This window comes from Capra hircus, chromosome 3 (assembly GCF_001704415.2).
Source record: "Capra hircus breed San Clemente chromosome 3, ASM170441v1, whole genome shotgun sequence".
Taxonomy (NCBI): domain Eukaryota; kingdom Metazoa; phylum Chordata; class Mammalia; order Artiodactyla; family Bovidae; genus Capra; species Capra hircus.
In genome coordinates, this window is record NC_030810.1 from 22,844,939 (window position 1) to 23,101,768 (window position 256,830).

General features: G+C 38.7%; 1 protein-coding gene across 2 annotated transcripts; it reads right to left on the reverse strand.

Annotated features, from left to right (window-relative positions):
* SPATA6 (spermatogenesis associated 6) lies at positions 35,745 to 203,460 on the reverse strand. Of its 2 annotated transcripts, none has more exons than XM_018043965.1 (13): positions 203,179 to 203,460; positions 177,536 to 177,673; positions 176,002 to 176,050; positions 134,625 to 134,666; positions 133,452 to 133,576; positions 116,634 to 116,714; positions 109,798 to 110,091; positions 104,653 to 104,740; positions 95,654 to 95,694; positions 79,251 to 79,435; positions 75,390 to 75,441; positions 50,557 to 50,648; positions 35,745 to 37,253 (listed from the first exon to the last, which is right to left on the reverse strand). In XM_018043965.1, the coding sequence occupies exons 1-13, from the start codon at positions 203,227 to 203,229 to the stop codon at positions 37,073 to 37,075; spliced, it is 1,419 nt and encodes a 472-aa protein (XP_017899454.1). In that variant the 5' UTR covers positions 203,230 to 203,460; the 3' UTR covers positions 35,745 to 37,072. The 2 variants fall into 2 exon arrangements, with proteins under 2 accessions (XP_017899454.1, XP_005678505.1); XM_005678448.3 differs by having other exon boundaries at positions 37,005 to 37,253; positions 75,342 to 75,441.

A 256,830-nucleotide genomic window follows, 5' to 3' on the forward strand; every position in this document is an offset into this window, starting at 1 on the left:
CTGTACCTGAGTATTTTCTAGTTTTCCAAGACAGAATAGTGACAGCATTCAAAAACATCTAATGAATGCACTTCTAGTACTTATAGCAGTTGTCTTATTCCTTGAGACACAGAAGGAGCATTTTCTCTTGCGCTTCTGCCCACCTGCCATCCCTCATCTCTAATTTTTTTTTTACTCTTTTTTTAGACTCTACAGTTCATACCTGGACTTACTATAGTATCTTCTGTAATGAAGGGTAACCACCTGTTTTTCCCTTTCTCCTTAGGACTCTAAATTTCTCAAGAGCAATGATGAAGTTTCATTCACTTCTGTATCCTCTTTCCTTGGCACCTGACACTTTCCCCAACTGACTTCTCAACAAAATTCAAAGAAATCTCTCTCTGGCCAACTAAGTTTGTCTACTGGATGTGGAATTCCATGTCTTAGTTCAAGGAGAGAAAAGCTCTTATCAACTGTATCAACCTACAGGATGTAATTCAAAATGTATTTATTGAAATTAAGGTCAAATGTTATTGCAGGAATAAAACATTTATTAGCCCATTTCAAAATAGCTGCACAGAATATACAAAGCCCTGCATTTCAGCGCTTTCATTTGTATTGGAATTGAAGAAAGGTTTCCATTTCAGAAAGGAAACACCATGAGTGTAAATAAAATGTACCATCATGTCTGTATTGGGTTAATGATAATTCTTGCATCATAGGCTGCATGATATGATAGTTTAAAACATACATTCGAATCTATCTAAGGGTGGAAGGTGTATGATACAGCGAATCATCATACAAAGGACCCTCGATGTAGCCCAAATGCACTTATGCTTCTCTCATATTAAAATTTATGTGAAAATTTATTAGAATATTAGGCCAAGGTAATTTTATCCTTAGATGTCCGGCTGGATTTGGAGAGACTATTAACATTTACACTAACACCTATGCTACGGACACAGCAAGTTCATCCACTTAGATGGAGCAAGAAGAAAAAAGAACTCTTCATGATATCAACACTGATGACACAAGATCAGTACCTCAGAGCTCCCCAACAGGACATTTTCATTCTTGTTTTATACAATCATATCAAACTAGTAACCGCGTCCCCAAGCCCACTCTACATCATAAACATTAAAGGAGGAGGAAAAGAAATTCTGCAATAATGAGATGAGTGGTGAGCGAGGGGAGGACTAACACCAAGGCAGCATAAATGCTAAAGACTAAACAAAGGTCATATTAGGGTGGAGGCAGTGCTTGCTGGCACAGATGGGTCTCCTCCACCTTCACAGCCCTGCATTTATGTTGGCCGACATAACTACTGATGTTCAGACTGGGAAGCCAAAATCATCAAGAATGCATTGAAATATATCCAGGATCCTTTTTTTTTCCTTCCCCTTAAAAGAAAGGAGGTTAGGAAATATGTGAAAAATTTAGATGTTCCTGTCAATTAGAAGAATATTACAAAGTACAACAGAACTACTTGAAAAATTCAGATATTCAGAACCCATTCATTAGGGTTCAAGGAACAGAGGTTTCTACTTCAAGGACTTAACATAGTGGAGAATGTAAAGCCTGTCCTGACTAGTAGTTTTCTTTAAAGGCAAAGCAAACTTTTAAATACTATCAGGTCCAATCCCTTTCTCAGTTCAGACTCAACTTGATATGTCACTGCTTTTTAAATTAGTTCATCTCTGACTACACCTAACTTGAAGTGTAACACCAGTCATCTCAAAACCACCTACATGGTGTGGACAATCCTGCAAACAGACATCTTTCAGATGGGCACAGGATGGTGTGTGGCTGAGAAGTAATCTGATTTTTATGCTTCCTTTCCCCTTCCCTCCCTCTTCACATTTGGTTTAAAAATCAATACTAAAGAACTGCAGTTTATATAACATGTGCTATGGCCACATAGCACCAATAGAATCTTTTTTCTTTTTTTATTGGAGTATAATTGCTTCACAATGTTGTGTTAGTTTCTTCTGTACAACAAAGTGAATCAGTTATATGTATACCCATATACATATATCCCCTCCCTCTTGGGCCTCCCTCCAACCCCCACCCCCATCCTACACAGGGAGGTCATTATAGAGCACCGAGCTGAGCTCCCCATGCGATACAGCAGCTTCTCGCTGGCGAACTATTTTACACATGGCAGTGTATATACGTCAATCCTAATCTCCCAGTTTGCCCCGCTCCCCACTCCCCACATCCATATGCCCATTCTGTCTGTCTGTATGTCTATTCCTGCCCTGCAAATAGGTTCACATATACCATTTTTCTAGTTTCCCCATATATATGTTAATTTACAATATTGATTTTTCCCTTTCTGACATTTCACTCTGTATGACAGACTCTAGGTCCATCTACATTTCTACAAATGACCCGCAGAAAACATAATTTTCAATGGCAAAAAGCACCAATAGTTTCTTAATTATAATTACTCACATCTGGCCAGACTTCAGATCTCACTGGACACATTTTCAGTCTTACAAACATTAGGAACTCAAGGCTATATCCTTTATCATCATGTAATAACCTAACACCTCAAAGAATCATTCCGTGTTTCTAGTTTGCTAGTTTACCTTCTGACAAGTTTTCTGAGAGAGATGGGAATGAAATTAACTTGCATTACATGCAAGATGCTGCCCACACAAATGCCAGAAAGGGAAGCAAAATGAACAGCCAGACCATATGGCGTGAGCTGACAGCATAAAGAAACTAGTTCTGCATGAGCAACAAGGAACATCTTGAAATGTACAAGACATATGTGTTTTAGGAAGAAGGCTGAAGTGTTTCATAATAAAAACAGGACAAAGTGAACCACGAGTGCTGAAAAAAGTTTTAATTAAAAATGGGTTTTTAGCCTTCAATGTGAATATACAATATGCTTCACAGATGGATTTTTATATTTAAATTCTATCCAAACCAAAAAGTAAGTGAGAAAAATAAAGCTTCTGAAAATGACACAAGAGGCTAAAATGTATGTAAACAATAGAGGATTCTGGTACAAACAAACAAGAAAGGCAGAACAATCCTTCTGTCACCCATTTTCTGCTTGCACACGGCATAAGCAGATCACATAACCCACCTTTGGTGCAGACACGTTTCTCCTTGGTTTAAATACATAATAGAAACACAGATTTGGGAAACAACCTAAGTGTGCAGCCACAGAGCAATGACCAAATCAACTCAGAGTATATCAGTGCATTATTAGATAGCCATTAAAATACATTTATGCACCGCTTTAGAAAGATGAAGAAATGCGCACATGTTACCATTAAAATAGTAAGGTACAAAATCTGTTTGTAAAAACAAATGACTGTAGAAATGCAGAGGCTATTGCCAGTAAAATATACAAAATATTACAAGTTATCTCATTTTTACTTTCACATGAGTACTTTGTAAGTCTTCCAATATTTATGTATCTTTTTAAAATCAGAAAAAACTAACATTTGACAAATCCAATAGAAAAACTGACGTAAAAACAATGACTCTAAGTTTATCAGAAAACATTCTTATATTAATCTTTGATGTCTGACTTGTGGACCTTATCTATATGGTTCTGCTCTGGGTCCAAGACAGGAAGGAATTATCCCTAAGGTTCACTGGCTATGGGCAAACAATGAATGAAACACAGACATTTAGCAGATGAAGACATGAAAATTATGCTCTCTGTGTACACAGGGCCAATGGCTATACTTTTCTACCTTTTCCTTGAAAGAAAACTCTAAGCCAAACAAAAAGCTATCTAAAGCTCTTCCCAATGCATTTAAACAGTTTGACTTTAAGCTAGAAAATCTCTGGCAATGATTTTAGTGTTTGAAAGTATCTTAACGCCAGGAATTACTCTTCTATACAAAATATTTATTTTTCAAAGTTCAGCTGGGGTTTGAGCTTTATGTGAGATCTTTAAGATGGATCAAAAGTAAATTCAGGAATAGCATTTCTTATGAGGTTCTCTGAAGGTTTCATTTCAAAGCCATATCTATTTATTGTCAATGCTCCTTCCCTATGTGAAACTCTAGCTCCAGGCAACCAATCAACTTGTGATCCATGAACACACTTCACAAACACTTACTTCCACACTTCTATGCATTGTTCAATTTTTTTCCACTCAACAGTACTTTTCTCTTTTACCACCTATTCTAATCGACTCATGCTGCAGACTGGACTCATGTCCCTCCTCTCTATTCACAGAGCCTTTTCAGTCAAGTGACTAGTTCTCTCCATGTTTTGAACCTTTACTACTCACTGACTCTTCAGCAATTATAGATTCTTATCTTACTAGATATTTAATACTTACTACAAGAATAAATTAAAAAGCAAAGATATCACTTTGCTGACAAAAGTCCATATAGTCAAAGCTATGGTTTTTCCAGTAGTCATATATGTATGTGAGAGTTGGACCATAAAGAAGGCTGAGCACTGAAGAACTAATGCCTTGGATTTATGGTGCTGGAGGAGACTCTTGAGAGTCCCTTGGACAGCAAGGAGATCAAACCAGTCAATTGTAAAGGAAATCAACCCTGAATATTCATTGGAAGAACTGATGCTGAAGCTGAAGTTCTAATCTTTTGGGCCACCTGATGTGAAGAGTCAACTCACTGGAGAAGACCTTGATGCTAGGAAAGACTGAAGGCAAAAGGAGAAGAGGGCAGAAGAGGATGAGATGGTTAGATAGCATCACCAACTCAATGGACATAAATCTGAGCAAACTTGGGAAGATAGTGAAGGACAGGGAAGCCTTGTGTGCTTCAGTCCATGGGATCAGACATGACTTAGCAACCGAATGAAGTTCGTCACTTGTGAAGTATTTATGTCATCTGCTAAATTAGACTGAAAATTCAATGAGAACATTTAAGAAGTACTCTTTATATTATCCAAAGTGTTTCAACATGCAAATGTTCAATAAATATGCAGAAGGATGAACAAATGGCTGGAGAAACAAGACTACACAACTCTAGCCTTAGATCATAATATGACTCTGGGATGTCAAGTATATCCGTAAACGATACTATCAGAATCAAATGGTATTACATGAGTCCTTAAAACTTTCAGGGGTCTGAGGACAGAATTCAAATTCTCTAGTAAGGCATATGAAGAAGGACCTTGATATAATTTCAACATACTCCCATTTCACCATACACCCTTGTACTCTAGCCACACGGAACTCCTGCCTGCAGTTCCCTGAAGATGCTGTGCCTATTTCATGTCCACACAACCTCTGATGCCTAGCCTCTCCTCTTCTGAGAAAATCATCCACTAAGACCAATATGAAAGACTGATTCCTTTGTGATGTCTTCCTTCACTCATTAAGGAAGTGGTTGCTTCCTCTTCCATATGCCTTCCTCTTCCAAACACCGACCCAAATATCACTCGCATATGTTTACAACATTTTACAACTCACTGTATGTATGTTTGAGAGGTCAGGATTCAGTTTAGTTCAGTTCAGTCACCCAGTCATGTCTGACTCTTTGCAACCCCATGGACTGCAGCACACCAGCCCTCTCTGTCCATCACTAACTCACGGAGCTTACTCAAACTCATGTCCATTGAGTCGCTGAGGCCATCCAACCATCTCATCCTGTCATCCCCTTCTCCTCCCACCTTCAACCTTTCCCAGCATCAGGGTTTTTTCAAATGAGTCAGTTCTTTGCATCAGGTGGCCAAAGTATTGGAGTTTCAGCTTCATCATCAGTCCTTCCAATGAACATTCAGGACTGATTTGCTTTAGGATGGACTGGTTGGATCTCCTTGCCATCCAAGGGACTCTGAAGAGTCTTCTCCAACACCACAGTTCAAAAGCATCAATTCTTCGGTGCTCAGCTTTCTTTATAGTCCAACTCTCATATCCATGCATGACTACTGGAAAAACCATAGCCTTGGCTAGATGGACCTTTGTTGGCAAAGTAATGGCTCTGCTTTTGAATATGCTGTCTAGGTTGGTCATAACTTTCCTTTCAAAGAGTAAGCGTCTTTTTATTTCACGGCTACAGTCACCATCTGCAGTGATTTTGGAGGCCCCCAAAATAAAGTCTGTCACTGTTTCCATTGTTTCCCCATCTATTTGCCATGAAGTGATGGGACCAGATACCATAATCTTAGTTTTCTGAATGTTGAGCTTTAAGCCAACACTTTTTCACTCTCCTCTTTCACTTCTATCAAGAGGCTCATTAGTTCTTCACTTTCTGCCATAAGGGGGTGTCATCTGCATATCTGAGCTTATTGATATTTCTCCCAGCAATCTTGATTCCAGCTTGTGCTTCATTCAGCCCAGTGTTTCTCATGATGTACTCTGCATAGAAGTTAAATAAGCAGGGTGACAATATACAGCCTTGACGTACTCCTTTCCCAATTTGGAACCAGTCTGTTGTTCCATGTCCAGTTCTAACTGTTGTTTTCTGACCTGCATTTAGATTTCTCAAGAGGCAGGTCAGGTGGTCTGGGATTCCCATCTCTTTCAGAATTTTCCACAGTTTGTTGTGATCCACACAGTCAAAGGCTTTGGCATAGTCAATAAAGCAGAAATAGATGTTTTTCTGGAACTCTCTTGCTTTTCGATGATTCAGCGGATGTTGGCAATTTGATCTCTGGTTCCTCTGCCTTTTCTAAAACCAGCTTGAACATCTGAAGTTCACGATTCATGTATCGTTGAAGCCTGGCTTGGAGAATTTTGAGCATTACTTTACTAGCATGTGAGATGAGTGCAATTGTGTGGTAGTTTGAGCATTCTTTGGCATTGCCTTTCTTTGGGATTGGAATGAAAACTGACCTTTCCCAGTCCTGTGGCCACTGTTGAGTTTTCCAAATTTGTTGGCATATGTTTCACAGCATCATCTTCTAAGATTTGAAATAGCTCAACTGGAATTCCATCACTTCCACTAGCTTTGTCCATAGTGATGCTTCCTAAGGCCCACTTGACTTCACATTCCAGGATGTCTGGCTCTAGGTGAGTGATCACACCATCGTGATTATCTGGGTCATGAAGATCTTTTGTAGATTTCTTCTGTGTATTCTTGCCACTTCTTCTTAGTATCTTCTGCCTCTGTTAGGTCTATACCATTTCTGTCCTTTATTGTGCCCATCTTTGCATGAAATGTTCCCTTGGTATCTCTAATTTTCTTGGAGAGATCTCTAGACTTTCCCATTCTATTGTTTTCCTGTTTCTTTGCACTGATCACTAAGGGAGGCTTTCTTATCTCTCCTTGCTATTCTTTGGAACACTGCATTCAAATGGGTATATCTTTCCTTTTCTCCTTTGCTTCTCTTCTTTTCAGGGCTATTTGTAAGGCCTTCTCAGACAGCCATTTTGCTTTTTTTGCATTTCTTTTTCTTGGGGATGGTCTTGCTCTCTGTCTCTTGTACAATGTTCCGAACCTCCGTCCATAGTTGTTCAGGAACTTTATCAGATTTAGTCCCTTAAATCTATTTCTCACTTCCACTGTACAATTATTAGGGATTTGATTTAGATCATACCTGAATGGTCTAGTGGTTTCCCTACTTTCTTCAATTTAAGTCTGAATTTGGCAATAAGGAGTTCATGATCTGAAACCTGTGACCCCACAGGAGACTTGCCTATGGGTGTCCAGGATTCTCCACTGAAGGCATGGGTCAGTGGTGGCTTGTTGCAAGGTTGGGGGCATGGATTGCAGCAGTACCTGCCTGGGATCTTTTGAGGGAGGTCACCATTATCTTCATTACCTCCACCATAGTTTGGCCCCAGATAAGTAGCAGGGAGGGAACACAGCTCCACTCATCAAAAGAAAACTGGCTTAAAGATTTACTGAGTATGGCCCAGCCCATGAGAACAAGACCCAGCATCCCCCTCAGTCAGTCTATCCCATCAGAAGCTTTCATAAGCCTCTGTGAAGGCTTATGAAGCAGGGCAAAGGCTAACAGAGCGCAGCCAAGAGAACCGGTCATAGCAAACACCCTCTGCCAACAACACGAGAAGACTCTACCCATGGGCATCACCAGATGGTCAACACCGAAATCAGATTGATTATAGTCTTTGCAGCCAAAGATGGAGAAGCTCTATACAGTCAGCAAAAACAAGACTGGGAGCTGACTCTCTCTCAGAGTCAGGATATATCTTCTTATTCATTTTATATTTGTCCAATGCCACTCACAATATTCAGTCCATAATAGGTAGGGCCTAAACACCAACTAAACATCAAGCTTAGTTTGCTTGCCTAAATGTCTGCGTGCATGCATGTGTGCTCAGCTGCTTCAGTTGTGCCTGACTCTTTGCGATCCCACAGACTATAGGCTCTTCTGTTCACGGGATTCTCTGGCAAAGCTACTGGTTGTCATTTCCTCCTCCAAGAGATGTTCCCCAGCTAGGGTTTGAACCTGCATTTCTTATGTCTCCTACATTGGGAAGTGGATTCTTTACCATTAGTGCCACCTATGAAGCCCCAACTAAATGTTTGTTTGCTTAATGAATGCATAAATAAATGGATGAGCTTGCTAACTATTTAGATGATGGGAGGAAAAAGACCCGATATTTAAAAGTCAGCCATGGAAAACCCCAAAGGTATATCATTCACATGGAAGTCAAGAGCCAGCCATTATCCTTCTTGGAGCTCAAGGTATTTTGTGCCTACAATACAAAAACATTCAGATAATGAAGAGGTTAACAAAATGACACATTTTTTAAAAAGGAGAAATTTAAATCAACTGGAAAAAGGCCTTCCTTCTTTTTAATAGAGAGGAATCCATGAAGAGGTGATAGCCTTATGGTTCAGCAATACCTAGGTAAATATCACAATCACCTAGAGAGACTCTTAAAATCTCTTAAAAACTCTTTAATAAGTTAAATTTATTGTATCAGGATCTCCAGAGATTGAGAGGAGGAAACTTTCTAACTGCTTCCTGAGTGACTCTCATCAGTCAGGCTTTGGAAATACTGAACTGGAACAGAATCCAACTTTACCAGCTTTAGTTCTGGATGCTACATAATCACACGTTCAACTAATGAGTGGAATGTTAGGTATGTCTCAGATACTCTTTGCATCCTATACAAGTTACTTTCAAATTATGACAATGTCCAATTATTTGGGGTAACTAGATCACTGAATTCTTTAAATGTTATGGAACTCTTTACTACTAACCGTTTCTAGTACAAGCTGGCTAGCTTAACTTCCATTGCTCTTCAATGGACTGGTGGTGTGTTCATAAGTGGGAGAATTAGCCAACATGTAGGGCCTGGGTAGACAGAAGGAAAAACAAATGGCTGGAGATTGTCACAAACCTATTGAAGAGTCTGAATGATGAAAAACTAAGCCTTCTCCAAATATAGATGTGATCAAATAATGAGAACCAAGTATCACCTCTTAAAATCCAATATTAAAACCAATATTTAAGAGGAATATCAAGCAATAGCAGGAAAAGTTCAATAGAATATTTATGAGAAAATACTAATATTTGGCTTTATTTAAGTCCTTACTGAACCACATATACACCCACTTATATCCTTACTGTGTGACCTACAAGAGACACCTAACCCAAATTTGAGTTTTCTCATTTGTAAAACTGTAGATTATAACCCTGTCCTACCTAATTTATGAACATGTTATGCAGAAATACAACAAAGATAACTTATGTTAAAGTGCTTGAAAATGGTAATAGGCATACAAAACACAAGTTATTATTTATCACAGAAGTCTAGTGGAAATACTTTTTCTAAGGTTTTAAATGTTTGGTGGATTAAATTCACTGAAGTAAAATGTTCTTTTTCTTCCATTTTCCCCACATAAACACTTGGAAATACTTACTAACACAAAAGCTGGCATCTTCTCTCTCATTTGGAGAAAACAATTACCCCCCTGGGTTTCCAGTGGAACTGAAATTAGTTTGACTGTTTTAGTTTAAGATTATCAACAAAAATATCTCCAAATTATGCAGTTTCTATGCCAAAACACATTCTTTATTCCATATAGCTGTAGGAATGTATAATAAGTGAACAACTGCTGGGCCACAAAGGAGAGTCAGGATAATGCGAAACATTTTTAACTTATTCCTGTTGAGTGGTAGATTCAAGTATATTCTTTTATTTAGCAACAGAATATTACTATAAACAGGATAAATTGGGGGCTATACTAAATAATTGTTTCAGAAAACATACATGTTATAGGTAAGTCCAGTAGATAATGTCAGCTGTGTAACAATAACAACAATAACTGTAGTAATCATATATTTATGCAGTCCTTACCACGTGCAAAGCATTGCTTTAAGCACTTTCTATATGTTAACTACTTTAATATTGATAATGATCCCATGGGATTGGTAATAGTATCTTCATTGTACAGATGAGAAAACTAGGCACAAAGAAATCAGATAACCTGTCAAAGCTCAGATAGTTATTAAGTGGCTGAAGTGGAATTGGAATCTAGAAGAGTGACTCCAGAGGCTGTGTATTTAATCACTAGGCTATTTTTCTGAACAATGAATAATTCATATACAGTAAGATGCAACAGCTAAAATATAATCATTTGTCAGCAATTTCAAAAAACAAACATATTTTTAAATTTATTTTATTTCTATCTTAAGTTATAAAGGAATTTTTTGAAATGACTATTTTTAAAATTTAAGACTTCTAAAGAATTACATAGCAAATCTGAGATGGGTCTACAGTTTTATGTGCATGTGTGTGTGTATGTAAGTGCACATACACACGTACACACACCTCCGTGACTAGTGTCAAGCAGCACAGTCTTTGGAAAAGGTGACTACTCAATCACATTCATAACAAATTCTTAAGACTTATAGGGATGTTCATCTGACTGAGATGATCCAGGGTTACTTCTGTTGAATGATGGAGATTTAACTCTAACTTCCAAATGGGGGTTTCCCTCATAGCTCAGTTGGTAAAGAATCTGGGTTCAGGAGTCCTGGGTTCAATCCCTGAGTTGGGAAGATCCCCTGTAGAAGGAAATGGCAACCCACTCCAGTATTCGTGCCTGGAGAATCCCATGGGCAGAGGAGCCTGGCAGGCTACTGTCCACGGGATCGCAAGAGTCAGACACCATAGCAACTAAACCACCACCACCAGATGGGTAGATAGGGTCACTGACTCAATGGACATGAATTTGAGCAAACTCTGGGAGGCAGTGGAGGACAGAGGCGCCTGGCATGCTGCAGTCCATGGGGTCACAGAGTCAGACGTGACTTAGTGACTGAACAACAATTTTAACTTCTACCTCTAACATCCCCCAGATCAAAGGAATAGGGTTAATTTGCAAAACATAACTGTGCTAAATCCAAAATAAACAGAGGACAAAATAAACTTCCTAGTATCAAAACTGGTTAATAGGACAGGTGGAAAAGGCAATGGAACCCCACTCTAGTACTGTTGCCTGGAAAATCCAATGGACGGAGGAGCCTGGTGGCCTGCAGTCCATAGGGTCGCTAAGAGTAGGACACGACTAAGCGACTTCACTTTCACTTTTCACTTTCATGCATTGGAGAAGGAAATGGCAACCCACTCCAGTATTCTTGCCTGGAGAATCCCAGGGATGGGGGAGCCCGGTGGGCTGCCGTCTCTGGAGTCGCACAGAGTTGGACACGACTTAGCAGCAGCAGCAGCAATAGGACAGGCCCTCAAACAAGTGAGAGAAGCCACATATAAAGTTCAAGTGGACAATATTCTCAAGGACTAGTCATGTGTTTAGTTTTACTTGTAAAATCTACGTAAAAGCTCTACCAAAGTGCACAACATATACAAGGTTAATAGGATTCTAAAAAAAATAAATGATGCTAAGGTCTATGCCTGGGTGGATTTATATACAAAATAATGAAAGGGAAAGGGAAAGATGTCTACTTTAAGCATCTACTATCTTTTAGGTATAATAGTAATCACTTTGCAACATTTACCTAATATATTCTTCATAGTAACCATTTTAGGTAGGTATCATTCCCATTTTGTAAAAAATAAAATTAAGGTCTAATGTCTCCAGATGGCACTACAGAATAGAATACAAGGCTAAGAGAGGCTCCGTGGCTTAGCTGGTTGAAGAGCCTGTCTAGTAAATAGGAGATCTTGGGTTCAAACCCCAGTGGGGCCTGCCGGTGTTCTATTTAGGCTCTGGGAGTTGGTGAAGGACAGGGAAGACTGGCGTGCTGAGATCCATGGGGTCACAGAGTCGGACACGACTAAGTGAATGAACTGAACTGAATATTGTACAACCTACATAAACTAAATAACTAGTAAACTTAAGAGCCATACTGAAAGAAACCTGATTTGGTCTTGTGTCCTGAAATAATTTTGAAAATTTTTTACATTTATTCCACTTTCTGTCCAATCAGATCCTCAAGGTCTATCAGAATACTATCTCTATACTGACTTGGAAGTATAGCTACTACAGTTACCCTTTATTGAACACCATGCTTTGTATGAGGTGTTCCACATGCATTAACCAGTTAAATGAACTCTACGAAAACAGCTTCCACTTCACAAATGAGAAAATAAGTTCAGAAAAGTTAAGCAGCACAGAGGTTACAAGAAAACACAGAGAACAAAATCTGAAATTTATTCAACTCTGCAACCAAACAGTATTGTTATTATGCCAGATGGATTATTTTTAAAATTGTGAATTTCTTTTCCCAGATCACTTCCAAAAAGTTATTAGGATAGTGCCTACCATGTGTCAAAGAATGTCCACATTATGTTCCTACTTAATCCTAATACTTTTATGAGGAATGGAGGGTAATGTTTATTAATATCTTAATTCACAGGCTAAAAAAAAGAGGTTCAGAAAGTTGTGAAGAAAGCACTTTTTCTATTATTCAGTGTTGTTGTCAATCTCCTAGAAATAGAAATGTATGTACATAAATCCTTCAACATTTTGTTTGCATATATCACTAATTTTACTGAAAAACAAACACAACTATAAACTCCAGTGAAGAATGTGTTTCACTGATGAAAATAAGTCTCTAAGAGGATACACCTATTCTCAAATCTATTACATGTGTTCAAAGGCATTAACGGTTTCCTCTCATTTCTGAAACTGTATCATAAACTCAAAAGATTAAACTTCTAAAAACTTAAACTGCAACAGAAATGTAGTGATGCTTGTGACAGACTTAAAGTCTATTTTTTTCCTGATAATACTATAGGCACCTATGCTCTCTTGTTTAATATTTGCATGGAATACTATTTTTCCATTCCTCCACTTTTAGCCTATGTGTGTCCTTTAATATAAAGTGAGTCTCTTGTAGGGGTCTTGCTTTATTATCCATTCAGCCACGCTATGTCTTTTGGAGAGTTTAATTCATTTACATTTAAGGCAATCATTGATAGGAAAGGATTTACTTTTGTCATTTTGCTGTTTCTGTTTTGTATTTTGTCCCTCTATTCCTCTCTTGTGATCTTCCTTGGTGCCTTGTTGATTTTTTGTAGTAAGATTCTTTAATTCTTTTCTTTTTTTTAATTTTGTGTGTCTTCTTTACATGTTTGTATGTGTGTGCGATTATCATGTGGCTGGTTAAAATGTCCACTACCCAAAGTGATATACAGATTCCCTATTATGCCCTTAGGAAAAAAAAATCATAAAATTGTATAGAATCACCAAAGACTCAGGATAAACAAAGTGATCTTAAAAAAAGAGCCAAAAAAGCTAGAGACATCATACTCCTGATTTTCAAACTAAATTATAAACCCACGGCAATTAAAACAGTATGGTACTGGGATAAAGACAAGAAAAAGAGCAGTGGAATAGAATAGACAGCCAGAAATAAAGTAACACACACAGAGTCAACTGATCTTTGAAAGGGAGTCAAGAATATACAAAGGGGAAAAACCAGTCTCTTCAACAAATGATTAGGAAAATTATATACCCACATGCAAAAAAAAACAAAAAAAGAAAGAAGAAATCAAACCCTTAACCTACATTACACATAAAAATCAAGTCAAAGTGGATTAAAGATTTAAACATAAGACCTGAAATTGTAAAACTCCTAATAGAAAATATAGGGGGAAATCTTGACATTGGTCTTGGCAATGAGTTCTTAGATACGCCACCCAAAGCAAAAGCAATGAAAGTAAAAATAGACAAATTGGAACCACTTCACATAAAACCACATAGAAAGGTTCTTCAGAGCAAAGGAAACAATCAACAACAAAAAGACAATCAATGGGATGGGAGAAAATACTTGCAAACCTTATCATCTATTATAGTACTTCTTTCACTATAATAAGTAAATGTCAGTTTTCCCCCCTATGAACTTGGGTCAGGACCTAGGTTTTTGTTTATCTCCGGACATTAGACCTTCAATAACATTTGTTAAATGGATGAATACTCACAAGTTCTGGTTATCTAAGGATCTTCACATAATTAAACTCAAAGTGTATCATTCAGAGATAAATAGTGGCTTCCCTGGTGGCTCAGACGGTAAAGCGTCTGCCTGCAATGCGGCAGACCTGGGTTTGATTCCTGGGTCGGGAAGATCCCCTGGAGAAGAAATGGCAATCCACTTCAGCACTCTTGCCTGGAAAGTCCCATGGATGGAGGAGCCTGATAGGCTACAGTCTATGGGGTCGCAAAGAGTCGGACACGACTGAGCGATTTCATTTCCTTCACATAATTAAACTCAAAGTATATCATTCAGAGATAAATAATACCCTCATATCCCCAACAACAAAAAATTGAGTTTCTCTCCTACTTTTTCATTTCTGTAAATAAACTTCTAGCTAGTTAGATCATCTGGGATTGGGAGGACAATATCTTTCTTAATTTCTAAAAGGGTGTTCCTCTCCCACCAGGGCCTCAATAATAAGTAAAAAGCACAATTGCTTGGGGTCCACTACTCTCAAGGTGCTTGTTATGGTCACATACAAATTAGGACAAGAGCAACATAAGTTTTTTGTTTATCTTGATCTGACTTCAAAAATCCATTTTCAATTCTTGAGCTCTCCCAAGTTTTATATCTTTAACTGATTTCTGGACATTTTCCTCAATCCCGCTGCCACCCTCGTAAAAACTGATCAATATTGAGTATATCCCATCTTGGTTTCCTGTTTGCAAAAGTCCTTCCCATCTTTCAGTGTCCAGCTAAAATGTTGCCTCATTTAATGCTGCTCCAAGCCTGTGGTTCTCTTTGTGGTCCATTTTAGCATTCATTATATCCCATCAAAGTTTTTGCAACCATGTACACAATCTCTAGTTACAGCATTTGGAGTTTTCTGAACAATCATTTTCTCTCCCATTTTCATGCTTTTACAAGTTCTGTTGCATCAAGCTAGCATGCTCTATGCTCATTCTTGCGTTATTTTATCATAGAAGTTACCAAACCACTATAAATGTTGAAATATATTATTTTCTTGTCTCTCTCAATAGATTCTTTGTTGCTTATGGGAAGACACATTTAAAATTTTTATACTCTATATCTAACACAGTGCTCAATAAATATGTGATAAATGGGTGAATGAGTAAGTTCCTAAGATAAGATAAAAATAAACATAATAGTTGGAAAATGGTTGAGTCACTTTGGAAAGCAATTCTTTAAAATGTTAAACAAAGAGTTTCCATATGACCCAACAATTATACTCTTAGGTGTATATTCAAGGAAAATAAAAACATATATCCATCCCAAATTTCACAAATGTTCATAGCACCAGCATTTTACATAATATCCCCAAAGTGAAAGCAATGAAAATGCCCACCAACTGAATGGATAAACAAAATATGATATATCCATACAATAGATTTTTTTTAGCAATAAAAAGAAATAAAGTACTGACACATGTTACAACAGGTATGAGTCCTGAAAACATTATGCTAGATGAAAGAAACCAGACCAAAAATTCACATATTATATAATCTCATGTATATGAAATGTCTAAATGTCCAGAATAGGCATAGAAACAGAAAGCAGATTAGTAGTTGTGACAAGGGAAAAAAGGAATGAGGAGCAATTGCTAATGGATACAGGATTCTTTCTGGAGTGAAGAAATATTTTATAATTAGCTAGGGGTTACATACACAACTCTGTGACAATACTGAAAACCACTCAACTGTATACTTTTAAAGGGTGAATTTTATAGCATATGAACTATCTCAAAAAAGCCATTATTAAGAAATGAGCACAATAATGAGTATTCTCTCTTTTTGGTCCAGATTTTTTAATCAAGCGCTTAATCTTTGAAATCAGAATACAACTGTGTTGCCAAAAACTTCCTAATCTTCTACATTGATCAACTACACAATTATAAAAATGTTGGAACATTAAAAGAGCATTATAAATTAACCCCTTCCTCACCTTATAGGAAAGAAAACTGAGGTCTAAGAAGGATAGATGACTTAAACAAGGTTATATAACTAGTAGTGAAACCAGGGGAGACACACTCTCAGTCCAACAATTCAACATTTTTCTTAGCTGAATTAACATTTTCCTTCCTGAAATTCCCAGGATATTTTTAATTAAAGAGAAAAATTACATTAAAAAGGAGACAGACCTATTTATCTTTCATATTGTCTAATAACTATTACTAGATTGTAGGAAATATTAAAAAAGGGGTTAAGAAAATAAACTATGGCAACTTTTTGCTTCTTTCAGTGAGAAAAGGCAACTATTAGTACTTAGAGGTTTTACTCTTGAAAGATAATACAACATAAGAATTCATCATAATAGTTAAGGAAAACAACAAAGACTACTCTTTCCTCTAGGGAATGGAAATAGACACTTAGCAGAGATGTTAACTATGTGGAAATTTATATCTGATCCTTCAGGGAGATGTCAAATTTAATTCAGAGGAAAATGTCTCTCAAGTATTTTCGAAAATTCCCTTTTGAGACCCATTTTTGGTGGCCTTTGTATGATAATGGCAAATATAGGTGCAAACTAATTTTTTTTTTTTTTGGTACTTACTTGGGAGATTTTCTATGATAGCAAATATTTTCTTTGAAGTTCATATTTGCTCTTTTTACCAAGAAGCCTAGGCTTCCCTTGTGGCTCAGCTGGTAAAGAATCTGCCCACAGTGTGGAAGACCTGGGTTCAATCCCTGGGTTAGGAAGATCCCCCTGGAGAAGGGAAAGGCTACCCACACTCCAGTATTCTGGCCTGGAGAATTCCAGGGACTATTTTGTCCATGGGGTCACAAAGAGTCGGACATGACTGAGTGACTTTCACCTCACTTCACTGATCTTCCCAGGTGGCGCTAGTGGTAAAGAACCTGCCTGCCAATGCAGTCTACAGGAGACTCAGGTTCACTCCCTGGGTCAGGAAGATCCCCTGGAGGAGGGCATGGCAACCCACTCCAGTATTCTTGCCTGGAGAATCCTATGGACAGAGAAGCCTGGTGGGCTGTAGTCCACAGGGTCTCAAGGAGTCAGACATGACTGAAGCTATGTAGCACACCAAGAAGCAACTTTTAAATGGGAGAATTTTTCATTTGTTTCCATCAAGGAGGAAAAGATATATCATTGATATATGATTTTTAGAAAAACCATCATTCAATGCTGACCTTCAAAAGCTTATACAAAAAATCATCAGACAACTTACAACCAGAGGGTAGCTCAGTGATTGTGGAGTCCAGTATTTTCCTGACTGTCCACATGTGTCTGCAGATGGCATTTCAGAGGAAGTATCGGGAGTTGGGGGAGAGGAATGGGAGGGGAAAGATAACCATAAGAACAAACACTGTTATATGCTCAATTTAGTTTAGGAAAGTCTGGGTTAATCAATAAATATTTAATGAGCACCAAGTACGTATCAGACTTTCTACTAGATGCTAGAGCAAAGCATGTTTATGCCAGGATTTCTTAGAGCCTCAAATATGCTAATGTTTTTACTAAGATGACTATATGTAGTTTGTCTGGACAATTTACCCCTGTTTTTCCAGCATCACTAGCACCCCTTTTTCATTCCTGTCATCTTACCCATGACTCTCTAAGTTTGAGTGGTACACAGATTTTTCCTAAACTTACATGACCAATGAAACACTTGTATATACATTCCTAAAGCCATCTCTTAGAACAGCAGTCTACAAACATGGTTCAGGAAATGCTGACCTACTCCGTTCTCTCCACTGATTAACTGAGGAAACTAGGACCAGAGATCTGAAGCCTAGGATACCTGGCTCCTATCTCTGATGTGCTTTCCAATACACTGCAAATTGCCACAGATTTCAACATGAAGCTGAAAAGTCTTATTATTAGATAACAGGTATTATGTACTTTCTCCAATTAAAAAAACAAATCGCCCAATTTACATTTACAGAGAGAGTTCAACTCAAGTATTTTCTTTTAAGATCATAACTATAAAATTAACCAAAGATAGAATCAGTAAGAAAACATTATCTTGTAGTCAACTCTTAAAGTTTATAAGTCGAGTTTATCATTTCCTATTCTCTGCATTTCTTCTCCTCTCTCTAATAAATATAAGGTAACCGATTTCTTTGTATCTTCGAAGCCTAACTGTCCTCGGATGTTGTTTGGAGCCAGGGTAGGGGGAGAGGGGGAAGAAACTAATTTCATCAACCAACAACTTTTGAGTACAAAGAGAGTTATGCTCTAATATTTCCTCCCCTTTATGGTTCCCAGGTTTGTTGTTGTTGTTTTTTTTTTTAAAGTAAGGTTGCTACTTTCATGGGCTATTTGATACCTATGACTACTCTAAAGAGATTAAATTACAATATAAATCCCTTATTCTTTCTGAGTTTCTACAAGCTTTTAACAAAGGCCATTTTCTGATTCTGGTTCCACCAAAAGTTTTGACTCTAGAAAAAAACAATGCAAAAAAAAAAATCTATCTTTAAAAATCAGTTTTTCACATCTGGGGTCACATTTGGCCATTCCTATTTCTCACTAACTGTTAGGCATTTTAGGTAACTTAGCTAGCTCTTTTAGAGAAGAGGGAGTAAAGGATTATAGAAACTTTAAAAAGAAAGCTATATCTTAGGAGCTAAGACATATTAATAGCCTTTTCTTAGGGAGCAAACAGTAGAAAATACTAGTTAAAATAGAGTTTAAACTTCTGGGAAATTCATCTCTGTATATTGTTTTTGCCCATGACCAAGAAACGAGAGTTAATAATGAAAATAATCTTGGTCAGACAAGATAACCAGTCAAGCAAATGGAAAGAAAATTACAAGGTGATGAAGGCAGAAGAGCATTTTTAGAGAGAATAAGTTCTTGGATTTGTCGCTGGTGACATGAGAGAGATGTGACAGGACAGCCTTCTCATAATCAGAATGGAGGTTTTGACTGTGTTGCAGAACTGTGGGAATACAGCACTCTCTACTGTGATTAGAAAAAGAAGGCTTGCCCAGGATCCTTTATCATTTGAAATAAACTTATTCAAGTCTAACTACTGTGCTCAGTTACCACCTGATTAAAAAAAATAAAAGAATACAGGTATTGATCACATCAAACGTTTTCATTGAGAAGTTGACAAGGACACTCATACAGTTTTATCGCGGCTGATCTCAGAAGCTTTCCTGTGTATGAGAAACAGAACTACAGGCCTTTTTGTATAAGTTCCTGTATATCTTGTCCATGCTGTTCTCAAAGATGGGTCGGTGGGATTTTCCTTTATAAGAGGCTGCCCTGTTGGACCAGTATTCACCATCATCCAAATGGAGAGTGCCACGTGGCCGTTGAAATGAGCTATAGAAAAGGATATAAAAGATTAAAACAACAATGAAGCAAAATGAGAGGTGGGATATGTAAATTAAATATTTACTAAGTACTTTATAGGCTTGATAACACTTTTTTATTTGTTAGAAATGAAATACTGACTTTTTAAAAGGCTACGTTTATTTTTTAAACAAATAATGAACCCACTTCAATAAATCAAGTACTTATTATAGATAAGACCTCTCAGGCATGTTAGATGTGCCATGTAAAACTCTATGTCCTTGCTATTAAATGTTACAAACATTTAATTCATCTATTTGGAATCTCAATCCACAGAAAACAAACAATTTCTTCCCTGACTTATCAGTCTCATGATTTTACAGTACTTGTGAATTGTGAAACAGGAACTCTTGAAGCTGGCTATCTGTGAAAAGAATTTGCTATTTCACCTGGAGTCAATCTGCCACATGAACACAATAAAAGTGGTCATGAAAAAAGGCACAAAGTGCCTGTGTTATCATCCTCAGAGCCTGACACAGTGTTGATGAGGATGTAAAATAATGAGAACACTTATACACTTTGCAAAACCATTTGGCATGACTCAGTAAGGTTACATACACAACTCTAGCCAACCCTCTGGCTCCTAAGGATCCCGGAAAAATTCCTGCATGTGTATACCAGAAGATATGTGCCAACATGTTCATAATCACACACTTCATAACAGAACTAAAAACAGCAAGCAATCTAAATATCCATTTATATTAGAACAAAAAATTGAGCTGTGGTGAGTGCATACAGTGGTATAATATGCAGCAGGGAAAATTAAAGATCTACGGCTACAAGCATCAACATAAATGAAGCTGAAAAATCAATTCAGTGGAAAAAAGAAAACTTCAAACAATAAACAGTTAAATTACATTTATGTAGAATAGTTTAAAACAAGGAAAATTAAATAATTCATTGCTTAAGGGTAGATACATGTGTGGTGTGTAACTATAAAGAAAAAAGAGAAGGGTTATCAGAAAAATATCAGTAGCAGTTATTTCTATGGAAAGAGGTGCAACTTGTTAGGGGCATGAGGTTATGTTCTACTTCTTAAGTTGGATGATAAGTAAATGGGCACTCCTTTTATTGCTGTTGCTATTTAGGACATACAAGTCTTAAGTATATACTTCTGTTACAGTTGACATATTTTATAATAGCATTAAAAAAATTCACTTCTGTAAATTGTGTTAAGAGGTGTCTCTATCTCCTGATGGCTTTGCTAAAATGGGATTCTACCTCATATATTCCAGCAATCTTACTAGATTCTATCAAACTTTCTTTACACCTGGTACCACCTCTTTCACATTGGAAAATTTTTGAAAATGATAACATGATTAACCTTACTTTTACTCTGTCCATTCAGTTTCAGAGAGGTAATTAATACAATTTCTAATAATGTTAGTATAATCTTTAAAATATTTCAAAAGGCCTTAGCCAAGTCTCAGATGCTATTGCTTTTATATAGTTTCCACCTTCTTTCATTAGATTTGCTTCAGAAATGGTCTAACCAAATGAATACAAGTTCTTTCATACAGTTTCTCACAATCCAAACTCTTGCCTGAAAACAGTCACTCAAAACAGTTTTTTGGACATTTTGAGTCAAATGATAAAGGAATCACATACATTTCTGCATATGCTCTGTACCTCTGCAAATATTCTACAAGTCTAAGCCCCCACATTTGCCTCTGTTCCCTCATACTACTTTCAGTTCAGTTCAGTTGCTCAGTTGTGTCTGACTCTTTGCAACCTCATGGACTACAGCATGCCAGGCTTCCCTGTCCATCACCAACTCCCGGAGCTTGCTCAAACTCATGTCCATCAAGTTGGTGATGCCCTCTAACCATCTCATCCTCTGTCGTCGTCCCTTCTGCTCCTGCCTTCAATCTTTTCCAAGGAGTCAGTTCTTAGCATCAGGGGCCCCAAAGTATTGGTTTCAGCTTTAGCATCTGTCCTTCCAATGAATATTCAGGACAGATTTCCTTTAGGATTGACTGGTTTGATCTTCTTGCAGTCCAAGGGACTCTTAAGACTCTTCTTCAACACCACAGTTCAAAAGCATCAATTCTTCAGCACTCAGCCTTCTTAATGGTCCAACTCTCACATCCTTACATGACTACTGAAACAACACAGCTTTGACTAGCTGGACCTTTGTCGGCAAAGTAATGTCTCTGCTTTTCAATACGTTGTCTAGGTTTGTCATAGCTTTTCTTCCAAGGAGCAAGCAAGCGTCTTTAATTTCATGGCAGTGGTCACCATCTGCAGTGATTTTGGAGTCCAAGAAAATAAAGTCTCTCACTGTTTCCACTGTTTCCCCATCTATTTGCTGTGAAGTGATGGGACCAGATGCCATGATCTTAGTTTTCTGAATGTTGAGTTTTCAGCCAGCTTTTTCACTCTCCTCTTTCACTTTCATCAAGAGGCTCTTTAGTTTGTCTTCACTGTCTGCCATAAGGTGGGGTCATCTGCATATCTGAGGTTACTGATATTTCTCAGGCAATCTTGATCCAGCTTGTGCTTCATCCAGCCTGGCATTTCACATGATGTATTCCACACAAGACGCACAAAAGAGAAAGCTAGCAGACATCATACTCCTGAGTTTTCAAACTAAAGTTAATAAACCCATCGGCAATTAAAACAGTATGGTTACTGGGATATAGACAAGAAAAAGAGCAGTGAAAGAATAGAACAGCCAAATAAAGTTAACACACACTAGAGCCAACTGATCTTTGGAAAGGAGTCTAAGAATATACCAAAGGGGAGAAAAAACCAGTGCTCTTCAACAAATGCGATTAAGGAAAATTTATATACCAATCCAATGCAAAAAAAAACAAAAAAGAGAAGAAGAAATCAAACCTTAACCTACATTACACAATAAAATCAAGTCAAAGTGGTTCATTAAAGATTTAAACATAAGACCTGCAAATGCTAAAACTCCTAATAGAAAATATACCCGGGGAAATCTTGACATTGGTCCTTGGCACATCGAGCTTCTTAGGATACGCCACCCAAAGCAAAACGCAATGAACAGTAAAAATATAGACAAATTGAACACTCACATAAAACCACATAGAAAAGGTCTTCAGAGCAAAGGGAAACAAGTCAACAGACAAAAGACAATCAATGCGGCATGGGAGGAAAATACTTGCAAACCTTATCATCGTATTTATGTAGTACTTGCTTTCACTATAATTAAGTAGAATGTCCAGTTTTCCCCCTATGAACTTGCGCGCAGGAACCTAGGCTTTTTGTCTTATCTCCGGGACAGTAGCACCTTCAATAACATTTAGCGCTTAATGGTATGAATACTCACAAGTTGCTGGTTATCTTAAGGGATCTTCACATAATTAAACCAAAGTGCTATTCACTTTCAGAGAGTAAATAAGTGGCTTCCCTGCGTGGCCTCAGCACGTTAAAGCGCCTGCTGCCAATGCGGGCAGACCTCGGTTTGATTCCTGGGTCGCGGAAAGATCCCCTGGAGAAGAAATGGCAATTCCACTTCAGCACTCTTGCCTGCGAAAGTCCCATTGGATGAGCGAGCTGATAGGCTAACGCAGTCTATGGGGTCGCCAAAGAGTTCGCGACACGATCTGAGCGAATTTCATTTACCTTCACCATAATTAACTCAATAGTTATATCATTTAGAGATAAATAATACCCTCATATCCCCCAACAAAAAAATGGAGTCTTCTCTCCTATCTTTTCATTTCTGTAAAATAACAACTTTCTAGCCTAGGTTAGATCATCTGGGATTGGGAACGGACAATATCTTTCTTAATTTCTAAAACGAAGCGGTGTCCTCTACCCACAGGCGCCTCACATAAATAAGTAAAAGCCACAATTTGTCTTGGGCGTCACTAACTCTCAAGGTGGCTTTGTTATTAGCGTCACATAACAAATCTAGCGCACAAGAGCAACATAAGTTTTTTGCTTTATCTTGCCATCTGACTTTCAAAAATCCATTTTCAATTCTTTGCACCTTCCCAAGTCTTTATATCTTTAACTCATTTCGGACATTTTCCTCAATCCCCGCTGCCCACCTCGTAAAAACGATCAATATTGAGATATTACCCATCTGAGTTTCCTGGTTTGCAAAAGTCCTTCCCATCTTTCAGTGTCCAGCTAAAATGTGCCTCATCTTAATGCTGCTCCAAGGCCTGTGCGTTCTCTTTTGTGTCCATTTTTAGCATTCATTATATCCATCAAAAAGTTTTTGCAACCATGGTACACAATCTCGTAGTTACAGCATTTTGAGTTTTCATGACAAACAATCAAATTTTTATTTCTCTCCCATTTTTCATGCTTTTACAAGTTCTGTTGCCCATCAGCTATGCATGCCTCTATGCTCATTCTTGCGTATCTTTATTCTAGAAGTACCAAACCACTATAAATGTTGCAAAATATATATTTTCTTGTCTCTCTCTAATTAGATTTTTGTTGCCTTTATGCGGAAAGACACATTTAAAAATTTTATATCTATATCTAAACACCAGTGCCCCAATAAAATATTGATAAATGGGTGACATGAGTAAGTCCTAAGTAAGCATAAAAATAACACATAATAGTTGAAAATGGTTGATCACTTTGGAACGCAATTCTTTTAAAATGTTAAACCAAAGAGTTTCCCATATATGACCCAACAATTATACTCTTTAGGTGATATTCAAGCCGCAAAATAAAAAACATAATCCATGCCCAGCAATTTCACAAATGTTCATGAGCACCAGCATTTTTACGATAATATACCCCAAATGAAAAGCACATGAAAATGCCACCAACTGAAGCGATCATAAACAAAATATGATATATCCATGATAATAGATTTTTTTATAGCCAATAAAAAGAATAAAGCTATGACACATGTTCACAACAGCCGTAATGAGTCCTGAAAACATTATCGCTAGATGCAAAAGAAACCAGACACAAAAATCACACATATAATAACATCCTTTCATGCTATATGAAATGTCCTAAATGTCCAGATTAGGGCGCATAGAACAGAAAGCTCAGATTCAGTAGCTTGTGACAATGGGAAAAAGAGATGAGATGTCGAGCAATTTGCCTAATGGGATACAGGATCTTTCTGGAGTATCAAGACAATATTTTATAAAATTAGCTAGCGAGAGTTTACATACACAACAAAAAATCTGTGACAATACTGAACAACCACTCAAACTTATTACTGTTTAAAGGTGTGAATTTTATAGCATACTGAAACTATCTTCAAAAAAAGCCATTATTAAGAAATGAAAGCCACAATAATGCAGTATTCTCTCTTTTTGGTTCCAATTTTAATCAAGCAACTTAATCTCTTGAAATTCAGAATACCACAATGTGTTGCCCCAAAAACTTCCTAAATCTTCTACAGTTGATTCAACTACACAATTATAAAATGTGGATTACATTAAAGAGCATTTCTAAATTAACCGCCTTCCTCACCCTTATTAGCGAAAGAAAAACTTGAGGTCTAAGCAAGGCATAGCATGACTTAAACAAGGTTAATAAGCTTAGTTAGTGACAACCAGCGGGCAGACACACTCTCAGTCCAACAATTTCAACATTTTTCCTATAGCTGACATTAAACATTTTCCTTCCTTGAAATTCCCAGGCATATTTTTTAACTTATAAAGCAGAAAAATTACATTAAAAAGGGAGACAGACCTCATTTTATTCTGATTCATATTGTCTAATGAAACCTAATTACTAGATGTAGGAAACTATTAAAAAAGGGTGTTAAGCAAAATAAACTATTCGGCAACATTTTTGCTTCCTTCAGTGAGAAAAGGCAACTATTTAGCTACTTAGAGGTTTTACTCGTCTGAAAGATAATACAACGATAAGCAATTCATCATAATTCAGTTAAGGAAAACAACAAAGACTATCTTTCCTCTAAGGGACATGGAAATAGACATCTTAGCCAGAGATCGTGAACTATGTGGAAATCTTATATCTGCATTCTTTCAGCGGAGATGCTCAAATTTAATTCAGAGGAAAATGTTCTCTCAAGTAATTTCGCCAAAATTCCCTTTTGAGACCCAATTTTGGTGGCCTTTGTATGATAAATGGCACAATATAGGCTGCACGAAACTAATTTTTTTTCTTTTTGGCGTACTACTTCGAGGAGATTTTCTTATGATAGCAAATATTTTCTTTAAGTTCATAATTTGCTCTTTTTACCAAGAAGCTCAGGGCTCTCCCTTGTGCCTCAGCTAGGAAAATCTCCCACAGTGTGAACCTGCGGTTCAATCCCTGAACCGCGTGAGGAACGCACTCCGCACGTCGAGCTAACAGGGCTCCACATGTCTGGCCTGGAGAATTCTTAGGTCGATCTATTTTTCCAGTGGGCTCATTCTAATAGTCTTGGACATGACCTAGTACTTCTCACCTCACTTCACTTGATCTGCGCGATTGGGGTGGGGCCGCTGCAAGTGGTTAAAGAACCCTAGCCTGCCAATGCAGCTCTACAGGAGACTCAGTCTCACTCCCTGGCTCAGGAAGTCATCCCGCGTGGTGTTGAGTGTGGTGGCATGGCCAACCCACTCACAGTATCTCTTGCCTGTGAGAATCCTATGCCCGACAGAGAAGCCTGGATGCGCTGTAGTTCCACAGAGGTCTCAATATCGATGATCTATGACCTTGGAAGCTATGTAGCACACCAAGCAGGCAACCTTTTAAATAGGGAAGAATTTTTCATTTGTTTCCATCAAGCGAGGAAAAGATATATCATTGATATATGATTTTAGAAAAACCATCATTCAATTGCTGACCTTCAAAAGCTCTATAATAAAACAAAAAAATCATCAGACACTACAACCAGCAGGGTAGCTCAGTGGCATTGTGGAGTCCAGTATTTTCCTGACTGTCCACATCGTGTCTGAGATGCGCATTTCAGAGGAAGTATCGGGAGTTGGGGCGAGAGGAATGGGAGGGGGAAAAGATAACCTAAGAACAAACTACTGCTTATATGACTCAATTTAGTTTAAGGAAAGCTCTGGGAGTTAATCAATAAATATCTTAATGCTAGCCACCAAGCTACGTATCAGACTTTCTACTAGATGCTAGAGCAAAGCATGTTTATGCAGGATTTCTTAGAGCCTCAAATAATGTAATTGTTTTTACTAAGATGCACTTTATGTTTAGTTTGTGTCTGGACAATTTACCCCTGTTTCCAGCATTCACTAGCACCCTCTTTTTCATTCCTGTCATCTACCCATGACTCTCTAAGTGGTTGATGGTACACAGATTTCTTCTAACCTTACTATTGACCAATGAAACACTTGTATATACATTCCCTAAAGCCAATTCCTTAGAACAGCCTAGTTCTACAAACGATGGTCTTCAGGAAATGCTGCACCTACTCCGTTCTCTCGCACTGATAACTGAGGCAAACGTAGGACCAGCAGATCTGAAGCCTAGGCGAACCTAGGCTCCCTATCTCTGAAGTTGCTGTCTCCAATACACTGCAAATTGCCACAGCACTTTCAACATGAAGCTGAAAAGTTCTTATTATTAGATAACATATTATGTACTTACTCCAATTAAAAAAACAAATCGCCCAATTTACATACCAATTCCAAACTTAAATAGAGTTCAACTCAAGTAGTTTTCTTTTAACGATCATAAACTATAAAATTAACCAAAGGATAGAATCAGTTAAGAAAACATTATCTTTGTATCAACTCTTACAAGTTTATAAGTCCGAGTATATTCATTTCCTATTTCTCTGGCATTTCTTCTCCTCTCATCTAATAAATATAGGTAACGCCATTCTTTTGTATCTTCGAAGCCCTAACTGTCCTCGGAATAGTTGTTTTGGAGCCAGGGTAGGGGTGGAGAGGGGGCGAAGAAACTAATTCATCAACCAACAACTTTTGAGCTACAACAAGAGAGTTAATGCTCTAATATTTGCCCCCCTTTTATGGTTCCCAGGTTTGTTGTTGTTGTTTTTTTTTAAACAGTAAGGTGCTACTATCATGGGCTATTTGATACCTATGACTTACTCTAAAGAGAAAATTACAATATTAAATCGCTTCTCTAATCTTTCTTGAGTTTTCGTACAAGCTTTAACAAAGGCCAATTTTCTGATTTCTGGTTCCAACCAAAAGTTTTTGACTCTAGAAAAAAACAATGCAAAAAAAAAAATTCTATCCTTTAAAAATCAGTTTTTCAACATCTGGGGTCACATGTTGCCATTCCTATTTCTGACTAAGCTGTTAGGCATTTTAGGTAACTAGCCTAGCTCTTTTAGAGAAGAGACTAAAGGTTATAGAAACTTAAAAAGCAAAGACTATATCTGGGAGCAGCTAAGACATATTAATAGCCTTTTTCTTTAGCGGAGCAAACACAGTGTAGAAGAATACTAGTAAAATAGCAGTTAAACTTCTGGCAAATTCATCCTCTGTATATTTGGTTTTGCCATGACCACAAGAAACGAGCACCTTAATAATGAAAAATAATCTGGTCAGACAAATAACCAGGTCAAGCAAATGGAAAGAAAATTACAAGGTGATGAAGCAGAAGAAGCATTTTTAGAGAGAATAAGTTCTTGATTATGTCGCTGGTGACATGAGAGAGACTGTGAAGACAGGAACAGCCTTCTCATAATCAGAATGGCAGTTTTGGACTGTGCTTGCAGAACTGCTGGAATACAGCACTCTCTACTGCTGATTAGAAAAAGAAGGCTTTGCCGCAGGATCCTTATCATTTGAAATAAAAACTTATTCAAGTCTAACTACTGTGCTCAGTTAGAACCACCTGGATAAAAAAATAAAAAGAATAACAGTATTGCATCACATCAAACGTATTTCATTAAGAAGTTGACAAGACACTCATTACAGTTTTATCGCGGCTGATCTCAGCAAGCTTTCCTGGTATGGAGAAACAGAACTTACAGGCCTTTTGTATAAATTCCTGTATATCTTGTCCATGCTGTTCTCAAAGATGCGGGGCGCCTGGTCTGGTGGGATTTTTCCTTATAAAAGAGGCTCCCTTTGGACCAGTTATTACACCACCTCATCCAAATGGAGAGTGCACGTTGGCCGCTTGAAAGGAGCTAGTAGAAAAGGCATTATAAATAGATTAAAACAACAATTGAAGCAAAATGAGAGTGCGGATATGTAAGATTTAAATACTTTATGCAGTGGAGGACAGAGGCGCCTGGCATGCTGCAGTCCATGGGGTCACAGAGTCCAGACGGTGACTTAGTGACTGAACAACAATTTTAACTTCTACCTCTAACATCCCCCAGATCAAAGGAATAGGGGTTAATTTGCAAAACATAACTGTGCTAAATCCAAAATAAACAGAGGACAAAATAAACTTCCTAGTATCAAAACTGGTTAATAGGACAGGTGGAAAAGGCAATGGAACCCCACTCCAGTACTGTTGCCTGGAAAATCCAATGGACGGAGGAGCCTGGTGGCCTGCAGTCCATAGGGTCGCTAAAGAGTAGGACACGACTAAGCGACTTCACTTTCACTTTTCACTTTCATGCATTGGAGAAGGAAATGGCAACCCACTCCAGTATTCTTGCCTGGAGAATCCCAGGGATGGGGAGCCGGTGGGCTGCCGTCTCTGGAGTCGCACAGAGTTGGACACGACTTAGCAGCAGCAGCAGCAATAGGACAGGCCTCAAACAAGTGAGAGAAGCCACATATAAAGTTCAAGTGGACAATATTCTCAAGGACTAGTCATGTGTTTAGTTTCACTTGTAAAATCTACGTAAAAGCTCTACCAAAGTGCACAACATATACAAGGTTAATAGGATTCTAAAAAAAATAAATGATGCTAAGGTCTATGCCTGGGTGGATTTATATACAAAATAATGAAAGGGAAAGGGAAAGATGTCTACTTTAAGCATCTACTATTTTTTAGGTATAATAGTAATCACTTTGCAACATTTACCTAATATATTCTTCATAGTAACCATTTTTAGGTAGTATCATTCCCATTTTGTAAAAAATAAAATTAAGGTCTAATGTCTCCAGATGGCCACTACAGAATAGAATACAAGGCTAAGAGAGGCTCCGTGGCTTAGCTGGTTGAAGAGCCTGTCTAGTAAATAGGAGATCTTGGGTTCAAACCCAGTGGGGCCTGCCGGTGTTCTATTTAGGCTCTGGGAGTTGGTGAAGGACAGGGAAGACTGGCGGCGTGCTGAGATCCATGGGGTCACAGAGTCAGACACAACTAAGTGAATGAACTGAACTGAATATTTACAACCTACATAAACTAAATAACTAGTAAACTTAAGAGCCATACTGAAAGAAACCTGATTTGGTCTTGTGTCCTGAAATAATTTTGAAAATTTTTTACATTTATTCCACTTTCTGTCCAATCAGATCCTCAAGGTCTATCAGAATACTATCTCTACACTGACTTGGAAGTATAGCTACTACAGTTACCCTTTATTGAACACCATGCTTTGTATGAGGTGTTCCACATGCATTAACCAGTTAAATGAACTCTACGAAAACAGCTTCCACTTCACAAATGAGAAAATAAGTTCAGAAAAGTTAAGCAGCACAGAGGTTACAAGAAAACACAGAGAACAAAATCTGAAATTTATTCAACTCTGCAACCAACAGTATTGTTATTATGCCAGATGGATTATTTTTAAAATTGTGAATTTCTTTTCCAGATCACTTCCAAAAAGTTATTAGGATAGTGCCTACCATGTGTCAAAGAATGTCCACATTATGTTCCTACTTAATCCTAATACTTTTATGAGGAATGGAGGGTAATGTTTATTAATATCTTAATTCACAGGCTAAAAAAGAGGTTCAGAAAGTTGTGAAGAAAAGCACTTTTTCTATTATTCAGTGTTGTTGTCAATCTCCTAGAAATAGAAATGTATGTACATAAATCCTTCAACATTTTGTTTGCATATATCACTAATTTTACTGAAAAACAAACACACTATAAACTCCAGTGAAGAATGTGTTTCACTGATGAAAATAAGTCTCTAAGAGGATACACCTATTCTCAAATCTATTACATGTGTTCAAAGGCATTAACGGTTTCCTCTCATTTCTGAACTGTATCATAAACTCAAAAGATTAAACTTCTAAAAACTTAAACTGCAACAGAAATGTAGTGATGCTTGTGACAGACTTAAAGTCTATTTTTTTCCTGATAATACTATAGGCACCTATGCTCTCTTGTTTAATATTTGCATGGAATACTATTTTTCCATTCCTCCACTTTTAGCCTATGTGTGTCCTTTAATATAAAGTGAGTCTCTTGTAGGGGTCTTGCTTTATTATCCATTCAGCCACGCTATGTCTTTTGGAGAGTTTAATTCATTTACATTTAAGGCAATCATTGATAGGAAAGGATTTACTTTTGTCATTTTGCTGTTTTCTGTTTTGTATTTTGTCCCTCTATTCCTCTCTTGTGATCTTCCTTGGTGCCTTGTTGATTTTTTGTAGTAAGATTCTTTAATTCTTTCTTTTTTAATTTTGTGTGTCTTCTTTACATGTTTGTATGTGTGTGCGATTATCATGTGGCTGGTTAAAATGTCCACTACCCAAAGTGATATACAGATTCCCTATTATGCCCTTAGGAAAAAAAAATCATAAAATTGTATAGAATCACCAAAGACTCAGGATAAACAAAGTGATCTTAAAAAAGAGCAAAAAAGCTAGAGACATCATACTCCTGATTTCAAACTAAATTATAATAAACCCACGGCAATTAAACAGTATGGTACTGGGATAAAGACAAGAAAAAGAGCAGTGGAATAAATAGACAGCCAGAAATAAAGTAACACACACAGAGTCAACTGATCTTTGAAAGGGAGTCAAGAATATACAAAGGGGAAAAACCAGTCTCTTCAACAAATGATTAGGAAAATTATATACCCACATGCAAAAAAAAAACAAAAAAAGAAAGAAGAAATCAAACCCTTAACCTACATTACACATAAAATCAAGTCAAAGTGGATTAAAGATTTAAACATAAGACCTGAAATTGTAAAACTCCTAATAGAAAATATAGGGGGAAAATCTTGACATTGGTCTTGGCAATGAGTTCTTAGATACGCCACCCAAAGCAAAAGCAATGAAAGTAAAAATAGACAAATTGGAACCACTTCACATAAAACCACATAGAAAGGTTCTTCAGAGCAAAGGAAACAATCAACAACAAAAAGACAATCAATGGGATGGGAGAAAATACTTGCAAACCTTATCATCTATTATAGTACTTCTTTCACTATAATAAGTAAATGTCAGTTTTCCCCCCTATGAACTTGGGTCAGGACCTAGGTTTTTGTTTATCTCCGGACATTAGACCTTCAATAACATTTGTTAAATGGATGAATACTCACAAGTTCTGGTTATCTAAGGATCTTCACATAATTAAACTCAAAGTGTATCATTCAGAGATAAATAGTGGCTTCCCTGGTGGCTCAGACGGTAAAGCGTCTGCCTGCAATGCGGCAGACCTGGGTTTGATTCCTGGGTCGGGAAGATCCCCTGGAGAAGAAATGGCAATCCACTTCAGCACTCTTGCCTGGAAAGTCCCATGGATGGAGGAGCCTGATAGGCTACAGTCTATGGGGTCGCAAAGAGTCGGACACGACTGAGCGATTTCATTTCCTTCACATAATTAAACTCAAAGTATATCATTCAGAGATAAATAATACCCTCATATCCCCAACAACAAAAAATTGAGTTTCTCTCCTACTTTTTCATTTCTGTAAATAAACTTCTAGCTAGTTAGATCATCTGGGATTGGGAGGACAATATCTTTCTTAATTTTCTAAAAGGGTGTTCCTCTCCCACCAGGGCCTCAATAATAAGTAAAAAGCACAATTGCTTGGGGTCCACTACTCTCAAGGTGCTTGTTATGGTCACATACAAATTAGGACAAGAGCAACATAAGTTTTTTGTTTATCTTGATCTGACTTCAAAAATCCATTTCAATTCTTGAGCTCTCCCAAGTTTTATATCTTTAACTGATTTCTGGACATTTTCCTCAATCCCGCTTGCCCACCCTCGTAAAAACTGATCAATATTGAGTATATCCCATCTTGGTTTCCTGTTTGCAAAAGTCCTTCCCATCTTTCAGTGTCCAGCTAAAATGTTGCCTCATTTAATGCTGCTCCAAGCCTGTGGTTCTCTTTGTGGTCCATTTTAGCATTCATTATATCCCATCAAAGTTTTTGCAACCATGTACACAATCTCTAGTTACAGCATTTGGAGTTTTCTGAACAAATCATTTTCTCTCCCATTTTCATGCTTTTACAAGTTCTGTTGCATCAAGCTAGCATGCTCTATGCTCATTCTTGCGTTATTTTATCATAGAAGTTACCAAACCACTATAAATGTTGAAATATATTATTTTCTTGTCTCTCTCAATAGATTCTTTGTTGCTTATGGGAAGACACATTTAAAAATTTTTATACTCTATATCTAACACAGTGCTCAATAAATATGTGATAAATGGGTGAATGAGTAAGTTCCTAAGATAAGATAAAAATAAACATAATAGTTGGAAAATGGTTGAGTCACTTTGGAAAGCAATTCTTTAAAATGTTAAACAAAGAGTTTCCATATGACCCAACAATTATACTCTTAGGTGTATATTCAAGGAAAATAAAAACATATATCCATCCCAAATTTCACAAATGTTCATAGCACCAGCATTTTACATAATATCCCCAAAGTGAAAGCAATGAAAATGCCCACCAACTGAATGGATAAACAAAATATGATATATCCATATAATAGATTATTTTTTAGCAATAAAAAGAAATAAAGTACTGACACATGTTACAACAGGTATGAGTCCTGAAAACATTATGCTAGATGAAAGAAACCAGACCAAAAATTCACATATTATATAATCTCATGTATATGAAATGTCTAAATGTCCAGAATAGGCATAGAAACAGAAAGCAGATTAGTAGTTGTGACAAGGGAAAAAAGGAATGAGGAGCAATTGCTAATGGATACAGGATTCTTTCTGGAGTGAAGAAATATTTTATAATTAGCTAGGGGTTACATACACAACTCTGTGACAATACTGAAAACCACTCAACTGTATACTTTTAAAGGTGTGAATTTTATAGCATATGAACTATCTCAAAAAAGCCATTATTAAGAAATGAGCACAATAATGAGTATTCTCTCTTTTTGGTCCAGATTTTTAATCAAGCACTTAATCTTTGAAATCAGAATACAAATGTGTTGCCAAAAACTTCCTAATCTTCTACATTGATCAACTACACAATTATAAAAATGTTGGAACATTAAAAGAGCATTCTAAATTAACCCCTTCCTCACCTTATAGGAAAGAAAACTGAGGTCTAAGAAGGATAGATGACTTAAACAAGGTTATATAACTAGTAGTGAAACCAGGGGAGACACACTCTCAGTCCAACAATTCAACATTTTTCTTAGCTGAATTAACATTTTCCTTCCTGAAATTCCCAGGATATTTTTAATTAAAGAGAAAAATTACATTAAAAAGGAGACAGACCTATTTATCTTTCATATTGTCTAATAACTATTACTAGATTGTAGGAAATATTAAAAAAGGGGTTAAGAAAATAAAACTATGGCAACTTTTTGCTTCTTTCAGTGAGAAAAGGCAACTATTAGTACTTAGAGGTTTTACTCTTGAAAGATAATACAACATAAGAATTCATCATAATAGTTAAGGAAAACAACAAAGACTACTCTTTCCTCTAGGGAATGGAAATAGACACTTAGCAGAGATGTTAACTATGTGGAAATTTATATCTGATCCTTCAGGGAGATGTCAAATTTAATTCAGAGGAAAATGTCTCTCAAGTATTTTCGAAAATTCCCTTTTGAGACCCATTTTTTGGTGGCCTTTGTATGATAATGGCAAATATAGGTGCAAACTAATTTTTTTTTTTTTGGTACTTACTTGGGAGATTTTCTATGATAGCAAATATTTTCTTTGAAGTTCATATTTGCTCTTTTTACCAAGAAGCCTAGGCTTCCCTTGTGGCTCAGCTGGTAAAGAATCTGCCCACAGTGTGGAAGACCTGGGTTCAATCCCTGGGTTAGGAAGATCCCCTGGAGAAGGGAAAGGCTACCCACACTCCAGTATTCTGGCCTGGAGAATTCCAGGGACTATTTTGTCCATGGGGTCACAAAGAGTCGGACATGACTGAGTGACTTTCACCTCACTTCACTGATCTTCCCAGGTGGCGCTAGTGGTAAAGAACCTGCCTGCCAATGCAGTCTACAGGAGACTCAGGTTCACTCCCTGGGTCAGGAAGATCCCCTGGAGGAGGGCATGGCAACCCACTCCAGTATTCTTGCCTGGAGAATCCTATGGACAGAGAAGCCTGGTGGGCTGTAGTCCACAGGGTCTCAAGGAGTCAGACATGACTGAAGCTATGTAGCACACCAAGAAGCAACTTTTAAATGGGAGAATTTTTCATTTGTTTCCATCAAGGAGGAAAAGATATATCATTGATATATGATTTTTAGAAAAACCATCATTCAATGCTGACCTTCAAAAGCTTATACAAAAAATCATCAGACAACTTACAACCAGAGGGTAGCTCAGTGATTGTGGAGTCCAGTATTTTCCTGACTGTCCACATGTGTCTGCAGATGGCATTTCAGAGGAAGTATCGGGAGTTGGGGGAGAGGAATGGGAGGGGAAAGATAACCATAAGAACAAACACTGTTATATGCTCAATTTAGTTTAGGAAAGTCTGGGTTAATCAATAAATATTTAATGAGCACCAAGTACGTATCAGACTTTCTACTAGATGCTAGAGCAAAGCATGTTTATGCCAGGATTTCTTAGAGCCTCAAATATGCTAATGTTTTTACTAAGATGACTATATGTAGTTTGTCTGGACAATTTACCCCTGTTTTTCCAGCATCACTAGCACCCCCTTTTTCATTCCTGTCATCTTACCCATGACTCTCTAAGTTTGAGTGGTACACAGATTTTTCCTAAACTTACATGACCAATGAAACACTTGTATATACATTCCTAAAGCCATCTCTTAGAACAGCAGTCTACAAACATGGTTCAGGAAATGCTGACCTACTCCGTTCTCTCCACTGATAACTGAGGAAACTAGGACCAGAGATCTGAAGCCTAGGATACCTGGCTCCTATCTCTGATGTGCTTTTCCAATACACTGCAAATTGCCACAGATTTCAACATGAAGCTGAAAAGTCTTATTATTAGATAACAGGTATTATGTACTTTCTCCAATTAAAAAAACAAATCGCCCAATTTACATACCAATTCCAACTTAAATAGAGTTCAACTCAAGTATTTTCTTTTAAGATCATAACTATAAAATTAACCAAAGATAGAATCAGTAAGAAAACATTATCTTGTAGTCAACTCTTAAAGTTTATAAGTCGAGTTTATCATTTCCTATTCTCTGCATTTCTTCTCCTCTCTCTAATAAATATAAGGTAACCGATTTCTTTGTATCTTCGAAGCCTAACTGTCCTCGGATGTTGTTTGGAGCCAGGGTAGGGGGGAGAGGGGGAAGAAACTAATTTCATCAACCAACAACTTTTGAGTACAAAGAGAGTTATGCTCTAATATTTCCTCCCCTTTATGGTTCCCAGGTTTGTTGTTGTTGTTTTTTTTTTTAAAGTAAGGTTGCTACTTTCATGGGCTATTTGATACCTATGACTACTCTAAAGAGATTAAATTACAATATAAATCCCTTATTCTTTCTGAGTTTCTACAAGCTTTTAACAAAGGCCATTTTCTGATTCTGGTTCCACCAAAAGTTTTGACTCTAGAAAAAAACAATGCAAAAAAAAAAATCTATCTTTAAAAATCAGTTTTTCACATCTGGGGTCACATTTGGCCATTCCTATTTCTCACTAACTGTTAGGCATTTTAGGTAACTTAGCTAGCTCTTTTAGAGAAGAGGGAGTAAAGGATTATAGAAACTTTAAAAAGAAAGCTATATCTTAGGAGCTAAGACATATTAATAGCCTTTTCTTAGGGAGCAAACAGTAGAAAATACTAGTTAAAATAGAGTTTAAACTTCTGGGAAATTCATCTCTGTATATTGTTTTTGCCCATGACCAAGAAACGAGAGTTAATAATGAAAATAATCTTGGTCAGACAAGATAACCAGTCAAGCAAATGGAAAGAAAATTACAAGGTGATGAAGGCAGAAGAGCATTTTTAGAGAGAATAAGTTCTTGGATTTGTCGCTGGTGACATGAGAGAGATGTGACAGGACAGCCTTCTCATAATCAGAATGGAGGTTTTGACTGTGTTGCAGAACTGTGGGAATACAGCACTCTCTACTGTGATTAGAAAAAGAAGGCTTGCCCAGGATCCTTTATCATTTGAAATAAACTTATTCAAGTCTAACTACTGTGCTCAGTTAGAACCACCTGATTAAAAAAAATAAAAGAATACAGGTATTGATCACATCAAACGTTTTCATTGAGAAGTTGACAAGGACACTCATACAGTTTTATCGCGGCTGATCTCAGAAGCTTTCCTGTGTATGAGAAACAGAACTACAGGCCTTTTTGTATAAGTTCCTGTATATCTTGTCCATGCTGTTCTCAAAGATGGGTCGGTGGGATTTTCCTTTATAAGAGGCTGCCCTGTTGGACCAGTATTCACCATCATCCAAATGGAGAGTGCCACGTGGCCGTTGAAATGAGCTATAGAAAAGGATATAAAAGATTAAAACAACAATGAAGCAAAATGAGAGGTGGGATATGTAAATTAAATATTTACTAAGTACTTTATAGGCTTGATAACACTTTTTTATTTGTTAGAAATGAAATACTGACTTTTTAAAAGGCTACGTTTATTTTTTAAACAAATAATGAACCCACTTCAATAAATCAAGTACTTATTATAGATAAGACCTCTCAGGCATGTTAGATGTGCCATGTAAAACTCTATGTCCTTGCTATTAAATGTTACAAACATTTAATTCATCTATTTGGAATCTCAATCCACAGAAAACAAACAATTTCTTCCCTGACTTATCAGTCTCATGATTTTACAGTACTTGTGAATTGTGAAACAGGAACTCTTGAAGCTGGCTATCTGTGAAAAGAATTTGCTATTTCACCTGGAGTCAATCTGCCACATGAACACAATAAAAGTGGTCATGAAAAAAGGCACAAAGTGCCTGTGTTATCATCCTCAGAGCCTGACACAGTGTTGATGAGGATGTAAAATAATGAGAACACTTATACACTTTGCAAAACCATTTGGCATGACTCAGTAAGGTTACATACACAACTCTAGCCAACCCTCTGGCTCCTAAGGATCCCGGAAAAAATTCCTGCATGTGTATACCAGAAGATATGTGCCAACATGTTCATAATCACACACTTCATAACAGAACTAAAAACAGCAAGCAATCTAAATATCCATTTATATTAGAACAAAAAATTGAGCTGTGGTGAGTGCATACAGTGGTATAATATGCAGCAGGGAAAATTAAAGATCTACGGCTACAAGCATCAACATAAATGAAGCTGAAAAATCAATTCAGTGGAAAAAAGAAAACTTCAAACAATAAACAGTTAAATTACATTTATGTAGAATAGTTTAAAACAAGGAAAATTAAATAATTCATTGCTTAAGGGTAGATACATGTGTGGTGTAACTATAAAGAAAAAAGAGAAGGGTTATCAGAAAAATATCAGTAGCAGTTATTTCTATGGAAAGAGGTGCAACTTGTTAGGGGCATGAGGTTATGTTCTACTTCTTAAGTTGGATGATAAGTAAATGGGCACTCCTTTTATTGCTGTTGCTATTTAGGACATACAAGTCTTAAGTATATACTTCTGTTACAGTTGACATATTTTATAATAGCATTAAAAAAATTCACTTCTGTAAATTGTGTTAAGAGGTGTCTCTATCTCCTGATGGCTTTGCTAAAATGGGATTCTACCTCATATATTCCAGCAATCTTACTAGATTCTATCAAACTTTCTTTACACCTGGTACCACCTCTTTCACATTGGAAAATTTTGAAAATGATAACATGATTAACCTTACTTTTACTCTGTCCATTCAGTTTCAGAGAGGTAATTAATACAATTTCTAATAATGTTAGTATAATCTTTAAAATATTTCAAAAGGCCTTAGCCAAGTCTCAGATGCTATTGCTTTTATATAGTTTCCACCTTTCTTTCATTAGATTTGCTTCAGAAATGGTCTAACCAAATGAATACAAGTTCTTTCATACAGTTTCTCACAATCCAAACTCTTGCCTGAAAACAGTCACTCAAAACAGTTTTTTGGACATTTTGAGTCAAATGATAAAGGAATCACATACATTTCTGCATATGCTCTGTACCTCTGCAAATATTCTACAAGTCTAAGCCCCCACATTTGCCTCTGTTCCCTCATACTACTTTCAGTTCAGTTCAGTTGCTCAGTTGTGTCTGACTCTTTGCAACCTCATGGACTACAGCATGCCAGGCTTCCCTGTCCATCACCAACTCCCGGAGCTTGCTCAAACTCATGTCCATCAAGTTGGTGATGCCCTCTAACCATCTCATCCTCTGTCGGTCCCTTCTGCTCCTGCCTTCAATCTTTTCCAAGGAGTCAGTTCTTAGCATCAGGGGCCCAAAGTATTGGTTTCAGCTTTAGCATCTGTCCTTCCAATGAATATTCAGGACAGATTTCCTTTAGGATTGACTGGTTTGATCTTCTTGCAGTCCAAGGGACTCTTAAGACTCTTCTTCAACACCACAGTTCAAAAGCATCAATTCTTCAGCACTCAGCCTTCTTAATGGTCCAACTCTCACATCCTTACATGACTACTGAAACAACCACAGCTTTGACTAGCTGGACCTTTGTCGGCAAAGTAATGTCTCTGCTTTTCAATACGTTGTCTAGGTTTGTCATAGCTTTTCTTCCAAGGAGCAAGCGTCTTTTAATTTCATGGCAGTGGTCACCATCTGCAGTGATTTTGGAGTCCAAGAAAATAAAGTCTCTCACTGTTTCCACTGTTTCCCCATCTATTTGCTGTGAAGTGATGGGACCAGATGCCATGATCTTAGTTTTCTGAATGTTGAGTTTTCAGCCAGCTTTTTCACTCTCCTCTTTCACTTTCATCAAGAGGCTCTTTAGTTTGTCTTCACTGTCTGCCATAAGGGTGGGGTCATCTGCATATCTGAGGTTACTGATATTTCTCCAGGCAATCTTGATTCCAGCTTGTGCTTCATCCAGCCTGGCATTTCACATGATGTATTCCACACAGAAGTTAAACAAGCAGAGTAACAATATACAGCCTTGACGTACTCTTTTCCCAATTTGGAACCATTGTTCCTTGTCCAGTTCTAAATGCTGCTTTTCTTGACCTGCATACAGATTCCTCAGGAGGCAGGGAAGGTGGTCTGGTATTCCCATCTCTTTAAGGATTGTCCACTTTGGAAAGCCCTCATAATACTTTAGGAGTCCTTGTATGTTGTCTTTTGTTCATTTGATTGTATTTGCTTTATTTGTTGCTGTGTTTTGTTTTACATCAAGTCATGCACTAATTAATATTCACAAAGCACAGATCTGTACTTTATCTCCCTGTTGTCCATAGTCATCAACTTTACTACATAATAATGTCCTTTTCTGAACTCTGTATTTTGCCAGGCTAGTTCTACCACAATAAACCTACTCAACATAAATTTGAATTTCTATTAAGCCACAACCCAAATCTCAGAAAAGTAAGCAATAGTAGGGATGTTAACTTTGAAAATCATTGTGTAGGTTTTTCTGATATTGTAAATCAAATTCCTAATCTCTATCATAAATTATTACATTTAATGCCATCAGGCATAGATTTGCTACTGCTTTGGTATTATTAGACAATACTTCTTTTTTCATATCACAAAGCTGCTTTAAAATATCAATGCCATCTCAATGGCTTGCAATGAATAAATAAAGTCCAGTAACCTTTTTAGAAGCAACTGTGAACCTGGAAAGTTTCTGTAAAAAAAGAGCTGAAGTGGTCAAAATAGACATCCTAATGCTTTAAAAATCTTGCAGGTTCAATGCATGATACTGGATGCTTGGGGCTGGTGCACTGAGATGATCCAGAGGGATGGTACAGGGAGGGAGGAGGGAGGGGGGTTCAGGATGGGGAACACGTGTATACCTGTGGTGGATTCATGCTGATGTATGGCAAAACTAATACAATATTGTAAAGTAATTAATCTCTAATTAAAATAAGTAAATTTATATTTTTTTAAAAAAAGAAAAGAAAAAAAAATCTTGCAGATTTTGACAGGGAGATTTTTTTTTTTTAATTGTAAAACTCTCACTTTAGTAGACAGTATTGTGGTTGTCTGGAAAGAATTGGGAATTGGCTCATCCTGTAAGTCTGAATTGCAAAACAGAGAAGTTTGCAAAACAGGTCCTAATACAGTCCATGGATAGGTGCAAACAAAGAACAGCAGAATCCTAAAAGCAACATTTACTTCTAGACATAGAAGCGCTGACTATCTAACTAATAGATTGTGAACATATTGAGTCAATTCTAATTTTCCATTACTGAGAACATTAATAAGCTTAAATGGGTAAGCGACAGTAAAACATCTTATTATAGTAATAGGCTTTTAAAGACCATACTTCTGTATTTTACCTTAGAGTATCTCCAGCATTCATTCATTCAAAGCACTCAAAGTTCCTACTCTACAAAACCTGGCATCAGTGCTATGTAACATAAAATGGTTATCTTCAAAGCAGGATAAAATTGCTATTTTATTATATGCAGCATAGATATATATTTTTATATATTTTTCTCTTGCTACTTCAATAGGGAGCTCTCTATTTAATTATGACAATGCTATAAAGAAAAAAAACACACACAAAAAAGAAAAGAGACTAGGATAATATCTGCAAACTAAGCACTTTCAAAATTTAAATATTGTTAAGATATAAATTATACATTTTTAAAGCCTTGCCTATATTTAGAGAAGAGAAAGGTCTTAGGCAGCTTAACATGTCCTAGGACACAAAGGACATGACTAGGTTTTATACTCAGAAAAGGAGGAACTCACTTGAAACCCTGACAGTGTTTTCTAAAGACCAAGTACATACTACTTTACACACAGTATTCAGATAACATGTCTATAAAGTGACATACATGAAAAAAAGGTCAGAGGGTAAGATATATGGCACACAAATGACATATATTAAGAAGAGGTGGCAAGAATACACAAAAGAACTATAAAAAAAGATCTTCATGACCCAGACAATCACTATGGTATGATCATTCACCTAGAGCCAGACATCCTGGAATACTAAGTCAAGTGGGCCTTAGGAAGCATCACTATGAACAAAGCTCATGGAAGTGATGGAAATCCAGTTGAACTATTTCAAAATGCTGTTAAAGTGTTGCACTCAATAGGTCAGCAATTTTGGAAAACTCAGCAGTGGCCACAGGACTGGAAAAGGTAGGTTTTCATTCCAATCCCAAAGAAAGGCAATGCCAGAGAATGTTCCAGTTGTTCTATGGCACAACTGCACTCATCTCACATGCTAGCAAAATAATGCTCAAAATTCTCCAAGCCAGGCTTCAGCAGTATGTGAATCAAGAACTTCCAGATGTTCAAGCTAGATTTAGGAAAGGCAGAGGAACCAGAGATCAAATCGCCAATATCTGCTGGGTCATCGAAAAAACAAGAGAGATTCCAGAAAAATATCCATTTCTGCTTTATTGACTAAGCCAAAGCCTTTGACTGTGTGGATTACAACAAACTGTGGAAAATTCTTCAAGAGATGGGAATACCAGACCATCTTACCTGCCTCCTGAGAAATCTGTATGCAGGTCAAGAAGCAACAGTTAGAACTGGACATGGAGCAGTGGACTGGTTACAAATTGCGAAAGGAGTATATCAAGGCTGTATATTGCCACCCTGATTATTTAATTTATATGCAGAGTACATCATGTGAAACACTGGGCTAGATGAAGCACAAGCTGGAATCAAGATTGCCTAGAGAAATAGCAATAACCTCAGATATGCAGATGACACCACCCTTATGGCAGAAAGCGAACAGCAACTAAAGAGCCTCTTGATGAAAGTGAAAGAGGAGAGTGAAAAAGCTGACTGAAAACTCAATATTCAGAAAACTAAGCTCATGACATCTGATTCCATTATTTCATGACAAATAGATGAGGAAATGATGTAAACAGTGAGAGACTTTATTTTCTTGGACTCCAAAGTCACTGCAGATGGTGACTGCTGCCATGAAATTAAAAGATGCTTGCTCCTTGGAAGAAAAGCTATAACCAACCTAAATAGCATATTAAAAAGCAGAGACATTACTTTATTGACAAAGATCCATGTAGTCAAAGTTATGGTTTTTTCCAATAGTCATGTATGGAGGTGAGAGTTGGACCATAAAGAAAGCTGAGAGCCAAAGTTTTGGTGCTTTTAAACTGTGGTGTTGAAGAAGAGTCTTGAGAGTCCCTTGGACTGCAAGGAGATCAAACCAGTCGATTCTAAAGGAAATCTGTCCTGAATATTCATTGGAAGGACTGATGTTGAAGCTGAAACCTGTTGTGAAGAACAGACTCATTGGAAAAGAACCTGATGCTGGGCAAGACTGAAGACAGGAGAAGGGGATGACAGAGGATGAGATGGTTGGATGGCATCACCGACTCAATGGACATGAGTTTGAGCAAGCTCCAGCAATTGGTGATGGACAGGGAAGCCTGGCATGCTGCAGTCCAGGGGGTCTCAAAGAGTCAGACACAAATGAGTAACTGAACTAAATATACTGGATGGATGGATGATGGATGTATGGATAGATGTAAATAAGGAATGTAGGAAGGAAAGATTCAAAATCCTGGAGATTAGGATAGACGATAGGGAGAGGCTTTAATATGAGGTAGTAAAATCGTGAAAGCTTTTGCATCTTTAAAGATACAACAGAAAATAAAATGACATACAATATCATTAAACCCATCAAGAGACTTCTGGTTCAAGATGCCAGAATAGAAAGACATGTGCTCATCTCCTCCTGCAAGAGCACCAAAATCACAACTATATTGAACAACCATCCACAGGAGGGCCCTGGAACCTACCAAAACAGATACCCCATGTCCAAAGGCAAAGAAGAAGCTGCACTGAGATGGACAGGCACAATTACAATAAAATCAAGTTCCATACCCACTGGGTGGGGGACTCACAAACTGGAGACCAACAGTACCAAAGAAGTTCTCCCACTGCTGTGAATGTTTGGAATCCCACATCAGGCTTCCCAGTCTGGGCACTTGACAAAGGGACTGGGAATCCCCAGGGAATCCGACCTTGAAGGCCAGAGGGATCTGATTATAAGACTTCTACAGGGCTGGGGGAAACAGAGACTCCAGTCTTGGAGGGCACAAACAAAACCTTGTGTGCACCAAGACTCAGAGGAAAGGAGCAGTGATTCTGTAGGAAACTGAACCAAAACTACCTGCTAGTGTTGGAGGGTCTCCTGTGGGGGTGTGGGTCAGCAGGGGCCCACCACAGGGATGGGGGGACTGGTAGCAGCTGTCTGGGAAAGCCCCATTTTGGAAGTCACCCTTAACTCCCAGGGATGGGTCACCTCAGGCCAAAAAGCTGCCAGGGAGGGAGCAAACCCTTCCCATCAGCAGATAATCAGATCAAAGATTTACTGAGCAAGGCCCTGCCCACCAGGGCAAGACCCAGTTTTTCCCACTACAGTCCTTCTCATCAAGAAGCTTACACAAGCCTCTTAGCCTCTGTCATCAGAGAGCAGACAGAAGAAGCAAGAACCACAATCCCACAGGGAGTAAAACAAAACAATGTTACAGAAAGTTAATCAGTATGAAAAAGCAGAAAGTTACATCCCAGATGAAGCGACAAGATAAAATCCCAGAAAAACAAATGAAGTGGAGATAGGCAACCTTTCAGATAAAGAATTCAGGATAATGATAGTGAATATGATTCAGGGTCTTGGAAAAAGAATGGAGGTAAAGACAGAGATGATGCAAGAAATGTCTACCATAGACCTACAAGAACCAAAGAACAAACAAACCAGAGATGAACAGTACACTAGAAGGAATCCATAGCAGAATAACTGAAGCATGGATAAATGACCTGACGGACAGAATGGTGGAAACCACTGCCACGAACAGAATATAGTAAAAAGGATGAAAATAAAAGAAGACAGCCTAAAAGACCTCTAGAACAACACTATCACATGAACATTCACATTATAGGGATCCCAAGAGGACAAGAGAGAGAAAGGACCTGAGAAAATATTTGAAGACATAATAGCTGAAAACTTCCCTAACATGGAAAAGGAAATAATCAACCAAGTCTTAGAAGCACACAGAGTTCCAGGCAGGATAAACCCAAGGAGGAATACACGGAGACACATAACAATCAAACTGACAAAAATTAAAGACAGAGATAAAATATTAAAGCAACAGGGGAAAAACAACAAAAAAACATACAAGGGAACTCCAATCAGGTTGATTTCTCAACAGAAACTTTACAAGACAGAAGGGAACAGCATGACATATTTAAAGTGGTGAAAGGGAAGACTGTACAACCAAGAATACTCTACTCAGCAAGACTCTCCTTCAGATTTGATGGAGAAATCAAAAGTTTTACAGACAAGCAAAAGTTAAGAGAATTGCACCACCAAACCAGCTTTACAACAAATGCTAAAGGAACTCTCAGCAGAAAACAAGAGGAGGAAAAGCCCTACCTAAAGAAAATAAGCCCCAAACAATTAAGAAAACGGTAATAGGATTACCTTAAGGTAAGATGTAATTACTTTAAATGTAAATGGATTAAATGCACCCAAAAGACACAGATTGGCTGAGCAGACGAAAACATGTGCATGTATGCACTTCCACTTACATTACTCTACTTGACCCCCTAAATTGTATACAGTTATTTTATATTGTTAGGTTAATCATGTTCCCATTATGACTTGCAATTGTAAGTATCTTTTATTTTGTGTCTGGCTATTGATTGTGAAAACTGATAAACATCTTTCACTATTGTGATTATGTAACTATTACATACTTAATACTACTGTATCATGATTGGTCAACAGAAAAATTATAGAATTCTATATCACCAAAACTACCATTTAATAGAAAAACCTGTAATCACTTTCTAAAATCCATATACATATCAGAATTGCCTTGGAATCTTTTGGAAAAAAAAAAGACATCAAGATTTCTTGATAAATTATAGCAGTAGTTCTCAAACTTTAACACACATCAGAGTCATCTGAAGGGCTTATTACAACTCAGATTATTGAGCTTCACACCCAGAATAACTAACTGAATATATCTGACGTGGGGTCCAAGAATTTGGATTTCTAACAATTTATGATTGTTAGATCATAAATTGGGTATTTATGATACTACTCATCTAGGAACTAGAGTAAATTATAGGCTTTTCTACAGAAATGTGAAACTTTAGGGAAAAAATTAGATGTTGTTTAACTTCTTTTACTATTCACATAAACTATATAGTAAACATTAATAGAAGTTTATTCAAATGAATTTACTCAAGACTGGTTACTTACAGGTCACTTACTTTCCTTTCTTGGATGTATAGAAATGAGCCACTGACAAGAAATAAGATCTGATAGCTTTCATCATCATTAATTCCACTGTTGATTCCTTATCTAGAGACGTTATTAAATATCACAACCATAAAATGTGTTTTCTTAAGTAATGCCTTAAAGCTTCAACAAATGCAATTGATCATTATTAATAAAGGGCTTAATTTTAATATCTGAACTTAAAGAAAAAAAACTGAGCTCCTAGTACACATCAGAGTCCTTGATACACAGACAAAAACAAAGGTAGGCAAAACATCGGTGCCTATGCTTAACACGAGGAGGCAAGACAGACACAGAACAAAACAATCATGAGATAAATACTGCCAATTGAAAATATATATGTGAGAGGAAATGGTAGGATAAAGGAAAAAACGACAGTCTAAGGAGATAAAACCAGTCCATCCTAAAGGAACTCAGTCCTGGGTGCTCACTGGAAGGACTGATGTTGAAGCTGAAACTCCAATACTTTGGCCACCTGATGTGAAGAGCTGACTCATTTGAAAAGACCCTGATGTTGGGAAAGATTGAAGGCAGGAGGAGAAGGGGACGACAGAGGATGAGATGGTTAGATGGCATCACTGACTCAATGGATATGGGTTTGGGTAAACTCTGGGAGTTGGTGATGGACAGGGATGCCTGGCATGCTGCGGTTCATGGAGTCGCAAAGAGTCAGACACGACTGAGCAACTGAACTGAACTGAACTGCTGAGGTCATAAAAGGTATCTCAGAAGATGGAATAACTTGAGCTTAGTCTTAAAGAATGGATAGACATTCACTAGATAAACAAGATGGCATTGGTTATTCTCTGTATCATAGTATAACAGAACCAAGGCACAAATTATCTGAAACATCATAATATACCAGGTCACACAAAATCCAAAGAATTCAAATCAGAATTAAGCAACATTTTTCTTACTTAAAACGGAAAGTTTATTCTTGTTCAAGGGACTTTAAGTCTATATATTATTTTGATTATTTTCCCATTTACTAGGACCAAAGACAGCTTTTTGGCTATGTGTTACACCTTGGTAAATTCATCACGTTAACTGGATAGTGAGCAATGGTAGGAGATTAAAACTACATTCAATCTGTGTTATTCAAAAACATATAGTCAAAGTTTAAACTAGTCACTTTGAGATTATGTTATAAATAATTTAATAATTATAACATTTATGTTGAGCATATTCCTACTGTTAGTAACCTGAGAAATATGCACAAGTAAATAGAAAACAGTTTATATAAATAGCCAGTTCCATAAAAGGACAACCTAGCTAAAAATTCAGGGCAATAGCTATAAATGGCCATCTCATGTTCTAAACATGAAATTAAAATTATTTTTATACTCTTCTCTATTTCTGCAGCCAACTCCCATCATAAAGTATCACCCCTTGCCTGATCTTTAGTTAGGACTAATTCACAAACTCGATAGTGATGCTAGAATTATACAACAATGTAGAGAACTTTCAACATCCTGAAAACTGAAGAAATTTGAAATATATACAGAAGGTATTAAAAAGAGAAAGAGCATCTCAGGACCCTGGTAATTGGTAATGGTACAATAGCAAATGTCTAAAATTTCCTGAAAGACAGGCAGTACAAAAGTTGAGAAGGACTATCTTCATGGTAGTAAATTCTTTCCCCAATCCAGCTCTCAAATCCCAAATTATTAGAAGTAAAAGGTCGCTTAATAATTTCTTAATAAGAGATTTCTTTCAAGTGAATTTCATATTCAAAGGTGATAGAAGAGACAGGACAGTTAGCATGGGAAATGCAGTAACAAGTACTCTGATAACCACAATGAATATCTAGATCATAAGATAAAGGATTGAGTCCTGGGCATAGATTTTTCTGGAAAAACAATATGAAAGAAAATAATTTCTCATTATGAATATTCTTTATTTGATTGTCATTATATTTCCCTTCAGTTCTTTAAGCATAGCTGCTACATCCTCGGGGCCAGCTCAAGCTGTTTCTAACAATTCATTTTCCACGTGTATGGGTCACACTTGACTGTTTCTTTGCATATCCCATAATCTTTTGTCAAAAACAACACTTTAGATAAAAATTGCAGCAACTCTGGATTCTGCCTCCTTACCTAGAGTTGTTGTTATTTGTTTAGTGACTTGTCTGTACCTATGCGGTGGAGCCTGTTTCCCTTGCATGCTGTAGTTGCTGGTGTCTCTTGTTCCTTTCTTTTTTTTTTAAATTATTGTTTCAATTTTTAAGCCTGGCCTTCTAGAGGTTGCCCCAGGTAAGCATAGCTTAGTGACCAGCAAATGATTGGTCAGAGTCAATAACCCTATAAAGTTTCCATTTTTTGCCAATATATCTATGTGTGGCTTAGGGAATATATTTAACGTTTATCTGGTTGACAAAACTGCCCTGGAGTTTGCTTTCTGCCTTCACAAGGTCTGACATTCATCCATGGACTAGTGGCTCCCTAATATACTCTCTAGTCTCTCCTAAACATATTTACAGCCTATGCATACACATAATATTCTAGACGACCAGGGATAGATAGAACTTTATCAAGGACAACTGTGGCTATCTTGTCCCTGGAATTTTATTGTCTGTCCATTAAGCAGGAAGTAAGATCTCAAGTACTCTTACTGTTTGCCGGTAGGATCATTACTGTTTCCATTAATCCCTCTACACATGTCATTTCCTATACTATGTTCCATATAAAGTCAGTGCCCTCTGGAAGAGGAATTGCCTGTCTTTTGGCATAACTGCCCCAGAACTATTGTGCCAAGGATCTGGAGGTCCAGGTGGGCCTTGGAGCTCCAAGGAAAATGACATAGACTCCTAACGCTCTTATAGAACTTCAGTAGATTTTATTGATAAATGCTTCTCAATTTTCAGAGTCCTTAAGTCTTTTTTTTGGATAATTCCATTCAGTTTTGTTGCTTTTGGAGGAGAGGATTTGCTGTAATCCTCACTCAGGCATTCCAGAGGTCCATGTGGACTTCCCCTTGACCCCTGTCAGAGGATGTCTGCAGAGGGGTAATTTCGGCCAAGATCTCAAGCTCCCTTTTGACTTCTGCTGAGAGAAGCCTTAAGGCAAGCAAGTGGGTAATTACTTTGAGTGTGATTCCCTCATCTTTGAGATGGAAAGCAGAATGGGAGTGACTTCTTGGCCTATTATATAACTTGGGGATAAAACAAATAATATCATGATCAGTTTAGTACCTTCTGGAGCTAATAACAAAGGTACTCTTATAAAATGTCTTGAAGCATTAACCACTCTGTCCTGTCGTTTCAATTATGTCCTAAGGGTCCAAGAGAAGAGGCAAGGAGTATAATGTAATTTTAAAAATGTGTCAGCAGAACTTTCCCGATGCTCTGCTTAACTCTCACTGGAGAGGTGCTAAAACAGTCTCAGGTGACCTAAATTAACATTGCCTGTGAACTGGATAAAGAACCAATACTAAGGTTTATGGCAAACTTTAAATAGAAACAAGTGCTTTTCTAAATATGGTCCTTATATTACTTGCATTAGAATCATGTACAATATTTTTAAAAGTGCTGATTTCTAGGTCTCTCTCCTATATATAAGGAACCAGAATCTATGGAAGTAGAAAGTAGAAATCTATATTTTTAGAAGCAATATCATGCATATAAAATTTTGAAAATCAGACCCTTTATCAACCCTTTATCAACCCTACTCACTTCTTACCCAAATTAGAATTATGTGGATATAGAACACAAAATTGGAATGCTAACCCATATGACAATAATTTAGGGAACAGAAGTCTAAGTAACAATAATAAATGGTAAAAGTTCTTCCCAAGGTATGTACTTTCTTGAACCTTCCTTTTCCTTTTGGATTGCTTTTCTTCAAACTCACTTAAAATACAAGGAAGTAGAGTATTCCTTTAAGATTGGGAAGCAGTAACTTTGGACGGGAGTTTACATTTATACTCTGTGTAATAAACACAAGGAAAAGTCCTCACATGTTTATGAAATGCTTACACGAGCCTACCACGGTAAAGATCAGAGATTTCAGTACATATCCCTGGTTAGCAATAAAACATATTCCATTATCTGGAACTTTTTTCCTCATACTTGTTCAGAAAACTCAGGAAGGTGGAAGACATAGGAATCAGTGGTACAGCATCAATCAGTCATACAGACTCAGAAATTTTAGTTATATAAACTCAAAATTTACACATTCAGTTTTTAACACCACACTTAATGGCAATTAACACAGAGTTTTCAAGTGTCTTCATGAGATTTGTTAGTATAATTTTGCAAAAGTTTTATTATTACTACAATATTTCTGGAATTTTAGGCTAGAAGACCTGAATTTCTCCTATACTACTGAAAAATATTAGATTAAAAACAAGATTATTTGATATTAACTATGAGCAGATCTCTGTACACTGCATTAGTCAAGCTCATACCTATACTCTGGGTCACTGTCATAGGCAGAGTCTCTATATAAAAGACCTCTTTTCAGTTCCAGTTCATCTTCTTTCTCTGGATCTCGCTCATCCTGAAAAATTTAAAGATTACCATTAATTTATTTTATAATTAAAATGATACCCATGTTTCTTCGGTAATTGTGACCCCCCCTCCCCCAAGGCAAGAGATTGAATTAAATGCTGAATTTCTTAGGGAAAGAAATAAAAAGGTAAATGAGAATTTATTATTCTGTTAAATAAAACTAATATAGCTTTTCTTCTGTTATAGTATCACTTATACTGCTTATCAAAGACTAGCACACAGATGTTTCTTGCATCAGTGAATGATTAGGAATGGATACTGTGTCAAGATACATAATAAAATGTGCAGCAAGTGATAGTTCACATATTTTTATGTGGACTCCAAAAAGATTATACCTACACTCTGAAAAATAAGTATTTGGGAAAACTGTGCAGATGTAAGCATTTAGATATACCTATGATCCCCCAAAGAAGTGACTTAGCTTTATTACTCATATGCCTAAATGCAGCAACAAGCCATGAGAAGTGAAAACAAAAGCAAAGCAGTTGCAATCAAGACAAGTTACTCCTGACAGACCCACTCAAAGGCAGAAGGAAAAGAATTCTAAAGAGATAGCTTTTTGGGTAAACTATGTTATTCACAGTAGTGATGCTCTTACATATATTAATTTTATATAATTCAGTATCAAATATCTTTCTAAACTATTGAATAATACCCTTATTCTGTAGTCAAATAGGAACAGAAATAGAACTGATGGTAAAGGAACTAGTAAGCACAAATAGACTGTTATAAGGATTAGTATTAATATGGTATTCATTCATTTTATGCAAGAAATTTTTGAATAAAGATTATGAAGAAAAACGATTTTTAAAATTTGGTAATGGCATGAAATTAATTGGGAAGGGAGCATTCAGTTAAAAAAAAGTAGGGACTTCACTGATGGTCCAGTGATTAAGAATCCACTTTGCAGTGCAGGGGATGCAGGTTCGATCCCTGGTCAGGGAACTAAGATCCCACATGCTATGGAGCAACTAAGCCCACATGCCACAACTGCTGAAGCAGCGTGCTCCAGAGCTCATGCCCCACAGCTTGAAAGTCCGCTTTCTGCAGCAACTGACGCCCACGTGCTCTGGAGCCTGCGTGTCACAACTGGAGAGCCTACGGGCCACAACTACTGAAGCCCTGGGCACTCTGGAGTCCACACATCACAACCAGAGAGTCTGTGTGAGGCAAGATCCAGCATGATGCAACAAAGACTTTGTGTGCCACAACTTAGACCCAATACAGCCAGATAAGTAAGTAAATAATGTAAGCAGTAAGTACTACAACAAGTTTGAGAATCACAGAAAATGTGAACCTATATTTAGAATCATTATTACTTCCAGGTGAATTGAGCACTTTACCATTAGGAATTAACTCCATTTATTTCTATTAATGCTTTTTCCCCTGACATTTTTTGGTTTACTTTTAATATAGCTATAATAGCTAGTGTTTGGATGATAAGTATTTGTACTTTTATTTTCAACTTTCCCTTGTTATCATATATATATATATATATATCTTTTTCTTAAATACTATATAGATGGATGTTGCTTACTTTTGTCCAGTCTGATATGAAGAAGAATATGTACTATATTAATATCATAGAAAATGTTATTGCCAGTAGTGATTACAAAAAACACTACAAGAGAAAGTGCAAGAAATAAAAGAAAAAATGTTTACTCATTTCTAGATTATATAATAAATGATACCAGAAATAAACATAAATTAATATTCCTTAATTTTGTCAATACAGTTAAAATTTTTGACCGGAAGGAATAAAAATGTAGACTGAATTTTAAAGGTTTTTGTTTGAAAAAATACAGAACTGTCTTCAAGATCTGAATCTCAAATATTCATTAAATAATACCCCTGTTTTGAGCTGAGGAGACATGGGTTCAATCTCAGGGTCAGGAAGATCCCCTGGAGAAGGGCATGGTAACCCACTCCAGTGTTCTTGCCTGGAGAATCCCATGGACAGAGGAGCCTGGCGGGCTACAGTCTATGGGGTCGCAAAGAGTCGGACACGACTGAGAGCGACTAAGCATACACAGCACACTTACTATCCTAGACTCGGACAGAAAGATGATTAAGACATGATTCCTGCATATACATGAGATAAGATTAGTTTATTCTGTGACTATACATGAGTAGAATGGATCGACAGGTAGAATTATCATGAGATGCAATAAAGGACAAAATGAAGAAGACCTTTCTAATAAACAGAACATTCTAAAGCCAGAACGGTGTCTTAAGAGGGAGTAAGATCACAGTCACTAAAGCTATTTCTATAGAGCACTGATGCCTATCTAGAACCAAGGAGTTCAGGGAGGGAAATTCTGCCCCAAGAAACAAAAACTATATAGCCTTCATGGCTATTCTTTTCAAATTTTAAGACTGTATTTTGGGACATTTATTATACATATTCAAACACAAACATATCTCTTACAAGCATCCTTATAGGCTTTTTTTTTAAAGATTAAATTGTGAAAAAGCAAAGAGGCAACAAACAACACGCTCTATCCAAAGCTATTAACTATGAGAAAAGCAAGCATTTGAAGAGATATATTGGTCTCATTAATGCCAGAAAAATTCAGTTCTGGGGCATGGAGGAGGGATTCCCTTCTTCTTCCTCATCAACATTCCCATTTGCCCACATGTAAACACAGATAAATGACACCAATATTTGCTGAGTTCCTTCAAGGTATCTAGGACTGAATTAGGTACTTCTCACATGAATATCTTGTAAGCCTTCAATAACCTTATAAAAAAGGCACTGAAACTTGGAAAAATTAATAACTTACCCAAAGATTCAAGTTATTAAGTGGCAGAGCTGGAATTTAAACCCAGATAATTTACATTATCTTGTCTGCTACAATGCAAATAAGTTGGGCTATAAAATAAAAATCTCCATTCTAAGCCATTAGATTATTCCCCTATATGAAAATTAAGCTCAAAGTCTTTCAGCTAGTATCTGTTCAGTTAGTTTTTTAAGAGGGTATTCTGTAATAATTTAACCCAGAAGAAACTTTTTCAGGAATTCCATGAAGAAAAATTTTTCTTTCAGCAAAAGTCATTAATAAAATGACACTTTATTAAAAGAAGCTGTGGGCTCTCCTTCCCTGAAACTGGCAGTAAGTTAAAGATTTTCTTAAGGTTCCCATCATTGATGACCACTATCTTACACATGCAACTGACGTCATACTTAGAACACCCCTGGAACAAGGGGATAAAAGGTATCTAACTCATGCCTGCAAACTGAGCAACTTAGGACAAAAGAAGTTCAACACTTTGAGATAAAGCCACAACTAAAAAGGTAGTTATCTCACTCACTAAATAGTATTTAATAAAATATACACCGTCATTCTCAAATGAAATTCTCACATATAGTTAAAATACCTACAAGATATTTTATTGCTATCAAATTAAAAACATTATTTATAACGAATTGTGTACAAGGACAAGAATTCAAATAGAATTTAACTGTTGGTTCTAATTTGCATTCTCACCCTGGACAATTAATGGATTTAAATTTCTAAATCATAATATAGAGAAAATTTAGTTAGAGTTGTTCCAAGTCACAAGGATAAGAAGTTGCAGAGCTGGCCTTGAACCAGGTTTTTCTAATTCTATAAACAGCTTTATATTGTAAGTATAACAGAGGATAACAAATTCTAAAGGGAAGACCACTTAAAAGAACACTTAAATGCTAACTTTGACATATTTCTGGAGGCAGAGTGTGGAAAAGCATGGGTAATGGTTAATTTTATGTCAAACTAGATCAGCCATGGTGCCCAGATATTTGGTTAAACATTATTATTGATATATCTGTGGGCCTTTTATGGCTGAGAGTAACATTTATTTTTTTCTTTAATATATAATTTTACTTCTGGTTATAGAAACAAATGCTAAGAGGAGAAACAAAATATCCCAGTCCACATACAACAATAGATAAAAGAACAGTTAAAATAATGAAACACAAAAAAGTAGAAATTTTAAACATTGTTATAGCTTTAAAACATTAACATCTGGTACAATTAGAAATCACATTCAGATCTCAAGCTTTTTTAAAAAAAGTATGACTCCCTATTAAAAAAAAAAAAACAACTGGATCCCATTTGAAATGAAAACACAGGCTGGCCCAGCTGCAGTGGGTTTTTCCCCCTGCCCAGGTTGCCAGGGTGTGTGAATCCCTCCTGGGTGCCCCAGAGGCCAGAGCCCACGTGCAAATGGTGAAACACTCCCACCCAATGTGCCAGGGAACCTAATTCCCAGGACTCTACAAGACTCCGCTTTTTAAAGCACTGATGATTAAACATAATGTGAAAAATAGTCACCATAAAAAAAAACAAACAAAAAAAGAACCTCAGCCCCCTATTAACATCCCTCCCCAACAAATGATCTTTACAGGAAAATTCTCAGTCAGATAAGAAATCGCAATTCGTGCTGGGTTTATCCCTCGCCCATGTGCGCCCAGCTGCCTGGGGTCAGAGTCAGACTGCAAGCAATAATCAGGGATGCATTTCCCTCTCTCCCCAGCCCGGTCCTGAAGCAGAAACTGGGTCAGTAGCCCTTGACTAGGTACCCAGAAAGCCCATCTTGGAAGGAAGCTGGAAAAGGAGGAGAGGGCCAGACTTAAAAGTGTTTAATTTTTAAATCCTATTTTTACTTATAAAAAATTTTTTTTTGCACAAGTTAACCCAGAAATTGAGAGGCTATGGTCTTAAGAGGCCATAGGCCTGGTTGAATATCCTTTAGGCCAGTTAATTTCATACACAAAAATTCCCTTTTGGAGTCACAGGCCTCGTTGAAATTAACATTTAAATCATTGGATTCTTAATAAAGCAAACTGATCTCCATAAAATGGATGGGCCTCAATCTAGTTAGCTAAAGGCCTCAATAGAACAAAGACTGACCTCCCCTCAAGAAGGAATTCCACCAGCAGACTGTCTTTGGATTTGAACTATAAACTCTCTGCTGAGTATCCACCTGACTGACCATCAGGCTAAACCTCTGCAATCACATGAGCCAATTCTTTAAAATTTCTTTCTCTCGCTGTTATACACACACACAGACCCCTCCTGTTTCTTCTGTTTCTCTGGAGAATACAGATGAGAATGAGAAACTCCTGATGCATATTACTTGGAGCCTTTAGCACCTCATTTTCAACAATGTACAGTACAATCAGACAGAAGATTAACAAGTAAACAGAAGACCTGAGCAACACTATAAACCAGCGAGACCTAACAGACATCTACTGAACACTCTATCAGACAACAGAAGAACATACATTCTTCTCAAACACAGGAAATTCTCCAAAGAGACCGTATTACGTTAAACCCTAAAGTGAGGCTCAAAAAATTTAAAAGGACAAAAATCATACAAATATTTTTCTGGCCATAATAATTAGCTAATTAAATCCATTATTAAGAACTGTCAAAGATGGGCTTATTTAAAACATTTAAGAAATAAATAATCTTACAAAGACTCTTTCAGAGAATGGTTGGTAAAATTTTTCAACTCATTTTTATGAGGCAAGTGAAACCCTGAGGAGGACACCACAAGACAGGAAACTTACATACCAAGTACTATCATTAATTTAGATGCAAAAATCCTAGGAAAAATATCAGCAAATTGAAGCTGCTGCTGCTGCTGCTGCTAAGTCGCTTCAGTCGTGTCCGACTCTGTGTGACCCCGTAGACGGTAGCCCACCGGACTCCCCCATCCCTGGGATTCTCCAGGCAAGATATGTTTTTTAAAAATTATGACAAGAATTCTGTTCCAAGTATCCAAGTATGGTTTAACACTTGAAAATCAAGTAATTTACCACATCAAAGTAAGGAAAAAAGCATATAATTACCTCAATAGATACAATGTAGTAAAATTCATACATTTATAATTTAAATCTCTTAGAAGATAAGGAATATAAGAAACTTCTGTAACCTGACAAAACATGTTCACAAAAAGTCTACATAAATCATCACACTCAATGTTCAATAATGATAGAAAGCTTTCTTTGGATGGCAAATAAGCCAAGCCTTTTCTATCACCACTTCTATTGGATACTGGAAACCCTAGAAGTGTAATAAGACAAAGATAAACAAAAGAAGTAGAGATTAAAGAGGAATAAATAAAATGCCATTATCTTCAGATTTTATAATTACATATAAAAATATCCAAAATCTACCATCTATTAACATTAATATGTAAATGTAAGGTCATCACTGGATACAAGATAACTATACAAAAATCTATTCTAAGAAATCATCATACCAAGAATTAATAGACAATAGAATTTTAAAAGATACAATTTATAATAACATAAATATCAGACATCCAGGAAGGCTATGGTTTTTCCAGTAGTCATGTATGGATGTGAGAATTGGACTGTGAAGAAGGCTGAGCACTGAAGAATTAATGCTTTTGAACTGTGGTGTTGGAGAAGACTCTTGAGAGTCCCTTGGACTGCAAGGAGATCCAACCAGTCCATTCTGAAGGAGATCAACCCTGGGATTTCTTTGGAAGGAATGATGCTAAAGCTGAAACTCCAGTACTTTGGCCACCTCATGCGAAGAGTTGACTCATTGGAAAAGACTTTGATGCTGGGAGGGATTGGGGGCAGGAGGAGAAAGGGACGACCGAGGATGAGATGCTAGATGGCATCACCGACTCGATGGACGTGAGTCTGAGTGAACTCCGGGATTTGGTGATGGACAGGGAGGCCTGGTGTGCTGCGATTCATGGGGTCGCAAAGAGTCGGACACGACTGAGTGACTGAACTGAACTGAGGAATAAATCTCTTGAAATACATGCAAGTCTTCTAAAATAAAAACTATGACAAAATTGGAACAAATTAAAGATCTAAATTTATTTTTAAAGTCACCATTTTTATGAATTAGAAGATTCAATACTGGTAAGATATCAGTTCTCCTCTAATCAAAGCACAGATTTAATGTAATCCCAATCAAAATCCTAGCAGGTTTTTAAAACTGACAAGTTGACACTGGAATGCAGATAAAAATACAAAGAACCAAGAATAATCATAGCAATCTGCAAGAAAGAATAAAGTTAATGGACTTATGCCATAGGATATCAAGTTATTATAAACTTATAGAAATTGAGAAAGTATGGTAATAATACAAAATTAGACAATTAAATCAATTAAATAGAAGAAAATTCAGAAACAGACTCATGTATCTAAACTCCCAATGGAACAAACAGAATCCAGGACTATCTCTCCAAGAACTTACAGTGAGGAAAAGAAAGACTGTTTAGAGAAAGATGCTGGATCATAATCATATGAGGATAAAATGAATCTTGATCCAAATCTCACATTATATATACAAATCAAATCCACATGCATTGTTGATCTAACGTGAAAGGCAACATGATTAAAGATTTTATAAATAGGAGAATATTTTTAGAACCATGGTTAGCCAAAGTTTTCTTACATGGGGTAAAGCAAGTGCTAACCAAAGCATTAACCAATGTACCAATGCAACTGAGCTACATTAAATTAAGAAGTTGTATTCCCAAAAGGACTCTCATTCAGAAAACAAATATCCAAGTTACAGATTGAAATATATTCATAATATAAAACATGTCCATCAGAAAATGTCCAGGAATGAAAATAAAAGACCTTAAGAGACACATGGCAAACAGAGAGCAAGTCTAACGTGTCGAACGTGTGCTCTTTGAGAAGCTCTACAAATGTCAAACAATAAATACAGAGAAAACCACACACAAGTGTATATTTAACTACTAAAAATAAATTACAAAGAAAAAATATTTTAAGAATTGCCAGAGAAGGGAATTCCAGGAAGATGTTACTGGCACTGTGGTGGGTAGAATAATAGTTCCCAGTGATATCCAAGCCTTACTTCCCAGAGCCAGGGATTATGTTACTGCAGATTGTACAGATCTGATTAAGGTTAAGGATCTTGATAAGAGATTACCTTGCATTATTTGGGTGGGCCCAATCTAATCAATCATATGTGACAGTTGGACCCTATAGAAGGCTGAGAGTCCCTTGGACTGCAAGGAGATCAAACCAGTCAATCCAAAAGGAAATCAACTCTGAATATTCACTGGAAGGAGTGATGCTGAAGCTGAAGCTCCAATATTTTGGCCACCTGAGGTGAGGAGCGGACAGTCTTTTCTCATTTGGAAAAGACTCTGGTACTGGGAAAGATTAGGGAAGGAGAAGAGGAGGACAACAGGAGATGAGATGGTTGGATGGCATCGCCGACTCAGTGGATATGAGTGGAAATCAACTCTGAATATTCACTGGAAGGAGTGATGCTGAAGCTGAAGCTCCAATATTTTGGCCGCCTGAGGCGAGGAGCTGACAGTCTTTTCTTAATTGGAAAAGACTCTGGTACTGAGAAAGATTAAGGGCAGGAGAAGAAGAGGATGACAGAAGATGAGATGGTTGGATGGCATCGCTGACTCAGTGGATATGAGTTTGAGCAAACTCTGGGAGATAGTGAAGGACAGGGAAAGCCTGGTATGCTGCAGTCTGTGGGGGTCACAAAGAGTGGACACGACTTAGCAACTGAACATCAACAATGTAATCAAATGATTTGTTAAAAGCAGAGAAACCTTTTGTGGCTATGGTTAGACAGAGGGAAATGTGACTAAGAATAAGGGTCAGGGAGATGGAATTGTTGAAGGCTTTGCAAATGGAGGAAAAGTGGCCACAAGCCAAGAAATGTGGGTGGTTGCCAGAAGCTAGAAATAGTAAGGAAATGGGTCCTCCCTGGAAACTCTAGAAAGAAAACAGACACCTTGATTTTGGCCCCATAAGACCCGTTTTAAAACTCAGGTCTATAGAAATGTAGGATAATTAATTTTAGTCACCAAATTTATTATGGCAGCAAGAAAAAACAAATATACACAGGTATAAATCACCTCATAAGAACATACAGAAGTTGTTTTGATGTTAGATGGAATAATTCATGGCAGACCATGCTATTGCTAAAAACTAGAAAAGCCAGAAAAAAATAAAAATTTACATTTTTTAAACATATTAGAAAGGTACAGAAACAATGAAGACTAGAGATAACTAAAATTTCAGAGGAGAGAATCTTTCAAAAGTAGAATAATGATCTATAGCTCTATTTCTCCTCAAAGCATTTACACATTCTGAGTATGGACAAGAGGTGAAGAACCAGGGCTTATATTACGACAAGGGTCATTGCTGTGACACAGAGAAATTAACAAAGCTTTTGATGGCTATAGGGAAATGGAGTGATGAAACTAGTGATGAAAATGACATACAGCCAGTTTCTCAATCATGACATCTATTGATTTATAAAGCTGTACAGGACTGCTAGGTAGATAACTCAAAAGTATCTGAAAAGTACAGCAGATATTAGTGCAGTCTTATGGTGCTTAAGAAATAAAGATATACCAGGGCAAGAAGCCTTGAAAATACAAGAAGCAAAATCCACAGAAGTAATATTGACACTTGAGGAACTGTATTCTTAACCTGAAGACTCAACAATCTGGACTAGTGAGGATAAAACAACTTGGTCCTGCCTCAAGCAAAGGTTATTTCTGGGGGACAGAGCACCCAGCCTAATTGTTTCATGAAACACTAGGCTAGAGAGGTAGAACTGAAGACTTGAAGAGCCTCAAACACAGAAAAGGTCCTTATCAAGGTATTTACTAAATTTTTAAGGTGTGCTAGGTGTAAATCAGGTAACTTCAAAATAACAAAAAGTTTCACTCAAAAGCTCAGTTGGGGGAAAGAAAAACCACAGTGGGAAAATTTGAGAACAGTAACCGAAACTGGAAAAAGTTTTCCTACTTCCATAGTGATGAGTACAAATGGTTTACAGTAAATTCTGAAGAGGCTGGAGCAGTCTGGGATCCATTAACTCTCAAAACTAACATCCCAAAGTCACCTGTCAAGATAAAACTTTACATTGAATAAAAACATCTGGGGAAAGAATCTAAATTGATCAGGGAAATAAAATTAAAATAAGAAAAATTCTATATAAAAGTTGGAAAGAGAAAGTCAGGAAATCTAAATTGCCATATTTTCAAACAAATGACCAAAACAGAAAAAGAAGAGCGCTCAAGCTACAAAGTTAGAAAAGCAAACATAAATCATATGTCCTTTCTAAAATTTAGGGAAAAAATAAATTTGTACACACACAAATCATCAAAGTGGGTTAAGCTTCATAAAAAGTTTTTTAAGAGGGGGAAAAAAGACCAAATAAGAGCCCTCAGCAAAAGCATGCCAGAAAAGATATGTTCGCAAAACAGATCAAAAATGTATTAAATTATCTATGCCCTCATGACAGACAGTTGACTTACCAAGAGTAAGTGGTCTTACAGGAGAACAACACAGAAACTTCTACATCTTTTATGATCTAGCCTTGGAAGTCATACATTATAATTTCTGAAACAGCCTGTTGTTTACACAGATCAGCCGTATTCATGCACAGTGGGAGGAAATTACACATTAATCACTTATACACAGAACTAACACTAACTGAAGGATAGAAGGGACAGAGTATAGTATATAATATGTTCTATGAAAAGGTAGGTAAGTACAATTGTTAAAAAGTAGATAAGATAAAAATGTGGACGGTGTATGTTTTACAAAAAATTAACTGTTTTGGAGTCATCTTTGGTGGTAGTTTGTTATTTTTGTCCTGAGACTATTTTGCTGACAAAGCAAACGAGGACTTGGGTTATATTCTTTTCATATTGTATATTTTATGTTATATATACGTATATTCTTATATTCTCTGGTATCTTTGAGAAATGAGACTTGATGTGGGAAAAAAGAAGACACATATAAGATATATTACATTGGCCATAATGCGCGTTTGTTACAGAAAAAATCCTGAACAAACTTAATAAGTTAAGGGGAGGAATCTGTGATCCTAATTTAGAATCTGAATATATGAGGTATCATTTGTTTAAAAATACGTCTTTCCTAGTTCTGCCCATTGAAAAGACCTAAAAAACAATGACCAATGCTGTAGCATGAACACCACTGGTACACAAGTTTTGTTCTGAAATATAACTGCCCATCAAAACAAACCAGAATTTCTTAGAGAAATGGATGGCTACCATCAGATCTAGGTGAGGAAATGTGCAACATGAGCCTGGAACTATTACAGCCTACCAAGTTCACATCCAAAAGACTTCAGAGCCAACACGAAGAGCTTCCCATTGCTCAAAGTTACACTCATTAAATAAATACTGTAACTCCATTTATATGCATTAATCACATACAATGTATATATGTGTGTATATACATACACACACACACACACACACACACATATATATATGTATATATAATCCAAAATATACAAAGCTCAAATTGTTAGAACAGGGAAATTAAAATAGGCAAATTACAATGGGAGATTTTTAAAAACTGTTCTCTCAGTAGCTGATAGAATTAACAGACAAGAAAAAATCAGTGAGGATAAAGAAAAACTGAACCATATTAACAAACTTGACCTAGCTGTCAAGCACACTAAGCTCAACAAAGACAGATATTATGTGTTTTTTTCTAAAATGCACTTGGAAGGAAAATGGACCACGTATTAAGCATAAAAGAGATCTCAAAAGTTTCAGAAGACTGAAAACTCACGTGTACTCAAGCTACAGTAGAATGAAGCAAAAATTAAAAAAAAAAAAAATAGATTCCTCCCACACCAAAAATGTTTGAGAATCTAGCAATATACTTTTAAATATCCCAAGGATAAAACAAAAATTACAATTGAAATGGTAGCAAAAATATGACATTGATTAGATGGGTATGACATCTATAGTTTTAATTAAATATATGTATACAATAGGAAAAAGACTAAATTTCATGATGTGAATAGTCACTGAAAGTTTCTAACAGAAAGAACAGCAAATTAACTCCAAAGAAAGAAACAGGAAGTGATATAGACCAAAAATTAATAATGTAGGAAAAATATATACAACACAGCCAATAAAACCAACAGTGGATTTTTCAGGGGAAAAAAGTAACAATCTCATTATTCCTTTGTGAAACTGACTTCTCAGTTGCTTATAATAATCTCCAATTTATTATCATCATAGAAAAGTGATTTTAAAAAAAATAGCAAACATTATTAAATACTTTCTATATGCCTGTGCCATTCTAAATATGTTATATATACCAATTCTACTAATACAAGAAACCTATCAGGAAACTGGAATAGAACAGTACTTGCTGAACAGACTGGTTCCAGACACAGCCTCCATAAAACAGCACACAGTCCTAGTTGCAGGCATACAGAGCAATATATTTATTAAATTTGTTAAACTTACTAATCAACTTCAGAATTTTAATATTTAAACCATACTATTCCCTGGCAAATCATATACCCTTCTTGATTTATTCTTTCATTATATTATTTTCACAAATCTCACTCTAAATTGTCATTCTTTCCACAAGCCAACTGACTACTTAATGCTATCAAATTCATTTCCTAAGAAAAACACTATACACTGATCACACAAGAAGAGGCTGCCAGATAGCAGTGGGTATATGTGCTTTGTTTGGACCACAGAACGTTTTGTTTTAATGTGAATTAAAGACAATAAATTTATATTAAAATGAATACTTTAAAAAAATAATTGGAAGATCTGGCAACCTTGTGCCTGAATTCCTATACAGCAACACTTTTATCTAGAGCTGAGTAGTGGTTTGTTTTCTCATCCACAGAGGTTACAGACTGTCTCTATGGGTCACAGTACTCAACACCTATCCTAACTCCTGAATGCATCTGACTTCATGACTCCTGGATTTCAGGATAAAGTCTATGCTTCCTATTTGGTTTTCCCCACAATTTGGCCCAACAAGAACCTTCTAGTTTAACTGGATTATACCTCACAATTTTCAGAATGAGTTTTATGTAAAAACGTGAATTTCTAGACAGTATAGGCTGATAGGATTACATCACACTCTCTTATTTGTGCCAAAAGGCACCGGAAACTGGGGTTTCAGACGCTGTAACAGAAGGACTGGGGCTTTGTTGAAATGATTTTAGATTTTCTTGAAAACATGTTTAAGATAAAATGTCGAGAGTCTTCTCCTTACTCAACTGGGTTTTATTTCCAAAGGGGTCTTTCATGATCATTAACTTCCATTAGCTTGTTTGAGATGGGTTCTCTTCATTTATAAATGATTGTCAAATTTCTGATATAATATGTTTTACTCTCCTCTGTACTAATAAAACATTTAAGGATTTATGAAGGACCTTTTTACTGCCCCAGAAGAGGTTGATATTTAAATTCTTTGTGAAATAAAAACTTTTCTTTACTTTTAAAAATTGTGATGCAATTTTTAAAAAATCCCCAAAACCTAACATTTGTATTCAAGATGGTATAGCTTTGTCTGTGAGTATCTTTCAGACAGGACCAACATGGACTTTGGCCTGATCTGTATTTAGGGAGTGTGTTTTAGTGTCCAATTTGCAATGTGTGTCTCTGGTATGTTGCTGTTTGTTTCTGAACATGGATCTTGTGTTTGCATGTTTTCACATGTTTATGCTTAGGCATATTGTTAGATATATGTATAAGACTGTATGTATTCTTAGAGCTTAGTGTTCAAGATCAAAGAGTATTAATATAAATTTAAATCTTGGCTCCAACCATCCTAAGTAGCTATGTGACCTTATATAGAAGTCATAACTTTTCTGAGGCTCAGTTTCTTATCTATGAAATAGTACTTCTTAATAGTACTCACTTTGTAAAATTATTATGAGGATAAAATGGAATAATAAATACATGCATGGTGCCTGGCCTATAGTAAATGTTTAATAAAGTTATTATTCCTATGTAACCAATTTCAGTTTTTCTCTGGAAAAACAATAACATTTCCTACTTATGCTTTTTATTCTTATCCTTCATCATATACTGTGCCACACTACTTTTTTAATCTTTCATATTTCTTTTTTGGTTTAAAAATCATAACTGAATTACATAAGTTCCTTATGGAAAATCTGATTTCACGAGAATATCCCCAGTGCTTTGCATAGTCCAAGCAACAGAGGATACAGACACTTGATGAAAATGTTCAATATATACTGCAAGAAAGAACTGAAGCAAAAAAAAAAAGAAGAATAATTTGAAGAGCTTGTGTTCAGATTGCTCTTAATGTAAAACAATTCAAGATACTGAGATTTAGTATACCATGTAAGTCAACGTGAGCAACCTTACTGCCTTCCACTTAAGAAAGGCAGGTCAGGGACAAGACTAATTAAAGTGTTTAAAAGAAGTGATGCTGAGGTCTTTTACTTTCGAGCAGGAAGGGGTTGTTTGTGTGTGTCTGTGTATGTGCATGTATATGTATACTTATATTGCTTTTGTTTAAAGGCATTAGAAAGCTGCTTAAACAACACTGAGTAGTGCCAAGATTCCTGAGGGGAGGAGTGAGTTAACAGCCTACAGCTGTTATTTTCCTAGGGACATTTGTGAATTCTGAGAACAGAACAAAAAGTTGAGAAAAGTATGCTTTGTGACAGGCCCACTGTTGGAGGACAAACAAATCAGCAGTGTTTTGGCAGTCTTACTATGTTAGATGGACAAAACTGAAAATCTGAGAGGCCAAAAGTCAATGAGACTCACTGGGTGCAAAACTGAGTTGACTGTTCGTCAATACACTTGTAGAATACCTGAAACTATACAGGGTGAAGGGACAAAAACTCAGCAGAAAGTCTCTGAAAAGCAGAAAGAATTTTCTATCTTGCCTGAGAAGATGAGCGTTGCAAATAGTACCTACGAGAATGAAGGGAGTTCTCAGGTAGCGCAGTGGTAAAGAATCTGCCTGCCAATGCAGGAAACACAAAAGACGTGAGTTTGCGCCCTGGGTCAGGAAGAGCCCTTGGAGTAGGAAATGGCAGCCCACTCCAGTATTCTTGCCTGGAAAATTTTATGAGGAGCCTGGTGGGCTACAGTCCATGGGGTTGCAAAGAGTTGAACATGATTGGGTGGCTGCACATATATTCACATGAGCAGGAAGGGGTCTGTAATCACACCAACTCTCAGGTAAAAGTCAAAAGCACTGAAAATGAAGAACTCAATAGGTTTTTAAAAAAATATTTAGAGAAAAATTACAAAGATGAAGAGTTCTTGTACACAGAAATGTCACCCTTCATCCAAGTTCTCTTAATGTTAACATTTCATACAAGCAGAGTAAATTTTGCAAAACTAAGAAATTAACATTGTATACTATTATCTAAACTACAGACTTTATTTGGATTTCACCAATTTTTTCAATAATGTACTATTTCTGTTCCAGGATCCAAAACAGGATGCCGTGCTGCATTTAGTCATCGTTTCTCCTTTGTTTCCTCCAATCTGTGATCAGTTTCTGTGCTGCCGTCTCCTGATTTTGACATACCAGTCAGCTATTTTGTACAAAGTTTCTCCATTTGGTTTTGTCTGATGTATTCTCACATTTAGGCCAAGGTTATGGGTTTGGCAGAACAATATGACACAGACATGTCCTTCACATCCCCTGATATAAAGGGATGCCTGCTATCAACATCGGTTATCACTAGCGATGTGAATCTTGATCACTTTGATAATAAAGTGGTGCCATCTGCCAGATTTCTCCACCAAAACTGTGTGCACTCAGTCAGTCACTTGTGTCCAACTTTTTGTGACCCCATGGACTGTAATCTGCCAGGCTCCTCTTTCCATGGGATTTTTCTCGGCAAGGATACTGGAGTGGGTTGCCATTTCCTCTTCCAACCCAGGGATCAAATCTCTGTCTCCCACACTGGCAGGTGATTCTTTACCACTGTGCCACCTAAATTATTATTTCGTTTTTTCCATGTTCTATTCTTAGACGTAAATCAAGCCCAGCCCAAGAGCAAGAGAAGAATTAAGCTCTATTTTTAGAGTGGGCAATATCAACAATTATTATTTAGGATTCTTCGGTAAGGAAGATTGGTTCATTCTCACCATTATTTATTCATTGTTTTATTTACATCAGTGTGGATTCATGGATATTTATTTCATATAATTCAATACTAATGCTATTTATTTTGTTGCTCAAATTATTCAAGAAATGGCCAGTTGGGGGGCTCATTCAGGTTGCTCCTGTGTCCTTTAGACAGATATACCCCTATTCCTCTTACATTTTGAACAATTCATCACTTTCCATAATGTAAGATGTTCTAGGCTCTACCCTGAGAATTAACTATTGCTCCAAGAAAAAAGACCTGTTGATTTTCATAGAAAATAAATATTCAGAAATAATAGGTGTTAGATCTGGGAGCTGGGTATGCTTATTGTTATTGGGTTGTCACTCCCTCTAGGCCCTTTCAAAGGGTAAAGACAGGAGTAACTCTGAATTAATCTATTTGTATATATTAAAAAAAAACATGAATTAAAATTGTCATCTCAGACTCTAATCCAGCTTCACAGAGTTCATTCTAGCTTTATCCATCTTGTTTCTTTGTAACTTCTTTTTCTGACAGTGAGAAACCTGGTTATTTTATCCACAATTTACTTATTTGTCCAACTCTCATATAAATGTAAAGCATTTTCAGAATTGTTAATCCATATCACTGTGTAAAGCACATTTATCTACTAGAGCAAGGGTTGGCAAACAGCTCCCAGGGCAATTCTGGCCCTTTGCCTGTTTTGGTATGACTGATAGCTGAGAGTAATTTTTATGCTCTTAAATGACTAGGTGGGGAAAGACAGAGCATTTCATGAAAATTTCAAGGAATTCACATTTTAGTGCACATGGATAAAGTTTTACTGGAACACAGTCATGATCATTTGTTTATGTGTTCTCTATGACTGCTTTTGTGCTCTATTAGTAGAGTTGAGTAGTTATAACAGAGACCCCACAGCATACACACAGAAAATAATTACTATCTGGCTCTTTCCAGAAAAAGTTTGGTTAATTTCCAAATAAGAATATAGAGATCATGTAGTTCTTCTTGGCTTTAGCTTTACAGTATCCAGCCAAAACACCATATTCCGAAGTTATTTAGATAAGCTAATTTAAAGACAAGTCTTGTAATTTTAATACTGCTAGTTCATTATAATCTACATTAAATCTTCAAAAGAGTCAACATGACACATTAAATTTTTATATAATAAATTTAACTCTTTCTAATGTATATTAGAAGAGTAAAATATTCTGTCTCCCCCCACCAAGTCATTTAGAAATATAAAAACTACTCTCAGCTATCAGCCATTTTCCTAGGAGTTTTGACAAATATATTAAGTCATATATCAGTCATACCAGTATATTAATGAGTGCCTGTACCCTAAAAATTCCCGTGAGGTGAGTTTCTTTGCAGTTAACAGCTTCTGTGTCTCCTAACCTTTGCTATTTTAACAATGTCGTATAAATAAAATCATGCAATGTATAGCTTTGGGGTTCTGGCTTTTTTTATTTAGCAAAACTAAATTTAAGATTCATCATGTAACATTCATTAATAGCTTACTCTTTTTTGTTGCTGAATTATATTTCATTGAATGGCTATACCATGGTTTGTTCACCGTTCATAATTAAAGAACATGTTGTTTTTGGAAATGATGAATAAAGTTTCTATAAACATTCAGCTTCCCTGGTGGCTCAGAGGTTAAAGCGTCTGCCTCCAATGCAGGAGACCCGGGTTCGATCCCTGGGTCAGGAAGATCCCCTGGAGAAGGAAATGGTAATCCACTCCAGTATTCTTGCTTGGAGAATCCCATGGACGGAGAAGCCTAGTAGGTTACACTCCACAGGGTCGCAAAGAGTCGGACACGACTGAGTGACTTCACCTTACCTTACCTTACCTTACCTTAAACATTCACGTACAGGTTTCTGTGTGAAGATATGCTTTCAGTTCACTTGGGTAAATAGCTAAGAAAAGGACTGCTGGGTCATAGGGCAAGTGTATGTTTAAACTTACACAAAACTACCTTCAAACTGTCCTCTAGAGTGGCTGTAAGATTGAGCATTCCCACCGGCATTAAATGATAATACCTGTTGTTCCATATCCTTGACAGTATTTTTAGGGTTTCTTTTTAGGGAGGCACTGGGGGGTAGTTTTGTTTAACAAATTCTAATAGGTGTGTAATAGTATCTTAGGTTGTATTAATTTGCATTTCTATATTGACTACTGAGCATCTTTTCATATGCTAACTGGATAAAATGTCTGTTCAGATCATACACCCAGTTTTAATTTTATTTATTTATTTATCGTTGAGCCTGAAGAGTTGTTTTATATATTTCAGTTTTGGATATAAGTTCTTAACTATATATGTGATTTACAAATATTTTTATTTAGACAAGGGTTAATCTTTCTATTCTCTTAACAGTGTCTTCATAGAGCAAAAAAATTTAATTTTAATAACATTTACCAATAACTTGCCTTTTCCTTTATAGGGCTTCCCTGGTGGCTCATATGGCAAAGAATATGCCTGCAATGCTGGAGACCTGGGTTTGATCCCTGGATCAGGAAGATTGTCTGCAGAAGGGACTGGCAACCCACTCTAATATTCTTGCCTGGAGAATCCCAAGGGCAGAGAAGCCTGGCAGGCAACAGTCTACAGGGTCACAAAGAGTCAGACATGACTGAGCGACTAACACTTTCACTTTCCTTTTCCTTTATAGATCATGTGTTTGATGTCATATCTAAAGTCATTTAAAAATACAAATTAAATGGATTTTCTACTATGTTTTGTGCTGGGCTTAGTTGCTCAGTCATGTCCAGCTCTTTTGCAACTCCATAGACTGCAGCCTGCCAGGCTCCTCTTCCATGGGGATTCTCCAGGCAAGAATACTAGGGTGGGTTGTCATGCTCTCTTCTAGGGGATCTTCCCAACCCAGAGATCGAACCCAGGTCTCCTGCATTGCAGGCAGATTCCTTACTGTCTGAGGCACCAGGTAAATCCCAATATACTGGAGTGGGTAGCCAATCCCGTCTCCAGGGGATCTTCCTGACCCAGGAATCAAACCTGGGTCTCCTGCATTGCAGGCATATTCTTTACCAGCTAAGCTACCAGGGAAGCCCCTACTATGTTTTAGGTCTATGATATATTTTTGATATATTTTTAATTATGTGTCAGCAGTTTGTTTTTGGTTGTCCACAACCATGTGTTAAAAAGAGAATAAATGCAAAGACTCTATTTAATTGGGTTTATACTTTTGTTAAAAATCAGTACTTGTGTGGGTCTATTTCCAGAGGATTTCTTCTATTCCTTGATATCTGTGTCTATAAGTTAATCAATACCACAGTCTTCATTGGTGGCACAGTGATAAAGAGTCCATTTGCCAATGCAGGAGCCACAAAAGACTCGGGTTCAATCCTTGGGTTGGGAAGATCTCGTGGAGTAGGAAATGGCAACCGGCTCTAGGATTCTTGCCTGGAAAATTCCAGGGACAGAAGAGCCTTGCAGGCTACAGTCCATGGGGTCACAAAGAGTTGGACACAACTAAGTGCCTGAGCGCGCGCGCACACACACACACATACACACACACACACACACCCCTTGCAGGCTACAGCCCATGGGGTCTCAAAGAGTTGGACACAACTAAGTGCCTGAGCGCGTGCGCACACACACACACATACACACACACACACACACCCCTTGCAGGCTACAGCCCATGGGGTCTCAAAGAGTTGGACACAACTAAGTGCCTGAGCGCGTGCGCGCGCACACACACACACACACACACACACACACACACACACACACACAGAGTCTTCATTGCTGTGCTTTACAGTTAAATCTTAAAATTAGGTGGTGGATCCTCCAATTTTGTTCTTTCAGAACTTCTTTGGTATCTCAAGTACTCTTCCATTCACATTTTAGAATCAGCTTATCAATATCCATTTGAAAGCTTGATGGGGTTTTATGATTTCATTGAATCTAGAGTTCAAACTGGGAAAAACTTACATCTTAACATTAAGTCTTCCAACCAATGAATATGGTGTAACTCTGTTTTAGTTGTCTCTTCTTTGATTTCTTTCGACAGTGCTTTGTAGTTCTCAGAACGCAGATCCTGCATTCTGTATAATCCTGTTAGAATTATATGTAAGCACTTCAGTTTCTGGTGCTATTGTAAACTATATGGATTTTCTTTTTTTAAATTCCAATTGTTCATTGCTAGTATATAGGAAAAAATTACTTTCTTTTTATCCTGTGACATTGATAAACTTACTTCTTAGGAGTTTTTCTGTAGATCATTTGGAATTTTCTACATAAATAACCATATCCTTTGCAAATAGTTTTGTTTCTTCCCTTCTAACCTTTATGCCTTTTATCTATGTTCTTATCTATCTGTATAATCTAAGACTCTCAGTATGATGTTAAAGAAATGGTGAGAGAGGGCTTGCTTGCCTTGCTTCTGAGCTTAGGGGGAAAAAGCATTTAGTCTTTCACCATTAAGTATAACATCAGCAGTAGGTTTTAAATAAATTTATATTAAAAAAAAATGCTTCTTAATTAGGTTAAGGAATGCTTCTACCTCAACTTTACCAAGAGTGTTTAACATGAATAGAGTTAAACTTTGCTGTATACTTTTTCCGTCTATTGAAATGACACAGAACAAAATGTAATTAATCTGTTAATAGGATGAATTTACATTGTGTTTCTGGAATAAGTCTACTTGATTACAATACATTTTCCTTTTTATATATTGCTGATTCTAATTTGCTAACATGTTGTTAAGGATTTTTATGTATATATTATATGGGATTTTGGTCTATTTTTCTTTTCTTGTAACGTAATTATCTACTTGACATTAGAAGAAATGTTGATATCATGAGATGACCCAGGATGTATTTTTTCTCTATTTTCAGGAATGTGTAAAACTAGCATTATGTTTTCCTTAAAGGTTTGGTTGAATTCACTAGAGAAAGCCTCTGGGCTTAGGGTTTTCTTATATGGGAGATTCCTAACTTTAAATTAAATTTCTTTAATGAGATAAAAAAACAACATCAAAACAAGCATAAGATACATATGATATACAGTCTAAAGACCCTTTAGAAGTGTAATTTGAGATTCCAGAGGGACAGTATTGGAACAGAACCAATGTTTAAAGAAAGAATGAATGATACCAACTTAAAAATTTAAGAAGCTCTGTAAATAATGTAGAATTAATCCAAGAAAACTACATTTAGGCATATCATAGATTACTAAACACAAAGTTGAAGAGCAAATCTTAAATGCAACAGCGTGGGGAAACCCTACAGTACTTCAGAGGAATGACAGGTGACATTCAAGTGACACAAAAGAAGCCAGAAGACAGTGAATGGCTTCCTTGAAGTGTCACAGGAGGAAACGCCCTAGTGGTCCAGTGGTTAGGACTCCATGCTTTCCCTGCTGAGAGCAGAGGTTCAATCCCTGATTGGGGAACTAAGATCCCTGTGGTATGGCCAAAAATTAGGAAGATAAAGCGCCAAAAGGAAACAGCCACCAACCTGGATATAATACAGAATTTTATAATCCTACATAAAAGTAGAACCATCATGTTTTTAAACAAACAAAATTGGAATTCAAAGCCAGGATAGTAACATTAAAGAAAGTACTACAGGGGGGAGGAAAATGACTCAAAAACTGAAATTGGAACATGGAACCTCAGGAAAGGATGAGTAATAACAGAAAAGGTAAATATGTGATTAAAATGAATAAACATTACTACACAAGCAAAATGAATTTGTTGTATGTTTTACATATGTAGAATCAAAATGCAAGATAATAGATATCCAGAAAATGAGGCAGGTTAAAAAAACAGTTAAATGTTTTTAGGTCCCAACATTATTGGCGAGGTCAACAAAGAAATAATTTGTTATGTATGCAAGTTGCAATCTCTAGGGCAACCAATAACATAGTTTTAAAAAGTGAATAACAAGTTAATAAAAAGGAAAAGGATTATAAAAAAGTTATTAACTCAAGTGAAAGCTGCATCAGTCACATAAGAATTCTAGATTTTCAACCTGGAAAAAATCTCATGTGCTATTCACAAGATACACACTTTAAATATAATGATTAAAAAAAGGATGGAAAATATACACCATGTATATATGGCCAAAATAAAGTTGCTCTAACTATATGCCTAGCAGTGTAGGTGTTGCTACATAGTACTATGAAACAAGAAATAATACTAGAAATAAAAAAGGACACTTTACAATAAAAGGTTTGTATCATAGTCTGAAATCTGTATCCAACCAACAAGGCTTCAAAATATATAAAACAAAGTTAACAGAACTAGAAAGAAAAAGAGACATCCACAGTCATAGAACTTGAAACTTTCTTGAAATTTGCCACCTTCCTACCACTATGCAGAAAAAATAATTCCAACTAGATCATATGCTTAAATGTGAAAGCAAACAAAAAGTCTTTAGAAGAAAACATAGGATGGAGTCTTGAAGTAAACTAAGAGAAGAAATTTTCACATACTGAGGGATGGAGAAGTCATTCTGTCCTCTCCGTCATGTGGCTTGAACTTTACGCTAATTACAGCCAGCAGTTCTTATGGCCAGTTTTTCTGAACTTTATCGAACTCCAGGGTACTAGCAGTTCTCAAGACATCTGCAGCAGCAGTCAACTGCAATCTTAAGGTCACAAGGTCTCCACTTGTGACTACACAGCCGTTTCGGACCATAACCAATCTTTACTTAACTCATCTATCTATAACTCCGTGGGTTTTGCTGATATAAGCCTCTTCCATTTTGTAGTCTGGAGGAACACAATTCAAGTGCTGCTGCTGCTGCTAAGTCCCGTCAGTCGTGTCCGACTCTGTGCAACCCCATAGACGGCAGCCCACCAGGCTCCCCCATCCCTGGGATTCTCCAGGCAAGAATACTGGAGTGGGTTGCCATTTCCTTCTCCAAAGCATGAAAGTGAAAAGTCAAAGTGAAGTCGCTCAGTCGCGTCCAACTCTCCGTGACCCCATGGACTGCAGCCTACCAGGCTCCTATTTTCCAGGCAAGAGTGCTGGAGTCGGGTGCCATTGCCTTTTCCCAATTCAAGTGCTACTCCTTCACAATTCAAACTTCTTGGGCTATAGTTCTCAGTCTGGCTCTAATAAAATATTTCTATTCTTATTTTAGATTGTTTATTGATTATTTCCACTGATAAGACAAACATTCTAAAAATGCTAATAAAAAAGGTAAATTGGATTCATTGGACTTAAGAACTTCTTTTCATCAAAAGATATCATTAAAAGAAAGAAAAGGCAAGGTACAGAGTGGGAAAAGAAAATTATAAAACATATATCTGACATGTCAAGAATCTATATGGAAATTTTAACAAATTAAAAGAGACAATACAGTATAAAAATGGGCAAGTAACTTGAACAAATACTCATGAAAGAGAATACCCAAATAGCCAATGAACTAGTCACCAGGAAACAGCAAACTGAAACCATTATGTGATAAAACTACTGACAATCGAAATGTCAAAATTAAAATGCATGTATGCACACACACATATACATGTACACAACCTATCAAGTAGAAGTGAGCAATGAAACAAACTGAACTCATTCACACTGGTAGTGGGAGTGTAAATTGTTAAAATCACTTGGAAAAGCTTAATGTTTATACAGTTTATGACCAAGCAATATAGTGGTGGCAACATACCCAAATAAAATGTATACAATGTTATCTGAGGATACATACTGTTCATAACATTTCTAAAATAGCTCAAACCAGAAACAACCCAAAGGTCCATCAATAGATGAATGCATTAACCAATGGTAGTATTTTCACACAATGAAATACCATGCAGCAGCAAGAGTGAAGAACTAGGTAACAAGATGTCTGCATTGCAAAAATATCCGAACTAGAAAAACAAAATGAAAAAAAGAAAAAAAAGAGAAAAGACATGGTAGGATGTCACTGCTATAAACATAAAAATATGCAATACTTTTACTTCTAATCTTCTAACACTTCTAATCTTGTTATTAGAAGTTAGGATAATGTTAATCTTGGGAAAGGCAGTCACTGGGACTATCTGTAATTATATTATACTTTGAAAACAAGTTTAATTTAAAATCAGTATGCATAATAGAAGCTTTCAACTATATAAAATGATGCCAATGTCATATAATCCAGTTATATTCCCAGGACCAAGCTTGGTGTCCAACATGACTCCTGATAATTGTTTTTAAATAAATGACTGAAACAAGATACCAAACACGAAAAGAATAATATACTGTAATTATTTCCCACCTGTCATTTATTTTTATGTTCATTTGCCTTATGTCAGATTCTCATACTGATGTTATTTAGTACTAAACTGATAAACCTGACCTCCTCTTTTCCTCTTTTAAGTATTTAATTAGCATAAAAATCAGCTGGGAAACTTCTCCAAAACACATGTCTCATCCCTTCTCTCATTCTACCATTCAATCAAATCTATTTGCAGGAAATGGAATTTATTCTGGGTCATAAAACAAGAGTTCCCATATTTTGAAGGCTGTGAAAAATCATGAAGTCACTACTTACCGACTCTTTATGAGATAAGTATCACTAATATTTTTTTACAGTTAACATGATCTGTGTCAAACATTTTGCATAATGACTCAGGTCAGGCAAGAAGTTAGATATGTTCCCTTTAGCTAAACCACTGACTTCCATTAAATGGAGGTTGTATCTTTTCTTTTCCTTCCCAGGGATTAAATATCATGAGCGTTAAACATCTTGGGTGGTTTTCATGCCTAATTAAAAAAAAGAGCCTTTAAGAGAAAAATTTAGAAACTAACATATAAATGTCTTTGATGAGCCTGATGTGATTTCAAGACATTCTTTACCCGGTCATGGATCTCATCACAGTTGGAAGGTGAACACCAATCAGAATGGAACCTGTAGACATAAAAAACAAAGATGACTTGCAGCTAGAGGGAGAGAAAAATAAATAACCAAATGCCAGACACATAGTTACTTTTTCTTATCCCTTTGTGATAACATATAAGGATTAGAATAACAATTTTCTTTCTTTGACTGAGGATGAAAGACAGATATAAAATCAAATACTCAACCTCAACTGTAGTATTAGGTCCTTACAATATGTTCAATTAATAGTCGAACAAAGTTGGACATGCTTTGGGGACAGCAAATCTATATACCTAACCATTTTAACAATGTTCATATATAATTCTTTAGAGCTTTATCTCTAAACAAAGATACAAATTTTTATGTTAGAGCAATAATTCCACATATAGTACCTTTAAAATTATTTTCCATTCTTGGAATTAAACATGCCAAAGAAGAAGTAAAGCAGCCCATCATTTCTCTTTCTCATGCATTTCCCAAACTCAAAACTGGCACTAGTATAATTAAGATATCTTGCTTTATTAAGTGACAATGAAAATTTCTACATCCATCTGATTATAAGGTATCTACATGACATATTCTTGATAATCCCTTTATAAAGGAAATGAGTGAAAGTCATTAAGTCGGGTCCGACTCTTTGTGACCCCATGGACTATACAGTCCATGGAGTTCTCCAGGCCAGAATACTGGAGTGGGTAGCTGTTCCCTTCTCCAGGGGATCTTCCCAACCCAGGGATTGAACCCAGGTCTCCCGCACCTCAGGCAGATTCTTTACCAGCTGAACCACAAGGGAAGCCCAAGAATACTGGAGTGGGTAGACTATCCCTTCTCCAGCAGATCTTCCTGACCCAGGAATCTAACTGGCATCTCCTGCATTGCAGATGGATTCATTATAAAGGAATGAGTTACTAAAATGCTAATTGTTTGCTTAAAACCTTCTAGCTTCTAAGTTTGTCCTTACAAAGTTATAATTTTATGTGTTTACACAAAGTATAAACTAATAAGCAGGATAAATGATTTACATAATCTGTTTTAAAGAATTCAATCAATAATGGATGATCCAACCATATCTAAATCTTAATCTCCTGCATTTGTAACAGGAAGTGATGCCTGCACTTATGGAAATATATTGGCAGGCCTTATTATTGGCTACGTATGTAACACATCTTGAAAATCAGAGACTCAAATGTGCAGCTCCATTGATGATACTGTGAGAGGATCCACTAGTCTGTGCTGTGGTATAAGGAATGACTGCCTAACAGTCTTACTCCATTTAGAAAGCAAAACCTTTAGCATGAGAATATCAGCTCCTATTAAATTAGATTTGCTATTATTTCTTAGTCTGATTTTATTAATAACTCTATAAGCTAATATAATTATTATGCCATAATATTAATATTTATACTTTGAAGAGAAAACTGGTTTTGAAACATAACACTTATAATCAACAGTGAAACCCGTTTATGGTGTACTAACTCTACTGGAGTTATTCTTTTAAAAGGCTTAAAGCAAAAAGGACCTTCACGATAAATAAATCAAGCCATTTGCTTAGAGTCGCTGATAAAGCTTTCAAAAGTGTATTTATTCCTATACATGATAAAGAGTCAGCATTTTACAGCAATTTTAGAGGAAAACTTATTTAATTTTAATGAATATGTACCCAGAAAAAATAGAGCTGTATGTTCTGTCATACTCCCAATTTTGCCAAGGACATATAATCTACGTTTACATCAGTTTAAATTGTTTATTGATTCCAATGGATTGTATAAACACTCTAGTATATTTCTCAGTCACCTAAAAGCCAGATCATAGAAAGTCTTATATTTAAACATGTGGTACTAAGCATGCTAAAAAGAACAAAATGTTTTTTCTCTTGGTAATTTGTCTTAAAGACTTATTATCTGATATATTTTACTTTCCTTTACAGACTAGATCTAGATTTTTTTAGAAAATACACTCGAAGTAGAGGTGTTCTGTCTTAGTGAAAATAAAAAAGTTTATTTATACTAGAAAGTACCCAAATAAAATTTTATCAACTTATTTAGATGTGTTCAAACTAAATAACTATTACATTCTTTAATTTTAAAAGTACCTCAAATTTCTTCCAGTCATAGGTAAAATATGTAATGTTTAATATCTGAATCCTTCTAGCAAAGAACTTATTTTTCTGTATCTACTATCCAACGTCAAAACAAATGCTGTCACCTACTCTAAACCATCCCCTGCACTGAAATATGAAAAAGGGACAGCTGATATTAGCTAGCCTCAATAAAGAATTTTTGAAAACAGCCTCAGTGAAGAATTTATCAACCTGACTTCAAAATACTGAGACAAAAGTATATACAAGAGAAAAAACAACACAAGATTAAATTTGATATTTTACTATAGCAGTAGATAATTGGAGACTTCTTCAAAATATGCAAAAAAAACAGAAAAATAAATCAGTGTTTATAGTAAGATATCCAAGGAGTTATAGGTTTAAAAAATGCTTGAAAACCTACAGATATAGCAAAGAACCTAATCAAGAAAACCACAAGTGCTTAATTCTAAAAGTAGGGAAAAGTAGAGTAGCACCAATTGAATGTTTGAATATCTGAGCAGTTGTGGAATGCAAAGAAGTCCCCTGATAACAGAGACACAAGTTATCAGACTTCAGTAGAAAAACCTCTCTTTGAGAGCTTCTTTTGAACTTTTAAAACCTACCGCTATACAGACATATCTCCCTATATAGATGTATGTAGGTATGTATGTATGTACTTACCTACCTATCTGAACTTGATTTCCAGAGGCATGATTGACTTGAAGTAACATTAGTCAAAATTACCTGATTTAGGATGAGCATCTCTAGCATTCTTTCATATACCTATTTCAAATGGTTACAGGACTAATGATGAAACAAATTTATGTGTTCATAACAGGGGTGCTTTAGTACAGTTCCCAAACTGGCACACACTTGTTTGAATCATTGGCTTTGAGATAAACTGATAGATTCTGTAAGCTACTTTAAACTTTCTTATTTATGCCTGATGACCCTAGCATGCTGTAGAGACTTAGTGTGCCTTTTTAGCTTTTTGATACCATGTGTGATGATAGATTATATTTCTATGTGTTGACAGTATATCTCTTAGGTTTTCAAATTTCTACAAAATTTCTTAAATACCGAGGGTTGGGTTTGTTTGCTTTTTTTTTTTTAATTTATGACAATTCTTGTTTTCTATGTTACTAACTGTGAGGGAGGCAAGGGATTTTCAATTTGGATTCAACAACAACAAAAACAGATGAAGAGGAATTATTTCTTTCACATTCAAATTATAACAAGTGTCTTAACTTTGCCAAAACATTTTTAGAGGGAGAACTAGATCATTAACATTAAGATTATCTTAAAAAAAAAAACAAACACATTAAGATTCTCTTGGCAGTTGGGGATAGGTAATTTGATGAAAGCAGGTGATAATAAGTATCATTATTATCAGTAAAAAAAAAATATAACCTATGCTATTTTCATACATAAGCCATGACTATAATGTTAAATTCCTATGAATCTCTTAAAAACAATTATCATATACTCTATTTTTCACTTTGGGAACTACAATATTTAATTAGGGTTAAAGTGACTCTAATTAATAAACTCACTATAGTTAATAAACTCACTTTGAGAGAACTGGGCTGGGGAGGAGTATCTGACACTGTGCAATACGTTCTAAGCAAAAAAAAATTACAGTGACTCTCTTAAAATCAAATTACCCTTTTACAAATAATCACATGACATACATAATTACTGCCTGCTCTTTTCTAATGATTATTCAAAAATTAATACAGAAATAGAAACTAAGCATTACCTTTCCCTGAGAGAAGCTCGATTTAACACAGGGCTTGGAGAATGCTTCGGCATGGTAGAGGGTGCTGAATGAACAAGTAAGGTCCTGGCTGAATGCTGGGGCTTGCTGCACGACCTTGAACTCAGATAGTCTTCACACCTTTCCAAAGAGTCATCGAAGTCTCTCCCATGAGGTGTTCTGATGACCTGTTTAAAAATTACATACATATACACAGGATATATATATATAGTGACATATACATATATATATATAGTGCTATTATACACATACACACACAACATTTGTAAAAGTAAAAAAAAAAATCAAATATAATGTCACAGCTATATTTGAAGGTAAATTTCATTAGGGGGCTCCCTGGTGATCTAATGGTTAAGATTCCATGCTTTTACTACCATGGCCTGGGTTCATTCCCTAGTTGGGGAACTGAGATCCCACAAACTGCATGGCAAAATAGATTAAAAAGAAAGATAATGTATGTAAAACACATGAAAATTCTCGACACAGAACACGTCCTCTGTAAGTGGATTCAAACGTTAAAAGCTATTTTGGGCTTCCCCGGTGGCTCAGCAATAAACAATCAGCCTGCTAATGCAGGAGACGTGGGTTTGATCCTTGCGTTGGGAAGCTCCCCTGGAGAAGGAAACGGCAACCCAGTCCAGTATTCTTGCCTGGAAAATCCCCTGGATAGAGGAGCCTGGCAGGCTACAGTCCACAGGGTTGCAGAGTCAGATGAAACTTAGCTACTGAGCATAGCAATCGTTACTACCACTGTATGACTAAACATTGAATAATCTGATTATTCAATCCACATGTCCGAAATCACTGCAGATGGTGACTGCAGCCATGAAATAAAGACATTTGCTCCTTGGAAGAAAAGTTATGATCAACCAGACAGCATATTAAAAAGCAGAGACATTATTTGCCAACAAAGGCCCATCTAGTCAAAGCTATGGTTTTTCTAGTAGTCATATGGGGATGAGAGTTGGACTATAAAGAAAGCTGAGCTCCAAAGAATTGATGCTTTTGAACTGTGGTGTTGGAGAAGACTCTCGAGAGTCCCTTGGACTGCAAGGAGATCAAACCAGTCAGTCAATCCTAAAAGAAATCAGTCCTGAATATTCATTGGAAGGACTGATGCTGAAGCTGAAACTCCAATACTTTAGCCACCTGATGCTGGGAAAGACTGAAGGCAGGAGGAGAAGGGGATGACAAAGGATGAGATGGTTGGATGGCATCACCGACTCAATGGACATGAATCTGAGCAAGCTCCGGGAGTTGGTGATGAACAGGGAAGTCTGGCATGCTGCAGTCCATGCGGTCACAAAGAGTCAGATACAACTGAGTGACTGAACTGAAAATCTATAGAACGTTACCAATTCCAAGGCCTTTTGAGTAGGAATGGGGTAAAGGTAGGGATGGATATATAAAGCAAACGACAAATACACATGAACTAATGATAGTCTAGCTATGAGGCCAAACAGAACAGAATGCTAGTCCTCATTCTCATCCATTAAAGTGAAGTTGATTAGTCGTGTCTGACTCTTTGCGACCCCATGGACTGTAGCCTACCAGGCTCCTCCATCCATGGGATTTTCCAGGCAAGAATACTGGAGTGGGTTGCCATTTCCTTCTCCAGGGGATCTTTCCAACCTAGGGATTGAACCCAAGTCTCCCGGATTGTAGGCAGACGCTTTACCGTCTGAGCCACCAGGGAAGCCCATACTCATCCATTGATTCATAATAAATCAAGGTAGATAAATGAATACAGTCCTGCCCTTGGAGAGCTTACATTCTAGTAAAATTTACATTCTAGTAAGGAGAAACAGATTTAAAAACACACAACCCCCTCTAAAATAAATAGGTAAAACATACAGTATATTGAAGGATGGTAAATACCATGGGAGGAAAATAAAGGAAATAAGAAGTGCTGCTGGGAGGGGTGGGAGGGATATGTTGGGAAGCAGCTGTAATTTTACATAGGGTGGTCAATGGGGACCTCATAGAGAGAACTACCGTAGCAAAACTCTAGGGAGTATAGGCCTGAAAGTGAAAGTGAAGTTGCTTAGTCGTGTCTGACTCTTTGTGACCCCATGGACTGTAGCCTATCAGGCTTCTCTGTCCATGGGCTTTTCCAGGCAAGAATACTGGAGTGGGTTGCCATTTCCTTCTCCAGGGGATCTTCCCGACCCAGGGATCGAACCCGGGTCTCCCACATTGCAGGCAGACGCTTTACCCTCTGAGCCACCAGGGAAGCCCTGTTGACTCTATTAAATATCACAAGACCTAAAACATGGGGACATTCCAGAAAGAGAGAAACAAACAAATAAACAACACACACACACACACACAAAGATCCTGTGGGTGGGGTGGGGTGTATGCCTGATAATTAGAAATACCAAGAAAGCCAATAGGGCTAGACTGAACAGTAGGAAATAAAGTAAAAAAGGCAAATTTTAAGGATTTAGACTTCTATTTTGAATAGACAAGCTCTTTTATTTTTTTTGAAAAGTAATATCTTCTTGGCTACTGTGTCAAGAACAGTCTATACTGTGTCCACAGGCAGAGTCAAGGAAATCAATTAAGAAATTATTAACAACAAAGCATGGGAAAGAATGCTGGCTTGCCTCTGAGTGATAGCAGTAGAGGCAAAAAGTGATCAGATTCAGAAGCCATCTGGAAGATACAGTCCACAGGAACTGCTGGTACACTGTCAACGATAACATCAAAGTTTTTTGGTGAAATCACTGGAAGAATTGAGTTTGTGTAAATTAGTTATACCCTTCCAATGGGACAGATGAAGAATAAGATATTAGGAGTCTGGTTTTCGATATGTTGAACTTCACATATCTATCAATCATCCAAACTATCAGAGTAGAGGTTCAGGGGAAGACTCAAGGTTAAACATATAAACTGGCAATATTTAGAGCCTAAATGGTATTTAAAAATATGGCACTAAGTGATGTAACCAAGGAAGTGAGCATAAATAGGAAACCTCTGAAAACTGAGCCCTGGGAATACTCCACTGTTTAGAATCTGGGAGGATGAGAAGCACACTGAGAAATGGCCAGGAAGTAAGGGGAAGAAAATGGAGAATGTATTATTCTGGGAGTCGGTTACATAATGTATTTCAAGGAAGGGGAGTAACTAGTGCAGTCAAATGTTGCTGATAAGACAAGGTAGAAAAGGCCTGGAATAGTATCAACAATTTTAATAAGAGTAGCTTTGATGGAGTGATGGGAGTGTTAATCAGGAGTTAAATAAATTCAATTCCTCTTTCTTGTTCCTTAACACATATTTAACTTCCCATCACCATATTACTGGAGAAGGCAATGGCTACACACTCCATTATTCTTGCCTGGAGAGTTCCCTGGACAGAGGAGCCTGGCGGGCTATAGTCCATGGGGTCGCAAAGAGTCAGACATGACTGAAGCGACTTGGCATGCAAGCACCATGTTAAGTGCTGAGACTACAATAGTGAACACAACAAAGTCCCTGCCTTTATGAAATTTTGTCCTAGTCGTTATTATCAACTAAATATTTGACCTTTAAGAAGGTCACTATGACTTTTAATCTTTCTCAGACTCATTTCCCCAGGGTTAATAATGGCTACCTTATATCTAAAAATCTTCCATAATTTAAGTTTCCTGCAGAATATCTAGATGTGTGAATTAGTTATAAAACAAATGTAAGCAGTTTATTATTAAAACACCACTCCTCCTTCAATACTACCACGATTTTCACCGCTCTCTAGAATTACAGCAACATATGGTGAGCCAGCAGTCAACAGAAAGAATCAAACTTTCATTCCAGAATCAAATAGCATGTAATTCAAATGACTCAGTTACAGTCCCAAATAACTGACCAAGAATATGTGATCCAGACTGAATGAGAGAAAAAAACTGAAAAATGCTCTAAAGACTGATAGGAAAGGGGGGAAAAAGTGCTATAATGCTATTTCTCGAATTATATCCAAATCTGAGCCACTTGGCTTATAGAGATTATTTCTCTTCATTAATTTCAATGCCAGTTGAGTCATGTTGGCTGCAGACCATTTCACTTTTTGTTTACTAAAATTTCTCCACAGACTAGTCAGCAATGCTCTACATAAAGCCTCTTCTAGGCGACTACAACTGTTTCTCTCTTTATCAGACTAGGAATCTAAGACTCTCTTGGACAACACATTAGCTAACACAGAGATCTAGAGAGGTACAGGGATCTGAGCTCACAAACCAGACGAGAGAGGGTGTTAACACAAAGAAAACTGACAGATCTGCTAGGGGGCAAACCTATCCTAATGGCAATACCTGCAGAAGGACATTCATAAACTTCTAGTGGTGGAGGTCTCATGGAGGAGGTAGGTTGGAATCAAGGTGCTAAGCAGAGAAAAGGGGGAGATAGGGCATTCCAAGTGGAAAAAAAGGCACAAGGAATAAACAATGCAGATACAATCACATGGCTAGTTGTGTAGGAAAGTAATTGGAGAGAATATCACAGAGGCGGAGAGGGGCACACTGTAGAGAACCTTGAATACTGTGTGTAACTCAATACTATCCAATATTTATTAAGCATCTTCTATGTATCAAGTACTGAACAAGGTAGGAGACAGTAATCACAGATAAATATAACAGGAGGCTTCAAAGATATTACCATCCAGAATGAGAGACATGGAAAAACAAATAATGATAAAACAGTGAGGAAGAAGATTAGAACTAAATAGATACACAATGAGTAACTGTGCAGTGGGGATACAGCTGGGATATATTCCTTCCATGGAATTAGAATAAATATTTTAGAAAATTATATTTCTAAATGAGGGAATGGAAGGTATAATAAGGGGATGAGATAAGAATTCACTTCAAATTTTCAACCTAGACTTAGCTTAAGAAGCATTTTCATAGCTCTTGGGAGTTTTCCATAGGTTGCTCTTTCACCTCCAGAAATCAAATGGAATGTCCTTACTTTGGCTCATAATGGAAGAGTCATATTTCTTGGATGATTCCTCAAGAACCCTAGCTTAGAGTGTTCAAAGAACTGGGTTCAAATCCCTGCTTGTTATGCGACCCTGAGCAAATCATTTATTCTAAGTTTTCACTTCCTTATCTATAAACTGGGGAAATAATTTTAAGGGTTTGCTACAGAAAATAAATACGACAAAATTAGTACAAACACAAAGCAGAGAACTTGATTCATGAAAGACAATAGTATTCATTTCCTCTGTTTACATAAACCTTCATATTTCAGCATAAAGAGTTTTTTTCTTTTTACATTTATGGAAATAGTTCTTTAAATCCTTTTTATAAGATATCAGAAATGTAACAATTCCAATATTACAGATGTTGAAGTGCATCAAGATAAAATCTAATAGTTTTAAACCAATCTGAAATTGTTACAGGTTAAAAAAGAAAATTTCATTTCACCAAGTTCACTGTAACTACATAAATGTAATTATGTAGATAACATACTTTTCAAACGTGTGATATATAATGGTTGAGTTATGCCATACTGCAGAAATAAGGTTCCTGAAAAGCTGCTTATACAATAAGTTAAATCATATTTGTGCCCATAAAATTTATAATTTATTGGACCTTCAAAGTTAAATTAATGGAAGAAAGAACCACTAAGTATAAATAGGAACCAGGAAACTCACTTATCCAAAAAATATTTGTTGAAGACTGGTACTACACACCATACTTGACAATTTCTCTTTCATCATGGGAAATAAAAAAAATTAAAACAAATAATTCTAATGGTATTTGCTGGGAAGTAGTTGAGGATGATGATAGGAAAGAAGTGTGGTGAAAGCACTACTTTCAGGATAGTGAAGATAAAGCAGGTGGGGGCTGCAAGTGCCAAGTTGCTTCAGTTGGGTTCGACTCTTTGCAACCCTATGGACCATAACCTGCCAGGCTCCTCTGTCCATGAGATTCTCCAGGCAAGAATACTGGAGTGCGCTGCCGTGCAGTCCTCCAGGGGATCTTTCCAACCCAGGGACTGAACACACATTTCTTACACGTCTCCTGTATTAGCAGGCAGGTTCTTTACCACTAGTGTCATAGTTCTGAGTGAAAAGGAAGAGAAGCAGATATTGGCAACTGAGATGAGTTTCTCAATTTTGCTGAAAACATTCCTTTTGAATCCTACTCAAGTAAATCATCAATTCCTACCTCACCCAATTTAAAAATCCATATGCTCAACTATCTGGTTTAGTTTAAGGAAAATGTACTTTCTTTATACTAGAGAAAAATTTAGAAGAAATTCCAAAATAATGCAATGAAAATGATATGTAATTCTTAGATTTGCCAATCTTTAGGGGGTAGGGGGAAATTCCTTCTTTCTTAGATCATTCTTCTATGCACTTACATAAATAATTTGTTTAATCCTCACAACAACCTTTGTGGTATTTTTACGGTCTACACTTTATAAGAGAGGAAACTGAAGGAAAGTCAAATAGCTACTGTTTGGTGGTAGTAGTCCCAGGTCAGTGAACTATGAGAGATCCATGGCAGAGAAAAAAAAAAACAAAAAAAACAGAAAACTCCTACAGCCCAAGCCTCAAAGGATGCCCATGAGGAAAGTTCCATAGAAGATGCACTAACAGTCGGATTTACTCACAGCCCAATAAAGAGTCAAGGGACAAATTGGCAAACTGCTTCCAAGAAAGAGAATATCCCCGAATTAATTTTATGATGTGATCATAACACTGCTACCAAACCACTGAAGAAAAGGAGGGAGGAATCTAATTATACATCACTCTTACTAGTGACCATGGGCTTCCCAGGTGGCACTAGTGGTAAATAACCTGCCTGCCAGTGCAGGAGACATAACAGATGAGGGTTTGACTCCTCAGTAGGAAGGATCCCCTGGAGAAGGGCGTGGCAGGCTACAGTCAACAGGGTCGCGAAGAGTAGGGCGCGACTGAAGCGACTTAGCGCACAGACACGCACACGTGCGTGACAGTAGGTGGGAGGTTATCTTAAATAAAATATTAACAAAGTAAATTTAGTGATGACCAAAAAAGAATACGACATGATTATGCTGGGTACGTTCAAAGAATACAAGAATGGGTTATCAATAGAAAATCTATTAATTCACCATAGGAAAAACATTATCAACTCAATACATGCTGAAAAAAGTATTCAGTAACATCCAACATCCACTCATAATTCAAAAATGTAAAATCTCTGAAAACAAGGAATTTCAAAGGGAACTTCCTTAACTTGCTAAAGGATAGCCAACAAAAATCTACTGCAAACAACATTCACAGGCGTGAAACCTTCGACATGATCCTATCTAAGACACGATCAAGACAAGAAGGCACATAGTATTAGTTTTGTGCTGCAACCTTTCAGGTTGCACTGCAAGAGCAAATTAGTGGCTTAACATAATAAAGGTTTATTTTTCCCTGTACTTTATGGTAATACAGGTTAGCAAGAGAATCACACTTCACAAAATTGCCCAAGGACCTGTGCTGATGAGACAGGCTGAACAACTTGCAGCTGAACAACTGTCACTTTAACAACAGAGAGTTCTTATCAATTCTTCTGTGCTGCACCCTGGAAGGGATCCACATAATTTCCATTTATAGTCTACTGGCTGGAACTACGCCCTATATACCTGCAAGAGGGCTTGAAAATATAGCAGAGGAAATGAATTGCCAGTAGGCAATAAATATCTCTGCCACATGCCCAATCACCACTTTTATTTCAGTACATTGAAAATTCTAGTAAGTCAAGACAAGCTAATCTGTAAGGCAGAATTAAAATTCATTGTTTGTATAAGATATGGTTTCCTTTACTAAAAAATTCAACAATATCTAAGATAAGAATGTTACACAAAAATCTACTTCAAAACCACAGATCAGCAAAACACATACAAATGTAGTTTTACATAAAAAACTGTTTGCAATGGGGACCAAAACTGTAAGGTTTCTGAGACTAAATCTAACAATGTGTAACACATTAATGGAAAAGTGTATATAACTTTCGTAAGACATGTGAGAACTGAGACGATCTGCATTCACCAGGCTTGGCTAACAGAACTAAAGTCTGAGGCTCACCTACCTCAGTATGACTTTACCATGAGTTTTAATGCTATAAACCAGTAAATAGCTTCATTATTTGCTTTAGGACCTTCCCATAAAACATTTGCCTGAACAACAGTCTGCTCAAGCATCATTCAGCTCCCTTCTCAAAATGATAGATTCTTAGTCTGAGCAAACAGTTCCCTTCTCAGCCCAAGAGATAAGTCAGGAAGAAAAATTTCTTCCCTATTAAATACCGGCTTACTTATCAAGACTTGCTTTAGGACTCTAATCTTCATGTCCAACGTTGTTGTTTAGTCACTAAGTTGCATCTAACTCTTTGCAACCCCATGAACTGCAGTCTGCTAGGCTCTTCTGTTCATGGGATTTCCCAGGCAAGAATATTGGAGTGACTTGTCATTTCCTTCTGCAGGGGATCTTCTCGAAACAGAGATCGAACCTACATCTCCTGTTTGGCAGGTGGATTCGTTACCACTGGGTCAACAGGGAACCTCTAATCTTTTATATGACAAACATTGCTAATGAGATTCCCTCCTTTAAAGTTCAGTTCAGTTCATTTGCTCAGTCATGTCCAACTCTTTGTACGCCATGGACTGCAGCATGCCAGGCCTCACTGTCCATCACCAACTCCGAGAGTTTACTCAAACTCATGTCCATTGAATTGTTGATTCCATCCAACCGTCTCATCCTCTGTCATCCCCTTCTCCTCCTGCCCTCAACCTTTCCCAGCATCAGGATCTTTTCAAATGAGTCAGCTCTTCGCATCAGGTGGCCAAAGTACTGGAGTTTCAGCTTCAACATCAGTCCTTCCAATGAACACCCAGGACTGATCTCCTTTAGGATGGACTGGTTGGATCTCCTTGAAGTCCAAGGGACTCTCAAGAGTCTTCTCCAACACCATAGTTCAAAAGCATCAATTCTTCAGCGCTCAGCTTTCTTCACAGTCCAACTCTCACATCCATACATGACTACCTGAAAATTCCAAGGAGTAAGCTTTTTATTTCATGGCTGCAGTCACCATCTGCAGTGATTTTGGAGGCACTCAAAAAATAGTCAGCCACTGTTTCCACTGTTTCCCCATCTATCTGCCATGAAGTGATGGGACCGGATACCATGATCTTAATTTTCTGAATGTTGAGCTTTAAGCCAACTTTTTCACTCTCCTCTTTCACTTTCATTAAGAGGCTCTTTAGTTCTTCACTTTCTGCCATAAGGGTGGTATCATCTGCATACCTGAGGTTATTGATATTTCTCCCGGCAATCTTGATTCCAGCTTGTGCTTTCTCCAGCCCAGCATTTCTCATGATGTACTCTGCATGTAAGTTAAATAAGCAGGGTGACAATATACAGCCTTGATGGACTCCTTTCCCAATCTGGAACCAGTCTGTTATTCCATGCCCAGTTCTAACTGTTGCTTCCTGACATGCATACAGATTTCTCAAGAGGCAGGTCAGGTGGTCTGGGATTCCCATATCTTTCAAAATTTTCCACAGTTTATTGTGAGCCACACAGTTAAAGGCTTTGGCATAGTCAATAAAGCAGAAATAGATGTTTTTCTGGAACTCTCTTGCTTTTTCCATGATCCAGCAGATGTTTGCAATTTGATCTCTGGTTCCTCTGCCTTTTCTAAAACCAGCTTGAACATCTGAAAGTTCACGGTTCATGTATTGCTGAAGCCTAGCTTGGAGAATTTTGAGCATTACTTTACTAGCATGTGAGATGAGTGCAATTGTGCGGTAGTTTGAGCATTCTTTGGCATTGCCTTTCTTTGGGATTGGAATGAACACTGACCTTTTCCAGTCCTGTGGCCACTGCTGAGTTTTCCAAATGTGCTGGCATATTGAGTGCAGCACTTTCACAGCATCATCTTTTAGGATTTGAAACAGCTCAACTGGAATTCCATCATCTCCACTAGCTTTGTTGGTGGTGATGCTTCCTAAGGCTCACTTGACTTCACATTCTAGGATGTCTGGCTCTAGGTGAGTGATCACACCATCGTGATTATCTGGGTCATGAAGATCTTTTTTGCACAGTTCTTCTGTGTATTCTTGCCACCTCTTCTTAATATCTTCTGCTTCTGTTAGGTCCATACCATTTCTGTCCTTTATTGAGCCCATCTTTGCATGAAATGTTCCCTTGGTATCTCTAATTTTCTTGAAGAGATCTCTTGTCTTTCCCTTTCTATTATTTTCTTCTATTTCTTTGCACTGATCACTGAGGAAGGCTTTCTTATCTCTCCTTGCCATTCTTTGGAACTCTGCATTCAAATGGATATACATTTCCTTTTCTCCTTTGCTTTTTGGTTCTCTTTTCACAGCTATTTGTAAGGCCTCCTCAGACAGTCATTTTGCTTTTTTGCATTTCTTTTTCTTGGGGATGGTCTTGATCCCTGTCTCCTATGCAATGTTATGAACCCCTGTCCTAAGTTCATCAGGCACTCTATCAGATCTAGTCCCTTAGATCTATTTCTCACTTCCACTGTATAGTCATAAGGGATTTGATTAAGGTCATACCTGAATGGTCTAGTGGTTTTCCCCACTTTCTTCAATTTAAGTGTGAATTTGGCAATAAGGAGAGTTCATGATCTGAGCCACAATCAGCTAAAGCTTTAAAGCCCTTCCTTAAAACTCTGGAGCCAAGACTCCCAAACACTTAACCTTTAAATATTTACCTATAAACATCCACCCTTAACTTTTCAGAGATATTACTCTTAACCTTTTAGAGATACTACTAAGTCTGCAAAGGTGATGCTCTCCCTTACTGCATAATCAAAGCTCTGCTTTGCTTGATATCAACAGATTCTCCAGTTATTGTGGTGATCTTTTGGTGAGCTGGCAGTTGACAACCCTGAAATCCAACAAGATCCAAAGAGACCCTCCTAGTTGCCAAATCTAAGACATTCAACTCAGAAATAGTTTTTTTCCTCTGGGACTCTTGGGCCTCCCTCCTTGGGGTGGGGTGGGGGGATCTCTCTAACTATCAATACAATGGTGTGTTAACTGAATCTTCTGTTAGGTCTGGAGTCTGCTCTCCTTTTGTTAAAGCTCCCAAATACTGAGTTACTCTGTCTTGTAGGAATGGAGAACCCTTGTCATTATCTGTTCAAATCTGAAAACTTGTATCCTAGGTGGAAACCTGTCTTATTACATATGTTACTAATATGTCTCTCTGTCACTTTTTTCTCTGAGTCTATAAGAGGAAGCCAGAGCAAAATGACCAGGCATGAACTTCTAAAGCTATCCTGTAGCCAAATCTAAGAACTGACAGGTTCAGATGTCCTCATTCTACCAGAATCCTTAGTAAAAACTTTGCCCTGGGCCACCTGTCAGAATATCATGACAACTTTCCTCAGTTTCTTCTTTTTATTTTCCTCTATGGGAGAAAATGCTTCTGGAAGAAACCACTACCAGACCTTCCATCTTCTTAGAAGTACAGATTTGTCAGGTCTCCAATCTAAGATACCAACCACTAGGTTGGCGCCCAAGACATAAGCAACATACAACATATGTTGTACTAGCAACATAATGACCAACACTGTCAGATTCTTATGCCTGTGTTTCAGTTTAGGCCAATGCCCCTTCCAAGTTTCAATCTTTTGATCATCTTATGTATATTTATACTATGATTTTAAATTGCACACTTACTGTTCCAAATAGCATAATTTCACTAAGTATACTTTAGAATTACAGTGGCTACCTTGGAGGGTGTTTTATATGATCATAACTGTTCATGTAAAAGATGCCTTAGAATGAAAAAGAACAAAATCCTACATATCCAATAGTCTGCACTTCTCAACTGGTCCAATAAAAATTCAAAAAAAAAATTTCAGAGTCTACAAATTGCTTCCTTAAAAGATCTGTTGGCCAAGGCCAATTTTTAAGAATGTGAAAATGTAAAATTATGTCTTGTTAGGATACCCTCACGTCCCACTGAAAGAAATGGCCTTTACCCCCACTATTTCTTATCTCCTGTCCTATCCTTCTCCATTACCTGAGAACCCTATCCTTCTTTCGTGTGCTTTCATTCCCATCGAAGTGCCAGAAACAAAAGCTCAATGACTTCTTAAAATTAAATCCCCTTCAGAATACATCAAGTGCCATATGGTTTATTTTTAAGCTCTGATCTTTTTCTGACCTGAATAGTCAAGACATTCTCCAAAGTCTAATAAACAAGATAAACAAGAAATTGCAGCAGAATTTAGAATTCTGTATACTTTAATTTGGCTTTTCCACATTTCCTATCTCAATAAAAGGTATCAAGAAAACACTGAGTTGTAAAAATCAGAAATACAAAAGTCATTCATAATACTGCACGGCTAAGACCCTTTCAATACTCTCTGATTTCAAACTTTTCTTGACTATTTTTGCTTAGTTCCTAGAATAAAAAAAAAAGGGGGGGGGCCTGGAGATATTTCTATTGAGATTTTACTAATTTTTGAATTACCCTACATAGAAGTATATCTTTATGACACTGACCTTTTCTCTAGGAAAACATAGTGCATCTTTTCCATCTGTCAAGTGTACTTTTCTGTCAACATTAGCCCTAAATATCTGTCTAATATCTCCACTGCAACTGACCTCCATTACTATCATCTTAATCCAAGCCATCATTTCTCACATTGACTACTCAATAATCCACTAACTTGTCTACTGTCTCCATTCTTTTCCCAGTCCACACTACTATCAAGAGTAATATTTTCAAAGTACAAAGCCAACTGTATCATCTTATTGTTTAAAATAACTTCATTTGCTTCCCATTGTACCTAGGATAATAATCAAAATTCTTAACATGGCAAAAAAGATTTGATCCCTATCTACTACTCCAGCCTAAGCTTACACCGTGTGCTTACCCATGTCTGTCACTCCTAGCAACACTGGTCTTTTAGCTGCCTACCCACTGAACCTTTATAAATGCTACTTCCCCCTTTTCCCTTGGACATGTGCTTCCCTCCTTTTTACACAGTAAATTACTATCCACCTTCAGAGCTCCAGAGCAGTCACCAATCCTCAAAATCCTTTTTCTGTTCTCCTTCACCGGATCAAATCCTCCTAATATATAACTAGTCGAAGTCAGCATGCATATCCCTCATGATATTTGTCACAGTTCCAATATATATTGATTTTTGTGATTTTATTATCTCTTTCATTATCATAATATATCCATGAAGGCAGAGACAGTTACTAGTTTTGCTAATTTTTTGCTTATTTCTATTAATAACATAATAGCATTTTAGTCATATCATCTTTCCTAATAGTATGAGAGAAGCTGGGAGCAGAGAGAAACAAGGCATTCTAGATGTGACAGAACAAAGGACTAGCTTTCCATCACAATTCATCTTTCCTTTCTTCAGAGCAGAATTACTGCCGAGAAGCAATCCCTGCATGTAGGTGTGGCCATCTGGTTAGTTCTTGGCAAACAGAGTGTAGGTAAAAATGTCATGTGTCAATTCAAGGCCAAGGCTTTTAAGAAACCAACATGCCTCTTCAGGTTCTCCTTCGTTTTCCACTATGTGAAGAGGACAGCAATGCTCTAGAATAAGGTGAAGACACAAAATGGGGTCACTTCATGGACCTCTCTTCTCTTGCCTCTGCAGAATATATTTCTCAACAGAGCTTAGGCAAAGTCTTACTTTTCTAAAAATTTCTTGCAAGCACTCATAGTTTCATAACTCTTTTCCTTATAGATACCGTACAGTGTTCCACCAGCTATTATATGCCTATATGAAAACAATCCTTTATTTTTCCATAGAAAGAACAGCCCTGTTCAATGCTGAATATATATTTCTATGGAAATCTACCTTTTCAATACAAAAAATAATCCTGTAAGCTGACTTACTACCCACAGCCTTACAAAGGTGGTATGAATGATTAACTTCTACTCTAACTCTGAAAATGAAAAATATAGAGTTGAGGGTGGGCAGATAGTTAAGGGATAGAAGTGAAGGTCTTTAAAATAATTCATTTAGAAGAGGGGATTCTGAAGATATACACCTACCTTTAAATAGACCAGTCAATACAGAACTGGATTATAGTTACCTTAGGATAACGATTAGTGTCTGATAAACTTTCCCACCTTTCTATACTTTTATATATTTGGTTTACTTGTTTTTTCTTTATAATCCACTCACACAACAAACATATTTTAGGAATCCACACTATGTATCAGGCAATATGCTAAGTACTAGTGATTATCAATAAGTAAGACCAATAAGATCCTTGCCATTTTAGAACTGACAGATTATTTTATTTTATTTTACTTTACAGTACTGTATTGGTTTTGCCATATATCAACTGAATCTGCCACGGGTGTACAAGGGTGCCCACTTTCACCACTACTATTCAACATGTTCTGGAAGTTTTGGCCACAGCAATCAGAGCAGAAAAAGAAATAAAAGGAATACACATTGGAAAAGAAGAAGTAAAACTCTCACTGTTTGCAGATGACATGATCCTCTACATAGAAAACCCTAAAAACTCCACCAGAAAATTACTAGAGCTAATCAATGAATACAGTAAAGTTGCAGGATATAAAATCAACACATAGAAATCCCTTGCATTCCTATACACTAATAAGGAGAAAGTAGAAATAGTTTGGCTTTTTTTAAAGGCAGACTATAAACAAAGATGCAAATAAAGAAGAAAATAAATACATAAAAATTGTGAAACATGACTTGAAGAAAATGTACAAAGACAGGCTTATCCCTTGGTGTTACAAATAAGGTGGCTTCCCCAGGTCCCATGCAAGACAAAGAACATTATGCTTTTTGATGTATGTGTGTGTGCACATGTGTGTGTGTTTACAGGCACGCTCATAAGCACATATATTACACAGATCAGTATACATGCATGTGTTTGAGTATATTCCACATAATAGAGTGGGTCTGCACCAGGTGAATTATGCCAGGCCCACACTCCTCTCGGGACAGCCTTAAAAAGGGCACAGCCCTATACAAACACTATATGAGGGATGGTTCCATTTAAGTGATATGTTCATGTCTATACTCATAGATCTCAAATGCCAATGCTTGCATAGACAGCAAAAGAATGCATAAGAATCACCTGGAAACTTGTAATAAAAATTTCCAGCCTCCATTCTCAGCAATTTTCATTTAGTAGGCCTGGAATGGATTTTCATATAGTTCCACCTCTATGATTCTGACACTCTGGTAGATTTGGACCCTTAGTCACAACTCTGCCTTGGCTCTTCCGTATTTCTTTCATCACAATCAAAGCCTGGCAAAGAACTATGCTATTCAGTGCCATAAAGTACAGAATAAATCGTCTTCAAGTAAATAAACAAAGGTATTATAAAGAAAGGTGTGATTTTTGTTTTGTTTTCCTAAATATAATACCTCCTCTTATTAAGAAGTTTTCACTTAGAGGCAGAAAAGATAAATCCTGGGGAAATACTTCTCAAAACGCAGAACATGAACTACTAGTGATATAGCAGGTTTTTAATATGCTGTCCAAAATAAATTTAGATAATACACAAGATTATTTTACATGGTACATGGACATACACTAAAAGACAGTGAATCACAAAGAAAAAAATGTACTTTCTATTCAATTCTCTTTCAATCAGAAATCTTCAGTTAGCTATTGGTAATGTCTGCTACACCTGTATGTCATTGCTTATCTCATTTTAAGAAATAGAGAACATGTCTCAGAGTCTTGTTATCTAGCTAGAATTTAGTACCATTGTTTTGTTTTCACTGTATTTTTAAGGCTATCATCCATTTAAAGCATATGATACCGATTTTCAACTATTTTAATTTTCATTTATACTTATAAATGAAAAGAAGATGAACTTTCAGTTTTTGAATTTTTAAAATTAATTTCTATTGAAGTACATTTACAATATTGTTAGTTTCTGCTGTACAACAAAATGAATCAGTTTTTATATATATATATATGCACTTATTTTTAGATTCTGTGGATTTTTTAAAGATAGCATAAATTATATGCAGATACTACAAAAATTATGATGCTGCTGTATGAATGAATGAATAAATGAAATTTAGAATTACTACTGTGAGGTATCACTAAAAGTAACAGCCAATTTTTCTGTCTCTATCTCTCTCTCTCTCTCTCTCACACACACACACACACACACACACACACACACACACAAAGACAAATAACTGATTCAAAAGAACAATCAAAAGTCACAAAATAGTTATAGGAAGACACTCAATGAAAAGTCTATTCCAGACAAAATAATGACATTCCATAATATGACAATTATTGTTTGTAGATTTCTTGACTAAATGAATATGATAATATCTGACCATACATATCAGAAATTTATGTATGCTCTAACCAGAAAGCCAGGATAACTATCACATGTAGTTTTTATTACATACCTTATAATCCTTGGGTCGACAGCAGCCAAGATGAGAATGATCTAAAAAAGGACGTATACAAGAAACTATAAATATTTCCACCAAAAATAAATTTGGTTTAATCTTTGCTTTTTCGTACGATCACTGTTTCTATGATCATAATTCACACAGCAGTTTTCAGAAATACCTTCAAAATCCTTCAACAATGTTACAAAGATAAGTTCAAATCTATAAGTTCTTTAGCAAATAAATGATTCACAAATATTATTTTCATTACAGTAGGAGATATTTGATATAGACCATGTTAATTTTTATTTGATAAGCCAATCTGTGTGCATGAAACGGACACTTTTTACTTGACAAACCAGTTTATGATGATACGTATTTTGAACATGTAGACTTGATAGATATTGCCAAACTACAAGTGTTCCTAATCTTGGAGTCCATGCCTGAGTCAAGCGAGTGTAGTGGAAACAGGACCAGCTTTAGCAAGTGGGAGCTACTGTCCTGTAGTGTATAGATCTTGCTGACAAATAGATGTGCATTACCGTTTAGGCACCAGCACTTCTAATTTGGCGATGGGCATATTCTTTGACTTTTCCAAGTCTCAGATCCTTCAACTGTCCCATGTACCTCTTTCATAATATTGTTTTAAAGATTACATTATATATTACATGTAAGGCAGTAAAATAAATGCTAACTATTATTACTAACAGCTTTTCTGGTGGCTCAGACAGTAAAGCATCTGCCTGCAATGCAGGAGACCTGGGTTCTATCCCTGGGTCGGGAAGATCCCCTGGAGAAGGAAATGGCAATCCACTCCAGTACTCTTGCCTGGAAAATCTCATGGATGGAGGAAGCTGGTAGGCTACAGTCCATGGGGTCACAAAGAGTTGGACATGACTGAGCGACTTCACTTTCTTTCTATTATTACTAACACAACATCAACATCATTACTATTGAATTCTAACTCAAACAAGGCCAGGTTCAATTTACCCTAGATGGTAATCTGGTCAAGTTACACAATTAATTTCATGCCTCATTTTAAAAGTATAAAGACAATGCTTACCTTACCTCAAAAGAGAGTTATAGTTATGATTAAATTATACAATTCATAAAAGTACCTATTCTCGGTATTTACAACAGTGGATTATAAAATTATTTCAAATCTCTCTCTAAAACAAACCACTACATTATAAAAGTACATTTGGTGTTCTATTTACTACTTAAAGGAGTCAACTTTTTAGAATTACAATCTCTATTATATTGATAGATGAGAAAATCAGAACCATACTTTGAAACTCTACTTCTTTGCTAATACATTTCAATAAAAAACACTCTTAACAGTCTATATTTTACCTTCCCCAACCACTTTGTACAGAAAAACAGGCTATACAGATACAAACCCAGGATAATCTGTGCCGTGCTGTGCTTAGTTGCTCAGTTCTGTCTGACACTTTGCGACCCCATGGACTGTAGCCCACCAGGCTCATCTGTTCATGGAATTCTCCAGGCAAAAACCATTTATAAAGTTACCCTAATTCAGACAAACTTCTACAGTTTTCTTTCATTTTTATAAATTAAGCTAATACTTTGACCTGAGGTTTCCTAACGTTCATATTTAATCACCCTTACTAACAATTAGGCACTAACTATATCCTAAATGTAGGAGATAAAGGAGATAAAAATCATGGCCCATGGTTGTACAGTGCTTATAATTTATTTAAGTTATTACCAAGTCAAATAACAGCAGCATAAAAGGACAAGCTACATCAGAATGGTACTGGCAATTAATGCTATCAAAAAGTCATAGTAGAGCCCAGTCTCTCAAAATTGAAGACAATCAGGCAAAACTTCCTATAGGCGGAAAAAGTTGAGCTGGGCCTTAATGAATGGGTCACACTAAAGAAAAGTATAAAGAAAACAAAAGAGCTAATTTAGATTGTGTGTGTGTATATGTGTGATCTTGAACAACTTACATCTCCTTAAATCTCAGATTTCTTCATCTGTAAAGTGAGGATAACTAATAGTACCTAAAATTTTTGAGGTTACTGTGAGTAATGAATCAATGAAATGTAAGTACTTAGAATAGTGGCTAGCAGAAAACACAATAAATATTAGCTATTATTTGATTCTCGTATAATCTCATTAAATCAGTGTTACAAACCAAATATTTGTGTCCTCCCAAAATGTGTATGTTGAAGCCCTACTCCTCAAAGTGATGGCATTTGGAAATGAGAGGTATTTGCTAAATTCTAAGCAAATTAAAAAAGGACAACTTTAAAATGCTCAAATGACCAGATGAACTTCCAAATATTCTTAAGGTACAAGAGATACTAAGTTTCTTCATAAGGACTGCATAGATTAGAATTATATTTCATGGAAATTCCAGCCAGAGAAAACGTGGAAATTTTAGCTAAAAAAAAAAAAAAAAATTACATCTAGTCCTCAGAGGCGCAGACTCCTGCATTTTGTGCCCTTCCCAGGTCCGAGGAGCTCAGGTGATAAGGTATTTGGCACGAGCGGTCACTGCGACTTATCACCTCCCCCGTCCCCGCCACTCAGTTTTCTGGGTGAACAACAGGCGCACCTTCTCAGGTGGATGTTGACTGTCCAAAACCGCAAGAACTCTTAGGAAAGAAGCCTGCTTGCAGTTTGGTAGATACTGTCTCTCGAAGGGGGCTGCAATTGCCCCCTTCCAGCTCTGGCTGCCTGTCACTGGAGGGGGATGGTCTTCAGCCGACTAGCTCTGTACAGTCCTTTGTTCTGTGAGCGGGCCTGACAGTGTCTTAGGTTAGGGCTTTTCGTGTAGCTCTAGTCAGTCCTTTGTTCTGTGTACGGGCCTGGCGGTGTCTTAGGTTAGGGCTTTTCCTATGGCAGCTATCCCACAGTCTGGTTTGCTAGCCCAAGTTAGTTCCCTCAGATTGCCCTCAGGCCCGGTCCTTACTAAGCAATGCAGCCCGCGCCTCCCTGTCCAGCCCCTGCTTGCTAGTGGCGGATGCAGGCGTCTGTGCTACTTCTCCGCTAGGGGAGTTATCGTTGGGCAGGTAAACTGTGGGTTTTAATTATTTATTTATTTTCCCTCCCAGTTAGGTTGCCCTCTGTGGTTCCAAGGCTCGCCACAGACTCGGCAGTGACAGTGTTTCCTGGTATTTGGAAACTTCTCTCTTTTAAGACTCCCTTCCTGGGACGGAGCTCCCTCCCTACCTCTTTTGTCTCTTTTTTTGTCTTTTATATTTTTTCCTACCTCCTTTCCAAGACAATGGGCTGCTTTTCTGGGTGCCTGATGTCCTCTGCCAGCATTCAGAAGTCGTTTTGTGGAATTTACTCAGCATTTAAATCTTCTTTTGATGAATTTGTAGGGGAGGAAAGTGGTCTCCCTGTCTTATTCCTCTGCCATCTTAGGACCCTCCATACCGACACTGAAACCAAGCACCACCCAAGGGCCAACAAGTTCCAGAGCAAGACATACCATGCAAATTCTCCAGCAACATAGGAACACAGCCCTGAGCTTCAATATACAGGCTGCCTAAAATTACTCCAAACCTACTGACATCTCTTAACTCATTCCTGGACACTTCACTGCACTCCAGAGAGAAGAAATCAAGCTACAAGCTTCCCTAACCAGGACACCTTCAAAAGCCACCCGTACAACCCCACCCACAGTGAGGGAACTCCATAATAAAGAGAATTCCACAAACTGCCAGAAAACAGAAAGGCCACCCCAAACTCAGAAATATAAACAAGATAAAGAGACAGAGGAATACCCAGCAGGTAAAGGAACAGGATAAATGTCCACCAATCCAAACAAAAGAGGAAGAGATAGGGAATCTACCTGATAAAGAATTCCAAATAATGATAGTGAAAATGATCCAAAATCTTGAAATCAAAATGGAATCACAGATAAATAGCCTGGAGACAAGGATTGAGAAGATGCAAGAAAGGTTTAACAAAGACCTAGAAGAAATAAAAAAGAGTCAATATATAATGAATAAGGCAATAAATGAGATCAAAAACACTATGGAGGCAACAAATAGTAGAATAATGGAGGCAGAAGATAGGATTAGTGAAGTAGAATGGTAGAAATAAATGAAGCAGAGAAGAAAAAAGAAAAACGAATTAAAAGAAGACAATCTCAGAGACCTCCAGGACAATATGAAACGTTCCAACATTCGAATTATAGAAATCCCAGAAGAAGAAGACAAAAAGAAAGACCATGAGAAAATACTTGAGGAGATAATAGTTGAAAACTTCCCTAAAATGGAGAAGGAAATAATCACCCAAGTCCAAGAAACCCAGAGAGTCCCAAACAGGATAAACCCAAGGCAAAACACCCCAAGACACATATTAATCAAATTAGCAAAGATCAAACACAAAGAACAAATATTAAAAGCAGCAAGGGAAAAACAACAAATAACACATAAGGGGATTCCCATAAGGATAACAGCTGATCTTTCAATAGAAACTCTTCAGGCCAGGAGGGAATGGCAAGACATACTTGAAGTTATGAAAGAAAATAGCCTACAGCCCAGATTACTGTACCCAGCAAGGATCTCATTCAAATATGAAGAGAAATCAAAAGCTTTAAAGACAAGTAAAAGCTGAGAGAATTCAGCACCACCAAACCAGCTCTCCAACAAATGCTAAAGGATATTCTCTAGACAGGAAACACAAAAAGAGTGTATAAACCCGAACCCAAAACAATAAAGTAAATGGCAACGAGATCATACTTATCAATAATTACCTTAAACGTAAATGGATTGAAAACCCTAACCAAAAGACAAAGATTGGCTGAATGGATACAAAAACAAGACTCCTACATATGTTGTCTACAAGAGACTCTCCTCAAAACAGAGGACACATACAGACTGAAAGGGAAGGGCTGGAAAAAGATATTCCATGCAAATAGAAACCAAAAGAAAGCAGGAGCAGCAATACTCATATCAGATAAAATAGACTTTAAAACAAAGGCTGTGAAAAGAGACAAAGAAGGACACCACATAATGATCAAAGGATCTCTCCAAGAGGAAGATATAACAATTATAAATATATATGCACCCAACATAGGAGCATCACAATATGTAAGACAAATGCTAACAAGTATGAAAGGGGAAATTAACAATAACACAATAATAGCGGGAGACTTTAATACCCCACTCACACCTATGGACAGATCAACTAAACAAAAAATTAACACGGAAACACAAACTTTAAACGATACAATAGAGCAGTTAGACCTAATTGATATCTATAGCACATTTCACTGCAAAACAATGAATTTCACCTTTTTCTCAAGCACACATGGAACCTTCTCCAGGATAGATCACATCCTGGGCCATAAATCTAGCCTCGGTAAATTCAAAAAAATTGAAATTATTCCAAGTATCTTTTCTGACCACAGTGCAGTAAGATTAGATCTCAATTACAGGAGAAAAACTTTTAAAAATTCCAACATATGGAGGCTGAACAACACGCTGCTGAATAACTAACAAATCACAGAAGAAATAAAAAAAAGAAATCAAAATATGCATAGAAATGAGTGAAAATGAAAACACAACAACCCCAAACCTGTGGGACACTGTAAAAGCGGTGCTAAGGGGAAGGTTCATAGCAATACAGGCATACCTCAAGAAACAAGAAAAAAGTCAAATAAATAACCTAACTCTACACCTAAAGCAACTAGAAAAGGAAGAAATGAGGAACCCCAGGGTTAGTAGAAGGAAAGAAATCTTAAAAATTAGGGCAGAAATAAATGCAAAAGAAACAAAAGAGACCGTAGCAAAAATCAACAAAGCTAAAAGCTGGTTCTTTGAAAGGATAAATAAAACTGACAAACTATTAGCCAGACTCAGCAAGAAACAAAGGGAGAAAAATCAAATCAATAAAATTATAAATGAAAATGGAGAGATCACAACAGACAACAGAGAAATACAAAGGATCATAAGAGACTACTATCAGCAATTATATGCCAAAAAAATGGACAACTTGGAAGAAATGGACAAATTCTTAGAAAAGTACAACTTTCCAAAACTGAATCGGAAGAAATAGAAAATCTTAACAGACCCATCACAAGCACGGAAATTGAAACTGCAATCATAAACCTTCAGCAAACAAAAGCCCAGGTCCAGACTGCTTCACAGCTGAATTCTACCAAAAATTTAGAGAAGAGCTAACACCTATCCTACTCAAACTCTTCCAGAAAATTGCAGAGGAAGGTAAACTTCCAAACTCATTCTATGAGGCCACCATCACCCTAATACCAAAACCTGACAAAGACACCACAAAAAAAGAAAACTACAGGCCAATATCACAGATGAACATAGATGCAAAAATCCTTAACAAAATTCTAGCAATCAGAATCCAACAACACATTAAAAAGATCATACACCATGACCAAGTGGGCTTTATCGCAGGGATGCAAGGATTCTTCAATATCTGCAAATCAATCAATGTAATACACATTAACAAATTGAAAAATAAAAGCCATATGATTATCTCAATAGATGCAGGGAAAGCCTTTGACAAAATTCAACATCCGTTTATGATAAAAACTCTCCAGAAAGCAGGAATAGAAGGAACATACCTCAGCATAATAAAAGCTATATATGACAAACCCACGGCAAACATTATCCTCAACGGTGAAAAATTGAAAGCACTTCCCCTAAAGTCAGGAACAAGACAAGGGTGCCCACTTTCACCACTACTATTCAACATAGTTTTGGAAGTTTTGGCCACAGCAGTCAGAGCAGAAAAAGAAATAAAAGGAATACAAATTGGAAAAGAAGAAGTAAAACTCACTGTTTGCAGATGACATGATCCTCTACATAGAAAACCCTACAGACTTCACCAGAAAATTACTAGAGCTTATTATATTGTTAGTTCCTTGTTTTGATAATTACATCACCGTAAGAGAAAAACTGTTAGTTTTCTCGGCCTGTCTTCTATCATAGATTAGGTGAATTAAACAATAAACATTTATTTCTCATACTTCTAGAAGCTGGAAGTCTGAGATGTGGGTGCCAACACAGCCAGGTTTCGGTGAAAGCTCTCATTCTGGCTTGAGGATGGCTGCCTTTTGGTTGTGTCCTTACATGACAGAGAGAAAGGAACATCACTGATATGGGATCTCTGACATTAATCCTATCATGAAAACCCTACCCCATAAACTCATCTAAACCTAATTACCTCCCAAAGGTAATGACCCATCTCCAAATACCACCGCTGGGGGTTAGAACTTCAACATATGAATTTTGAGGGACACAATTCAGTCCACAGCAATGATGGGAAAAATTTATACGCAGACACACATACAGAGATGGAGGCAAGGAGGAGAAAGAAAGAGAAAGATGGAGGGAGAAGGAAAAGCAAATATTAACATTTGTAGATTCTGAGTAAAAGGCATAGGGGAATTCTTTGTACTATTTCAACTTTCTATAAGTCTAAAATTATATAAAAATAAAAAGTTAAAAGAAAAAAGCACCTCATTATTGGCTTAATTGTACCTCTATATAGGCAGCTGATGAAGTTACTAGAAACTATAACAGTTCTGCTGGGAAATATATAATAACTGTTAGGGGAAATCAGATATTTAAGTGCATTCCAAAAACATCTTCCCAAGAAAAGTCTATATTGAAATCATTTTCAATTTTTCTGGTCCTTAAAGCGTATTTACTCAATGTCTATAAATTTAGTCCAAGAGGTGAAACAGTATAACATCTCTACCTAATTTCACATAATCTATTATTCAGAGTACAAAAGGCTTATCGATTACCCTATTTATCTTCCAATTAATGCTAAAAAAGGAAAATAGGTGAGTACAAACTCTTCATGTTCTTAGATAAGAACGTTTCATATCCTAATTTTAAAAGAGAGATTATGTAACTAGAGTTTAGAATCAGAAAGAGACAAAGCTCACAATATGTTGATTATATTTTTTTACTCTCACTTTTCTATGCCTTTTTCTTAGTGCGCAATAAATTAACTTAAATGCTTCTGGTGAATTGACTAGCCAGCGTCTACAGATATTAACACTTAGATGTCCCTAATTGGGCTTCCCAGGTAGCTCAGAGGTAAAGAATCCTTCTGCCAACGCAGAAGACATGGAGATGCTGGGTCGGGAAGACCCCTTGGGGAAGGAAATGACAACCCACTCCATTTTTGTGACTGCCTGAAGAATCTCATGGACAGTGTAGCCTGGTGAGTTACAGTCTGTAAGGTCACAGAATCAGACACAACTGAGAGCGCGTGCACACACACACACACACACACACACACACACACACACTTCCCCAACTATTTAATCTTCTTTATTAAAATCATCTTCATATTGAACTTAGAAATAACCTATATAACTATTAGGATCAGGCCTAAAAATGAAAAAAAATTATTATAAACTAAATCTAAAGAATGTTATCTTGCCTGAAATATAAACATGATTGTGACAGCTGATATTAAGTGTCCCGTGTGCTAGGGCATTTGCATAGTAATATTTATCATGTTATCTTCATTCTTCAATAAACTGATAATCAGAGTAGTTAAGACAATTTGTTCAAGAATGCTCCGTTTATAAATAAGTGGCTGAGCAAGCATTCAAATATACGTGTAAATGTATGTCCAAAAGTATCAGCTTGAATTCTTTTTACAACTGTATTTCCCAAAGCCTGTTCCACAAACAGTAATGCTTGTTAAAGTAGGAAAAAGGTTTCATGGCCAAATAAATTTAAAAATTGTTGAGCAAAACAAAATCAAAGTTTTTTGTTGTTGTTTTGTTTTACTAAAAGATATCACAGTCTTTAATATGCTAATATGTGTTTTGAATCACAAAGATGATGATTTATAGCAGCACTTAAATTTTATAATTTTTAGAGAGTCTCTACCTGGGTGTCCCATAGGTTTTAAAAAGTGTTATTGTAACATATTTTCCATTATAGCCAAGATTCTTTTTTTTTTTAATTGATGCCAAGATAAACACTTGAATGCAGGAAAGATTACTAAAACAATAGATATAACTTGTATATTACCGTTGTGCAGCCTGGACCATCCATCTCTTTCACAGTCTCTGCCAGGAGATCCAAATAAAGCATCGGCCCTGGGACTTGGGGGATCGACCTAGAATAAGGAAAACTTCAATGTAACAAAAAGCTTAATTTCTTTTCAGTTCTAATGGTACCAGAAAATCAAGTAAGGTACATAGATCATATATCATCAGGTTAACATGATACTGTTAACAGTTCATGGCACGTTCCAAAATCAGAGCTTAGTCAAGTATTTTGCTGTTTGTTTTTAAGTAAAATTTAAATCCCAGAAATTTTAAATTATATTCTGAATCCACTCGAAAATCAACAGATTTACGGTTGAAATGTCCATTATTCTATTGCTTAGTTTGCTTTCCACTACAAAGTTAAAAGGAGAAATCTTACTTTGCTACATTTCAAAAACAAGTTTAGCCATTTATTACTTATCTCCTTAGCATACAGATTTTGAATTTAGTGTCTTTACCTGGCTGCATTTAGGAGCCAGCATTCTGAGTATAGGAATAACATATTAACAGTCATCCATGTTTTCTAACAAAAAGAGTCAGACTGATTTAAATCTGAGCAAAAGAGACAGCTTTATCTACCAAAATTAAAAGCTTTTTACAAAAAAGGGCAATATCAAGAGAGTGAAAAGGTAACCCACGTAGTAGAGCAAAATATTTGCAAATTATTATCTGAAAAGGCATTAATATCCAGATATATAAACAAACCTCAAAAACTCAATAAAAAAAATTGAGCAAAGGACTTCAAAAAGACACTTCTCCAAAAAAAAATATACAAATGACCAAAATGACCAATAAGCACATGAGAAACCATTCAGCATCACTAATCATTAGTAAAATGCAAGTCAAAAGTCTATTTTACCCCCATCATGAGATACCACTCTACACCCTCAGGATAGCTACAATAAAAATAAAACAGAAAATAACGGACATTAGTGAAAATGTGGATAAATTGGAAACATCACACATTGCTGGTGAAAACACAACAGAGCAAACTCTGGAAAACAGTTTGGCAATTCTTCAACAAGTGAAACACAGAATTACCATGTAGCAACCCACTCCAGTATTCTTGCCTAGAGAATCCCAGGGATGGGGGAGCCTGGTGGGCTGCCGTCTATGGGGTTGCACAGAGTCAGACACAACTGAAGTGACTTAGCAGCAGCAGCAGTCACTCAGTTCTGTCCGACTCATTATGAACCCAGGTACTGTAGCCCACCAGGCTCCTCTGTCCATGGGATTTCCCAGGCAAGAATACTGGAGTGGGCTGCCATTCCCTTCTCCAGGAGATCTTCCTGACCCAGGGATTGAACTCAGGTCTCCCGCACTGCTGGCAGATTCTTTACTGTCTGAGCCACCAGGGAAGCCCATTCAGTTCAGTTCAGTTCAGTTCAGCCGCTCAGTCATGTCCGACTCTTTGCAACCCCATGAATTGCAGCACGCCAGGCCTCCCTATTCATCACCAACTCCCGGAGTTCACTTAAACTCACATCCATTGAGTCAGTGATGCCATCCAGCTATCTCATTCTCTGTCGTCCCCTTCTCCTCCTGCCCTCAATCCCTCCCAGCATCAGAGTCTTTTCCAATGAGTCAACTCTTCTCATGAGGTGGCCAAAGTACTGGACTTTCAGCTTTAGCATCATTCCTTCCAAAGAAATCCCAGGGCTGATCTCCTTCAGAATGGACTGGTTGGATCTCCTTGCAGTCCAAGGGACTCTCAAGAGTCTTCTCCAACACCACAGTTCAAAAGCATCAATTCTTCGGCGCTCAGCCTTCTTCACAGTCCAACTCTCACATCTATACATGACTAATGGAAAAACCATAGCGTTGACTAGACGGAGCTTAGTCAGCAAAGTAATGTCTCTGCTTTTGAATATGCTTTCTAAGTTGGTCATAACTTTTCTTCCAAGGAGTAAGTGTCTTTTAATTTCATGGCTGCAGTCACCATCTGCAGTGATTTTGGAGCCCCCCCAAATAAAGCCTGACACTGTTTCCACTGTTTCCCCATCTACTTCCCATGAAGTGATGGGACTGGACGCCATGATCTTTGTTTTCTGAATGTTGAGCTTTAAGCCAACCTTTTCACTCTCCTCTTTCACTTTCATCAAGAGGCTTTTCAGTTCCTCTTCATTTTCTGCCATAAGGGTGGTGTCATCTGCATATCTGAGGTTATAGATATTTCTCCCGGCAATCTTGATTCCACTTTGTTTTTCTTCCAGTCTTGCGTTTCTCATGATGTACTCGGCATGGAAGTTAAATAAGCAGGGTGACAATATACAGCCTTGATACACTCCTTTTCCTCTTTGGAACCAGTCTGTTGTTCCATGTCCAGTTCTAACTGTTGCTTCCTGACCTGCAATACAGTTTTCTCAAGAGGCAGGTCAGGGAAGCCCATAGGCCCCACAATCCCACTCCTAGGTATTAAAGCAGTTGGGAGTTAAAACAGATATTCAAACAAAACTTGTACACGAATGTTCACAGAAGTACTATTCACATAACTAAAAGGTGAAAACTCAAATGTCCATCAGCAGATTAATGGATACACAAAATGTACACTGAATTATTCAGTCATAAAAAGAATCAAGTACTGATACATGCTGCAACACAAATGAAACTCGAAAGCACTGTATAAATGTACTAAATGAAAAAAGACAAAAAGGCAAAAAGCATATGTTTCTATTTATATGAAATGGCAGAATAAAAATATTATATTATGAATATTTTACCATAATAGAAAAAATACTAACTTCTATATAAATGAAAAAAAAAGTGAAGAATGTAGCTTAACTCTTATAGAATGGTTGTGCTAGTTTGTTTGGGAGCATACTAGTTTCTGGAAACTTCTTTATTCTTTAAGATTACTTTTTATATAGTACCTATAAAACTAGAATGTCTAAGAGTATTACATTTTGTATATTCATATATCAAATTAAAATTTTGCTTGGTTACCAATTTTGTTAAGTGCTTTGAAAATCATGAATGGACTCTTGCCTGGAAAATCCCATGGGTGGAAGAGCCTGGTAGGCTGTAGTCCATGGGGTTGCTAAGAGTCGGACACGACTGAGCGACTTCACTTTCACTTCTCACTTTCATGCACTGGACAGGGAAATGGCAACCCACTCCAGTGTTCTTGCCTGGAGAATCCCAGGGATCGGGGAGCCTGGTGGGCTACCGTCTATGGGGTCGCACAGAGTTGGACATGACTGAAGCGACTTAGCAGCAGCAGCAGCATGGAGGTGGGAGGCATATGTTTATAAACACAGTTGGAAAAATCTAGTCCTTTACAGTCACTGTAAGTAATTTTGTAGCTATAAACTTAGAAGCATATATTTCTTCCCATTCATTGGAAAGTTGAAAGGGAAATTATTTAAATAAAAATGTCAGAATTTATCCCAAGAATTAATAAAATTATTCTATTTTAAGTGGTGACATGAAAATAATACTAAACATTTAAAGAGTAGTTATTTCCCTAAGCAATTTTTATGTGGCTAATGCTCAAAATATTCCTAGTTGTCTTTGTACATAGGTATTTTAATTAAAGTGCTAATACTCCTTCAGGTTAGAATTTAGCATGTCCTTTCTTTTCAATTTAATTTGCAATTGTGGGCAAACAAAATTAAAGGCATTCTGAAACTGCCATCAAACAAGCAAGTAAACATATCTGGATATTGTTCAAACAATAGAAAACAGTGACCAGAACCTATAAACAAGTGCTATAAATAACACAAGTGCAATTACAATGATCTAAATAAAATGTAACCATTTAAAAGTTACCATAACTATTAAAAATTTTCTTTTTTACAATAAAAATCTATTAATTTAGGCTAAAATAATAAAAGATTCATAGTCAAAATAAGAAAATGGAATGAAATACTGCTTAAAGTACATCTAAATTTTTTTTTAATGGTATCACCAATGTTAAAAAAGCTATTAGACCATCAAAGGAACATGTTTACTTGTTTGGATTTACATTCACATTTTAAAATTTGGGAAAATGCACTGGAAACATTAAAGTCAGAAAGTATTTTATAGATACCTCAAAAAGTTGTTTTGCTTCTACAGGCACTTAAATCTTCACGTTTATTATTATATAAAGCAATTTTTTGTTACTGAAATGCCTTTAAGGTAAAATATTTCTATAAAAATTAAAGAAATTATGAAGATTCTGAGAAAGATTTTTATTAAGTATTATTTAGTTCAGTTCAGTTCAATCACTCAGCCGTGTCCGACTCTTTGCGACCCGATGAATCGCAGCACGCCAGGCCTCCCTGTCCATCACCAACTCCCGGAGTTCACTCAAACTCATGTGCATGAGTCGGTGATGCCATCCAGCCATCTCATCCTCGGTCGTCCCCTTCTCCTCCTGCCCCCAATCCCTCCCGGCATCAAGGTCTTTTCCAATGAGTCAACTCTTAGCATTAGGTGGTCAAAGTATTGGAATTTCAGCCTCAGCATCAGTCCTTCCAGTGAACACCCAGGACTGGTCTCCTTTAGGATGGACTATAGACCCTTAAAAACTAGCCAAAATCTTTTTGACTATCATATGGATACAAGCTTTAAACACAAAACACATCAAAACAGGCTTCTATACAGAAAGATTATAAACTCTATTACCTGTAAAGTTAAGTCTTCTCTCTCAAAGGCCTTTCCATTACCATCAAATGATGATTTGCTTCAAAGTCCATTATATAAGGTTTACCCAAGGGACATAATTACAAGGGAAACTTTTCCATTACAATTTTTTAAAGGGCTGGGGGTGGGTGTCCCCCTTTGCACAAAGAAAACTAGTTCCTTTTTTAAAATCTTACTCTGCCATTTTAGTACTAATGTCAATTATATATCAGTTCAATTTGTAAAGTTATTACACTGTCCCCTTATAAGAGGAAAGGAAATGGCTACTTAGACGACTTATGGGATTCATAACGGAGCTTGATCTCTGTCAGGTTTAAAGGCTACAAAAGAATGTTCTTTTATTAAGTTAATTTTCCATTTTAGATTGCTAGGCTAACATACAGTTCAGGAAGAAAAATCATTCATATAAGCTAGAAGTTGAAAGAAGTTTGAGAGTAATATTTTAGTGTAATTACAGATTAGATCAGTTTCAAATGGAAATGTTTCAAAGAGCACATACATGTCTAATCACAAATGGAGGTTTATCTGTTTCTTTTTTGAATTCATAAGGGCCGAGATTTAAATGGGCCAGCCGCCGCCTGGTGTCTTCCGATAGCTCACACATGCGTCTTTTTGTGTAAGGAGATGGAGAGTGTGATTTTGAAGAAATTGTAGGCTGTTCGTAGTTTTTTGCATTTATGCAATACTTATTTCTCTCAGGTGACTTGGATTTTTTCTTTTGTGACCTCGATGTTCTGTTTTGCAGTCTGCCGTGTGGTTTTTCAACTGGAGCCGTATGGTAAGCAAATTTATCCTAAAGATAAAAAATAAAAATTAGTTTGGCCAGGAGAATATACTTAATACATATTATGACCCCTGGGTAAACCATATATATATATATAAATAACCACAGGTAGAAAAAACTTTAAAAAGTAATTTAAGGTGCATATAATCTATCAAAACCAACTAGATCAGTCTCTCTTATTTGTGCAGATGCTGGGGGAAGTCAAATCCACATCCTCCCAAATAACTCTGTCTAGTAATAAGTAAAATATACTATACCACACTTCTTCTTAAGTATAATAAGTACTTTACAAAAGTTAAAGCCCAATATTTAATCATTTGAAAAATCTAAGAAAAAATTAAAAAGTTATTTTTCAATATACTAAAGATTAATGTAAATGTTGGTTTATCATTTGTAACTATATATTCAAATAATTAGCTATATAATTTAAGAGAGTAAGTTTAATAATTTTACAAATACACATCTAATTAGTTGATTATAAAATCTTAACGGAGAAAACTATATATGTTTCATTCGTACTATTATAATTACATACACTTGTACAATATGGAAATCTGAAGTAAAGCTTTTACATATTTTCACTGAACATATTTGAATTACACAAAGTGATTAGAATTTTAATATCTCTTCCAAACTTTAAAATTCAATGGCAGATAACCATACATCTTAATTCTGAACTTTCATAAAAGTAAAAATGTCCAAAAGACATATTACAAATTTGAATAACTAGTACTCTATCTTCTAATAATATTGGCTAATAGTGTAAAATTTTAAAAACAAACATATTTCTAAAATTTTTGAGTTATTAGGATATTTTATTCAAATAAAAATTATTCTGCCTTACAAAAGCTGGATCACAAATAAACAACGTTAAGACCACTGCAAGCATTATCTAGATTTATAAGCTTTCCAATATTAGAGAAAACAGATGGTTAAGAATCCGTGAATGTCCTCCTAACTTTATAACTTTAAAAAACCATCTAATCTACCTCTCCCCTTTTCTACCTTCTCAGTCTCCCTCTCTACCTGCTAAGGGTATCTATTTCAGAGTAAATAAAATACAAACATAAAATAGAAGTCATGCATTTTTTAAAGCAGATAAACAGAAAATAGGAAAACAAGAAAACATTTCCTGATTAGGAAAAAAGTTAAGTCCACAAGTTTCATACAGACCAGCAGCATCAGATTATTTCATCATCTTTCTTTCTTCTCTAGCTCTTGATAATGCTCCTGGACCTTCTCCCACCTTGTTCAATGACTTCAACAAGTAATTCAGAATTTTCATCCCAATTCATGCATCTTTATGACATCACACTGACTCAAAGCAGCAGCAATGTTAGCACATGAACCTTTGAGGTTTAATAACATGTTCAAGCAATGAATCTTTCTAAGACCTTGGACTTAGACTTTCTACTGCTGAGCTTTAACTATTTCTTTCTACTTCATCTTAGATTTCATCATTATTCAGATCCACTGCACCCTAAACTCTGAAAGTCTCTTGTTGACCAAACCTCCTTTTCCTCAACCTACTCCTTTTATTTTCACTGAATCTGTTACTTGCCCTCCTCTCCTCCTCAGCCCCTAGATCTCTTTCCCTTAGATCTTCATACATTTTTTAGTATCTCTTACTTTCAGATCCAGATGAATCCATCATTACCTATTTCAGGAATGCTGTAAAGTTCCTTCTCACCCACTTCTGTTTATACCAAATCGAAACTAACTCGAACTTTCTTCATTACACTTTTTGAATGCTGAATATCATACAGAAAGTGAAGTATATCTGTGCTGTATCTACCACGGATTCATGCTTTCTAACCTAATCAATCCTTAATGTATCCTACTAATGTCCAACAAAACTTAAAACACTGGCTGTTTTTATACTGTTTTATACAAAACAGCTCCCTCCATCAGCCACCAGGCAACAGCAATTGTAACAAAAGGAGACCTGAAAAGTGCTTGTCTTCTCTTACTCCAGAAAAACTTTCCTGCCACATGTGAAGGAGCTGAAATTTGCCTGCTAAATGAGGCCAGTCTATGGCCATCACCCCAGCTGACATAAAGCCAAATACCAGGAATGTAAAGTCCCTCTCAGCCCAAGAAGTCATCCAGGTGCCAAGGTGAAGCCATCCTAGACCACTCAGCCCTAGCCTAGCCAGCCCAAACCAAAAGAATTACCCAGCCAAGCCACATAACAGTGAGAAACATCTTATTTTAAGTTATTAACTTAGTTACACAGGAAACCTGATACAGATTATCAAACATACTAATAAAGTTACTTTATTAATGTGTAATATTTACTTACTACTAATGATAAATTCTAATCTGTGGTAGGTAAAAAAAATAAGTAGAAAATGATTTATTCCAGAAAATCCCAATAATATACCTTATTATTATCAGTGCATTCAATTGGTGACATCAATTGTGATTTACAAAACTTGAAAAAAAGTGTTCCCAAAGGAATAAAGATCATTATAAATATTTATAAACCTAAACTATCATATGAAGTTTATTTTACTCACTCTTAAAAATTAAAATGGTTTATCTTATTTTAAACTGTATTTAAAGCTGAAAATGCTGTTTTATAGCCATTAAAAATTTAATTGTAACTAACACTCGGGAAAAAAGTGGATTTAGCATGTTCTCAAACAATATCACATAAAATTAAAATTCTGCCTGTTACCATCCACAATTTTAATGTAAAAATGTACACTCTTTTGCACCTGTCAGACAATATATTCTAATATCTCATCTATGTCTTCTACATCTCAATTATCTTAATTAAAACCATAACCTCAGTAACAGTCACAAAATTTATTAATTATATGTTACATGCCAGGTACATATATTCTCAAATCTTTAAATCAGTCTTATGAGGAACTTGAAACCAAATCTGTCTGATTTTCAAGAATATTTTCTTAAACACTAACATCAACAACCAGTTTCTCACATTTCCGTTCCACAAAGAACAAATGACAAACACTGAAATAGCAAGTGAGCCAAAAGCTTATAGAGGAAAATGCCAGTCCAATGAAACCACTGGTGGGATGACAGTTCTGCATTTAGTAAGGAGTCTTCCACCAAGCTGTGCATTTGGAATGTACACACTCTTCTGTGTGTATGCTACACTCCTGACCAAAAAAGAGAACTTTCTACCCATCCAGCAGAAGTGAATACCCCAGCGTGGAAAGGAAACTTGTTATGATCAGGGACAGAATTTACAACAATTTATCACAAAGCATATCACCAAACAAGTCAGTAAGCCAGCTCTACATTTGGCAAGCAAGTCATCAGACCTCTAACAGCAGTATTTCGTCTTGCATTAAAAAGACAAATAATTAGGCTAAACTCTGAGACAGTAAATGTCTTGCTAAACAAAGTAAAAAAGGTCCCCTTCATGATCTTAAAACTATATTTTACCTTTCTTAGCTTGTTGTCACCCTGAGAAAATTTACTCTTAAACTGTTAATGTAGGAAATTAACATTCTACTTTTCCCACCATAGGTCCAGTCCTGCCCTGTTTGGGCCCACGAGGCTTTATATAGTCCTGGCTCATCGTCACAGGCTGCCCATTGTTACCTGGTCATAAGGCAGCCACATATGTATGGGTAATGCCTGGACATTGTTAGATCATCTGCAGACAGGGTAGCAAGATGAGCCTGGTGACTCAGCAGAAAGTTGGACCAAAATGGAGTATCAGATCCAGATATCTGAGTTTGCTGAAGACAGTTTTCAAAAACATAGAAGGTACTTAAACTGAAACAGCCAAGCTTCTTTTGATCTGATAGCATTAGAACAGCCACCAAACTAGAGCAATGGTCCCTTAAGGAATCAGAAACACTCAAGAAGCTATACCTACTAAATACCTATAACCCAGTCTGAGCACCTTGGTCCCATTTGTTAAAAAGGGAACTTTTTAGCAAATCTTTTGAACTTTAAGGACTTCCCTGGTGGCTCAGATGGCAAATTGTCTGTCTACAATGCGAGAGACCTGGGTTCGATCCCTGGGTTGGGAAGATTCCCTGGAGAGGGAAATGGCAACCCACTCCAGTACTCTTCCCTTGAAAATCCCATGGATGGAGGAGCTTGGTGCAGGCTACTGTCCATGGGGTCGCAAAGAGTCAGGCACGACTGAGCGACTTCACTTTCACTTTCTTTGAACTTTAAGTTCTTTAAGATTTATAGAGGCCTCCAAACTGATTCTCTGTGGGACTTCTTGATCCCAACATCTTTCTGACAGTTTAATTCTTTCCATTAAAAAAAAAACAACATGAAGTAAGTAAGTATATGTACCATCTACCAACCGTAACAAGCTTTTCACATTCACACTTATTAACATGTAACCAAAATGCTAAATACCTATGATAACTGCCTTAACGATCCAAATATAATTCCTTACGATTATACAGTGGAAGTGAGAAATAGATTTTTAAGGGACTAGATCTGATAGAGTACCTGATGAACTATGGATGGAGGTTCACGACATTGTACAGGAGACAGGGATCAAGACCATTCCCAAGAAAAAGAAATGCAAAAACGCAAAAGCAAAATGGCTATCTGAGGAGGCCTTACACATAGCTGTGAAAAGAAGAGAAGTGAAAAGCAAAGGAGAAAAGGAAAGATATACCCATTTGAATGCAGAGTTTCAAAGAATAGCAAGGAGAGATAAGAAAGCCTTCCTCAGTGATCAATGCAAAGAAACAGAGGAAAACAACAGAATGGGAAAGACTAGAGAGCTCTTCAAGAAAATTAGAGATACCAAGGGAACATTTCATGCAAAGATGGGCTCAATAAAGGACAAAAATGGTATGGACCTAACAGAAGCAGAAGATATTAAGAAGAGGTGGCAAGAATACATGGAAGAACTGTACAAAAAAGATCTTCAAGAGCCAGATACACGATGGTGTGATCACTCACCTAGAGCCAGACATCCTGAATGTGAAGTCAAGAGGGCCTTAGGAAGCATCATTATAAACAAAGCTAGTAGAGCTGATGGAATTCCAGTTGAGCTATTTCAAATCCTAAAAATGATGCTATGAAAGTGCTGCACTCAATGCCAGCAAATTTGGAAAACTCAGCAGTGGCCACAGGACTGGAAAAGGTCAGTGTTCATTCCAATCCCAAAGAAAGGCAATGCCAAAGAATGCTCAAACTACCGCACAATTGCACTCATCTCACACACTAGCAAAGTAATGCTCAAAATTCTCCAAGACAGGCTTCAGCAATACGTGAACCATAAACTTCCAGATGTTCAAGCTGGTTTTAGAAAAGGCAGAGAAACCAGAGGTCAAATTGCCAACATCCACTGGATCACTGAAAAAGTAAGAGAGTTCCAGAAAAACATCTATTGACTATGCCAAAGACTTTGACTGTGTGGATCATAATACACTGTGGAAAATTCTGAAAGAGATGGGAATCCCAGACCACCTGACCTGCCTCTTGAAAAATCTGTATGCAGGACAAAAAGCAACAGTTAGAACTGAACATGGAACAACAGATCGGTTCCAAATAGGAAAAGGAGTATGTCAAGGCTGTATATTGTCACCATGTTTATTTAGCTTATATGCAGAGTACATCATGAGAAATGCTGGGCTGGATGAAGCACAAGCTAGAATTAAGATTGCCGGGAGAAACAGCAATAACCTCAGTTATGCAGATGACACCATCCTTATGGCAAAAAGCGAAGAACTAAAGAGCCTCTTGATGAATGAGAAAAAGGAGAGTGAAAAAGTTGGCTTAAAGCTCATAATTCAGAAAACTAAGATCATGGCATCTAGTCCCATCACTTCATGCCAAATAGATGGGGAAACAGTGGAAACGGTGACAGATTTTGTTTTGGGGGGCTCCAAAAATCACTGCAGATGGTGACTGCAGCTATGAAATGCAAAGACGCTTACTCCTTGGAAAGAAAGTTATGACCAACCTGGACAGCATATTAAAAAGCAGAGATACTACCTTAGCAACATAGGTCGTCAAGGCTATGGTTTTTCCAGTAGTCATGTATGGATGTGAGAGCTGGACTATAAAGAAAGCTGAACACTGAAAAATTGATGCTTTTGAACTGTGGTGTTGGAGAAGATTCTTGAGAGTCCCTTCGACTGCAAGGAGATCCAACCAATCCATCCTAAAGGAAATCAGTCCTGAATATTCATTGGAAGGACTGATGTTGAAGCTGAAACTCCAATACTTTAGCCACCTGAGATGAAGAGCTGACGCATTTGAAAAGACCCTGATGCTGGGGAAGAGTGAAGGCAGGAGAAGGGGACGACAGAGGATGAGATGGTTGGATGGCCTCAGCGACTCAATGGAGATGAGTTTGAGTAGACTCCGGGAGTTGGTGATGGACAGGGAGGCCTGGCGTGCTGTGGTCCATGGGGTCGCGAAGAGTTGGACACGACTGAGAGACTGAACTGAACTAACTGAACTGAAAGATCCAAAAAAAATGTGGAATCAACTGCAGCCAAAATTAAAAAAAAAAATAGCACTTGCCACATGCCCAATAAATATGAACTAATACATTAAATCATTAAATACTGTAATTAAATTATTTTAACCTGAGTGCGGCACTTCCTTGAACTTATCAGACATTCAGTAATCACTGAGGTTGTAGAAAATTCCAGCTTTGGAGCAATTCCCTGAAGAGGAAAGACAGGGTATTATTAGACATTTTAACTTTTAAAAAGATAATTATTACTGATGAAAATACAACCTACAGTAACAAACATTTATCAAGGTTCAGCTACTTTATTTGTTAGTTTCGACTTCTTATTAAGGATAAAGACAACAAACTAATGTTAAATGTTATCAAGAAACAGTTTCACTGCTGATGATTCACTTACAAGTGATTATATTGCTTTTACGGAGAAATTAAGAAATTTTTCATTTTCAAGTATTTCCTTATAAAAAATTTTAAAGATTGTTTATAATAATATTAAAGTTCAAAATATGTGAAAATACTTAATGGATTCCAACTCTTTTTACTCTTACAAATTGAGACATACATAACTACACAATCAAGAAACACTTTCATACTCTCTAGATGTTAAAAAATATTCATAGCTCCTGGGTATATGGTTCTTGAATACAGAAGATAGATAAGTCTCTTCCAATTCTTCCAACAGTTTTTCCCATAATGAAGCCTAAATCCAGATTTATGAATGAAATGAATCTGGTTTGTATTTCTTGCAACATTTCAATCATCAGCTTAAACACTGTTTTGAGATAATGCAGAGAAAAATAGTAAAATTCAAAGCAACAGTCACAAAGTACCTGAGAAAATATCTGGAAGCAGACAAATGACAGCCACACAAATTACAGTTCATCAAAACATCAAAGATACAGTGTTGTCTGTGCCCAGGGCTGCTTCATTCTAATATAATTGAAGTCAAACATTTCACCCTGTCTTTGACTTACTAATTTTTAAGTTTCAAACATTATACACTAGAAAAAAGTTAAATATGAGCTACCTGTGAATTAAGTAGATGACTTTTTCAGCAAACATACTTTTATTGATGATACGCACTATGCTTATTTATTAGTTATCTATTGTTGCAAAGCATGTAACTTAGCAATTTAAAACATCATTACACATTTATTGTCTCACATAGTTTCTAAGGGTCAGGAATCTGGAAGAGGCTGAACTAGGTGATTCTGGCTTGAAATCTCTCCTGAGACTTCAGTCAAGATGTTGTTTGGGCTGTAGTTATCTGAAGGCTTGTCTGAGGCAAGAGGATTTGCTCCCTAAGATTCACACAGCTGCTGACTGGAGGACTTACTTCTTTTCCATCTTTTGAAAAAGAGGACGCGGCGGCTCCTTATCATACAAACCTCTCCACAGGACTTCTTGAATGTCCTCATGATTTGGAAACTAGTTCTCTCAAAGAAAAGCAAGGAAGAAGACACAATTCTATTCATGGTTTAGTCTTATAAGTCTAACACTGTCACTTCTGTCACTTTCTATTCATTAGCACTCCTAAGTACAATCCACATTCTAGAACAAAAGAAACAGACTACATTTTTAGCAGAAGGGCATCAAAAATTGGGGGGGGGGCATGTTTTTAGACAATCACAATTCACTCTTTGATCATAAATTACTTAGATTTCTCTCATGGGCAAAATAAACGCATGCCCTACTGAGGGAAAGAGAAAGAAAGGGAAAGGAAAAAGTTTCACCCTTTAAAACACCAGCTTGAAATCCAGGATGTTGACATCTAAATCAAACCATTATTTAGCTGTCTCTGGTATGGTTCTTTAAGTACAGTTCCAAGAATATAGTTCCTCACAATTAGAATATGTATAAACTAATAAAGAAACAAGTTATGTGCCCCACATATAGCCAACAGAGGATAATCACTATAGAATACAAGAGGCAAACAGGAATCACTTTGTTATTATTCTTGTTCAGTGGCTAAGACATATCTGACTCCTTACGACCCCATGGACTGCAGCACACCAGGCTTCCCTGTCCTTTACCATCTCCTGGAGTTTGCTCACACTCATGCCCATTCAGTGAGTGATGTCATCCAACCATCTCATCCTCTGTCACCCCCTTCTCCTACTGCCTTCAATTCTTCCCAGCATCAGGGTCTTTTCCAATGAGTAGGTGCTTTGCATTAGGTGGCCAAATGATTGGAGCTTCAGCTTCAGCCATCAGTCCTTCCAAAGAATATTCAGGGTTGATTTCCTTTAGGATTGACTGGTTTGATCTCCTTGCAGTCCAAGGGACTCTCAAGAGTCTTCTGCAGTACCACAGTTCGAAAGCATTGATTCTTTGACACTCAGCCTTCTTTATGGTCCAACTCTCACATCCATACATGACTACTGGAAAAACCATACCTTTGACTATACAGACCTATATGCAAAGTAATGTCTCTGCTTTTTAATATGCTGTCTAGGTTTGTCATAGCTTTCTTTCCAAGAAGAAAGTATTTTTAAATTTCATGGATACAGTTACCAACCCAGTGATTTTGGAGCCCAAGAAAAGAAAATCTGTTACTGTTTCTACTTTTTCCCCTTCAATTTGCCATGAAGTGACTGGTCCAGATGCCATGATGTTTTGTTTTTTGAGTGCTGAATTTCAAGGCAGCTTTTTCACTCTCCTCTTTCATCCTCATCAAGTGGTTCTTTAGTTCCTCCTCACATTCTGCCATTTGTGTGGTATCATCTGCATATCTGAAACTGCTGATATTTCTCCTGACAATCTTGATTCCAGTTTGTAATTCATCCAGACTGGCATTTCACATGATGTACTCTGTATATAAGTTAAATAAGGAGGGTGACAATACACTGCCTTATCATACTCCTTTCCCAATTTTGAACCAGTCCGTTGTTCCACGTCTGATTCTAACTGTGGCTTCTTGACTCACATACAGGTTTCTCAGGAGATAGGTAAGGTAGTCTGGTACTCACATCTCTTGAAGAATTTTCCAGTTCGTTATGATCCACACAGGCAAAGGCTTTAGTGTAGTCAAGGAAGGAGAAGTAGTTGTTTTTATGGAACTCCCTTGCTTTTTGCATAATCCAACAAATGTTGTCAATTTGGTCTCTGGTTCCTCTGCCTCTTCCAAAACCAACTTGTACATCTGAAAGTTCTCAGTTAATGTACTGCTGAAGCCTAGCTTGAAGGATTTTGAGCATAACCTTGTTAGCAAGTGAAGTGAGCCCAACTGTATAGTAGTTTGAACATTCTTTGGCATTTCCCTTCTTTGGGATTGAAATGAAAATTGACCCTTTCTAGTCCAGTGGCCACTGCTGAGGTGGCTATATTGAGTGTAGCTGACATATTGAGTACTGACATATTGTGTGCAGCACTTTAACAGCATCACATTGTCTTTTAGGATTTGAGATAGCTCAGCTGGAATTCCATCACCTCTATTAGCTTTGTTTATAATAATTCTTCCTAAGGCCCACCTGACCTTGCATTCTATGACATCTGGCTCTAGGTGAGTGACCACAACATCATGGGTTTTTCGGTCATTAAGATTTTTTTGTGTAGTTCTTCTGTGTATTCTTGCTACTTCTTTTAATCTCTTCTGCTTCTGATAGATTGTTATCGTTTGTGTCCTTTATCATGCCCATTTTTGCATGGAATTTTCCCTTGGTGTCTCCAGTTTTCTTGAAGAGATCCTTAGTCTTTCCCATTCTATTGTTTCCCTCTATTTCTTTGCTTTGTTCATTTAAGAAGGCGTTCTTATCTCTTCCTGCTAGTCTCTGGGACTTTGCATTCAGTTGAGAATACCTTTCCCTTTGTTTGCTTCTCTTCTTTCCTCAGTTATTTATAAAGCCTCCTCAGACAACCACTTTGCCTTCTTGCATTCCTTTCTCTTTGGGATGGTTTTGGTCACTGCCTCCTGTATAATGTTACAAACCTCTGTCCATAGTTCTCCAGACACTCTGTCTATCAGATCTAGTCCCTTGAATCTATTCATCACCTCACAGTATAATCATAAACGATTTGATTTAGGTCCTACCTTAATGGCCTACTGGTTTCCCCTACTTTCTTCACATTACCAGTAGGGAGAAGGAAGGGGGAATATAGAGACAGGGGACAGAGAAGTAAAACTACTAGGCATAAGCCAGCTTTAAGTATGTATTGCACAACACAGGTAAAATACCCAATATTTTATAATAACTGTAAGTGGAAAGCAACCTTTAAAAATGTGATAAAATTCAACATCCTTTTATAATATATACACTCTAGAAAGTGGGCACAGAGGAAACATACTTCAACATAATAAAGGCCATATATGAGAAAGCCACAGCTAACACCATTTAATGGTGAAAAGATGAAAGGGAACAAGGACAGCCACTCTCACCACTTTCCTTCAATGTAGTTTTGGAAGTGCTAGCCACAGCAATTAAGAGAAGAAAAACAAATAAAATGAATCCACGTTGGAAGGAAGAAGTAAAACTAACTATTTGTATATAACATGATATTATACATAGAAAATCCTAAAGATACCACCAGAAATCTACTAGTGCTCATCAATGAATTCAGTAAAGTTGCAAGATACTAAATTAACATATAAAAATCAGTTGCATTTCTATACACTAACACTGATCTATTAGAAAGAGAAATTAAGGGACCAATCTCATTTATCATGACATCAAAACGAATAAAACACTTAGGAATAAAACCTACCTAAGGTGGCAAAAGATCTGTACTCCAAAAATTATAAGACACACATTGGAAACAACACAAACAAATGGAAATGCATGCCATGTTCTTGGATTGGAAGAATCAATATTGTTAAAATGACCATACTACCAAGGCAATCTACAGATTCAATGCAATCCCTATCAAATCACCAATAGTATTTTTCACAGAACTAGAACGAATAATTTTAAAATTTGTATTTAAATACAAAAGACCCCAAATAGCAAAAACAATATTGATAAAGAAGAATGAAGTTGGAGGAATCATGCTCTCTAACTTGAGACTACACTACAAAGCTACAGTCATCAATATAGTATGAAACTGGTATAAAAACAGACACACAGATCAAGGGATCAGGTTGGAAAGCCCAGAAATAAACCCAGACACTCAGATCAATTAATCTACAACAAAGGAGGCAAGGATATATAGTGGGGAAAAGATAGTCTCTTTAATAAGTGGTGCTGGGAAAACTGGATGGCTACGTGTAAAGGAATATAATCAGAACACTCTAACACCATATACAAAAATAAACTCAAAATGTATTAAAAACCTAAATTTAAGACCAAATACCATAAAACTCCTAGAAGAAAACATAGGCAGAACACTCTGACGAAAACTGCAGTAATACTTTTTTTGGAATCAATCTTCTCTAATAATGGAAATAAAGGCAAAAATAAACAAATGGGACCCAATTAAACTCAAAAGCTTTTTCACAGTAACAGAAATCATAAACAAAATGAAAAGACAATGTACAGAAGGGGAGAAAGTATTTGTAACGGGATCAACAAGGGCTCATACAGTTCAATACAAAAAAAAAAAAAAAAGCAGAAGACCTAAAAAGACCTTAGTGGCCATCTGTATGTTCATTTTTAGATTTATTTATAACAAGCTCATGAAAAGATGCTCAACATGACTAATTATTAGAGAAATACAAACCAAAACTACAGTGAGGCAATACTTCACACCAGTCAGAATGGCCATTACCAAAAATTCTACAAATAATAAATGCTGGAGAGGGTGTGGAGAAAAAAATAATCTTCCTACACTGTTGTGGCACCACTCTGGAGAATAGTATAGAGGTTCCTTAAAAAACAAAATTGGAGTTACCATATGATCCAGCATTCCTACTCCTGGGCATGTATCTGGAAAAGATGAAAATTCTAATTCAAAAAGATACATGCACACCAATGTTCACGGCAGCAGTATTTACAACAGAAAAAGCATGGAAGCAACCTAAATGTCCATCAACAGATTAATCAATAAAGAAGATGTGGCATATACACAATGGAATACTACTCAGCCACTAAAAACTAAAGACCTATATATAGAAAACTATAAAACACTGATGAAAGAAATCAAAGAGGACACTAATAGATGGAGAAATATACCATGTTCATGGATCGGAAGAATCAATATAGTGAACATGCGTATACTACCCAAAGCAATTTACAAATTCAATGCAATCCCTATCAAGCTACCAGCCACATTTTTCACAGAACTAGAACAAATAATTTCAAGATTTGTATGGAAATACAAAAAACCTCGAATAGCCAAACCAATCTTGAGAAAGAAGAATGGAATTGGAGGAATCAACTTGCCTGACTTCAGGCTCTACTACAAAGCCACAGTCATCAAGACAGTATGGTACTGGCACAAAGACAGACATATAGATCAATGGAACAAAATAGAAAGCCCAGAGATAAATCCATGCACATATGGACACCTTATCTTTGACAAAGGAGGCAAGAATATACAATGGAGTAAAGACAATCTCTTTAACAAGTGGTGCTGGGAAAACTGGTCAACCACTTGTAAAAGAATGAAACTAGATCACTTTCTAACACTGCACACAAAAATAAACTCAAAATGGATTAAAGATCTAAATGTAAGATCAGAAACTATAAAACTCCTAGAGGAGAACATAGGCAAAACACTCTCAGACATAAATCACAGCAGGATCCTCTATGATCCACCTCCCAGAATTCTGGAAATAAAAGCAAAAATAAACAAATGGGATCTAATTAAAATTAAAAGCTTCTGCACAACAAAGGAAAATATAAGCAAGGTGAAAAGACAGCCTTCGGAATGGGAGAAAATAATAGCAAGTGAAGCAACTGACAAACAACTAATCTCTAAAATATACAAGCAACTTATGCAGCTCAATTCCAGAAAAATAAACGACCCAATCAAAAAATGGGCCAAAGAACTAAATAGACATTTCTCCAAAGAAGACATACGGATGGCTAACAAACACATGAAAAGATGCTCAACATCACTCATTATTAGAGAAATGAAAATCAAAACCACAATGAGGTACCACTTCACACCAGTCAGAATGGCTGCGATCCAAAAATCTGCAAGCAATAAATGCTGGAGAGGGTGTGGAGAAAAGGGAACCCTCCTACACTGTTGGTGGGAATGCAAACTAGTACAGCCACTATGGAGAACAGTCTGGAGATTCCTTAAAAAATTGCAAATAGAACTACCTTATGACCCAGCAATCCCACTGCTGGGCATACACACCAAGGAAACCAGAATTGAAAGAGACACATGTACCCCAATGTTCATCGCAGCACTGTTTATAATAGCCAGGACATGGAAACAACCTAGATGTCCATCAGCAGACAAATGGATAAGAAAGCTGTGGTACATATACACAATGGAATATTACTCAGCCGTTAAAAAGAATTTATTTGAATCAGTTCTAATGAGATGGATGAAACTGGAGCCGATTATACAGAGTGAAGTAAGCCAGAAAGAAAAACAACAATACAGTATACTAACACATATATGTGGAATTTAGGAAGATCGCAATGACGACCCTGTATGCAAGACAGCAAAAAAGACACAGATGTGTACAATGGACTTTCGGACTCAGAGGGAGAGGGAGAGGGTGGGATGATTTGGGAGAATGGCATTCTATCATGTATATTATCATGTAAGAATTGAATCGCCAGTCTATGTCTGACGCAGGATACAGCATGCTTGGGGCTGGTGCATGGGGATGACCCAGAGAGATGTTATGGGGAGGGAGGTGGGAGTGGGGTTCATGTTTGGGAACGCATGTAAGAATTAAAGATTTTAAAATTTAAAAAATAAAAAACTAAAAAAAATTAAAAAATAAAAAGAATGAGATAATAGCACTTGCAGCAAAATGGATGGGCCTAGAGATTTTCATACTAAGTGACATAAGTCAGAGAAAGACAAGCATTATAGATTACGTATACGTAGAATGATGCAAGTGAACTTGTTTAAAAAACAGAAATAGACTCAGAGATACAGAGAATGAACATGGTCACCAAAGAGGAAATGGGGAGACTAAAAAATTAGGAGTATGGGATTATTTATACGGTGGCTTCCCTGGTGGCTCAGAGGTTAAACCATCTGCCTGCAATGCGGGAGACCACATATTACTATGCGTATAATTAACAACAAGGGAATTATATTCAATATCTAGTAATAACCTATAATGGCAAAGAACTTGAAACGTGTGTGTGTGTGTATATATATATGTATACATATACATACACACACACACACACACACACACACACACACATACATGTACATGGGCTCTTCAGGTGGTTCAGTGGTACAGAATCTGCCTGTAATACAAAGACTAGAGTTACATCCTTAGGTTGGGAAGATCCCCTGGAGCAGGGCATAGCAACCCACTCCAGTATTTTTGGCTGGAAAACCCCATGGAAGGAGGAGCCTGGCAAGATATAGTTCATAGGTTTGCAAAGAGTCAGACACTACTGAAGCAACTAAGCACGCATGCACACACATATATACATATACAGAGAAATAGATAACTAAATCACTTTGCTGTATACCTGAAACTAACAGAACACTGCAAATCATCTTTACTTCAATTTTTTAATTATATAAAAATTTTAATTAAAAAATTTAAAAATAAAATAAAAAAATAAAGTAGAATAAAACCTGCCTCATTAACTTATTTTCTGAGGCAACAGCTTGGATATTTGGAGATTTTAATAAAGGATTTTATAGTTATAACCTTGGTTTTACCATCAGACCATAATTTCCTGAAAGTGCCCTAGAATGAGTTTTGCTTATAATTCATTCCTTAATTTCAGCATTACTTGCCATGGGGGAAGGCTGAGAACCCTCAAAAACAGTAAGTGCTACCTCCTTTTTGTATTATTAACAGCATTTCCTTTTGCTTTTCTCTCTCCTCCCACATTTTCTATAAGCAGCAGTAAGAAAACAGACAGCCCCTCTAACACTCTGTCAGAAAGTCTCCTTAAAAAGACCACCCGTTTCATCAGTTATTTTTAATATCCTACATGGTTGCTAAACTTTACACCATTATACAACAAGGGTTCATTTTCCTGCAAACATTCATTTGATAGTTTCTTCAAGGCTCTTCAAGCTCTCATCTACACTCTAAGAAAGCTGTTCCAGCTTCTGCTCTCTTCAGAGAGGTGCCTGAATGTCCTCAAACATGGCAACTGGCTTCCCCAGGAGTGAGTGATACAAGAGTAAGAGCAAAGAGGAAGCCACAGCGCATTTAATGACCTGGTCTCAAAAGTCTAACACTGTCACTTCACCGCACTGTATCTGTTAGAATCGCTAAGTAGAGTCCATACTTCAGAGCAGCAGAGTTGGCTCTGCGTTTGGAAGAGAGGCGTGTCAAACCGTTTGAGCACATGTTTTATAACTACCACAGCCTGGACTGTTACTTATCACTTTACCCCTCCCCATATATCGCTGGTCATACAGTAAATACTTGGTGTTTTAGCCATTAATTAGATCTTTCAAGACCCATATGTATCAGTTCAGATTTCAGGGAAACAAAATTACTAGGATATACACAGAGATGGTGGAGAAGGCAATGGCACCCAACTCCAGTATTCTTGCCTGGAAAATCCCATGAACGGGGAAGCCTGGTAGGCTGCAGTCCATGGGGTCGCGAAGAGCCGGACATGACTGAGCGATCTTCCTTTCACTTTTCACTTTCATGCATTGGAGAAGGAAATGGCAACCCACTCCAGTGTTCTAGCCTGGAGAATCCCAGGGATGGGGGAGCCTGGAGGGCTGCCATCTATGGGGTCGCACAGAGTTGGACACAACTGAAGTGACTTAGCAGCACACAGAGATGGATATTTATTTTAAGGAACTGGTACACGCAATTGTGAGAATGACAAGTCCAAAATCCATAGGGAAAGCTAGCAGCCTGGAAACTCAGGCAAAGTTGATACTGTAGTCTTGAGTGTGAAATCTCTAAGCAAACCAGAAGGCTGGAAACTCAGGATTTCTATATTCCAGTCTTGAGGCAGAATTTCTTACTCTTTGGGAAACTTCAGTCTTTGCGCTTCAGGTCTTCAGTTAATTGGATGATGTCTACCTACATTATCAAGGGTAATCTCCTATACTTAAAAGTCAAGTGACTATAAATAGTAGTCACATCTATAAAATACCTTTACAGTAACATCGAGACTGGTGTTTGACTGAACAACTGGGCACTACAGCCTAACCAAAATAAATATAATCATCACACACCTGAAATGTCAGTTTCCTCTATGAAGTCTACAGTAAGATATAATTCATTTATTCAATTCAATCAAGAGGCATATAAGTACTTTATGCAAAGGACAGTGCTAAGAGTTAAGATCAAAGACAAAGTCACAGATTCTGTTTTTATGGGGTTCACACTGTAGAGAAGATATTAACATCACCACCACCATCCATAACAAATAGCACCTTGCTATGATCTCCCGAGCCATTACCATATCACTAATATTTATTGATCATTCTCTATGTGCCACGTTACTATAGTAACCATTTACAAGCATTCATTAATCCACCAAAAAGCATGCTATCTCCAAGGCATAGTAGTCTCAAGTTTACTCAGGCAGTCTGTGATAGTGCCAAGATTTAAGCCCAAATGTGACTTGAATTCTTGCTATAGTGACGGGTTCAGAAAGATGCCCTAAAACCCAGACAGTTTTCTATGCTAAGAATTCTGAGGAGGACTGCACTGTATCCTGCCAGGACAAAAAACTACTGCTTACAGTGTGTTGTTCACTTACATTTAAATACAATAACTGATGTGACTGAATTTACATCTGCTATTCTGTTGTTCAATTTATAAAGGTGCCATATCTTTTTATTCTATTCTTTCTAGTGGTCTCATCAGAGTATGCATAACTTAGTGGTCATCCAACAAACCTGTAAGGGTTCTACTCTACTGATTATGTGTGTGTGGGCTGGGGAAAGGCACTCAAAGATACAGCAGGCCTCTAGTTCCCTCAGCTTTCCCTGCTTGTTGGACTCCCACTGTCTCCCGCGAGCATGCATAGTTTCAGTCAGCAAGGAATGAGTGGAAAGCTCGCTTCTGCCTTTTGATTGCACCCTCACTTCCAGGGCATTTCGGTCAACTTTCTGGCAGATGTGCAGCTCGCTAATTGGAACTGCAATCAGCTTAGCAAAGCTGTAGGTTTCCTCATGTGCTTCCAACTGAATAGTCCGCATTAAGCTGGTAAAGCCACAATATGTGCCCCTATGATTGTGACACCAATTCCAATGTGTGGATTTTCTAACACCGTCAAGATGTCACTGTCACAAGTCTCTGTGACACCATATGGGTGTCCTGCAATTTAACCCAGTTCTGACTATCTGGAGACAGCATCAGATCCCATGGGTTAAGGACTCAGTCCCACAAGACTGCTCCCATCTGACTTCGGTTGCTAATCACAAGTCTTAGGTTGCCACCCACAGGCTACAAGTAACAGGCTTCCACAACCCCTTCCAAGGGTTCCATCAATTTGCTACAGCAGCTCATAGAACTCAAGAAATATTTTACTTCCTGTTTCCCAGTTTATATAAAAGGATATAATGACATACAGATGGAAGAGATGTATAGAGCAAAATACACAGAAGTCTCTGTGTCCTCACCCTCTGCGCCACTTTCCCAGTACCTCCAAGTGTTCACAATATGGAAGCTCTCCAAACCCCATCATTTTGGGTATTATAATCACTTCATTACACAGGCATAGTTGATAAAATCACTGGCCGTTGGTGACTGAACTCAGTCTCTAGCCCCTCTCTTCTTCAGGGATGTGGCTGAAAGTTCCAAAGGGGTTGGTTTCCCTGGCATCTAGTTCCCATCCTTAGGTTCCCAACGAGCTCTCCAAAAGTCTCCCCATCAACCTAACTCTTAAACACAGGAAATTCCAAGGGTTTTATGAGTTCTGTGCTAGGAATGGGGTAAGAAAACCAAATACATGTTTCTTACTACAAATTACAATATCACTGCCCCAAAGTCATTCTGACCTCTCTGCTTGCACAGCTGCTGACTTTTGCACCCTGCCACATGCTTGGTGAAGCCACAATTCTCACTGGCCATGCAGGGTATGAGAGCACCCTATGTAAGATGACCACATACTTCTGCCATTTTTACCAAAACTCTTAGTAGAGTAGAGTAGAGTTATTCAAGCAAAGATACTTCTTAATTTGTCCTAATTGCTGATCACTTTCCAGTGCCCTGAAACTGTTGTTTGCAATAATTTTGTCCAGTTTTATACTTGTGTGGTGAGAGTAACTGATAAACTCTTTGCACCACCATCACCAGAAGTCTCAGTTTTTATATTGTTAAAAACAAGACAAGAGGCCCAAAATGGACTTGCTTACACTAAGCCCCATGTCATCAAACAGATTAAAATTAATTACAGAAATAGAATTTTAAAGCAATTCATCAGGAATAACCTGATTAGCTAAAGGAAACAAATCTTATAACAACCAACAAACTTTTTAGCCTAGTATGATTTCCTTGTTCCTATATCCTTCTGAATATAAAAGTATTTCATTTTGTGTAGCTCCTTGGAGCTTTTATCTGCTAGATGAGATGCTGCCTAAATCAAATCAATTTTTGCTCAAATAAACTAAAAATGTTTAATATGCTCCAATTTATCTTTTAATAATATATATAGTTTTTTTGCCTTAGTAGTCAAACCTTTTCTGATATATGAAAAGCTAACTCAAATTCAATAAAGTAAATACCTGTTAATGGTCCATATTATGTTTATATTGTCAAATTTAGTATAAAACAGCATTTTAAATTACTTTTTAAAAAGCTAATTTTAAAATTGGATTTTTTTTTCCTTGCAAGTTTCTAGAAAGATCCTGCAACATTCTTTGAAGTATTTTTTGGCTAAAGGACACTGAAAATGTCTCAAAGGAGGTATATTTTAATAAATGTGCTAGGGAACTGTTAAAATTTCAACAAGCTGATATATGCTATTTTCTAGGATAGAATATCAGAGAAGGCAATGGCACCCCACTTCAGTACTCTTGCCTGGATAATCTCATGGATGGAGGAGCCCGGTGCGCTGCTGTCTATGGGGTTGCACAGAGTCAGATGACGGAAGTGACACAGCAGCAGCAACAGCACGATAGAATATATCAAAACCTAGACCTACAGGAAAAATTACTTAATTTGCCTTATCGACTCATCAGTCAGTTCAGGTCAGTCGCTCAGTTGTGTCCGACTCTTTGCGACCCCATGAATCGCAGCACGCCAAGCCTCCCTGTCCATCACCAACTCCTGGAGTTCACTCAGACTCACGTCCATCGAGTCAGTGATGCCATCCAGCCATCTCATCCTCTGTCGTCCCCTTCTCCTCTCGCCCCCAATCCCTCCCAGCATCAGAGTCTTTTCCAATGAGTCAACTCTTCTCATGAGGGGGCCAAAGTATTGGAGTTTCAGCTTTAGCATCATTCCTTCCAAAGAAATCCCAGGGCTGATCTCCTTCAGAATGGATTGGTTGGATCTCCTTGCAGTCCAAGGGACTCTCAAGAGTCTTCTTCAACACCACAGTTCAAAAGCATCCATTCTTCAGTGCTCAGCCTTCTTCACAGTCCAACTCTCACATCCATACATGACCACTGGAAAACAATAGCCTCGACTAGACGGACCTTAGTCGGCAAAGTAATGTCTCTGCTTTTGAATATACTATCTAGGTTGGTCATAACTTTTCTTCCAAGGAGTAAGTGTCTTTTAATTTCATGGCTGCAGTCACCAACTGCAGTGATTCTGGAGCTCCCCAAAATAAAGTCGGACACTGTTTCCACTGTTTCCCCATCTATTTCCCATGAAGTGATGGGACCGGATGCCATGATCTTCGTTTTCTGAATGTTGATCTTTAGGCCAACTTTTTCACTCTCCACTTTCACTTTCATCAAGAGGCTTCTTAGTTCCTCTTCACTTTCTGCCATAAGGGTGGTGTCATCTGCATATCTGAGGTTATTGTATTTCTCCTGGCAATCTTGATTCCAGCTTGTGTTTCTTCCAGTCCAGTGTTTCTCATGATGTACTCTGCATAGAAGTTAAATAAGCAGGGTGACAATATACAGCCTTGATGTACTCCTTTTCCTATTTGGAACCAGTCTGTTGTTCCATGTCCAGTTCTAACTGTTGCTTCCTGACCTGCATACAGATTTCTCAAGAGGCAGGTCAGGTGGTCTGGGATTCCCATCTCTTTCAGAATTTTCCATAGTTTATTGTGAGCCACACAGTCAAAGGCTTTGGCATAGACAATAAAGCAGAAATAGATGTTTTTCTGGAACTCTCTTGCTTTTTCCATGATCCAGTGGATGTTGGCAATTTTATCACTGGTTCCTCTGCCTTTTCTAAAACCAGCTTGAACATCTGGAAGTTCACGGTTCACATATTGCTGAAGCCTGGCTTGGAGAATTTTGAGCATTACTTTACTAGCATGTGAGATGAGTGCAATCGTGCAGTAGTCTGAGCATTCTTTGGCATTGCCTTTCTTTGGAATTGGAACAAAAACTGACCTTTTCCAGTCCTGTGGCCACTGCTGAGTTTTCCAAATTTGCTGGCATATTGAGTGCAGCACTTTCACAGCATCATCTTTCAGGATTTGAAACAGCTCAACTGGAACTCCATCACCTCCACTAGCTTTGTTTGTAGTGATGCTTTCCAAGGCCCACCTGACTTCACATTCCAGGATGTCTGGCTCTAGATTAGTGATCACATCATCATGATTATCTGGGTCATGAAGATCTTTTTTGTACAGTTCTTCTGTGTATTCTTGCCACTTCTTCTTAATATCTTCTGCTTCTGTTAGGTCCAGACCATTTCTTCCCTTTTTTGAGCCCATCTTTGCATGAAATATTCCTTTGGTATCTCTAATTTTCTTGAAGAGATCTCTAGTCTTTCCCATTCTGTTCTTTTCCTCTATTTCTTTGCATTGATTGCTGAAGAAGGCTTTCTTATCTCTTCTTGCTATTCTCTGGAACTCTGCATTCAAATGGGTATATCTTTCCTTTTCTCCTTTGCTTTTCGCTTCTCTTCTTTTCACAGCTATTTGTAAGGCCTCTCCAGACAGCCATGTTGCTTTTTTGCATTTCTTTTCCATGGGGATGGTCTTGATCCCTGTCTCCTGTACAATGTCACAAACCTCATTCCATAGTTCATCAGGCACTCTATCTATCAGATTTAGGCCCTTAAATCTATTTCTCACTTCCACTGTATAATCATAATGGATTTGATTTAGGTCATACCTGAATGGTCTGGTGGTTTTCCCTACTTTCTTCAATTGAGTCTTAATTTGGTAATAAGGAGTTCATGATCTCAGCCACAGTCAGCTCCTGGTCTTGCGTTTGTTGACTGTATAGAGCTTCTCCATCTTTGGCTGCAAAGAATATAATCAATCTGATTTCGGTGTTGACCATCTGGTGATGCCCATGGGTAGAGTCTTCTCTTGTGTTGTTGGAAGAGGATGTTTGCTATGACCAGTGCATTTTCTTGGCAAAACTCTATTAGTCTTTGCCCTGTTTCATTCAGCATTCCACGGCCAAATTTGCCTGTTACTCCAGGTGTTTCTTGACTTCCTACTTTTGCATTCCATACATCATGCTAATTTCCTTACTTTATAAAGTTAGCAAAAAAAAGTATAGAAAAACTTCACTTAGACAACTTTTACTTTTTTCTTCTTTGAAACAGCAGGGGCCTCACTCAGTCTCTCTTAACAGAAAGTATTTTCAGGAATAAAAATATGATTAAATCATCCAGTGAATATTGAAAAGGTTGTTAGGAAAAGATGAGAGTCGGCTATCACCTAATGCAGTTTCACTTTTAGGTGTATGAATACATATTTCCATTACATGAACATATAATAATTATTCTATCTAAACTCCTCCAACTCAACAGACATGAATTTGAACAAACTCTGGGAGTTGGTGAAAGACAGGGAAGCCTGGTCCATGGGGTCTCAAACAGCTGGACACGGCTGAGCGACTGAACAACAAAAAACTCCTACTAATGGACATTTAAATTATTTCCATTTTCCATTATCATGAATAATGCTACAAATGAACATTCCTAAGAAGGTTCTTTTAGTATGTCAGACAGAATATATCTCAAAGATATATACCTAGAAGATCAGTGCTATGAGAATCTTTGCCTTTACTAGATAATCCTGAATTATGGTTGTTCCACTTTACATGATGTACAAACATATACATTTCCACTTTTCCACACTTTTGGTATTTTTCAGATTTATTAAATTTTACCAGTCTTATAGCTAAAATGAAAATATAAAAATGAAATTGTCTGTTTAAATTTGAACTTTCCTAAATGCTAATGGGATTATGTACCTTTTCAAATGTTTATTGGTCATTTTTTTTTGAGAGAAAAATAAAGAGAAGAGAGACAAGGAGACAGGCCAGTGGGGAGGGGAGATAAGGAGGAGAGGAGAGACATCTGAAGAATATAAGGTAAAATAATACTTGTTAATTTTGGAAAGTAGATGCATGCAGTCTGGTAAATTATTTTCATTTAGGTTTCAATACGTTTACAATAACATCATAAATTCATAGGGCTCCCCCAGTGGCTCAGAGGGAGAGAATCTGTCTACAATGCAGGAGTCTCAGGAGAAGCTGGTTCAATCCCTAGGATGGGAAGATCCCCTGGAGGAGCACATGGCAGTCCACTCTGGTGGTCTTATCTGAAGAATCCCATGGACAGAGGAGCCTGGTAGGCTATAGTTCATAGCATCACAGAGTTGGACATGACTGAAGTGAAAATTAGCATAATTTCATAACACAATTATGTTTTAAACAGAATTAAACTTTGAATTAGTTCTTCACATTTCAGGTACTAAGGGCTATGTGGTAGTTTTTGGCAATGATCCTGCATCACAATTTGATTCAGAAAATAGTAAGCACTTACTCGAAGGCCAGAAATCCTCCTCATGGTAACCTGGCGGTTTGAATCATGGTGTCCAGAAAGTTGATTTGGACCCGGGAACATGAAATCTCGTGTATTCTCGTCATATGTAGACAATGTTTCACCCACTACAAGAAAGATATCCTATGATTCAAATTATAACAAAATATGCTATTTAGAAACAATATCATCAAGTACAAATATATAATGCCTGATGCCTTAATGAAATACCTGCTTCAGGGTCATGCTTTTAATTTTTTTCTATAAAAGGAAAAAAATTAAAATAAAGTTATGTTAAATGAATTAACATATTTCCTCATAAGAAATGTCATACATACTACTGATTCTCTCTCCCCTTTTGTAGAAAGGGGATATTCATGAAAATTTTTTATGTACCTATGAATTCCTAGGGAAAAAAATACCACTTTAAACATATAAAACTGGCATAATATTTACACATCTAAAACTTAATTACCATCTCCATAATTTATTTTTCTATCTTCCAATCTTTTCTACCTGCCATTATAAGACATTAGATTGCACACTGAAAAAAATATAGACATTTTTTAGAATTTGTGGTTACCAGAATTAGGTATATATGTGACACTCAAAAATTTTACATTACTAGCTTTCAACAAAATATAGCCTCCTGTGACTCACATAAAATAAAGACTTAAGATAGATTCTTCTATAATCATAGAAATCAATAACATAAATATAACTATCCTTCAGGTTTTAACTGTACCTACCACAGGGATCTATCCTGCTTAGGTACAGTTTTAATTCCCCTACATTTCTAATAACAGCCAATACACAAAAACAAAGATAAGGAACTACTTTATCAGTAAAAGCATACTGTTTTAGAAAAATCACAAGAACTTTTAAGATGTTAATTCTTATGAATGTCACAAAATATGCTAGGATGATACCGGGTTATTTTTCACTTTCGATTATGATTATTTATTCAATTTTAGAACAACGTGTTCACATATAATTTATGTCCATCTTTCTGTATATATTATTTTGGCCTACTGACATTTTACACACAGTGGACCAATGCTAGAAACTCAACATTGCTCCTAACATGGCAAAAAGTGGAAAAGATGACATTTTTGAAAAGTATTTCATTAAAATGGGTTCACATGCCAATTACCTTATCAAAACACAATACAGTACCTGGTGGAACTAGCTGAATCAACTCAAACAATGCTGTATCATCTGAAAGATTAAAGAAAAGTTTCCTTAAATAAATTTATAATAAATAATAACTACCCTACCACAGAAGTACATAAAAGCCAAAGTACTTGTTCAGTAGACTACATCTATGTTTATACTTTAGTATACTGTGTGTATTTTTGGTTGCTCTTTATCATATAGATTTATTAATCTGTAGTAGAAATTGATCTTTTCTAGGCTTTTTCCTGATATTAAGGCCTTAATTTTTTAGAGTACTTTTGTTTAGGTTTACAACAAAATTGAGAGAGAGGGACACGGATTGCCTCTATATATCCCCTGCCCCTAAGCATGCATAGCCTCCCCGTCTATCATTCACAGGAATGGCACATTTTTTAAAACAAGCATGAACCTACACCAATACATCATGATCGCCCAAAGGCTGTAGTTTATCTTAGGGTTCACTCTTAGTAATGTACACTCAGTGCGTTTAGACAAATGTTTGATGCTTTTGAACTGTGGTGTTGGAGAAGACTCTTGAGAGTCCCTTGGACTGCAAGGACATCCAACCAGTCCATTCTGAAGGAGATCAGCCCTGGGATTTCTTTGGAAGGAATGATGCTGAAGCTGAAACTCTAGTACTTTGGCCACCTCATGCGAAGAGTTGACTCATTGGAAAAGACTCTGATGCTGGGAGGGATCGGGGGCAGGAGGAGAAGGGGACGACAGAGGATGAGATGGCTGGATGGCATCACTGACTCGACGGACGTGAGTCTGAGTGAACTCTGGGAGATGGTGATGGACAGGGAGGCCTGGCGTGCTGCGATTCATGGGGTCACAAAGAGTCGGACACGACTGAGCGACTAAACAACTGAACTGAATAATGACATTGTGTGTTAGCTGTTCAGTCATGTCCGACTCTGTGACCCCATGGACTGTAGCCTACCAGGCTTCTGTGTCCACGGAATTCTCCAAGCAAGAATATTGGAGTGGAATGCCATTCCTTTTTCCAGAGGAACTTCCCAACCCAGTGATCGAACCCTGGTCTCCTGCAGTGCAGGCAGATTCTTTACCGTTTGAGCTACAGGGAAGTCCTATATGACATTATCCATCGTTACAAAACCATACAGAGTATTTTTCACTGCCCTGTCCCTTTGTTCTCTGGTTATTTACCTCTCCCCTCCCCACAATCCACCACCACCACAATCACTTTTTGCCTTTTCCAGAATGTCATGTACTTGAAATCACACAATATGTAGCCTTTCAGATTGGCTTCTTTTGCTTACTAATATGCATTTAAGGTTCCCCTATGTGTTTTTATGGCTTGATAGCTCATTTCTATTGCTGAGTAATATCCCATTGTCTGGATATTCCACAGTTTACTCCTTCACCTACTGAAAGACATAACTGCTTTCAAGTTTTGGCAATTATGAATAGAGCTGCTATAAATATCCATATGCAGAATTTTGTGTAGACATAAATTTCCAATTCTTTGCATAAAAAGCAAGGAGCAGTATTGTCCAATCATATGGAAAGGATGCACTAGCTTTTGGAAAAAACCCACCAAACTGTCTTCCAAAGTGTCTGCACCATTCTGCATTCTCACCAGCAACAAGTGAGAGTTCCTGTTGCTCTGTATCCTCACTAGCATTTCATGTTGTCACTGTTCCAGATTTTGGCAATTCTAAGGAATGTACAGCAATCTCATTGTTTCAATTTTCATTTCTCTAGTGATAATACAATGTGAAGTATCTTTTCACGTGCTTATTTGCCACCTGTATATCTTTGGTGAGGTGTCTATTAAGGCTTTTGACCCATTTTTTAACTAGGTTGTTTGTTTTCTTATCATTGAATTTTAAGCATTATTGGCATATTTTAGATAATAGTCCTTTATCATGTGTGTCTTTTGCAAATATCTTCATCTGGTCTGTGGCTGGTCTTCTAATTCTCTTGATTTTTCCTTTCACAGAGCAGAAGTTTTTAACCTATCAGCTTCAGCTTATCAATTATTTCTTCCATAGTTTCTTTCAAAAACAACTATGGTGTTTTCTTGTTGTCTCTAAAAACATATCACCATGCCCAAGATCATCTAGATTTTTCTCCTGTGCTAACGTCTAGGAGTTTTATAGTTTTGCATTTTCCAGTTATATCTATGATCCATCGGTGGTGGTGGTTTACTTGCTAAATTGTGTCCGACTCTTGTGACCCTATGGACTGTACCCCACCAGGTTCCTCTATCCATGGAATTTTCCAGGCAAGAATATTGGAGTGGGTTCCCATTTCATCCTCCAGGGGATCTTCCCAACCCAAGGATCAAACTTGTATCTACTATATTGCAGGCAGTCTCCTGCATTGCAAATGGATTCTTAACCAATTGAGTCATGAGGGAAGCTGATAGAATATACATTTAAGAGTATATATTTCCCTCTAAGTACTACTACAGCTGCATCCCACAACTTTTGTTCTATAATAGTTTTATAATTCAATAGAAAACATTTTCTAATTTCTGATATGCTTTCCTCTTTACCCAGGTGTTCCTGAGAAATAAATTTAATTTCCAAACACAAGGCAATATTCTAGTTGTCTTTCTGTTAACTGCTTTCTAGCTAAAATTTAACTGTAGAGTGATCAGAAAACATAATGATTATGGTTCAATGCTTTGAAATTTGGGACTGAATTTGTGGCTTAAAATATGATCAAATGAAATAATTTTGTAGTTGGAAGGTGTTGATTAAGCATTTTATATATGTCCATGTAAAAATGTGATAATCCTTTTGTCCTAAACTTCTATATCCTTATTGATTTTATGGTTGTTCTATAACTACTGAGAAAGGGGTGTTAAATCTCCCACTGCAGTTGGTTACAGTTGGTCTTTATTTACTTTGAGGCTATACTATTAGATCTGTTCAAACTGGAAACTCGGAGAAGGCAGTGGCACCCCACTCCAGTACTCTTGCCTGGAAAATACTATGGACGGAGGAGCCTGGTAGGCTGCAGTCCACGGGGTCGCTAAGAGTCAGATAAGACTGAGCAACTTCACTTTCACTTTTCACTTTCATGCAATGGAGAAGGAAATGGCAACCCACTCCAGTGTTCTTGCCTGGAGAATCCCAGTGATGGGGGAGTCTGGTGGGCTGCCGTCTGTGGGGTCGCACAGAGTCGGACATGACTGAAGCGACTTAGCAGCAAACTGGAAACTACTGTCTTCCTAGTTAAGTTTTATCAATATGACAGGAGCATTTTGTCATGTCATGACATGAGCATGATGTGAACATTTTTTCCCAACACTTATATCTAAGTCTTAAAACTACTTGATTAGGGTTTATAAATCCAGTCTGACAATGTTTATCTTTTAATTGGAAGTTAATCCACTTATATTTAATGAGAATTACTTCTGAATCTACATCTACCTCTATCTACTTTGTCCTGCTTTGAATTTATTAAAAAGAATTATTCCAAATGTTTTCCCTGTACTGGTTTGGAGTTTTTATGCTCAAATTGTATTTTTTTTAGCAGTTACCCTTGAAAATATTACATGTATCCTTTTAACTTATCAAAGTTTAATGTTAACACCTTATAAAAATCCCTTTTTCATTACTCCTGCTATGTTGCTGTTAGTCTAACTCTGTGTATTTTTTAACTTTCATAATTACCTTTTTAAGCAATCAATGCTCATTTATATTTATTCATACAAAATGACTTTCATTTTTCTACTATCACTTTTGCATCTATGATCTTCATTCTCCTTCTGCCTGAAATATATTCTTTAGAATTTCCTTTGGTAAGCTGACTGGTGGCACACACTTTCAACTGTGTGTTTAAAGGTCTATTGTACAATCATTCTTACAAAATATTTTTTGCTTAGTGTAGAATTTGTGGTTAGAAGTTGTTTTCTTTCAGGCTATTACAGATATCCCACTATCATTTAGCTTCCACTATTGCTGCTGAAAAGTCATCTATCAAACTAACTAACATGACTTTGAGGGACTTCTGAGATGTTTCATATTTGGTTTTCTGTAGTCACCATAACTTTCTACATTGTATTTCTTTTAATATAGACATCAAATCACAGGATAATTAAGTCTAACACATTCCAAAAAAATATATGATCCATTAGGAGTTTTAATTTTTGTGAAAGGTATATGGTCTGTATCTAGATTCATTCTTTTTTGAATGTGTATGTCCAGTTGCTCTAGTACCATTTACTGAAGAATCTATAATATCTTTGTTCTACAGTATTGTCTTTGCTCCTTTGTTAAAGATCAGTTGACTATATTTACAGAGGCATATTTCTGTTCTTCTCATATATTTTTATAAATATAAATTAAGTTTTCTTCTTAAACAGAGCGATGGGCACAGCTGGGTATATTATACAACTCTTTAGACTTTTAATATGTCTGAAATACTTTATAATAAATTTATAGAAATAAGAATAAAATATAAATTACATCCTTTCTCCCTTCTAAGAACCCATGAATGAGACAAATCTTTTTCTTCCTTTAAATTCTGTTACTTTCAACCGAGGGAAATCTCAGTCATTTAACTCAATAACTATATGCCCAATTTATGAAGAAATAGTAAATATTCCTTATGACTCATAAATTGGGGCTGTAATAAGGAAAAAAATAACTGATACAGAGATTTTCCTCAATGATCTGACATTGTGTTGAAAAGGCAAACATTAAATAAAATAAAGAAACAAACATTTACAAACTACAACTACAACAGAGGCATTCAGGTTGTGCTGTAAGAGTATTATAACAAGATAATCCAGTCAGGGAGTCAGCAAAGTCTGAAGAAGAGATCTCTTTAGGACTTAACCCATAGCATGAATAACTGTAAACCAGGAGTTAGGAAAGAGAAAGAAAAGACAGAAGTTGCTCAGTCATGTCTGACTCTGAGACCCCATGGACTGCAGCCTACCAGGCTCCTCCATCCATAGGATTTTCCAGGCAAGAGTACTGGAGTGGGTTGCCATTTCCTTCTCCAGGGGATCTTCCCAACCCAGGGATTGAACCTGGATCTCCTGCACTGCACACAGATGCTTTAGTGTCTGAACCACCAGGGAAGCCCATGAGAGTCAGGGGGAGTGAGAAACTAGAGATTTAAGCAGGACAAACAGGATGTACAAAGGCTCTTAACAGAACATAGCAGGGTAATATGAGAGATTAATGGTTCAAAAGCAAACTTCTTATTCAAATCAACTTGAAAAGGTAGACACCTAAAAAATCTGCTTAAGGCAGTAGAGACCTAAGAAGACAGTATACAAATTACAAATCTGAAACGCAGTATAAGAAATAAATACAGAGAAGTAATCCACTGGATCATGGAAAAAGCAAGAGAGTTCCAGAAAAACATCTATTTCTGCTTTATTGACTATGTCAAAGCCTTTGACTGTGTGGATCACAATAAACTGTGGAAAATTCCGAAAGAGATGGGAATATCAGACCACCTGACCTGCCTCTTGAGAAATCTGTATGCAGGTCAGGAAGCAACAGTTAGAACTGGACATGGAACAACAGATTGGTTCCAAATTGGAAAAGGAGTATCAAGGCTGTATATTGTCACCCTGCTTATTTAACTTATATGCAGAGTACATCATGAGAAACGCTGGACTGGAAGAAACACAAGCTGGAATCAAGATTGCCGGGAGAAATATCAATAACCTCAGATATGCAGATGACACCACCTTTATGGCAGAAAAGTGAAGAGGAGCTAAAAAGCCTCTTGATGAAAGTGAAAGAGGAGAGTGAAAAAGTTGGCTTAAAGCTCAACATTCAGAAAACAAAGATTATGGAAGATCCGGTCCCATCACTTCATGGGAAATAGATGGGGAAACAGGGGAAACAGTGTCAGACTTTATTTTTGGGGGCTCCAAAATCACTGCAGATGGTGATTGCAGCCATGAGATTAAAAGACACTTACTTCTTGGAAGAAAAGTTATGACCAACCTAGACAGTATATTCAAAAGCAGAGACCTTACTTTGCCGACTAAGGTCCATCTAGTCAGGGCTATGGCTTTTCCAGTGGTCATGTATGGATGTGAGAGTTGGACTGTGAAGAAGGCTGAGCACCGAAGAATCGATGCTTTTGAACTGTGGTGTTGGAGAAGACTCTTGAGAGTCCCTTGGACTGCAAGGAGATCCAACCAGTCCATTCTGAAGGAGAGCAGCCCTGGGATTTCTTTGGAAGGAATGATGCTGAAGCTGAGACTCCAGTACTTTGGCCACCTCATGAGAAGAGTTGACTCATTGGAAAAGACTCTGATGCTGAGAGGGATTGGGGGCAGGAGGAGAAGGGGACAAACGAGGATGAGATGGCTGGATGGCATCACAGACTCGATGGACTTGAGTCTGAGTGACCTCCAAGAGATGGTGATGGACAGGGAGGCCTGGCGTGCTGCGATTCATGGGGTCGCAAAGAGTCAGACACGACTGAGCGACTGAACTGGAGCCTGGTATTTGAGGCTCCTTCTCTTTTTGGGTATCTGAAAGTTCTGACAGAGGTAGCTAAGAGGGTAAGAAGCAGAGTATAACTTTTTGTAAGCTCATGAAGTAGAGTTACAAAAATTGGAGTATCATGACCTTGGGAAGAGATGAGAAGGGAGGTCTGCAGGTAAGAGACAATGGCCTGTAAAGTAGCTAGGCCTTAGGCTGAATCTTGAGAGGATAAACCATAAGAGCAAACTAAAAATAGATAACCCATGCTATGTACTGAATGTCTGCATCCCCTCAAAATGAATAAGTTGAAATTCTACCCCCCCAAGTGTGATATTTAGAGTTAGGGCCTTTATGAGGTTATTAGGACTAAGGCTTAATTAATGGGATTAGTGCCCATTAGTGCCACTGGTGACCAAAAGACCCCAGAGAATGTCCTTACCCTTTCTGCCACAGGGGGAAACAGAGAAGACAGTCATCTATGAACTGAAAGGGGACCCTCACCAAATCTGCTGACTCCTTGATCTGGGATTTTCCAGCTTCCAGAACTATGAAAAATTAACTTCTATTATTTATAAGCCACCCAGTCTAGGGTATTTTGCTGTACCAGCCCAAAAGGACTAAGACAGTCAACTAAGAATTTAGGCTTAAATCTGAATCATCCCAAATCTTGTCTGAATTAAGTTGGTCTAGAATTCCAAGTGCCCTTTAGAAATCTTCTAAAACAAACATAAACCTTGTCTAAAGGAAAATATCTTCATAAAAGGTTTTTAATCATTTCTAAAATTTTTATATACAAAATCTGACATTTAATGAAAATCAACCAGGGATATAGGGAAAAAAATCACTGGGATCAAAACACAAGAGAAATAACAGGAAATAAAAACAAATCAACAAGAAATCCAGAAAAAATAGCTATCAGACTGCAACTTAAAATATGCTTACTAGGCTCAAGAAAATAAAATACAAGATTGAAAATGTCAGCAGACAACTAGAAAGCATTACAAGAACCAAGTGGAAGATTTTTAACTAAAAAGTAAAATAACCAAAAATTAACCATAACAAAGTATTTACTAAGATTATAAATTATTCCAGAGAGAATTATGGAATTGGAAGACAAAAGCATCTTGAGAGAAGCACAGAAAACCAAAAAGATGGAGCAACATAAAAAAGAAAAAAAAAAAAAAAGAACAGAGTAAGAACAATGTATAATTGGATCTGTAAAAAGAGAGAAGAAAAAAGGAGAAAAATATTTAAAAAGTTAATGTCTGAGAATTTATCTTAAGAAAGACATCAAGATACAAATCCCAAGAGAACAAATTTTAAAACACACACACACATACACACACAAAGCTGAGTACACTGAAGTAAAGCTACAGGAAAACAGATGTAAGAGAATATATTAAAAGAAGCCAGCAGAAAAAGTAAAAAATACCTTCAAAGAAGTAACAATAAAATTAACAGATGATTTCTCATCAGAAAGTAAGGGAGCAAAAAGATAATGAAATAGTGTTAATATTTTCTAAGTGCTGGATGACACTAATACCAACATTCAGTACATGTGTAACTGAATCACTTTGCTGTACACCTGAAACTAATACAACAGTGTTAATCAACTATACTCCAATATAAAATTTAAAAAAATATCCTTCAGTAAAGGTGAAATAAAGACATTTTCAGAGAAATAAAAATCAAGATAATCTATCAACAAAAGACTATAAGAAAGGAATCGTGAAAGGATATTCCTTAGAAAGAAGCAATAAATCTAGAAGATTTTCAAAAAATGAAAGGAAATAAAGAACAACCAAAAAGGCTAAATATAGATATAAAGTGAACTAAATGAAGCCTATATAATCATAGCAATACTATTTTGTGTGGTTTAATTGCAAACTAAATTAAAATGCACAAGTAAAAATAATACATTGTCTAGAAGGGTTACAAATAAAGTGAACCATGAACTTCCAGATGTTCAAGCTGGATTTCGAAAAGGCAGAGGAACCAGAGATCAAATTGCCAATATCTGTTGGATCACAGAAAAAGCAAGTGAATTCCAGAAAAACATCCACTTCTGCTTCATTGTCTACGCCAAAACCTTGGACTGTGTGGATCACAACAAACTGGAAAATTCTTCAAGAGATGGGAATACCAGACTGCCTTCCCTGCCTCCTGAGAAATCTATATGCAGGTCTAGAAGCAACAGTTAGAACTGGACATGGAACAAAAGACTGGTTCCAATTTGAGAAAGGAATACATCAAGGCTGTGTATTGTCACCTTGCTTATTTAACTTATATGCAGAATACATCATGCAAAATGCTAGACTGGATGAAGCACAAGGTGAGATCAAGATTGCAGGGAGCCATCTGTAGTCTTTAGAGAACTGTCTGTTTAGGTCTTTTCCCTACTTTTTGATTGGGTTGTTTGATTTTCTGGTATTGAGTTGTATGAGATGCTTGTATATTTTGGAAATTAATCCTTTGTCAGTTCTTGTAAAGATGCTCATTATTAGAGAAATGCAAATTAAAATTACAATGAGATATCACCTCACACTGGTCAGAATGGCCAGCATCAAAAAGTCTACAAACAATAAATGCTGGAGAGGGAATGGAGAAAAGGGAACACTCTTGCACTGTTGGTGGGAATGTAAATTGATACGGCCACTATGGAAGACAGTATGGAGATTCCTAAAACTCTAGGAATAAACCCACCATATGATCCAGCAATCCCACTCCTAGGCATATACCCTGAGGAAACCAAAATTGAAAAATACACATGTACTCCAATGTTCATTGCAGCACTATTTACAATAGAACATATTTACAATATGTTTACAATAGAATATATTTACAATAGCTAGTAAGCAACTTAGGTGTCCACCAAAAGATGAATGGATAAAGAAGTTGTGGTATATATACACAATGGAATATTACTTAGCCATAAAAAGGAATGTATCTGAGTCAGTTCTAGTGAGGTGGATGGACCTAGAGCTTATTATACAGAGTGAAGTGAGTCAGAAAGAGAAAGATAAATATTGTATACCAACACACATATATGGAATCTAGAAAGATGGTACTGATGAACTTATTTTCAAGGCAGCAATGGAGAAACAGACACAGAGAACAGACTTATGGACATAGGGAGAGGGGAAGAGAAGCTGAGATGGATGGAGAGAGCAACATGGAAACTTACATTATCATATGTGAAATAGATAGCCAATGGGAATTTTCTGTATGTCTCAGGGAATTCAAATGGGGCTTTTATCAACCTAGCAGGATGGGATTGGGGGAGAGGTGCAAGGAAGGTTCAAGAGAGGGGACATATGTACGCCTACGGCTGATTCATGCTGATGTTTCACAGAAAACAATGAAATTCTGTAAAGCAATGATCCTTCAATTAAAAAATAAATAATTATTTTAAAATGTGCAAAAAAAAAGTTTGCAAAGAAAAATATCAATAACCTCATATATGCAGATGACACCAACCTTATGGCAGAAAGCAAAGAGAAACTAAAGAGCCTCCTGATGACAGTGAAAGAGACTGAAAAAGCTGGCTTAAAATTCAACATTCAAAAAATCAAGATCATGGCATCCTGTCCCATCACTTCATGGCAAATAAATGGGGAAACAATGGAAACTGACAGACTTTATTTTCTATGGGCTCCAAAATCTCTGCTAATGGTGACTGTAGCCAGAAATTAAAAGACACTTGCTCCTTGGAAGAAAAGCTATAACCCACCTAGACAGCATATTAGAAAGTAGAGACATTACTTTGCTGACAAAGGTCTGTCTAGTTAAAGCTATGGTTTTTCCAGTAGTCATCGATGGATGTGAGAGTTGAACCATAAAGAAAGTTGAGCACAGAAGAACTGATGCTTTTGAACCATGGTGCTGGAGAAGACTCTCGAGAGTCCCTTGCACTGCAAGGAGATCAAACCAGTCCATCCTAAACGAAATAAGTCCTGAATATTCATTGGATGAACTGATGCTGAAGCTGAAGCTCCAATACTTTGATAGACTGATGTGCTCTGACTTATTGGAAAAGACCCTGATGCTGGGAAAGGTTGAAGACAGGAGGAGAAGGGGACGACAGAGGATGACATCATTGGGTGGCATCAATGACTTGATGGACATGAGTTTGAAAAGCTCTGGGAGTTGGTGATGGACAGGGAAGCCTGGCGTACTGAAGTCCATGGGGTCACAGAGAGTTGAACATGACTGAGCGACTGAACAACAACAATCTTATTGTATATACTTAGTAACTTTATCTCCTCTTTTTCAGTTTTTATGCTTCTAATTTCTTTTTTTGTCTAACTGCATTGGCTAGTACCTCCACAACAATTTTAAAGGATCATCTATTTTCTCTAATTTTTTAGGCCATGCTGCATGGCTTGTAGGATCTTAGTTCCCTGACTAGGATTGACCTCAGGCCACCACACTGAACATACTAAGTCCTTACAACTGGAGCATCCGGGAATACCCAGAGATTATCTAGTTTCTAAGATCTCTTCCCACTCTGAGAGTCTAGATTTTACCTGGAGTAGAAAAGGGTCTAGGAAATTAACCTGCATGGGGTCTGAGCTTGAAGTTCTAGTTCTTTTTCTTCTTCATTGCACATATTCAGCACTTTTCTGGCAATACCAAAGACCACAGATACTAATTTCATCACCATCCTACTATGTTTTGTGCCTAAACTGGCACTATGGGCTCCTTTTGGTCCATAACAACAGAGGAAGGAAGGCAAGCAGAGTTCCTAACTCCGGTTCTAATGTTCACATAATCTATAACCATGAACAGTAGCAGCTGTTCACTGTACCTCAATTTCTGCATCTTTATAAGTGGCTGTTGGATGAGAGAAAACAGACATAGCTTTCTTAAGTTTCCCATGACTTTGTCTCTTATTCTGTTAAAATAAATCCCTTCATCTTCTGCAAACAGCTTCTTGCTTGGGCCTTGATGTCAGTACTTGTTATTGTATAGGTATCCTCATGTACTGTATAGATATACTTGTTACTGTATAGGTATACTTGTTACTATAATCTGGCTAGAAAGTATGTCTGTCTGCCTATGACTACATTGAGGACATGGACTGAGTCTGACCCCATTCCATCATCTCTTTCTTGTTTTACTACAATAGCTTCTAACCTGGTTTCCTTTCTGCTTCAGAGCAATCTTGCAAAATGTAAACAGATAATGGCGCTTCTTTAACTGAAACTGCTCTATCCTTCCCTATCGCTCACAGGACAGACTCCAAACCCCTTCATATATTATAAAAGGCCCTGTATGATCTGGCCTTTGCTTGCTCCCTGCCTACTCTCAGCTCTCACAACTTCTGGTCTGACACTCTATGCTTCAGTCCTATGGAGCTGCCTGGAGTACTTCAAATCTCTAGGCTTGTGACTTTCATCTCCATATTTACATATAATGAATATTTCCTCTGCCTGAAATACAAGTTCTCTTTATCTGGGTAACCCTAACAACCTTAAGACTTAAGGCAAACTAAGGAGATGCTCACCATTTCCATATCCTTTTCCTGGACCCTGGACAACATCTCTGTTTCCCTTGGTATTTGGTTGGGATCAAAAGGGATGTGGGCAGTGGTAATAAGTGCCACTTCCAGGCCTGGTCATCAAACACATACGCAATTGCCCAATTCTCGCTCTTGGGCATGGAAGCTACATGTAAAATCAATGGTATTTTAATAGGAAAAAGGCTAGTTCACCAAGTCAACACTGGGAGGAAAACTGCCAGACAAGTCACTTGACCTGCATCAGACTGTAATGAACCTTTACTGTATTAAGCCACTGAGGTTTGGGGACTGCTTATTATAGCATCTAAAACTGTTCACCTGACACATACAAACAGATAAATTCAAATAACCATTTTTATCCCTCAGGGATGAGTGAACAGCTTCCTGTGTGCTCTCACAATTCTCTTTCCTGGCAGTGACCACATGGCATAATCATGCTTTGCTTGTTTTCATCTCCCATTAAAATGTGAACTCTTTCAGGGAAGGGACCATACATTCTTGGTTTTTTAAATTCACAAGCCCTGGTACACAGTAGGTTATCACTGGAAGTTTGGTGGGAGAATGAATAGAAAATGAGTCAAGTAACTGATGGTAGAATGAGTGAAATAAATGAATGAACAGCTGCATCTGAACTTTTTCACAGCAGTCAAATGAGGTACTTTTTTTGTGGCTATGTTAGAGCAGAGGGTGTGCTGCTAATGCAGGGACCTTAATCATGTGAGGATGTGAGAGTTGGACTATAAAGAAAGCTGAGCACCGAAAAACTGATGCTTTTGAACTGTGGCACTGGAGAAGACTCTTGCAAGTCTCGTGGACTGCAAATGATCGAAACAGTCAATCCTAGAGGAAATCAGTCCTCAATGTTCATTGGAGGGACTAATGCTAAAGCTGAAGCTCCAATACCTTAGCCACTTGATGCGAAGAACTGACTCATTGGAAAAGACCCCAATGCTGGGAAAGATTGAAAACAAGAGAAGGGGACAACAGAGGATGAGATGGTTGGATGGCATCACCAACTTGGTGGACATGAGTTCGAGCAAACTCCAGGAGCTGGTGATGGACAGGGAAGCCTGGCATGCTACGGTCCATGGGGTTGCAAAGAATTGGACAGGAATGAGCGACTGACCTGAACTGAAAAAGTCAAGAAGGCAAGTTGTAGCATTGACTCATGAATGGACATTAATAAGGGTCTCCTGTATGTTAGCTTTGATGTAATACCTGACATAATGCCATCAGTAAGCTAAAGTAAGATATAGAAAGAATGCTTCAATGTTGTTACCAACACAAAGGGAACACACCTTTTTAAGCAAACAAGTCATGTTTATCTTTGATTCCTAGCCCAGATGCTCAGGGAAATCACCATTAAATTCCAAGAAGTAGTACTATTATAGGTCACATGCTCTGACTGAAATGCAAACTAACAAATTTTTAATACTTAGACTAATCATGAATAAATATCTGAAACAGACTGAAAAAAACAATAGCACCAATATGAAGGTTCAGTGAAATGACTGGATTCCCAACAAATATTTTTTCACTTTCTTGCATATTAACTACAAAAAAAGAGAAGAAAGGAAACTTATGCAAAGAATCTTACTCTCAAAAGTCACAAAATATGCAACAGTTAAAAATAAATATGAAAATAAACATGAAATACATGGCAACTATACACACAAACACACACTCACACACATACCCCAAAACCTTGGTAACAGGGTGAAAGAAAACATAAGTTTAATAAATCAATATATATCACTTATCTACATGGGAAAAATGAATAATATAAAAATGCTGATTCTTTCAAAATAATTAAAATTCAAAGAGGTTTATCTTAGACCTTAAAAATGAGTTTAAGTTCATCTAGAAAAATAAACAAGTAGGAATATAAATGTGTGCTTTTTAAATGAAAGAACATGGATTACAGAAAGATGTAATAATTAACTATGCAATATTGACCCACATATAGATACTTAGAATAAGTAAATAGATATAATGAGGTGGGGACAAATGGGAGAGTACACAGAGACACAGGATGAGGGTAGAAAGGATATTAATGAGGAACAGATTTCTGCTTCAGATCATGGCAATTTACATAAAGCAGACCAATCATCTTACTAAGAAGACTAAGAAAATCTGGTCAAGTTATTTTTTAAAATCTGCTTGAAGGCACAGAGAAGCTAATAAGGCAGTGAAGAATTACAGGGCCAAGTTCTGGGAAAACAAAGAAGAGTCAGGGAGATGAGCCAAACATTGGAACTGCTTTCTCCCCAAGGGCATCTGCTAATTCCAGAAATGGCAAACTAAGGATTAATAAACTTAGCTGAGATTTTGATGGTCTCATAGACCTAGAAGAAAAGTATCACTACAGGAGACCTCCCTGGTGGTTCAGTGGTTAAGAATTTGCCAGCCAAAGCAGGGGACACAGGTTTGGTCCTTCGTCTGGGAAGATTCTACACGCTGCAGGGCAACTTAGCTCACATGCCACAGAGCACGTGCTCTAGAGCCCGTGAGCCACAACTACAGAGCCCAAATGCCACAGCTGCTGAAGTCTGTGTACCTAGAACCTGTGCTCTGCAACAAGAGAAGCCATCACAATGAGAAGCACACACACCGCAACTAGAGAGCAGCCCCCACTTGCAACAGCTAGAGAAAGTTCACTCTCAGCAACAGAGGCCCAGGGCACCAAAAATTAATTAGTTAAGAAAAATCACTATAGGGCCTACACCAAGAAGGAGGGGTCCTCATAAATTCTCCACAGTTTAGAGAAGCCTATCTAAAAGACAACACCACAGGAGTAAGGATAAACTGGAAATACCCTCCCCTGGTCCTTTCACTCAGAAAGAAACCCAGCTTCCAATCACCATAATCTCTGACATCAGACTGACATGATAGAGGTTTGCTGGTACCACTGACACCCTACAGAAGGAAAATAAAAGGCAAACATATAGCCTATCTGGAGAACAATACTATGATGTTATGTTCCCAATTATTTCTATAATTTTTCACATACAAAGTTCAATACTCAAAAGGAACTGTACAATTATTTTTAGGAAAGTGTTCAGCAGTATCAAATAAAGCTAAATATACATCTATTCTATGACACAGAAATTCCACTCCAAGAGAACTGAGTATAAACGTTTATCAAAAGATATTTATAAGAATATTCATAATAAGCCTAAAAACAATCCTCATTTACAAGAAATGAATAAATTACTTTCATATAATGGAATAATAAAGAGCAATAAAAAAAGAATGGACTAATGAAATACAACATCATAGGTGATTCACAGACATTAGGCTGAATGAAAAAACTCATTCAAACAAATACATATTTATGATTTAACTTATATTAAGTCCAAAAACGGACAAAAGTTACAACAGTGATTGTCGTGAGGGGGGTATTGACTGGCAGAGGTACAAAACCTTTTCAGATGTTGGAAATATTCTCTGTCTTGATAAATGGTGGTTATGGAGTACTCAAATGTGAATAATCATTCAAGGGTACATTTAGGGCTAAAATTAGCATACTTTAGACACTAAAAATACCTAAGACAGTCTTAATAAAGGATAAACCTAGAGGGCTTAAACTACCAGATATCCAAACTGAACTTCTAGTAATTAAGAAAGCATAAGGTTTATGCAAGGACCCATGAAACAAAACAGAAAATATATAAATTTTAAAAATCCACAAGTAGGCAGGCATTTAGCTTGTGGTAAACATTAAGAGCAAGGGGAATAAAAGTCTCTTCACCAAATGGTATTGCCCAATTAGATATACATAAAATAAAAATATTATCCTTACTTCAACCATATATAGAAATAAAATCAAAGGAAGACTGCAGATCCGAATGCATATGGTAGAAATAAGTCTTCTAGAAAATTATATAGAGTATCTTCATAACTTGAGTGTGGGAAAATTAACAAGATGGCTCTAGTCTTGCTCTTTCAACCCGTGCTCTCATGCTCATTCACTCCATGTTCTGAAAACATGACTTTGCACAGTTGTGTGATGGCTGAGGTCACTTATAGCACTGTGTATGAGTGTCACGAGTTACTCACCTGGTCATGGGCTGCTTTGTGCAGTATGCCTGTATGAGCTTCACCATGAAAGCCCTGGCTGCTGCTGCACTGGGGCTACACTGGAGTGACATCATGGTTACGTTACATCAAGTTATGTTACAGCAACCTTATGGCTACATTATGGTTATGTTATGGCTGCAGCTTCAGCTGCCACGTCAGCCAGGAGGGAGACTGAGTTGTGGCTGCTGCGCCAGCCAGAAAAGAATAACCGTGTCTGCAGTTTCCATGGTTCCGAGAGTCTTCTTCCAGCCTCTTAGCTTGTGCTTTGCCTACCCTAGGTGCAGCGAACAGGGGGATCAGCAAGACAACTGGCATAACAAACAGAAAACAGCAACATACTGGGATAGGGAAAAACACAACCCCAAAAAGCACTAAACATAAGGGGCTTCCCTGGTGGCTGAGATGGTAAAGAATCTGCCTGCAATGAGGATGACAACAAGAATCACTAATGGATTGAAAATGCAAGCCACAGAGTCAGAAATTATTGTACTTACAACACACATAACTGACATAAATCTTGTTAACTAGAAAATATTGAGAAGCCCTACAAATTAGTAAGAAAGTAAAAAACAGCCAAAAAGAGAAATGAACAAAAGATAAGCATTCACACACACACAAAGATGCCCAGAAAAGATGATGTCATTTATCTTCACAGAAATGCAAAATTAAACCACTGTCCACAAACCATAATGACTAAAATGAAAAAGTCTGGCAATTCCAGGAGTTGGCAAGGATGTGGTGAACAGAACTTTCACCAATGGCAGAGTGTATATTGACAGAGCAACACTGTAAAACTACTTGACATTGTCTACTTATATTCACCTTCAGTCAGTTCAGTTCAGTCGCTCAGTCGTGTCCGACTCTTTGCGACCCCATGAATCGCAGCACACCAGGCCTCCCTGTCCATCACCAACTCCCGGAGTTCACTCAGACTCACGCCCATCGAGTCAGTGATGCCATCCAGCCATCTCATCCTCAGTCGTCCCCTTCTCCTCCTGCCCCCAATCCCTCCCAGCATCAGAGTCTTTTCCAATGAGTCAACTCTTCTCATGAGGTGGCCAAAGTACTGGAGTTTCAGCTTTAGCATCATTCCTTCCAAAGAACACCCAGGACTGGTCTCCTTCAGAATGGACTGGTTGGATCTCCTTGCAGTCCAAGGGACTCTCAAGAGTCTTCTCCAACACCACAGTTCAAAAGCAGCAATTCTTTGGAGCTAAGCTTTCTTCACAGTCCAACTCTCACATCCATACATGACCACTGGAAAAGCCATAGCCTTGACTAGACAGACCTTTGTTGGCAAAGTAATGTCTCTGCTTTTCAATATGCTATCTAGGTTGGTCATAACTTTTCTTCCAAGGAGTAAGAGTCTTTTAATGTCATGGCTGCAATCACCATCTGCAGTGATTTTGGAGCCCCCCAAAAATAAAGTCTGACACTGTTTCCACTGTTTCCCCATCTATTTCTTATGAAGTGATAGGACCAGATGCAATGATCTGCGTTTTCTGAATGTTGAGCTTTAAGCCAACTTTTTCTCTCTCCACTTTCACTTTCATTAAGAGGCTTTTTAGTTGCTCTTCACTTTCTGCCATAAGGGTGGTGTCATCTGCATATCTGAGGTTATTGATATTTCTCCCGGCAATCTTGATTCCAGCTTGTGCTTCTTCTAGCCCAGCATTTCTCATGATGTACTATGCATATAAGTTAAATAAGCAGGGTGACAATATACAGCCTTGATGTACTCCTATATTCACCTTAAGACTCAGCAATTACACACACACACACATTTTATATATATATATATGTATGTATACACACACACTCATATATATGTGTGTGTGTATATACATATATATATACACACATGTAAGTGTAAGGGTTTCCCAGGTGGCACCAGTGGTAAAGAACCCACCTGCCAATGCAGGAGTGGTAAGAGACACGGAATCAATCCCTGGGCTGGTAAGATCCCCTAGAGAAGGTGATGTCAACACACTAACACATACCAAACAGATGTGCATGCTCATGAACATCAAGGCATGTTATCAAGAATGTTCATAGTAACTTCATTCATAACAGCAAAAATGGAAATAAGCAAAATGCCCATTAATAACAGAATAAACAACTTGGAGTGTAGTCACATAAGGAGATATTACATAGCAACAAAGACAAATGAACTAGCTATCAAAACAAAGGTCAATTTCTCAGCAAAAATGCTAAGCAAAATAGGCCTGGAACAAAAGAAGTTGCAAACAATGATTCCACTTATTCAATTTTCAAAAATAGGTAAAACTAAACTACAATATCAGATTTTAAAATGGAAATTTCTTTGTGGAGCATAGAGGAAATAGAGATTGAACACAGAAGTAAAAGTGTTACTGGCTCAGCTGTGTCTGACTCTTTACAGCTCCATGGACTATAGGCTGAAAGGCTACCCTGTCCATGGAATTCTCCAAGCAAAAACACTGGCGTAGGTAGCCATTCTTTTCTCCACGGGATCTTTCCAACCCAGGGATTGACCCCAGGTCTCCTGCAATTCAGGCAGATTTTTCACCATTTGAGCCACCAGGGAAGCCTTTAGGTCAATAAATAGACAGCCAAATTTCAGAAATTTCAGATGTTCAAGCTTCATTTTAAAAAGACAGAGAACCAAAGATCAAATTGCCAGCATGCTGGATCATTGAAAAAGCAAGAGAGTTCCAGAAATATACTACATGTGCTGTACTGACTATGCCAAAGCCTTTGACAGAGTGGATCACAACAAACTGTGGAAAATGCTGAAAGAGATGGTAAGACCAGACCACCTTACCTGCCTCCTGAGAAATCTGTATGCAGGCCAAGAAGCAACAGATAGAACTGGACATGGAACAACAGACTGGTTCCAAACTGGGAAAGGAGCATGCCAAGCTGTATATTGTCACCCTCCTTTTTAATTTCTATGCAGAGTATTTCATGCGAAATGCCGGGCTGGTTAAAGTACAACCTGGAATCAAGATTGCTGGGAGGAATATCAATAACGAGATATACAGATGACACCACCCTTATGGCAGAAAGCGAAGAAGAACTAAAGGGCCTCTTGATGAAAGTGAAAGAGGACAGTGAAAAAGTTGGCTTAAAATTCAACGTTCATAAAACTAAAATCATGGCATGTGGTCCCATCATTTCATGGCACATAGATGGGGAAACAATGGAAACAGTGACAAATTTTATTTTGGGGGGGCTCCAAAATCACTGCAGATGGTGACTGCAGCCATGAAATAAAGGACACTTGCTCCATGGAAGAAAAGTATGACCAACCTAGACAGCATGTTAAAAAGCAGAGACATTAATTTGCCAACAAAGGTCCATCTAGTCAAAGCTATGGTTTTTCCAATAGTCATGGACGGATGTGAGAGTTGGACTATAAAGAAAGCAGAGTGCCAAAGAATCAATGCTTTCAAACTGCGGTGCTAGAGAAGACTCTTGAGAGTCCCCGGGACAGCAAGGAGATCAAACTAGTCAATCCTAAAGTAAATCAACTCTGAAGATTCATTGAGATGACTGATGCTGAAGCTGAATCTCTAATATTTGGCCGCCTGATACGAAGAACTGACTCATTGGAAAAGACCTTGATGCTGGCAAAGATTGAAGGCGGGAGGAGAAGGGGATGACAGAGGATGAGATGGTTGGATGGCATCACCATCGAAAGACCTGAATTTGAGTAAACTCCAAGAGTTGGTGAGGGACAGGGAAGCCTGGTGTGCTGCAGTCTAAGGGGCCGCAAACAGTCAGACACGACTAAAGACGGAACTGAACTGAAATTTCAGAAAGCTTTCTTTATCAGTTCAGTCAGTGGTTCATGTCCAACTCATTGCAACCCACGGACTGCGGCATGCCAGGCCTCCCTGTCCATCACCAACTCTTGGAGTTTACTCAGTCTCATGACCGTTGAGTTGGTGATGCCATCCAACCATCTCATCCTCTGTCATCCTCTTTTCCACTCGCCTTCAATCTTTCATAGCATCAGGGTCTTTTCCAATGAGTCAGTTCTTCACATCAGGTGCCCAAAGTATTGGAGTTTCAGCTTCAGCATCAGTCCTTCCAATGAATATTCAGGACTAATCTCCTTTAGTATGGACTGGTTGGATCTCCTTGCAGTTCAAGGGACTCTTAAGAGTTTTCTCCAACACCTCAGTTCAAAAGCATCAATTCTTCGCTGCTCAGCTTTCTATATAGCCCAACTTTCACATCCATACATGACTACTGGAAAAACCATAGCCTTGACTAGATGGACCTTTTTTGACAAAACAATGTCTCTGCTTTTTAATAAGCTGTCTAAGTTGGTCATAACTTTTCTTCCAAGGAGTAAGTGTCTTTTTCTTTCACGGATGCAGTCACCATTTGCAGGGATTTTGGAGCCCAAGAAATTAAAGTCTGTCACTGTTTTCACTGTTTCCCCATCTATTTGCCATGAAGTGATGGAACTGGATGCCATGATTTTTGTTTCTGAATGTTGAGCTTTAAGCCAACTTTTCACTCTCCTCTTGCACTTTCATCAAGAGGCCCTTTGGTTCTTCTTCATTTCCTGCCATGAGGGTGGTGCCATCTGCATATATGAGGTTATTGACATTTCTCCCAGCAACCTTGATTCCAGCTTGTGCTTCATCCATCCTGGCATTTCTCAAGATGTAGTCTGCATATAAGTTAAATAAGCAGGGTGACAATATACAGCCTTGATGGACTCCTTGTCCTATTTGGAACCAGTCTGTTGTTCCATGTCCAGTTCTAACTGTTGCTTCCTGACATGCATACAGATTTCTCAAGAGGCAGGTCAGGTGGTCTGGTATTCCCATCTCTTTCAGAATTTTCCACAGTTTATTGTGATCCACACAGTCAAAGGCTTTGGCATAGTCAATAAAGCAGAAATAGATGTTTCTCTGGAACTCTCTTGCTTTTCGGGAATCCAGCAGATGTTGGCAATTTGATTTCTGATTCGTCTGCCTTTTCTAAAACCAGCTTGAACATCTGGAAGCTCATGGTTCATGTACTGTTGAAGCCTGGCTTGGAGAATTTTGAGCATTACTTTCCTATCATGTGAGATGAGTGCAATTGTGCAGTAGTTTGGGCATTCTTTGGCACTGCCTTTCTTTGGGATTGGAATGAACACTGACCTTTTCCAGTTCCATGGTCACTGCGAGTTTTCCAAATTTGTTGGCATACTGAGTGCAGCATTTTCACAGCATCATCTTTTGGGATTTGAAATCGCTCAACTGGAATTCCATCACCTCCACTCACTTTGTTCATAGTGATGCTTCCTAAGGCCCACTTGACTTCACATTCCAGGATGTCTGGCTCTAGGTGAATGATCATACCGTCGTGGTTATCTGGGTCATGAAGATCTTTTCTGTACAGTTCTTCTGTGTATCCTTGCCACCTCTTCTTAATATCTTTTGCTTTTGTTAGGTCCATACCATTTCTGTCCTTTATTGCACTGATCACTGAGGAAGGCTTTCTTATCTCTCCCTGCTATTCTTTGGAACTCTGCATTCAAATGGGTATATCTTTCCTTTTCTCCTTTGCTTTTCTCTTCCCTTCTTTTCACAGCTATTTGTAAGGCCTCCTCAGACAGCCATTTTGCTTTTTTGCATTTCTTTTCCTTGAGGATGGTCTTGATCCCTGTCTCCTGTTCAATGTCATGAACTTCCACCCACAGTTCATCAGGCACTCTGTCAGATCTAGTTCCTTAAATCTATTTCTCACTTCCACTGTATAATCATTAGAGATTTGATTTAGATCATACCTGAGTGGTCTAGTGGTTTTCCCTACTTTCTTCAATTTAAGTTTGAATTTGACAATAAGGAGTTCATGATCTGAGCCACAGTTACCTCCAGTCTTATTTTTGCTGACTGTATAGAGCTTCTCCATCTTTGGCTGCAAAGAATATAATCAATCTGATTTTGGTGTTGACCATCTGTTGGTGTCCATGTGTAGAGTCTTCTCTTGTGTTGTTGGAAGAGGGTGTTTGCTATGACCAGTGCATTCTCTTGGCAGAACTCTATTAGTGTTTTCCCTGCTTTAGTCTGTACTCCAAGACCAAATTTGCCTTTTACTCCAGTTGTTTCTTGACATCCTACTTTTGCATTCCAGTCCCCTATAATGAAAAGGACATCTTTTGGGGGTGTTAATTCTAGAAGGTCTTGTAGGTCTTCACAGAACTGTTCAGCTTCAGCTTCTTCAGCATTACTGGTTGGGGCACAGACTTGGATTAATTACCATGATACTGAATACAGATTACAGAGTATAAGGTAGGTTTTCTGAAATTTGGCCATGTTCTAATTCTTGACCTAGGTAGCAGTTACACAGGTGGTCAAACTGTAATATTTCAGTCAGCTCCTGTTAGAGATAGCAGGTTAAATGTATGCATTAGCTATAGTTCCTTTCTGAACTCTCAATAAATGAATAAAGGAGTTAAACACACACATACACACCAACTCACAATGACAAAACTAAAGAGAAAAAAAACTGAACAAAAGTGGTAACTGAGTTAACAGCCTAGAAAAAGAACCTTAAGCCAATAGAGAGAAAAGCTTAGAAGCAAGTTTTTTTATACTAAAGAACTCCTAAAAAACATAGCAAATTGGTGGTACAAGGTACCTCTGGCAATGACAAAATCAGTGGAGCTAAAACCAGAACAATAACTGAAAATTTCAGAAACAGTCAACCCCATATCCTTCTTCTAACTTACTGCTAGGAAACTACCCTTACCCATTCTCAGACACATGAAAGGGAGTTATTCTCTAAAGAGTTAGAACAGGAGGGTAAGGGGAGACGGATTGAAAGTTTTTTTAGGGAAAGGAGAAGGAGGGGGAAGAAGAGGGTTAGGAGGAAGGGAAAGAGAAGTAACAGTAATAGTCACTGTTGCCCTCACTGTCATGGAAACAGCAAGGACAAATGAAAACAGGTAGACTAAGAATCTCAGCTATGTAATGAGACTTTACTATAGGTCCTTACACCACAAAGTTCTAAAACCAGGTCATCAAGTATACAGCTTCCAGGAGAAATATGTAAATGATTTTTCTACTGAATATGATCTGCTGAAGTAAAAGGACATTAAAAGATGCTGAGATAATTTCCAATAAAAGAGCTCAAGAAATCACCCTACAATAAAGTTCACACTGAAATCTCCATCCTAGAGGAACCCCAATAGACATAGTAATTAGTGGTACCTCTGGGAAAGATTGAAGGTAGGAGGAAAAGGGAATGACAGAGGATGAAAGGGTTGAATGGCATCACCAACACAATGGCCATGGGTTTGGGTGGACTCTGGGAGTTGGTGATGGACAGGGAGGCTTGGTGTGCTGCAGTTCATGGGGTCGAAAAGAGTTGGACACGACTGAGCGACCGAACTGTAACTGGAACTGGGTGTTCCTATTGCCATTTTAAATGTTTGGGGTTGATTTTGTAGATCTTTTTTCTTTTCTTGTATTTCTTGACTACATAAGTCCCTTTAACATTTGTTGTAAAGCTGGTTTGGTGGTACTGAATTCTCTTAACTTTTGCTTGTCTAAAAAGCTTTCTATTTCTCCATCAATTCTGAATGAGATCCTTGCTGGGTACAGTAATCTTGGTTATAGACTTTTCCCTTGTGGTACTTAAAATGTATCCTGCAATTCCCTCCTGATGTGCAGAGTTTTGGCTGGAAGATCAACTGTTAAGCGTATGGGGTTTCCCTTGTATGTTACTTGTTGCTTCTCCCTTGCTGCTTTTAATATTCTTTCTTTGTATTTAGTCTTTGTTAGTTTGATTAGTATGTGTCTTCACGTGTTTCTCCTTGGGTTTATCCTGTATAGCACTCTTTGTGCCTCTTAGATTTGACTATTTCCTTTTCCATGTTGGGGAAATTTTCAACTATAATTGCTTCAAAAATTTTCTCATACCCTTTCTTTTTCTCTTCTTCATCTGGCATGCTATAATTCAAGTATTGGTGCATTTGATATTGTCCCAGAGCTCTCTGCGACTATTGTCGGTTCTTTTCATTTTTTTTACTTTATCGTGCTCTTCAGAAGTTATTTCCACCATTTTATCTTCCAGCTCACTGATTCATTCTTCTGCTTCAGAAATTCTGCTATTGATTCCTTCTAGAGTATTTTTCGGAGAAGGCAATGCCACCCCACTCCAGTACTCTTGCCTGGAAAATCCCATGGATGGAGGAGCCTGGTAGGCTGCAATCCATGGGGTCGCTAAGAGTTGGACATGACTGAGTGACTTCACTTCACTTTTCACTTTCATGCATTGGAGAAGGAAATGGCAACCCACTCCAGTGTTCTTGCCTGGAGAATCCCAGGGACGGGGGAGCCTGGTGGGCTGCCATCTATGGGGCCGCACAGAATTGGACACGACTAAAGTGACTTAGCAGTAGCAGCAGCAGAGTATTTTTAATTTCAGTAATTGTGTTATTTGTCTCTGTATGCTTATTCTCTAATTCCTCTAGGTCTTTGTTAATTGATTCTTGCATTTTCTACATTTTGTTTTCAAGGTTTTTGATCATCTTTACTGTCATTATTCTGAATTCTTTTTCAGGTAGTTTGCCTATTTCTTCTTCATTTACTTGGACTTCTGTGTTTCTAGTTTGTTCCTTCCTTTGTGTAATATTTCTCTACCTTTTCACTATTTTTTAAAATCTTATTGTGTTTGAGGTCTCTTTTTCCCAGGTTTCAAGACTGTAGAAGGAAACAAATCATAAAGATCCAAGCAGAAATAAATGAAAAAGAAATGAAAGAAACAATAGTAAAGATTAATGAAATTAAAAGTGTGTTCTTTCAGAAGATAAACAAAATTGACAAATCTTTATAAAGATAAACAAAATTGACAAGCCAGACTCATCAAGAAAAAAAGAGGGAAGAATCAAATCAACAAAATTAGAAATGAAAAAAGGAGAGGTAACAAAAAACAATGCAGAAATACAAAGGATTATAACAGACTATTATGAACAACTGTATGGCAATAAAATGGATAACCTGGAAGAAATGGACAGATTCTTAGAAAAGCTCAATCTTCCAAGACTGAACCAAGAAGAAAGAGAAATTATGAACAACTCAATTACAAGCACTGAAATTGAAGCCGTGATCAAAAATCTCCCAAAATACAAAAGCCCAGGACCAGATGGATTCATAGGAGAACTCTGTCAAACATTTAGAGAAGAGCTAATGCTTATCCTTCTAAAACTCTTTCAAAAAATTACAAAGGAACACTTCTAAACTCATTCTACAAGGCCAATCACCCTGACACAAAAACCAGACAAAGACAACACAAAAAAAGAAAACTATAGTCCAATATCACTGATGAACACAAATGCAAAAATCCTTAACAAAATTTTAGCAAACAGAATTCAGCAACACATCAAAAAGCCCAGATGCCATGATCAAGTTGGGTTTATTCCAGGAATGCAAGGATTCTTCAATATATGCAATCAATGTGGTACACCATATTAACAAACTGAAAGATAAAAACCATATGATAATCTCAATAGATGCAGAAAAGTCCTTTGACAAAATTCAGCACCCATTTATGATTAAAACTCTTCCAAAAATGGGCATAAAAGGAACCTACCTTCACATAGTAAAGGCCATATATGATAAGCCTACAGCAAACATTATTCTCAACAGTGAAAAACTGAAAGCATTCCCCCTAAGATCAGGAACAAAACAAGGGTATCCACTTTCACCACTATTATTCAACATAGTTCTGGATGTCCTAGCTACAGCAATCAGAGAAGAAAAAGAAATAAAAGGAATCCAGATCAGAAAAGTAGTAGCAAAGCTCTCACTGTTTGCAGATGACATGATACTATACATAGAAAATCCTAAAGATAGTATCAGAAAATTACTAGAGCTAATCAGTGAATTTAGCAAAGTTGCAGGATATAAAATCAACACACAGAAATCACCTGCATTTCTATATACTAACAATGAACTGTAGTGTTGGAGAAGACTCTTGAGAGTCCCTTGGACTGCAAGGAGATCCAACCAGTCCATTCTGAAGGAGATCAGCCCTGGGATTTCTTTGGAAGAAATGATGCTAAAGGTGAAACTCCAGTACTTTGGCCACCTCATGCAAAGAGTTGACTCATTGGAAAAGACTCTGATGCTGTGAGGGATTGGGGGCAGGAGGAGAAGGGGACGACAGAGGATGAGATGGCTGGATGGCATCACTGACTCGATGGACGTGAGTCTGAGTGAACTCCAGGAGTTGGTGATGGACAGGGAGGCCTGGAATGCTGCGATTCACGGGGTCGCAAAGAGTCGGACACAACTGAACAACTGAACTGAACTGAACAATGAAAAATCAGAAAGAGAAATTAAGGAATCAATCCCGTTCACCACTGCAACAAAAACAATTAAATATCTAGGAATAAACTTGCCTAAGGAGACAAAAGAACTATGCACATACAATTATAAGACGCTGATGAAAGAAATCAAAGACAACATAAATGGATGGACAGATATTCCATGTTCCTGGTAGGAAGAATCAATATTGTAAAAATGACTATACTACTAAATGCAATCTATAGATTCCATGTGATCCCTGTCAAATTACCAATGGCATTTTTCACACAACTAGAGCAAAAAATTTCACAATTCATTTGGAAACACAGAAGACTCCAGATAGCCAAACAGTCTTCAGAAAGAAGAATGGAGCTGGAGGAATCAATCTTCCTGACTTCAGACTGTATTACAAAGCTACAATCATCAAGACAGTAAGTTACTGACATGAAAACAGAAATATAAACCATTGGAACAAGACAGAAAGCCCAGAAATAAACCTATCCACCTGTAAGTACCTCATTTCTGACAAAGGAGGCAAGAATATACAATGGGGCAAAGACAGCCTCTTCAATAAATGGTGTTGGGAAAACTGGACAGCTACATGTAAAAGAATGAAATTAGAACACTTCCTAACACAATACAGAAAGAAACTCAAAATGGATTAAATATCTAAATGTAAGACCCCAAACTATGAAACTGTTAGACAAAAACATAGGCAGAACACTCCAACATAAATCAAAGCAAGATCTTCTATGACCCACCTCCTAGAGTAATGGAAATAAAAACAAAAATAAACAAGTGCGACCTGATTAAACTTAAAGCTTTTACACTGCAAAGAAACTTTAAGCAAGGTGAAAAGATAACCCTCAGAATGGGAGAAAATAATAGCAAATAAAACAACTGACAAAGGATTAATTTCCAAAATATACAAGCAGCTCATAGAACTCAATACCAGAAAAACAAACCCAATCAAAAAGTGGGGGAAAGACCTAAATAGACATTTCTCCAAAGAAGACACACAGATGGCTAACAAACACATGAACAGATGCTCAACATCACTCATTGTTAGAGAAATGCAAAAAAAATTACAATAAGATATCACCTAATACTGGTCAGAATGGCCAGCATCAAAAAGTCTACAGACAATAAATGCTTGAGAGGGTATGGAGAAAAGGGAATGCTCTTGCACTGTTAGTGGGAATGCAAACTGATACAGCCACTATGGAAGACAGTATGGAGATTCCTTTAAAAACTAGGAATAAAACCACCTTATGACCCAGCAATCCCACTCCTAGGCATATACCCTGAGGAAAGCAAAATTGAAAAAGACACATGTATCCCATTATTCATTGCAGCACTATTTACAATAGCTAGAGCATGGAAGCAACCTAGATGTCCATCGACAGATGAATGGATAAAGAAGTTGTAGTACAAATACACAATGGAATATTACTCAGCCAAAAAAGGAACGCATGTGAGTCAGTTCTGATGAGGTGGATGAACCTAAAACCTATTATACAGAGTGAAGTGAGTCATAAAGAGAAAGATAAATAACGTATTCTAACACATATATATGGAATCCAGAAAAATGGTACTGAAGAATTTATTTACAGGGCAGCAGTGGAGAAACAGACATAAAGAATACACTTATGGACATGGGGAGGGCGTAGGGAGGGTGAGATGTATGGAAAAAGTAACATGGAAACTTCCATTCAGTTCAGTTCAGTTCAGTCACTCAGTTGTGTCCAACTCTTTGCGACCCCATGAATTGCAGCATGCCAGGCCTCCCTGTCCATCACCAACTCCGGGAGTTCACTCAAACTCACATCCATCTAGTCGGTGATGCCATCCAGCCATCTCATCCTCGGTCGTCCCCTTCCCCTCCTGCTCCCAATGCCTCCAGCATGAGTCTTTTCCAATGAGTCAACTCTTTGCATTAGGTGGCCAAAGTACTGGAGTTTCAGCTTTAGCATCATTCCTTCCAATGAACACCCAAGACTGATCTCCTTTAGAATGGACTGATTGGATCTCCTTGCAGTCCAAGGGACTCTAAAGAGTCTTCCCCAGCACCACAGTTCAAAAGCATCAATTCTTCGGTGCTCAGCTTTCTTCACAATCCAACTCTCACATCCATACATGACTACTGGAAAAACAATAACCTTGACTAGACAGATCTTTGTTGGCGAAGTAATGTCGTTGCTTTTGAATACGCTATCTAGGTTGGTCATAACTTTCCTTCCAAGGAGTAAACGTCTTTTAATTTCATGGCTGCAGTCATTATCTGCAGTGATTTTGGAGCCCAAATAAATAAAATCTTACACTGTTTCCACTGTTTCCCCATCTATTTCCCATGAAGTGATGGGACCGGAGGCCATGATCTTTGTTTTCTGAATGTTGAGCTTTAAGCTAACTTTTTCACTCTCCTCTTTCACTTTCATCAAGAGGCTCTTTAGTTCCTCTTCACTTTCTACCATAAGGGTGGTGTCATCTGCATATAAGTTAAATAAGAAAGGTGACTGCACAATTGCACTCATCTCACATGCTAGTGAAGTAATGCTCAAAATTCTCCAAGCCAGGCTTCAGCAATACATGAACCGTGAACTCCCTGATGTTCAAGCTGGTTTTAGAAAAGGCAGAGGAACCACAAATCAAATTGCCAACATCCACTGGATCATCAAAAAAGCAAGAGAGTTCCAGAAAAGCATCTATTTCTGCTTTATTGACTATGCCAAAGCCTTTGACTGTGTGGATCACAATAAACTGTGGAAAATTCTGAAAGAGATGGGAATACCAGACCACCTGACCTGCCTCCTGAGAAATCTGTATGCAGGTCAGGAAACAATAGGACATGGAACAACAGACTGGTTCCAAATAGGAAAAGGAGTACGACAAGGCTGTTTATTGTCACCCTGCTTATTTAACTTACATTACCATACATAAAATAGATGGCCAATGGGAATTTGTTGTATGGCTCAAAAACTCACACCAAGGCTTTACATCAATCTAGAGGGATGGGATGAGGAGGGAGATGGGAGGGAGGTTCAAAAGGGAGAGGATATATGTATACCTATGGGTGAAAGTGAAAGAGGAGAGTGAAAAAGTTGGCTTAAAGCTCAACATTCAGAAAATGAAGATCATGGCATCTGGTCCCATCACTTCAGGAGAAATAGATGGGGAAACAGGGGAAACAGTGTCAGACTTTATTTTGCAGGGCTCCAAAATCACTGCAGATGGTGACTGCAGCCATGAAATTAAAAGACACTTACTCCTTGGAAGAAAAGTTATGACCAACCTAGATAGCATATTAAAAAGCAGAGATATTACTTTGCCAACAAAGGTCCATCTAGTCAAGGCTATGGTTTTACCAGTGGTCATGTATGGCTGTGAGAGTTGGACTGTGAAGAAGGCTGAGCACCAAAGAATTGCTGCTTTTGAACTGTGGTGTTGCAGAAGACTCTTGAGAGTCCCTTGGACTGCAAGTAGGTCCAACCAGTCCATCCTAAAGGAGACCAGTCCTGGGTGTTCATTGGAGGGAATGACGCTGAGGCTGAAATGCCAATACTTTGGTCACCTCATGTGAAGAGTTGACTTATTGGAAAAGACCCTGATGCTGGCAGGCATTGAGGCAGGAGGAGAAGGGGACGACAGAGGATGAGATGGCTGGATGGCATCACTGACTCGATGGACATGAGTTTTAGTGAACTCCGGGAGTTGGTGATGGACAGGGAGGCCTGGTGTGCTGCGATTCATGGGGTCACAAATAGTTGGACACGACTGACAGACTGAACTGAACTGAACTGATGGCTGACTCATGTTGAGGTTTGCAGAAAACAACAAAATTGTATAAAGCAATCATCCTTCAATAAACAATTTTTTTAAAAAGAAAGACTAAATTACTAAAGAAAAAGCTTTTGCAGAACTAATGTTCCTGGAAACCAAATAGTAAATTCCAATTACTGGAACATATAATTAATCCCATTTTACTGTTGTTTTTTATCTTATAACTAAGTAATGACAATTTCCCTTCTTTCTCTGTAAAAATTCAAATTTTTACATGTACTTTCAATGTGATTTACAAAGTAAATGTACTACCGTATTCCAGAAATCTTAGTCATGTGCTGCAAGTCAAAAGCTATAGTAAACTTCTTAATAGAGAGTGCCAGAATACCATTAATCCTTTGTACCAACAAGAGTAATTGCTATAACAATTTCCAATAAATGCCTATTCATCTGCTTTAACTACAAGGGGAATTGGTGGGAATGAATTTGCCATCATGGAATTAAAATATGAATCCTGAGTCCTACAAGCTCTCCGATGACTGAGGCAGGGAGTCTCTCACTCATAGACAATGAAGGATTTATTCTCAGCCTTCAAATCTTCACGTGAAAGCATTTTAAATACTGAAGACACCAAAGAAGCAGCAATTCTCAGAAGCAATAAAGCAGGGGCTATAATGCTATTTTCCCCTATAGGCAAGAGAAAACAATAGGGACAGGTAGTAATCTACTGCAATAAAAGTAAAGATCTTATCTTCTCTTTATCCAAACATTGAAGGGTATGAAACCAAGGTAGTTATTAATATAATACAAATTTTCAAATACAAAATATATTTCCTAATCAAAGGATTATAGTACAAACAGGTATCTTTCAATTGGACAGTTCCAGCACTCATGAAAAGAGTAATGAGAGGCAGTTATATGATACATTTATGGTATTTTATTTAACTGCTTTGAACATTAAACACCTATTCGGCGGAGGGCCAGCGCACTAAGCACAGGCGGCGGCGGCAGGCCAGAGCACTAAGTGCGGCGGGGAGCTACCCCGCATCCGAAGTCAGGGACAGCGGCTCAGAGTGCCAGGCTGCGACGGCGCAGGAACGGCTGGGAGGAGCCACCCCGCGTCCGAGGTCAGTGGCAGCCAGGAGGAGACACCCCGCGTCTGAGGTCAGGGCGGCGGCTGGGAGGAGCTACCCAGCGTCAGAGGCCAGTGGCGGCCCGGAGGAGACTCCCCACGTCCGAGGTCAGGGGCGGCCGGGAGAAACCACCTCGCAGCAGAGGCCAGAGGCGGTGACCGTGAGGAGCCACCTCGAGCCTGAGGCCAGGGGCGGCAACTGGGAGGAGCCACCCATGCCCAAGGCCAGGGCCGGCGGCGGGGAGGAGCAACCCAAGGAGCGGTGGCTTCGCAGGCACAGGAGGGCCTAGAGGAGCTATCCCACGTTGAAGGTCAGGAACGGCGGTGGTAAGGAGATACCCCTCATCCAAGGTAAGGGGCAGCGGCTGTGCTTTACTGGAGCAGCCGTGAAGAGATACCCCACGCCAAGGTAAGAGAAACCAAGTAAGATGGTAGGTGTTGCAAGAGGGCATCAGAGGGCAGACACACTGAAACCATACTCACAGAAAACTAGTCAATCTAATCACACTAGGACCACAGCCTTGTCTAACTCAATGAAACCAAGCCATGCCTGCGGGGCAACCCAAGATGGGTGGGTCATGGTGGAGAGGTCTGACAGAATGTGGTCCACTAGAGAAGGAAATGGCAAGCCACTTCATTATTCTTGCCTTGAGAACCCCATGAACAGTATGAAAGGGCAAAATGATAGGATACCAAAAGAGGAACTCCCCAGGTCATTAGGTGCCCAATATGCTACTGGAGATCAGTGGAGAAATAACTCCAGAAAGAATGAAGGGATGGAGCCAAAGCAAAAACAATACCCAGTTGTGGATGTGACTGGTGATAGAAGCAAGGTCCGATGCTATAAAGAGCAATATTGATAGGAACCTGGAATGTCAGGTCCATGAATCAAGGCAAATTGGGAGTGGTCAAACAAGAGATGGCAAGGGTGAACATCAACATTCTAGGAATCAGCGAACTAAAATGGACTGGAATGGGTGAATTTAATTCAGATGACCATTATATCTACTACTGCTGGCAGGAATCCCTCAGAAGAAATGGAGTAGCCATCATGGTCAACAAAAGAGTCCAAAATGCAATACTTGGATGCAATCTCAAAAACGACAGAATGATCTCTGTTCGTCTCCAAGGCAAACCATTCAAAATCACAGATATCCAAGTCTATGCCCCAACCAGTAATGCTGAAGAAACTGAAGTTGAATGGTTTTATCAAGACCTACAAGACCTTTTAGAACTAATACCCAAAAAAGATGTCCTTTTCATTATAGGGGACTGGAATGCAAAAGAAGGAAGTCAAGAAACAGGCAAATTTGGCCTTGGAATGTGGAATGAAGCAGGCCAAAGACTAATCGAGTTTTGCCAAGAGAGAATGCACTGGTCATAGCAAACATCCTCTTCCAACAACACAAGAGAAGACTCTACACATGGACATCACCAGATGGTCAACACCGAAATCAGACTGATTATATTCTTTGCAGCCAAAAATGGAGACACTCTATACAGTCAACAAAAACAAGACCAGGAGCTGACTGTGGCTCAGATCATGAACTCCACATTACCAAATTCAGACTTAAATTGAAGAAAGTAGAGAAAACTGCTAGACCATTCAGGTATGACCTAAATCAAATCCCTTATGATTATACAGTGGAAGTGAGAAATAGATTTAAAGGCCTAGATCTGATAGACAGAGTGCCTGTTGAACTATGGAATGAGGTTCGTGACATTGTACAGGAGACAGGGATCAAGACCATCCCCATGGAAAAGAAAAGCAAAAAAGCAAAATGGCTGTCTGGGGAGGCCTTACAAATAGCTGAGAAAAGGAGAGAGGAGAAAAGCAAACGAGAAAAGGAAAGATATAAGCATCTGAATAAAGAGTTCCAAAGAATAGCAAGGAGATATAAGAAAGCCTTCTTCAGTGATCAATGCAAAGAAATAGAGGAAAAGAACAGAATGGGAAAGACTAGAGATCTCTTTAAGAAAATCAGAGATACCAAGGGAACATTTCACACAAAGATGGGTTCAATAAAGGACAGAAATGGTCTGGACCTAACAGAAGCAGAAGATATTAAGAAGACGTGGCAAGAATACACAGAAGAACTGTACAAAAAAGATCTTCATGACCCAGATAATCATGATGATGTGATCACTAATCTAGAGCCAGACATCCTGGAATGTGAAGTCAAGTGGGCCTTAGGAAGCATCACTACGAACAAAGCTAGTGGAGGTGATGGAGTTCCAGTTGAACTGTTTCAAATCCTTAAATAATCAGGGTGACAATATACAGCCTTGATGTACTACTTTTCCTATTTGGAACCAGTCCGTTGTTCCACGTCCAGTTCTAACTGTTGCTTCCTGAGCTGCATATAGGTTTCTCAAGAGGCAGGTCAGGTGGTCTGGCATTCTCATCTCTTTCAGAATTTTCCACAGTTTATTGTGATCCACACAGTCAAAGGCTTTGGCATAGTCAATAAAGCAGAAATAGATGTTTTTCTGGAACTCTCTTGCTTTTTCCATGATCCAGCAGATGTTGGCAATTTGATCTCTGGTTCCTCTGCCTTTTCTAAAACCAGCTTGAACATCTGGAAGGTCACGGTTCACGTATTGCTGAAGCCTGGCTTGGAGAATTTTGAGCATTACTTTACTAGCATGTGAGATGAGTGCAATTTTGTGGTAGTTTGAGCATTCTTTGGCAATGCCTTTATTAGGTATTGGAATGAAAACTGACCTTTTCCAGTCCTGTGGCCACTGCTGAGTTTTCCAAATTTGCTGGCATATTGAGTGTAGTAGCACTTTCACAGCATCATCTTTCAGGATTTGAAATAACTCAACTGGAATTCCATCACCTCCACTAGCTTTGTTCATAGTGATGCTTCCTAAGGCCCACTTGACTTCACATTCCAGGATGTCTGGCTTTAGGTGAGTGATCACACCATTGTGATTATTGGGTCGTGAAGATCTTTTTTACACAGTTCTTCTGTGTATTCTTGCCACTTCTTCTTAATATCTTCTGCTTCTGTTAGGTCCATACCATTTCTGTCCTGCTTTGGTATCTCTAATTTTCTTGAAGAGATCTGTAGTCCTTCCCATTGTGTTGTTTTCCTCTATTTCTTTGCATTGATCACTGAGGAAGGCTTTCTCATCTCTCCTTGCTATTCTTTGGAACTCTGCATTCAGATGGGAATATCTTTCCTTTTCTCGTTTGCTTTTCACTTCTCTTCTTTTCACAGCTATTTGTAAGGCCTCCTCAGACAGCCATTTTGCTTTTTTGCATTTCTTTTTCTTGGGGATGGTCTTGATCCCTGTCTCCTGTATAATATCACAAACCTCCATCCATAGTTCATCAGGCACTCTGTCTATCACACCCAGTCCCTTAAATCTATTTCTCACTTCCACTGTATAATCATAATGGATTTGATTTAGGTCATACCTGAATGGTCTGGTGGTTTTCCCTACTTTCTTCAATTTAAGTCTGAATTTGGCAATAAGGAGTTCACGATCTGAGCCACAGTCCATATCTATAGTTCCTCCTAATCTGTGGTTTAGCATCCACGGAGTCAACCAACCAAAGACCACGCATTGTAGTATTTACTATTGAAAAAAAATCTGTGTATAAGTGGACCTGTGCTACTCAAATCTGTGTTGCCCAAGGTTCAAGTGTATTGTGTGTGTGTGAGAGATACAGTGTGTGTCTATGTAAGAGAGAGAATGTGTGTGTGTGTCTGCAGAAGAGAATCTACCAACCTCCCATGAGAAAGGATGAAAATTCAGTTTCAATGGAGAAGTCTACAAGGTAGCAAACTTTTCATTCTTTCTTACCTAAAAATGGCTCCCAGCAAATAGCTTTCATTATAACTGTAATTTTATTCTGGTAGATTCCAGAATTAAAACCATTTCCCTAAAGAGAATACCTTCTCTATGAATGCAAAATCACCGTATATGGCTTTTAATGTCACTGGCGCTCATATATCACTTTGTATTTATGTATTATAAATATATATTTCACCAGAGGCTTAATGTGGTTCTGGGCCTCTGGAGGCTCCTTACAGGTTCAGATATGGTATGAATAGAACGTGGCAGTTCCCAAATAATAAAGAGTAATAACTCCATCTAGTCAAGGCTGTGGTTTTTCCAGTGGTCATGTATGGAGAGTTGGACTGTGAAGAAAGCTGAGTGCCGAAGAATTGATGCTTTTGAACTGTGGTGTTGGAGAAGACTCTTGAGAGTCCCTTGGACTGCAAGGAGATCCAACCAGTCCATTCTGAAGGAGATCAGCCCTGGGATTTCTTTGGAAGAACTGATGCTAAAGGTGAAACTCCAGTACTTTGGCCACCTCATGTGAAGAGCTGACTTACTGGAAAAGACTCTGATACGGGGAGGGATTGGAGGCAGGAGGAGAAGGGGACGACAGAGGATGAGATGGCTGGATTGCATCACTGACTCAATGGACGTGAGTCTGAGTGAACTCCGGGAGTTGGTGATGGACAGGGAGGCCTAGCATGCTGCGATTCATGGGTCGCAAAGAGTCGGACATGACTGAGCGATTAACTTAACTGAATAACACACTACCAATAAAAATAAGCAAGGATATTTTAAGTGTTTCCTGTGTGCCAAGGACTTTTCTAAGCACTCTGTCTGAGGTTACTCAAGGATCTGACCATTTATCAGATTGCCCAATTTAAGAGGTCCTTGGATATCCTTGAGCATTTGCACAATTTATCAAAACAAAAAACAAAAACAGATCCTTACCTCTCACCATACACACAAAAATTAACTCATAATGTACAATAGGCATATATGTAAAGAAAAAAATTATAAAATTTGTAGAAGAAATGGGAAAATTTTTGTGACCTTGGAAAAGCAAACATTTCACCAAAAATATGATCCCATAAAAGCAAAAAAAAAAAATTGTTAATGTGGACTTCCTTTGTTCTTCAGAAAGTGAGAAGTGTTAGTTGCTCAGTCGTGTTCAACTCTTTGCAAACCCATGGACTGCAGCCCGCCAGGCTCCTTTGTCCATGGGATTTTCCAGGCAGGAATACTGGAGTGAGTTGCCATTCTCCTCTCCAGGGGATATTCCCAACCCAGGGATCAAACCCCGGTCTCCTGCATTTCAGGCATATTCTTTACCCTTAGCCATTAGAAGACACCATTAAAAGAATGAAAAAATTAAAATAGGATAAAGTATTTACCAATCTTATATCTGATAAAGGACTTATATTTAGAATATGTTTAAAAAGAAAAAAAAAACTTGATAAGAAGACAAACTACCCAGTTCAAAATGGATAAAATATTTGAATAAGCATTTTATAAGAAAAGGTATATAAATAGCTAATCTGCACATAGAAGGATGCTCAAGAATATTAAAATGCAAATTAAAAATAAGAGAAATCACTACACATCCATCAGAATAACTATATTCCAAAAAGACTGACATTATCAAATCTTGGGGATGACATAGAACATCTTCATACTTTGCTGGTGGGAATGTAAAATGGTACAGTAACTTTAGAAAGGGCTTCTCAGGTGGGGCTAGTGGTAAAGAACACATTGGCCAATGCAAGAGACACAAGAGACGCAGGCTTGATCCATGGGTTGGGAAGATCTTCTGGAGGAGGGCATGGCAACCCACTCCAGTATTCTTTCCTGGAGAATCCCATGAACAAAGGAGCCTGGCAGGCTATAGTCCATACAGTTGCAAAGAGTCAGACATGACTAAAGTAACTTAGCATGCACACACTCAACTTTAGAATACAGGCTGAGAGTTTAAGTTAAATATATACTTAGCATACAACCCAGCATGCATCCATATACTCATAGCAAATTGCTCATAATAGTCAAAAACGGAAAGAATCCAAACGTCCATCAAATAGTGAACAGAAAGGGAAAAAAAGTTCTATGCATAGAGTATCAGTCATCAACAAAAAGGAATGAACTACTAATATGTAGAACAACATGGATAAACCTCAAAAACATTATTCCAAGTAAAAGAAGTCAGACACAAAAGACAACATATTATACAAATCCATTTACATAAAATTTCTAGCAAAGAAAAACATTCAAAGATACAAAATAGATCAGTGTTGTTGGGACTGAAGTACACATAGAAATTGAATCCAAATACCCATTAGGAAATATGAGGTGATAGAAATATTCTAAACTGGATTGTGATGATGGCTCACAGCTATATACATTTTCTAGAAATCACTTAACTACAGTTACAATGGGTAAAGTTTGTGATATGTAAGTTATGCCTTATTAAAGCTATTAAATAAGGAAGGAAAGGAGAAATGACCCCACTTTTCATATAAGAACAGTATTTCAATCTCACTGCCTTGTTGATATGGAGAAGGAAATGGCAACCCACTCCAAATTCCTTGCCAGGAATCCCATGGACAGAAGAGCCTGGTGGGCTACAGCCCATTGGGTCGAAGAGTCGGACACAACTTAGGAACTAAATCACCAACCACATTGCTGATGAGGGAAATATCTTTAATAGAAGAATTCCAGCTAACAAATACAGAAAAATGACAATATTAGAAAAACCACATTTGGTAACTTCTAATGAAAACATGGGTCTCAAGGAATACTAAAGCTATTAATTAGATGACAGACTGTAGAGGAAATTTATTATGGAATAACATCAGGCTGATACTGCCTGAAGCAAAAAAAAGTCAATCTTAATATCACTAAACTTAAGACAAGCAGATATTATATGCCACCTGATATGATGTACAATAAGTACAGAACACCAATTATGAAGGATTCTTGTGGGGGAAAAAAAAAGAAGCCTAAACTGAACCAAACCTTTAGGTCTAATTATCAGTTTACATAACACTATTGCCAAAAAGAAAATAAAATAAGCATGGATCAAACCAAACCTTTAGCTCTAACTATCCGTTTACATAATACAAGTGATGAATAAGCTAAACAACACTTTAAGGAAGCAATCAACCAAATCCAAACTATAGGATATGCTAAAGAACTTGATTTTTCTAAAAAACTCACAGCATTAGGGGGAAAAAAGTGAGAGACACTATTATAGAAAAAAATAACCCTAAGAGCTAAACAGCCATAAACAGAATATGAACCATATCTTCATGGGATCCTGATTTTAACAAACCAACTGTATAAAGACATTGTGATGACAACTGGAGAAATTTGCACAATGACTAAATATTTGATGTTAACATGGAACTATTACTAATTTTGTTAGGTATGATACCAGTAGAGAGGTTTTATTTTCTTAAAAAAAAAAAACCAACAAAACTATCAATTAGAGGTCATGCCAGAATATTTGCAATGAAGTAATGTATGTAGAGACTTTTCTTTTAAATATTCCAACTTTTCTTTAAGTGTCAAGGTGAAGGAGTCAATTCCTAGGCAGATTGATAAGAAGTTCAGGGTCACCAAGGAGGAGAAAGGGGTCTGGGGCTCCCAAAGTGGAAATGGGTCTGGAATTCTCAAGGAGGAGGAAAGGACAAACTTTTTTTGTTTACATTCCTTGCTGCTGCTGCTGCTAAGTCACTTCAGTCATGTCCGACTCTGTGTGACCCCACAGACGGCAGCCTACCAGGCTCCGCCGTCCCTGGGATTCTCCAGGCAAGAACACTGGAGTGGGCTGCCATTTCCTTCTTCAATGCATGAAAATGAAAAGTGAAAGTGAAGTCGCTTAGTCGTGTCTGATTCCTAGTGACCCCATGGACTGCAGCCTACCAGGCTCCTCCATCCGTGGGATTTTCCAGGCAAGAGTACTGGAGTGGGTTGCCATTGCCTTCTTAGTCTTAGTTAATTACACAACTCAGTTTAAACTCTGTACTAGGGATTATACAACAATGTATCCTGCTTGAGGACAGTTTCTCCTTCCTGAAAACCTTCTGACTAATCCTGATAGTTTAGAATGTATATTATGGGAGAAGGTCTGGTAGGATCTTTCTATTATTAAATTTTAATCTTATTATCCTAAAATGTAAATTGTGGGAGTGGGTCTGGTAAAATTTTCACAGACTCCAAACATTCTTTTGATTCACTGTAATAACTAATTAAAAGGTATATAATTCCATTGCTAACACTAGCAAAGGGGGGCACTCTCTATCCCCCTTCTAATGTCTGTGTCAGAAGCATTCTCTATTTTATACTTTTAACAAAGCTTTATTACACAAAAGCTCTGAGTGATCAAGCCTCGTCTCTGGCCCCGGATTGAATTCTTCTCCTCCGCAGGCCAAGACTCCCAGCGTCTTTCACAGTTCAGCAACAACCTTTCAAGGGTTAACATACAGTACAATAGGCAAATGTCAAAAACTATTAAAGCTAATAGGTATTATGGGATTTCATCATTCCAACCCTTCTACTTTTAGTACAGTTTTAATTTTCGTATCAGTAAGGTTAGGACACAACAAAAAGTTGCAAAACTGAGAAGAAAATAAAAGAAAAAGGAGCCCAAAACTCACCAGAGAGGTCAGGGATAAAGACTCTCGTGAAGTCATCAGAAGACATGTTAAAAAAAAAGACAGGTAAAACATGAGGCCAAGTGCTTGGAGAATATCATATAAGGAGAGAGTAGAAACTAAGTAAAAAGAAACCATAGAATTGAAGCCAGAAGAATGCCAATATTTAAAGACAGGATGGACAAACACAAATTTGAGAAAGATACCAAAAAGTAGAATATCACTGACAAGAGAAGAGACTTAACAGAAAAACTGAATCCGGGAAATCAAGGCAAGAAAGATTCCAGATAATAATCATCATCAAGTACCCTTCTTAGAGCTCCTAAATTTCAAATCAAAGAGAAAAATAATTATGTTTAACAAAATTTCAGAATGATGAGAGAAATAATTATCTTCATGTTTTCTGAGATGTACAGTTTACCAGGTACTGAACACGATGTTCAGAAGAATTAGAAACCATTTACCCACTAGCAACAGGTGGCTCAAATGGTAAAGAATCTGCCTGCAATGCAGGAGACTTGGGTTTGATCCCTGCGTAGGGAAGATCCCCTGGAGAAGGATTTCCAAGGGTAGAAATGAACCAGCCCTATTTCTATCTTTATGTCCAGATTCTAGTATGGTGCCAAGTTGCATGTTTCTATATTGCCAGACTCCCAACGGGGTGCAAACCCCTGGGAAGGGAAATGGGAGGGACAGCTGACACCGATGAGGCTCAACATCGCTGGCATTTTGAGCCACAGTTATACATTAGACCAATCTGGTAATTCCTAATCCCTTTCTGATTACAAAGATAAGTAACAGAGCTTTTCACTTCATATTCAGAACTCGAATAACTTCTCCCCAATATACTTTGCATTGATGTTCTCACAAATAACTGGATCTTTTTAAAGTTGATTCCTAGCACTTTGAGGAATTTACTGCTAACCACAACCTTGAAAATGTCACTTTCAAATAATTGATTTATATACTATGTACAATAAAAGCACAAAAGCAAATATATATTTTAAGCTACTATTACTTCATCTTCTATTATTTACTCTCTTGACTTGATGTTGAAGCTGAAACTCCAGTACTTTGGCCACCTGATGCGAAGAGCTGACGCATTTGAAAAGACCCTGATGCTGGGAAAGACTGAGGGCAGGAGGAGAATAGGATGACAGAGGATGAGATGGTTGGATGGCATCACCGACTCAATGGACATGGCTTTGGGTGAACTCTGGGAGTTGGTGATGGACAGGGAGGCCTGGCATGCTGTGGTTCATGGGGTCACAAAGAGTTGGACATGACTGAGCGACTGAACTGAACTGAACTGACTTGCAACACAATGAGGTTAAAGACAGATTTTTGTTTGCAGGGCAGAATCCCACTTAACACGAATCATAATCCTTACATCATTAACAACCCATAACATCTTAGTCAACAAAAAGTTCAAATAACTCTTTTTGTTATTTACAGATCAAACCCAGAAAAAGGAAAAATTCCCCATCTCTGCAGCACATGTATTTTTTTTTTTATTGCTTCCAGGTATATTCTGAAATTCTAAAAAAAGTAGGGGGAAAAAAAAGGGCCTCACCTTGAGATTTGTCAACTTCTCATTAGACTCTCTTTGACTTTTATCTAACTCAGGATTAAACAACATAATTCTAAAATCTCTCAGAATCAGGAATTAAAAGTTAAAAACTTACATTCAAGCTGTGCAACCACATCTCCAGGGTCCACTGCTTCAGGGAACACCTATGGTGAGAGAAAGCAGAGAGAAGCAAGATGGAGAAGAGAAAGTAAAAGGAAGACATATATGAGACAGTCTTTGTGCTTTGCTTCTCTTTGCCAGAATATTCCTTTCCCAACCAAAGAAACTTTTGACATTATTGAGAATTGTCACTTCTCCGTTTCCCATGATCACCATGCAAGGTTTTACCAACAAAAAAAATTACAGCTGGTTCTGCTTCCCTTTCCAATTCCATCTGCTAGCAGTCTTCTCGTTGTGACCATGGTCGTATTTGCCTTCTTGCTGCTCCTCCTGCTCAGTAAGCTTATTCCCAAGAAGACACCTTTATATTTGCTGTTCCTCTGCTTAGAATGCTTTTACCCTAGACATTTAAATACTATCTCATAATTCAGACTCAATTTCAATGTTACTGCCTTCTCTGACCACCACCTTCAAAACAGACAATCCTCTTAATCCCTCTATTCCCTTACCCTCCCTTTATTCTCTTCATGACAGCTCAGTTCAGTTTAGTCACTCAGTCGTGTTCAACTCATTGCAACCCCATGGACTGCAGCATGCCAAGCCTCCTTGTCCATCACCAACTCCCAGAGTTTACTCAAACTCATGCCATTCAAACATCTCATCCTCTGTCGTCCCCTTCTCCTCCCGCCTTCAATCTTTCCCAGCATCAGGATCTTTTCAAATGAGTCAGTTCTTCGCATCAGGTGGCAAAAGTATTGGAGCTTCAGCTTCAACATCAATCCTTCCAATGAATATTCAGGACTGATTTCCTTTAGGATGGACAGGTTGGATCTCGCAGTCCAAGGGACTCTCAAGAGTCTTCTCTGATACCACAGTTCATGACACTTACCATCTAAAAGTGTATTACTCATGCATTTACTTGATTACTGTTTGTTTTTCCTATTATAATGAAAGCTCCAAGAGGGGAAAATGTTTGTCTTATTTACTCAGTGCCTAGAATAGTACATAGAACAGAGCTGGTACTCAGTATTTATTCCTGGAGAAGAGAAAGGAAAATGAGGAAGGAAGGAAGGAGGAAGGGAAGAAAGGGAAGGAAGGAAGGAGGGAACTAGGAAAGGAAAGAAAGGTGAGGAATACAATGGGTAATAATTAATCAAAAGCATCAGATTCAAGGGAAAAAAAGAAAAGAGATCTATAGAAAGAAACACCACAAGACAGCCATAAGTAAAATATGACCTATTCTTACCTATTAAAATCTCCCCTTTCTCTCTAAGAAGATAAGTATTTATAATTCAAGGAGCTATTTTTTACATAAAGATCACTAAGACAATTTTAGAAGTAAACTGATACATCAAGAAAAAGAGGTAACTGATTCAGTGTATAATATAAGGAATATTTATTTTCAAGCTTCCAGATTTAAATTATAAATCTTTTCAATTAAAGTGCATATTCAAATTTTGTGCTATTCATATTTTGGAACCACTTCAATTTTTTTATTTGTTAACCTTTCATAGAATATTTGAACTCACCTTTTCAAACACCATTCTGGCATTGAAGACCAAGGGAAAATTGGCTGGGACACACTGTGTCTTTTTGTACTGGCCAAACACACAGATGCTAAGATAGATGTCCTCCTTGTCTTTCAGCACCACTCCTGGGCAAGTTACCTGAAAGAAATTAGAGAGATGAATGTGACTGCTTCATGAATTCCCTAAACTGTCATATTAAAATAACTTACCAAGCATTACATAAAAACACCAGTCTGCTAAGCTAATAAAAATATGCACAGGTTAAAAAAAGAGAGAGATTCTAGTGTTTACAGAGTTAAATGAAATGCCTTATAACTTCCATCCCTCTGAGAAATCTATGATTTTCCACTTGGTTACTTGTGCGACATTTGAAGCTCTACATACTGGCTCTTGGGACAGACACTAATAGTTTTAAACAGTTAGCCTTAGGCTCCCACTTTATGTAGAATGCTGACATAAACTTATTCAGCATCATTTAATCACAAAGGAAGATTCAGCAGAAATAAAGCACTATACTAGAAGACAAGAAAATACCAAAACAAAGCACAAATCTGACCTGTAGTGCCCTAAGTCGCAGCCCATATACACCCTCATCAAAAGAAATACGACAAACTTCCAAAGCAAGTGAATTGTAGTTTCCAGCCTGTGAAATATTTTTTAAATATAAAACTGTACTTAACTATTCTCAGGATTGACACGACGACGTAGGGTTTCTAAAACATACACAGCAAGGTCTTTCCAATTTCTGCCATATTTCATTGCCAGTGATCAACTATCCTTAGTAGAATATAGAAGACTGTCTAAGATTTGAATCCAATTTATCACATAACTATATTACTCAGTATCTCCAAAAACTACAAAGTATATGTGTTATTGTTTCCTGAACACACACATGGATTTCTTGCCACACATTCTTTCATTATCTGGATTACTATTTCATTCCATATCCTCCTCACCTACTTCTATCTCCCAAGGCTTTCCATTAACTGCCATCTCAATACACAAAATTTCTCTTGATTTTCCAATTATCTCTACTGAATTCACTCTAATTCAAACACTTGTTGTGAATTTATTATATTCAAGTAAATAAGTTGTAGCTTCTCATAGCATTTTACAGTTCTTTTAAGCCCTAATTATTGTCTCCCTGCACATCAATCAAATAGGTACACCTCACCTCTTTAATTGGAGAAGGCAATGGAGACCCACTCCAGTGCTCTTGCCTGGAATATCCCAGGGCCGGGGGAGCCTGGTGGGCTGCCATCTACGGGGTCGCACAGAGTCATATGTGACTGAAGTGACAGCAGCAGCAGCAGCAGCACCTCTTTAACTTGACTATAAACTCCTGAGAACAGAAATTCTAATTTCCTCATCAATGTAGCCAAATACTCAGACTCTCAGTATTAAAAAGCAGCTTAGAAATAATCTAGTAAAGTTCAAATTTTTCATGTAGGAAAACAACAGACCGCCCCCCCCAATAAAGACAAGGTAATTTACTACTTAAAGTCACACAATAAGTGAGTCACTTCATGTCCCTTTGTATCTAGCAGCTAAAATTATTTTCTGTGCCATTCTTTGAGTCTGTCTACCTCTTATTCTATTTTCTACTTTTGTCCTAATAATTCACTACTGATTATTAAAATCAATCAAGGTCCTCAGAAATTTCACTCTGTCTGAAAGCTTCATTTTCTACTGCCTCATTTAAACCAAACCTGTTAGAGTCCTACATATCTGTTATGCTTACAGATGTGACTGCTCCAAATTGAGATGGATCGTTAGTATAAAACACAAGATTTTGAAGATTTTTGAAGACTTGTTCTGAAGTATTTTAAGGAATTTTTACAAAAAAAAGTGTAAAATATCTCATTAACAACTTCTATATTAACTACATGTTGAAGGGATAATACTTTGATATACTGAATTAAATAAAATTATTATAAAGTTAATTTATCACTTATAATTTATCACTAGTGATAATTTATCACTTTATAATTTATCACTTACTTAGTGCAACTAGTTTATACTGTGCAGTACAGCTCTAATTGTCCTCACTGGAAACTGCTGAGTGTTTTCCCAATTTGTTGTACATGTAAGAAGACATGATATTTTTTCTTATCTACAATTCTACAAATTCTGCCATTCTTTAAAGGAATACCATGGAACATTCCAAAAAGAAGGCATTAAGAGAAGGTTTAAAGACAATCCTATGGAACAAATAGAAAATAAATAGCAAACTGGTTGACTTAAAACAGTCATATGGATAATTATTGCTTTTGTTTTTGTTGTTGTTCAGTTCCTAAGTCATGTCCACTTCTTTGCAACATCATGGACTGTAGCATACCAGGCTTCTCTGTCCTCCACTATCTCCTGGAATTAGCTCAAATTCATGTCTGTTGAGTTGATGATACTATCTAACCATCTCATCTTCTGCTGATCCCGTCTCCTCCTGCCCTCAATCTTTCCCAGCATCAGAGTCTTTTCCAATGAGTCAGCTCCTTGCATCAGGTGGCCAAAGGACTGGAGCTTCAGCTTCAGCATCAGTCTTTCCAAAGGATAGTCAGGGTTGATTTCATTTAGGATTGACTGGCTTGACATCCTTGTAGTTCAAGGGACTCTCAAGACTCTTCTCCAGCATCACAACTCAAAGGCATCAAGTCTTTGGTGCCCAGCCTTCTTTATGGTCCAATTCCACATCTGTACATGACAACTGGGAAAACCATAGCTTTGACTATACTGACCTTTGTCAGCAAAGCAATGTCTGTGCTTTTTAATATGCTGTCTAGGTTTGTCATAGCTTTTCTCCCAAGGAGCAAGCATATTTTAGTTTCATGGCTACAGTCACCATCCGCAGTGATTTTGGACCCAGGAAAACAAAATGTGTCACTGCTTTTACTTTTTTCCCTTCTATTTGCCATAAAGTGATGGGACTGCATGGTCTGATCTTAGTTTTCTGAATGTTGAGTTTCAGGCTAGCTTTTTCACTCTCCCGTTGCACTCTCAAGAAGGGTTTTAGTTCGTCATCACTTTCTGCCATTAGAGTGGTGTATCTGAGGTTGCTGATATTTCTCCCAGCAATCTTGATTCCAGTTTGTGATTCATCCAGTCCAGAATTCCACATGATAAACTCTGTATAGAATTTAAATTAACAGAGTGATAATATATAGCCTTGCCATACTCCTTTCCCAATTTTGAACCAGTCAACTGTTTCATGTCTGCTTCTAACTGTTGCTTTTTGACCCACATAGACATTTCTCAGGAGACATCTCTTAAAAAACTTTCCAGTTTGTTGTGATCCACACAGTCAAAGGCTTTAGCTTAATCAATGAAGCAGATGTTTTTCTGGAACTCCCTTGCTTTCTCCATGATCCAATAAATGTTGGCAAATTATAATTTATATAGGACAACAAGTTTGTCCTTGTTCTTAGAGGATTTACACTGAAATATTTAGTGGTAAAGTGTCTGAATATAAGCAACTTCCTTTCAAATATCTCATCACTATATTTATATTTCTATATCTCTACTTATATCATAGAGAGAGATAAATAAATCAGATGTGAAACAATCAGACCCTCTGTAAAAGCAGTGAGAATGTCAACAAAAACTGTCAAAATCAACTCTTTAGAGTTCTGGAAGTTAACCAGAGGTTTGCAACAATCTAAGGAGCATTTATTCAAGAAAAATAGTTGACATACTTTATTCCCAATGTCCTCCACTCAGGTCTACTATACCCTTGAAAACGAAAATTCTTATGAAAACTAGCAGCCCCACTGTCATTGTAGGAAAGCAGATTTAAAGCTACCCCAAAGGCCCATGCCTAAAAAACTGTCATTATTTGACCTGTCGGACAGTATTCTGGAAACCTCCATTCACAGGGCTTCTTTTTATTTAATCTGAATCAGAACTTGGTTACAACAAACATCCTTTACCTGCAAGGCATCTGTCAAGAACAATAAACAGCTATTATTTAACATCATGGATGCTTGAAATTGGAGCAAAAAAATAAGTGATCAAAACATTTAAAAGGCAAAGCTGGATAACTGTGTGTTTGTGTGAGTGTGTGTGTGTCTTGTCTGTGTTTCTGTGTGTCCCTGTGCGTGTATGTGCTAGGCAGGGTGTCTCTGACAAGCTATGATACTCTTGGCAATTGAGAAGATCACACACATGTGTGGGGATGTGTATGCATCTGGAAATTACCTAAGGAAACCCTAATCTCTCACCTCTGACTGATTTGAGGCTTTGAAATGTTGAAAGTGAAGACTAGGAAAGAACTGAAAAACGCATTCAAGGCATAGAAAGCATGTCCCAACATGCAACAGAGATACTGAGCAAAGGCTGGGGGACTTACTGGTTCAAGGCACTTAAGGAAGTATAAATCGTGTTATTAAAGGGCCATAAAGCTAACTAAGCAGAGACTTCAATGACAACACTCAACAAAGAACACAGATTTTACAGAATGAAGACTTTAGCTCAGGAAAGTAACTAAACAAACAAAAAGCAACAACAGTGGCAAAAATAAATAAACTCTGAGAAATAGAGGGAGTCTTATTAACACAGTTCCACATTATATTATTTAAAATGTCTAGTTTTCAACAAAACTTATGACATGTAAAGAAACAAGAGAATGACTTATACATGAAGGCAGTCAACAGAAAGTGTCCTTGAGGAAGCCCAGAAATTTGGCTTACTAAACAAAAGCTTTAAATCATCTGTTACAAATATGCACAAAGGACTAATGAAAACCTTACCTCAAGATGTAAAGAAAAGTATGGCAGTGTGGCAATGATGTTTCATCAAATAAGGAATATCAATAGATAGCTAGAAATTACTTTAAAAAATAGAAATTTTAGAGTTTGAAAATACATAATAAATGAAAATTTCACTACAGAATGTCAAGAGCAGATATAGGCTGGCAGAAGAAAGAATAAATGAACCTGAAATGTAGTCAATTGAGATTATCCAGCCTGAGGTACAGAAAAAGAAAAGAAAAATGAATAGTCTCTGAGACCTGTGGGAAACCATAAGGCACAGGAACATAGATATAGTGGGACCCCTAAAATAGAGGACAAATAGCCAGAAAGAACAGCTGCTGAAATAATGGGTGGAAACTTCTGAAATTTCAAGAAAAACAATCTATTTATTCAATCCAGCAAACTCCAATCACTCCAATCACACACATCATAATCAGACTTTCCAAAGGCAAAGATGAAAAATCTTGAAAGAAGCAAAGGGAAAATGTTTCAGTAGGTACTAGAAAACCTCAGCAGTAATAACAGCTGGTTCCCCATGAGAAGCATGAAGCAGAAGAAGGTGGAATGATGCATGCAAAGTACTAAAAGAAGGCATTCGATAGTCCAATATCCAGGATATTCTCCTTCACAAAAGATGGGAAATTAAACAAAAAGATAATTTATCATGAGAACTTCCCTACAAGAATCACTAAAGAAAATCCCTCAAATAATTTAGAAAGGACACCAGCTGAAATGTACAGGAAAAACTAAACACCAGGAAGGGAACTACACAGGTAAACCTAGGACAATATAATCGTATTTTTCTCTCATTTACCCATTCTTATTTAAAATAAAATTGAATAAAGCAACAATTACTAAATTATGTTGAAGAGTGTATAGGTATAAAGATGTTATCTGCATGATAATGAAATTATAAAGAAGAGGAGAGGGAACAAACTAAATAAAAGCAAAGGTTTTATGCATTATTCAAATTAAATTGGCATTAATCCATACTATATTGTTAAAAATTAAAATATTAACTGTGAACCCCAGAACAACCACTAAGAAAATAACTCAGAAAATACAGTAATAGAAACAAGAGAATTAAAATGGCACACTAGATACTAGTTAACACAAAAGAAGTCCCTAATGTAGAAAGAGAGAAACAAAAAAGGCATGAATACAGAAAAGACAGAAAACAAATAGCAAAATGACAAAGGTAAAGCCTACCTTATCTTACATTAAAGGTAAACTGACTAAACACTCTAGTCAAAAGGTAGAGTTTAGCAAAATGGACTAAAAACTATAATCCAGGTTTCCCTGGTGGCTCAGTGGTAAAGAACCCAAAGCAGGAGACATGGGTTTGACCCCTGGTCTGAGAAGATTCCACGTGCTATGGAACGACTAAGTCCACGCGCCACAAGTACTGAGCCTGTGCGCTAGAGCCCAGGAGCCACAACCACTGTGCCCACATGCTGCAACGACTGACGTCCACACACACTAGAGCCCGTGCTCTGCAATAAGGGAAGCCACTGCAGCGAAACGCCGTGTACCACAACTAGAGAGATGCTCCTGCTCACCACAGCTAGAGAAAAGCTATACAGCAGTGAAGACCTAGCACAGCCAAAAAATAAATTAAATTTTTACAAAATACATTAAAAGAAATTGCAATACAACCATGTGTTGAAAGCAAGAGACTCACTTTAAATTCAAAGACACAAATGGGTTGATAAGTAAAAGAGTGAAAAAAATAACCTATGCATTATAAATGACATAACAATTAAAAACACAGGCAATAATTAAACTTTAAGACGACACAACAACATAAAGATATATGTACTTAACAACCCCAAAATACATGAAGGAAAAACCAACTGGCATCTCTCTAAAGAAGATTAACAAATGGCAAAAAGCACATGAAAACATGTTCAACATCATTAGTCACTAAGGAAATATAAATCAAAATCACAATGAGATTTCTCTTCATACTCACTAAGATGGCTATAAATAAAAAGATGGACAAAACAAGTGTCAGGGAGGGTGTCAAAAAGTTGGAACCCTTATACTGTGCTGATGGAAAAGTAAAATGGTATAGTCACTATGGTAAAATTTTTGTAGTTCCTCAAGAAAAGAAAACAGTCACCACAAGAACCAGCAACTTGCTAGGTATACACCCAGGAGTAATGAAAACATACGTCCACACAGTAATATGTACAAGACTATAACAGCATTATTCGTAATAGCCAAAACGTGGATACAACCCAAATGTCAACCAACTGATGGATAAGCTAAATGTGGTATATCCATACAATAGAATATGATTTGGTCATAAAAAGGAATAAAGCACTTGTAAGATACTGATATATACTATGACATGGATGAATATTAAAAACATTATGCTAAGTGAAAGAAGTCAGACAGAGAAGTCCACATATTATATAATTCCACTTATAAAAATGTTCATTATAGGTAAATCCATAGATCTAGAAATTAGCTTAGTGGTAGCCAGGGGTTGGGGGAGAGGGAGATGAAATTATGAAATTTCTTTTTGAGGTAATGAAAATGTTCTGGAACTAGCAGTGAGTATTGTACAACCTCATGAATATATGAAAATTTACTGAACTGGATACTTTAAAATTATGGATTTTATGATATGTGAATTATTTCTCAAATTTTTAAAAGATTCAGGATTAAACTAAAACTATAGAAAAAGATATACCATACATTCACTATCATAAGAAAGCTAGGGTAGCCATTTTAATATGATATAAAGTAGACTTCAGAGAAAGATTACCAAGGTTAAAGTGGAACACTTCATATAAATTAAAAATTTGATTTATGAAAAGATATAGAAAATTAAATTGTATGTACATGGCATCCGGTCCCATCACTTCATGGGAAATAGATGGGGAAACAGTGGAAACAGTGTCAGACTTTATTTTTGGGGGCTCCAAAATCACTGCAGATGGTGACTGCAGCCATGAAATTAAAAGATGCTTACTCCTTGGAAGAAAAGTTATGCCAACCTAGATAGTATATTCAAAAGCAGAGACATTACTTTGCCGACTAACGTCCGTCTAGTCAAGGCTATGGTTTTTCCCGTGGTCATGTATGGATGTGAGAGTTGGACTGTGAAGAAGGCTGGGTGCTGAAGGATTGATGCTTTTGAACTGTGGTGTTGGAGAAGACTCTTGAGAGTCCCTTGGACTGCAAGGAGATCCAACCAGTCCATTCTGAGGGAGATCAGGCCTAGGATTTCTTTGGAAGGAATGATGCTAAATCTGAAACTCCAGTACTTTGGCCACCTCATGCGAAGAGTTGACTCATTGGAAAAGACTCTGATGCTGGGAGGGATTGGGGGCAGGAGGAGAAGGGGACGACAGAGGATGAGATGGCTGGATGGCATCACTGACTCAATGGACATGAATCTTAGTGAACTCCGGGAGTTGGTGATGGACAGGGAGGCCTGGCATGCTGTGATTCATGGAGTCGCAAACAGTCGGACAAGACTGAGCGACTGAACTGAACTGAAATAATATAGTGTCAAAGTAATGAAGAAAAAAATTATGTAACTGAATTTTGACACTTCCCAGTAACCGATACAATAATAAGAAAAAAATCATAAAGGGTATAGAAGACATAGACAACAGCATTCAAGTAATTTGACCTAACTGACATTTACATAATACTCTATACAACAGAAGATACAGTTTTTTACAAGTACACATGAAAGCATGCAATAAGACAGATGATATGAGCCATAAAACAAGTCTCAATAACCATAAAAGGATATAAGTTCAATATGCAAAAAATTAATTTTATTTCTATATATTAGCAACAATGTTTTAGAAAATTTAACACCATTTATAATATCATTAAAATCTAAGACATGTACTACTTAGGTACAAATTTAACAAAACGTGTAAGACATGTATTCTGAAAACTACAGACATTACTGAGAGAATATGAAAGAAAATTAAAGAAATTTATACAACCTGAAAATAATGTTAAGTATTTAGAATCTTTCATCTAATAAGGGGAGAAAATTCCATAAAAAACAAAAATTATGAAATCAAAATAGGTAAAAATGTAATTATTTGGCATATGTTTAAAAAGAGACACTAAATGAAAAATCCTAGAATACGTAGTCAATGAAGTTAAAAATCTTAATAGAGAAGATTTAAAATTTTAAGTTAATAAGAAAATAATACTACAGAGTTATCTCAAAATAAGAAGATATAAAAATAAATATTATACCAAAAGTACTTAAGAAAATATAAAAGTTCCAATATATGTCTAATTGTACTGTCAGCAGAAAAGAGAGAACAGCATAGAAACAATATTGATAGATATAAAAGCTAAGAATTTCCCAGATCAGCAGAAACCTATAAATTCTCAGATCAAAGTACAAACCCAGTGAAAAACAGAATAGAAATGAATATATAATTCTAAACATCATAGTGTACTAGAATGCATCAAGGATAAAGTGAAAATACATTATCATAGTGAAGAGTTTAATATCAAGACTGAAGATTTTATTACCTCCATTACAGTCTGGTACTGGTTATATGCAGACAAAAAATTTAATATAGACTTAAAGATATTTCAGAGAAAATAAACGATCTGATAATGGCAGATAGAACCCTACTTCCAGCAAATAAATTAATATATCATTTTCAAGTAAATATGGAACATTTGCAATAATTGGATTATTTATAAATATACACATAATAATTGGAAAATAATACGTTGGAAATTGTAACAAAAACAATCAGTATTACCCAAATTTCATTCAATACTCACAATGCAATTAAATTAAAACATATTAGGATTTTGCCATTGGTCCAGTGGTTAAGAATCTGCCTTCCAAGGCAGGGGAGACAGGTTCAGTTCCTGGTCTGGGAAGATCCCACATGGGGCAGGGCAACTAAACCCATGAGCCACAACTACTGAGCCAGTGCTCTAGAGCCCATATGCAGCAACTACTGAAGTCTCTGCAACAAGAGAAGCCACCAAAATGAGAAGCCTGTGCACCACAACTGGAGAGTAGCTCCCACTCATCACTAGAGAAAGCCTGCGCACAACAATGAAGACCAGCAGAGCCAGAAACAATTAAATAAATGAATGACTTTTAAAAAATACCACAATGAAAGACAGAATGTATGTATATGTGTGTGTGCATGCATGGAGAGTGGGGAGAGAGGAAAAGGAAGGAAGAAAAAGACACATATAAATCCTATATATCTTGAAATTTAAACTCTTAAAATAGCTCATAAGCCAAAGTAAATAGTATAAAATAAATTTTATAAAAATTATAAAATATTCAGTATTTTCCTGGAGGAGGAAATGGCAAACAATTCCAGTATTTTTGCCATTAAAAAAAAAAAATCCCATGGACAGAGGAGCTTGGTAGGCTACAATCCATGGGGTGTCAAAGAGTTGGACACAACTGAGCAACTGAACAACACAACACTAGACTTAGGGAAAACCATTCAGTATAATTCAAGCTCAGAATATTTTTTAAATTATGGGGGATTCCAGGGTAGTCCAGTGGTTAGGACTCTACACTCTCACTTCTAAGGTCCCTGGCTCAATCCCTGCTAGAGACCTAAGATTCCATATCACATAACCCAAACAGTGTGGAAAAAAACAATTAGGAATAGAAGGGAACTTTCTTAACTTAATAAAATCCTACATCTAATATTATATTAGGTTGAAATATATGAAATTGTCATTGCTTTTTAAAGTCAAAAACAAGTCCACTGACAGCATTTTTGTAAGATTCAATCTAATACCGGTGACTTCAGCATAACTTAAATAAAATGACAAGTATATGTACTGTTATTCCCACTACTTAACACTGTACTAGTCAAGACATAAGTAAGAAAAAGAAAAAAGATTGTACAGAAGTCAAAACTGACTTTATCTGTAAACATGATTTTCCACATAGAAAATCCAAATAACTTATATGAGATTTCACCAATGTTGCTGAATTCAAAATATGCAAGGACATGTACAGAAATGTTCATAGGAGCCCAAGTCCTAATATTACAAAATTGGAAAAAAATGAAAATGTCATCAACAATAGAAATGACATAGAGAAAAGGAATAGTTTTCCAAGTTCAGTTCAGTTCAGTAACTCAGTCGCAGTCGTGTCCAACTCTTTGTGATCCAATGGATTGCAGCACGCCAGGCTTCCCTGACTATCATCAACTCCTGGAGCTTGCTCAAACTCATGTCTATCAAATCAGTGATGCCATCCGACATTCTCATCCTCTGTTGTCCCCTTCTCCTCCCACCTTCAATCTTTCCCACTATCAGGGTCTTTTCCAATGAGTCAGTTCTTCGCATCAGGTGGCCAAAGTATTAGAGCTTCAGCTTCAGCATCAATCCTTCCAATGAATATCCACGACTGATTTCCTTCAGAATGGACTGGTTTGATCTCCTTGCAGTCCAAGATTCTTGCAAGAGTCTTCTCCAGCACCAAGTTCAAAAGCATCAATTCTTAGGCACTCAGCTTTCTTTACGGTCCAACTCTCACACCTATACATGACTACTGAAAAAAGCATAGCTTTGACTAGATGGACCTTTGTCGCCAAAGTAACGTCTCTGCTTTTTAATATGCTGTCTAGGTTGGTCATAGCTTTTCTACCAAGGAGCAAGCATCCTTTAATTTCATGATGTAGTAACCATCTGCAATGATTTTGGAGCCCAAGAAAATAAAGTATCTCACTGTTTCCATTGTTTACCCATCTATTTGCCATGAAGTGATGGGAGAGGATGTCATGATCTTAGTTTTCTGAATGTTGAGTTTTAAGCCAACTTTTTCACTCTCCTCTTTCATTTTCATCAAGAAGCTCTTTAGTTCTTATTTGCTTTCTGCCATGAGGGTGGTGTCATCTGCATATCTGAAGTTACAGATATTTCTCCCTGTAATCTTGATTCCAGCTTCTACTTCAATCAGCCTGGCATTTTGCAAGATGTACTCTGCATATAAGTTAAAACAGCAGGGTGACAATATACAGCCTTGATGCACTCCTCTCCCTGTTTGGAACCAGTCCATTACTCTATGTCCAGTTCTAACTGTTACTTCTTGACCTGCATACAAATTTCCCAGGAGGCAGGTAAGGTGATCTGGTATTCCCCTCTCTTGAAGAATTTTCCAGTTTGTTGTGACTCGCACAAAGGCTTTGGTGTAGTCAACCATGCAGAAGTAGATGTCTTTTCTGGAACTCTCTTGCTTTTTGTATGATGCAATGAATGTTGGCGATTTAATCTCTGGTTCCCTTGTCTTTTCTGAATCCAGCTTCAGAGTTCATGTACTATTGAAGCCTCCTTGGAGAATTTTGAGCATTACTTTGCTATTGTGTGAGATGAGTTCAGTTGTGCAGTAGTTTGAGCATCTGGAACTCTCTTGCTTTTTCTATGATGCAGTGGATATTGGCAATTTGATCTCTGGTTCCCTTGTCTTTCCTAAATTCAGCTTCACAGTTAATGTACTACTGAAGCCTTGCTTGGAGAATTTTGAGCATTACTTCACTATTGTGTGAGATGAGTGCAGTTGTACAATAGCTTGAGTATTCTTGGGCATTGCCTTCTGTGGGATGGGAATGAAAACTGACTTTTTCCAGTCCTGTGGCCACTGCTGAGTTTTCCAAATTTGCTGGCATACTGAGTGAAGCACTTTCACAGCATCATTTTTTAGGATTTGAAATAACTCAACTGGAATTCCCCTCACTTCCACTAGTTTTGCTGGTAGTGATGGTTCCTAAGGTCCACTTGACTTCGCACTGCAGGATGTCTGGCTCTAGGTGAGTGATCACACCACTGTGGTTATTTGGGTCATTAAGATCTTTTTTGTGTAGCTCTTCAGTGTATTCTTGGACCTCTTCTTAACATCTTCTGCTTCTGATAGGTCTGTACCAATTCTGTTCTATACTGTGTCCATCTTTGCATGAAATATTCCCTTGGTATCTCTTAATTTTTTTGAGGAGATCTCTAGTCTTTCCCATTCTATTGTTTTTCTCTGTTTATTTGCACTGATCACTGAGGAAGGCTTTCTTATAGCTTCTTACTACTCTTTGGAACACTGCATTCAGATGGGTATATCTTTCCTTTTCTCCTTTGCCTTTAGCTTCTCTTCTTTTCTAAGCTATTTGTAAGGCCTCCCTAGACAACTATTTTGCCTTTCTGCATTTCTTTTTCTTGGGAATAGTCTTGATCACTGTCTCCTGTACAATGTCATGAACCTCTGTCCATATTTTGTCAGGTACTCTATCAGATCTAGGGCTTCCCTGGTGGCTCAGAGGTTAAAGCGTCTGCCTCTAATGCAGGAGACTTGGGTTCGATCCCTGGGTCAGGAAGATCCTCTGGAGAAGGAAATGGCAACCCACTCCAGTAGCTTGCCTGGAGAATCCCATGGATGGAAGAGCCTGGTGGGCTACAGTCCAGGGGGTCGCAAAGAGTCGGACACGACTGAACTGTCCATATTTCATCAGGTACTCTATCAGATCTAACCCTGTGAATTTATTTGTCACTTCCACTGTATAATCATTGAGTTAGACAAGGCTGCTGGTCCATGTGATCAGATTGGTTAGTTTTCTGTGACTGTAGTTTTCATTCTGCCTGCCCTCTGATGGATACGGATAAGAGGCTTATAGAAGCTTCTTGATAGGAGAGACTGACTGATGGGGAAACTGAGTCTTGTTCTGATGGGCACGGCCATGCTCAGTTCAGTTCAGTTCAGTCACTCAGTCATGTTTGACTCTGCAACCCCATGAATTGTAGCATGGCAAGCCTCCCTGTCCATCATCAACTCCCAGAGTTCACTCAAACTCATGGCCATCGAGTCAGTGATGCCATCCAGCCATCTCATCCTCTATCCTCACCTTCTCCTCCTGCCCCCAATCCCTCCCAGCATCACAGTCTTTCCCAATGAGTCAACTCTTCTCATGAGGTGGCCAAAATTTTGGAGTTTCAGCTTCAGCATCAGTCCTTCCAAAGAACACCCAGGACTGATCCCCTTTAGAATGGACTGGTTGGATCCCCTGCAGTCCAAGGGACTCTCAAGAGTCTTCTCCAACACCACAGTTCAAAAGCATCAATTCTTCAGCGCTCAGCTTTCTTCACAGTCCAACTCTCACATCCATACATGACTACTGGAAAAACCATAGCCTTGACTAGACGGATCTTAGTCGGCAAAGTAATGTCTCTGCTTTTGAATATGCTATCTAGGTTGGTCATAACTTTCCTTCCAAGGAGTAAGCGTCTTTTAATTTCATGGCTGCAGTCACCATCTGCAGTGATTGTGGAGCCCCCCAAAATAAAGTCTGGCACTGTTTCCACTGTTTCCCCATCTATTTCTTATGAAGTGATGGGACTGGATGCCATGATCTTTGTTTTCTGAATGTTGAGCTTTAAGCCAACTTTTTCACTCTCCTCTTTTACTTTCATCAAGAGGCTTTTCAGTTCCTCTTCACTTTCTGCCATAAGGGTGGTGTCATCTGCACATCTGAGGTTATTGATATTTCTCCCGGAAATCTTGAAATGGAGTACTTGGATGCAATCTCAAAAATGACAGAATGATCTCTGTTCGTTTCCAAGATAAACCATTTACTATCACAGTAATCCAAGTCTATGCCCCAACCAGTAATGCTGAAGAAGCTGAAGTTGAACGGTTCTATGAAGACCTACAAGACCTTTTAGAACTAACACCCTGAAAAAGATATCCTTTTCATTATAGGGGACTGGAATGCTAAAGTAGGAAGACAAGAAACACCTGGAGTAACAGGCAAATTTGGCCTTGGAGTACAGAATGAAGCAGGGCAAAGGCTAATAGAGCTTCGCCAAGACGACACACTGATCATAGCAAACACCATCTTCCAACAACACAAGAGAAGGCTCTACACATGGACATCATCAGATAGTCAACAGCGAAATCAGACTGATTATATTCTTTGCAGCCAAAGGTGGAGAAGCTCTATACAGTCAGCATAAACAAGACTGAGAGGTGACTGTGGCTCAGATCATGAACTTCTTATAGCTGAATTCAGACTTAATTGAAGAAAGTAGGGAAAACTGCTAGACCATTCAGGTATGACCTAAATCAAATCCCTTATGATTATACAATGGAAGTGACAAAGAGATTCAAGAGATTAGATCTGATAGAGTGCCTGAAGACCTATGGACAAAGGTTCGTTACTTTATACAGGAGGTAGTGATCAAGACCATCCCCAAGAAAAAGAAATGCAAAAAGGCAAAATGGTTGTCTGAGGAGGCCTTACAAATAGCTGTAAAAAGAAGAGAAATCAAAGGCAAAGGAGAAAACAAAAGATACACCTATTTGAATGCAGAGTTACAAAGAATAGCAAGGAGAGATAAGAAAGCCTTCCTCAGTGATTACTGCAAAGAAATAGAGGAAAACAATAGAATGGGAAGACTAGAGACCTCTTCAAGAAAATTAGAGATAACGAGGGAACATTTCATGCAAAGATGGGCTCGATAAAGGACAGAAATGGTATGGATCTAACAGAAACATAAGATATTAAGAAGAGGTGGCAAGAATACACAGAAGAACTATACAAAAAGGATCTTCATGACCCAGATAACCATAATGGCATGATCACTCACCTAGAGCCAGACATCCTTGAATGTTAAGTGAAGTGGGCTTTAGGAAGCATCACTGCCAAAAAGCCAGTGGCGGTGATGGAATTCCAGTTGAGCTATTTCAAATCCTGAAAGATGATGCTGTGAAAGTGCTGCACTCACTATGCCAGCAAATTTGGAAAACTCAACAGTGGCCAGGGGACTTGAAAAGGGCAGTTTTTATTCCAGTCCCAAAGAAGGGCAATTCCAAAAAATTCTCAAACTACTGCACAACTGCACTCATCTCACACACTAGCAAAGAAATGCTCAAAATTCTCCAAGCCAGGCTTCAACAGTAGGTGAAAGAGAACTTCCAGATGTTCAAGCTGGATTAGGAAAGGCAGAGGAACCAGAGATCAAATTGCCAACATCCGTTGGATCTTCAGAAAAGCAACAGAGTTCCAGAAAAACACCTACTTCTGCTTTATTGACTACGCCAAAGCCTTTGACTGTGTGGTTCACAACAAACTGTGGAAAATTCTTCAGGAGAGTGGAATACCAGACCACCTGACCTGCCTCCTAAGAAATCTGTATGCAGGTTAAGAAGCAACAGTTAGAACTGGACATGGAACAACAGAATGGTTCCAAATTGAGAAAGGAGTACGTCAAGGATATATATTGTTACTCTGCTTCTTTAACTTCTATGTGGAGTACATCATGGGAAATGTTGGGCTAGAAGAAACACAAGCTGGAATCAAGATTGCCAGGAGAAATATCAATAACTCAGACATGCAGATGACACCACCCTTATGGATGAAAGTGAAAAAGAATTAAAGAGCCTCTTGATGAAAGTGAAAGAGGAGAGTGAAAAATGTGGCTTAAAGCTCAACATTCAGAGAACTAAGATCATGGCATCTGGTCCCATCACTTCATGGCAAATAGATGGGGAAACAATGGAAACAGTGACAGACTTTATTTTCTTGTGCTCCAAAATCACTGCAGATGGCAACTGCAGCCATGAATTTAAAAGATGCTTCCTCCTTGGAAGAAAAGCTATGACCAACCTAGACAGCATATTAAAAAACAGAGACATCACTTTGGCAACAAAGGTCCATTTAGTCAAAGCTATGGTTTTTCCAGTAGTCATGCATGGATGTGAGAGTTGGACTATAAAGAAAGCTGAGCACCTAAGAATTGATTCTTTTGAACTGTCGTGTTGGAGAAGACTCTTGAGAGTCCCTTGCACTGCAAGGAGATCCCACCAGTCCATCCTAAAGGAAATAAGTCCTGAATATTCATTGGAAGGACGGATGCTATAGTTGAAACTCCAATATTTTGGCCACCTGATGTGAAGAACTGACTCTTTGAAAAAGACCCTGATGCTGGGAAAGATTGAAGGTGGGACGAGAAGGGGACTATAGAGGATGAGATGATTGGATGGGATCACTGATTTGATGGACATGAGTTTGAATAAAATCCAGGAGTTGGTGATAGACAGGGAAGCTTGGCGTGCAGCAGTCCATGGGGTCACAAAGAGTCAGACATGACTCAGTGACTGAACTGACTGTATAATCATAAGGGATTAAACAGCCAGCAGGTACATGAAAAGATATTCAACATCGCAAATCATCAGGGAAATGCAAATCAAAGCTACAATTAGATATCACTTCACACATGTCAGAAGAACTATCATGAAGAAGACATGCTATAACGAGTGTTGGTGAGGATCTAAAGAAAAGGGAATCGTAAAGACACTGCTTGTGGGAATGCACATTGCGCATAGCCACTATGGAAAACAGTATGGAGGCTCCTCAACTAACCCAAAATAGAATGACTATATAGGATCCAACAATCCTAATTTTGGATGTTTACCCAAAGGAACTGAAATCAAGACCTCATATCTGCACTGTCACGTTCACAACAGCATTACTCACAACACCCGAGATACGACGGCAACCAAAGTGTCTGTCAATGGATAAGTGGATGAATGGACAAAGAACACGGGATATACATGTAGCAATACCATTCAGCCAACAGAAAAAATGAAATCCTGTCATTTGTCACAAACTGGATGGACCTTGAAGGTATTATGCTAAATGAAACAAAAAAACAAACACTGTAAGATATCACTTATATGTAAAACCTAAAAAGATCAACTCAGAAACAGAGAGTAGAGTGGTGTTTACCAAGGGTTGAAGAGGTGGGGGAAATGGGGAGATAGTGGTCAAAGGGTGTAAACTTCTAGTTATAAGATTAACAAGTAGCTAATGTAAATAGCATGGTCATTATAATTAATAATACTGTACTGTATACTTGAATGTTGCTAAGAAAGTAAATCTTAACTGTTCTCAACTCAAAAAAGAATGTCAACTATGTGACAGGATGGAGATAGTAGCTAACATTTTGGTAGCAATCATTTTGCAATTTATAAACATAAATCAACATACTGTACACTTTAAACACATATAATGCTATGTGTCGATTATATATCAATAAAGTTGGGGAAGAGACAATAGAAAGGATAAAGAATTATTGCTTCACATGACAACATGGATGAATTCTCACAAAGAAGACACAGGAAAAAGTGGAAGGAGACAGGGAGTGAAAGGAGGGAGAGAGACAGACAGAGAAATTGACATTACAAGTTCAAAATACATTGAGATAGAAGTTAAGATAGTGGTTACCTCTGGGAAGAGAAGAGGGGAGGTGGAGTAGCCGGAAGGAATGGAGCATAAGGAAGCAACCTGGAGTGCTAATAATATTCTAACTATCCATCTGGGTGGTAACTATACACTTTGTATACGTACACTATCTAAATATATGCTGCTGCTGCTGCTGCTAAGTCACTTCAGTCGTGTCCAACTCTGTGCGACCCCATAGACAGCAGCCCACCAGGCTCCCCTGTCCCTGGATTCTCCAAGCAAGAACACTGGAGTGGGTTGCCATTTCCTTCTCCAATGCATGAAAGTGAAAAGTGAAAGTGAAGTCGCTCAGTCATGTCCGACTCTTTGCGACCCCATGGACTGCAGCCCACCAGGCTCCTCCATCCATGGGATTTTCTAGGCAAGAGTATTAGAGTGGGGTGCCATCGCCTTCTCCGAAATATATGCTATAGTTCCATAAAAAGGACTCAGTGGCATTCTTTATCAGCAACAACAACAAAAAGAACAAAGAAAATGAAAACAAATGGCATTTACATAAGCAAAAACAAAGTGAAAAAATTAGTTTCAACTGGAAGAGCTCTGAAATTTACATTACATATAACGAATAAGTTATATGGTGATTGGTCATAGAAGCCATACGAAACTAACACAATTCCCTAAGACTCAATAGTTTCATTTCTAAATCTATACCCTAGAGCACTGGGTGTCTCTAAGATCCAAAATCCTGCTTTTACAACTAACACTTTGCAGTTTACCTATATCTGTAACTGAAAAAATAAACCAATGTCAAAACTGAAAAAAATACAGAAATAATTACATATTTCTATGTGTAAATGCTGAGCCAGGACTAGGCTTGAAGATACACTCTTTGCACCTATTCACAGAATCAGCATCAACTGGTCAGTTTCAAACGCTGAATGGTAGGTGTCAGTTCAGTTCAGTTGCTCAGTCGTGTCCGACTCTTTGCAAACCCATGAACCACAGCATGCCAGGCCTCCCTGTCCATCACCAATTCCTGGAGTCCACCCAAACCCATGTCTGTTGAGTCGGTGATGCCATCCAACCATCTCATCCTCTATCGTCCCCATCTCCTCCTGCCCTCAATCTTTCCCAGCATCAGGGTCTTTTCAAATGAGTCAGCTCTTCCCATCAGGTGGCCAAAGTACTGAAATTTCAGCTTCAACATCAGTCCTTCCAATGAACACCCAGGACTGATCTCCTTCAGAATGGACTGGTTGGATCTCCTTGCAGTCCAAGGGACTCTCAAGAGTCTTCTCCAACACCACAGTTCAAAAGCATCAATCCTTCAGTACTCAGCTTTCTTTATAGCCCAACTCTCACATCCATACATGACCACAGGAAAAACCATAGCCTTGACTAGACGGACCTTTGTTGGCAAAGTAGTGTCTCTGCTTTTTAACATGCTATCTAGGTTGGTCATAACTTTCCTTCCAAGGAGTAACCGTCTTTTAATTTCATGGCTGCAATCACCATCTGCAGTGATTTTGGAGCCCCCCAAAATAAAGTCAGCAACTGTTTCCACTGTTTCCCCATCTGTTTGCCATGAAGTGATGGGACTGGATGCCGTGATCTTAAGTTTTCTGAATGTTGAGCTTCAAGCCACCTTTTTCACTCTCCTCTTTCACTTTCATCATGAGGCTCTTTAGTTCTTCTTCACTTTCTGCCATAAGAGTGGTGTCATCTGCTTATCTGAGGTTACTGATATTTCTTCCAGCAATCTTGATTCCAGCTTGTGCTTCCTCCAGCCCAGAGTTTCTCATGATGTACTCTGTGTATAAGTTAAATAAGCAGGGTGACAATATACAGCCTTGACATACTCCTTTTCTTATTTGGAACCAGTCTGTTGTTCCCTATCAATTCAATTTAAGCAGTGCTGCCAGTGATGCTATGATTTTCTGAAAAAGTAAACTCTTAACAGAGTTCCAAACAAAACAAAGTACACTCTTTCCTCACTTTACATAGTGATTGCATCACTGGAAAAGTCACTGTACTTAAAACTTTTCCACACACACACACATACACACACACACACAAAAGGTCTGTCTTTATACATAAAGCAGAGTTAGATTCTTAATCTCTAATCATAAACAGGCTTTCATATATATGTATAGATATATATTCAAGGCAATATTCAAGTCATGCAGAATACCAGACAATTAACACCAATAAACACCCCCCTCCACATACACACACACACACTGCAACCATTCTGACAAACAAAGGTAGTCTAACAAATTTCTTAGAATGATCCCTAGGGCACAGTACCAGCCCTTGAGAACAACAGATTCATGGACACCAAGATATGTATGAATATTCTCACTGCAATGCCATTTGTAATATTCAAAAAGAGGAACACTGGTAGTTAAAAGTCCATCAATAGGGGAGTAAGAATTAAATCTCTCATGCAAACATACAGCATTATGCAACAATCAGGGCTTCCTAGGTAGTTCAGTGGTAAAGAATCTGCCTGCCAATGCAGGAGATGCCAGCTCTATCCCTGGGTTGGGAAGCTCCCCTGCAGAAGGAAATGGCAATCCATTCTAGTATTCTTGCCTGGGAAATCCCATAGAGAGAGGAGCCTAGTGGGCTATAGTCCATGGAATCACAGAAACGTCAGGTGTGACTTAGCAACTAAACAATAACAACAACAACAAAATGTAACAATCAAGGAAATGAACTAGATTTGCAAAAATCAACACTTGGCGACATATTTTAGAAACAGTGAAGTGGGAAAACAGGTTTGCAGAAGGACACCTACAGTATTTCCTGCAGTCTATGGGGTCGCAAAGAGTCGGACGCAACTTGGCGACTGAACAACAACCTACAGTATTATACCATTTGTGTAAGATTTTAAAACAGAGCAATAGGATACAGACTATGTAGGCATACACAAATATGTAGCAACTGTAAAAAACCTGAATGAAAAGAATACAGTCCAACTTCAGGATATTGATTACATTACTTTTAGGAAGGGAGGGAGGAAAACTGGACTCAGAAAGAAGTGCAAAAGGGCCTTAAACTAGATCTGTAACATTTTCTTAAAAACAAAAATCTTCAGGAAATGTAAAATGAGTATTTATTAAATCAGAGTGGGGAAAGATTGCAGTATTTAGATTTTCTTTTTCTGTAAGTCTGAAGTACTTTATAGGCAAAGTTTTCAAAAGTCTGTATTCCAGGGAAATACCAACTGCAGCATAACTGAGTAAGGAAACCAGATAACCATCACAGACAATCAGATGAATAGTTACAGAAAAGGACCTAGATCTCTTTGCTTCAATGCTATCAATAATTTGAGTGAGGTAACAAGGTGAGGTAATATAGAGAAGAAAAAATGGGAGTTATGTAATATTGACTAACCCCAAACTGACACTATTCGGGTAAAGCAAATTGGCTGGTTTTATTGCCCAGGCATTGGGCCTTACTCTTATACCTCCAATTTCTTCTGTCTATATTCCTAAAAAAAAAAAATTTCATGGAAACTGCACTACTGAATAAGAAGAAGGTAGAGAGAAGCAGCAGGAAATATACTTTTTTTATATCACATTTGTTTCAAATATCAAAAGTGTAAGTGATAGGAAATATAATTTTTGGCTGCTCTTTAAAATTGAGTTACTTGGCATATTATATCATTCTCCCAAGATTCCTTGAGAAAAGTCACACTTTCTTTCCCAGCAATATATTTTCTCTCAAATCTTGGTTCTGTTGAGCAACTCAAAATATTGTGTTATACACCAAAACCTTTCCTGTTTACTCATTTTCGCTCTCATGTGATCATAGTATCAAAGATGAGATTGCCACAAATGCAAGACTGCAACAAAAAATAAACATGGAAAGGGGAGGGAAAATGAAGCACCACATTTTCCATAAGCAAGTAGAAATTAAACACCTAATCTCCAGTTTAGAAGAGCAAATTAAATGTCATTAGAATGGGGAAAAAAAAAATCAGACAATAACATGGGATATTCTGTATCCAAGTCTGGTCTCCTTAACACAATGTCCATAAAAAGACTTTTTCAGGAAAGTCTAGTAGGTCTACTAGTGCCAGGTAGCTTTATCCGAGACAGTCACAGCCTGGTAACAACCCAAATAATCAACAATAAGGAGAAGGCATAAACATGCTGTGGTGTGCAACAAAATCTGGTATGAACCATATGATAGAAATCTGGTATGAACCACATATATATATGACATATATAACCATATAACTGGTTATACCATATATAACCATATAACCACATGATAGCTACTACACAGTATAAAGGAATAACTACTCATAAGCACAGCAACATGGATGAGTCTCAAAAATACAATGAGAAAGAGAAGCCCACAGAAAATATTATACACTATATAGCTCATTTTATGTGAAGCTCAAGTACTGGCAAGCTAATCTGTAGTGAGTGACAGAAATCAGAGTAAGTGGTCCCTTTGTGCAGGGCTTAAAAGGAGGAACAAGGGAATTTACTGGGGTGCTGCAAGAGTTCTAAACCCTGATCTGAATAATGGTTATACAAAAGTGTATGAATTTATCTAAATCCACAAAAGAAAAGACATTGTGGAAATGAAAAAGTAGAACTGCTTTATATTGAACTAAAATGGTCTAACAACCAAATGCAACATGTAAACTTTGATTGGATCCTGGTTTGGAAAAGCAAACTAAACAAGTCATTTCTGTGACAATGAGGAAAACCTGAAAATGGAGTAGATACTAAGAAAGCGTCGATAATCATCACAGGTGTGATAATAGTATTGAGGTTATGTAGAACAATGTCCTTATTTTTAGAACACATATACTAAAGCATTTAGGAGTCTCATAGCAACAATTCTGTCATATTTTAGCAAAAAAAAATTTATTATACATATACAAGTGTACAGATATATCAACTAATGAACACAGGTCATGGGATGTAGTTATTCATGGTACTATTCTCTCAACAACTCTGTATGTTTGAAAAATGTCAATAAAAAATTGAGGGGGAAAAGAAGATGTCAACTTTTTTAGATCTTGAGTGATCTTCAGGATACATTATAGAAAGTATAAAAGCAAAGTGCAGAGTATCTTATGTAATATGCTATCTATCATGAAGGAAAGGAAGGAAAGTAAAAAATATATATGGGAAGGGGCAGTGTACTGTGTGTGTGTGTATCTATTGAGATTATATTACAAAAGGAAATACTAGAAGAATCAATAAAAATGGTTTCTTATAGCAGATGAAAATAGATGGAGGATATGTTTGAATAGGGCTGGAAGTGAGACTTCTCGGAATGTATCATTTTATCCAGTTTTGACTTTTAACCTATAAATGTAAAGAATTGAATTGAAAAAAAAATGAAATTGAAAAGAGGTTAAAAATATCTTTGCTCATATAATTCCTCTATTCAATCAAAGCCGAATCAAGCTTGTTTAACCTATATGATTATTAACAGTTTTTATTTTTATTTATTTATTCTTTTGCTCCTTCTGAACATCAGAGTAATTTAAAGGGGCTTTTGCTGGTCAGAAATCTTAACCTGTTGCTGCAGATCTGTCCCTAAAAATAGTCATGCTACTTTCTCATCTGTAAAAAAAAAAAAATAATAATCCAATGAAAGTTAAGATTTCTTAGAACTGTAAAATTCTTGATTCAAATGTTTGTTGAAAAAAAAACCAGGAGTGTTTCCACATGCATAATTTCTTAGGCCATGATGAACAACAAAGTTCCACTGTATAGTCATTCACTTTCCCTCTGATAATACCGTAGAGAAAGGCTAGTGAAATAACTTTTCTCTCTCCAACCCCTTCAGGCAGTAGTCAGTTACCACAAAGCACTGCTACTTCCTCTAAGCAAGACTGGATTAGCCAAGGAAGGGATGCAACAGCCAGCCCATCAGGCAGCTGCTCTGGGCAGGCTGCTAAACTCCATTGGTCAGCAGAGGAGGAAGCAGCCAGTAACAAAGTCTAGAGAGGCTGAGTTTTACTAACTGCCAAGTGGTTCAGAAAGCTTAGTATATTCTTTTGCGAAATGAATCCTCCTTTACAAAAAGGCTGCCAAACTCTGGCAGCTGAGGGATTAAAAAAGCATCTGAAACCAAAACTACAGAGTTTCTGACATTGCAAGGAATAAAATCTCTGCAGCCTTAAACATAAAGCAAGGGAACCAGAAACTTTGTTCTTCACCCCTGCCTCACACTCAGGCCTACCCAGCCTTCCTTTCTTTAAGACCCAGCAAAAGATGTAAACAGTCTTGTGATTTCCCTAGAGGTTTCAGAGGCTGTGCCTCACTGGCCTCACTGTAATGTGAGGAAGGACAGAAACCAAAGCAGGGATGCTTTCGGAGAGGTTGGGGGGCGGGGAGCCTTGACTGCAGGGTGTGCAGGAAGGAAGTCGGGAAGGCTGCTTGGTGCAGCACCCAGGGGAGTAACTGGCTATGTAAAGTATTAAAACACACCACACACCCATACACCCACCCACCCACACACACACACAGTTTTGCTGGGAGATGAAAGAGCTGAGAAATGAAAGGACTTAAAGAAGTAGAAAACGAAAAAAAAAAAAAGGACTGAAGGATGAGGAATTGTGTTTCCAAACTGCTTACAGGTCTAAACCAGAGGTATGGAAAGACTTTTGGGTGGATTTCCTCTAGAAGAAAGAAGCTGGGACTTTCGTCTTAAGAGGAGAACGGAGGGTTCTGTAAAGAATGAGGAGGAAGAAGATCAAAACCCCTTGGAAGGTCCTATGAGATTGTTCAGAGGGATGGTGTTTGCTCACAGCTTGGAGAGGTCCAGGGCCCTTCTCTTGAGGAAGGACACGGGAGTTCTCTGCCTCAGCTGGATTTCCACAGCAAGGTCGGGGACAGGACCCTATTTGGCATCTCTTCCGTAGGGTTGAGGGTCGTTTCCAGCAAGTTGAGAGAATGAGTAGTTTCCTCTTAACGTTGGTGCTTTTCTTGGAGTGAAGGGAAGGATCGGGGATCCCTCTCAACATTGAGAGAGTTTGGGGACTGCAGGAACCTGAAATGGTTTCTGAGGGGTGGCCCAGGGGTGGCCCTGGGGTGGCGGGGCGGGGGGCGGGGGGAGATGGCAAACTGCTGCTCGCAGTGATGACACACTTCGGTTGTGGAGTACGGAGATTCTACTTTGGAGATTTGAGAAGAAAGGCCCCTTCACTAATCAGAAGCTTGCTAAACAGTCCGAAGGAATCCACCAGCACTGATTTGAGAAGAAATTCATCCCCCAGTCCCCGCCCCTAAGACTGGGGAGAACTCAGGTCTGTAATAATCTCTCACGAAAAGAACAGGAGCAGAGAAGAGGAATTTTAAAAAGAAACCCCTACCCCTACCCCAATCCATTGGAAAGTTAAGCACGAGGAGAGCAGGACTTTCAAAAGTGGTTTAGAGTTTGAAGAAACTCGAACTGGAAGCTGACAGGAAGTTAGGGGAGCTGAGGGGTGGGGATCAGACCTCTGTGTGGCTGGAGTGGGAGGGCATTCATGATTTTTGAGGCTGAGGAAGACCCAAGTGACACGGGGTCAGGGCTCCACAGGATTGACTAGGAGGATGGAGGAAGTTTCTAGGTGAACCGGGGATCTCGGAAGTGAACGGAGGCGGCGTCCAAGTAAATTCCCGAGGCTCACGACACCCGGGCAGCGGCGGTGCGGGGCGCGACCAGTACTCACAGAGCGGATCTCCAGCGCCAGGGCGCATTGCAGCGCCTTCACCTTCGGCATCCGGGCGGGGTTGGGGCGGCGGGGACAGACCCCGGCCGCGGACCCGAGGGAGGCGAGGAGACGCAGGGCGGGGCGGGGACGGGGAGGAGACGAGGTGGCGGCGGCGGTGACGGCTGTGGCCCCCAGGCCGGGGCCCGCGGTCCAGCCTGGGTCCCGCCCGAGCAGCAGCGGTGCGCGGGGCGCGGACTCGTTGTCATAGCAGCCGGGAGGGGCGGGGCCGGAAGAGAAGCCCGGCGGGAACGCGCCGGAGCCGCCTCTGGAGTACGAGCGCCTGGGGGAGGGGCTTGGCGAACGCCGGGAGAGGAGGGGCCGCACGAGGAGGCGGGGCCGCCGAAGAGGCAGGGTGGGCGGGGCAGTTCGTCTGTGACGTCAAACTATGAGCCCAAATCCAGAGGAGGAAGAGAATAGCTGTATTAATAGGACAGTGTGCAGGGCAGGGAGGAGGACTCGAGAGCCGTGAGTTCCAGCGTGGCAGTGGCAACTTGTGCTAGTGGCGTCTCCAACTATAAAGTATAATAATGGTTTTTCGTTTTCTTATTTGAATTTCACGATATAGTTTTCAAAGACAGCATGAGAAAACAGGGTTGGAGAATATCCTTGCTCAATTCGAAGCTATAACCAAGACTGGACCTCAAGAGCTGTCCTGTAAAACTCTGGTTCCTCCCTGAGAAGAGAGTTGTCCGTCAAATCACCTATCTATTCCTGATCTCCTATTCTGTGGCTTTTTGGTTACTGCATCCACCTTCCCTTCAGGATTCGTGTCTAATAACTGTGTATGCATCCCAGAGTATATTGTTTTAAATTGTTTAAAATTGAACTATCTATGAAGTGCCAACAGTGTTTATTGTTTTAAATTGAACTGTCAATGTAGTGCCTATAAATCGAGTTGTGAAGCACCTGAGCCAAAGACTATCAAAGATTAAACGAATCTAAAATTTTGCTCAAATCAATAATTTTAAAACCATGTTTAGGGTGAAATTTAATCTCTGGTTCCTCTCTTTTCTAAGTCCAGCTTGAACAACTGGAAGTTCATGGTTCACATACTGTTGAAACCTGGCTTGGAGAATTTTGAGAATTACTTCACTAGCATGTGAGATGAGTGCAGTTGCCTCATGAGTACATTCTTTGGCATTGCCTTTTTCGGGGATTGAAATGAAAACTGACCTTTTCCAGTCCTGTGGCCACTGCTGAGTTTTCCAGATTTGCTGGCATATTGAATGCAGCACTTTCATAGCATCATCTTTTAGGGTTTGAAATAGCTCAATGGGAATTCCATCACCTTCGCTAGCTTTGTTTGAAATGATGATTCCTAAGGCCCACTTGACTTCACATTCCAGGATGTCTGGCCCTAGGTGAACGATTACTCATCATGCTTATCTGGGTCATGAAGATCTTTTTTGTATAGTTCTTCTGTGTATTCTTGCCACCTCTTCTTATCTTCTCCTTCTGTTAGGTCCATACCATTTCTGGCCTTTATTGTGCTCATCTTTGCATGAAATGGTCTCTTGGTATTTCTAATTTTCTTGAAGAGATCTCTGGCATCTAGCGGATGCCAACATCCACTGGATCATTGAAAAAGCAAGAGTTCCAGAAAAACATCTACTTTTGCTTTATTGACCACACCAAAGCCTTTGACTGTGTGGATCACAACAAACTGGAAAATTCTGAAAGAGATGGGTATACCAGACCACCTTCCCTGTCTCCTGAGAAATCTATATGCAGGTCAAGAAGCAACAGTTAGAACTGAACATGGAACAACAGACTGCTTCCAAATTCGGAAAGGAGTACAACAAGGCTGTATATTGTCACCCTGCTTATTTAAATTTTATGCAGAGTACATCATGCTAAATGCCAGGCTGGATGAAGCACAAGCTGCAATCAAGATTGCCAGGAGAAGTATCAATAACCTCAAATATGCAGATGACACCACCCTTATGGCAGAAAGTGAAGAAGAACTAAAGAGCCTCTTCATGAAAATGAAAGAGGAGAGTAAAAATGTTGGCTTGAAACTCAATGTTCAGAAAACTAAGATCATGGCATCTGGGCCCAACACTTCATGGGAAATAGATGGGGAAATAGATGGGGAAACAGTGGAAACAGTGACAAACTTTATTTTGGGGAGCTCCAAAATCACTGCAGATGGTGACTGCAGCCGTGAAATTAAAAGACGCTTACTCCTTGGAAGAAAAGCTATGACCAATCTAGACAGTATATAAAAAGCAGAAACATTACTTTACCAACAAAGGTACATCTAATCAAGGCTATGGTTTTTCCAGTAGTCATGTATGGATGTGAGAGTTGGATTATAAAGAAAGCTGAGTGCTGAAGAATTGATTCTTTTGAACTGTGATGTTGGAGAAGACTCTTGAGACTCCTTTAGACTGCAAAGAGATCCAACCAATCCATCTTAAAGGAAATCAGCCCTGAATATTCATTGGAAGGACTGATGCTGAAGCTGAAACTCCAATACTTTGGCCACCTGACATGAAGAACTGACTCATTTGAAAAGATCCTGATGCTGGGAAAGACTGAAGGCAGGAGGAGAAGGGGACGACAGAGGATGAGATGGTTGGATGGTATCACCAACTCGATGGACAAGAGTTTGAGTAAGCTCCGGGAGTTGGTGATGGACAGGGAAGCCTGGCATGCTGCAGTCCATGGGGTTGCAAAGAATTGGACACGACTGAGTGACTGAACTGAATTGAACTTAGTGTGAAATACATTATACATACAGAAGTATATAAACCAATTTCATCTTAAACAATAATAACAATAAAGCAATACCTGTGCAACTAACATCCAGCTTAATAGAACATTACCAGCATCTTAGACATGTCCCAAACATTTCATTGCCTTCCTTGCCCTAAAAGTAACCACTACCCTGACTTTGTCACAATAATTGCCTTGCTTTTCTAAATACTTTCGAGTTCATGGTTGTATTTCTAATCAAGAAATTATTTAACTTTTTCCTGTTATTGATGTGATATAGACATAATTAATACTATATGTATTAACTGACTTGCTTCTATCACTCTTACGCTGTAGGATTCCCACAATGTTGATGCTGTGTAACAGGAAGCTTTTTCCATTATTGGACAGTGAAATATGTCCAATATAACACAAGAATATACATTGATTTAGTTATACTTAAAGAGCCCCTTGATGAAGGTGAAAGAGGAGAATTTTAAGTGTTGACTTAAAATTCAACATTCAGAAAACTAAGATCATGGTACCAGTCTCATCACTTCATGATAAATGGATGGGGGAAAAGAGGAAACAGTGACAGATTTTATTTTTTATTTTCTTGAACTTCAAAATCACTGTGGATGGTGACTGCAGCCATGAAATTAAAAGACACTTGTTCCTTAGAGGAAAAGCTATGACAAACCTAGACAGTATGTTACAAAGCAGGGACATCACTTTGCTGACAAAGGTCATACAGTCAAAACTCTGTTTTTTCCTGTATGGATGTGAGAGTTGGACCATAAAGAAGGCTGAGCACCAAAGAATTGATGCTTTCAAAATGTGGTGCTGGAGAAGACTCTTGAGAGTCCCCTTGGATGGCAGGGAGATCAAGCCTGAAGGAAATCAACACTGAATATTCATTGGAAGGACTGATGATGAAGCTGAAGCTCTAATACTTTGGCCACCTGATGTGAAGAGCTGACTCATTAGAAAAACCCTGATGCTGGGAAAGATTGAGGGCAGGAGGATAAGGGGATGACAGAGGATGAGATGATTGGATGGCATCATCGACTCAATGAACATGAGTTTAAGCAAATTCTGAGAGATAGTGAAGAACAAGGAAGCCTGGCATGCAGTCCATGGGTTCACAAAGAGTCAGACGTGACTTAGAGACTGAACAGCAGCATTGATGGTTACCTGTACTGTTTCCATTTTTAGCTGTTAACAACAATGTTGTTGTAGACCTTCTAGTCCATGTCTACTAGTGCATATATGCTGCGGAGTGGATTGACTGGGTTTTAAGTTTTGTACATGTGGGACTTTGATAAGTAATGACACACCATTTTCCAAAGTTGTTGTATCAATTAATATTCCTGCTGGGAGTGTATATGAGTTCTTATTTTCCACAGATCTCATGATATTTGGATAGAAATCCAGGATCCAGGTTTCGTTTTGTTTCCTCTAATGAATAAGCTAGATTTCCCAACAATATCTACTAAATATTTTCTATTTTATCTCATTGATTTGTGGCACTGCCTGTATCATACATTAACTACCCAAAGTTCTGTCTTAAAGATTCCTATTCTGTTCTTGTGTTCTATTTGTCTTTCTTGAAATAGTATCACACTGCATTATTACTAGGCTTAATATCCCATTTAGCAAGTTTCTTTGTCCATCTTTCTCAATTTATTTAACTTTGTGATCTTTTATTGTTTTTTTTTTTTAATTTTAGAGTAAGCTTAAGTTTCTCATACAGTTCAACTGGAATTTTTATTGTGATACATTAAATTTATAGGCTAATTTGGGGAATTGACATCTTTGTAATATTGCATCATCCTATCTAAGAACATAAAATGTTTCTCTCTCAGTTCATCTTCTATATTATTTGCTAGAGTTTTCAAATTTTCTGCATAAAGGTCTACTTAATCCTGGGTGTTTAATTATAGTTTTTTTTTCTTTTTACTATTGAAACCAGTTTCTTTTCATTATATTTGCTAGTTATTGCATCTGTAGAGACATTTTTATTTTTACAAGTTTAATCTGTCAAATCTGTTAAACTTGTACTATTTGGAATAGTTTTTCTGTTCCACTGATATTGATTTTTTTTATTGCAGAGATGATAAGCACTGTATTGTGTTTCGATTGCCACCGTAACAAATCACTACAAACCTGGAGGTTGAAAACAATCCATGCTTATTATCTTACTGTTCTGTAGGTCAGAAGTCTGATACAGGTCTTCCTGTGCTAAAATCAAAGGATCAGCTGGGTTCCTTTCTAGGAGAACCTGTTTCCTTTTCAGCTTCCAGATGCCACCAGCATTCCTTAGCTCATGATCTCCTTCCTCCATCTTCAAAGCCAACAGTGAAGAGTCAAGTCTTTCTCAACCTGTTTCACTCTGACCTGCTCTTCTGTCTCCCTGCTTCCTCCTTTAAGGACTCATGATTACAGTGAGGCCACGCAGAAAATCACCTTTCTCAAGGTCATGTGATTAACAATTCTAATTCCATGTGTCAACTTAATTCTCTCTTTGCCATTTAAGATAACATGCTCATAGATTCAGGGTTTAGAATATGGACATCTTTGGGGAATTATTATTCTGTCTCCCACAAGCACCAAGTGAAAGTGAAAGTTGCTCAGTTGTGTCCAACTCTTTGTGACCCCATGAACTATACAGTCCATGAACTTCTCCAGGCCAGAATACTGGACTGGGTAGTCTTTCCCTTCTCCAGGGGATCTTCCCAACCCAGGGATCAAACCCAGGTCTCCCTCATTGCAGGTGTATTCTTTACCAGCTGAGCCATAAGGAAAGCCCAAAAGGAATGATAATTGTATTGCATCATATTTCTTCCCAAGTGATGCTAGCGGTAAAGAATCTTTCTGCAAATGCAGGAGGCACAGGAGACATGAGTTCAACCCCTGTATCAGGAAGATCCCCTGGAGAAGGAAATGGCAACCCACTCCAGTATTCTTGCCTTGAAAATTCCATGGGCAGAGGAGCTTGGCAGGCTGGAGTCCATGCGGTCTCAAAGAGCTGGGCACAACTGAGCGACTGACCACACACACATTGCATCAAAATATATCAAATGTGTTAAAAATCCTTGAGTTGGTAAAAATACTTGAAAGGGAAAAAAAGCGTGAGTCAGCTTTGAGTAATTTAAGAACCAACTCATTCTCTAATTTGATGAATAAGAAGAAAGAAGCAAGCATTCATATTGAATTTTTTTGTTGGAATTATACCCCAGGGTGACCAAAGAATTGATGAGTGGTCTTTATAGGAGACTCTGAGTGATAAATGAACAGAGAGAATGAAGAATTAGAATATTCATGGCTACTAAAACCATTAGTGAAAAGCTGAAAAGGATTTTCATCATGGGTTGAGTCAGTCTGACAACATTCAAACACATTGATCAATCTTAATATCACGAAAAGAGAGAAAATCAGACATTATATCCCTTTTGGTACAATAAAATATGAACTTTCATGCCAAAAGAATCAAACTTGAATCTCACCAAAGCATCCAAATATATCACCAATGTACAGGAAATATAATGTGTAAAGTAACTAACTTGTTAAATAAAACCATAGAGATTTAAGCAGCAAAGTGAAGACCATATGATTTTTTTCAATGAATTGCAAAGGAAAAAATAAAAACAAAAAGGAGACCCTGTGGACCCTGTATATTAAAAGAGCTATAAAGACAATCTAATATGAAGTGCCTATGAAGTAAGAGTAGAAATTTGAATGCTGACTTATTTAAGATAATCTTAAATAATTTTTAAAATCTTTTTTCTAGGAATGGAATGGTGCTGGGATCTAGTTCTTTAAAAAAAAGAGCCTATATATTTTATAAGATCATATACACTGAAGCATTTATGGATGAAGTGTGATGTCTGAGATTTGCTCCAAAAACCTCCAGTGGAGGTGGGAGCTGTTAGTGATGGACAGTGGTTGAGGTATGGATAAAACAAACTATCCTTCTAATTGTTGATGGTAGGTATGTTGGAGTTCATTATGGTGGTTTTTCTATTTTTTGTATGAATTTAGTTCTTATTAATTCATGCAAAAGTAGTAAGTAGGTGTTGAACAGGGCCAAATGCTCTTTCTACACTGATTATTGAGATAATCATGTGAGCTTTCAACTCTAGCCTATGTGCAAAGTGAATTACATTGAGTTATTTTGTTCCTGATATTATACCTTTCTTGTTGTCTTATACTTTGTTATTTTGTAAATATGCTTTTTATATTATTATCCATAATATTTTACTTAGGTTTTCTCAGCTATATTCATATGAATATTGGACCTACAATTTCCCTTTGTCATTGTTTCTTGATTTTAGAATATGGATCATAAAAGCATATGATAGACTGCATGTTTACCCTTGTCCACAGATCTCTGATGTTCTCTTCATTTTTCTTCAATCTTTCATTTCAGATTTTTCAAATTGTATAATTTTTTTGATCTGTCTTCAAGGCAACTAACACCTTCTGCCATCCCTAATCTTATGTGAAGCCATTCAGTAAAATTTTCATTTCATTCACTATACTGCTTAGCTCTACTACTACCGTTTCATCTAGTATACTAATTAAATTCCCATTAACTCTTTCTTTTACTTTTCCACATGACTGCTGAGATTCCTGTTTTGCTCACACATTAGGATCATATTTTCCTTTACCCTCTGAGCATATTTTCCTTTAATTCTTTGAACATATTTACAGTAATTGTTTTAAAGTCCTATATCTGACATCAGACATCTATACCATATCAAGTTCTGTTCCTATTAGCTGCATGTTTCATAATCACGTTTTCTGTTTCTTGGTATGTCCAGTGATTTTTTAAATTGAATATTGGATATTTTGAATAACACATTGTGAAATTCTGGATTCTGGGTTATCAACTTTTCTCTGAAGAATGTTGACTTTGTTTTAGCGGTCAGTTTAATTAAACTGATGCAGACTTAATGATATACTTTGTTACTGCAGATATGTGGAAATCCTAAGATGTTTTTATAGCCCTTCTAACTTGGTAAAACTCAGCTTCTAAATTCTGTCTCTCCTATGAGTTTGTCAGTCTTGGTTGTAGACTTTAAGGCAAATCTGCTGCTGTGCTTAGGCATTCAATTATGTCTGACTCTTTGCTACCCCGTGGACCATAGCCTGCCAGGGTCCTGTATTCATGGAATTTTTCAGGCAAGAATACTGGAGTGGGTTGCCATTTCCTCCTCCAGGGAGGCAGATTCTTTACCACTAGTGCCACCTTCTTCCCTCTAGTGTGGGCCTTACTATATGACATGGTCCTTTCTTCTAAAGTACAGCCATTCTGGTGTGTCAGGTGGATTCCAGGAATATTAAGAGTGTTAAATAAGTCTCTCCACAGTGGAAAGTTCAGAATTCCAGTGTCCCCCAGCACTGCTTGATCTCCAGTAGCTCTCTTCTGTTCCCAACCCTGTAACAGCTGCTAAGTGGCAAGCATGAGGTGGTCTCACTGCACATGTAAAACTCATCCCTCATCACTGAAGTCTGGGGGGAATCCCTCATAGTTTCTAGGCTCTCTCCACACAGCTCCTGTCTTAGTTCAGTCAGCTAGAACCATCACAGTTCGAGTGGCTTGTAAACCACAGAAATTTATTTCTTACTATTGTTGAGGCAAGAATTCAAGATCAGGGTGCCAACACAGTTGGGCTCTGGTGGAAGCCTCTTCCAGGCTGCAGAATCCTGTATCCTCACATGGTAAAGTGGGCGAGAGAACTCTCTGTGGTCTCTTTTGTAAGTGCACTAATCACATTAATGGGGCTTCCCTGGTGTCTCAGTGGTGAAGAATCTGCCTGCAAGGCAGGAGATACAGGTTTGATCCCTGGGTGGGGAAGATCCCCTGGAGAAGGAAATGGCAACTCACTCCAGTATTCTTGCCTGGAAAATTCCATGGGCGGAGGAGTTTGGCAGGCTACAGCCCATGGGGTCGAAAAGAGTCGGACATGACTTAGCGACTAAACAACAATCACGTTAATGAAGGCTCCATTCTCATGACCTGCTTACCTTTCAGAGGCCCTAACCACAGATCCATTGCACCGGGGGTTAGGATTTCAGCATGTGTACTGGGGAGAGGACACAGACGTTCAGTCCATAGTGATAGCTTGAAGGTGTTACCTCTGTCACAGTTTTAACCTTATACAAAAATTCAGCTGCAAATTTCTAAGTCCCAGGCCTAGAATTTTCAGTAAAAATTCTAGCAGGCCTGGAATAGCAGCGTTGTGAATGGCATCACTATAATTAATGATATCTCGGGAAGATTTATAACTGCAGGTAGCAGATAAAACAGAAATAGTGCTGCTTCTACACTTCCCCTCCTTTTATCCTCTATGAAATTTTATGGGAAGCAAGTCTAATAAAAAATGTAAGCCCTTAATCTTTCTCAGAGATCTGATCTCATTTGGTGAATACTTGGAGGGAATAAATTATTTTTTTTCTTTTATAGTCGACTTTGCATTTATGAAGTGAGGATGGTAACTGAGACTCCCTGGCCAAATGGCCAGAAGGTCAGAGACATTTTTAAAGACCTCTTTTATCTTTCATTTGTGTTCAGTCTCCTAAAGGAATTGATTTAGTAACAACGAAGTCAGTGTCTTTATTAGTTATAAGCCAAACAAATAGCCATAGTAACCATTCAGTGATGGTGCATTATATACAGGCGTTGTATGGGGTACTTTATATGAATAATTATATACCTCACACATCTCTACAAGGTAAGTACTTGAATCCTCATTTAAGAAATGAAGAAAAAAACTCAGACTAAAGACTTACCATGCTCACACAGATAGTACCTGACACGACAGGAATGTAAACCTCAGTCTGCCCTATTCCAAAAGCAGCCTTCTTTCTGTTACAAAACGCTGCTTCTCATTACATATCAGCTTTATAATATCAAAAGCAAACATGCCAATTAGTTTCAGATGCAATACAACCAGATAAGCATGATGACAGCAGTAACTGTTATATTAATAGAATCTGTTACATATGTTATTATGATCTTTCATCTGAATATAAATTTGTTTCTGAAAGTATGTTTCTACCGCTTGATTCTCAGAATGATTCTGTATATTTTAAAATAGAACTATTTCTAAACCCCTAACACTAGACTGTAGTCTTATTTATCATTGACCATGGTGTGGAAGGTTTATGAGAAACAAGACTTTTAAAATTTCAGATAGAGTTTGAAATGAAAAGATAAAGCAGGATTATATAGAACAGTATGAACTGTACCCCTTGGAAAAATGTGCTTTGTCTTGATATGCATTACGTACCTTAATAATACATACCCAAAAGAATATTTTGTTTTATTAATCTTGCCTCCCTATGTAAGATATGCTGGTTCAGCCAATAATAATTAGGCTGCCATTCCCCTGATGGAGTTTTAGAAATTAATAAGCCAATGAGGAAACATTTCCAATTTTTCATATAAAAGTCTTAAGAGAAAATGGCTGTGTAACAGGCCAGGTTGCTTTTGACAAGCAAGAAGTTAGAATGGGAGGAGACACTGTCAAAGTTCTAGCCCAAGTTACAAACTGAGTCTGCTGGAATTGGGCATTACTTCCAACTTGGGGATCGTGGTTTTGAGATTCAACCACACTGTCTCCAAATTTTGCACCAAAGTCCCCAAATGGCTAGGAGCTTTGCATCAGCTGTAAGCCATATCAATCTTAGGGAAGACTTCTGAACAAGGAAGATCCTCTTGTGATATTGGACTTAGTTGTTGAGGGAAGGAAGATATTCGGATGTATGTACCGTTTGTTTTTGTCCACAACTACCAAGCTGAAGCTCCTGGAACACTGAGCACTTGTGGTAAACTGAATAATGGTCTCCCAAAGATGTCTATGTACATATCTCTGGAACATATGGATATTACTTCCTATAGCAAAGGACTTTGTAGATGTGATCAAGTTAATGATATTGAGATAGGGAGATTATCCTGCATTATCCAGATGGGCCTTATGTAATCACAAGGGAAGAAGTCAGAGTCAGAAAGAAGGCAATGTGATTATGGAAGCAGAGGGAAAAAAAGTGATGTGGGGCCGGGGGCTGAGAAATGAGGACAGCTCTTAGGAAGTAGAAAAGGCAAGGAATGGATTCTCCCCTAGAGATTCTAGAAGAACCACACTGTCAACACCTTGATTTTATCAGACTCATTTATAAGACATTTCAGACTTATGACTACCAGAACTACAAGATTTAAAGAAGTGTGTTGGGCTTCCCAGGTGACTCAGTGGTAAAGAATATGCCTGCCAGTGTGAGAGACACAGGAGACATGGGTTTGATCCTGGGTCAAGAATATCCCTTTAAGGAAGAAATGGCAACCCACTCCAGTATTCTTGCCTGAAAAAAATCCCATGGACAGAGGAGCCTGGCAGGCTACAGTCCATTGGGGTTGCAAAAAGTTGGAAATGACAGCGACTCAACGCACAAGCCATTAAGCTTGTGATAATTTTTTCTAGCAGCAGTAGGTAACTAATAACAGTACCTGATTTGGTCAAGTTACACGTGTATTGGGAATTCCCTGGAGGTCCAGGCATATTAATTGAGAGCATAGACAAAAACATAAGGCCATGTTGGCACCAAATGATTGCCTTCCTACCCTGTGCACCCCTGGGTATTCCATTTTGGATATTCTTTCTCAAACAGATGTGGCTGCCAGTGCTTCTGGGCATCTTCATCTGCCCTGTTCTTATAAGGAAAAGAATGAAGATAAGCTGGGTTTCTCCCCATATTATGGACAAGACATGCAGTTTGACCCCAACACAAAGACCTCTTTTGTATTACTCCTCCCTCAGTGTCTACCCAAGAGAACAAGGTTGGCTTCTCACCTCCCCCTCAAAGTTCTGGGAATTTTTAAAAATAAAGTTGACAGCTCTCACTTAGAGAAATAATGGTTGAGAATACCTAAAATTATGTATCTGGCCCAACCCAGACTAATGAAATTACCTTTGGGAGCAAGGCTTGTGTGTGTGTGTTTGTGTGTGTGTGTGTGTGTGTGTGTGTGTGCGCGCACGCGCTCAGTTATGTCTGACCCTTTGCTGCCCCATGGACTGTAGCCCGCCAGGCTTCTCTGTTCATGGAATTTTCTAGGCAAGAATACTGGAGTGGGTTGCCATTTTCTTCTCCAGGGGATCTTCCCAACCCAGGGTTGAACTGCAACATTTGTGTCTCTTGCATTGGCAGGCAGATTCTTTACCACTGTGCCACTTAGGAAGCCCTGGAAGCAAGGCTTAGGCATCTATATTTTACAATTTCTCCAGGTAATTGTAGTCACGATTGAGAACAACTGATCTAAGCCAATCATGAAAATAATCAGTTCTGTTCAGCTCAGTCTCTCAGTCGTGTCCAACTCTTTGCAACCCCATAGACCACAGCATTCCAGGCCTCCCTGTCCATCACAAACTGCTGGAGTTTACTCAAACTCATATCCATTGAGTTGGTGATGCCATCCAACCATCTCAATCTCTCTGTCATTCCCTTCTTTTCCTGCCTTCAATCTTTCCCAGCATCAAGGTCTTTTCAAATGAGTCAGCTCTTCCCATCAGGTGACCAAAGTATTGCAATTTCAGCTTCAACATCAGTCCTTCCAATGAACACCCGGGACTGATCTCCTTTAGGATGGACTGGTTGGATCTCCTTGAAGTCCGAGAGACTCTCAAGAATCTTCTCCAACACCACAGTTCAAAAGCATCAATCCTTTGGTGCTCAGCTTTATAGTCCAAGTCTCACATCCATACATGACTACTGGAAAAACCTTAGCCTTGACTAGACAGAACTTTGTTGACAAAGTAATGTCTCTGCTTTTGAATATGCTGTCTAGATTGGTCATAACTTTCCTTCCAAGAAGTAACCGCGTTTGAATTTTATAGCTGCAATCACCATCTTCAGTGATTTTGGAGTCCCCAAAAAATAAACTCTGACACTGTTTCCCCATCTATTTGTCATGAAGTGATGGGACCGTATGCCCTGATCATAGTGTTCTGAATGTTGAGCTTTAAGCCACCTTTTTCACTCTCCTCTTTTACTTTCATCAAGAGGCCCTTTAGTAGTTCTTTGCTTTCTGCCATAGGGTGGTGTCATATGCATATCTGAGGTTTCTGATATTTCTCCTGGCAATCTTGATTCCAGCTTGTGCTTCCTCCAGCTCAGCATTTCTCATGATGTACTCTGCATATAAGTGAAATAAGCAGGGTGACAATATACAGCCTTGATGTATTCCTTTTCCTATTTGGAACCAGTCTGTTATTCCATGCCCAGTTCTAACTGTTGCTTCCTGACCTGCATACAGATTTCTCAAGAGGTAGGTCAGGTGGTCTGGGATTCCCATCTCTTTCAGAATTTTCCACAGTTTATTGTGATCCACAGAGTCAAAGGCTTTTGCATAGTCAATAAAGCAGAAATAGATGTTTTACTGAAACTGTCTTGCTTTTTCTATGATCTAGTGAATGTTGGCAATTTGATCTCTAGTTCCTCTGCCTTTTCTAAATCCAGCTTGAACATCTGGAAGTTCATAGTTCACATATTGTTGAAGCCTGACTTGGAGGATTTTGAGCATTACTTTACTAGTGTGTGAGATAAGTACATTTGTGTGGTAGTTTGAGCATTCTTTGGCATTGCCTTTCTTTGGGATTGGATTGAAAACTGACCTTTTCCAGTCCTGTGGCCAATGCTGAGTTGTCCAAATGTGCTGGCATATTGAGTGCAGTACTTTCACAGCATCATCTTTTAGGATTTGAAATAGCTGACTATGCCAAGCCTTTGACTGTGTGGATTACAATGAACTGTGGAAAATTCTGAAAGAGATGGGAATACCAGACCACCTGACCTGCCTCTTGAGAAACCTATATGCAGGTCAGGAAGCAACAGTTAGAACTGGACATGGAACAACAGACTGGTTCCAAATAGGAAAAGGAATACGTCAAGGCTGTATATTGTCACCCTGCTTATTTCACTTATATGCAGAGTACATCATGAGAAATGCTGGGCTGGAGGAAGCACAAGCTGGAATCAAGATTGCCGGGAGAAATATCAATCACCTCAGATATGGAGATGACACCACCCTTATGGTAGAAAGTAAAGAAGAACTAAAGGGCCCTTGATGAAAGTGAAAGAGGAGAGTGAAAAAGGTGGCTTAAAGCTCAACATTCAGAACACTAACATCATGGCATCCGATCTTATCACTTCATGGGAAATAGACGGGGAAACAGTGGAAACAGTGGCTGACTTTATTTTTTGGGTGGCTCAAAAATCACTGAAGATGGTGCCTGCAGCCATGAAATTCAAAGGTGGTTACCCCCTTGGAAGGAAAGTTATGACCAACCTAGACAGCATATGAAAAAGCAGAGACATTACTTTGTCAGCAAAGATCCATCTAGTCAAGGCTATGATTTTTCAAGTAATCATGTATGGATGTGAGAGTTGGACTATAAAGAAAGCTGAGCGCCTAAGAATCAATGCTTTTGAACTGTGGTGTTGGAGAAGACTCTTGAGAGTCCCTTGGACTTCAAGGAGATCCAACCAGTCCATCCTAAAGGAGATCAGTCCCAGGTGTTCATTGGAAGGATTGATGTTGAAACTGAAACTCCAATACTTTGGCCACCTAATGCGAAGAGCTGACTCATTTGAAAAGACCCTGATGCTGGGAAAGATAGAAGGCAGGAGGAGAAGGGGACAACAGAGGATGACATGATTGGATGGCATCACTGACTCAGTGGACATGGATTTGGGTAGACTCCGGGAGTTGGTGATGGACAGGGAGGCCTGGCATGCTGCAGTTCATGGGGTCGCAAAGAGTCGGACATGACTGAGACTGAACTGAACTGGAATTCCATCACCTCCACTAGCTTTGTTTGCAGTGATGCTTTCTAAGGCCCACTTGACTTCACATTCCAGGATGTCTGGCTCTAGGTGAGTGATCACACCATCGTGATTATCTTGGTCATGAAGATCTTTTTTGTACAGTTCTTCTGTGTATTCTTGCCACCTCTTCTTAATATCTTCTGCTTCTGTTAGGTCCATACCATTTCTGTTCTTTATTGTGCCCATCTTTGCATGAAAATTTCCCTTGGTATCTCTAATTTTCTTGAAGAGATCTCTAGTCTTTTCCATTCTATTTTTTCCCTCTATTTCCTTGCCCTGATCACTGAGGAAGGCTTTCTTATCTCTCCTTGCTATTCTTTGGAACTCTGCATTCAAAATTGCTGACCAAATTTTAGTCATCAGTATTATGGATAGAGGGCTTCCCAGGTGGCTCTAGTGGTAAAGAGCCCGCCTGCTAATGCAGAAGTAAGAGACATGGGTTTCATCCCTGGGTCAGGAAGATCCCCTGGAGGAGGAAATGGCAAATCACTCCAGTATTCTTGCCTGGAGAATTCCAAGGACAGAGGAGCCTGGTGGGCTACTGTCCATAGGCTCGCAAAGAGTCAGATATGACTGAGTGACTAACACACACACATTATGGACCTAACTTCATCCTGTAATACTCATACACTGACATCTTAACAGTACCTCAGAATGTGACTGCATTTTTAGACAGGGTCTTTAGAAAAGGTAATCAGGGTTAAATGAGATTGTTGGGGTGGGACTTAATCCATGGGCATCCTTATAGGAAGAGGATTTTAGGACACAGACACACACAGAGGAAAGACAGTATGAAGACAGAGAGAGAAGATGGTCTCTCTCAAACAAGCTGGAGAGAGCCTCAGAAGAAATCAGTCCTGCCAAACCTTGATACTGGACTTCTAGCCTTCAGAACTATGAGAAAATAAGTTTTAGTTTTACCCTGTTTGTTATGACAGCCCTAACAAGTTGCAATCAGTTAAAAAAAATTGACCTCAAATCATTGTACACTGTTATCCAAGGAACACTCATTTTCTGAACTCTTCAATCATAATAGCCTTTGTCCTAAGAAAATATCACATACGGGTAAATTGCTTTTACTTGCAAATAACAGAAAACTCAATTATTTTTGGCTTACAAAACAAAGATATTTAAGAATTTCAAATAACAAGAGCTCTTGAGATGGTCAGGAGAGGGATGCTTCAGAAACTCACCTAGTCTGAAAACTAAGGCCTTTCTGTCTTTCTCTTTCACTGTCTTTAGCACATATTTGTGGATATTGTTCTCGCTGTTTGAAAAGTTTTTTGTTTTCAGGCTGGTTGTCCATAATAATACCAGGAAAAAGGAGAAAGGGCAGCACCCATGAACCAGAATGTTATGCCTGTCGCTTTTTATAGGAAAATAAAAGCTCTTCCAGAAGCATTTCAACAGATCTCTGTTTACTAGGTCACATGGCTTCCTGAAGCTGTTCAGTTCATTTTAGTTCAGTCACTCAGTCGTGTCTGACCCTTTGCCACCCCATGAATCACAGCACGCCATGCCTCCCTGTCTATCACCAACTCCCGGAGTTTATCCAAACTCATGTCCATTGAGTCGGTGATGCCATCCAGCCATCTCATCCTCTGTCATCCCCTTCTTCTCCTGCCCCTAATCCCTCCCAGCATCAGAGTCTTTTCCAATGAGTCAACATTTCACATGAGGAGGCCACAGTATTGAAGTTTCAGCTTCAGCATCATTCCTTCTAATGAACACCCAGGACTGGTCTCCTTTAGAATGGACTGGTTGGATCTCCTTGCAGTCCAAGGGACTCTCAAGAGTCTTCTCCAACACCACAGTTCAAAAGAATCAATCCTTCGGCGCTCGGCTTTCTTCACAGTCCAACTCTCACATCCATACGTGACTATTGGAAAAACCATAGCCTTGACTAGACCGACCTTTGTTGGCAAAGTAATGTCTCTGCTTTTTAATATGCTGTCTAGGTTGGTCATAACTTTCCTTCCAAGGAGTAAGCGTCTTTTAATTTCATGGTTGCAGTCACCATCTGCAGTGATTTTGGAGCCCAGAAAAATAAAGTCAGCCACTGTTTCCACTGTTTCCCCATCTATTTCCCATGAAGTGATGGGCCCAGATGCCATGATCTTAGTTTTCTGAATGTTGAGCTTTAAGCCAACTTTTTCACTCTCCATTTTAACTTTCATCAAGAGGCTTTTTAGTTCCTCTTCACTTTTGCCATAAGGGTGGTGTCATCTGCATATCTGAGGTTATTGATATTTCTCCCGGCAGTCTTGATTCCAGCTTGTGCTTCTTCCAGCCCAGCGTTTCTCTTGATGTACTCTGCATATGTTGAGGCTAGACTGGAATAACTCACAAACGGAAAAAGAAGTTAGTATCTCAGAACTGGTGGTTCCAATCCTGATTAGAACCACCGGGGGGAATTTTTACACTATATATGCCTGGGCTTTAGTCTCAAACATTCTGATTCCATACATATGGATAAATTAAATTATGCATTCTATAAATATTGGGCTTCCCTGATGACTCAGGGGTAAAGAATCTGCCTGCCAAAGCAAGAGACATGGGTTTGAGCCTTGGGTTGGGAAGATCCCCTGAAGAAGGAAATGGCAATCCACTCCAATATTCTTGCCTGGGAAATTCTGTGGACAGAGGAGCCTGGTGGGCTACAGTCCAAGGGGTTGTAAAGAGTCAGACATGACTTAGCAACTAAATAATAACAACATAAATATTATGTCTATACTTTTATGTAAAATTAGCATAAACATAAATATAAACATTTAATGTAAATACATAAAATGTAATATCAATGTATATATAGCATGAATATTTGTTTTATATAAATACTAATATAAATATACACATAAATTTATATAAACAATATATAAAAATACCATTAATTAATATATAGGGAAATATAATGTTGCTATCTATAAGCTTTACATAAACAGAAATATAAACTATTATATATTTTATATAAAATTTATATAAATATATACATTTCTTAACTATACAGGTGATTCTACTGTGTAGTCAGATTGAGAATCACTGGCATAGACCAAATATCATTCATTCCATGGTACCATCTGGCATAAAATTGGGATTCAAATAGCAAGTAGGCGGAACAGAAAAATAATAGGATAGAAATTAACATTTTGTGGCAGACACATCTAGAAATGATTTGCTCATAAAATAGGGAAGATGCAGCTGGATCTGGGCATATTTGGATACTATAAGATTGAAATGATCCTCAATCTCTTTCCCTGCTCTTTCCCTTTCTCCTCCATCTCCCTTCCATCTCATCTCTCGTCTTCTCCATCTTCCTCTCTCTCCATCTCTCTGTCTTGCACTTCATTATTTCTTCCCTTCATATCCCTCTCCTTCTATGCCTAGCACATCTTCATTACAAAGGTTAGATCATGGTAAGCAGGAGTATAAGAAATATTTCCTATGGAACAAAAACAGATCATTCAATCATTGACTGAATCCTCTCAGTGACAGAAATCTCACTGCCTTCCATGGAGTTAGCACATGAGACAGCATGAGTTATGTTCTGCACTAGGCCACCTGCCCAAAACTAACAACTGGGTGCTGAGGGCCATTGTGTCAGGCTTAAACTTGCTACAGAAGAAGCACCTTTTTCTAGTTCACATGAAGATATCACATAGGTTACCAGAGACCCTGGTACAGTGAGGCTACCCTTTCTACTGCTACATGGCTATAAACTTTATGAAGTTCTCTTTCAATAAAGCAAAACCTACCTCCTCAAATATTAATATTCCACTCAATGATCCATTTAATGACTTGGAGGTGCTTAGAGCACATTGGCTTCCTCCTTTCCAGTCTCCATGACATGTTTTCCTCTCCAGGTTTCTCAGCCCCAGTTCCTCCTCCTGCTTTAACAGGGCTCAGATTCCCCCACCATCCCACCTCTCTCTTCTCTGAATATGCTGTTGAGTGGTCAGTGGCCCTGTTAACCTGCAGCATCCTGCCCTGATCACTGTAATAGGGAGAGTCTTCCCACAGATGGGGTGACTTCATTACTCTTGAAGAAGAGAAAGATGAGGTGGAAAATCAGAGCCTCATTTGCAGAGATCACCTGCTGCCAGCTGTGAAGAGGTAGACCTAGGGAGGCTCGAGAACAGGTGACAGTTGAGTGGAAGTCAATCATGGAATGAGTTTCAGGGATGCGGTGATGACCATCAGTGCTCTATGCTGTTAGGAGGTGAGCAGAGAAAATGCTTAAGGGATGTGGCAATTGGTCATCAGTGACTGTCATTAGATAAGTTTCAGTTAATGGATAAATGCCAAATAAGGTAGTAGAGACAGCAAGTATAACAGAATGAAGAGCTTGTAGATGGCAGTTACAGGGAGGAAACAGTCCAGAAGGTGGACGTCAGGGGCTGAAGGGTGGGAGAAATTTGAGTGTGGCTAAAGGCTGACCAAATAGAGGCAGTAGAGAATTGGAGAGAGGCTGAGCCGGGGAGCAGGAAGATGATTATCAGAGCTTGGCCTGGAGGATTCAGAAGATTCAGATTTAGTTTGCTGATTTTAGGAGTCAGCAAAATGGACTGGAATGGGTGAATTTAACTCAGATGACCATTATATCTACTACTGAGGGCAAGAATCCCTTAGAAGAAATGGAGTAGCCATCATAGTCAACAAAAGAGTCTGAAATGCAGTATTTGGATGCAATCTCAAAAACAACAGAATGATTTCTGTTCATTTTCAAGGCAAAACATTCAACATCACGGTAATCCAAGTCTATGCCCTGACAAGTAATGCTGAAGAAGCTGAAGTTGAACGGTTCTATGAAGACCTACAAGACTTTTTAGAACTAACACCCAAAAAAGATGTCCTCTTCATTGTAGGGGACTGGAATGCAAAAGTAGGAACTCAAGAAACACCTGAAGTAACAGGCAAATTTGGCCTTGGAGTACAAAATGAAGCAGGGCAAAGGCCAATAGAGTTTTGCCAAGAGAATGCACTGATCATAGCAAACATCCTCTTCCAACAACACAGGAGAAGACTCTACACATGGGCACCACCAGATGGTCAACAGCGAAATCAGTTTGGTTATATTCTTTGCAGCCAAAGGTGGAGAAGCAATATACAGTCAGCAAAAACAAGACTGGGAGGTGACTGTGGCTCAGATCATGAACTCCTTATAGTGAATTCAGACATAATTGAAGAAAATAGGGAAAACCACTAGACCATTCTGGTATGACCTAAATCAAATCCCTTATGATTATACAATGGAAGTAACAAATAGATTCAAGGATTAGATCTGATAGGCAGAGTGCCTAAGACCTATGGACAGAGGTTCGTGACATTGTACAGGAGGCAGTGATCAAGATCATCCCCAAGATAAAGAAATGCAAAAAAGCAAAATGGTTGTCTGAGGAGGGCTTACAAATAGCTGTGAAAAAAAGGAGAAGAAAAAGCAAAAGAGAAAAGGAAAGATATACCCATTTGAATGCAGAGTTCCAAAGAATAGCAAGGAGAGATAAGAAAGCCTTCCTCAGTGATCAGTGCAAGGAAATAGAGGAAAACAATAGAATGGGAAAGACTAGAGATCACTTCAAGAAAATTAGAGATACCAAGGGAAAGTTTCATGCAAAGATGGGCACAATAAAGGACAGAAATGGTATGGACCTAACAAAAGCAGAAGATACTAAGAAGAGGTGGCAAGAATACACAGAAGAATTATACAAAAAAGATCTTCATGACCAAGATAATCACGATGGTGTGATCACTCACCTAGAGCCAGACATCCTGGAATGTGAAGTCAAGTGGGCCTTAGGAAGCATCACTATCAATAAAGCTAGTGGAGGTGATGGAATTCCAGTTGAGCTATTTCAAATCCTTAAAGCTGATGCTGTAAAAGTGCTGTACTCAATATGCCAGCACATTTGGAAAACTCAGCAGTGGCCACAGGACTTGAAAAGGGCAGTTTTCATTCCAATCCCAAAGAAAGGCAATGCCAAAGAATGCTCAAACTACTGCTCAGTTGCACTCATCTCACATGATAGCAAAGTAATGCTCAAAATCCTCCAAGCCAGGCTTCAACAGTATGTGAACCATGGACTTCCAGAGGTTCAAGCTGGATTAGAAAAGGCAGAGGAACTAGAGATCAAATTGCCAACATCCATTGGATCATAGAAAAAGCAAGACAGTTCAGAAACATCTTTTTCTGCTTTATTGACTATGCAAAACCCTTTGACTGTGTGGATCACCATAAACTGTGGAAAATTCTGAAAGAGATGGGAATACCATATCACTTGACCTGCCTCTTGAGAAATCTGTATGCAGGTTAGGAAGCAACAGTTAGAACAGGACATGGAACAACAGACTGGTTCCAAATAGGAAAAGGAGTGTATCAAGGCTATATATTGTCACCTGGTTTATTTAACTTATATGCAGAGTACATCATGAGAAATGCTGGGCTGGAGGAAGCACAAGCTGGAATCAAGATTGCCAGGAGAAGTATTAATACCCTCGGATATGCAGATGACACCACCCTTATGGCAGAAAGCGAAGAAGAACTAAAGGGCCCTTGATGAAAGTGAAAGAGGAGAGTGAAAAAGGTGGCTTAAAGCTCAACATTCAGAAAACGAAGATCATGGCATCTGGTCCCATCACTTCATGGGAAATAGATGGGGAAACAGTGGAAACAGTGGCTGACTTTATTTTTCTGGGCTCCAGAATCACTGCAGATGGTGATTGCAGCCATGAAATTAAAAGACACTTACTCCTTGGAAGGAAAGTTATGATCAACCTAGACAGCATATTCAAAAGCAGAGATATTACTTTACCAACAAAGGTCCGTCTAGTCAAGGCTATGGTTTTTCCAGTAGTCATGTATGGATGTGAGACTTGGACTATAAAGAAAGCTGATCATTGAAGAATTGATTCTTTTGAACTGTGGTGTTGGAGAAGACTCTTGAGAGTCCCTTGGACTTCAAGGAGGTCCAACCAGTCCATTCTAAAGGAAATCAGTCCTGAATATTCGTTGGAAGGACTGATGTTGAAGCTGAAACTCCAGTACTTTGGGGACCTGATGTGAAAAACTGACTCATTTGAAAAGACCCTGATGCTGAGAAAGATTGAAGGCGAGAAGAGAAGGGGACAACAGAGGATGAGATGTTTTGATGGCATCACCGACTTGATGGACATGAGTTTGAGTAAATCCGAGAGTTGGTGATGGACAGGGAGGCCTGGCGTGCTGTGGTTCATGGGGTTGCAAAGAGTCGGACATGACTGAGTGACTGAACTGAACTGAACTGAAGCCTGGAGGATTCAGGAGAGCCTGAGGTCAAGGTGGAGGGACTGACCATGAACAAGTGGAATAACAGATGTTCCCTGGAGCTGAGGGAAGGATAAATGATCCGTGCATAGCAAAGGGGAAGCCCTCTTTGAAATGAAGGCACAGAAAGGATTACTTTTATAAGACGAAGCATCTCAGTGCAAATATGTCTCTCAGTTCTTCTCTCCTCCTTTCATCAAATATTTATTGAGTCCCCCCCTTTCTCCCCTCTGCCAGGAAGCAGATACAGAGAAATATAAGACAAAGCCTTTGTCCTTGCAGAGCTCATAGTCTCAATAAGGATGACCCTGCTCTTCAGCTGTCGCTCTGCACCGACAGGACCCAGCCCAGCACCATACATGTGTGGACCACTTTTCTGGTAGCCCACGATGTCTTCTCTAAGTCTCCAGATGCTCTTGATTTCTTAATCATTTTGTCAAAGTGCTATAGGAGAGAACACAACTCCCTGGGATGGTGGATGAGGGAAAAGAAAAAAGTCAGGGATGGGTCAAGTAGGGAAGAAATAATAAATTGTTAGTTTAAAGTAGAGGTCTCCCCTTCTGGAGAGACTTGAGTCTATGTGGAGAAATAATTTCAAGACATATACACTACCATGTGTAAAAGAGATGCATCATGGGAAACTGCTGTGTAACACAGGGAGCCCAGACTGGTACTCTGTGACGACCTAGAGGGGTGGGAGGGAGGCTTCAGAGAGAGGGGTTGTGTACAGAAATCATGGATGGCTTGCACTGTCGGATGGCAGAAGCCAACACAACTTTGTAAAGCAACTAACCTCCAATTAAAAAACAAACAAACTCTCCGCAGTTATTAAAAAAGAAACCCAGAGGACACACACAGGACAGTCCAGGGAAGCAGAAACAGGACTGAAGTGCTTTCCACAGGAAGTGGGATGAGTTCTGAGGCTTGGGTGTTGGGAGGACGGGGCCTGAGAATGCCTCAGGTGTGAAGGAGGAAGTGAGGAATGGAAGCACCTTACAATAAGGTATGTGAGCCCCTAAAAATTCATTTCTGGATAGAAAAACAAGCAGACTGAATTGAGGGATGGAAGTCATGTAAAGGCCCTGAGCTTCCAGGTGACGCACTGTATAATTGTGAGTTTGTGTGTGAGGCTGGTCCTTGGCCCTTAAAGCCAAGGACCACATCTTGGCTACTTTATGCCCCGTAGTCGTTACTGTACCTGAGCAGATCTGGGTTTTTTGAACCCTGAATCTTATACAATTTGGAGGCCCCTTTAAGAAAAAGAATACAAAATTTATAATGAAAATCAAGAAAGTGCTATTTAAAATGAGAGAACAAATCAAAGATTAATATTTTAATTTCAAAATCCAGAAAAAAATCACATTATTTTTATTATTGAATAGCTGTCTGATGCACTTCTGCACTACTTTTCATCTTGTGTTTCTTGGGTTTTCTCTTTGATCATCTTTTTATATGACAACAATTTTTGTCAAATAATTTTCCTTTCAGAGAAGAAAGATAATTTACTTTCTTCTAGCATGATTGATCAAAATTGGATTTTTATTTTCCAGAATGCAGAAGAGTTCATTTTAGCTTTGGAACACTCCTTATTTGTCATGTTTTGTAGAATTTTCAGACTGTTGTTTTTGAAATTTCTGTTGAGTTTCCTGTACGAGGTGCTATATGAATTCAGGCCATCTCACTGCCTCGTACAGTCCTTATGTGCACACTCTAAACCCCCACCATGTTATTGCCCACATCTCTGTTCTAGACGCCCTGCACCTTTGGTGACAATGGGTTAGTTGGTCCCACGGGCAGTGGCAATATTCCTGGAAGCCACTTCTACATTTGGGATGGCTAACAATAATTGAGCAGTCCATAGGGAGTGACATAAACAACCCAATAAATGGGCTTCTTAGGTGGAACTAGTGACAAAGAACCTGACTGCCAATGCAGGAGAGATGAGAGAGACGGGTTCCATCCCTGGGTCAGGAAGATCCCCTGGAGGAGGGCACAGCAACCCACTCCAGAATTCATACCTGGAGAATTCCATGGACAGTGGAGCCTGGCGGGCTATGGTCCATAGGGTTGCAAAGAACTGCAACCTTCAGAATACGACTGAAGCAACTTAGCATGCAATCCACTGAACCCAGACTTCAACCCAACTTCCCAAAGTGCCTATGGCCACCTCATTGCCACCATATGTGAAACCAAGTAAGGCAAAGGGGAAACTGGAGACAAGGGTCTTAGAAGACCACCACTAAAATCTGCTTTATGCAACTTACAAAACATATCCTCAGGTGAACGCAGCACAGGGGAAGGGGCTAGTGCAGGTCAGGGACCCTGTAGCCTCATGAACACACAATAAGTCTCTGGGTCTGGCACATAGCGGACGGGTGCTCGACGAATGAGTAAACGTGAAAGGGAGGGGAAGGAGGAAGAAGAGATGTGAGTAGGAGCAAGAGGGTCGATGCCTGAAAGGAAGGGGGTGCCCAGCTAGCTGGGGGCAAGGTGCCATTGGTACCCTCCCTGACCCTAGCCCGGAAGTTTGGCTTTGATCTCCAGTGGGGCCTCTGACCTCCTGGATAAGCTGCTTGTGATACCCCCTCCTCTTCACCCTTAGCTGTTCTGGCCGCACAAAGGACTATTCTTAACTCTGTAACAGGAAGTTTGCCAACCACCAAGCCCCCTAGTGTTCCTCTTTGATTTGCAACATTTAAAGGGCATGAAGAGATGCATTCAGAGGCAGGTTTTACATCTGAAGTTACCCTCGTGTGAGTCCCAGCTGAAACTTCCTCACTGGCAGTCACTGCTGAGCACAGCTGGGCAGATAGTAGCATTTGCCCTATAAAACATCTGATACTTTGCCAATAAACTGTAAAGAGGAAAAGAAAGCCCCTGTCTAGCTTGAAATTACAGGATGGCTCTGGAATGAGCTGACTGAAGCAAAATGTGCTCCATCAGATTACAGTCCCCCTCTACCCGACCCTGCTGATGAATACAAGTATAGTTATCAGGGACCCAGGCCTCTGACTTAAGACCTCACTCAGCAAAGCCACTGGAGCTCTGAAGCCTGGATCAGATCACTCCCTGCCCCACCGGGGCTGTGTATTGAAGGATGTCCTAAGGAGCCACTGAAGCTGTCTGGCCATGGGTACCACACCTGCTCTCCACTCCATCTCTTTGTGGCCTTGTTCGTTGGCTGGTGCTACTACCACCCTGATGAAGAACGGAGACCTGAACCTCTGCGGCCAATACTGTTATTCTTCTAGAGCTGTTTCTCCACTTGTACCCTTGCTTCTCCTCGTTCCCTGTAATAGCAGTCCTTGAACGGCGAGTCTCCAGTCAGTGAAAACACCCTCAGTCAGACTTCAAAGGGTCCAGCAATCTACTGAAAACAGCTATTTTAAAAGTTTACCGAGAGTTAATGCCCTTTCTGATTTTCATATCCATTCTTCATCAGTGTGGATCATGTTAACCAGAGCCCAGGTGAAAGTTAAATGGTCTACAAACACCATTTCTTCCCACCAGCCCACAGATGGCAAACTTTGCAAGGCAGGAATCATTGGTCTCCTACTTTAGGATGAGTTCCTTGAGAGCCCGAGCATGCTGCTGGAGGGCATCCGATGCGATCCAGTTCACTTAAGGATTCAAGTGCCAGGAATCTGGGCTCAGCTTTCAGGTTCAAGTCTCAGCCAGTTTCTCCCTGGGAGACCTAGGAGTCCTTATGTAAACAGGATTCCTGGAAGCTTTGCCTTCCCAGAGTTCCTGCCTCAGCTTGGATTGCCCCGGAACTGTCAGACAATTATTTAAGTAGTTTATTGAGGTGAGGAACCCAGGAAAATAACCAGAGAAGGGAAGAGACCAATAAAGGGTACGCTTTCAGGCAGGTTCCCATCGTGAGCAACCAGGGTTTAATCCCACTCAGAGCCAGTGTAGCGTCTACATCATAGAGTTTCCCTGTCCTGGGGTGAAGAATCTGAGTTCTTTATCTATCCTTTCACAGCATCGGTTGAAAGTGTTAATTCCAGCCTTTCTGGCCTGCCATGAGGGCAGAGTTGGCTCGGCCTCTGGAAAAAGCAGAGACTCAGAGTTGTTGGAAATCTGGCCGGTGAGCGCAGACATGGTACATATGAGGTAATAGGAGCTGAAGCTACATGGGGGCTACAGTTTCCAAGGCGGACAAGCAGGACCCTTTCATGATCCATAAAGGCTGTAACTGAGGAAAGGGAGTTTGTGTGATCTTTGGAGCAGGATGATAATCTGGATGAGATTCATGAGTAGTCTATTCAGGAAGGAGCAGCTAGGAATATAAGGACTGGATCAGTCCTACATCCCTAAGCCACCGGGCACTGGTAAGAATAAGCCTGAGGATTCAGAACAAAAAAATCTTAGTTCAAGGGTAAGAGGGGTCAGAAGGAGGGAAAACTGAGGCATCAATCTGCATTGCTCTACATGAGTGGTTCTTCATGAAGATGCTATCACCCTGCATATGCTTCAGAAATATGGGGGTCACATTTTTTCAATGGCTGTCACAATAATTGGGGGGTGCTCCTGGCACTTACTAGGAAATATTCAGAAGTGTCAGGTAGTCTGACACACTGAAGGACTGTCCAGCATCCCCAAATCCTATCTCTCCACACATTCTTAGATGTGAAAAGCTATTTATAAATATCTAGAGTTTCTATCCTAACTTCATTTCACATATAAAATTACAGCTGTTTTTGCATGATTTAAATACAGAGCAGTTTTTCCAGGAATAATGAAACTTCCTTTTAAATCAAGAGAAAACTGTATTTCATTCAGAACTCTACCGAGAGTTGTCCAAAAGTTTAGAAAAGCACATCATTCTCAATTAATGGCAATGTTTCAATCACCAAGTCAATATACTTGCCAGAGTCAGTTTGCATTTGTAGGTCAGGTAATTATATAAAGACATGAAAGCATGTGCTCCTTTATTATATAATTTTTTGTAGTTGTGCCAGAATACTTGTATATGGCAATACATCTTATTCTATTAAATGTTACTCCTTTTTTGTTTCTGCTTTATAGTACGATTGGAGAAGGAAACAGCAACCCACTCCAGTACTCTTGGCTGGAAAATCCCATGCATGGAGGAGTGTGGTAGGCTACAGTGCATGCAGTAGCAAAGAGTCGGACACGACGGAGTGACTTCACTTCATTTATAGTACAATTAGAATAATATTTCTGTTTTTTAAAGTTGTATATGTATTCAAGTTCTATTATCTGTGAATTTCGCATAGATAAGAAAATGTTACAAATACCTATTATAAAAAACAAGTGCCTTCATGTTTGGGAACGCATGTAAGAATTAAAGATTTTAAAATTTAAAAAAAATAAAAATTAATAAAAATTAAAAAATATATAAAAAAATAAAAAAATTAAAAAAAAAAAAAAAAACAAGTGTTGGGTCTGGTAGCACTGAGATTCACTGCTCTAGAGTGTTGGTAACTCCATCATGTCCAGCTCTTTGGGACCCAGCCAAGAATATCACCACTCCCTCTTCCAAGAGATCTTCCCTACCCAGGGATTGAACCTGCACCTCCTGTTACTTCCACGTTGAGGGCGGATCCTTTGCCACCGGGGCCATCAGAGAAGCCTCTTGACTTCAGTAAGCTTATCATATAAACACCAGGAAGAACAAGATTAGCTCTAGACGCCCCCTGCTGGTGGAGATGAGTTGATGCCATTCTGAGAGCCTCTCCCACACTGCGGTGACAGATTCTGGAATTTGCCTTTAGATTTCGGCATCTGCTTTAAAAAGGCTGTCTGAGTCACCAGGGAAGCTTCTCTGGTGGCCCAGATGGTAAAGAATCTGCCTGCAATGCAGGAGACCCAGGTTCGGACCCCTGAGTCGGGAAGATCCACTGGAGAAGGGCATGGCGACCCACTCTATTATTCCTGCCTGGAGAATCCCATGGATGGAGGAGTCTGGAGGACTACAGTCCCTAGGATCGCAAGAATGGGACACAACTGAGGGAGTAACCCTTAAAAAGGCTATCAACAGGTATTTGGCAGAAAACAACAAAATTCTGTAAAGCAGTTATCCTTCAATTAAAAAAATATTTTTTTAAAGAAAAAGCTATCAACAAATCTGATAACTTCCAGGCAAGCATGACTAAGTCATCAATGGATCTGAAAACTGTAACCTAAAAAACAGCCGGGGGGAGGCGTGGTATGTTAAGACGCCTTGGAGATATTTAGCTTGGTTATGTGATTCAGGAGTTGAGTGCAGGCGGAATGAGGGACATAAATTCTATCATTTAGTTTCTGCAGGGCTGAGATGCATAAACTAGTCCTGAGTGAGGGAGAGGGGAACGGTAGGATTAGCAGTCCTGTAACAGGAAGAATCACAAGGTTGAATCAAGATTGCCGGGAGAAATATCAATAACCTCAGATATGCAGATGACACCACCCTTATGGCAGAAAGTGAAAAGGAACCAAAAAGCCTCTTGATGAGAGTGAAAGAGGAGAGTGAAAAAGTTGACTTAGAGCTCAACATTCAGAAAACGAAGATCATGGCATCCAGTCCCATCACTTCATGGGAAATAGATGGGGAAACAGGGGAAACAGTGTCAGACTTTATTTTTTTGGGCTCCAAAATCACTGCAGATGGTGTCTGCAGCCATGAAATTAAAAGACACTTACTCCTTGGAAGGAAAGTTATGACCAACCTAGATAGCATATTCAAAAGCAGAGACATTACCTTGCCGACTAAGGTGCGTCTAGTCAAGGCTATGGTTTTTCCAGTAGTCAAGTATGGATGTGAGAGTTGGACTGTGAAGAAAGCTGATCATTGAAGAATTGACTCTTTTGAACTGTGGGGTTGGAGAAGACTCTTGAGAGTCCCTTGGACTGCAAGGAGATCCAACCAGTCCATTCTGAAGGAGATCAACCCTGGGATTTCTTTGGAAGGAATGATGCTAAAGCTGAAACTCCAGTGCTTTGGCCACCTCATGCAAAGAGTTGACTTATTGAAAAAGACTCTGATGCTGGGAGGGATTGGGGACGGGAGGAGAAGGGGACGACAGAGGATGAGATGGCTGGATGGTATCACTGACTCTATGGACATGAGTCTGAGTTAACTCTGGGAGTTGGTGATGGACAGGGAGGCGTGCTGCGATTCATGGGGTCACAAAGAGTTGGACACGACTGAGCGACTGAACTGAACTGAAGGAAGTTAAATAAATTATCCTTTCCCTCTCTCCTTAGATGACTTCCCTGGTGGCTCAGACGGGAAAGTGTCTGTCTCTCAGTGAGGGAGACCTGGGTTTGATCCCTGGGTCGGAAGATTCCTTGGAGAAGGAAATGGCAACCCACTTCAGTACTCTTGCCTAGAAAATCCCGTGGATGGAGGAGCCTGGTGCAGGCTACTGTCCACGGGGTCGCAAAGAGTCGGACACAACTGAGCGACTTCACTTTCTTTCTTTCTTTAGATGACTTAATTCCTGAAAGTTCAGTATCTCTTTCCTGAGTCTTCCTTTTATTCGTCTAGGAGTCAGCTTCAAACTGGGGTTTGTTATGCTTTCACAGCCAAAGAGAGACCAACAAGGCCGGGTATTCCGGTCCTGCTGTTCATCTTGCTACCACGTGGTAGCGCTGTTGAAGACAGTCCAATGGACTATAAAAAGCGCGGCAGGCGAGCTGCGGAGTCCATAGCAATGACTGCCCTGGTCCTCTGAGGAAGACTAGCAGTCGCTGAAAGGAATTGCATACTCTGGCCCCTGAAGTTTTCAATTCATAGTACTTGCTCTTTCAGATGAAATGTCCATTTACATTTCAAGGAACAAGCCAGCACCATTTGCACTGTGACTCTGGTGTCTGACTCTTCAGACCCAAACATGTATCCCCTCCCCTTGGCGGTATGGCAGTTTTTCTTCTTGAACTCAGAATACACAGTCTCATTGTCCCCATTTCTCAGGCTATTTGCTATCCCTCCGATAGTACTCAGCCCATTTCTATTCTGTGCTCTCAGTTTCTCTTAATACGGCTGCCGTCTATGGGGTCGCACAGAGTCGGACACGACTGAAGCGACTCAGCAGCAGCATGGTTATATAATAATTATACCCCTGGCAAAACATCGTAGCAGGCACCTACCATAATTGAATCAAGGAGGGGGCAGGTTTTAACTTAAGAAAGAACTTTTAAAATCTAGACCTCTATAATGCCTGCCTCAAGAGGTAGTGAGTGCCTCCTCCAGAAATACTTAAAAGAGGCCCTTTGTGCAGTCCCGCAGACCAGTACCCCAACAGACATGCATGACAGGGACACCTGCCATCTGGATGCCGTGGCCCAGCGAGGACAAATCCCCAGTCGCCCAAACTGTGTTCTACAATCACAGTCTCCCCCTCTTTTGTTGAAACTAATGAGTCACGATTCGAGTAATGTTTTTCTGTGGCTCCAAAACCATTTTGCTTAATGAGGTACTAAGTCTTTATAATTAGGCCCAGAAGGAAATCAGGACATGGCCCTTAAGAGCAATAATTATTTCAGTTATTTATGGTAATAAAAAATTGAAAATAGGAATTCTTCCTCAGAATGCGACTATTTATTCTTTTACATATTGCCTAACAGGCAATTACCCTATTAAGGCTGCGTTTTGTTGCTAAAGACATTAATTGAAATGTAAATTAAATGTAAATCAGCTAATTAAATTGATATGTAATGAACTTGTCAGACTGGCCTCTCTGATCAGATGCATTTCACTAATAAACAAGCATTGCAGCCGGCCGACACGCAGCTGGGGCGCAGGATGCTCGTGCTGTTCCCCACCAGACATTCTGGTGAGGAAGGGAGGGTCTGCATTGCCCTGATCTTCAGGGAGAAAGGAGAACAGTTCAGTCAGGCTCTCAGAAACATGTGTTCCTTCTGATACCTCTCTGTGGCCTCATTTTTTCTTGTGATTTCAGATGCAAAAGCTGGAGAATTCATCTCAAGCTGGATCAAGTAAATGGAACATCTAGAAGTGGGGTGAGTCGGGAGTGGCTCCTTTAGGGGTGCAACCTCGTTTCTCTGATGCTTTCATCTGTGTACTCCTTGTGTTGGCTTCTTCTGAAGGTTGGTGTATTCACAGACCACATACTGACCACATGCAGCAGAGCAGGAGGCAGGCTGTTGTTTCTACAATGACTGGAGAAAAATACTGAGTCTTGTGCCAAGTGAACCAGAACAGCTTTGCAGCTGGTATGCACTGGTACAACTGTGCCTGTTGTTAAAATGGTGAAACACTTCCCTATAGTTGGTAAATAGCTGCTTTGCCGGATAGCTGCTTCCCCATCAATGGTGTCTCCCTTCCGTGGTCTCTCCAGCTCCTCCTCCCCCACCCCCAGCCCTTCAGTGGACTCCTTGATTTAGCAAGAAAAGGATCAGTGCCGGGTGTAAGAGGGGGCCTTCAGACCCCGCTGTGGCATCATGTCTGCACCTATTCTGATTGGTTGGTGCCCTTGCTCTGCTGCTCGCTAGATATTTGGGAAATTTTTCCCACGTTGGATCACTCTTAAACCAATCCCTGTGATTAGGGCAATTCCATTTACTGCTTAGCTACACTTCTGAATTTACACTGTGGCAATAAGAAGACTTTTTCTTGATGACTCTAGAGCAAGTTTGAATATGCACTAGAATCACATGGAAGACGTTTTAAAAATGCAAACTGTATTTATTTTTCTCTTTTTGACTTCACTCTGTATAACAGGCTCCAGGTACATCACCTCACTAGAACTGAACTCAAATATGTTCTTTTTTATGGCCAAGTAATATTCCATTGTATATAGGTACCCCATCTTCTTTATCTATGTATGGCAGAAACCAACACAACATTGTAAAATTTTTAATTTTCAATTAAAAAATAGAAAAAAAATGCAGACTAAGACTGCTGAGCCCACCCCCTACAGAAGTTTTGATTCAGGAGTGAGTCCTAAGACTTTACCTTTCCATCAGGTTCTCAGATGACGCCAGTGCTGCAGGACTGACTGAGGAACACACTTTGAGAACCACTGCTCTGGATCTTTGCCATCTTCCAGAGAACTGAGAGCACAGTCATTCAAATCATTTCCTGTGTTGGGTAATTAAAAGAGGGACCTGGTTGATGAAAGCTGTTCTAGTCTAGGGGTCAGAAAACTATGGGCCAGAGACCAAATCCACCTACCATGTGTTTTTGCAAATAAAGTTGTTTTGGAACACAGCCATGATCATTTGTGTAGGGATTATCTATAGTTACTTCCATACTACATTGGCAGAATTGGGTAATTGGGACAGAGATCTTATGGCCTGCAAAATCTACAATATTTACTAACTGGCTCTCTCCGAAAAAAAGTTTGCTGACCCTATTTTAGATTAATCAGAGCCCAGCCCTGCATTCGACAGTAAAAGATAAATCTCATTTATTAATTAGCCTGGCTGCTACACAGCTGAAGACAAGTAAAATGGATGAAAAAAAACCAAACCATGTCTACCATCCTCATCAACTGAGTGGGTATGCCAATACTTGCTATAAAGAAGTTTTAGTATTTTGCAATCAAATGATCAACCTTAACACATGAGCAGAAGCAAGCAGAAATATTCTTTAGCATCAGGGAGAAGGGTACGAAGCATAACAAGGTTTATCTTACTACAATTCCCTAGCTAGCTCAGAGACCCCTTCACCAGCAGACTGGACTCTCAGCTCTGTCTGCAAATCTAGAGCCCCTCAGGTCTGGTAAACCTAAGAACTACTCCCAGACTTCTACATACCAAGGTCTGGGGAGGGAGGCACAGGTGGTTCTTATCCAAGCAAGACATATCTGAAAACATTCAATCATTTAACAAATATTTACTGAACATCTGCTTCAAGTAAAAGAAGGGTACAAAATGGGGTCAAACTAAAGTTCACCGTCATGGAGCTTTGCCCATGCCCATGGAGTTTTCCAGAAATCTTTTAGTGACTACCCTTTTAAAATCTTTTTTTGATATAAAATGTAACACTTCCTGATAAAGCCTCTCAGGATTAGCCTTCAATACCTCCTACCCTTGTGATCCTTCCTTCCAAAATTGTTCTCTCTTTAGAGGTAACCACTATCCCGACTTTTGTGAAATTACTTCTTGCTTTGTTTTATAATTTTACCACCTAAATGTATATGCCTAAATGACTTAATTTAGTGTTCTCTGTTTTGTGACTTTATGTAAATATGATCACACACTATGTACTTTTTGTCTTGATGTTAAGATTCATCCATATTTTGTGAGTGACACTATTATGATTTTTGAATAGCATTTCATTGTGTGAATCTGCCACACTGTAGGTATCCATTCTACAGGTGAAAGTGAAAGTCGCTCAGTTGTGTCCGACTCTTTGCAATTCCATGGACTATACAATCCATGGATTCTCTAGGCCAGAATACTGGAGTGGGTAGCCGTTCCTTTCTCCAGGGGATCTTCCCAACCCAGGGCTCAAATCCACGTCTCCTGCATTGGCAGGCAGATTCTTTACCAGCCGAGCCACCAGGGGAGCCCCCAGGTGCGATGTTTCCAATCTGAGGCTATTGCAAACAGTGCTGCTATAAGCTTGCTTGTGCACGCCTCCTGGAGCACTTGGGTGTTAGTTTCTCTAGGGCATGATATCCAGGAGTGCCATTGCGAGATCACAGTGTAAGAGGATCCTCGACTGTATTAGGTCATGCCAAATTGTTTTTCAGAGTCCTACCAGTTGACATACTTAACAGTGGAAGAGTGTTCCCATTACTCCATATCCTTGCCAGCACTAGGTACCATCTGACTTTTAAATTCTTGCTAATCTGATATGCGTGTTTAGAGTCCTCTCATATGGTCTTAATTGGCGTTTCCCTGGTTCAATGGAAATTCACCTTTTTGTATGTGTTTTGGCCATATGGATTCCTTTTTATGAACTGCTGTTTAAGGGCTTCCCTGCTGGCTCAGAACGGTAAAGAATCTGCCTGCAATGCAAGAGACCCAGGTTCAGTCCCTGGGTGGGGAAGATCCCCTGGAGAAGGGAATGGGAACCCTCTCCAGTATTCTTGCCTGGAAAATTCCATGGACAGAGGAGCCTGGTGGGCTACAGTCTATGGGGTCACAAAGAATCAGACATGACTGAGTGACTAACACACACATTTAAGTCTTTTGGCCATTTGTCTACTGGGCTGAGATGCTGGACATCTTTCACTTGCCCCTTCAGACCCGCTCACAACTTCTTCACTCTGCTCTATGTCCTTGGGGGCTGATCCTGATGAGTTACAGCCCTGGGCAGCCTGATCCCCTGACTTCAGCATTGGACTGTTGAGGAGCATTGGAGGGAGAGAGAGGGGAAAGGTGGGATGAAAGGAGACAGGAAGGAGAAAAGGGAAGAGAAGGGGTTGGGTATTTCGTTCTTCGATTCTCTCTCTGCTTGGGCTCCCCTGGTGGCTAGTGGTAAAGAATCTGCCTGCCAATGCAGGAGACAGGGGTTTGAGCCCTGGGTTGGGAAGATCCCCTGGAGAAGCAACTGATACAGCAGCCCATTCCAGCACTCTTGCCTGGGAAATTCCATAGACAGAGGAGCTTGGTGGTCTATAGTCCATGGGGTTGCAAAAGAGTCAGACACAACTTAACAACTAAACAACAACAATCTCTCTGCTGAGTCAGTAGTGGCTGACTCTATTCCTTGATCCAACGTCACAGCTCCTGGCAGGCAGCTCTCTCCAACAGTTCTTTCTGTTTCTGAGTTCTAAGAACCATTACTTCTCCTCCTTTTAGACTTGGAGGACTACTCTTGTGACATCCCTACACGCCACTCTCAACTTTGTAAATTGTCTAATTACAAGGCTTGCCACAAATTTGCCAATATGAGTTTTCCAGCTATTTCCTGACACAGCTGATTATCATTTTGTAATGCATTTTCAGGAGTCCTGTATTGTGTTTGGGATATACTCCTTTGTTCGTTATGTGTGTATAAGTATCTTCTCCCACTCAAATCACTTTCTTCACAGTGGCTTAAAAAACCTTTTTATCAGAAAATAAAATGCAGATTTATAAAATAACATGAAGCAAAGAATAGGTTAATGGATTATCATATACCCCAATGTTCATTGCAGCGCTATTTACAATAGTCAGGACATGAAAACAACCTAAATGTCCATCAATGGATGAAAGAATAAAGAAGATGTGATACATTTATACAATGAAATATTACTCACCCATAATAAACAACAAACAATGCCATTCCCAGAGATGTGGATTGACCTAGAGGTTATCATACTGAGTGAAGTCAGATCAGTTCAGTTCAGTCGCTCAGTCGTGTCCAACTCTTTGTGACCCCATGAATTGCAGCATGCCAGGCCTCCCTGTCCATCACCAACTCCCGGAATTCACCCAAACTCATGTCGATCGAGCCTGTGATGCCATCCAGCCATATCATACTCTGTCATCCCCTTTTCCTCCTGCCCTCAATCCCTCCCAGCATCAGAGTCTTTTCCAATGAGTCAACTCTTTGCACGAGGGGGCCAAAGTATTGGAGTTTCAGCTTTAGCATCATTCCTTCCAAAGAACACCCAAGACTGATCTCCTTTAGAATGGACTGGTTGGATCTCCTTGCAGTCCAAGAGACTCTCAAGAGTCTTCTCCAACACCACAGTTCAAAAGCATCAATTCTTTGGCACTCAGCTTTCTTCACAGTCCAACTCTTACATCCATACATGACCACTGGAAACACCATAGCCTTGACTAGACGGACCTTAGTTGGCAAAGTAATGTCTCTGCTTTTGAGTGTGCTATCTAGGTTGGTCATAACTTTCCTTCCAAGGAGTAAGCATCTTTTAATTTCATGGCTGCAATCACAATCTGCAGTGATTTTGGAGCCCCCCAAAATAAAGTCAGCCACTGTTTTCACTGTTTCCCCATCTATTTCCCATGAAGTGATGGGACCAGATGCCATGATCTTCGTTTTCTGAATGTTGAGCTTTAAGGCAACTTTTACACTCTCCTCTTTCACTTTCATCAAGAGGCTTTGAGTTCCTCTTCACTTTTTGCCATAAGGGTAGTGTCATCTGCATATCTGAGGTTATTGATGTTTCTCCCGGCAATCTTGATTCCAGCTTGTGTTTCTTCCAGCCCAGCATTTCTTATGATGTACTCTGCATAGAAGTTAAATAAGCAGGGTGACAATATACAGCCTTGACATACTCCTTTTCCTATTTGGAACCAGTCTGTTGTTCCACGTCCAGTTCTAACTGTTGCTCCTGACCTGCATATAGGTTTCTCAAGAGGCCGGTCAGGTGGTATGGTATTCCCATCTCTTTCAGAATTTTCCACAGTTTATTGCGATCCACACAGTCAAAGGCTTTGGCATAGTCAATAAAGCAGAAATAGATGTTTTTCTGGAACTCTCTTGCTTTTCAATGATTCAGCGGATGTTGGCAATTTGATCTCTGGTTCCTCTGCCTTTTCTAAAACCAGCTTGAACATCTGGAAGTTCACGGTTCATATATTGCTGAAGCCTGGCTTGGAGAATTTTGAGCATTACTTTACTAGCGTGTGAGATGAGTGCAATTGTGCAGTAGTTTGAGCATTCTTTGGCATTGCCTTTCTTAGGTATTGGAATGAAAACTGACCTTTTCCAGTCCTGTGGCCACTGCTGAGTTTTCCAGATTTGCTGGCATATTGAGTGCAGCACTTTCACAGCATCATCTTCCAGGATTTGAAATAACTCAAGTGGAATTCCATCACCTCCACGAAGTTTGTTTATAGTGATGCTTTCTAAGGCCCACTTGACTTCACATTCCAGGATGTCTGGCTCTAGATGAGTGATCACATCCATTGTGATTATCTGGGTTGTGAAGATCTTTTTTGTACAGTTCTGTGTATTCTTGCCACCTCTTCTTAATATCTTCTGCTTCTGTTAGGTCCATACCATTTCTGTCCTTTATCGAGCCCATCTTTGCATGAAATGTTTACTTGGTATCTCTAATTTTCTTGAAGTGATCTCTAGTCTTTCCCATTCTGACGTTTTCCTCTCTTTCTTTGCATTGATCGCTGAGGAAGGCTTTCTTATCTCTCCTTGCTATTCTTTGGAACTCTGCAGTCAGATGCTTATATCTTTCCTTTTCTCCTTTGCTTTTCACTTCTCTTCTTTTCACAGTATTTGTAAGGGCTCCCCATACAGCCATACAGCCATTTTGCTTTTTTGCATTTCTTTTCCATGGGGATGGTCTTGATCCCTGTCTCCTGTACAGTGTCACGAACCTCTGTCCATAGTTCATCAGGCACTTTGTCTTTCAGATCTAGTCCCTTAAATCTATTTCTCACTTCCACTGTATAATCATAAAGAATTTGATTTAGGTCATACCAGAATGGTCTAGTGGTTTTCTCTACTTTCTTCAATTTAAGTCTGAATTTGGCAATAAGGAGTTAATGATCTGAGCCACAGTCAGTTCCCGGTCTTGTTTTTGCTGACTGTATAGAGCTTCTCCATCTTTGGCTGCAAAGAATATAATCAATCTGATTTCGGTGTTGACCATCTGGTGATGCCCATGTGTAGAGTCTTCTCTTGTATTGTGAAGTCAGATAAAGACAAATATTATGCAATATTGCTTATATGTGGAATCTAAAATAATGATAACAAATTAACTTATTTACAAAATAGAAATAGAGTCACAGATAGAGAAAACAAAACTTATGGTTACCAAGGGGGAAAGGAGGGAGGGATAAATTGGGAGACTGGGATTGTCATATACACACTATTATATATAAAATAGATAATTAATAAGAATCTACTGTATAGCACAGGGAACTCTCCTCAATACTATGTAGTGACATATATAGGTAAAGAATCTAAAAGAAGGGATATATGTATAACTAATTCACTTTGCTCTACAGCAGAAACTATCAGAACATTGTAAATCAACTGTGATCCAATAATAGTTAATTTAAAAAGAAAAAAAAGCCTTTTTATCATAAAATAAAATGTAAATATAGAAAATCACACAAAGCAAAGAGTAACTTAATGGCTTATTTTAAGATAGACACCCTTATAAATGTCAATCAAGATCAAACAAGAACCCTTCTTTTGTTTCACATCAGGCTTAGGGCAAAAAAACCTTAAAAATGTGTTAGTTGAAACTTGGACATCTTAGCTTGGCACCCATGACCCCACATGATGTGGACCCACAGCACATCCTCCACACCTGCCTCCTTGCCTTCTATGCTCCAGGCTATTGGCCTCGATCCTGTTTCTCAAACAGGCCATATTCTTTTGGATTTAGGGTTATTACATTAAACTAGCTATCCTCTCCCCTAGCTGCTGCTTACAGGTATCTCCCTCAGATAGTTCTATACCTATTAAAGAAATTGAATTTATACAGTGGGAAGTATTGCCTCCCCTTCTGTTATCTGGAAGAGTTGGTAGAGAATTGGTATTATTTCTTCCCTTAATGTTTGATAGAATTCATCAGCAAAACCATCCTGGCCTGGAGTGTTTTTGTGGCAAAGTTTTCAAGTATAAATTTTGGGATGGTGTTAGGCTAGAGATGAGGATCTGGAGTTACTGACAAAAATCAAGGGCTTGAAAGCTGCATTTTGAGGTTGGGGAACACCTGGATGGTTGGAGGTGGTATCATGGTATCAAGTGCTTGGGCTTTGAAGCCAGACTTAAGTGTGTGTGACTCCTCCCTCCACCACTCACTAGTGATGTGGCCCTATGTTACTCTTCATGCCTCCAACTCCTCATCTACAAAGTGGGGACTGTATACTTTCCTCTCAGGGTTATTGGGAGCATTAAGATTGCATATAAATCTCCTGGCATTAGTAGCAGCAGATGTTGGAAGCATTGGCACCATTACTCACCTGATGAAAGTTACTTGAATTACCGCCATAGTGCCTAGAAGTAAGTCAACATGGTAGTTTTTCAAACCCAAAGATCTGAAATGTTAACTCATGTTCCACATTACCAAAACAATCTAGACAAATGCTTACACAGACCTGGACTGGGGTGGGGCCGGGTGTAGGAGTCTTCGTGAAGGTAACTGTCACACAGGAATAGTTCTGTACGATTAATTCACATTTGCTTTGCAGTAGTTGGTAAAGTCGGAGAAGGCAATGGCATCCCACTCCAGTACTCTTGCCTGGAAAATTCCATGGACGGAGGAGCCTGGTAGGCTGCAGTCCATGGGGTCGCTAAGAGTCGGACACAACTGAGTGACTTCCCTTTCACTTTTCACTTTCATGCATTGGAGGAAATGACAACCCACTCCAGTGTTCTTGCCTGGAGAATCCCAGGAACAGGGGAGCCTGGTGGGCTGCTGTCTATGGGGTCGCACAGAGTCGGACATGACTGAAGCGACTTAGCAGCAGCAGCAGCAGTTGGTAAAGTGGTAAATGTCTTCAACAGGAGAGAATATAGTAGAGGCCAGGTTTTAGAGGATACACAAGGATTTTGAAGTCAGCAAGACCAGGGTTCAATTTCCAGTGTGTCTTGACCTTACCCTTAAATGTGGACTTCGGTTGGGGCGAAGGGATGTAGAAATATTGACTTCCTATTGATAACCTCCTTGGTATGAGCAGCCCACATCGGCCCCATTAAGATCGACGCATTTAATAAATATGTCACCTGGCATCTTTGTCATTTTTACTTTAATGCAGCTCGTCAGGAGTTTAGCATTGAGGAGCCCTTGAATTTGAAGCTTACAGAGCAATTAAACTTCCTCCTGGGAGAATTCAGACCTGGAGATTGTCAGTGCACAGAGATAAGCAATTGTGTATTCATCTCCCTCTTACCAGAAAAATGGAGTGTTCCAAAGTTCATCAAGGACTTACACTGTATTTCAATAAGCTGTGTGTACATTGCCTTCTATGTAATGAATCTAGAAAACTACTCAGCTAACAAACTCAGGGAACCAGCCTATCTTCTATTAATTTCCTTTAATTAGCTATCATCAGGAGAGCACTGAATGTCTGTCTGAAGTGATTCCTACCCCCCTAATGGGAATGATCAGTAATGTTGAACCAACCTTGGCCTTGCTGATAAGCAAAATGCTGACATATCCATGCCATCATCTCCTGACAATGCTCTGAGTCAGACGTGGCAGACAGCATTATTATCCTCATCAGATCCTGGATCTCAGAGAGATGAAGTGACTTGCCCAAGGTCACAGGGAGTTTCTGTGAATCTGCAAAGTCAGGTCATTAAAAGTATGGGCTCTGGACTCAGGTACATCTGTGTTCAAATCCCGGCTCCGAAGCTAGCTATGTGACTGCCCATAGTGGCCCCGGCCAGCACTCACTCTTACCCCCTCGCTCTCATTATTTGGAACACGGCCCAGCTTCTGACTGCCAGCAGCTGTATTTATATGGCCACTAGAGACTGCTTTGGCCCCAACCGCAGCTGTCTAGAAATGACAGGGAATTTAGGCTCATTGGGAACAGCCTTAACCAAGGCTGACTAGAGTTTGTGAAAAATACCCATCTCTCTCATCCCAGGAGTGTGATAATCCTGAGATGCGAGTACACATCTCCCCAAGTTTCCCCAGCAGAGGTAGGTTCTGGTTATCTGCAGTGGCAGCTGGCTTGCTAATGAACATTTCATTGGCTGCCTACTCTCATCATCTCATTTTCCCATTTCCTTACTGTTTTTTCTTGAGACCCCTTCTTGCATAAATCCCTTGTACTTGGGTCTTACTTCAGGGCCTGTTTAGGGATAACCTGAACTAAGTGACTTTTGAAAAGTCATTTAACTCTGCTCAGATCCTCAGTTCCCTAACCTGTAAAAGAGGGAATTTATATAGTACTCACCTCAAAGGTCTGTAGCGAAGTTTAAAGGACACATTGCAAACGAAGGGTTTTGTATGTTTCTGTTCATAACAGCAAAATTTTAACATCAAAAAAATGGGAAATAACCTAAATGTCTAACAAGAAGGAATGGGTAAATATATTAGGTTTATCTGTATGACAGAATGGACATGAACTTGGGCAAGCTCCAGGAGATAGTGAGGGACAGGGAGGCCTGGAGTGCTGCAGCCCATGGGGTCACAAAGAGTCAGATGTGACTTAGTGACTGAAAAACACCAGTATGGTAGAATATCACATAAACATTAAAACTTACTTTCAATGAACATCTGATGACACGGAGAACTGTGCATGGACATGACATATTACACATCTAGCAGGAGAGCTCAGTGAGGGGAAAGGTCTACAACTATCAATGTGAAATTATGAAAAGTTGTTAAAATATAGTTAAAATACATAGAGTTATCTTTTGGTGGTGGTAAGTTATTTTCTTTATGCTTTTTCCTATTTTTTTTAAAATGTCAAATGTATGATGTTTTTAATCATGAAAAAGGAAACATTACTTATAGAAGCTGATTAAGATTTCAACTATAATAAGATATAGTTGGCTCAGTGGCGAAGAATCCACCTGCAAATGCGGGAGACACGGGTTTGATCCCTGGTCTGGGAAGACTCCACATGCAGTGGAGCAGCTGGGCCCGTGTGCCACAGCTGTTGAGCCTGCACTCTAGAATCTGAGAGCCGCAACTACTGAAGCCCAAGGGTCCAAAAGTCTGTGCTCTGAAACAGAAGCTACCACAGTGAGAAGCCTGAGCACGGCAACTATAGAGCAGCCCCTGCTAGTGCTTGGCACAGCTAGAGAAAAGCCTGTGCAGCAACGAAGACCCAGCACAGCCAAAAATAAATGAATAAATAAAATTAAAAAAAAATAAAGATACCTTCAAAATGTATAACAAACATGTTGTTTTTATTTTCCTTTTTCCTCAAATGCATTAATTATTAAAAGAAAATTCAGCTTTCATGCAATATCAGAGTGGACAAGCAAGAGCAGGGCTATGCAAAGGCTTAAGGAGTGTCTGAAGCTGCGGTCTTTTGAGCCCAAGCTTCAGGCTACTGCCCCTCCACCCACCAAGTCTCTCCCTCCTTTGATCCTGCCCTGAGATGATTCTTCATAATTTTACTTCAGTCCCTCTTCTGGCTACTATTAGTGGTGGGAATTCCAAGCTGGAGTATCAAGTTGAGGCAACTTCATCAACAGGCCCAGCATCAATAGCACATTTGATGCAGCTTGCTTGACCCAGCTCTAGATTTATTTCTTCTGAGGACTCCTTCACCTACCTGTCCATGTCCCATGTTGATCATCCCTATACATCGAACTCTGTCTACATCCAACTTCCCCCAACCTCCATTTACTTCCCACATTGTAGGTAGAAATTATTCTTAAGAAGTAGAAAGACCGTCTGTCCATCCATCTTTCCAGCCTTTCACTCAGCATATAACCACTGGATATGCAATGCTACGTGATCACTTGCTAGATTCTTGGAATAAAGAGTTGACTCAGGCACTGTCCCCACCAAACCTACCAGTCATGGAATAGCAAAGACAAGGCTCTCATGCCTCACTTGAGCCTCCTGTGACCAGGCCTAGCAGGTGCTTGTGCTTGCCTTGCATCTCAACTCCTCTCATTTCAGCACAGCTATGGTGGACAGTTCCAGGCATTTGGAACTGGACTGGGGCTGTGTCAGGGATCAGTCTTGCAGAGCAAGACAGGAAGTGAAGGGGAATTTATACCCAAGGAAGCAACCCTCAGCTGTCTCCCTGTCTTCTGGGGAGACAACTCTAGGGAGTGTTTTTTGTGCCAGTTCCAAGAAAGTTTCTGGAGGGATTGAAGGCCTTCCCCCTCAGTGATGATTAGCTCATTAACGCACCATTTACTGGGTTTTCTCCCTGTCCTGTGTCACTGTTGCCTCTCGCTTATCTCTGCTTCCAGGTCTCACTTGGAGATTAAGCTGCTTGCTCTCAGTTTCTTGTTCCAGTCTCTGCTTTTGAAAAAACCCAAACTAAGATACCATGGCAGGCAATATGAATGGAAGGAAGGAAGGAGAGAAGGAAAAGAGGGATGGAGGGAAGATGAAAGAAATAGGGAGAGAGAGAAAGAAAGGAAAGCAGGAAGGAAGATTGATGGTATTATCATGAGAGGAGAGAGGGATGCTGGAGGTGGAGGAATGACCGCCTCTTTGATGAAGGAAGGAGGTGGATGAACAACCTCCTGCTTTGATGAAAGAAGATCCTGTCACTTTAGGATCCATTTGTGATGAAAGTCCGTAGCTTCCTATGTGTGTTCCACCCTGTTGGCTTGACTGATTATCTTGGAAATACTGAGCCTAAGAGTAATGTGGATGTGACTAAGAATAATAGTTACCCTCGAAGGAACACTTCCGTTTGCTAGGGACTTTATTTATATCGTGTCATTTAATTTGCACAAACTTCTTGTGACCTAGGCACTAATTAGTCCCACTTTATAAGTGAGGAACCTGTGGTTCATAGAGGGGGCTCCAGGTCATAGAGTGGCACAGCTAGATCTCAGCTGGGTCAGTCAGATACCAGAGCCCATTGTCCTGCGTGCCCCTCTTCATGAGTCTATCACCGCATCCAGTGAGGGTCCCACTTCTCCAGCTGCTTGGCAAGCAATTTATAATGCATGCCCTTGGAATCTGGGTGCGCTTCCTCAGGGTCTGTGGTGGCCCTAGCAGGGCTGTGCAGTGAAGCGCAGTAAATAAAGCGCAAGTCCATTTGTTACTCACCATTAACCAACACTTAAGATAAAACATTGCTTTATTTATTCTCTCTGGCAGCTCAAACATGCTCCACGGTATCTCCTACACGGTGATGTTAATTAGGTCCGCAGCACCGCACCTTCTGTAGGCAAGGTTCGCCGTGTCACCCGCTGGTCTCATCTCTCCGGAGGCCTCTGGTTCAGCACCAGGTCTGAGGGACAGAAAGAATCTCTGGGAGGCCTGCATCACCACCAGTGTTGCTGAGCCAAGCATGGATCTTTACTACCCATACATCTTGCCCAAGCATTGTTCTAGAAACCTGACATGATTTTCAAGGTTGACCGGAAATCCTCTTTCAAGGGTGGGCAATTGGGTTGGAGGGGTCCTAGAACTCCCCAGCTGGCAGAATTATAGGAGCCTTTAGCGATCACCTACTACAACAGGCTCATTTTACAGATGTGCGGGCTGAGGTTGGGAGAGAGAGACTAACTTTTCTAACGTTGCATGAGTGCTAGTAGACTGGGATTTGATTCTGGATATTTTGCTTCCAGTTCAGGCTCTTTCTAATGTATCATTTTGAGGTCCCCATCCATTGCTCTCACCCCCTCCCCTTGTGTGGCTGTAGAATGGATGCATGTGGAGAATGTTGGTTCCTTTTCCCCACTGGGTCCATTTCCCCTGAAGTCCCTTAAGTAATCCCATGGATTAAGCAGAACACTCATTCTTAATTCCATTCTGCAGGGGAGATTGAGGTTCAGAGGGAAGATGATAGCCGCTGAATCAAGCTTAAATCCAGGCTTCTGACTTGGCACTTTTTCTAATAACCACATGGCCTCCTTGAGGATGAATGAATGAATGAATGGATTCTAAACATGCTAAAGAATGAATTCAGGCATGCACAATGAACAAGGCTTAACATTTGAAAATCCCCATCCTGCATATTTGCATTTCAGCAAAGTCAAAGTCTCGGGGCCCACGTAGCTGCTCTGCTCTGTGTTTATTCACAGCACTCTCTGCTTCCAAACACTGCCCAGGACTCAGGCTGGTTTACAACAGGCCCTGAGCAAGTGCCTCTGAAATTGAACAGAAGAGAACACTCTGGAATGATGGCTCTGAACCATTCATTTCTCCAGGAGCAGCTTGAAGGGGTATTGGGGTGTTAAGGAGAGCAGTCTCTCCATTCCCAACACCACGCCACAGCTGTGTTTCCACCCTTCAGTCGAGGCTGGCCTGAAGAAGGAGAAAGAGAGAAAACCAAGCGGGAGCACAAAGAAGGCCAACATACAGGAAAGAGCTGTCAACGCGAGGCCATCTGCTGACCGCGTGAGGGAAAGGGTTCTTGGCGCGCTTCCTACCCCAAGGGGCTGATCTGGCTGGAATCCTTATCAGCCTTCCCTGGGAATGGGAAGGAGGAGAGGTGACCCTGACATCCTTTGTGCACAGTCTCAGGGAGGCTGGGCAAAGGGGGTGACCCATTAATATGGATGAAATGTCAAGAGATTAGATAGAATTTCCAACAGAAACTTAACCCAGGCCCTCAGACTGGGAGGTGATAGAAAAATGTGCTTAGAATTGACAATGATCTGTAATTGAATACTCAGTAATGCACACACACACACATTTACAACTACACAAACATGCATTTTCACACCCAGATATAGAGATTACTCATAAAAGTCTCACACAGAATGCAAGTATACCAGTACACACACATTTTTTCCATCTCTCTCAGCCTCTCCCCATCCCTCTCCTTTCTTTTTCTCCCTGTCATGAATACTCTAAGGTTTAAGGTTTGACAGCTTTCTATATGGACCTGTAAGCCAAGTTTGCTCTACTTTGCCCAGAAGTTTAAGGAGCTACCCTTATTTATGAATTTCTGGAGGGAGGGAGAGATGGAGAAACAGAGCGGCATTAGCTTCACAGAAACATTCTGTTCAGAGCAGGCATCTCATTTCCATGCTCATCATTGTCATCCTCATCAGCAGCGGCAGCAGCAGCAGCAGCAGTAGCAGCAGCAGCAATACCTGCCAGTTCTCAGTGAGTATTTACTCTCTGCTGGGCCTTGTCCTGGGACCTGAGCAATGAGTGAGCCAGTTTTTCCATCTCTAATCATCTCACCCCAAGAACAAAGAAAAATAGACTGGGGAGGATAGAGCTGATACACAGAAATGAAATGCCAAAGCCACTGATAAGGGCGAAGTGAAAGGTTCAGACAGTCATTCTCAAGAAGCTCAGTAGATGAGTTACCCCTGAGGGCTGGGAGGTAAGGGAAGACTTCCTGGAGGAGGGGTGTTGAAAGACAGGTAGAAATCAAGTCAGCAGAAAGGAATAAGAAGTACTTGGCAAACACAGATGTCTAATAAGTTTTGTTGGATGAATTAATGACAGGACAATCCATGTTAAAGGCAAGGAATGAGCCAAGTAGGGGACATTTATGAGGTCTCAGGAGAGAGAAAAACACTGGGAAAGACTTGTCTAAATACTTTACTTTCCCAATCATTCTGTCTCTGGATCCTCACAATACTCTTGAGAGTGGGTTGGTTGGGGTATGTACCTGTTTCAAAGAGTAAGAACCAGAAACCAGCTGAAGCTCTGGGATAACTCCAGACAGGGAAAGAGGCTTTTTTTAAAAAAAAATGTTACCCATCCAGGCAGTATCAGAGCTGGAAGCAGAACACTCCATCCCAGTGGCTATATTTTATAATCCTTCTCCCTTTATGATTTGAATCCTGAGGGCAGAAAGTGGTTTGGGGTGAAGGAAGAGGAAATCTGCTTTTTAATGCAAATGTAGGGTGAGGGGTGGGTTAATAGAGGCCTCCTCTGCATTGCTCTATCCTGATCTCCTGGCAAAATCTCTTTCTTGTCCTTAGAACTCTGAGGGTAGCACCAGCACTGCCTGTTAGAACTCTGAGGGGAGCACCAGCTCTGCCTGTAAGACAGTCATTTCTCAGCAGTCATTTCAAAGGCAGAGACTCAGGCGTGGAGGACGTGTGGGCACCGACATCCAGCTGCAGAGAAAATGCCTAGAGCCAGGCTCAGGGGAATGAGGCAAAATGAGGTCGTGCACAGGAACAAAGATGAAGCAGCGAGTTCCCTGGGGCAGAGACTTTTCATAACCAGCATTAAATATGTATCATTTTGTCAGTCTCAGGACTGAACATATAAAGACAGAGGGGAAAGTGGAAAGAACACAGCCCTGGAACCTGGTGACAGCCAGGCTCTTCCACTTAGGAGCCGGGTGACTTTAGACAGGTTACTTAGACTCTCCAAGCTTCTCTTTCTTTCTCAGGGAACAACATCTGCTTCATAGGGTTGTTGTGAGGATTATATGAGATCACATAAGACAAAGCAACCTGGAGTGCAGGACCCTGGAGCTGAGCAGGCACTTGGCCAGGGCAGAACAGCAGCAGCAGCAGCAGCAGTAATAGCAGCAGTAGCCACAGCAGCAGCAATAATAGTTGTTTTTATTGTTACAGGAAAAATGATCAAATTGTCTTGGGCTCTAGAAGTAAATCCGTCTCCTCCATTGAGACAGATTTTGAGAGTGGGGCCTTGAAGACCATCCAGGACTTCGCCTTTCACACGGAGCTGGAATTTAGTTCTGTAGGTAAGGGGAGCCACGGATGAAATCTGAGCAGTGGAATGTCTCAGAGAGGTCAGTGCTTTGGGAAGACAGATCTGTAATTAAGATCCAGTTATTAAAATAAGTTCAGAATGAGATTTTGAATTCAAGATTTATTCATTCTTTCATTCTGCTATATTAAGTGAGTGCCTCTGGCATGTCTGCAGCTGTGTTAGGTGATATGAGAGGAATGGAGATGAATAAAACCTAGTCTCTGCTCTCAGAAATTAGATGATAATGAAGGAGGTGACTATTATCTCAGTGAAGTAATTGATAAATAGATAAATCAACAAAGAGCTGGGAGACACAAGAAGAGGAAGCAATTCATTACAATTGTGTGATTGGGGGAGATGTCATGGAGGTGGGATAAGTCTTGAATGATGGGAAGGATTTACTTTAGTTAAGAAGCGTGGAGGAACTTCCCTGGTGGTCTGAGACTCCACACTCCCAATGCAGGGGCCCAGGTTTGATTCCTAGTTGGAGAACTAGATTCCATGAGCTGCAACTAAAGAACCTGCGTCCTGCAACAAAGACTTGGTGAAGCTAGACAGATATGAGAGACACCAAGCAGGCAGAACCAGCAGGATGTGGCACCTGACCAGCAGGAAGGTGAGAAAGACACAGAAGTGGGATGATATCCAAGCTCTTGGCTTGGATAATTGTTTGGAAAGAGTTGCCATAAACATGGGGTTATGTTTCATAGAGACTGTGGATGCTTATTTTGAGAGAGTGAGAATTGATTAGCAAGAGAGTATCAGAAAGTGGGGAGGTCAACGAGGGACTGCTCCAGCAACCCAGGCAGGACATGGTAGTGGGAGCAAAGAGGAAGAAAAGCATGGAAAAGGGAGGGAAGGAAAATGGATGATAGTCCTGCCAATAAGTATTATTTCCCATATTAAAGACAAGGTAAGTAAACTCTGCTTTAAATGATTCACAAGACAAAAATAGCAAGGAGTGAGGTTGAAAGGAAAACCTCAGGACTATCTGACTCCTAAGTCACTCCATGATACTGCTGGAAGGCAGATGCATCATGGAGGCAGAAGCAATGAACCTTGATGACTGATTGGCTTTGTAGGGGCAAGAAGGGCAGGGAGTTAAGACAATGGCAAAGTTTCCAGGCAGGAAAATAGGACACTAACCAAGATAGCTGGTACCGAGGTGAGAAGCAGATCTGGCCTCAAGACTGAGATGGGGGCCAAAAATAAACTTGAGGTCTTGGGAGGAAAGTGAATTTTAAACATGAAAGAATTAAAACAAGTGTCATAGAAATGCCTTCATGAATTGGTCAGGCTTAGTGCTGAGGTTTGGGGTTCGCAGAGAGGCAGTGGGATGTGGCTGAGCTGAGTATGTACCCAGTTCCTGTATGAATTACTTATGAGCTGCGGACTATGGGCAAGGGCCTTAATTACACGGATACCAGTTTCTTCTTTCTGCAAAATGGGGAAAAATCAGCACTGTCCAGCATGCACGCTGAGTTTGACGAGAGCAGGTAGAGTTAATAGAGGTGAGTGTGCTTCAGGGAAGTCCTGAGTTTCAGCTGGCAGAGTGTATTGGTATGATAACTTCACAGAGAACACCCTGGAGACACTGTGAAAGAAAGTGGAAGCGAAAGTCGCGCAGTCGTGTCCAGCTCTTTGCAACCCCACGGACTGTAGTCCATGGAATTCTCCAGGCCAGAATACTGGAGTGGGTAGCCTTTTCCTTCTCCAGGGGATCTTCCCAACCCAGGGATTGAACCCAGGTCTCCTGCATTGCAGGTGGATTCTTTACCAGCTGAGCCACAAGGGAAGACCAAGTATACGGGAGTGGGTAGCCTATCCCTTCTCCAGGGAATCGTCCCAACCCAGGAATCGAACTGGGGTCTCCTAGGTTGCAGGTGGATTCTTTACCAGCTGAGCTATCAGGGACACTGTACACCAATCAAAAATAGCATAGAAAGAGGTTTTTTTAAATCCTGCTAAGATTTGTTAATTATTTTAATAAAACATGGTATCTTACAGAACCTATATTCGCCCCCTCCCACCCCTGCCTCGCTTTTTAGTCTTGTCAGTTCTGCCTCAAGTCATTCTGGGAGAACATTGTGTCCAGCCCTGTTTTCCTATCTGTTCTGAGCCCCAACTTACAAATACACTGATCCCTCAGTGTGGCTGTTTTTCTTCCAGGTACTTTTCTCATTCCTGTCTTCAGAGAGGGTTTGTACTTCTGTCTGTACCTCATTTGGAAGTAAGAAAAGCTTTGGCTTCAAGGAAAGGGGTTTCTGATCCTAGCAAGTTAAAGGTGGTGGGTTGGGGGGAGAGTTCTACTTTATGCCAAGTATTTTACAGGTGTTACTGTATTTTGAAGACAGTTTTATTGAGGTATAATTGATATTAAAAAGACCTATATATATATTTAATGTTTACCATTTGATAAGTTTGGACATAGGTCAGAAACTTGTGAGGCCATCATCACAGTCAAGGTAACAGACATATCCATCACCTCCAAACATTTCATGTGCCTTTTTTGGGATCTTTTGTTTGTTTTATTGTTGTTGTTATAAGAAAACTTAACATGAGATCACTCTTATGGCAGAAAGTTAAGAGGAACAAAAGAGCCTCAGGTGAAAGTGAAAGAGGAGATGGATAAGAACAGGCTTAAAATGCAACATTCAAAAAACAATATCATGGCATCTGGTCCCATTACTTCACAGCAAATAGATGGGGAAACAGTGGAAACAGTGAGAAATTTTATTTCCTTGGCCTCCAAAATCACTGCAGGTGGTGACTGAAGCCATGAAATTAAAAGATGCTTGCTCCTTGGAAGAAAAGCTATGACCAACCTAGACAGCATATTAAAAAGCAGAGCCGTTTCTTGCTGATAAAGGTCTATCTAGTCAAAGCTATGGTTTTTCCAGTGGTCATGTGTGGATGTGAGAGTTGGACCATAAAGAAAGCTGAGTGCTAAAGAATTGATGCTTTTGAACTGTGGTGTTGGAGAAGACTCTTGAGAGTCCCTTGGACTACAAGTTGATCAAACCAGTCAATTCCAAAGGAAATAAATCCTGAATATTCTTTGGAAGGACTGATGCTGAAGCTCTAATACTTTGGTCACCTGATGCGAAGAGCTGACTCATTATAAAAGACCCTGATGATGGGAAAGATTGAGGGCAGGAGAAGGGGATGGCAGAGGATGAGATGGTTGGATGGCATCACTGACTCGATGGACATGAGTTTGAGCAAGCTCCGGGAGTTGGTGATGGACAGGGAAGCCTGGAGTGCTGCAGTATATGGAGTCTCAGAGTCAGACGTGACTGAACGACTGAACTGAACTGAACTGAACTGAACTGAACATGAGATCTACCCTCCTAACAAATTAACTACCTCCTACAATATTAACTTCCCTTGTGGCTCAAATGGTAAAGCGTTTGCCTACAATGCGGAGACCCAGGTTCAATCCCTGGATCAGGAAGATCCTCTGGAGAAGGAAATGGCAACCCATTCCAGCACTCTTGCCTGGAAAATCTCATGGATGGAGTAGCCTGGGAGGCTACAGTCCATGGGGTCACAAAGAGTCGGACATGACTGAGCGACTTCACTTTCACTTTCACAATATTAACTAGAGGTGCTGTGCTGTACATAGGTGTTATTATATTTAATCCTCCCAATAACTGGGATGTAGGTATTACAATTTCTGAATTACAAATGTGGATCCTGGAACTTAAAGAGGTTAAATTATTTGCCCAAAGCCATTCAGCTAGTTAATGGAAGAACTAGGATTCACATTTCAGTCTATCTGACTTTTTCAACCATGGCTGTCCATATTATGTTATAATATCTCCCCTATTCTGTCTACCCTGGGGCCCCATTGGCTGAGCTGAGCCATGAGGGAAAGAATTCCTAATCTCAGTGCCCTTAAATTGCTCAGGAGGTAGGACTCAGAGGAAATTTCTGGACAATGATTGAGGACACTGTGGACTCAGCTTACATACTCCAGAGGAAGGGGGTGATACAAAACTTGAACTAGATTATCTGCCTGGGGTCAGTAACCCAGAGGGTGCCTGGAAGGGCCCTGTGCCTTGCTGAGCTTCCAGGAATTCTGGAAGACCTAGAAGCTTCTGCATGTCAAGTGATAAATGACACCCTACCCTGTTGGAGTGCCCAGCAGGGACTCACACAGGTGTGGGAAAGAGAGATGGGAAGAAGGCAGGGTTCTAGCAGTAGGTGTTAAAAATTTCCTGAAATCCTCACACATATACCCAGCCTGGAAACTTTCATGCTCCATTCCTCTCTCCCATCCCCTCTGACCTCTCAGTGAGGCCATGATTTACTTGTTAATCTGCTTTCACCAGTTTTCCTGTTTTGATCTGATTTTACCTGGAAACTAATGGAGAAGGTCCTATGCAGAGTAGTAGGAAGAGAACTGGGATTGAATCCAGGTTCTCACTAGCTATATGAATTTTAAAGAAAGTATTTTACCTTTAGGGGTTCTTAATTTTCTCACCTGGGAAATGAGAAAGCGATACTTACCTCTAGGGGCTGCTGGGAGTATCCAACGCGGCAATGTACGCAAAAGCATCTGGCACAATGCCTGGCACACAGTAAATGTTCAATAAATATCTGGTGGGTGTATGAGCTGATGCTCCACAAATATTAATCACTCCAGACTTCCAAGCTTGGCACTGCACTTACTACTTAGAAAAATGAGGAGTTGGGTCCTCTTAGGCAGGTCTCCGGTGTGTCATTTAATTACAGTTAAAGGACACAAACTCATCCTGTACCCTCCCCACCCCATTCAGAGGCAATGGGGGAAGCTCCCAGCTGAAAGCTCCCTGCTACTGCTGCTGCTGCTGTAAAGCAAATATCACCAGAGGCAGGTGACTCAGCCTCTGCTCTGGCCCTCAGCACAAAGAATCTGGGTGGCCTCTGGCTTGTCTGCCACAGCTTCTGAAGGTAAACAGACTGACCTCTGGGCTTGTGAACTAATACAGAGCAAGCCCGGCACTGTTTATGGAGATTTGTATGAAAGTCAGGCAGAGGCCCACTCTCCTCCCTTCCTTGCTGCGTTGTTGTCTCACTCTCCTCAGTACACTGATTTGGTAGCTGATTCTACCCACTGTGGCTCTAGGCTGAGAAGGAAGTGGGCAGACAAGAGAGGTTAGAGCGCCCCCTGCTGGGGCTGAGCGAGCTGGTAGCTTCTGGGTGGTTCACTGTCTTTCTGTGTTGGTGCTGTCCTCAACCTCAGTGCTGAAACTCTTTCCCTCTTAACCTGAGACCGTAGGTATAACCTGATTCAAGAAAGCTACGGAGTTGCCGAGCAGGCTAAGGCCACAAAGAGGTCCACTGGCAACCCCTGGTCCCTTAGACTCAGCCTCCCTGCTCTACTTCTGTGGAGAAGCAGACAGCCATTTTTCAAACATGTCCTACAGTCTTATAGTCATGTATTTTTCCTTCCTAAGGATTGCAAACTGTTAGCAGGGTCCATATTCTGTAATTCAGAGACATTTACTATCACTTGTTTAGAGTTAAGTGATACTTATTATACTGTAAACTCCATTGTATGACATTAGGACTGTAACCCCCATCTAATGTCATTTCTTTCCACAGTTATAGAATAGGAAGTAATGCCACTGTTAATTCAGCATGCCTTAGAGGAAGAAAATTCCTCTTGTTCCTCCATGACAGATGTTCATTCAGATTCTGATTGCATGTCTCTAGTGATGGAGAACTCTGTGTCTCTCAGGGACCTCATCCAGTGGTTGACAACTCTATTCACTAGAAGGTTTTCCTCACTTTTGAACTGAAATTTGTCTCACTGAGACTACTTCCTTGGATTTGGTTCTTACCCTTTGGCAACACAGAACAAGTTTGGTTTTTTTTCTGATAAAAAGAATATCCAAGATACTTTTTCAACTTTTTAGATATTGTGATCTTGCTTTCCTTAACCTCCTCCCCCTCATTTTTCATCTCATGGATAAACAGCTCCTGTTTCCTTATCCACTTCCAGTGGGAAGTGATTTGCAGACACCTTATCATCCTGGTCACATCCAACTAACAGCTATCATTTATTGAATGACCCATGTGCTGTGCTGATATGACCCATGCACTGTGCTGTGCTTAGTTGCTCAGTCATGTCTTACTCTTTGCAACTATGGACTGTAGCCTGCCAGGCTCCTCTGTCCTTGGGGATTCTCCAGGCAAGAATACTGGAGTGGGTTGCCATGCCCTCCTCCAGGGGATCTTCCCAACCCGGGAATTTAATTGGGGTCTCCTGCATTTCAGGCAGATTCTTTACCAACTGAGTTACCAGGGAAGCCCCAATATCCCCCATAAAATCCCATAAACCCACATACCTACTGTAATGAGGTAGATATTACTATCACCATGTTATAGGAATTAAGATTCAGAGAGGTTAAATAACTTACCCAAGATCACACAGATATCAAGAGACAGAATAAAGGTTTGAATGCAGAATTAGAATCCAGAGTTGCCTGACTCCAAAATTTTCTTTTAAACCACTAGCATACCTGAGCTTTTAAGATCTATGGTCCAATTAATCAATGCAGCTTTTCAGAAGTGCAGTTACATTTTCATAACTGAAAATATCCTATTGAT

What these genes read in the sequence shown, in the direction of transcription:
- SPATA6 (XM_005678448.3), bottom strand. Translation starts at nt 203,229, where the DNA reads ATGCCGAAGGTGAAGGCGCTGCAATGCGCCCTGGCGCTGGAGATCCGC. An exon ending in CCAGAATGGTGTTTGAAAAG is followed by an intron (nt 176,051 to 177,535) that starts GTGAGTTCAAAT and finishes CTCTCACCATAG; the next exon opens with GTGTTCCCTGAAGCAGTGGA. An exon ending in GATTCAGCTAGTTCCACCAG is followed by an intron (nt 133,577 to 134,624) that starts GTACTGTATTGT and finishes TCTTTCTTGTAG; the next exon opens with TGGGTGAAACATTGTCTACA.